Source organism: Oncorhynchus gorbuscha, linkage group LG18 (genome assembly GCF_021184085.1).
Source record: "Oncorhynchus gorbuscha isolate QuinsamMale2020 ecotype Even-year linkage group LG18, OgorEven_v1.0, whole genome shotgun sequence".
NCBI classification, from domain to species: domain Eukaryota; kingdom Metazoa; phylum Chordata; class Actinopteri; order Salmoniformes; family Salmonidae; genus Oncorhynchus; species Oncorhynchus gorbuscha.
The window spans coordinates 53,579,808-53,868,165 of record NC_060190.1 but is presented as its reverse complement, the minus strand read 5'-3'; the positions used below and the strand labels follow the sequence as shown (position 1 = coordinate 53,868,165).

At 43.0% G+C, this 288,358-nt stretch overlaps 4 protein-coding genes across 7 annotated transcripts; 2 read left to right on the top strand and 2 right to left on the bottom strand.

Annotated features, from left to right (window-relative positions):
* Positions 1-13,964: 13,964 nt before the first annotated feature.
* Positions 13,965-15,355, bottom strand: LOC124003898 (guanylin-like). Its single transcript, XM_046312541.1, has 3 exons — positions 15,186-15,355; positions 14,650-14,848; positions 13,965-14,415 (listed from the first exon to the last, which is right to left on the bottom strand). Exons 1-3 carry the CDS (start codon positions 15,261-15,263, stop codon positions 14,357-14,359), a joined length of 336 nt encoding a protein of 111 aa, XP_046168497.1. The 5' UTR covers positions 15,264-15,355; the 3' UTR covers positions 13,965-14,356.
* Positions 15,356-69,320: 53,965 nt separating this feature from the next.
* Positions 69,321-74,085, top strand: LOC124002507 (neuromedin-U receptor 2-like). Its single transcript, XM_046309954.1, has 3 exons — positions 69,321-69,470; positions 70,775-71,646; positions 72,955-74,085. Exons 2-3 carry the CDS (start codon positions 70,788-70,790, stop codon positions 73,344-73,346), a joined length of 1,251 nt encoding a protein of 416 aa, XP_046165910.1. The 5' UTR covers positions 69,321-69,470; positions 70,775-70,787; the 3' UTR covers positions 73,347-74,085.
* A 3,624-nt stretch (positions 74,086-77,709) lies between these two features.
* LOC124002547 (putative beta-lactamase-like 1) lies at positions 77,710-92,847 on the bottom strand. 3 transcript variants are annotated; one of them, XM_046310021.1, is made up of 8 exons: positions 92,704-92,847; positions 90,159-90,223; positions 87,965-88,115; positions 86,623-86,729; positions 85,595-85,752; positions 80,968-81,215; positions 80,133-80,238; positions 77,710-79,216 (listed from the first exon to the last, which is right to left on the bottom strand). In XM_046310021.1, exons 2-8 carry the CDS (start codon positions 90,219-90,221, stop codon positions 78,238-78,240), a joined length of 1,812 nt encoding a protein of 603 aa, XP_046165977.1. In that variant the 5' UTR covers positions 90,222-90,223; positions 92,704-92,847; the 3' UTR covers positions 77,710-78,237. The 3 variants fall into 3 exon arrangements, with proteins under 3 accessions (XP_046165977.1, XP_046165976.1, XP_046165978.1); XM_046310020.1 differs by having other exon boundaries at positions 90,159-90,257; positions 92,704-92,842; XM_046310022.1 differs by lacking the exons at positions 90,159-90,223; positions 92,704-92,847 and adding an exon at positions 88,289-88,550.
* A 38,188-nt stretch (positions 92,848-131,035) lies between these two features.
* LOC124003055 (ephrin type-B receptor 2-like) lies at positions 131,036-288,128 on the top strand. 2 transcript variants are annotated; one of them, XM_046311053.1, is made up of 16 exons: positions 131,036-131,196; positions 203,242-203,321; positions 214,465-215,149; positions 246,539-246,694; positions 248,684-249,019; positions 272,619-272,743; positions 273,759-273,921; positions 274,929-275,037; positions 275,313-275,377; positions 277,163-277,276; positions 277,435-277,682; positions 280,135-280,350; positions 280,660-280,809; positions 283,472-283,665; positions 284,709-284,864; positions 285,634-288,128. In XM_046311053.1, the coding sequence occupies exons 1-16, from the start codon at positions 131,145-131,147 to the stop codon at positions 285,740-285,742; spliced, it is 2,958 nt and encodes a 985-aa protein (XP_046167009.1). In that variant the 5' UTR covers positions 131,036-131,144; the 3' UTR covers positions 285,743-288,128. The 2 variants fall into 2 exon arrangements, with proteins under 2 accessions (XP_046167009.1, XP_046167008.1); XM_046311052.1 differs by having other exon boundaries at positions 277,154-277,276.
* Positions 288,129-288,358: the final 230 nt, after the last annotated feature.

The window sequence follows — 288,358 nt, the reverse complement described above, 5'->3', positions numbered from 1 at the left end:
AAAAGTTATCTGTAATCTGAATATTTTCCTTGGTGCCCCGACTTCCTAGTTAATTACAGTTACATGATTAATCAATTTGATCGCGTAATACTAATTACAGAGAATCTTTGATAACAAACTAAGTATTCAATTTAATGATAGTAAAGACACGACACAAGTCTAGGACAAAAAGGCTTCTCAACAGTTTTTACCCCCAAGCCATAAGACTCCTGAACAGGTAACCGACTATTTGCATTGTGTGCGTCCCCCAACCCCTCTTTTACGCTGCTGCTACTCTCTGTTTATCTTATATGCATAGTCATTTTAACTATACGTTCATGTACATACAGTGCGGAGAACAAGTATTTGATACTCTGCCAATTTTGCAGGTTTTCCTACTTACAAAGCATGTAGAGGTCTGTAATTTTTATCATAAGTACACTTCAACTGCGAGAGACGGAATCTAAAACAAACATCCAGAAAACATTGTATGATTTTTAAGTAAATAATTCGCATTTTATTGCAAGACATAAGTATTTGGTGACCTACCAACCAGACCTGTTCGTTTTTCTTTAAGAACCCCTCCTGTTCTCCACTCATTACCTGTACCTTGTTTGAACTCATTACCTGTATTTACATTATTTTACTAGGCAAGTCAGTTAAGAACAAATTCTTATTTTCAATGACAGCCTAAGAACAGTGGGTTAACTGCCTGTTCAGGGGCAGAACGACAGATTTGTACCTTGTCAGCTCAGGGATTCGAACTTGCAACCTTTCAGTTACCAGTTCAACGCTCTAACCACTAGGCTACCCTGCTGCCGTATAAAAGACACCTGTCCACACACTCAATCAAACAGACTCCAACCTCTCCACAATGGCCAAGACCAGAGAGCTGTGTAAGGACATCAGGGGTAAAATTGTAGACCTGCACAAGGCTGGGGTGGGCTACAGGACAATGAGCAAGCAGCTTGGTGAGAAGGCAACAACTGTTGGTGCAATTATTAGAAAATGGAAGAAGTTCAAGATGACGGTCAATCACCCTCAGTCTGGGGCTCCATGCAAGATTTTACCTCGTGGGGCATCAATGATCATGAGGAAGGTGAGGGGTCAGCCCAGAACTACACGGCAGGACCTGGTCAATGACCTGAAGAGAGCTGGGACCACAGTCTCAAAGAAAACCATTAGTAACACACTACGCCTTCATGGATTAAAATCCTGCAGCGCACGCAAGGTGCCACTGCTCAAGCCAGCGCATGTCCAGGCCCATCTGAAGTTTGCCAATGACCATCTGGATGATCCAGAGGAGGAATGGGAGAAGGTCATGTGGTCTGATGAGACAAAAATAGAGCTTTTTGGTCTAAACTCCACTCGCTGTGTTTGGAGGAAGAAGAATGATGAGTACAACCCCAAGAACACCATCCAAACCGTGAAGCATGGAGGTGGAAACATCATTCTTTGGGGATGCTTTTCTGCAAAGGGGACAGGACGACTGCACCGTATTGAGGGGAGGATGGATGGGACCATGTATCGCGAGATCTTGGCCAACAACCTCCTTCCCTCAGTAAGAGCGTTGAAGATGGGTCGTGGCTGGGTCTTCCTGTTATGCAGGTGAATGAGGACCCAAAAGCGACTTAGCGAAAACAGAGTCTTTATTCCAGTAACTGGCAAAAGTATACTCCTGGACAATATAAGAAGAAAACAAAACATGAAAAACTAAAATCCACTCGTAGTGACGAGGACAGACTGGAGACTCGACCATTGACTGCAGGTTGCCTCGGGAAGGCACCGACCGTAGCAGACTTAGACACCTGCTCACACGCAGCATCTGAAGGAGACAAGACACGACAGGGCGAGACAATGACACAGTACAGCGAACATCATATAAGGATCCGACAAGGACAGAAGCGGAAAACAAGGGGAGAAATAGGGACTCTAATCAGACGACAAAATAGGGGACAGGTGTGAAAAGACTAAATGAGTGAGTTAGGAGAATGAGGAACAGCTGGGAGCAGGAACGGAACGATAGAGAGAGGAGAGAGAGGGAGGGGGAGAGAGAGGGATAGAAAAAGGGAACGAACCTAATAAGACCAGCAGGGGGAAAACGAACAGAAGGGAAAGCATAATGACAAGACAATATAAGACAAAACATGACACTTCCAGCATGACAACGACCCGAAACACACAGCCAGGGCAACTAAGGAGTGGCTCCGTAAGAAGCATCTCAAGGTCCTGGAGTGGCCTAGCCAGTCTCCAGACCTGTACCCAATAGATAATCTTTGGAAGGAGCTGAAAGTCCGTATTGCCCAGAGACTGCCTCGAAAACTGAAGGATCTGGAGAAGGTCTGTTTGGAGGTATGTGCCAAAATCCCTGCTGCAGTTTGTGCAAACCTGGTCAAGAACTACAGGAAACATATGATCTCTGTAATAGCATGTAAAACCAAAAAGAACAACGTAATATTTAGATATTCACATGTCGGTGGGGTTAAATATGGAATCCCTGTTATTGGTTAAGTGCACAGCCAACACTTCCTGTCCTTTCAAAGTAGGAGTGCACCCTTCTAACTCCATTCTATGAATCTATTATTCTATTTATTAAACATTTTAATAGATAGCTGCCTATACCGTAGATAGCTGCCTATACCAAGATAAAGTAAGAATTCTCCATTTCTGCACAAGATTTAATGTTTATTGACGTTTTAATTAACTGCTGTTACTGCACTTCTCTGATTCAGAGGTGTTGGGTTAAATGCGGAAAACACATTTCAGTTGAAGGCATTCAGTTGTACAACAGACTATTTCCCGTTCCCTTAAAAGATTAGCTGACTGACATACTGTTTATCCTAGCTACCTAGCTAACCATTGGTAATCTTATTCAATAATGCCATACAGCAAAAACAACAGTATTTACTGCTAGACCAGAGATAGGTGTTGTCAGTCTGGCACTGTCTAAAAATGTTAAAGGAGCAGGGCAGTTAAAAACTAGATTTTTACGTTTTCTTATGATATTTCCACACACACAGAAAGCAGAAAGGGCCACGACAATATCAGTACCACAAAAAGGAAAACACAAAGCAGACCGAACACTTTGGTCCTTTAATAAAAACCTGCTACATGTAAAATATTGTGTTCTATAGCTTGGAAAATAAATGAATGTGACTCTGGATGGAAACATAATGAATTACAAACCAGTTCAGGTGGGATGAAACATTTGGCTCATGTCATGATGTCACAATGTAATCTGATTATAATAGACCAATGACTGTTCATCTGGATAAGGGGGTGGGCTCTAGACCATCCTATCAGCCAATTCAAATCAAATCGAATCAAATCAAATTTTATTTGTCACATACACATGGTTAGCAGATGTTAATGCGAGTGTAGCGAAATGCTTGTGCTTCTAGTTCCGATAATGCAGTAATAACCAACAAGTAATCTAACTAACAATTCCAAAACTACTGTCTTATACACACAAGTGTAGGGGGATAAAGAATATGTACATAAAGATATATGAATGAGTGATGGTACAAAGCGGCATAGGCAAGATACAGTAGATGGTATCGAGGACAGTATATACATATGAGATGAGTTTGTAAACAAAGTGGCTAGTGATACATGTATTACATAAAGATTCAGTAGATGATATAGAGTACAGTATATACGTATACATATGAGATAAATCATGTAGGGTATGTAAACATTATATTAGGTAGCATTGTTTAAAGTGGCTAGTGATATATTTTACATAATTTCCCATCAATTCCCATTATTAAAGTGGCTGGAGTTGAGTCAGTGTGTTGGCAGCAGCCACTCAATATTAGTGGTGGCTGTTTAACAGTCTGATGGCCTTGAGATAAAAGCTGTTTTTCAGTCTCTCGGTCCCAGCTTTGATGCACCTGTACTGACCTCGCCTTCTGGATGATAGCGGGGTGAACAGGCAGTGGCTCGGGTGGTTGTTGTCCTTGATGATCTTTATGGCCTTCCTGTGACATCGGGTGGTGTAGGTGTCCTGGAGGGCAGGTAGTTTGCCCACGGTGATGCGTTGTGCAGACCTCACTACCCTCTGGAGAGCCTTACGGTTGTGGGCGGAGCAGTTGCCGTACCAGGCGGTGATACAGCCCGCCAGGATGCTCTCGATTGTGCATCTGTAGAAGTTTGTGAGTGCTTTTGGTGACAAGCCAAATTTCTTCAGCCTCCTGAGGTTGAAGAGGCGCTGCTGCGCCTTCTTCACGATGCTGTCTGTGTGGGTGGACCAATTCAGTTTGTCTGTGATGTGTATGCCGAGGAACTTAAAACTTACTACCCTCTCCACTACTGTTCCATCGATGTGGATAGGGGGGTGTTCCCTCTGCTGTTTCCTGAAGTCCACAATCATCTCCTTAGTTTTGTTGACGTTGAGTGTGAGGTTATTTTCCTGACACCACACTCCGAGGGCCCTCACCTCCTCCCTGTAGGCCAATTAAGGCTGTCTATACAAATATCTTCAAAATATTTTCCTAACACCCACACGATCAGACTGAGCATTTCAAGGGCCAAAGGAGGCTCAGAGAAATAAACAATCAAATATATTTGAGTTATTTTCATTAAATAAACACACACTGTGATTTATTAGACATACAGTAAAATTACAATGACTGGATGGGGGTTTTAATATCTGTCAAATACTCGCTTCCTCTGTCCTTGGGAGAATCTCAAATGCATTTCATTGATTTGTTGCAATTTCTCTCCTCACCTCCTTCTCAAAACCCATTGGATGTGAAGGTCATAGGGGTTTCAGACACACACAATGCTTGAAAGGTTTACTGATTATGATTTCATTATTTGTTGTTATTATCAATGATTTTGTTAAAAGAACACATTGTATTATAACATCTGCTTCCAACTCACACACATAAATCCTCTGAACACAGCTCACACACCTAGATTTCCTGAATGCAGCTCACTCTCCAGATCACCTGTATGTCATTATCACACACTAGTTCAGTTCTTTGCACCCCATCACTGTGAGGTATTGTTTGTTTTGTGACACACATTTTCAGAGCACTGGTTTTCCCATGATTTACTCCTCCCATGTTTGACAGCTTTTGCCTTCCTCACTAATGACAACTTTTGCCTGCCTCACTAATGACAACTTTTGCCTGCCTCACTAATGACAACTTTTGCCTGCCTCACTAATGACAACTTTTGCCTGCCTCACTAATGACAGCTTTTGCCTTCCTCACTAATGACAACTTTTGCCTGCCTCACTAATGACAACTTTTGCCTGCCTCACTAATGACAACTTTTGCCTGCCTCACTAATGACAACTTTTGCCTGCCTCACTAATGACAACTTTTGCCTGCCTCACTAATGACAACTTTTGCCTGTCTGTACTTCATCCCATTTGGACCCCTGCACCTTTTCTTTTAACCTTTATTTAGCTAGGCAAGTCAGTTAAGAACAACTTTTTATTCACAATACAACTTAGGAACAGTGGGTTAACTGCCTCATTCAAGGGCAGAATGACAGATTTTTACCTAGTCAACTCAGGGATTCAATCTTGCAACATTTTGGTTGTTAGTCCAACCACTAGGCTACCTGCCACCCCAATAATAAACACCTGCTGCGCCCTGCACTTGAAACCAGCTCTCTGTCTCCCCTAGTGTTCATTACAATTATATCAACTATTAATCATATAGAAATGCTGTTTATTTTTTTCATTCTTCAGGAATGTTTAACATACATGATGGAGGAGTTGACTTAAGGACAAAAGCCCTGGCAACTAGGCATGACAAAGAAACATGGTGTCCATGTAGATGTAGATGTTTTGTTGTTACTAGGTGGAGCTAGGTTCCCATTGTAGCTACCTAGGCGTGCATTCCTATAACTACACATGTGAAGCTGCAAGAAAATCATGTTTAAATATATGTCAAACCATTTTGAAATTTTGACCCTGATGTCACACATTGGCCCCTTTATTTATAGAAAGACCTATTCCCACTATGTACATAGCATAGGAAACAATGTAAATTATTTCCTTATGAATTAATTTGGCCTACATGGCTGCTGTGTTTCCCTCTGTACTCATTGTGTTATACTGTGTGTAACTGATAAACCTCTTGATTTTCATGAGATCCATGCCAAGAAGTATAGGCCATGACTTTTAACAGATTAAAGGCTTGTAAAATAGTGGTACAGTCTATGGCCATTTAGTAGGATGGCTGCCATGGCCCCTTGGGCCAAATCTGTGGTGGCTCCATATCTAAATATTTTTAGGCGTGTTTATCTAAAAAAAGCCATCAGAACAGTAACATTGTATTACAGACAGTGGCCATTTTGTAAGATGTCTGCCACAGCCCCTAGGGGCCAAATCTGTGGTGTCTTCATACCTAAATAATTCCAGGCTACATAGATCTTCCTTGTGTCAAATTTGGTGTGTTTGTCTCGAAAAAGTCCTTCTTAACTGTGAAATAGTACTAATGTCTATGACCATTTTGTAAGATGGCCACCATGGCCCCAAGTGCTACATCTGTGGTGGCTCCATATATTAAACCTTTTCAGGGTCCATAAATCTAGCTCTGTGACAAATGTAGGGCCTTCACCTCAAAGCAGTCCTTCTGAATTGTAAAATAGTTTTACAGTCGGGGACAATTTTGAAATCTGGGGTGGCTCCATATCTAAATCCTTTTAGGGTACATAAATTTACATCCAAATTTGGTGCTTATATAAAAAAGTGAATGATTAATCAGCTTAACCGCCCTACTATATGGCTGGGAACGGAAAGCATCTACCTGTGATAAGTCTACCTGATAGTAATAGAGGTAGCAATATGTTTTTAGAGTGTCTAAAACATTCTGTGATTGTATTTGATCATGGAAAAACAACTAACTGCAATATAGGTTCGACTGAATTGAGACCTCAGTTCATAGGCTACGTATGAATTACTTTTGACCCCTCAGAGAAACAAGGGATATAAATTTGTTTTCTAACATTTGTCTCTATACTTGTCAGTGAACATTACAAAGAGACTGTGGCAGAATACATACTTTCAATTTTCTGTTACTTTCACGCTCGCTTAGAAAATTGAAATGGTAGAATGGCCTAAACACTGAAGTTTGCTGGGGATTGTTTCTTTGAGCCTGTAAACCATATCAATGTTTTTCTTTAATGCCAATAGTATAACTGAGCTACACACAATCAGCATTGCCATGCACTGGGAGCACCAGCAAGAGCAGATGTTGACACTGGGCAGCTCAGGTCTTAAAATGTATTTGGGATCGGTGTCCCATCCACAGGACAGTTGAGCTAACGTAGTGTCATGTTTGTCATTTATTGTCATGTCTTGTCCCTGTGCTCCCCATGCTATTCGTTTCCCTCTGCTGGTCTTGTTTGGTTCTTTCCCTCCTTCTATCCCTCTCTCTCCCCCTCCCTCTCTCACTCTCTCGCTCTCTCTTCTCTCTGTCGTTCCGTTCCTGCTCCCAGCTGTTCCTATTCCCCTAATCATCATTTAGTCTTCCCACACCTGTTCCCGATCCTTTCCCCTGATTAGAGTCCCTATTTATTCCTTTGTGATCCGTTCCTGTCCCGTCGGTTCCTTGTATTGTATTCACCATGCTGTGATTGCGTTTCGCCCTGTCCTGTCGTGTTTTTGCCGTGATTGTGTATCACCCTGTCCTGTCGTGTTTTGTGCCTTCATCAGATGCTGCGTGTGAGCAGGTGTCTCAGTCGACTACGGCCTGCGCCTACCCGAAGCGACCTGCAGTCTGTGGCCGCTTCTCCTGTTGTTTCCCCTCTACAAGTCTAGAGGATTTCTGTTATTCCGTTTTGGACTTTAATAAACTCTGTTTCTGTTAAGTCGCTTTTGGGTCCTCTTTCACCTGCATGACAGAAGGAACCGACCAAGGAATGGACCCAGCGACTTCAGACGCTCGTTACACTGCCGTCGAGATCCAAGGAGCCATGCTCGGCAGACACGAGCAGGAATTGTCTGCTGCTCGCCATGCCGTGGAAAACCTGGCTGCTCAGGTTTCCGACCTCTCTGGACAGTTCCAGAGTCTACGTCTCGTGCCACCTGTTACTTCCTGGCCTGCCGAGCCTCCAGAACCTAGGGTTAATAACCCACCTTGCTACTCCGGGCAGCCCACTGAGTGCCGCTTCTTTCTCACGCAGTGTGAGATTGTGTTCTCTCTCCAACCCAACACATACTCTAGAGAGAGAGCTCGGGTTGCTTACGTCATTTCACTCCTTACTGGCCGGGCTCGAGAATGGGGCACAGCTATCTGGGAGGCAAGGGCTGATTGCTCTAACGAATTCCAGAACTTTAAAGAGGAGATGATTCAGGTTTTTGACCGTTCAGTTTTTGGTGGGGAGGCTTCTAGGGCCCTGGCTTCCTTATGCCAAGGTGAACGGTCCATAACGGATTATTCCATTGAGTTTCGCACTCTTGCTGCCTCTAGTGAGTGGAACGAGCCGGCGCTGCTCGCTCGTTTTCTGGAGGGACTCCACGCAGTGGTTAAGGATGAGATTCTCTCCCGGGAGGTTCCTTCAGATGTGGACTCTTTGATTGCTCTCGCCATCCGCATAGAACGACGGGTAGATCTTCGTCACCGGGCTCGTGGAGGAGAGCTCGCATCAACGGTGTTTCCTGCTCCGCATCGCAACCATCTCCCTCCTCTGGCTTTGAGACTGAGCCCATGCAGCTGGGAGGGATTCGCATCTCGAATAAGGAGAGGGAACGGAGGATCACCAACCGCCTGTGCCTCTATTGCGGAGTTGCTGGACATTTTGTTAATTCATGTCCAGTAAGAGGCCAGAGCCCATCAGTAAGCGGAGGGCTACTGGTGAGCGCTACTACTCAGGTCCCTTCATCTAGATCTTGTACTACTATGTCGGTCCATCTACGCTGGACCGGTTCGGGTGCTACATGCAGTGCTTTGATTGACTCTGGGGCTGAGGGTTGTTTCATGGACGAAGCATGGGCTCGGAAACATAACATTCCTTTCAGACCGTTAGACAGGCCTACGCCCATGTTTGCCTTAGATGGTAGTCATCTTCCCAGTATCAAATTTGAGACACTACCTTTAACTCTCACAGTATCTGGTAACCACAGTGAGACTATTTCTTTTTTGATTTTCCGTTCACCGTTTACACCTGTTGTTTTGGGTCATCCCTGGCTTGTATGTCATAATCCTTCTATTAATTGGTCTAGTAATTCTATCCTATCCTGGAACGTTTCTTGTCATGTGAAGTGTTTAATGTCTGCCATCCCTCCCATTTCTTCTGTCCCTACTTCTCAGGAGGAACCTGGCGATTTGACAGGAGTGCCGGAGGAATATCATGATCTGCGCACGGTCTTCAGTCGGTCCCGAGCCAACTCCCTTCCTCCTCACCGGTCGTATGATTGTAGTATTGATCTCCTTCCGGGGACCACTCCTCCTCGAGGTAGACTATACTCTCTGTCGGCTCCCGAACGTAAGGCTCTCGAGGATTATTTGTCTGTGTCTCTTGACGCCGGTACCATAGTGCCTTCTTCTTCTCCGGCCGGGGCGGGGTTCTTTTTGTTAAAAAGAAGGACGGTACTCTGCGCCCTGCGTGGATTATCGAGGGCTGAATGACATAACGGTTAAGAATCGTTATCCGCTTCCCCTTATGTCATCAGCCTTCGAGATTCTGCAGGGAGCCAGGTGCTTTACTAAGTTGGACCTTCGTAACGCTTACCATCTCGTGCGCATCAGAGAGGGGGACGAGTGGAAAACGGCGTTTAACACTCCGTTAGGGCATTTTGAGTACCGGGTTCTGCCGTTCGGTCTCGCCAATGCGCCAGCTGTTTTTCAGGCATTAGTTAATGATGTTCTGAGAGACATGCTGAACATTTTTGTTTTTGTCTATCTTGACGATATCCTGATTTTTTCTCCGTCACTCGAGATTCATGTTCAGCACGTTCGACGTGTTCTACAGCGCCTTTTAGAGAATTGTCTCTACGTAAAGGCTGAGAAGTGCTCTTTTCATGTCTCCTCCGTTACTTTTCTCGGTTCCGTTATTTCCGCTGAAGGCATTCAGATGGATTCCGCTAAGGTCCAAGCTGTCAGTGATTGGCCCGTTCCAAGGTCACGTGTCGAGTTGCAGCGCTTTTAGGTTTCGCTAATTTCTATCGGCGTTTCATTCGTAATTTCGGTCAAGTTGCTGCCCCTCTCACAGCTCTTACTTCTGTCAAGACGTGTTTTAAGTGGTCCGGTTCCGCCCAGGGAGCTTTTGATCTTCTAAAAGAACGTTTTACGTCCGCTCCTATCCTCGTTACTCCTGACGTCACTAGACAATTCATTGTCGAGGTTGACGCCTTCAGAGGTAGGCGTGGGAGCCATCCTATCCCAGCGCTTCCAGTCTGACGATAAGGTTCATCCTTGCGCTTATTTTTCTCATCGCCTGTCGCCATCTGAGCGCAACTATGATGTGGGTAACCGTGAACTGCTCGCCATCCGCTTAGCCCTAGGCGAATGGCGACAGTGGTTGGAGGGGGCGACCGTTCCTTTTGTCGTTTGGACAGACCATAAGAACCTTGAGTACATCCGTTCTGCCAAACGACTTAATGCCCGTCAAGCTCGTTGGGCGTTGTTTTTCGCTCGTTTCGAGTTTGTGATTTCTTACCGTCCGGGTAGCAAGAACACCAAGCCTGATGCCTTATCCCGTCTGTTTAGTTCTTCTGTGGCTTCTACTGATCCCGAGGGGATTCTTCCTTATGGGCGTGTTGTCGGGTTAACAGTCTGGGGAATTGAAAGACAGGTTAAGCAAGCACTCACGCACACTGCGTCGCCGCGCGCTTGTCCTAGTAACCTCCTTTTCGTTCCTGTTTCCACTCGTCTGGCTGTTCTTCAGTGGGCTCACTCTGCCAAGTTAGCTGGTCATCCCGGTGTTCGAGGCACTCTTGCGTCTATTCGCCAGCGCTTTTGGTGGCCGACTCAGGAGCGAGACACGCGCCGTTTTGTGGCTGCTTGTTCGGACTGCGCGCAGACTAAGTCGGGTAACTCTCCTCCTGCCGGTCGTCTCAGACCGCTCCCCATTCCTTCTCGACCATGGTCTCACATTGCCTTAGACTTCATTACCGGTCTGCCTTTGTCTGCGGGGAGGACTGTGATTCTGACGGTTGTCGATAGGTTCTCTAAGGCGGCACATTTCATTCCCCTCGCTAAACTTCCTTCCGCTAAGGAGACGGCACAAATCATTATTGAGAATGTATTCAGAATTCATGGCCTCCCGTTAGACGCCGTTTCAGACAGAGGCCCGCAATTCACGTCACAGTTTTGGAGGGAGTTCTGTCGTTTGATTGGTGCGTCCGTCAGTCTCTCTTCCGGGTTTCATCCCCAGTCTAACGGTCAAGCAGAGAGGGCCAATCAGACGATTGGTCGCATACTACGCAGCCTTTCTTTCAGAAACCCTGCGTCTTGGGCAGAACAGCTCCCTGGGCAGAATACGCTCACAATCGCTTCCTTCGTCTGCTACCGGGTTATCTCCGTTTCAGAGTAGTCTGGGTTACCAGCCTCCTCTGTTCTCATCCCAGCTTGCCGAGTCCAGCGTTCCCTCCGCTCAAGCGTTTGTCCAACGTTGTGAGCGCACCTGGAGGAGGGTGAGGTCTGCACTTTGCCGTTACAGGGCACAGACGGTGAGAGCCGCCAATAAACGCAGGATTAAGAGTCCAAGGTATTGTTGCGGCCAGAGAGTGTGGCTTTCCACTCGCAACCTTCCTCTTACGACAGCTTCTCGTAAGTTGACTCCGCGGTTCATTGGTCCGTTCCGTGTCTCCCAGGTCGTCAATCCTGTCGCTGTACGACTGCTTCTTCCGCGACATCTTCGTCGCGTCCATCCTGTCTTCCATGTCTCCTGTGTTAAGCCCTTTCTTCGCACCCCCGTTCGTCTTCCCTCCCCCTCCCGTCCTTGTCGAGAGCGCACCTATTTACAAGGTACATAAGATTATGGACATGCGTTCTCGGGGACGGGGTCACCAATACCTAGTGGATTGGGAGGGTTACGGTCCTGAGGAGAGGAGTTGGGTTCCGTCTCGGGACGTGCTGGACCGTTCGCTCATCGATGATTTCCTCCGTTGCCGCCAGGATTCCTCCTCGAGTGCGCCAGGAGGCGCTCGGTGAGTGGGGGGTACTGTCATGTTTGTCATTTATTGTCATGTCTTGTCCCTGTGCTCCCCATGCTATTCGTTTCCCTCTGCTGGTCTTGTTTGGTTCTTTCCCTCCTTCTATCCCTCTCTCTCCCCCTCCCTCTCTCACTCTCTCGCTCTCTCTTCTCTCTGTCGTTCCGTTCCTGCTCCCAGCTGTTCCTATTCCCCTAATCATCATTTAGTCTTCCCACACCTGTTCCCGATCCTTTCCCCTGATTAGAGTCCCTATTTATTCCTTTGTGATCCGTTCCTGTCCCGTCGGTTCCTTGTATTGTATTCACCATGCTGTGATTGCGTTTCGCCCTGTCCTGTCGTGTTTTTGCCGTGATTGTGTATCACCCTGTCCTGTCGTGTTTTGTGCCTTCATCAGATGCTGCGTGTGAGCAGGTGTCTCAGTCGACTACGGCCTGCGCCTACCCGAAAAGCGACCTGCAGTCTGTGGCCGCTTCTCCTGTTGTTTCCCCTCTACAAGTCTAGAGGATTTCTGTTATTCCGTTTTGGACTTTAATAAACTCTGTTTCTGTTAAGTCGCTTTTGGGTCCTCTTTCACCTGCATGACACGTAGGCTAATGCGATTAGCATGAGGTTGTAAGTAACAAGAACATTTCCCAGGATATAGACATATCTGATATTGGCAGAAAGCTTAAATTCTTGTTAATTTAACTGCATTGTCCAATTTAAAGTAGCTATTACAGTGAAATAATACCATGCTATTGTTTGAGGAGAGTGCAACAGTTTTGAACATGAAAAGTTAGTAATAAACAAATTAGGCACATTTGGGCAGTCTTGATACACAATTTTGATCAGAAATGCAATGGTTCATTGGATCAGTCCACAACTTTGCACATACACTGTGGCCATCTATTGGCCAAAATCTAAATTGCACATGGGCTGGAATAATACACTATGGCATTTTGCATTTCAAAGATGATGGTACATAAAAAAATACAAAATAACAGTTTTTTTTTTCTTTGAATGATCTTTTACCAGATCTATTGTTTTATATTCTCCAACATTCCTTTCACATTTCCCCAAACTTCAAAGTGTTTCCTTTCAAATGGTATCAATAATATGCATATTCTTGCTTCAGGGCCTGAGTTACAGGCAGTTGGATTTGGGTATGTCATTTTTGGCTAAATTTAAACAAAGGGGTGCATCCTTAAGAGGATTTAAAGGGATGCATAGCTGACACACCTGATTAAACTAATGGGATTCTAAATTGAAGATTGCGATTAGTGGATTTTTTGAGTCAGGTGTGCTAGCTTGGGATGGGACAAGAAGACCATCCCAACCCTGTCCTACAGGTTAGATATAAGGAGCAGAATCCTGAGGGGTGCTGATTAAAATCCCAGCACTGGCAACAGTGTGAGATGTACTAGCAACCAAAGGGTTGCTGGCTTCTATTGCTGTTGTGAAATCTACTACTGTCTACGAAGCTATGCACCAATAATTAATAATTTTTAGGTAGTGAAGCAAAAGTACAGTGACAATAGACTGTCGGATGTAAGTTGTGCACTGGGGACAGGCGTTAGCCCTTGGGGTGTACTATCGTCCTCTCAATGGAAGTGTTGGGGAAAAGACACAAATGCCAAGTTTCAACCAAAAGTGGATGAAGTATTATTCCATGTGTTGTGCCAATGTCCGCTAGTTTATCAAATATATGCTCTATTCAAGGTTCACTCTCAATAAATATTTGGGGAAAGACACACATTTCAGGTTTCATCCAAATTGTGGGTGAAGTATTGTTCTCAGTGTTGTTCCAATTTCAGTCAGTTTGTCAAATGTTCTATTCAAGATTTGCCAGCCAGTTACAGTTGGTAGACCACTCACTCAAACAACAATATGTGTTTTTCAATGCTTTTTTATTAAACATGAGGCATTCATAAACATACAAAAGAATACAAAACTCCAAAGACTTGTGTCAATGAAAACAAAAAGAACATTAAATAAGTACAAAGCCTTGTAAGATAGAACTGTAACAAACCCCAAACCCCCAAAATAAAAGTCAATTGATACAAAGAAAAACAGTCAAATAAGTGCTAAATATGCTCCAAAGTAACAGTTTCTAGAAAATGAGCCTCCATCAATTAATCAGTTTAGAATTTTTGAGCCAATTATGTTTTTGGCCATCTGAAGATGGCAATTTTAAACACGAGATCAAAATTGTTGTCACGATATGCAGAATGAGAAATGTGAGGGGCTTGTCTTCTGATGGCTGTCAGGTTGATATTTTGACTAACAGCCTGTGCAGGCAGCAAAGGCACAGATCTCACAGATGTCCATAGGCACAGCAGCTGGAAGAAAGAAGAGAAAGGTACAGTGTTAAAACATGTTCCATAATCACTCAATCAATCAAACTACAACTGCATATTGTAGAGACCAACTAGATGTACATAAGAGAGACATGTTCTATATACAATTCCAATCAATGACTCCATCAGCAAATGATTACGGTCTTATCACAATCTGGTCCGATCCACCAAGTTGGACTGTAGTGGATATTATGCTATAGAGTGGTCTTTTCTTACCTAGTCTTGAGAGGGACATACTTGCCCCTCTCTTCATGCAAAGGGGCATGAACTCCTGTGGCAGGGAAGGGTTAGCACAGACAGAAGCAAAGCTGCTGCTGGCGAGAAGAGGATTCTGCATCCTGTTTACATTGCTGCCCTCTGCTGTCAGTTCTTGGAGCTTCTTCACTGATTCCAGTGAGAAATAAAAGTCTCCCTCCTACAGAGAAGAGATGAGAGGACATAGACAAAGTTTAGACAAAGCACCATATCTATGGGTCATATTGGGGTCTCAGCCAATCATTGCAATGCTTTACACATTCTGAATGTGAGGAGGATGCCCATAGACTTGTAATGCTGGCTTGCACCAAGTATATGCCTTGTTGCTAAAAAGAAAATGCTACACAGAATTTTGTCTGTTACAGCTACATACCGAGGGTTAACAAAACATTATTTCATTAGATTACCATTGACCATTTTGACATATCTGCAGTCAATAGTCATCATATTATAGTACATTATAGTAAGGTAAACCTTGCTTTAAGAGGAGCCCTTACCTGTACTTTGACAGCTTGGGCTTCAGACACCAGACAGAGAGCCAGGACCATGAGAGCAATGGAGAGAATGGTCTTCATCTTGTCTTTTGAGAGGTTTGCTTTGAGCCTTTAGTCTTGCTGTTGTTGGTGTGTTTGGAAGATTGCTCACCTCAGTTTCTGCTCTCCGTTCATCTCCCTCCTTCCTTTTAAAGGGTTGACTCTCAACTCAGTTCAGACATGCAGGCCTAGGATTGGCCGATCTGCAAACGGAAGAAACGTATTTCTCACGGGTTAATGAGTGGTGATGGTGGATTTTACAATGTCATAAAGGTGGATTCATAAATCCTCTCTGACCTCATCCCAAGTCTGATGTTTTTATGGACACACTTGATGGTATGTCTTCTACAGTCGGTCACACACCTCCACTTACCACGTTGGTTAACAAGGAATCCCTGTTTACTGTCACACAAACTATCTTTATGTAAACTATCCACAGTCCAGGGTTTTTATTTACTGTTGCTATTTCCTACATTGTAGAATAATAGTGAAGACATCAAAACTATGAAATAACACACATTAAATCATAGTTACAAAAAAAGTGTGAAACAAATATATTTGAGATTCTTCAAAGTAGCCACCATTTGCCTTGATGACAACTTTCCATACGCTTGGCATTCTCTCAACCAGCTTCATAAGGTAGTCACCTGGAATGCATTTCAATTAACAGGTGTGCCTTGTTAACAGTTCATTTGTGCAATTTCTCTGCTTCTTAATGCGTTTGCGCCAATCAGTTATGTTGTGACAATGTGGGTGGTATACAGAAGACAGCCCTATTTGGTAAAATACCAAGCATATTATGGTAAGAACAGCTCAAATAAGCAAAGAGAAATGAAAGTCCATCATTACTTTAAGACATGGTCAGTCAATCTGGGAAATTTCAAGAACTTTGAAAGCGCTATGATGAAACTGGCTCTCATGAGGACCGCCACAGGAAATGAAGACACAGAGTTACCTCTGCTGCAGAGGATAAGTTCATTAGAGTTACCAGCCTCAGAAATGAAAAACCCCAAAAATGCTTCACAGAGTTCAAGTAACAAGACACATTTCAACATCAGCTGTTCAAAGGAGACTGTGTGAATCAGGCCGTCGTGGTCAAAATACTGCAATGCTTTTTGTGGAGGTCTACAATTTTTTTCCTGAGGTCTTGGCTAATTTCTTTTGATTTTCCCATGATGCCAAGCAATGAGGCACTGAGTTTGAAGGTAGGCCTTGAAATACATCCACAGGTACACCTACAATTGACTGAAATGATGTCAGTTAGCCTATCAGAAGCTTCTAAAGCCATGACATCATTTTCTGGAATTTTCCAAGCTGTTTAAAGGCACAGTCAACTTAGTGTATTTAAACTTCTGACCCACTGAAATTGTGATACAGTGAATTACAAGTGAAGTAATCTTTCTGCAAACAATTGTTGGAAAAATGACTTGTGTCATGTATAAAGTAGATGTCCTAACTGACTTGCCCAAACTATAGTTTGTTAAACAAGAAGTTTGTGGAGTGTTTGAAAACTAGTTTTAATAATTCCAACCTAAGTGTCTGTAAACTTCTGACTTCAACTGTATATATCTTTATGCTGAAGCTAGACAAACTTTGCATAGTTTGCACAAAATAACACTATTACACAGACTTTTATGCTAATTAGACATATTTGTTGAGGTCTGTACAGGATTTATTTGAATTCATCTGGATGGTATAATGATTGCCCTTTGGGCTCTAAGAAAGTTATTATAGCAAACTAAAACTAAAATGTATCATGAAAAAACTATTTTTTATTAACTGAAATAAAATAATTAACAAACCCATTTGAAAGGCTAAAACTATATGTAAACTATTATCTTTAACTCCAAAACGAACTAAAATAAAATAAGAGAAAAATAAAATGTATTCTAAACTTATAGAATGTGGCTTTCAAGCTTTTTGGCGGTTTACTTAATCTGGTGGGTAAATGGGATGTAACTGTTTCAAATAAGCCTACCTTGTGCATCACTATCACTAGCTAACAGAGAAAAACTTGGCTAGGTAGCTAACTTGATTCTTCTTACATTTCAAATCAAATCAAATTGTATTTGTCACATGCGCCGAATACAACAGGTGTAGACAGTGAAATGCTTGCTTACAAGCCCTTAACCAACAATGCAGTTTTAAGAAAAATACCTAAAAAAAGAAACAAAGGAACAAATAATTAAAGAGCAGCAGTAAAATAATAATAGCGAGGCTATAGCGGTACAGAGTCAATGTGCGGGGGCACCAATTAGTCGAGGTAATTGAGGTAATATGTACATGTAGGTAGAGTTATTAAAGTGACTATGCATAGATAATAAACCGAGAGTAGCAGCAGCGTACAAGGGGGGGGGGGGGTGCAGATAGACTGGGTTGCCATTTGATTAGATGTTCAGGAGGCTTATGGCGTGGGGGTAGAAGCTGTTTAGAAGCCTCTTGGACCTAGACTTGGCGCTCCGGTAATACTTGCTGTGCGGTAGCAGAGAGAACAGTCTATGACTAAGGTGTCTGGAGTCTTTGAAAATTTGTAGGGCCTTCCTCTGACACCGCCTGGTATAAAGATCCTGGATGGCAGAAAGCTTGGCCCCAGTGATATAATGGGTCGTATTGTAGTGCCTTGCGGTCGGAGGCCGAGCAGTTGTTATACCAGACAGTGATGCAACCCGTCAGGATGCTCTCGATGGTGCAGCTGTAGAACCTTTTAAAGATCTGAGGACCCATGACAAATCTTTTCAGTCTCCTGAGAGGGAATAGGTTTTGTCGTGCCCTCTTCACAACTGTCTTGGTGTGCTTGGAATATGTTAGTTTGTTGGTGATGTGGACACCAAGGAACTTGAAGCTCGCAACCTACTCCCCTGCAGCCCTGTTGATGTGAATGGGGGCGTGCTCAGTCCTCAATCATCTCCTTTGTCTTGATCACATTGAGTGAGAGGTTGTTGTCCTGGCACCACACGGTCAGGTCTCTGACCTCCTCCCTATAGGCTGTCTCATCGTTGTCGGTGATCAGGCTGTTGTGTCGTCAGCAAGCTTAATGATGGTGTTGGAGTCGTGCCTGGCCGTGCAGTGATTAGTGAACAGGGAGTACAGGAGGGGGCTGAGCACACACCCCTGAGGGCCCCCTGTGTTGAGGATCAGCGTGGCGGATGTGTTGTTACCTACCCTTACCACCTGGGGGCGGCCCATCAGGAGGTCCAGGATCCAGTTGCAGAGGGAGGTGTTTAGTCCCAGGGTCCTTAGCTTAGTGATGAGCTTTGAGGGCACTATGGTGTTAAACGCTGAACTGTAGTCAATGAATAGCATTCTCACATAGGTGTTCCTTTTGTCCAGGTGTGAAAGGGCACTGTGGAGTGCAAGGAGACTGCATCATCTGTGGATCTGTTGGGGCGCTATGCAAATTGGAATGTGTCTAGGGTTTCTGGGATAATGTTGTTGGTCTACATTTAAGCAAAGTTTAAAGCATTGGATTGGTGGTAACATGGGCGAAAGAGAGAGTTTCATTATTGTAATGGTCGTTGTATGAAGGAGCGGAGGACCAATGCGCAGTGTGGTAAGTGTTCATATCTTTTATTTTTCAATTTAAAGTTTTATTAAGTTTTCTTGTTTTTCAATCAACCAACAAAACACATTCACAGATGTGACAGGTAAAACAATTTTTTAATTTTAAATATGTAATAAAAATTATAATAATAATAATAATGATAAAAATAATAACAAATAATGTTTTTTTTGGTGTATATATACATACACATATATATCTTTATATACACACACATACACATATACATACGTACACATATACATACATACATACATACATACATACATACATACATACATACATACATACATACATACATACATACATACATACATACATACATACATACATACATACATACATACATACATACATACATACATACATACATACATACATACATACATACATACATACATACATTCACACATATCCTACATATACATACACGTACTCACAAAGAACAATGAAAATAAATATATTAAAAAACATATGTAAAACTTCCAGCAGCACTATCAAGGTTCTTATTAGCTATTTCTAGCCTTCGCTGAGACGACGAGCCAATAATTAGTTTTTAGATTTTACAGCACCTTACACAACATGTAAGGTCCTCTACAAGTCCATGCTAGGTAAAGCTCTGCCATATCTCAGTTCACTGGTCACGATGGCAACACCCACCCGTAACACGCGCTCCAGCAGGTGTATCTCACTGATCATCCCTAAAGCCAACACCTCATTTGGCCGCCTTTCGTTCCAGTTCTCTGCTGCCTGTGACTGGAACGAATTGCAAAAATCGCTGAAGTTGGAGACTTTTATCTCCCTCACCAACTTCAAACATCTGCTATCTGAGCAGCTAACCGATCGCTGCAGCTGTACATAGTCTATCGGTAAATAGCCCACCCATTTTTACCTACCTCATCCCCATACTGTTTTTATTTATTTACTTTTCTGCTCTTTTGCACACCAATATCTCTACCTGTACATGACCATCTGATCATTTATCACTCCAGTGTTAATCTGCTAAATTGCAATTATTCGCCTACCTCATGCCTTTTGCACACAATGTATATAGACTCCCTTTTTTTCTACTGTGTTATTGACTTGTTAATAGTTTACTCCATGTGTAACTCTGTGTTGTCTGTTCACACTGCTATGCTTTATCTTGGCCAGGTCGCAGTTGCAAATGAGAACTTGTTCTCAACTAGCCTACCTGGTTAAATAAAGGTGAAATAAATAACTTTTTTTTTTAAACGTATCTGCTCATTTCCCTAATCACCCCGTTCACTCTGTCCAGTTTGAAATATAGTTGAATGGTGGAGACCAGAGTCTGTCAAACTTGGTCTGTCTCTTGTGGAGGTCATAAGTGAGATTTTCAAGAGGGAGAAAGTCAACAATCTGATCAATCCACATTTTAAATGTAGGAGGGGTATTAGAGGCCCACAATAGAAGAATACATTTCTTAGCAAAGTATGTAATAGTCATAAGCAAATTTTCTCCATCAGGATCAAGAACAAAGTTCTGCTGGGCATTAAGAAGATAGATACACGGGGTCATATCAAACTGTACATCTAGTATTTTCTGTGCAGCAGTATGTATAGAATCTGAATCTGGCAGCATCTGGCAATCTCTCTACAGCTCCAAAATACATGCATATAGGTTCCACTTTCAGAGGTACATCTTTTACAGTTAGGAGACATATCTATTTTCATTCTATGGAGTCTCAAAGGAGTGTAATAAAATTTGTACAAAAATGTTTAATTAGATTCTTTCAGTTTTACATTAGTAGAGGTGCAGTATACCCTGTTGCAAACCTCCTCCCATAGCTTATCACTGATAGTCAGACCAAGGTCCTTTTCCCAGAATATTTTCAAAGGAGTAAAGGAGGAGCCTCCTTTCTCAGAAAGGAGTCTACAGATATAACATATGTTGCCTTTAAAGGATTGTGCTGTGACAAGAAGGGTTTCAACTTCATTCAACTGAGTTCTAAACCTCCTCTTGGAAGTAAATGAGGAAATTACATGTCTAATTTGAAGATATATATATTTTTAAATGGGATCTTGGCACATTGAATTCACTGCAGAGCTCTTGTGTTATGCAGGTGAATGAGGACCCAAAAGCGACTTAACAGAAACAGAGTTTATTCCAGTCTTTAACAAAAACGATAATCCTGGATATTATCACTGGTAAAGTCCAAACAGGAAAACTGAAACCCTCTAGTCAGTAGAGGGGAACAACAGGAGATGCGACCACAGACTGCAGGTCGCTTCAGGAAGGCGCAGGCCGTAGCTGATATAGACACCTGCTCACACGCAGCATCTGAAGAAGGCAAAAACACGACGGAACAAGAACACAGCACAGCAAACATCAAACAAGGATCCGACAAGGACGCAGAAACAGAGGGAGAAATAGGGACTCTAATCAGAGGGCAAAATAGGGGACAGGTGTGAAAGAGTAAACGAGGTAGTTAGGACGAATGAGGAACAGCTGGGAGCAGGAACGGAACGATAGAGAGAGAGAGGGATAGAGAGAGAGAGGGATAGAGAGAGAGGGAAAGAAACCTAATAAGACCAGCAGGGGGAAACGAATAGAAGAGAAAGCACAGGGACAAGACATGACAATATATGACAAAACATGACAGTACCCCCCCCCACTCACCGAGCGCCTCCTGGCGCACTCGAGGAGGAACCCTGGCGGCAACGGAGGAAATCATTGATCAACGAACGGTCCAGCATGTCCCGAGAAAGAACCCAACTCCTCTCCTCAGGACCGTAACGGGAGACGATGAAGAGGAATCTAGGGCAATAACTCTAATAAAAATGAGACACGGGTAGAGAACTCTAAGCGTTAGAGCAATCAGGACCAAACAGGCCAGGAGAGTAACAACTAGGGACAGACTGAGACACAGCAAGGCTAAGACCAGGAACAGGAGAGAGGCGGTGGCTGTGGACAGACTGAGACACAGCAAGTGCAGGAGCAGGACCAGGAGAGATGCGGTGGCTGGGGACAGACTGAGACCCAGCAAGGCCAGGAGCAGAAACAGGAAGACAGTTACCGGACTTAGTCTGCGCGCAGTCCGAACAAGCAGCCACGAAACGGCGCGTGTCACGCTCCTGAGTAGGCCACCAAAAACGCTGGCGAATAGAAGCAAGCGTACCCCGAACGCCGGGGTGGCCAGCTAACTGGGCAGAGTGAGCCCACTGAAGAACGGCCAGACGAGTAGAAACGGGAACGAAAAGAAGGTTACTAGGACAAGCGCGCGGCGACGGAGTGTGAGTGAGTGCTTGCTTAACCTGTCTCTCAATTCCCCAGACATTCAACCTGACAACACGCCCCTCAGGGAGAATCCCCTCGGGGTCGGTAGACGCTACAGAAGAACTGAAGAGACGGGATAAAGCATCAGGCTTGGTGTTCTTAGTACCCGGGCGATAAGAAATCGCGAACTCGAAACGAGCGAAACACAACGCCCAACGAGCTTGACGCGCATTGAGTCGTTTGGCAGAACGGATGTACTCAAGGTTCTTTTGGTCAGTCCAAACGACAAAAGGAACGGTCGCCCTCTCCAACCACTGTCGCCATTCGCCTAGGGCTAAACGGATGGCGAGCAGTTCGCGGTTAGCCACATCATAGTTACGTTCCGACGGCGACAGGTGATGAGAAAAATACGCGCAAGGGTGGACCCCATCGTCAGTATGGGAGCGCTGGGACAGAATGGCTCCCACGCCCACCCCCCGACGCGTCTACCTCGACAATGAACTGTTTAGTGACGTCAGGTGCAACAAGGATAGGAGCGGATGCAAAACGCTTCTTGAGGAGATCAGTACAACAATCATACGACCGGTGAGGAGGAAGGGAGGTGGCTCTAGACCGACTGAAGACCGTGCGCAGATCATGATATTCCTCCGGCCCTCCTGTCAAATCACCAGGTTCCTCCTGTGAAGAGGGAGCAGAAGAAACAGGAGGAATAGCAGACATTAAACATTTCACATGACAAGAAACGTTCCAGGAAAGGATAGAATTACTAGACCAATCAAAAGAAGGATTATGACACTCTAGCCAGGGATGACCCAAAACAACAGGTGTAAAAGGTGAACAAAAAATCAAAAAGGAAATGGTCTCACTATGGTTACCAGATACTGTGAGGGTTAAAGGTAGTATTTCACATAATATACTGGGGAGAGGACTACCATCCAAGGCGAACATGACAGTGGGCTCCCCTAACTGTCTGAGAGGAATGTCATGTTCCCGAGCCCAGGCTTCGTCCATAAAACAGCCCTCCGCCCCAGAGTCTATTAATGCACTGCAGGAAGCTGCCGATCCGGTCCAGCGTAGATGGACCGGCAAGGTAGTACAGGTACTTGACGGAGAGGACAGAGTAGTAGCGCTTATCAGTCGCCCTCCGCTTACTGATGAGCTCTGGCCCTTAACTGGACATGAAATTACAAAATGACCAGCGGAACCGCAATAGAGACAGAGGCGGTTGGTGATTCTCCGTTCCCTCTCCTTAGTCGAGATGCGAATACCCCCCAGCTGCATGGGCTCAACACCTGAGTCAGTGGGGAAAGATGGTAGTGTCGGGGAGAGGGGGGACACAGTTAACGCGAGCTCTCTTCCATGAGCTCGGTGACGAAGATCTACCCGTCGTTCAATGCGAATAGCGAGTTCAATCAAAGAATCCACGCTGGATGGAACCTCCCGGGAGAGAATCTCATCCTTAACCTTAGCGTGGAGTCCCTCCAGAAAACGAGCGAGCAACGCCTGCTCGTTCCAGTTACTGGAGGCAGCAAGAGTGCGAAACTCTATAGAGTAATCCGTTATGGATCGAATACCTTGACATAGGGAAGACAGGGACCAGGAAGCTTCTTTCCCAAAAACAGAACGATCAAAAACCCGTATCATCTCCTCCTTAAAGTTCTGATACTGGTTAGTACACTCAGCCCTTGCCTCCCAGATAGCCGTGCCCCACTCCCGAGCCTGTCCAGTAAGGAGAGATATGACGTAGGCGATACGAGCAATACCCCTGGAGTACGTGTGAGGCTGGAGAGAGAACACTATATCACACTGGGTAAGGAACGAGCGACATTCAGTGGGCTCCCCAGAGTAGCACGGTGGGTTATTAATTCTGGGCTCCGGAGACCCGGAAGCCCAGGAGGTAACCGGTGGATCGAGGCGGTTACAACAGGAGATGCGACCATAGACTGCAGGTCGCTTCAGGAAGGTGCAGGCCGTAGCTGATATAGACACCTGCTCACACGCAGCATCTGAAGAAGGCAAAAACACGACGGAACAAGAACACAGCACAGCAAACATCAAACAAGGATCCGACAAGGACGCAGAAACAGAGGGAGAAATAGGGACTCTAATCAGAGATCAAAATAGGGGACAGGTGTGAAAGAGTAAACGAGGTAGTTAGGACGAATGAGGAACAGCTGGGAGCAGGAACGGAACGATAGAGAGAGAGAGGGATAGAGAGAGAGAGGGATAGAGAGAGAGGGAAAGAAACCTAATAAGACCAGCAGGGGGAAACGAATAGAAGAGAAAGCACAGGGACAAGACATGACAATATATGACAAAACATGACATATTGAAAGGATTTCAGTGTAGTGGTTTTCTGATGAAAAAGGTCTGAAAAGGTCCTGATTCCTAGAGTATGCCAAAGATTAACGTTGGCATCCCTCAGGGCTTTTGGCAAGTCTGGGTTGCCTACTATAGGCGAGTGAGAACATATTTGGGAGGAAATGCCCAGGTTTTTCTTACAGTCCCTCCACGCTAGTAGGGTGCTGTAAATCAAAGGTTTTGGCTATGTTGCCCACTTCACTAAAGTTATTAATGAATATAATTGAACTTAAGGGCGTTCATATCTTTTAATAAAGTAATTGAACACTGAACAAAACAATAAATGACAAACGAAACAGTCCCGTGTGGCACAAACACTGACACAGAAAATAATCACCCACAACTCAAAAGTGAAACCAGGCTACCTATGTATGGTTCTCAATCAGGGACAATGAATGACAGCTGCCTCTGATTGAGAACCATACCAGGCCAAACGCAGAAATCCCAAATCATAGAAAAAGGAACATAGACAACCCATCCAACTTGCGCCCTGACCATACTAAAACAAAGACATAACAAAAGAACTAAGGTCAGAACGTGACAATTATACCATATTTTTTCACACCATTCTTGGTGCCTTTTAATTCCAAGTCACATTGTTATTGACTTTATCATTTTAACCTAACCTACGACCTGAACCATCACCTTTTGTATTACTGCCCCCCCCAGTTGCAAAGAGTGACATCTGAAAAAACACCCCAAAATCTATATAACACAAATGGATCCAAGCCTCACATACATTCTTTCTGTCCCTGACACTTTAACTAAAACTGAAACAAAATAACATAACATAAAATCGAAATATAAATATTTTATAAAACTAAATAAAAACTAGCAAATTATGTTTGAAAACTAAATGAAACTAAACTGAATTTCACATAAAAAAGGAAAAACGAATAGAAATAAACACAAAACTATAATAACCTTGTGTAACCGATTTGAAATGGCTAGCTAGTTAGTGGGGTGCCTGCTAATAGCGTTTCAATTGGTGATGTCACTTGCTCTGAGACTTTGAAGTAGAGGCCATTTAGTTTGACCCGAAACCATTGTCACTGAGTTCTATATTAAAATTATTTATCAAAAATAACATTCTATAACTAATCTTTTTGTTGTTGTTTAAATATAGATTGATTATAGTAATATGGAATAGCCAATCAGTAATGGTATCAATTGTCAGTGGCATGTCATCAGGTCACTGCATTGATTCCTTACATGTTTTTGTCACTCAGGCCTTTGCCTCTAGTACAAAGAGCGGGGTGACATTCCCTGACTAATGCTACGTCATATACTGTAAATACCATATGGGTGTGAAAAACGTGTAACTCAGTTATTGAACTGTGATCAGAGACACCCTTAGTAGGAGAATGCGTGTTGCTTTACACACACACAGATGTTTTGAGATAAGGCCATTAGTCAGTTTCCTCTCCCTAAAGTCTACACTCAGTATGGACCAACAGTAGGAGAGTATGCAGGGCATGCTTCATCACTGGAATACCAACATTACCAGCTGTATTGTATGCATTATTTATATATTCCCTGAAGCTTAAATGTACATCTAATAACTGACCATCATATTGCCACTTTCCATACATGCTCCAAGTAAAATAAGTGTTGATGCTGGCCATAAAAAACTCCACACTGTTTGTCTCCGGACACTGTTGATAACTCTGCATCATAGTGGGACAGTTAGGAGTGGCTCCCTTGCTTTAAATCACTCTTCTTTTTACAGCTCTCAAAGTGTGCCATAAATTGTGCCCTTTGCATCAGAAGGAGTGGGCCTTGTCTGATAGCTTTGGAAGGAGGCCAACAGGTTAGTTTCAATGCAGGTGAAGCGGATGTGAGTGGATGACAATATCAATGTTGCTATTCACCTCACATTCTGTATAACATTGATATTATAGATTGAATCATGACATAGACTGAAACTAAATATTACCAGCTGGCAAGGCATTGGAGGCTGTCAGAATGACATTTTATGAATTGATCTATGAATCTGAGTGAATGTGTGTTCAGAATACCTTTCAAAAGTAATTTTTTCTCTAAATGTGCACTTACCTTTTTGTCGCCACAGGATGGTAAATATTAAAACAAGTCCCGATTGCATGTTATTTTTGACGGTCTAAACAAATAATACCTGCTTTCAGACACGCAATTCAATCATTCAGGAAACTTTGCATGTTCTGATTACTGTGCATAACAGAAATGCAAGGGAAAATTTCTAATGGCTGGTAAATCAGGACCAAGGCTAGTGTTATTAAATGTATGAGAGAATATGTAGGGAAGGAATGAAATCTTAACAGTTTCTCTGTGGCTGTGGAGGCAGAGGGTAGTCTGGAAATTTAATTAAAAACAGTCTATAAACAAAATGCACAGAACTAAATCTAGTTTCAATGATTCATTTCAAACAGTTTTGCCCACTGGGATAATAGTGGACAGGTGTGGACGCTTTCTGGGGCAGATTGTGATATATCGTCTTCGGAGGACCTTTGGGTACATTGGGTCATGCTGAATGTTTGCTAGAAGCCAATCCACATTGTCACATAATATTTGAATTTGACATATTGGCCATGTAATAATTTGCAAGAGGCCCCACAGAATTCTATCATATTATAATATTATTGGATACAATTAGGTGCAGCAGTGGAGGCTCCTCAGAGGAAGAAGGGGAGGACCATCCTCCTCAGCGAATTTCAGAAAAACAAAATAGTGCAACATTAAAAAAGTTATTATTTTTAGATATTCACTGTAACTATACTAAATATATTAATGTGACCAAATAATTGATTAGAACACACTGTTTTGCAATGAAGGTCTACAGTTGCCTCAGCAGCACTCTGTAGGGTTGCACCATTGTGTATTTGGAGGACAGCTAGCTTCTGTCCTCCTCTGGGTACATTGACTTCAATACAAAACCTAGAAGGCTCATGGTTCTCACCCCCTTCCATAGACTTACACAGTAATTATGACAACTTCCGAAGGACAATCCTCCAACCTATCAGAGCTCTTGCAGCGTGAAATGACATGTTGTCCACCCAATCAAAGGATCAGAGAATGACTCTAGTACTGAAAGCTAAATCTAGCAAGCACTGCAGTGCATTACATATGGTGAGTAGTTGACTCAGAGAGAAAGACAATAGTTGAACAGTTTTGAACAAGAGAGCAAAAGCGTGAGGGAGAGAGAACTTACTTAGCTAGTGTGAAATGCAGCGAGAAATATGTGAGTTAATGTAGAGGCTAACGATTGGGCATATTCTTTTGTCATTAAGTTCATTTACAAAAATCGCTATTTAGCAAGTTTTTTTACAGCCATATCCAATACCAGGTGTATCAAACTCATTCCTTATACACTTCAACAGTGTTTACCACTCCTGCTCCTGGCTATTTGCTCTGAGACCGGCATAATATTGTAATGAAACAAGCAGGTTTCGAACCCCCAGCACGCTATCGACTGTGCCCAAATGTATTACATTTACATTTACATTTAAGTCATTTAGCAAGTCATTTAGCAGACGCTCTTATCCAGAGCGACGTATTAATTGGGGTTGGGGCTGATTGTGGCTAAAAACACTTTATCAATTGGAATCTTTAACGTGGAAAGGGGAAAAAGTATTATTATTAGTTTTTCACAAGCATAGCAGGATGGGCTATTAGCTGAACAATAGACTATTCAACCTTTACTAAAGAATTGTCGTATAGCCAAGCTGTAGATAGATGAGAGAAATAATGATGTCTGATATGAAAGTGAATTGTGTTTGTGTGTGATCAGGGATGTGTTCTTTGCGCCGATTCTGTTGAAAAACGTTTCTTAAACGGAAGCAAATGGAACGAACAAGGAAAAACATACCTGAATTTGTCCAATAGAAACTCTTTTTTGCAACTGCACTAATGATTACACCCTAGATCAGCTAGATGCAGGCAAGAGTGTGCAAGACGGTATTGGATGTGTCACTGTCTGTCACCTTTATTACTCAAAATTCTCTCGACCTGTGCGCCTACGTTGTAAACTTTAATTCATAGGCTAGGTTGTAGCAACCTCATGATGGGTACAGGGAAATTTGAGTATCATGTAAATCCTAAACCTATCGTTATTACATTGAGCTGGGTGAATGGAATATGAATGACAGTCATCCAATATGCTATAATAGTAATAAGGCCATGATCATAAAAAAATCATCCTTCCTCATTTTAATGGCACTAGCCACCACTGAGGTACAGCAAAGATGCCCATGCATAGTAGCTTGGTAAATAATTCACCCCCCTTGGCATTTTTCCTATTTTGTTGCCTTGCGACCTGGAATCAAAATGGATTTTTGGGGGGTTCGTACCATTTGATTTACACAACATGCCTACCACTTTGAAGATGCAACATATTTTTGGGGGGTGAAACAAACAAGAAATTAGACAAAAAAAACTGAAACTAACTAACAGAAATGAACCAAAATAACTACTCACCCCCAACCCCCCCAAAGTCAATACTTTGTAGAGCCAAGAGCCACCTTTTACAGCAGTTACAGCTGCAAGTCTCTTGGGGTATGTCTCTATAAGCTTGGCACATCTAGCCACTGGGATTTTTCACCATTCTTCAAGGCAAACTGCTCCATCTCCTTCAAGTTGGATGAGTTCTGCTGGTGTACAGCAATCTTTAAGTCATACCACAGATTCTCAATTGAATTGAGACCTGGGCTTTGACTAGGCCATTACAAGACATTTAAATGTTTCCCCTTAAACCACTCAAGTGTTGCTTTAGCAGTATGCTTAGGGTCATTGTCCTGCTGGAAGGTGAACCTCAATCAAAGTCTCAAATCGCTGGAAGACTGAAACAGGTTTACCTCAAGAACGTCCCTGTATTTAGAGCCATCCATCATTCATTCAATTCTGACCAGTTTTCCAGTCCCTGTCGATGAAAAACATCCCCACGACATGATGCTGCCACCACCATGCTTCACTGTGATGAGAGGTGTTGGGTTTGCACCAAACATAGCATTTTCTTTGATGGCCCAAAAGTTCAGTTTTAGTCTTATCTGACCAGAGTACCGTCTTCCGTATGTTTGAGGAGTCTTCCACATGCCTTTTGGAAACAGAAGACGTGTTTGCTTATTTTTTTCTTTAAGCAATGGCTTTTTCTGGCCACTCTTCCGTAAAGCCCAGCTCTGTGGGATGTACGGTTTAGTGGTCCTTTGGACAGATACTCCAATCTCTGCTGTGGGGCATTGCAGCTCCTTCAGTGTTATCTTTGGTCTCGTTGTTGCCTCTGATTAATGCCCTCCTTGCCTGGTCCATGAGTTTTGGTGGGGGTCCCTCTCTTGGCAGGTTTGTTGTGGTGCCATATTTTTTGCATTTTTTAATAATGGATTTAATGGTGCTCCGTGGAATGTTCAAAGTTTCTGATATTTTTTTATAAACCAACCCTGATCTGTACTTCTCCACAACTCTGTCCCTGACCTGTTCGGAGAGCTCTTTGGTCTTCATGGTGCTGCATGCTTGGTGGTATCCCTTGTTTAGTGGTGTTGCAGACTCTGGGGCATTTCAGAACAGGTGCATATATACTGAGATCATGTGACAGATCATGTGACACTTGGATTGGCACACAGGTGGACTTTATTTAACTAATTATGTGACTTCTGAAGGTAATTGGTTGCACCAGATCTTACTTACGGGCTTCATAGCAAAGGGGATGAATAAATACGCACGCACCACTTTTCTATTTTTTAAATTTCACTTCAATAATTTGGACCATTTTGTGTGTGTCCATTACATGAAATCCAAATAAAATGTCATTTAAATTGTAGGTTGTAATGCAACGAAATAGGAAAAACGCCAAAGGGGATAAATACTTTTGCAAGGTACTATATCTGATGAACGTTCTGTCAAAATCTGATCAAGATCTCTATTAGCTGTGAACACGTGAGACTGCACTAGGTGTCATATGAGGCATGCCACCTACTGCAGCTTTCATCTCAGCCAAGCACTAAAACATTAGCACAGTGGTATTCAAACTTTTTCAGCGGGAACCCCATTTTTCACACCAAATCTAATGATTCTCCAAAACATTTCTATATTGTCCCATATAATAATCCGTTCTCTTCTATTTTTTTCATAATTCTTTTTGTATCTTTTTTTGGGCGACAACACTGCAGTTGATCCCGACTTTGACTACCACTGTCTCAGCAAATCCCTTTGGTGCTCAGGGTTCCAAGAGGTTTCCTACACAGGCCTGTCTTTATCACAATGATGTTAACCAAGTGATGTTGAGGATGATAAGTGCAATCACATAACTTAATCAAGATATTTATTTCCCCATGTTCATTGTTCATAACAATGTGCTTGGGTAATGGATATGATTGGACTGGTGGTCTATCAGCTAAAGTCTGGGAAAGGCAATGGCTGAAACAAGCAAGACTAATAACACTCATTTAGCCTTGAGTAAAGTAAATCATCAGCTTTCAAAAGAGCTACAAAATTGGCACTTACTTCACTGGAATACCACAAGTGAAATTCTTACATCCTAAGAATATAAGAAATGGTACAAATTATAATTAAATTGCAAGCAAACTGAGATTGCCGGCTCCATTTGGGATTCCTGACTCCAATTTCTAGTGATGAAGTTGTTGCACATGAAGTTTAATAATGGCCCTACAGTATGACTAATCAAACCACTAGAGAATTTCCAACCACAGAGTACATTTACATTACATTTAAGTCATTTAGCAGACGCTCTTATCCAGAGCGACTTACAAATTGGTGCATTCACCTTATGACATCCAGTGGGACAGTCACTTAACAATAGTGCATCTAAAACTTAGGGGGGGTGGGGTGAGAGGGATTACTTAACCTATCCTAGGTATTCCTTAAAGAGGTGGGGTTTCAGGTGTCTCCGGAAGGTGGTGATTGACTCCGCTGTCCTGGCGTCGTGAGGGAGTTTGTTCCACCATTGGGGGGCCAGGGCAGCGAACAGTTTTGACTGGGCTGAGCGGGAGCTGTACTTCCTCAGTGGTAGGGAGGCGAGCAGGCCAGAGGTGGATGAACGCAGTGCCCTTGTTTGGGTGTAGGGCCTGATCAGAGCCTGGAGGTACTGAGGTGCCGTTCCCCTCACAGCTCCGTAGGCAAGCACCATGGTCTTGTAGCGGATGCGAGCTTCAACTGGAAGCCAGTGGAGAGAACGGAGGAGCGGGGTGACGTGAGAGAACTTGGGAAGGTTGAACACCAGACGGGCTGCGGCGTTCTGGATGAGTTGAAGGGGTTTAATGGCACAGGCAGGGAGCCCAGCCAACAGCGAGTTGCAGTAATCCAGACGGGAGATGACAAGTGCCTGGATTAGGACCTGCACCGCTTCCTGTGTGAGGCAGGGTCGTACTCTGCGGATGTTGTAGAGCATGAACCTACAGGAACGGGCCACCGCCTTGATGTTAGTTGAGAACGACAAGTGAGTGGAGTAGATAGGCTACACAGCTACCAGACAGTTCTAATTCTAGAGAATCTGAGAGGAGGGAGTGATAAAGGGGACTATTGATGTGTTGTTATGAATAAATGAACATGTGTGTTCAGTGGTATTCTATTAGCTGTTTATTAATCACTACACTATTCCTGTAAATCCCTGTTGTTTTGAGCTATATTTAGCAGCACTGCTATACTAAGGTGACTGCACGTATCCTAACAAACAGGCCACTTCTGGCCAAATCCTCGTAAAGGCTAGATAGCGATCACTTTAAAAAAATTCTAAAGCCTGTATGTGCCTTAACAACAACTTTGGCAAAGTTGCAAATCTTCAGAACAAATATCGTGTCAGTCTGTCAAAAAAGTGATCCCACAAATCAGGAAAGGAAATCTTTACTAATTTATATAAAATAATGCCACATTTATATTTTCACAATCATCAAATAAGTGCCCACAGGGCACAGACGTCAATTCAACGTCTATTTCACGTTGGTTCAATGTAATTCCATTGAAATTATGTGGAAACAATGTTGATTCAACCATTGTGTGCCTAGTGGGTATCAAATCCAGCATCCATACAGTGGGGCAAAAAAGTATTTAGTCAGCCACCAATTGTGCAAGTTCTCCCACTTAAAAAGATTAGAGAGGCCTGTTATTTTCATCATAGGTACACTTCAACTATGACGGACAAAATGAGAAAAAAATCCAGAAAATCACATTGTAGGATTTTTAATTAATTTATTTGCAAATTATGGTGGAAAATAAGTATTTGGTCAATAACAAAAGTTTATCTCAATACTTTGTTATATACCCTTTGTTGGCAATGACAGAGGTCAAACGTTTTCTGTAAGTCTTCACAAGGTTTTCACACACTGTTGCTGGTATTTTGACCCATTCCTCCATGCAGATCTCCTCTAGAGCAGTGATGTTTTGGGGCAGTTGCTGGGCAACACGGACTTTCAACTCCCTCCAAAGATTTTCTATGGGGTTGAGATCTGGAGACTGGCTAGGCCACTCCATGACCTTGAAATGCTTCTTACGAAGCCACTCCTACATTGCCCGGGCGGTGTGTTTGGGATCATTGTCATGCTGAAAGATCCAGCCACGTTTCATCTTCAATGCCCTTGCTGATGGAAGGAGGTTTTCACTCAAAATCTCACGATACATGGCCCCATTCATTCTTTCCTTTACACAGATCAGTCGTCCTGGTCCATTTGCAGAAAAACAGCCCCAAAGCATGATGTTTCCACCCCCATGCTTCACAGTAGGTATGATGTTCTTTGGATGCAACTCAGCATTCTTTGTCCTCCAAACACGACGAGTTGAGTTTTTACCAAAAAGTTATATTTCGGTGTCATCTGACCATATGACATTCTCCCGATCTTCTTCTTGATAATCCAAATGCTCTCTAGCAAACTTCAGACGGGCCTGGACATGTACTGGCTTAAGCAGGGGGACACGTCTGGCACTGCAGGATTTGAGTCCCTGGCGGCGTAGTGTGTTACTGATTGTAGGCTTGGTTACTTTGGTCCAAACTCTCTGCAGATCATTCACTAGGTCCCCCCGTGTGGTTCTGGGATTTTTGCTCACCGTTCTTGTGATCATTTTGACCCCACGGGGTGAGATCTTACGTGGAGCCCCAGATCGAGGGAGATTATCAGTGGTCTTGTATGTCTTCCATTTCCTAATAATTGCTCCCACAGTTGATTTCTTCAAACCAAGCTGCTTACCTATTGCAGATTCAGTCTTCCCAGCCATGTGCAGGTCTACAATTTTGTTTCTGGTGTCCTTTGACAGCTCTTTGGTCTTGGCCATAGTGGAGTTTGGAGTGTGACTGTTTGAGGTTGTGGACAGGTATCTTTTATACTGATAACAAGTTCAAATAGGTGCCATTCATACAGGTAACAAGTGGAGGACAGAGGAGCCTCTTAGAGGTCTGTGAGAGCCAGAAATCTTGCTTGTTTGTAGGTGACCAAATATTTATTTTCCACCATCATTTGCAAATAAATTCATTAAAAATCCTACAATGTGCTAATCTGGATTTTTTTTCTAATTTTGTCTGTCATAGTGGAAGTGTACCTATGATGAAAATTACAGGCCTCTCTCATCTTTTTAAGTGGGAGAACATGCACAATTGGTGGCTGACTAAATACTTTTTTCCCCCACTGTACATGATGTACAGCCAGTTTTCCTGGTGTCAGACTTCTTGCGTATGCAACCTTATCTCTTATAGCAGCCGATGGTCAGATGAGCAGACTATATATCGTCATGCCTGGGCTGTAAACTGAACAAATTATCTCTATCTAACAGCCTTATGTAATAGGCTAGCCAATAAAGGGAAGTTGGTGGTTATCATCGTCAGCTCCCTATAACACCTCTGATATTGTTCTGTCAATACTTACTATGTTTACCACCAGTTATCACCTGATTTTCCACATAGAAATATATTCACAAATATTTCACACAATTACGTATTATGTAACGTTACTGAGCAAGCTCCTTTACAGTGAAAGAATAAGTATGTTTGCATCTGTAAGGTCTGATAGGGCACAATATAATGGGATGTCTGTTCACTCATTGCCTTGCAAAACTGACCATCCTAACAATCCTCGACTTCAGCGATGTCATTTACAAAATAGCCTCCAATACCCTACTCAACAAATTGGATGCAGTCTATCACAGTGCAATCCGTTTCGTCACCAAAGCCCCATATACTACCCACCATTGTGACCTGTACGCTCTCGTTGGCTGGCCCTCGCTTCATACTCGTTGCCAAACCCACTGGCTCCATGTCATCTACAAGACACTGCTAGGGAAAGTCCCCCTTATCTCAGCTCGCTGGTCACCATAGCATCTCCCACCTGTAGCACACGCTCCAGCAGGTATATCTCTCTATTCACCCCCAAATCCAATTCTTTCTTTGGCCACCTCTCCTTCCAGTTCTCTGCTGCCAATGACTGGAACGAACTACAAAAATCTCTGAAACTGGAAACACTTATCTCCCTCACTAGCTTTATCAGAGCAGCTCACAGATTACTGCACCTGTACATAGCCCACCTATAATTTAGCCCAAACAACTACCTCTTTCCCTACTGTATCTATTTTATTTATTTATTTATTTTGCTCCTTTGCACCCCATTATTTTTATTTCTACTTTGCACATTCTTCCACTGCAAATCTACCATTCCAGTGTTTTACTTGCTATATTGTATTTACTTTGCCACCATGGCCTTTTTTTGACTTTACCTCCCTTATCTCACCTCATTTGCTCACATCGTATATAGACTTGTTTATACTGTATTATTGACTGTATGTTTGTTTTACTCCATGTGTAACTCTGTGTCGTTGTATGTGTCGAACTGCTTTGCTTTATCTTGGCCAGATCGCAATTGTAAATGAGAACTTGTTCTCAACTTGCCTACCTGGTTAAATAAAGGTGAAATAAAAAAATAAAAATAAAAATAGGCTTAAAGGTAATTCAGCCCATGGAAGGTAGACAGACTCTTTATACTGTAGGTGTGGAGGAGGAGGAGCTAGTGGGTCATTACACAGCATCCACCTGGAAGTTTCTTTATTACAACTCTTATGGCCCTGCATGACCTGAGGACCAATTTTAGAGTAGATCATCTTTCAGAGAGTGATTTTATCTTTAAAAGAGAAGAACAATTAAGCAATAATGCCCTTAAAACTGTCCTGGCACTGGTTGGTGACAGCCAGTGCTAGCCTCTTCTTTGGCGGAGAATTGGACATCCCACTCACATCATTGCCAGCTAAAATGTCATCCCAGCGCTTTCTGTTCTCCATGTTAGGGGCTGCCAATATCTCTATAGTGAGCTCTCACACCGGTGGCCACTCACAGCCATTATTTCTCGTGCCTAAGCCGCTGGCCATTAGTTATTCACAGGTCATAGAGGCAGACAGGTACAGTGTCTTTGGAAAGTATTCACACCTCTTTATTTTTTGTCAACCTCTTTGTTATGGCAAGCCTAAATAAGTTCAGGAGTTAAACGTTGCTTAACAAGTCACATAATAAGTTGCATGGACTCATTCTGTGTGGAACAATAGTGTTTAACATGATTTAACATGATTTTTGAATGACTACCTCATCAATGTACCCCACACATACAATTATCTGTAAGGTCCCTAAGTCTAGCAGTGAATTTCAAACACAGATTCAGCCACATAGACCAAGGAGGTTGTCTAATGCCTTGCAAAGAAGGAACTTATTGGTAGATTGTCACGTGGGCATAAATGATTCAGGAGACAGGCGCAGGAATTCGTAATGTATATATTTTTTAATTACACCCAAATTATGGCGTGCCGTGTAAAGGCAAGAGGACGTAGACCAAACAAACACTATACAAAACACAGGGTAGAAACCCAAAACAAAAGAGTGAGGAGTACCTCGAATAAATAACACAAGCGCACAATGATTAACACATGGGACGAGACCCGTAATCATCTGCGCAATCCACAATGGCACAAAAGCTAAAACACACATCATAGGTACTCACACGCACCAACGGACAATGTAACAATAATTGACCGGACAATGGGAAACCAAGGACACACTTATACAATTACTAATCGCTGGAAGGCCAGGTGTGCATAATGAAAGTTCCAGAGGGATCCGTGACATAGATGGGTAATAAAAAAGCAGACATTGAATATCCCTCGTAGTATGGAGAAGTTACTTATTATACTTTGGATTTTGTCACACCCTGATTTTGTTTCACCTGTCTTGTGCTTGTCTCCACCCCCCACCAGGTGTCTCCCATTTCCCCCTTTTATCCCCTGTGTACTTACCTATGTTTTCTGTTGGTCTGTTGCCAGTTCGTCTTATCTCGTCAAGTCTTACCAGCGTGTTCTCCCATTTTCCAGTATCTCTAGTTTCTGTTTTCTAGACGTCCCGGTTCTAACCATTCTAAATGCCCTGAGCCTGCCTGCCATTCTGTCCCTGTTTAAAGCTGTCTTGGATTACCGACCTGTGTCTGCCTTGGCCATGCCGTTTGCCTGCCCTCTGTTTTGTAATAAACATCTATGATTCGAACTGTCTGCCTCCTGTGTCTGCATCTGGGTCTTATCCTGAGTCATGTTAGTGTGGACTGGCCATGACTGACCCAGGAGACAAGGAAATTGTTAGATATTACTTGTTAGATATTACTGCACTGTTGGAGCTAGAAACACAGGCATTTTGCTACACCCTAAATCTGCTAAACATGTGTACGTGACCAATAAAAGTTGATTTGGTTTGAAACTACTAACACACAGCTCGAACACCTGTGCTTACCCCACAAGACATGTCACCAAAGGTCTCTTCACAATCCCCATGTCAAGAACAGACTGTGGGAGGCGCACAGTATTTCATAAAGCCATGACTACATGGAACTCTATTCCACATCAGGTAACCGATGCAAGCAGTAGAATCAGATGTAAAACACAGATAAAAATACACCTTATGGAACAGAGGAGACTGTGAAGAGACACACACAGGCACAGACACTCATACACATGATAAGACACACTCTACACACTCATACACATAGATGTTGTATTATAGATATGTGATAGTGGAGTAGTGGCCTGAGGTAACACACAAAATGTATTGGGTAAAGTGTTAAGAAATGTCATGTAATCTTTTAAATTGTATATATAATTGCCTTAATGTTTCTGAACCCCAGGAAGAGTATCTGCTGCCTTAGCAGCAGCTAATGGGTATCCTTAATAAGTATAAGTACAAAATCCTAGAGGAAAACCTGGTACAGTTTGCTTATCACCAGGCACTGGGAAATGAATTCACCTTTCAGCAGGACAATAACCTAAAAAGGCTAAATCTACACTTGAGTTGCTTACCAAGAAGACAATACATGTTAGTTTTGACTTGGCAAGACTTGAAAATGGTTGTCTAGCAATGATTAACAACCAATTTGTAGGAGCTTGAAGAATTTTGTAAAGAATAATGGGCAAATGTTGGACATTCCAGGTGTAAGTTAGAGACTAACCCAGAAAGACTCACAGCTGTAATCACTGCCAAAGGTGCTCCTACAAAGTATAGACTCAGGTGTGTGAATACTTAAGCAAATTAGATATGTATGTGTTTAATTTTCAGTACATTTGCAAACATTTCTAAAAACATATTTTCGCTTTGTCATTATGGGCATTGTGTGTAGATGGTTGGAATTTATATATATTTTTTTATACATTTTGAATTCAGTCTGTAACACAACAAAATGTGGAACAAGTCAAGGGGTATGAATACTTTCTGAAGGCACTGTAGGTTTATACAACCCCCAACTGTTTCAAAACAAATAGAAGCACAGGAAAATAATGTGAAGATAAATTTATGAATGTAAATTTATGAATTTCCTGCATGCGTTACGGGACAGCGGAATTATGACATTAACACATCATCGTATTTCATATCAACCAATCAGTAGCCCAGATCTAAACAACCCATTTTGTAACTCTCATTATTCCACTGCCAGCTCTGTACTTATTTTTTTGTAATATTTGTTAAAAATTGTTTAAAATGTTTTTTTTAAATTGAATATCCGAAACATACAATATACTTGCAGTGAAGCCGCTCAACAACGACATCATACCAGTCATCCAACAGACTCCCATTCAGAGTGACACACAGAAGCATCCAGGGTCAATGCCCTGATCAAGTGTACGTTAACAAGACAAAAAACGTGAGCCCGAACCCTCCAAGATTCCCTCCCACAGTTCCCCAATAGCTGTCCCTCAACCATTCGAGACCACTTCCACAGTCCCCCCTCCAAGAGGAAAAAAAATATAATAATAATAATAATAATAATAATAATGAATTCCATTCCCCACCCCCAAGAATCCCCCAATGCACCAACAACCAAGAGAATGAACTAAAGAGAAAAGATAAACAAATAAAACAGCAAACAACCATGCTATTTCTAATATTTGTGATTTCCTTAAGGGCACGGTGGTGATAGTTTGTAGAGTGATTACCTTTACGGTCCACTAAGGTACTTAACACTGTGTTGTAGTCTCCTTCCATAATGATTTGATCATTTGTTGCCTGTAAGTTCAATAAATTGATATTTGGACCATATAGATTAATGAGCCAAATCTTTTTTTGATCCACTTTCATATTCATAAAGATCCACCTTCCTTGCGAGTCATTCCTGACTATTTTCACATTCAGATTGACATTCTTTTACATTAATATCATCACACCTTTTGAGTTCCTTTGTCCATGACAGAAAATTATTTCACCACCCCATTCCTTTATCCACGCAACTTCATCTAAGGATATAGAGTGAGTTTTCTGTAAACAGTATATGTTATATTCCTTAACTTTTAGCTTTTAACTTTTAACCTTATCCCAACAAACAGTAAATGATGCAGAGTTTTCCATGAAGACACTTCCACTGACCACTACATCCTAGTGACAGTGCAGTTGCATATGATATGGGTCTCATATGAACAAGCATTCTTTTGGAAAACAGTCATAAATGGGATACCTAGTCAGTTGTACAACTGAATGACTTCAACTGAATCAGAGAGATGCGGGGGGCTGCCTTAATCAACATCCATAGCACCCGGGGAACAGTGGGTTAACTGCGTTGCTCAGGGGGAGGACGACAGATTTTTACCTTGTCAGCTCAGGGATTCGAGTCAGCAACCTTTTGGGGACTGGCCTACCACTCTAACCACTAGGCTACCTAATTATATCATGCTTATGTGTTATTTTGTTGTCAGCAAACTCTATGGTTTAAAAATTGTGACTCATTTCAGGAAACTGGGCATATGTCGCGCATTACTACCTTACAGGAGAGGCATTTGAACATAAAAACACACAGAAGAATGCTGTTGTATAAAATACCTGTTTCAGGATTACATCTTCAAACTAAGGGCAACCATGACATCCATGACAGAGAGAGAGAACCGTTCATCCATGTAAGAGAGTCTAGCTAGCTACATTTTCAGATATTATGATATCAAATTTTGTCAGCAAGCTAACATTAGCTGGCTGGCTGGCTCGCTAGCTAACGTTACATGTAGATCTGTGTAGTAATATTATTAATATCTCAGAGCCATTTGCATTTCTAGTTATAGCCTAATGTTAGCTACATTTATCCTAGCTAGCTAGTTGGTTAGTTTAAGCTACCAGCAGATTCATGTAGGGTAGCAATGTTATCAGCTGGGATTATGGTTAATTGTTTAGCTAGCTACAGTGGTTCCTCCTTTAAAAGTTGTGTCATACTGCGGCACACCATTCTGTGGCACCTCATTTAATTCTCAGACATTTTTTCTGTTACTGTAAGTTATTGCTAGTTTGACCACCAGAGGGCGTCTTTGAGAAGCATTTGATAGTCTTCCATATTGCAGACACGCGGGAGACCGGGGTTCAATCCCCCAACAGGGAGGAATGAGTAGGCTGTCCTTGTAAATAAGAATTCATTTTTAACTGATTACATATGTGTTATTTCATAGGTGTGATGTTTTCACTATTATTCTACAATGTATAAAAAATAAAAAATATAGAAACATCCTGGAATGAGTAGGTGTGTCCAAACTTTTGACTGGTACTTGCTTAATTAATTAGATTAATATTATGACAATTCTATTCCACGAAAAGTTAAAAACCCTCTGAGTTTCTGTTAGGATGGAACGGAAAATATGGCGCTGTACAATGTGACGGTCTGTACAAAATTAGCTATTTGGCTAATTAATCCCTGTGTCGTGTGGAAGGGAGACTGCGGTGCAATCCCCCGACATGGAGGAAGGAGTAGGCCGTCCTTGTAAATAAGAATGAGTTCTTAACTGATTCCATATGTGTTATTTCATAGTTGTAATATCTTCACTATTGTTCTACAATGTAGAAAATAGTAAAAATATAGAATAATTATGGAATGAGTGGGTGTGTCCAAACTTTTGACTGGTAGTTGCTTAATTAATTTGATTTCTCTCTCGGAGTGCACACTGGACGTTCAGGCCGAGGCAGTCAAGCACCCAAGCTAACGTTGGCTAGCTTGCTAGCTACTTCAAGACAAAAATGAGACCAGTCTGACCATTTTTACCGTTGGTGACTGTAACTGTGCTGCTGGAAACAATTTAATTACGCTTTTTTGCCAACGTTTACTGACACCGGCCATATTTAACGGGTGTTGAGCGCTAGTAAATGCATTCTGAGCTCGAATTTACGAAGCACCCGAATGTCCATTGAGAACGCACTCTGACTGTACCATTTAGCTAAGCTAAGAATGATGGGAATAATCAAGTCAATAAACGTTGGGTAGTTAGATAGCCTATCGTTAATATACTGTCAAATTTGATGTATAACTACTAACGCTAGGTAGATGGCTAACATACCGATACATACTGCTGTAATTATATGCTATGTGCTTTGTAAGGACAGTGTAGCTAAGAAATAGTCAGCCAACATAACGTGTAAGGTATCTTATTTTAAAAGTCATTACTTTAATACATTGAGTAGCAAGCTACCGTGAGGACGCGCTCTATCGACTCTGCGGCATGAGCATGCCTTTGGTGCGCTGGACGTCGGCCAAGAAGGTTGAGGGTTTGAAACCTGCACCCTGCTTGCTTCATTTGAAGTCGTGCACAATTATCTGTTTATTATTTGCTTTATATTGCCCATTCATTGTAAATTAGAGACAGTAGTGCATTGAGACACAAAAGCATAATCTGTGCTCTAACTCCCCCTTGGTCGCTAAGGCAAATCTGGTCCTTGATAGGATGTTTTATTTTCACACCTAGCTCAGCTATTAGACTATTATTTAGTAAAGGTTGAATTATTGTTAATATTTATAATTAATATGAATAATTAATATTGTTCAGCTATTAGCCCCACTCCCCAACTTGCAACAAATGAATGTATTTTCGTCGAGAGCAGAAGTATTTTATTTTAAAATTCCAAAGTAATTTAAAGAAAAAACGAGGCTATAAAAGTTTTTTTGTTTTTTTTGCAAACAAATATTTTGTAACAGAGTGCAAAACTTTATGCATTTTATTCCCCCCAAATATTTTGAGAACAAAAAATGTATTTGGAAACAAAACTTTCACTATCAACCACCCTCCATTTTGGCCCTTTTTTGATTGTCAGTTTGGCTACAATCAATACTGTTCAGCCTTTCTTTCTGACACAAAGGAAGTCATAGCGGACACCTAAGAAGGACTGTGTGATGATGGCATCTCAGGTAAGCAGCACTGGGCATTTTCCGTCCAACTTTTACATTGCTAGTAGTTAACACCTACGATTCAGTGTCGGTTCATAACATTGTACAATATTACATAGATACAGTACCTACATACTTAGAATGATCATGCAATTATTATTCTCAAGCTAACCAAAAGCATTTAGCTATGAACGCCTGTTCTTGCCATTTTCAGTTGAATTAATTTAACTTTATTTCATGGCAACTCATAAGCAGGCCATGTCCTATTTGTTTCATAGTTGATATATAATCACATTTCATTACAGTGTAACGGTCAGCTTTGTTTACAGAAGGAGGAAAGAACACAATAAGGCAAGGATGCCCCATGCGGGCTTTAGAATGGTCAAAGGAAGTCTCAGAGCAATGGGCCATCGTGTACAATGGCGAAGAGTCATTGCAGCGTGTAGATGGTGCAGGTACTATCTTACCAGAATGGTCCAGCTTCGTTGCATTGCTCGGCAAAAATACCGTTCCTGCACACCTGTCTCTCATCCACATTGATACAAATAATAAATTGATAAGGTAATAAGATGTATAATGTCTCTATCAAATCTAAGTTATTTTAACTTTTTTATTCTTACTTATTCCTATACAAATTTTCAATGATGTATGAAATTGGAGTTGTCTTCATCAACTGGTAATACATAAATAATGAAGCAGGTTAATTTAATAGAGTAAACATTTCACTTTTAATTCTAGCGCTTTTTTTTCAAGATACAAAAGGTAAGTACAGTTGAAGTGGGAAGTTTACACACACCTTAGAAAAATACATTTAAACTCTGTTTTTCACAATTCCTGACATTTAATCCTATTAAAAATTGTCTTAGGTCCATTAGGATCACCACTTTATTTAAGAATGTGAAATGTTAGAATACACAGTGAATACAGTGTATACAGTGATACAGTGAATTATAAGTGAAATAATCTGTTTGTAAACATTTGTTGCAAAAATTACTTTATTTCAGATTTTATTTATTTCATCACATTTACGGTGGGTCAGAAGTTTACATACACTCAACTAATATTTGGTAGCATTGCCTTGAAATTGTTTAACTTGGGTCAAACATTTCAGGAAGCCTTCCACAAGCTTCCCACAATAAATTGGGTGAATTTTGTCCCATTCCTCCTGACAGAGCTGGTGTAACTGAGTCAGGTTTCTAGGCCTCCTTGCTCACACTCGTTTTTTTCAGTTCTAACCACACATTTTCTATAGGACTGGGGTCAGGGCTTTGTGATGGCCACTCCAATACCTTGACTTTGTTGTCCTTAAGCCATTTTGCCACAACTTTGGAAGTATGCTTGGGATCATTGTTCATTCGCAGGACCCATTTGTGACCAAGCTTTAACTTCCTAACTGATGTCTTGAGATGTTGCTTCAATATATCTACATCATTTTCATTCCTCATGATTCCATCTATTTTGTGAAGTGCACCAGTCCCTCCTGCAGAAAAGCACCAAACAACATGATGCTGCCACCCCTGTGCTTCACGGTTGGGATAGTGATATTTGGCTTACAAGCCTTTTTACTCCAAACATAGTGATGGTCATTATGGCCAAACAGTTCTATTTTTGTTTCATCAGACCAGAGGACATTTCTCCAAAAAGTACAATCTTGGTCCCCATGTGCACTTGCAAACCATAATCTGGCTATTTAATGGCGGTTTTGGAGCAGTGGTTTCTTCCTCGCTGAGCGGCCTTTCAAGTTATGTCGATGTAGGACTCGATTTACTGTGGATATAGATACTTTTGTACCTGTTTCCTCCAGCATATTCACAAGGTCCTTTGCTGTTGTTCTGGGATTGATTTGCACTTTTGCACCAAAGTACTTTAATCTTTAAGAGACAGAATGAGTCTCCTTCCTGAGCGATATGATGGCTGCGATGTCCCATGGTGTTTATACTTGCGTACTATTGTTTGTACAGATGAACGTGGTACCTTCAGGCGTTTGGAAATTGCTCACAAGGATGAACCAGAGTTCTTGGCTGATTTATTTTGATTTCCCCATGATGTCAAGCAAAGAGGCACTGAGTTTGAAGGTAGGCCTTGAAATACATCCACAGGTACACCTCCAATTGACTCAAATTATGTCAATTAGTTCTAAAAGTCATGACGTCATTTTCTGGAATTTTCCAAGATGTTTAAAGGCACAGTCAACTTAGTTTATGTAAACTTCTGACCCACTGGAATTGTGATACAGTGAATGATAAGTGAAATCTGTCTGTAAACAATTGTTGGAAAAATGACTTGTGTCCTGCACAACGTAGATGTCTTATCCGACTTGCCAAAACTATAGTTTGTTAACAAGACATTTGTGGAGTGGTTGAAAAACGAGTTTTAATGACTCCAACCTAAGTGTATGCACACTTCCAACTTCAACTGTATATTATTTTGTATACATGTTGCATTTTTCCCATCACCTAATGAACAACCACAATACCAGTCTGGTGTTAAGCTTTCTGTCCTCAGGAGATTGGGGATAGAAACAAGGGTCTGGGGGATGAGGAACATGAAGCATAAACATGCCTAGCATAGCCTTATGAAGTACACATTTGACAGCTGCACAGGAGGCACAAATGCAAATCAGCAGAACAAGCACAGAGGCCAATAATGGAACTAAGATGGAAAACATCTCAAATGTCATAGTTTATCTTTCAACCACCCAAAAGGGAACCAGGAGTCATGTTCTGTAGGGGTGTAGGTGTTAGCCAACTGAGTCAAATCCGTGAGAATCTCTGCCATATTATCAGAGGAGTCAGTGAGAAGCATAACACATTCAATGGGGGAAATATAATTTAGGGCCCTGCAATATCCCCCCTCCTTAGCTAGGATGTAGTCTAATGCCAGGCTATACCTGGCTGTAACATCTTTAAGATTCTGAACATCAGTAGAAAGAAGGGCAAAACCAGCAATAGTCAAATTCATATGGGCCTGCATGGAGTAGGCGCTGGAAATGTTCCCTGGTTTCAGGGGGGTACCCTTACCAATGTTGTATTGCATGCATGTAGTACGTTTATACACCTGTGTTTTGCACATTACAATCAGATTTGGACAAAACCAGGTGTCAGATATTATTCTTACCACCCCCCCCTTGGCACCTGGCCCACACAGAGGAGACGGGAGGCAGAGGCAAAATTGGTTTGCCAGAGGGTGATTGCCTCCACAGGCCATCAGGACCTCTATAGCAGCCACTAGACTCTCACAAAGGGTGATTAAGTGCATCCTCAGCCTGGTGTTGGTCAGATCAGTGATTTCAAACGTACACGGGGGGGCAAGCAGAAGAGCATGAGTATGGCAGCGGGAAGCAGCATTCTTAGCAGCAGCATCAGCAGCTGCATTACCTAAACTAACGCTGTCAGTGTTGCCTGTGTGGGCACGGACCCTAAGAATAGCCAACTTGGCAGGAAGCAGCATAGCTTCAAGCAGGGCTTCTATCTGTAATCGGTGTTTAATAGGGGTACCAGAAGCGTTAACAAAGTCCCTACCTTTCCAAACCCCTATCCAAAACAGGCAAATGCCAATGGCGTATGCAGAGTCAAAATACATGTTAATCTTCAAAATCACTTCCTAATTTACATGCTTCAGTAAGTGCTAGAAGCTCAACTTGTTGTGCTGAGCAATGTTCAGGCAAGGGCTGTTCAATCAACAATGACCTATCCAGTGAGACTATACCAAATCCTGCATGTTTCCTACCAGTCTCCCTATCAATAAAGGCAGAGCTGTCAAGAAAGAGAGTAACGTCAGGGAGCTCAAGAGGTTCATAGAATCATAAAACACGGGACAAGATGTTAAAAGTGGTCCATTGTGCCAATAGATGGAATGCACTCACATGAGATTTGCCATGATGTTGACAGAGTGGCATGGAAGGTTAATTTCTTAGACTCGGTTAAGATGTCAATTTTGGGACACATCCTCAGTAGTGTTCCTTCGAATCAGTGGGTGTTTCGGCCTTCAATCACTAAACACCCTCATCAAAGGTGGCCAGCTAAAGGGTGATCAAGCCTTAGCTTGTGTCCCATGCCCAATTAAGATGTCCCACGGGACTATGCAAGGCAGGGGCGTCCTCTTCCATGAGCCAGGCCTACAGCTGACCGCATAACTCATATGCCATCCTCAAGTTGGAGGGATCTGAATTGGGTTCTCAGGTGGGGGTGGGGGGTCATGAAGTTATAGCCCAGCAAGGGTCCTTCCGTTTGATCCAGATCTACTGGCTGCCTCTTTCAGCTGCTTGAGAAACTGCTCTGACGTTCTGCCGCAGAGCCTGTCCATGGATTCCAAGTTCTTTCAGCAACCTGATGGTGGAAGAAGCCACGGATCCTCTGCATCCCACTTCAACTGGCCAGACTTTTGCATTCCAGCCACGCTGAGTTGCGTCTGCTGCCAACTCTGTGTAACAGAGTTTCTTACGCTCGTAGGCCTCTTTAACAGAGTTTTCCCACGGGACTGTGAGCTCTATGATGTACACAGCCTTTCGTGAAGGGGACTAGAGTACCATGTCTGGCCTAAGGTTTGTAGAGGCAATCTCAGGTGGAAAAATGAGTTGCTGGCCCATATCGACAAGCATCTTCCAGTGCCGGGCCATGGCTAGGTGACCAGTTTCTGTCTTAGCAGGAGGATGCTTGGGCCTTTTCTGTCCCTCCCGGATGAATGTTGTTGTTTTGACAGGATTGCTTGTTTTTGGAGGTAATGAATTTGTTGCACTCCTCTTGGTCTCAAGTGCTGCAGCCAGGCTCTTGAGGACCTGATTGTGCCTCCAGGTGTAGCGGCCTTGTGAGAGGCTGGTCTTGCAACCTGTCATTATATGCCTGAGAGTCACTGGAGCTGGGCAGAGGGGGCAGGTCGAGTCCTCGCCATACCATTGATGTAGGTTTTTTGGTGATGGAAGCACATCATAAACAGCTCTTATGATGAAGTTGATGTTGCTTGCCTCCATTTGCCAAAGTTCACTCCAGTTGATCTTTCTCCTCTCCAGGCCTTCCCACTGCATCCATTGCCCTTGTTTAGCAGGAGAGACAGCCTTTGCACTTCTTGCAGCCTCCTCCTGTCTGCGCTCCTCCTCGACCACCAGCTTCCTGCGTTCAGATGTTGTTGCCTTATGGAACGGAACATTGGTTTGCTTGCTGCCAGGCCAAAGCCTCCTCTTCCATGCTGGATATTCCCCACAATGTCTTGGTGTCTCAGGGCTGATGTTGCTTGCTGCACAGCCTTGGATGATTTCAATTTCCGTCCAGTTTGGGGAGGTGCAGCCTTGCTAATGGTCTGGTCTTTGGAGTCCTTCAATGTCATCTGAAGTCTTACTTTAGAGTACTTGACTCCTCCGTTAGACTTGTAAGAGGTAGTTCATAGAGGCCGATGTTACTCAGGCATTGTGGGATACGCAGCCATTTATTCACTTATGAGGTAATGGTTCGCTCCATCTTCTCCACTGTTGTTATTGGGACCTCATAGACGGTGAGTGGCCACATTACGATGTCCTGCCTTACTTGCTGCACTTGATCTTTATCTCTGAGGCTTTTGTTGTACCATCTACTCAGGCTCTTGACGGGTTGCTCAGACACCGTTGGTATCGGGTCATTTCCAATGCAGAACCTCACATCTTTAAGCTGTCCCTTGACAATGGAGATGCTTCAAGATTTGTTTGGCTTGATTTTCATCCTGGCCCACTTGATGTTATCCTGCAGTTTTGCAAGTAGCTGCCTGGTGCATGCTGCAGTGGTGGTCAGTGTAGTCGTGTCATCCATGTATGCTCGGATAGGTGGGAGACGGAGCCCTTCCTTAGTTCTCTCACCGCCGACCACTCATCTCGATGCCCTGATGATGACTTCCATGGCCATAGTGAAGGCCAGAGGTGAAATTGAACAGTCTGCCATTATTCCGACTTCTAAGCGCAGTCATGTTGTTGTGAAGTCAGGTGTTGTGAAACACAATTGCAGGTCTTGGACATAGGTCTTTACCAGTGTAGTGATGGGTTCTGGTGCATGGAAAATGTTGAAGGATTCCCAGAGGAGTTCATGGGGAACTGAGCCAAAGGCATTGGCCCGGTCGAGGAAGATGACATAGAGGTCTCTCTTGTCCTTCTTAGCTGTTTGGATCTGGTGCCAAATCATACTAGTATGTTCCAGGCAACCAGAGAAACCAGGAATGCCTGCTTTCTGTACAGATGTATCAATGTACTTGTTCCTTTCCAGATAAGTGGACAGCCTCTGTACTATTATACTGAAAAAGATCTTCGCTTCGACGTTGAGAAGGGAGATTGGTCGGAATTGACTGATGTATGTCGCATCCTTCTCTTTCGGGATTAGCACACCACCAGCCCTTCGCTATACCTTTGGTATTATTTCCTTTTGCCACACTATCCTCATGAGCCTCCAAAGAAAGCGTAGAACATCCAGGGCTTCTTGTAGAGCTTGTATGGTACTCCATTAGGCCCAGGAGCCGAGGCCGCTCTTGCTCTTCCTCTTCTCCATTTTGGAGGGTCAGTGTCCAGATTGAATTCTGGTGGTTGAATAGGTGGGATGTCATGTGGGATGATTATCTGCTCCTGCCTTTTCATGTCCTGGTGGACCTTTTCCAGATGTTCTTCCAGTTCTGGCTTTGGAGCTTTTAGGATTCCACATTTTTCCTTTGCGAAGAGGTCTGACAAACTTAAAAGTTTTTTATAGAACCGTGTTCTTGAGTGTTCCTTCTTCCTACGAAGTTTCCTTAAGTTTTCCGCTCTTCGCAAGGTTGCCAGCCGACATTTAATTTCTGCTTGGAGTAGCATGAGAACTTCTCTCTCTGCATCAGAGGCCTTCTTCCACTGCTTTCTCAGCTGCCTTCTCTCTCTGACAAGTATCTCGAGCTCCTGCTGCCTCCTAGATCTGGCTGGCGCGGGTGGTGTCTTGCCACTTCTCCTTTCGTTTACTCAAAAGCGCTCTTCTCCGTAGTGGTAGATAATGTCTCCCATCCTTTCAAGCTTTTTCTCTGCTGTTCCTACCTGTTTTTCCAATATTTTTGTCAGGTCGTTGTTGATTGTTTCCCACTCTCTCTTTTCAACAGCTTTGGGCCACTTCACACTCGGTCTGTGCCCTTTGATATTTTCCTCTTTTCGAGGTCTCTGTGGTTGGGTGAGTTCATCCCCCGGCATTTCTGTGCTTGTGTTATCCTCCTCTGTTACAGGGGTGCTGATGCACTGCGAACTTTGTTTGCATCCCGTCGCTGTTCTTCATTCGACTGATTTGACTGGCTGCTTCGTAAGAAGTACTGGTCTATGCGAGGTCCCTGTCTCTGCTCTCCGAAGCATCTTTTCCTCCCTTGATGGATCCTTAACCCCCTTGCCATCATAAAGGTCAGATCGGGCCTTTGAATTGCGTTGGACTTGGTCAGGAAAATGTCTCTACCCAGTAGGCTAATGGGAGTGGCAGGAGAGTTCAGAAAAGGAGCCTTAATAGTATTACCTTCCCCCAGGTCAATTGTTGTATCTTCAGTCCAGTACAGCTTTTGAGATATCCCAGCAACTCCCATCGTCCTCCCTGACTTAGATGTAAGTCCCAGGCCGAGGTGTTGGCCTGTAGATCCAATGCAGGAGGTGTGAGCTCCAGTGTCTATTAAAAATGGTACCTCTTGATCGTTGACCTTCAGAGTAATGATTGCTTCTTTGGTACCACCCAGAAATATGTACTGTTGACACTGGAGAAGGGGGTCAGGGCATCCCTATTGTTGATTATTCTGCAGTGGGAACCATGCCTGGTTTGTCACAGGAGGCTGTTGGGGCCATGTTATGCAGGTGAATGAGGACCCAAAAGCGACTTTACAGAAACAGAGTTTATTCCAAGTCAAAACAGGAATACTGAAACCCTCTAGACAGTAGAGGGGAACAACTGAAGATGCGACCACAGACTGCAGGTCGCTTCGGGAAGGCGCAGGCCGTAGCTGATCTAGACACCTGCTCACACGCAGCATCTGAAGAAGGCAAAAAACATGACAGGACGGAACGAGGACAAGAACAGCGAACATCAAACAAGGATCCGACAAGGACAGAAGCGGAAAACAGAGGGAGAAATAGGGACTCTAATCAGAGGGCAAAATAGGGGACAGGTGTGAAAGAGTAAATGAGGTAGTTAGGAGAATGAGGAACAGCTGGGAGCAGGAACGGAACGATAGAGAGAGAGAGCGAGAGAGCGAGAGAGGGAGGGGGAGAGAGAGGGATAGAAAGAGGGAAAGAACCTAATAAGACCAGCAGAGGGAAACAAATAGAAGGGGAAGCACAGGGACAAGACATGATAATCAATGACAAAACATGACAGGCCATCCATATTGTCGACCATTCATTGGTTGAGTCTGAGAAAAAATAGGTTGAGGCTGTCCTGGAAAGGCCGATTTCCCGCCTCGTCCTCCTTGGACGTTCCCTCTGCCAGCGTTCCCTCGCCATTGATCTCTTCCCCTCTGCTGCCAAGGTTGCTGCTGTGGTTGTTGTGTTTCTCATATGACCTGCCACACTGAAGTACCAGCACACCAGAGGTTGTCTTAGTGTGGGTAGGTATGGTTATGGGTTCCCATATGGTTGAGGACGGAACTGAGCAGGTGATTGGGGAAACTGTGGAGTAGGTGGTGGAGGAGGCTGCTGCTGCAGAGCAGCTGGGGTTACAGCCACCATTAGATTGCTGGTCTTCCCTTTGTCCAGCTGGGCCTGCTAGGCCTTCTTGAGCTGTGTGTCAATTCCAGTCTTTTTCTTCAGTATTCATATTTTTTCAGGCTCTGGAGTGGTGTCTAATGTGGTCCTCTTTAGTAGGGCCTTCAAATCTGTCCCATCCCACAACATTCATCAGTTTATCAAGACCCAGTCAGGCAGATTCCTGCAGAGTCTATCATAGAACAGGTTCTTGGGTAGTATAAGTGGAATTAAACCACTCGGTGGTTTCCTCTTGCCATTCTGTCTTCATTTTATCCACCCAGTCGAGGATATCATCATCTTCAGTGAAAATAAATTCACCCAGCCTAGCAATGTCTCTGGTGGTGGTTCTCTCTGCACTTTATTTTCTTGAGCTGCCATGAGGTCCTTTGCCATGGTAACTCTAGGGTAGAGAGGTGCTGATTGTGTCTTGGTATCATTCCATATTTCTCCAAGTTATTGATACATTCTTCCCGGTGGTGGGGTAGAGTTTTCGCTTGGAGCTACTAGTTAGTTTGGGAGTAGTGGATACATTCCTTTATTAAACCTATCTCCGCAGTAGGGAGGGGGGTGGTGGAGCATATGGTGGAGCGTTGCATTCTAGAGGAAACTCCTCTGTTTTGACAGAGGCAGGGTCTATAATCTTTGTCAATTCCTTTTTCAAACAGGTAGCTTTCTGTTGATGTCATGTTTTGTCATATATTGTCTTGTCATTATGCTTTCCCTTCTGTTCGTTTCCCCCTGCTGGTCTTATTAGGTTCGTTCCCTTTTTCTATCCCTCTCTCTCCCCCTCCCTCTCTCCTCTCTCTATCGTTCCGTTCCTGCTCCCAGCTGTTCCTCATTCTCCTAACTCACTCATTTAGTCTTTTTACACCTGTTCCCTATTTTGTCTTCTGATTAGAGTCCCTATTTCTCCCCTTGTTTTCCACTTCTGTCCTTGTCGGATCCTTGTATTATGTTCGCCGTGCTGTGTCTTTGTCTCGCCCTGTCGTGTCTTGTTTCCCTCAGATGCTGCGTGTGAGCAGGTGTCTGAGTCTGCTACGGTCGGTGCCTTCCCGAGGCAACCTACAGTTAATGGTCGAGTCTCCAGTCTGTCCTCGTCACTACGAGTGGAATTAAGTTTTTTATGTTTTGTTTTCTGCTCTGATTGTCCAGGAGTATTGCCTATTTCCTTTACTGGAATAAAGACTCTGTTTTCGCCACGTCGCTTTTGGGTCCTCATTCACCTGCATAACAGTTGAGTCCAGAATAGGTTACCCTCAGTTTTTAACATCGACAAAGCAGTCATAGAAAACAAGGGGGACTTTTTACAATGTCCTGCACATGTTGATATTTGATTTTATTAAATGACCTGTCCGTAGGCTATCTATATTCAGTAGCGTCTTTCATCCAATCATGCCTTTTCATGAAAACCCAGGTTTGTCACGCCCTGGCCATAGAGAGGCTTTTTATTCTCTATTTTGGTTAGGCCAGGGTGTGACTAGGGTGGGCGTTTTATGTTCTTTTTTCTATATTTTTGTATTTCTTTGTTTTTGGCCGGGTATGGTTCTCAATCAGGGACAGCTGTCTGTCGTTGTCTCTGATTGAGAACCATACTTAGGTAGCTCTTGCCCACATGGGTTTTGTGGGTAGTTGTTTTCTGTTTTGTGTTTCTGCACCTGACAGGACTGTTTCGTTTTCGTTCATTCTCTTTGTTATTTTGTTTTGTGTTCAGTTTAAATAAAAATAACATGAACACTTACCACACTGCACTTTGGTCCACATCTTCTTCATACGACAACCGCTACAAGGTTGTCCTTTTCCATAGTGGGGTTTTTCCCAATTAATAACTGTAGAGGGGTGGTGGTTTTTATTGCTACCGGCCACTCGGACAACTCTGAGCTCCCGTCTGCCATATCTCAAAAACGTTATTATTATTATTATTATAATTGTTTTTAAACTAATTAGGTTCTACGTGTAATGTGAATACAGATAAATGAATGCAAAATAACCCTATATGTGTATAGTCTATCCCTTAACTCGCATATGTTTATTTAAAGCAGGGTGATAAGTAAATTATAACTGAATACCATGTAATGTGTGGATGGTGTATAATAATCGTTCTCTATGGAACAACCACAAAATAGTAAAGGGTTCAAGATGATTTATAACTGGTATAAACTTTGGTGTAATCTCCACAACAATCCTGGTATCTCCATGATAATCTTCTCCTTCCAATGGAGAAACAATTACTTCAAAACTATTTATTTTTAAAATGGGTCAGTAACACATAATATAATAATAATAATATATGCCATTTAGCAGACGCTTATATCCAAAGCGACTTACAGTCATGTGTGCATACATTCTACGTATGGATGATCCCGGGGATCGAACGCACTACCCTGGCGTTACAAGCGCCATGCTCTACCAACTGAGCTACAGAAGGACCACACATGGGCAGGTGTATTCCATAATACAGCAATGGTGTGTGCTTTAAAGTTTATACCCCCACGGGAAACTCTTCGAGCATCTGATCCGAATGTCCACTCAGTTAATTCAAATACACAAGCATTATATTGTTTATAATAACTAACTCCTGATTTAAAGTCCCTCCATCCAGTCACACCACACAGAAGACATGATACATAGAACAATTACAAACTACATAGAACAATTACAGAATACCTTAACAGAAACATTTTCAAACCCTTTATCACAACAATCGGCATTTATACTTGGAATTTCACCCTGAGCCTATCACCAAGTTTCACAATAATCATAACAATTGGCATTTATACCTGGAATTTCGCAAAAAAACTATCAGCAAGTCTCACAATAATAAACATTTAACCCAGGAATGTACAACCTATTTCCACCTAGCTGATCTGTGCTTCCTCCCAAGGGTTGTGTAACAATAATTTCACACTTTCCATTATTCCACTATTACTAAGAAATTTACTGTAAGTTCATAAATATAAATGTAACAGCGAGGCACCACTTACTTGCCAGAATGACTCATTATCCACAATGTGCTATAGCAAATGACATACTTTAGATATACAGTGGGGCAAAAAAGTATTTAGTCAGCCACCAATTATACAAGTTCTCCCACTTAAAAAGATGAGAGAGGCATGTAATTTTCATCATAGGTACACTTCAACTATGACAGACAAAATTAGAAAACAAAATCCAGAAAATTACATTGTAGGATTTTTAATGAATTTATTTGCAAATTATGGTGGAAAATAAGTATTTGGTCAATAACAAAAGTTTATCTCAATTCTTTGTTATATACCCTTTGTTGGCAATGACAGAGGTCAAACGTTTTCTGTAAGTCTTCACAAGGTTTTCACACACTGTTGCTGGTATTTTGGCCCATTCCTCCACGCAGATCTCCTCTAGAGCAGTGATGTTTTGGGGCTGTTGCTGGGCAACACGGACTTTCAACTCCCTCCAAAGATTTTCTATGGGGTTGAGATCTGGAGACTGGCTAGGCCACTCCAGGACCTTGAAATGATTCTGACGAAGCCACTCCTTCGTTGCCCGGGCGGTGTGTTTGGGATTATTGTCATGCTGAAAGACCCAGCCACGTTTCATCTTCAATGCCCTTGCTGATGGTAGGCTTTGTTACTTTGGTCCCAGCTTTCTGCAGGTCATTCACTAGATCCCCCCCCATGTGGATCTGGGATTTTTGCTCACCATTCTTGTGATCATTTTGACCCCACGGGGTGAGATCTTGCGTGGAGCCCCAGATCGAGGGAGATTATCAGTGGTCTTGTATGTCTTCCATTTCCTAATAATTGCTCCCACAGTTGATTTCTTCAAACCAAGCTGCTTACCTATTGAATATTCATTCTTCCCAGCCTGGTGCAGGTCTACAATTTTGTTTCTGGTGTCCTTTGACAGCTCTTTGGTCTTGGCCATAGTGGAGGTTGGAGTGCGACTTTTTGAGGTTGTGGACAGGTGTCTTTTATACTGATAACAAGTTCAAACAGGTGCCATTAATACAGGTAATGAGAGGATGACATAGGAGCCTCTTAAAGAAGAAGTTTACAGGTCTGTGAGAGCCAGAAATCTTGCTTGTTTGTAGGTGACCAAATACTTATTTTCCACCATCATTTGCAAATAAATTCATTAAAAATCCTACAATGTGATTTTCTGGATTTTTTCTCATTATGTCTGTCATAGTTGAAGTGTACCTATGATGACAATTACAGGCCTCTCTCATCTTTTTAAGTGGGAGAATTTTCACAATTGGTGGCTTACTAAATACTTTTTTGCCCCACTGTAACAGATGTCTGCTTACCTTATAATTTTGTAGCGCTTGCACGTGGATCAATGGTCAGTCCAGCGAAGTGGTCACCCACTCCTGGCAAGCTCGCTAAAATGTTGGTCAATTTCTCCAACAAATTATCAGGTCTATATAATTATCAAACATACATTACTAATGGAAAGGAAACACAGTCTCTTTGTTTAAGTAAATGTAAAATGTAAGTATTAAAATACTTCTTTAGTAATACAATTGTAAGCAGAATTTGGTACAGAGTACAGTATAGCAGAATATGATAGTTCTCCCCGAGTTCTGCAAAATGTCTAAGACATCCTGTAACTCATATAACCTCTCCCAGTCTTCCTTGCGTGAGTTTCCCTGGCAACAACATTTTAATAAATCTAACCTCCCCCTGACAGCAGGAACCATCTTATCAGCAAGTAAAAACTCAGAAGTGGGTTTGACCAAAACTTGACCTTTCATCACAGGCTCATAACAAGGTGAATGAGTGTAAGCATCTTCTGACAGGTGGCTGATTTCATCAGGTCTGTGACAGCCTTGTGTTCTCAGAAAACCAGATAACCACGGCGGGATCCAGACAGGAGGAGTCTGAACGTAGACAGACGCCTTCTGATAGTGTCTGAAGATCACAACACTCAAAAACAGGTTTTAACACACACACACACACACACACACACACACACACACACACACACACACACACACACACACACACACACACACACACACACACACACACACACACACACACACACACACACACACACACACACACACAGAGTAACATAATGTATTAACCCTTTAAAAGTATAAGGCCTTGGTTTAACCCTATTCACTTCCCAAGGACATCCAAACACAATTGATTCTCCTGGCAGAGTTGATTAAGCGGTCTGTAATGTCCGGTTGTAAAGATAACAGGATTTGTCCCCAAAGGCCTGTAAAGAAGCCATTGTCTGATATCTACAGAGCTTGTTGTTTATTCACAACATTATTACAGTCACACTGGATGAAGCTGACACCAGTGAATACAGAGATGATGAGAAAGTTTAGTTTTAGTTTAGAGTTTATTAATCACATGCACAGGGTCACGTATGTAATTGCAGGGTACAGTGAAATTCTGGGGTAAAATATCTATCCGGGGAGCAGTGGGGAGGGGGGATCCGGAGGGCAGGAGGGAGACAGGAGGAGCAGTTAGCTGACTAATGGTGACTATTCTGCAGCCTGATAGTCTGGGGATAGAAGCTCTTTGCCAGTCTGTCAGTTTTTGACATGATGCTCCTGTACTGCCCGCATCGGTGTGATGGAAGCATGGGAGAACAGGCTGTGGTTCGGGTGGCAGAGGTATCTCATGACCTTCTTGGCCTTCCTGCGATACCTAGAGTTGTAGGTGTCCCGGAGGGCAGTCAGTGTGCACCCAATGGTGCGTTCGGCTGAGCGTACCATCCACTGCAGGGCCTTGCGGTCAGCGGTCGTGGAGTTGCATTCAGCGGCGGTGGAGGCTATGATACAGCCCGACAGTATGCTCTCAATGGTGCTCCTGTAGAACACTGTGAGGGCCCTCGGGTAAAGGTGTATGACTCAACATGAGGTACTGCTGCCAGAACTCAAATCTGTGCCAGCTACTCAATTACATTTTGGGCTTGGGTTGACGGCTATGACATACCATTCATCCCACTGGGCACAGATGTCATTTCAAAGTCCAATTTTTATTTACATTTGGTTGAGTTGTCACCTAACATGAATTCAAATCAAATCAAATCAAATTTTATTTGTCACATACACATGGTTAGCAGATGTTAATGCGAGTGTAGCGAAATGCTTGAAATCAATAAAAAATGTCACCATGTCATTTGATTTACTTGAAATTTGTGTGAAAGAAATATGAAATTCCCTTACGTTTGTTGAAATGGCGTGGAAAAAGCATTGATTCAACCAGTTTTTCCCCAGTGGGATGTTACGTGGGTCACGAAACTACTGCTGCCAAAATATTTCAGATCATATTGATTCACCTGACACATAGTTACAGCTGTACCTCACGTGCAGTGGTTCTCAAACCTTTTATAGTCCCATACCCCTTCAAACTTTCAACCTCTACCTACGTAGCACCAGGGTCAGCACACTCTCAAATGTTGTTTTTTTTTGCCATCATTGTAAGCCTTCCACACACAGATACATTTATTAAACATAAGAATGAGTGTGAGTTTTTGTCACAACCCAGCTCGTGGGAAGTGACAAAGAGCTCTTATAGGACCAGGGCACAAAATAATAATACAATAATAATCAATAATTTAACCATCTTACATATAAATCCTTATTTGTTCATCAAAAAATGTGAATAACTCACCACAGGTTAATGAGAAGGGTGCTTGAAAGGATGCACATGATTGAGTGTAATCTGGCCCAGGAGTGTGAAGGTGAACGGAAAGGCTCTGGACTATACTCGGCTTTGTCTCAGGATGGTAAGTTGGTGGTTGAAGGTATCCCTCTAGTGGTGTGGGGGCTGTGCTTTGTCAAAGTGGGTGGGGTTATATCCTTCCTGTTTGGCCCTGTATCATCGGATGGGGCCACCAGGTCTCCTGACCCTACTGTCTCAGCCTCCAGTATTTATGCTGCAGTAGTTTGTGTCGGGGGCTAGGGTCAGTTTGTTATATCTGGAGTATTTCTCCTGTCTTATCCGGTGTCCTGTGTGAATTTCTCTAATTCTCTCTTTCTTTCTCTCTCTCTCTCGGAGGACCTGAGCCCTAGGACCATCTGGCATGATGACTCCTTGCTGTCCCCAGTCCACCTGGCCGTGCTGCTGCTCCAGTTTCAACTGTTCTGCCTGTGATTATTATTATTTGACCATGCTGGTCATTTATGAACATTTGAACATCTTGGCCATGTTCTGTTATAATCTCCACCCGGCACAGCCAGAAGAGGACTGGCCACCCCTCATAGCCTGGTTCCTCTCTAGGTTTCTTCCTAGGTTTTGGCCTTTCTAGGGAGTTTTTCCTTGCCACCGTGCAACTACACCTGCATTTCTTGCTGTTTGGAGTTTTAGGCTGGGTTTCTGTACAGCACTTTGAGATATGAGCTGATGTACGAAGGGCTATATAAATACATTTGATTTGATTTGGATTTGATCATACTTAAATAATTTTCCACACACAGTCTGTGCCTGTATTTCGTTTTTCATGCTAGTGAGGGTTGAGAATCCACTCTCACATACGGTAGGTATGTGGTTACAAAGAGCATCAGGGTCTTAACAGCGCGATTTGCCAAGGCAGGATACTCTGAACGCAGCCCAATCCAGAAATCTGGCAGTGGCTTCTGATTAAATTTTCACAGAACCACTTGTTGCAATTTCGATGAAGCTCTCTTGTTCAGATATCTGTAAGTGGACTGGAGGCAGGGCATGAAAGGGATAACAAATCCAGTTGTTTGTGTCATCCATTTCAGGAAAGTACCTGCGTAATTGGGCACTTAACTCCCTCAGGTGCTTCACTATATCACATTCAACATTGTCCGTATGTCATGTTTTGTCTTATATTGTCTTGTCATTTTGCTTTTCCTTCTGTTCGTTTTCCCCTGCTGGTCTTTTAGGTTCGTTCCTTTTTCTCTCTCCCTCTCTCTCTCTCTTCCCTCTATCGTTCCGTTCCTGCTCCCAGCTGTTCCTATTCCCCTAATCAATCATTTAGTCTTCCCACACCTGTTCCCTATCTTTTCCCCTGATTAGAGTCCCTATTTCTCCCCTTGTTTTCCGTTCCTGTCCTGTCGGATCCTTGTATATTGTTCACCGTGCTGTGTCTTTGTATCGCCCTGTCGTGTCGTGTTTCCCTCAGATGCTGCGTGGTGAGCAGGTGTCTGAGTCTGCTACGGTCAAGTGCCTTCCCGAGGCAACCTGCAGTTTATGATCGAGTCTCCAGTCTGTTCTCGTCATTACGAGTGGAATTGTTCTTTATGCTTTATTTACCGCTCTGATTTGTCTAGGAGTATTGAATATTTACTTTACTGGATTAAAGACTCTGTTTTCGCCAAGTCGCTTTTGGGTCCTCATTCACCTGCATAACACCGTAAGCTTGAGTTCCTTTGCACACATAAAATCATACAATGATGGAAAGACCTGTGTGTTGTCCTTTTTAATGCAGACAGAGAAGAGCTCCAACTGCTTAATCATATCCGCAATTTTGTCCCGCACATTGAATATAGTTGCGGAGAGTCCCTGTAATCCTAGATTCAGATCAATCAGGCAAGAAAAACCATCACCCAGATAGGCCAGTCGTGTGCGAAACTCATCATCATGCAAGTGGTCAGTGAAAATTATGTCAGTAAATGCGAGTGTAGCGAAATGCTTGAAATCAATAAAAAATGTCACCATGTCATTTGATTTACTTGAAATTTGTGTGAAAGAAATATGAAATTCCCTTACGTTTGTTGAAATGGCGTGGAAAAAGCATTGATTCAACCAGTTTTTCCCCAGTGGGATGTTACGTGGGTCACGAAACTACTGCTGCCAAAATATTTCAGATCATATTGATTCACCTGACACATAGTTACAGCTGTACCTCACGTGCAGTGGTTCTCAAACCTTTTATAGTCCCATACCCCTTCAAACTTTCAACCTCTACCTACGTAGCACCAGGGTCAGCACACTCTCAAATGTTTTTTTTTTTGCCATCATTGTAAGCCTTCCACACACAGATACATTTATTAAACATAAGAATGAGTGTGAGTTTTTGTCACAACCCAGCTCGTGGGAAGTGACAAAGAGCTCTTATAGGACCAGGGCACAAAATAATAATACAATAATAATCAATAATTTAACCATCTTACATATAAATCCTTATTTGTTCATCAAAAAATGTGAATAACTCACCACAGGTTAATGAGAAGGGTGCTTGAAAGGATGCACATGATTGAGTGTAATCTGGCCCAGGAGTGTGAAGGTGAACGGAAAGGCTCTGGACTATACTCGGCTTTGTCTCAGGATGGTAAGTTGGTGGTTGAAGGTATCCCTCTAGTGGTGTGGGGGCTGTGCTTTGTCAAAGTGGGTGGGGTTATATCCTTCCTGTTTGGCCCTGTATCATCGGATGGGGCCACCAGGTCTCCTGACCCCTACTGTCTCAGCCTCCAGTATTTATGCTGCAGTAGTTTGTGTCGGGGGGCTAGGGTCAGTTTGTTATATCTGGAGTATTTCTCCTGTCTTATCCGGTGTCCTGTGTGAATTTCTCTAATTCTCTCTTTCTTTCTCTCTCTCTCTCGGAGGACCTGAGCCCTAGGACCATCTGGCATGATGACTCCTTGCTGTCCCCAGTCCACCTGGCCGTGCTGCTGCTCCAGTTTCAACTGTTCTGCCTGTGATTATTATTATTTGACCATGCTGGTCATTTATGAACATTTGAACATCTTGGCCATGTTCTGTTATAATCTCCACCCGGCACAGCCAGAAGAGGACTGGCCACCCCTCATAGCCTGGTTCCTCTCTAGGTTTCTTCCTAGGTTTTGGCCTTTCTAGGGAGTTTTTCCTTGCCACCGTGCAACTACACCTGCATTTCTTGCTGTTTGGAGTTTTAGGCTGGGTTTCTGTACAGCACTTTGAGATATGAGCTGATGTACGAAGGGCTATATAAATACATTTGATTTGATTTGGATTTGATCATACTTAAATAATTTTCCACACACAGTCTGTGCCTGTATTTCGTTTTTCATGCTAGTGAGGTTGAGAATCCACTCTCACATACGGTAGGTATGTGGTTACAAAGAGCATCAGGGTCTTAACAGCGCGATTTGCCAAGGCAGGATACTCTGAACGCAGCCCAATCCAGAAATCTGGCAGTGGCTTCTGATTAAATTTTCACAGAACCACTTGTTGCAATTTCGATGAAGCTCTCTTGTTCAGATATCTGTAAGTGGACTGGAGGCAGGGCATGAAAGGGATAACAAATCCAGTTGTTTGTGTCATCCATTTCAGGAAAGTACCTGCGTAATTGGGCACTTAACTCCCTCAGGTGCTTCACTATATCACATTCAACATTGTCCGTATGTCATGTTTTGTCTTATATTGTCTTGTCATTTTGCTTTTCCTTCTGTTCGTTTTCCCCCTGCTGGTCTTTTTAGGTTCGTTCCCCTTTTTCTCTCTCCCTCTCTCTCTCTCTTCCCTCTATCGTTCCGTTCCTGCTCCCAGCTGTTCCTATTCCCCTAATCAATCATTTAGTCTTCCCACACCTGTTCCCTATCTTTTCCCCTGATTAGAGTCCCTATTTCTCCCCTTGTTTTCCGTTCCTGTCCTGTCGGATCCTTGTATATTGTTCACCGTGCTGTGTCTTTGTATCGCCCTGTCGTGTCGTGTTTCCCTCAGATGCTGCGTGGTGAGCAGGTGTCTGAGTCTGCTACGGTCAAGTGCCTTCCCGAGGCAACCTGCAGTTTATGATCGAGTCTCCAGTCTGTTCTCGTCATTACGAGTGGAATTGTTCTTTATGCTTTATTTACCGCTCTGATTTGTCTAGGAGTATTGAATATTTACTTTACTGGATTAAAGACTCTGTTTTCGCCAAGTCGCTTTTGGGTCCTCATTCACCTGCATAACACCGTAAGCTTGAGTTCCTTTGCACACATAAAATCATACAATGATGGAAAGACCTGTGTGTTGTCCTTTTTAATGCAGACAGAGAAGAGCTCCAACTGCTTAATCATATCCGCAATTTTGTCCCGCACATTGAATATAGTTGCGGAGAGTCCCTGTAATCCTAGATTCAGATCAATCAGGCAAGAAAAACCATCACCCAGATAGGCCAGTCGTGTGCGAAACTCATCATCATGCAAGTGGTCAGTGAAAATTATGTCAGTAAAGAAAACTTTAAGTTCGTTTCTCAATTTTAAAAAAAATGTCAATACTTTGCCCCTTGATAACCAGCGCACTTCTGTATTTTGTAAAAGCGTTACATGGTCGCTGCCCATATCATTGCATAGTGCAGAAAATACATGAGAGTTCAGGGGCCTTGCTTTAACAAAGTTAACCATTTTCACTGTTGTGTCCAAAACGTCTTTCAAGCTGTCAGGCATTCCCTTGGCAGCAAGAGCCTCTTGGTGGATGCTGAAGTGTTCCCAAGTTGCGTTGGGATATTTGTATTTGACATTGTGTTGTTATTCCGTGGAACACTAGATGGTTGAATTTTAGCTTTTGGCAGTGAAAAGAGGCTACTTGTCACGGTTTTCATATGGTGAAGGAGAGTTGGACCAAACTGCAGCGTGTATATTGTGATCCATGTTTAATAAAACAAACGTAACACGAATCAATACAAAAACTCAACAAAACAATAAACGTAATGAAAACCGAAACAGCCTAAACTGGTGCAAACTAATACAGAATAAGGACGTCAAGACACTAAGGACAATCACCCATAATACAACCAAAGAATATGGCTGCCTAAATATGGTTCCCAATCAGAGACAACGATAAGCACCTGCCTCTGATTGAGAACCACTCCAGACAGCCATAGACTTTGCTAGATAACCCAACTAGCTACAATCCCAAATACATACACACCAAAACCCCAAGACAAAACACACCACAATACAAAAACTCCATGCCACACCCTGGCCTGACCCAATACATGAAGAAAAACACAAACTACTTAGACCAGGGCGTGACAGAACCCCTCCCCCCTAAGGTGCGGACTCCCGAACGCACCTCAAAACAATAGGGAGGGTCCGGGTGGGCGTCTGTCCATGGTGGCGGCTCCGGTGCGGGACGTGGAACCCACTCAGTCAATGTCTTAGTCCCCTCTCCTCGCGTCCCTGGATAGACCACCCTCGCCGCCGACCATGGCCTAGTAGTCCTCACCCAGAACCCCACTGGACTGAGGAGCAGATCGGGACTGAAGGACAGCTCGGGACTGAAGGACAGCTCGGGACTGAGGGGAAGCTCGGGACTGAGGGGAAGCTCAGGAGTGAGAGAAAGCTCGGGAGTGAGAGAAAGCTCGGGAGTGAGAGAAAGCTCGGGAGTGAGAGAAAGCTCGGGAGTGAGAGAAAGCTCGGGAGTGAGAGAAAGCTCGGGAGTGAGAGAAAGCTCGGGAGTGAGAGAAAGCTCAGGCAGGTTGATGGATCTACCAGATCCTGGCTGGCTGGTGGTTCCGGCAGATCCTGGCTGACTGGCGGATCCTGGCTAACTAGCGGATCCGGCAGATCCTGGCTGACTGGCGGATCCTGGCTGACTGGCGGATCTGGCAGATCCTGGCCGACTGGCGGATCCTGGCCGACTGGCGGATCCTGGCCGACTGGCGGATCCTGGCCGACTGGCGGATCCTGGCGGATCCTAGCTGACTGGCGGATCCTGGCTGACTGGCGGATCCTGGCTGACTGGCGGATCCTGGCCTCCTGGCCGACTGGCGGATCCTGGCCGACTGGCACTTCTGGCGGATCCTGGCCGACTGGCACTTCTGGCTGACTGGCACTTCTGGCGGATCCTGGCAGACTGGTGGATCCTGGCTGACTGGTGGATCTAACTGATACTGACAGACTGGTGATGCTGGGCAGACTGGCAGCGGTGGGCAGACTGGCGGCGCTGGGCAGACTGGCGGCGCTGGGCAGACTGGCGGCGCTGGCGGCGCTGGGCAGACTGGCGGCGCTGGGCAGATTGGCGGCGCTGGTGGCGCTGAACAGGCGGGAGACTCCGGCAGCGCAGGAGAGGAGGAAGGCTCTGGCTGCGCTGAACAGGCGGGATGCTCCGGCAGCGCTGTAGAGGAGAAAAGCTCTGGCTGCGCTAAACAGGCGGGAGACTCCAGCAGCGCAGGAAAGGAGAAAAACGCTGGCTGCGCTGAACAGGCGAGGCGCACTGAAGGCCTGGTGCGTGGTGCTGGAACTGGTGGTACTGGATCGAGGACACGCACAGGAAGCCTGGTGCGGGGAGCTGCTACCGGAGGGCTGGTGTGTGGAGGTGGCACAGGATGGGCTAGACCGTGAAGCGTACTGGAGATCTTGAGAGCAGTGTTGGAACAGGACGTGCAAGGCTAGGGATGGGCACAGGAGGCCTGGTGCGTGAGGCTGGCACCACACCAGGGTTGAGGTATGGAGCGCTAACTCAGGTGCGATCAAATCCCCAGCACGTTCCGTCGGGCGAATTCCAGGAAAAAGCACCAATACAGCAACTCCCTCATTTCTGCAAGGCTAGGGATGGGCACAGGAGGCCTCCTGGCACCAACTTCACCAGCCCGACTTCCCCGCTAACTTGCGATCAAATCCCCAACACGTTCCGTCGGGCGACTCCTTCAGCAGTCCCTCATTTTCTCTCTCAATTTCCCCATTAACTCCTTCACAGTCTCCGTTTCGCTCTCCAACACCGGCTCTGGTCTCCTCCTTGGCTCCTCACGATAAACAGGGAGGTTGGCTCAGGTCTGACTCCTGACTCTGCCACACTCTCCCTAGGCCCCCAAGAAATGTTTGGGGCTGATTCTCAGGCTTCCATCCACTACGCCGTGCTGCCTCCTCATATCTGCGCCCCTCAGCTTTCGCGCCTCCAGTTCTTCCTTGGGGCGGCGATATTCTCAGGCTGAGCCCAGGGTCCTTTACCTTCCAGTTCTTCCTCCCATGTCCATTTCTCCAGGTGGTGCAGCCTCTCCCACTGCAGCTGCTGCTGCTGCTCCTGCTGCTGCCTCTCCTGTGGCTCCTGCCTGTTAACACGCTGCTTGGTCCGTTGGTGGTGGGTGATTCTGTCACGGTTTTCATATGGTGAAGGAGAGTCGGACCAAACTGCAACGTGTATATTGTGATCCATGTTTAATAAAACAAACGTAACACGAATCAATACAAAAACTCAACAAAACAATAAACGTAATGAAAACCGAACCAACCTAAACTGGTGCAAACTAACACAGAATAAGGACATCAAGACACTAAGGACAATCACCCACAATACAACCAAAGAATATGGCTGCCTAAATATGGTTCCCAATCAGAGACAAAGATAAGCACCTGCCTCTGATTGAGAACCACTCCAGACAGCCATAGACTTTGCTAGATAACCCCACTAGCTACAATCCCAAATACATACACACCAAAACCCCAAGACAAAACACACCACAATACAAAAACTCCATGCCACACCCTGGCCTGACCCAATACATGAAGAAAAACACAAACTACTTAGACCAGGGCGTGACACTACTCAGGCGAGGAAAAAAACTCACCCAAATGTATAGCCCCGTTGGAAAATATAAATGGACTGTTTGAAAATGTGAAAATTTATTTTTTTAAATGTTTTTATAAATACTTTTATGTGAATCACATTTTTATTTGGCGTACCCCCCCAACGGCAGTGATCGTACCTGTTTGGGAATACCTGCTCTATTCAACTTCATTCTAATGGCTCCCTGTTTAAACATATGTAGGGCTACTGGTGTCAAAAAAGTTAACACTTAATAACCTTTTACTGGAGTGAGCTAAATCACTATCACACAGAGAGATTCTTGGTGGTCTTAAACAAATCTACTTTGAAACAAAAATATAGACCTCACACACATGGTTACGGTGGAGCTGCTGTACCAGGGCTCCCGAGGGGTGCAGTGGTCTAAGGCACTCCTTCTCATTGCTAGAGGTGTCAGTTTGGACAGTGTAGGCCATCCTTGTAAATAAGAATTTGTTCTTAACTGACTTGCCTAGTTAAATAAAGGTTCAAATAAATATGGGCTAAAAGAAGACACCTGTACCATGTCTGATATAATTTTGACTTAGCATCCCAATATTACACTTTGTATACATCGCAGAAGACTAAAATATAACACAACTGGTTGACAAAGAAACACCAGATTCTGGTGATTAAATGTTTTTAAAAAATCTGTATTATTATGAAATGATTCAAAATATTAATAACATTCAATAAGGTCAAAGAGAGCACTTTCGGTTATTGACTGCAGGAAAAGGCCACAACACTCAAGTGCACCTTACAAACAATACCTGTCAAAAGTTTGGATACACCGATTAATTCAAGGGTTTATCTTTATTTTTAAGACATCAAAACTATAACGAAACACATATGGAATCAGGTAGTAACAAAAAAAGTGTTAAACAAATCAAAATATATTTTATATTTGAGAATCTACAAAGTAGCCACCCTTTGCCTCGATGACAGCTATGCACACCCTTGTCATTGTCTCAACTGGAATGCATTTCAATTAACAGGTGTGTCTTGTTGAAAGGTCCTTTGTGGAATTTTTTCCTTCTTAATTAAGTGTTTGAGCCAATCAGTTGCATTCTGACAAGGTAGAGGTGGTATACAGAAAATAGCCCTATTTGCTGAAAGACCAAATCCACATTATGGCAAGAACAGCTCAAATAAGGAAAGAGAAATGGCAGTCCATCATCACTTTAAGACATGAAGGTCAGTCAATACGGAATTTCAAGAACTTTGAACGTTTCTTCAAGTGCAGTCGCAAAAACCATCAAGCATTATGATGAAACTGGCTCTCATGAGGACCTCCACAGGAAAGTAAGAACCAGAGTTACCTCTGCTGCACAGGAGAAGTTCATTAGAGTTACCAGCCTCAGAAATGGTAGCCTAAATAAATACTTCACAGAGTAAAAAAAAAATCCCAACATCAACTGTTCAGAGAAGACTGCGTGAATCAGGCCTTCATGGTCAAATTGCTGTGAAGAAACCATTACTAAAGGACACCAATAAGAAGAAGAGACTTGATTGGGCCAAGAAACACGAGCAATGGACATTGGACTGGTGAAAATATGTCATTTGGTCTGATGAGTATTACAGACTCGGTCAGGTAGAGGTTGAAAATGTCAGTGAAGACACTTGCCAGTTGGTCCGTGCATGCTTTGAGTACACGTACTGGTAATCTGTCTGGCTCTGTGGCTTTGTGAATGTTGACCTGTCTGGAACATCTGGTGCTCTCATGCATGCTTTGGTGTTGCTTGCCTTGAAGAGAGCATAAAAGGCATTTAGCTCGTCTGGTAGGCTCGCGTCACTGGGCAGCTCACGGCTGGTTTTCCCTTTGTAGTCTGTAATAGCTTTCAAGCCCTGTCACATCCGGCGAGTGTTAGAACCGGTGTAGTAGGATTCAATCTTAATCCTGCATTGATGCTTTGCCTGTTTCACACTACGCCCTCAGGCGAACTGTCATTTCTTACAAGCGTCTGGATTAGTGTCCCGCTCCTTGAAAGTGGCAGCTCTAACCTTTAGCTCGATGCGGATGTTGCCTGTAAGCCATGGCTTCTGGTTGAGGTATGTATGTGCGGTCACTGTGGGGTCGTCGATGCATTTATTGATGAAACCGATGACTGACGTGGTATACTCCTCAATGCCATTGGATGATTCCCAGAACATATTCCAGTCTGTGCTAGCAGAACAGTCCTGTAGTTTAGCATCCGCATCATCTGACCATTTCCATATTGAGCAAGTCACTGGTACTTCCATATACCTACTTTCAGGAGGATATAATTATGGTCAGATTTGCCAAATGGAGGGCGAGGGGAGAGCTTTCTATTCATCTTTGTGTGTGTAGTAAAGGTGGTCTAGTTTTTTTCCCCCCTGGTTGCACATGTGACATGCAGGTAAAAATTATGTAAAACCGATTTAAGTTAGCATATATTAAAGTCCCCAGCCACTAGGAGCACCACTTCTGGATGGGCATTTTCTTGTTTGCTTATGGCCTTATACAGATCATTGAGTGTCGTCTTAGTGCCAGCATCAGTTTGTGGAGATAGATATATGGCTATGAATAATATAGATGCAAACTATCTTGGTAGATAGTGTGGTCTGCAGCTTACCATAAGTTGCTTTACCTAAGGCGAGCAATACCTCAAGACTTCTTTAATATTAGACTTTGCACACCAGCTGTTATTGACAATTAGCCCCTCGTCTTACCAGACATAGCTTCTCTGTCCTGCCGATGCATGGAAGATCCCACCAGCTCTATATTATCCGTGTTGTCGTTCAGCCACGACTGTGTAAAACATTACATATTACAGTTTTTAATGTCCCGTTGGTAGGATTGTCTTGATCGTAGATCATCCATTTTGTTATCCAATGATTGCATGTTGGCTAATAGAATGGATGGTAGTGGAGAAAATATCTTTGTCCAGTTCGAGGTGAGTAATCGCTGTTCTGATGTCCAGAAGTTATGGTCATAAGAGATGGTAGCAGCAACATCATGCACAAAATAAGTTACAAAATAAGTTTAAAAACTATGTGAAAAGACAAACAAAATAGCACAGTTGGTTAGGAGCCAGTAAAACAGCAGATATTCCCTCTGGCACCATTATTTTGAACCAGCATAACTACCACAGCATTCTGCAGTGATACGCCATCCCATCTGGTTTGCACTTAGTGGGACTATCATTTGTTTTTCAACAGGACAATGACCCAACACACTTCCAGGCTGTGTAAGGGCTATTTGAAAAACAAAGCCTTTTGGGTTCCTTGTAGAACTATTTTCACAGAGGATTCTACATGGAACCAAAAATAGTTCTTCCTGGAACCAAAAAGGGTTCTCTCATAGAGACCCTTTTCATCTAAGAGTGTACAGTCTTTTTTGCTAATCTTTATCAAGGGTGCCAAAAATCTGGGTCATGACTGTATATGCAGATACTACATGCAGTGTACATTGTGGCTTTGTACACCCCAAAAACTCTCCCCATAGAGATCCAGACAGCATGATTGTGGCTGATTTTAGCTAGCTAGCTAGCTAGCCACCGGAGGACAACGACACAACGAGATGCAACAATAAAAAAAGATATACGTCAATGGCATTTGGCTTCTGATGTGATGTGATTGGTCCGAATCCAAATCCAAACTGGCTTCCCTTAACACCTTTTTTTGGTGCGCCAGGGCCATTCACAGCTGAGCTCACTCAGTTTAGCTCAAGGCTGATTGGCTATTATTTTATGTATTTTTTTTATCAAGGGAGGCCAAATGCTCACTGGCTTCACTTACATTCAATACTACGGGTGGCAACAATGTCACACTCTTTTTGACAAGACAGCATCAGATAGATACGCTACATATACTGAGACAGAGGGTTGCTGTTTTATTTTCTCAGATGCTTTCTCCGGTGAGATACATTCAGCTTCTTGTGAATTGAAGGAAATCTATGAAACACAGAGAGATTAAAGATATTTTTATTTTCTATGTTTTGTATTTTTCTTCTTGGTCAATGTTTTGGGGGGCCTGGCTTCCATTTGTATCCATCCACTGGTGCGAATGTTGTTAGCAGGCGTCATTAGCATATTCATAAATTACAATGTTTTCAATTGACCTGCCCGGTAGTAGGCACATAAAATGGTTCCATAAGGAAATGAATAAACCCACTCTCTAGAGCATGCGCTACGTGCGTCAGCCCTCTGCTTCAGGTACCTAAGGAGCAGTTTTCACAGGCGCAGTTTCTTGCAGCGAATAACTCCTCTCATCTCCTTTCCCCACCTTCTGCTATTCTTTAAAAGCATGTCCAGACTTTTTGAAGAAGGAGCACATTTTCTTTTGTCCTTCGACGTGTTCAAATGATGAGCAAGCGCAATCTCAGGCAGCTGTGAACAGGAATTGAAGGTGTGTTCAAATTCTACTGAGCTACACAAATGTCTCAAATGACATTATACAATGGTAGTCTAAAACAAAGTTGGTTGCTTTTGCTGAGCATATAATTAAGAAGCGTTAATTCTAACTAAGTGCAAGAAGTAAGCGATAAAGGATACATTGAGTTCTTCTGCCACATGTATATATTTGTATGTCCACGTGCTTTAGTTCTGAACATTTAAATTTCATGAAATTGACTGAATGTTGTTTTATCCCATGTGTTGCTTTTATGCTCAGTTCAGATTTTCTGTCAGTTTGGAGTTGAAGTTTAATTTCTTGAACAGGCAGGCAGCCTATGTGGGGTACAGTATGTTGGGTTTGGATGTATTCTTTATGAATTGATTTGATGCACTTAAATCAGGATCCTGCTGCTAATTGCAGTCTGTAAAATAGCCTGAACTGTTGTTTAGGAGAGTGCTGGGTAGCAGTCATATGAAAATGCCTTTCCAGTTTTATGCACAGTCTGTTCAGTTTCATCAGTGTGCATAGACAATCTTTGGTGCCAGTAGCATAATTAACATATTGGAACACAGGTAAGCTCCAAAGCTCATTTTCACACCCTCTAGCTCTGTATCCCTGCCTTCTGCTCGTATAGAGTAAGATGAGACACCCACTGCAGAGAAACTAACAGGCCAAATGAAATATTCATGTCTCAGCTCTGAAACGGATGAAGTGATAGAGACATCTATTACTATAGCAACAAGCACATAATTTTGCCAAGCATTTAGAATGTGTTTATCACACAGTGCTAAGTGCTGCTGAAGACTTGGTTATTGCAGGAATCATTTTTTATTTCAATTTAGCTAACCTCATTCAAATAATTGTCTTTGCACAGAACAGATGACTGAAAAATGGGAATCATAATATGTGGTAAATAATTGCACAAACATGTGGCTACACAGGATTTACTACAGTATCCATGATATACACATTGGTGAAACTACCACCATACTATCACTGTAAGAGGCAAAGTGTGCATTTGTGCTGTACTGTAAAGTCATAATTCCCAGTTACAACTAGTGGAATCTGATCAGCCCTTTAGTCAAGACTTAATCGTGCAAAACATATATCTCTTGTGAGACTTTACTGAGCTGTGTCAGTCACCATATGAGAGCTTTTACATCATCTTATGTAGAATCAGGATGCTGTAATATAAAATTGTGTTGTTGCTGTGGTACTCTTTAGGTGTTGTATTTCTCTCTGTATGGAATTTCTCTCAGAGCAATGATGTGCAGACATCTCCAGTGATCCTGTTCCTCTCTACTCCCACTTACAAGCCCCTACTGTGAAATGGAGAAGTACTGCCTGGACTCTCTTTCTAACATCTCAGAACAGCACGGCATGTTCTGTAACATCACATTGCTAAACGTCACAGGAAATGACTCTGGGACCAAATCTATCGAGGACCTCCTACTGGAATTTCTAGGGCCGAAACGCTCTCCCGTGTTCCTCCCTATCACCCTGGTTTACCTGCTCATCTTCTTTGTTGGTGTGTCTGGCAACCTTCTCACATGTGCAGTGATATCCAAACAAAAGAAGATGCGTACCACCACCAACCTGTTCCTGTTCAGCCTGGCTGTGTCGGACCTCTTGGTGCTCCTCTTTGGGATGCCCCTGGAGATCTACGACATGTGGCAGAACTACCCCTTCCCTTTCGGTGAGGGAGTCTGCTACTTCAAGATCTTCCTCCTTGAGACCGTCTGCTTCGCTTCCATCCTAAATGTGACAGTGCTGAGTGCGGAGAGGTACATCGCCGTGGTCCATCCATTAAAAATACGCTATGTCTCCACCAAAAAGCATGCCAAGCATGTCATCAGTGCCATATGGGTGGTGTCCCTGGTCTGTGCCATCCCCAACACCTCCCTGCATGGCATCTACTACTTGAATCTCCCGGAGAAGGTGGCAGAGTCAGCCATATGCAGTTTGATAGGGGCCCCGTGGATCTATAACCTGGTGATCCTGATCACCACTGCGTGCTTCTACATTGTGCCCATGTCGGTGATGAGCGGTCTGTACCTGGTGATGGGCATCCAGCTGGGCAGGGAGCGACACCTTTCCCACGGAACGATGAGGAAGAACTGTAGCACCAACACCAACTGGAGAATCCACGTAGAGCGAGGGCATAGGAGACAAGCCACCAAGATGCTTGGTAAGTTCTGCATTCCATGCCCATTTCCATTGTCACAGTCACAAGCCTGTCTTCCATGGTCAACACAATTTTGACATTTAAACTGTTTTCTGGTAGTAATATCCATAAAGGTTTTGAATGATAAATTCATCCCTTGTACATTTTATATTATGCAGTCTGTGTTAGAGATAATAATATTGTAATTTAGAAAATTCTCTCATGTTGATAATAAAGAGCATCTGATAGGTTCTAATACCAGTCATTATGTTCCTACATTTTCCAGGGCGATGTACAGATAACTACCAAAATAATGGAAACACTTGAGTAAATGAGGTATACAAAGAATATATACAAAGTATATTGAAAGCAGTTGCTTCCACACGTGCGGGTCCTGAGTTAATTAAGCAATTAACATCCCATCATGCTTAGGGTCAAGTATAAATATGCTGGGCAGGTCATTATGTTAGCCATCATTTTGGATACCATGACTGTGCCCCCATAGGATGACAATGACTCCATCCACATGGCACAAGTGGTCACTGAATGATTTGATGAGTATGACAACGATGTTGGCCGTGGCCATATCAGTCACCAAATTTTACACCAATTAAACATTTATGGAAGAGTCTAGATTGGAACCTGAGACAGCATTTTCCACGTCCAACAACAAAACAGCAAATTATGGAATTTCTTGTTGAAGAATGGTGTCGCATCCCTCCAATAGAGTTCCCAACACACAATTAAGACATGTTGGTGTTTATTTTATTTTGGCAGTTACCTGTATATCTTGGCAGTGTTTGTTTATTTGAGACTAGGCCAGATTATCTAATCTGCGACAATGCAATGGCATGGTCGAAAAACTAAACTTTCTGAAAGCCCATGGCATGATTCTTTGTACCCATTTGACACTTCTTACACAGGGCATTGCTATTTTGGGAAGTGTCTCTGCACTGAATGTTGATCTCTTAGCTATGGAGGAGCTTTGTTTTGAGTAGCAGTGTTCATCCAATACTTTAATTTCCTCTCCAGTAGTTATCTAAAGATAATTTATTTATATTCCTTGGAGAATTGAGGAGGCACTACTTTCAGGAAAATTGGCTGTCAAGAGGCCCTTAGCCCTTAACTCCCTCTACACGATCTCATGGTGAAATGCTGAATGTGGGCCTGTTTCTGTCAGTAGTTATATGAGTAGAATGTCTCAGTTTCATGAGGACCAGGTCTTGCAGGGAACATGATACCCTGTTGTTCCCCTCCTTCCTCCCTCTCTCTGCATCACTTAATTCATCCTCCTTCTTGGTCTCCCTCTCCTCGTCGCTGTCTGTTATGTAGCTGTGGTCGTGCTGGTGTTTTCCATCTGCTGGGCGCCTTTCCATATCGACCGGCTCTTGTGGAGCTGCATCATCCAGTGGTCTGTCTGGACAGACCTCAACCAAACTGTGTACCAGTGTGTGCACCTCCTTTCCGGCATCCTCTTCTACTTCAGCTCTGCAGTCAACCCTGTTATCTACAACATGCTCTCCACACGCTTTCGGGAATGCTTCTGGGATCTTATCTGCACACATACGAAAGACACCGCCTCTAGAAAAGACTGCCCACCCTTCGCCAAAATCCTGCTGGTTCCCTCTGGCCCAGTTCCTAAATCCCAGGCCAGTCCCAGGGACCAGAACTCCCTCATCTCCAATTGGGACTGGGAGCACAGAGATCACAACACTGACATGTGAACATTCCTGTGTGGTCGACTCTGACTTCACTGCTACTGCTTTTTAATCATATTTAATATTTAATGTGGTAGTAGATATGATGCCCTCTGTCAGGCTGTGGATTTGACTAATGAGCAGATGATGCATTGTGCACAGCTGGATGATCATTATTTCATGAGGTGATCTGTGGACTCAATTGTGATCTGTTATTAAAGCAACATAAATCCTCATAGCTGACAGATGTATCCGAAAACAACTGATTTAGGGGTATGTAAATGAGAGACTTGGTTGCACTTGATAATTCACTCCAGTGATTGATTATCCCATATGATTGGTCTCCTCATATTGATCTGTGTGATATATGGACTATGTGAACTGCAGTTACAGTATTTATCATCCTTGTGTTTCATAATCACCTATTTCAACCCGTAATTTATTGAGTGTATGTCAAAACTTCCCCATTTCTCCTTGTCAAAGACATTGAATGTACGTATGTAGCACTGCTGTCCTTTGACCTAGACATTTTATGTAAATATACTGTAAATCAATTCATAATTATTGCCTTTCTGTGAAAACAGCAAAACATGAATGAATTGCTTGATGAGTATTTCATGAATTGTTTACAATGTCTGCAACAGAATGTGTATTACATTGAGAATGTATCATCAAATTTCAAATCAAATTTATTTATATAGCCCTTCGTACATCAGCTGATATCTCAAAGTGCTGTACAGAAACCCAGCCTAAAACCCCAAACAGCAAGCAATGCAGGTGTAGAAGCACGGTGGCTAGGAAAAACTCCCTAGAAAGGCCAAAACCTAGGAAGAAACCTAGAGAGGAACCAGGCTATGTGGGGTGGCCAGTCCTCTTCTGGCTGTGCCGGGTGGAGATTATAACAGAACATGGCCAAGATGTTCAAATGTTCATAAATTACCAGCATGGTCGAATAATAACAAGGCAGAACAGTTGAAACTGGAGCAGCAGCACAGTCAGGTGGACCGGGGACAGCAAGGAGTCATCATGTCAGGTAGTCCTGGGGCATGGTCCTAGGGCTCAGGTCCTCCGAGAGAGAGAAAGAAAGAGAAAATTAGAGAGAGCATATGTGGGGTATCGTATGAGTCACTTGGAGACCCTAACAACAACAACAGCAACAACAACGGTAGTCTGTTCGACCATCAATGTGTAAGTGGCAGTAGTATAATGGGAACCATGATGAGGCTTCTACAAAAGTTGATCCTGATTTCACAGCAAGTTGTTCCTGATTTCCCTGCTGCCCCACATCTGGGCAAAGACTGTGTTCTTGTAGAGTGTCAATAATGCAGAGAATCCATCATAAGAGACAATTACAGAACATAGAACATTTGATTAAAGATTTCTACCTGGAACCAAAAAGGGCTGTGCTAAAACGGGCTGTGCTATGGGGACAGCCGCAGAACCCTTTTGTAACCCTTTCTATCTAAGAGTATAGGAACCAACTCTTATTCCAAATGCAATCCTTGCCACCACACTGCACCTGAGGCCTGGAGAATTACCTTTAATTTTCTTGTTGGGTTTCAATTTCAATAGTGTTTGGCTAGACCCATTAGAAAATGATCTGTTTTCCCTCCTACGTAGTATTACATTAGAAAATCTAGCTGCCAAACCAGAGGGCCACATTAGGTTATTCATTAGGAGTCAGTTTATGAGCTACTGCTATTTGTCATGAATCTATTCATATGGAGGATTTTAAATCCTCCATATGAGTCAGAATTGGGATGATGAAGTACACAGTCATTCCTGGAACTATACCACTATATCCCAAAGCCCCCTTTTAAGCCCATACTTTTTGGTCTATTCTCACATACAGTATACTCTACAGTATGGCTACAGACACTGTAAAAGGTATCTATGCCAAAACCCAACATGATCTCTATTTAAAAATCTGAGTTTATTTTTGTTTGGTATGAACACATTTTATGGATTTTTCGTAGGTCAAAAATGATCAGGATATAATTTGATAACAAACTAAAATAAATGCATATTTTGCTGCAGTAGAAACGTGAATTTGACATCTTTGAGATTCATAGGGCAAAAAAACATGAACATCCACATGCAAATGACAGTGTTACAATTGAAGTGTGTTGATTGATGCCAGCATACCATATTTACATTATGTTGTTTTGTTACAAATGCAATGTTAGGATAGGACAAGCTGACAAATATAAGAGTACAGTATCAATGAGCATAGTACAGGAAAGACAGGAAATACTGTGCCACAATACAGTGAAGGGCGGCAGGGTAGCCTAGTGGTTAGAGTGTCCGACTAGTAACCGAAATGTTGCAAGATCGAATCCCTCAGCTGACAAGGTAAAATCTGTCGTTCTGCCCCTGAATAAGGCAGGTTACCCACTGTTCCTAGGCTGTCCTTGAAAATAAGAAATTGTTATTTAACTGACTTGCCTAGTTAAATAAAGGTAAAAAGAAAACTGTAAAAGGTGTACAGATGTAGGATCTTAATTTGGCCACTCTTTTGTTGATAAGAAACTTATGTATTCCAGGTTTAAAAAGCAGAAGTTTGTAACTTACACTTTAAAATGTCAGACTTGATTTTCCCTAATGAAAAATGTATCAACCTCTCTCCAAAAAATCCCTGAATTATAATCCACATAATTACATTAAAATATTTTCCTGCTGTAGCAAACTGGCTCAAATTAAAATACTACATCTGTACAGTATGATGCACTATACAGTACTAGTCAAAAGTTTGGACAACCTACTCACTCAAGGATTTTTCTTTATTTTTTTACTATTCGCTACATTGTAGAATAATAGTGAAGACATTAAAGCTATGAAATAACACAATATGGAATCATGAAGTAAGCAAAAAAGTGTTAAACAAATTTGAATTTGAGATTATATATATAAATTTGAGATTATATATATATTTGAGAAGCCACCCTTCGCCTTGATGACATCTTTGCACACTCTTGACATTGGAATGCATTTGAATTAACAGGTGTGCCTTTTTAAAAGATAATTTGTGGAATTTCTTTCATTCTTAATGCGTTTGAGCCAATCAGTTGTGTTGTGACAAAGTAGGGTTGGTGTACGGAAGAAAAAGACCAAGTCCATATTATGGTAAGAACAGCTCAAATAAGCAAAGAGAAATGACAGTCCATCCTTACTTTAAAACATGAAGGTCAGTCAATGCGGAAAATGTCAAGAACTGAAAGTTTCTTCAAATGCAGTCGCAAAAATCATCAAGCGCTATGCTGAAACTCACTCTCATGGGGACTTCCACAGGAAAGGAAGACCCAGAGTTACCTCTGTGGCAGAGGATAAGTTCATTAGAGTTACCAGAATCAGAAATCGGCAATTAACTGCACCTCAGATTGCAGCCCAAATAAATGGTTCACAGAGTTAAAGTAACAGACACATCTCAACATCAACTGTTCAGCGGAGACTGCGTAAATCTGGCCTTCATGGTCGAATTGCTGCAAAGACAACACTACTAAAGGACACCAATAAGAAGAAGTGACTTGCTTTGGCCAAGAAACATGAGCAATGGACATTAGACCGGTAGAAATCTGTCCTTTGGTCTGATGAGTCAAAATTAGAGATGTTTTGTTCCAACCGCCGTGTCTTCGTGAGACAGGTGAACGGATGAACGGATTATCTCTGCATGTGTGGTTCCCACCCTGAAGCATGAAGGAGGAGGTGTGATGCTGTGGGGCATTCTGCAGCGATACATCATCCCATCTGCTTTGCACTTAATGGGACTATTTGTTTTTCAACAGGACAATGACCCAAAACACACCTCCAGGCTGTGTAAGGGCTATTTGATCAAGAATGAGAGTTATGAGTGCTGCATCAGATGACCTGGCCTCCACAATCACCCAACCTCAACCTAATTGATATGGTTTGGGATGAATTGGACTGTAGAGTAAAGGAAAAGCAGCCAGCAAGTGTTCAGCATATGTGGGAACTCCATCAAGACTGTTTGGAAAGCATTCCAGGTGACTATCTCATGAAGCTGGTTGAGAGAATGCCAAGAGTGTGCAAAGCTGTCATCAAGGCAAAAGGTGGCTACTTTGAAGAATCTAAAATCTAAAATATATTTTTATTTGTTTAACACTGTTTTGGTTACTACATGATTCCATATGTGTTATATCATAGTTTTGATGTTTTCACTATTATTCTACAATGTAGAAAATGGTAAAAATAAAGAAAAACCCTTGAGTACGTGTCTCCAAACTTTTGACTGGTACTGTATAACTTTGAGGAAGGCCCTTTCCTGTTTCCGCATGCCAATGCCACCATGCACAAAGCAAGGTCCGTACAGAAATGGTTTTTCGAGATCGGTGTGGAAGAACTTGACTGGCCTACACAAAGCCCTGACCTCAACCCTATCGAACGCCTTTGGGATGAATTGGAATGCCCAATGCGAGCCAGGCCTAATTGCCAAACATCAGTGCTCAACCTCACTAATGCTCTTGTGGCATGTCCCTGCAGCAATGTTCCAACATCTACTGGGAAAGCCTTCTCAGGCGAGTGGAGGCTGTTATAGTAGCAAATAGGGGACCAACTCCATGTTATAGCCCATGATTTTGGAATGAGATGTTCGACAAGCAGGTGTCCACATACCTTTGGTCATGTAGTGTATGTTTAAGGTCAGGTTATCAACTGTATAGAAAGGATGAATATTTGCAATGCCATTATTTGACACAGAAATAAAAAACGTTGACGTCAATGGGTAAAAAAAAGACAAATCTGTCTGTGTGCCTTCTTTTGCAATTCATCCTGATACAGTCTACTCACTGTCTGACAGCAATGTTTTCTTTAATTTCAGAGTATCCCTATTAAATATAGGCTACAGACCCAAAAAGGACCTTCATTCAGCATGTACATGTGCCTTTCCGTTCTATGAGTTCAGTTAGTTTGAGAAAGTCGGCCTACGGGCTATCCGGATCACATTGTATGTATTCAGTCCTGGTGCATCGAAGCCAGGGGACAGACCACGCTTGTCAAACACATAAAAGTTAAAGAGCTGCCCGTCTTGGGCCTCAAGGGAGACTGAAGCAGTGCTGACCCGCAAAACACAGGGGTACTCCTTCTCAAACACCACCCTGAACACCCTGTCTACCAGGTAGTTCAGCTTGATTGTCCGATATCTCTCTGGGATCAGGTCCTCAATCTGGGGACCAAACTGCTGCATGATCAGAACACCGTCTGCCCCAGCTTTGATCTCATAGAAGGTGATGTTTCCATAAGTGAAGAAGCCTATGTAAGGGTCTGGAATAGGGGGAGGGATGAGGATCTTTTTGGCCTCCCGGAACACCCTCTCCATGGCGGGTATGATGTAACTGTAAGCCTTGGCCACCACCTCCTGGTTCTGAGGTCTGGTGCCAGCCATCAGCACCACCAGGCCCAGCTTGAGCCTGGGCACCAGTGAGAAGGTGGCTGAGTAGCCATCCAGGTCTCCGTCTTTACGCAGCACCTCGTAGCCCAGCTGCTCATTCACCTCCCAAGGCGTCCCGGTGCGGTTGGCAAAGTAGTCCTTATCACAGCGGTACAGCGGGGTCAGCATGATCTTCAGGGTGTCGGGCTCCAGGAGCTTGCGGTGGTAGGCCCCCAGCAGCATCATGGCCAGCTTGGCAAGGTCAGCGGCAGTGGAGAACATCTGGCCTGAGGGGCGGTACCAGCCCAGGTCATACAGAGGGGCTGGCTGGCCACTGGAGTAGACGCCCACAGCCATCTGGCTTTGGATCCCTGGGGTGTAGTCAAAGCCTGTGTCCTCCATCCCCAGCCGGTCCAGGATGTTATCATTGATCCAGCGCTGGTAGTCCAGGCCCACCACCTTCTCAGCCATGACGTGGGCCAGTAAAGAAAAGGCTAGGTTACTGTAGTGGCATCTGCAAAACACAGAGCAGCAGAGTGGGAAGTCACTGTGTTGCTGCATTGACTGAAGGGTCAATGCAGCCCACAGGGATGACGTAATTAAACACCTGAGCCATCTATTTATATCCAAATGAGTGAAGCAAATTGAAGTTGAATGCGGAAGATTACATACACTTAGGTCGGAGTCATTAAAACTAGTTTTTCAACCACTCCACAAATTTCTTGTTAACAAACTATAGTTTGTTAATAGATGGCATCATGAGGAAAGGAAATTATGTGGATATATTGAAGCAACATCTCAAGACATCAGTCAGGAAGTTAAAGCTTGGTCGCAAATGGGTCTTCCAAATGGACAATGACCCCAAGCATACTTCCAAAGTTGTGGCAAAATGGCTTAAGTACAACAAAGTCAAGGTCCTATAATCCTATAGAAAATGTGTGGTTAGAACTGAAAAAGCATGTGCAAGGAAGGAGGCCTACAAACCTGACTCAGTTACACCAGCTCTGTCAGGAGGAATGGGCCAAAATTCACCCAACTTATTGTGGGAAGCTTTTGGAAGGCTACCCAAAACCTTTGACCCAAGTTAAACAATTTAAAGGCAATGCTACCAAATACTAATTGAGTTTATGTAAACTTCTGACCCACTGAAAATGTGATGAAATAAATAAAAGCTGAAATAAATCATTCTCTTTACTATTATTCTGACATTTCACATTCTGACACGTAATTTTTACTAGGATTTAATGTACGGATTTGTGAAAAACTGAGTTTAAATATTTTGCCAAGGTGTATGTAAACTTCCGACTCCAACCGTAGGTTCCATTATATTACAAAAGGCAAATATTGAGTGAGTTTTAAATGGCACAAGGCCACACACAACATTTGAATGATTATAATGCTGGGAATGATGGGGATGACTAAGGCCTTACTTGGTGCCAGGGTCTGCAACAAGGACATCATCTTGCAGCAGATTCACTGCAGCCTGTGTTTTCCCCTTCCACAGCAGGTTAGTGGCTCTTAGTCTTCTGGGTAGACCTGCAGTTGACAAAACACAACATCTTTAGTGTTTATGTCTAAAGAAAAGAAAATGCATTTAGCTACTATGATAAATGAAGCTCAAGCCAATTGCAATTCATTTGAACCGAAACAGGGTCCTCAAATGTTATTCTAACATGTCATCTGTTTGGACTGTCTCTGATCAATTAATTAAATGTACAGCTCAGAATTCCGTGTCAATGTCTGGTCTAAAACATTGAACACTCTCCTCTATGAATTATTGAGTTTGACTATCATGCCTCAATGATCAAAGTGTGAACCTCATATTGACATAATCAAATCAAACCTGTTTGAAAGCAAGGTTATTGTATTATTTTTTTCAATTCAGTGTTGCCCATCAATGAGTGTGACTCATTGTCCCTTAGCCCTTCGCATGATCTATTTGTGATGATAAGCAGATGCAGTGATAATCTAAACCGTTTCTGGTACATCAGACGTGTTTGCCACCTCAGAAGGCAATTCAGCAACCTGCTTAGAGGTGACTGACCAGAGTTTGCGGTGTGCTGGCATTTGAATTTAATCAATAAATAGGATCATGAACATCACATTAAAATGTATATTTTGATAATAATAGAATGATACTGTACAACATTGTGGCTGAGTACATTAGGCACATAACTTGTTCCACCTGATAGTATTTTAACAGGTCAGCATGACATGAGTTCCAATCCCAGGTGGGAGGGGCGGAGTATGAGGTTTGTATCTTACCTGAGAGCTGGCTGGCCATCCTGCGCAGAGTGACAGAGGAGGAGCGGATCTGAACCTCTCCACTATCCAGGAAGATCAGGCCGTCTGTCACGTACTTGAGCTCAGAGTCCCGTGACTTGCCCAAAGGGTTTTTAATGGTGAAGTTATCCACATATTTCTCCAGAGGGTCATCCAGAGAGGTTATCTTCCCATCGTCCCACAGCCTGTATAGCATCAGCGTTGGGAAGATCTTGGAAAGGCTGGCAATCCTGTAGGGCATCAAACAGGAATTGACTACTACTGTATCATCCTGATTCTGCCCAAAACTTCTTTTAAAATTATTTCAACAAACAGTAAGACAAGCACACACAAATGAATAGAGTACTTTTCTTCCTTTCAGAGGATGAGCTTACCCTAACATCCTTTCATTTTCACATGCACTCTCCAAACCTTTCTACACTCAGACTTTTGACCTCACAAAGTTTTCTCTGCCTCATAGCCCAGACATTTATGTCTCACACTCCAGACATTAAGGGGTTTGGAGTTTGAAATTACAACATCATGTTACATATCTATTTAAGGCCTGTGCTGACAACACTCAAGACAGATGAAAACATAATGACTGAATAGCCCATACATAGTTAAAGCCATAGGTCAGTATTCAATCAAAGGCGCATTGCTGGCAATAGCACTGCACTCGACTTTTACAAGTAATTTACGCTTAAACCGATATACACACAGTTTACTGTGAATATGATCTCCACAAACATCAGTAAATTGCCTATGAATTGAAGATTGTGCAATGGTCTTGTCAACAACACTTTTCAGATTGAATCCCTGTGGCACATTTTCAAGCTAATTTCAGGCTCAAACTCATTGCTGAAATGGCAACATACCACAAATCAGAAAAATTACAGCAGTGTTCACAAAATACTTCAAGTCCACTATAAGTGTTGCCAGAGTGCATTGTTTTGAGAGCGGAGGAGAAAAGAGGATGGGTATCTTTATTCTGTCTTTCCCTACTGTATTCATCAATTGTGTGTGAGTACAATAGCTTTGGTCCAGTTTTTCGCAAGTACTCTTAAAATGTTACTAGTGGGTGTACTAAATGATCCTCTAATTACATGTTGCTTTTGTTTACATTGTGAATATAGTCAATGTAGCTAGCTAGAGTTTCTGCTAGCTAGTAGCTTCTTGACTTCATAAATCTTAGTAAAATAGCCACTGGTGTCTAGTGGAGGCCACATGCAACCAAAATCTATTTTATTTCTCTATATTTCAATTCACAAGATAGAATGAATGTACTCCTCAGCCATAAAAAATATAACCTCTGCTATACTTGTGCTTTAACGCTGCCTTTGGACGTGACGCAACGAGAGCGCAACATACGCAGTATACAGTAACAGCTTTCAATGATCTCAAATGTATGGCTGATGTGTGAGGGCAACGCAGGATGCCCGATGGCTGTAATGTAGCAGGGCCGTAAGTGGGGCTTTCACTCTAATTAGTATTCCATAGAAACACCTCCAACCCTCCATAGATTTAAAGATAGTGTATACCCCCTAAATCACAGGAGTCCATCAGGAAGCAGACTTCTCAGAGCCAGTGGCAGGTTGTCACAATCCCATATTCCCAGTGAATAGTAATTGTATAAGTGTGTCCTTGGTTTACCATTGTCCTGACGATTATTGTTACAATGTCCATTGGTGCGTGTGAGTACCTGTGCTGTTTGTTTTGGCTTTCGTGACATTGTGTATTGCGCAGATGATTATGGGTTTCGTCCCGTGTGTTAATCATTGTGCACTTGTGTAATTTATTCGAGGTACTCCTCGCTCTTTTGTTTGGGTTTCAACCCTGTGTTCTGTATAGTGTTTGTTCAGTCTTCGTCCCCGTGCCTTTACACTGGGACGAATTCAAAGGCAATTTACTTATGTTTGTAATTTGGGGTATAATAATAAAACTATTACGCATTCCTGCGCCTGCATCCTGACCCTTCATACCAACGTGACACAGGTCATTATTATCCTCTGTGTTATGTTAGGTAGGTAACTCTCAATCCACAATATAGAAGGGGTTGTAAAGCCATAACATACCTTTTTCCATTATCGATAATGTCAAAAGCTGCACTGAAGTCTAACAAAGCAGCTCCTACAGTCTTTTTATTATCAATTTCTCTCAGCCAATCATCAGTCATTTGTGCAAGTGCCATGCAGGTTAAATGCCCTTCCCTGAAAGTCTGTTAATTTATTTACTGTAAAATAGCATTGTATCTGGTCAAACACATTTTTTTCCCAAATGTTTACTAAGGGTTGGTAACAGGTTGATTGGTCGGATATTTGAGCCAGTAGGGGTGCTTTACTATTCATGGGTATCAGAATGACTTTTGCTTCCTCAAGGCCTGAGGACACACACTTTTTTGTAAGCTTAGATTGAAGAGATGGCAAATAGGAGTGGCAATATTATCCGCTATCATTCTCAGTGACTCTATCATGATGCTCTGCCCCCTCATGATACAGTCATGATCAAAATTATTGGCAGCCTTGAGCCTAATATTAGCAAAAAAGACTATAAATTAAGTAATATAATACTGTTAAATAAAATATGTATATAAATGGGGAAATTATGTTATTTTATACAAATACAATTGCTCAGAGAACTAGTTTTTCTCAAAAAGATAGGGGTCAACATTATTGGTACCCCTGTTTTCAAAACTCCAGCACCCTTCCCTTGTGAAAGAAAAGCTTTTTTAAAAATACCCATTAAAATAACATAAAATTGATCAGAAATACAGTGTAGACGTTGATGATGTTGTAAATGACTATTGTAGCTGAAAACGGCAGATTATTTATGGAATATCGACATAGGTGTACAGAGACCCATTATCAGCAACCATCACTCCTGTGTTCCAATGGCACATTGTGTTAGCTAATCCAAGTTGATCATTTTAAAAGGCTAATTGATCATTAGAAAACCCTTTTGCAATTATGTTAGAACAGCTGAAAATGGTTGTTCTGATTAAGAAGCAATAAAACATGCCTTCTTTAGACTAGTTGAGTATCTGGAGCATCAGCATTTGTGGGTTCAATTAAAGGCTCAAAATGGCCAGAAACAAAGAACTGTCTTCTGAAACTCGTAAGTCTATTCTTGTTATGAGAAATGAAGGTAATCCATGCGAGAAATTGCCAAGAAACTGAAGATCTCATACAACGCTGTGTACTATTCCCTTCACAGAACAGCACAAACTGTCTCTAACCAGAATAGAAAGAGGAGTGGGAGGCCTCGGTGCACAACTGAGCAAGAGGACAGTATATTAGAGAGTCTAGTTTGAGAAACAGATGCCTTACAAATCCTCAACTGGCAGCTTCATTAAATAGTATCCACAAAACCCCAGTCTCAAGGTCAACAGTGAAGATGCAACTCCGGGATGCTGGCCTTCTAGGCAGAGTTCCTCTGTCAAGTGTCTGTGTTCTTTCGCCCATCTTAAATTTTTCTTTTTATTGGCCTTTCTGAGATATGGCTTTTTCTTTGCAATTCTGCCTAGAAGGCCAGCATCCCGGAGTCGCCTCTTCACTGTTGACGTTGAGACTGGTGTTTTGTGGATACTATTTAATGAAGCTGCTAGTTGAGGACTTGTGAGGCGTCTTTCTCAAACTAGACACTCAAATGTACTTGTCCTCTTGCTCAGTTGTAAAACTTGGCAGCAAGGCAATACCCCCAAGCACACATCAAATTCCACAAAGAAATGTTTACATTTTGCAATGGCCACAGATGAAGGATATCAAAGATTTTCAAAGTTTCTGTATGGAGGAATGGTCTAAAATCCCTTCCAATGTGTTCTCCAGTCTCATAAAACATTTGAGAAAAAGGCCCAGTGGCGTTATTCTCAAAAAGAAGTGGATTTCTAAGTGACCCCAAACTTTTGAACGGTATTGTATGAGTGTAACCAGGGTGAGATATTGTACCTATACTTTGATACATAGCAATGTTATTTTCACTCTTCCTCTCAATGTTACTTCCCCTGAATGTCACTTCCCCTCGGATTGTACGTGTTTCAGCAATAAATGCTATGACAGTATCTCTATCGGCAAGAGAATAGAATGATTGGCGCAGTTACATAAAAATCCCTGCACAAGCCTGTACAATACCAAACAAAAGACTGAAAAGACTGCATAATTTATCTACCACATATGGTTAGAGTTAGCAAAATACACATAACTGGAAGTTGAGCATCAGGGAATGCAGACTTCTGTTGGTCAGTAATGACAGCTGTACTCTGAAGCGAGAATACCCACAGCTACAGGACCCATGGTGCTAAAATACTCCATAGTGGTGTAGTGGCTAACTGTATCAGAGGCTAATTGACATGTTACATTTATGCCTTTTTTAAGAGCAGTAAGGCAGCTTCGACTGATAGGAAATTCACCTGCTCTGAGCACGTACTGTAGTACGTCATACATATGGACAACAGAACTACACGCATGTCCCTGAATCGAGAAATGCATAAGAAAGGGCTAAGGGTGCTTATCATCAACACCACAAGCTTCAACTTTGTAGGAGTCCTAAACATGTGATGATTTGAGTCATAAACAGACCTGGCTTTGTCATCCCCTTTAGGGCCCAAAAAAGCCCTGAGATCTATGCTGCTCGCCTGTATATGGTGTACTCATTGGGAGGAGCTGAGAGTGGGTCACTTCTGTTCCTCTTGCCAAAGTTACCAGTCCACAGAACGGTGTTGTTGAAAATCACAATGGCCGACAAAGAGGGAAGACTAGTAGGATTGATGATTTGGCGCAGCAGTGTGTCCACCTGAGTGAGAACATATCAGTATTTACTGTATATCGAATAATATTCATAGTTCTACAGTAGTTTCAGTAAACAAGAAGTTCAAAAGTTAAAAGTTGGGTATGAAAGATTTGAAGGCACTCTGTGGACAAAAATACTGCCTATTGATTTGTTGTGATGGAAGTGATTTCAATGTCAAGGTTTGGCAGATGCTGAAATACTCTGTTTTTACATTGTCAATCTTCTGTTCTGTATAAAATATATAAGAAGTTCTAATGTGTTTTTATCATTCTGAGGACATTGTTAATGTCCAATGGAAATGTAATCTCATCCATAACAGACTGCTGCTGTACAGCAGACTGCTGTACAGATTCTCAATTTGAGCCAGTTTGCTACAGCAGGAGAACAATCCTGCAGCAACAGGAAATGTGAATTATTATGTGGATTATAATTAGTGGACATTTTTGTAGGGATTGAAGATTTTTTTTTAAAGCAAAAATCAGGTCTGAAATTTCTAAATGGTAATGAAAACACTTTTTAAACATCAAATACACTACAAGTTTAAAATGTCCTGCATTGCAGTAAAGTTCTCCTGCAACTGGGTGATCAAATTAAGATCCTACATCTGTATGGAGATGTGCTGGGACCGATAGGACTGTTGTCAAATGCCCTTCACCGTCTGAATAATATCAATTCAGGAACTGGTCACGCCCACATCTGTTGCCAGAGGCTTCATGCAAAAGGACACTTTCTTTATCAATTATATTTTTCTGCATGTTAATACAGCCCCTCATGTCTAGGCAACTGTCAAGCATCACTAACACATGTTCTCTGTTCTTAGTTGGACATGAGCATAATGTGGATAGTCTGTGAATGACCCAAGGGAGCTCTTACCTTTTCCAGTGCCTCTTTCAGAGTAGGGATAGGGTGCTCAAGGGGGAGAGGCTCAGGGAAGCGTGGGCACATCCGTTCTGATTTGGCATTGCCTCCCATGCTCTCATCTGGCAGAGAGACAGAAGAAGGGGAAATTAAGTGCCTGAAGGTGATTCATTCTGAACACACTATGAATTTTGAATGAGCAGTTAAAGGAGACTTATTTAACTAACTACACAGGATTTGATCTAGTCTTTATAGTTCATAGAATTACTATAGTAAACAGGCCCCTAGGCCTAGAGTATGTTCTGATCCAGTACCAGATCATACAGGCATGGTGTGCTACTGAAATAATACATGTGTAAGAAGCAGCCCTTCAGTTAAAGACTGCAACTAAAGCCTAGGAGTAAAAATGTGACCGCTACATTTGAACCATTGATTACATTTTATATGTCCCCATAATATTACTTTCTCAAATGGTTGCAACAGAAACGTTTAGCAAAGAAGAAATAAAGGAGAAAGTACAGATGTGGCATCTTAATGGGACCCCTATTGTTACAGGAGGAAAATGCAGTACAGTAGCATCTCTGACTGATCACACCTTCAGCACTCCAGTAGGTTGGTTCCCTGTGAGCACAGTCTGTCTTTAACATTCTAATCTATTCACCACCCACAGAAAACAGCTAATTGGATTTCAGATCACACCTCAGACACTGGACACAGACGTTAGTTCAATGTCTAGTTTTGATTTACATTTGGTCGAGTTGTCAACTATTGTGAATTCAATGTTAAATCAGCAAAACATGTCACCATGTCATTGAATTTAGGTTAAAAGTTCGGTGAAAAAAAATACAAAATGCCCTCACAATGATGACTTTTTCAAATATAATGAGTTTTTCACGTTGATTCAACGTCATCACATTGGTTTTTGGGGTTGAAATGACGTGGAAACAAAGTTGATTCAATCAGTTTTTGCCTAGTGGTTAGCCTCATATGGGTCTCAGGCAAATAAATCCATTCTGAAGCTAGAACTGCCATGTGTGTTGGAACCTTTTTCCCTGAAATCATGGACTTCCTCCTTGATTTCTACAGGTTCTTTGTGTGCAAAATCCCCTATTGTATGAGTCAACGTTAATGCAGGGGAAGCAGGAGCTACTGGTATAATTATACACTCTGATTAATCTTAACCCATTTACCTCAGATACAATATAACAAAGCCACAAGAGATTGACAGGCTGGAGTGTTTAGAGTGAATCAACGCTGTTCACTGTATAATATGTTGAATCGCTTCATGTCCTGCCATTGTTTTTACTTTGGTTCTATGTTTTCTTGAACAAGGTTGAATGCAGGGAGTGAGCCTTACTTGGCAGTAACTTTGGGATCTGGTACTGCCAGAGGAAGCATCCTGTCATGACCAGAGAGAGCAACAGGAAGAACACCATGCCCAGCTGAGTCCACTTCACCTTCATCTTCTTGGTCTTGTTGAGCCCCTCTATAGCAGCAGCCGGGGAAGGCTAAAACACACACACACACGCGCACACGGTTAGGGATGGGCCTTTAGAATGCTAAGAGATGCTGAGAAACGAAGGGTTTGATAATATGGCAAATGTACTTTCATAACATTAGTGAGCTAACTTGCTGATCTACATACACAATTTAGATAGCAATCACAACCAAGACTACTTACCACTTGATGCTTTAAAAGGCAGGCAAAATATAATAACACTATCTTTCTCTCACTGAATCAGCATCTGAACAGCATCGTGGAGAGACAACTCACAAATTCCAATAGTGGTTGATGTTCTTCCCTGAAGGTTTTACTGTACATGGGTATGGCACAGACATGGCTTCCCATTCCTATATCTCCTCACTGACCGTTCCATAATCCTGGCCATCGGCACTCCTCTGACAATAAAATTTCCTCTCCGACAACCACGGGCCTCTGACATCATAATCCACAGATTTACTCCACTAAAGCCCATCTCAGCGGGAGGAGAAATCTTAATCTCTAATCCCCCACAAATCAGTTCACTTCAGTCCCGTTTGCACCACTTTGGGACCTACCAAGTCCCTTCTGAAAAACATGGTGTCTACTCAACCCGTACAGGAGGAGGGCATGTTGGCCTTATGAGGCACCTTTAGCTGAAAGTTGAGAGAAAGTTGAGAGAAAGTTCCTTGAGTTGACAAGGAAAATCACATGGGCACACAAAGTTAGAGCGCTCCAGTGGACTAATATGTTAACAGAGGACACTGACTGAGACAGTCTAGGAAGGAATACAATTCTCTCACTATTTCCCATAGCTAACAGTCACGCAACACAGACTGTAAACATGGGCTGCATCCTATAAAGTACAACTTTGCATAGAATGTGTGTTCCAATGGCCATGATTCATTAATTGATTTCTTCATGTGGCTCAGGTCTAAGATCATGAGCCTGCTGGGGTGAGACGGGGGAGAATTAATGGAGTTTGTGTTTGCATTAGACTTAGCTCAATAATCAATAAAATAATGCATGTGCTTGTAATCAATTAGGAATTTATGTTTACCTGGTTGTATCTATATAAATGTATTTGTATTTGTTTAACCTTTCCTTTAATGTTTAAATGGATTGGATGTTTTAGTTAAATATATAATTGTTTTGATCTGATTTGATCAAACAGGGAATGAGCTTTCCTAAGAGAGTAAGCAGAAATCAAAGATTTCAAGCACTTCTCAAGGTTTAGAAAAAGGTAGAACTTATATAATACCCGATATCAAAAACGTGTCTTCCTCAGCGATTACCATCTCTTTCGTAGAGGGGACTTAAGTTTCATCACATTTGAAGTGAATCATTCTGTATTTCTACATTCAGCTAGATTATGCCTGTTTTATTAGCTGTGGAAGGCTGTGAACTATTGGAGGCCCAGTAATGTATTCTGATATACATAGGACTAATGCTACAGAGAGAAAGAACATGTTAAAGTAAGCTGGAGTTGATCCTGGTTGCATAACCAGCTGATGGCTGTGGAACAAGCAGCTGTCCCATTTGGACAGAGTTGTGGTGAGTAAGCGGCGCAGAATCATATAAGCTCCAGCGCATACACACACATGACCTGCAGTCTCCCATTAAGGAAGTCAAATCAAATTGTATTTGTCACGTGCTTCGTAAACAACAGTGAGACATACAGGTCCCTTTCCAACAATGCACAGTTAAAGATAAAGATGTTTAAAAAAAATAATAATAATAATACAGAGAATAATGAAAAACAATAATGAGTAAAAATAACATGTCTATATACAGGGAGTACCAGTGCCAAGTCGATGTATGAGGCAATTGCGGTAGCTATGTACATATACTGTAGGTAGAGGTTAAGTGACTAGGCAACAGAATATATAAAAGACAGTAGCAGTAGAGTACAGTATGTGGTGAGTGTGAAAATATGTGTGCACGTGTGTGTGGCATCAGTATGCATGTGTGTATGTGTTGTGTGTGTGTGGGCGTATGTAGTATGTGTGTTGTGGTGTGGTGTCAGTGTAAGTATGTGTGAGTGTGTGTAATGTTGTGTATAAGCCGTTACCTGCTGAGGCTGAACTCCATCCATAGACATCTCTCTCAGGACTTTACTGCCTGTCTTCCCCATTACTCATGTGCAAGAAACATGAAAGGATGTCAGGATCTTTTATGAAGGAGAGATATCAAGTAAAGACATCACTATATCACTTGTATGATGGATGCACAGTACATTAACGTAGGTGTATGGCAAGACATTTAGAGGATCATTTTTTATAAATCATTCAAGACATCCAATAAAAAAACAATGGAAAACAGAGCAGATTAAATATGCAAAAAATAGATAAACACATAGAAGAATATAGTAAGGCAGGCCTTATCAAAGTGAACATTGAAAGGGAATGGGGGATAACTACTCAGTTGTACATCTGAATGCATTCAACCCAACCCCTCTGAAGACATCTCATCTAGACATCCTTTTTTTCCCTGAAAGTGTGAAGAGTGCATATGTGCAGTCTGCCATGAGAATATTATAATTATACTGTAGCTGACAAAGTCACTCCAGACATTGCTCCAAGCTGTCAAGCTTACAGAAAGAACTGAACTTATGTCTCGGCATAGAACAGCTCCCAGGTGCTAACATACTGTTGATAAACACCCCTGTTGTTAATGATGCAGGTTTCTTGATGGCGTCATAGGCCAGTCCTTCTTTCATTAATTTCCTCTTTTGGCCTTGGATTGTCTTCTTAATGAAGCCATTGAAAACATTTATCTGAGGTAAAACTGGTTAATTACATGTTTGAGTGTTTGCACTAGTGTTTGCACCAGATTGCACTATTATTTTCAAGCAAATATTTTTAGGTGGAACTCGGGGCTCACAAACCCAAGGCGTATAATTCACAAATAAAGGGCTTTTGGTACATCTTGTGCTTGTCAATAAAACACACCTACCGCACTGAACAGTTGAAACTTTTTTCATACTGACTTGTCTCCAACTCAGCATGAAATCCTGTTGATGGCCGATACTGGTTTCACTACTTACACTGTCCAGGCATTGCTTGAAATGTATTCCTCTCCAGGGCCTTTTAGTCTGTATTTTTAAGGTGTTCAATAAGTTATCTAAAAGATGTTCTACTTGAGCCTCTCAGCTCATATCCAAAGGAATCGTTTAGTCTTGGTGAGCCCCTCTATAACAATTTAGTTATGCATAATGTTTACGCAATTTCCGTGCGAGCAGGATCGGCAGCAGCCAAGTTACAGTATATGATGTCTTAATGATGTAACATTGACAGCATAATGGGTTCAACAAGGTGGACAAATGTTCAGATTTAAAAGTAACACTTCAGATACTGTTGTTTGTTTAACTGACGTGATTCACAGATCATGCTTTGCATTCCAATTGAATGTGAAGTGAGTAGAGCTCTGCTCACTGAGAGGCTTAGGTCTATTCCTACAAGGAAATATGATGAACAGGACATGTGTACACAATCTCACATAATCGTGTTCATGCTGTTGAGAAGAATAGCCCATTAAGGAGCACATGCAAAAGCCATGTGATGGGATGTTTACAAAGGAATGCTAAGCACTTTCTTTCTAGCTGCAAAGTGTTTTGATAGAGGTCCATGCCATTAGACATTGTTAATAAAGTAATGTAGCCACTATTAGATTAATTCTATGAAACTATGAATTCATGCTTTAGTGATGTCTTATTAACCGTCAATAACTGAGTCGCTGACAAGGCATGCTTCTGTAAGTTTACTGATTTGTGATGGCATAAGTAGGTTCTATAGTGTGTTCTACTTTCTAGAAACTTGTTTTTATTTTTTTATTGTATAAATATTAATCAACTCACATAGTTTCAATCTTCGTTTAGTTGGATTTACATCTTCTCCTGGCAAAATGCCTTTGACAATCCATAATAAATGCCTTGAAATGTTCACTCCTCATTTAGCAAACATGAGTACACCAGTATGCTAAATGTACAATGTTTTATTCAGACTGGCTATCTGATTAACTTTCATTTGCATTTTAATCTAAATCTATTCATGTCTGTGTGCACTTTCACATTATCCAACCTAAATGTTCAAGAGAGTATACTGATTATCAAAACGTATAGCAAAAATATGAATAATAACCACATGATCCTTTGAATTATAAGAGCATTGGCTAAATTACTCAAATGAAAATGTAAATAAACCTCAAACTGCTGCACTGACTGAAATGTTCCCTGTATAGTGTACATTTCTTTAAACACAGAAGACAGTGTTTTTGTTATTTTAGATAAAAACATATTTTCAAAGTCTACATCATGCACTGTTTATAATCATGTACACGTGTATCAAACATAATATGATATGCATTGAATAAATATCCATCTACTACATCCAATAAATTAACACAATTTATATAAAAAATATAATATATTTTTCTAGATTATGAAATATAACCATACAGACCTTTTTTCAGGACAAACATTACGGCAACAAACCTTTGTTGTTGTAAGACAGTATTTTTCTTGTCTTACAACAAGAAAAATAAATATGACTATTAAATAACTATTAAATAAATAACTATTCATGTCCATAAAACCCATCAATTCTGCATGAGCTTACCACAAATCTGGATTCCGGGTAGGTCTTTACCCTCTTTTAGCAGAACAGAAATGTACAGTATTCCTGTGCAGTTGCTCTGTGTGTGTTTGGAAGATCACTGCAGCAGCCTGACAGGTGTTGATATCATGGCCATGGCTAAATCCTGCTTGTATCAAACTCAGGAACCAGGATCTTGGATTAACTGCCGCAGCCATCAGTGACATCTGCCAGGCTGGGAAAATGGGTGCCCCTGCAGTAGGATAATGTGTGGTAGAGTTAGTGTGTGAGTGATTGTGTGCTGTATGTGTTGTGGGTTTCTTGGTGTGTTGGTATGTGTCTGTCTGTGTCAATAAGAAAATATGTTTCTAAGTGTGAGTTTTGCAATGGATTAAAAGTCCACCCAATAAAGGGCCACTCTGGGCAACTAAAAGAGATGGATATGATGTTACAGTACCTGGAGAGTTCATGCCAGTCATTAGGGAAGATTGTACGGTCATTGAATCCAGTGAGTTACAGGTGTTACTGTGTCACTGTAATGTAATCTGTTGATAGGAAAAAAAGGATATGATAATTTCCCCCATTGATTAGACCTGTAAATTAAGCAAGACTGAATATGTAAAAAGCAGTATACTCCTTGACTCAAATGTATATGGACTGGATTAGTGTTATTCACAACAAACAAGCACACAGTAGCTACTCCTGCCATTCAGAAACTAGAACAGACCGATTATGTTTCTTTTTTGGTTATATGCAAGGTCTGACTTGTTTATCCCTGTTGCTATGATTTTCAGTTGGATAAGAACAATAGAGGCATCTGTTTGCAGGTCAGATGCATGTTAATCAGTGGTGATGATGTCAGATAACAGACAACACACCAGAACAAACATGGAACTGCATGTTCTGAAATCAGAAACTCTTCCCATGACAACCTCTGACTAACAGTTCCTGTGATAACGTTGCTTCTAGAGGCAGTTTGGAACTCAGTAGTGAGCTTTGCAACTGAGGACAGACGATGTTTATGAGCTACACGCTTCAGCAATCAGCGGTCCCGTTCTGTGAGCTTGTGTGGCCTACCACCTGATGGCTGAGCCATTGTTGCTCCTAGGCAGAAATTTAACGAACTGTCTTGTTAGAAAGGTGGCATCCTATGACGGTGCCATGTTAAATAGCTGACTCCACTAATTTGAAGGGGTGTCCACATCATTTTGTATTTATAGTGTATATTGCATTAGAGTTATAATGCAAGGGTTAAGACCAATGCCTTTAATATATTCATTAATCATTTGTAACCAAGTTCATACAAATTAAGTAGCACAGTACACTCTTAGAAAAAAAGAGTTCCAAAAGGCTTCTGCGGCTGTCCCCCATAGGAGAACCCTTTTTAGTGGCAGGTAGAACTATTTTGGGTTCCATGTAGAACCCTTTGTTTTCTAAGAGTGTAGTGAAACCGTGTATTTCTATGTGAGTTACATCGAAAGGCAGTCAATCAAAGCTGCGCTCATAATGAATTGTGCTTTTCCCTCACAAATTATATTTCAAAGCGTAAGAGATCAGTAAAATGACTAATCTCATAATGACATCATTGCAAACAATTTTCTCTGGGTTAGTAAATCCACTGTTTCAGGATTAACTAGACATTGCACATTGGCAGCATCAACTGATTACAGTGCACATACAGTATGTGACTACCTTGATAATACTGAAAAATTATTCAATGATATTTGAGAATGATGATAATCATTTCACCAGCAGCAGGAACATTACTGAGTATACATAGAGTAATTTGATGCCAAACGATAAACATATGTCTAGAGACCATAAAGCAGCTGCCACTGCAACCTCTTTGTTGTGGCTTTCGATTGCAACAAGTCTGAAGACTCGACTAGTTTTTTTGTGAACAGTTCTTGCCAAGGTACAGGTAACTGCCAAAATAAAGGAAACACCAACATAAAGTGTCTTAAAGACATGCTCTGTAACTTTGGTGACAAGTAAATATTTTTTAAACCTACTGCTTGGACTGGATGTGTCAATGTGTAGTTCATACATGTCTAATCTATGAGCAGAATGACTGTTTAACCTCAATCAGCCAAGAAATCCCTAGTTTGAAAGCGATTGTTTTCTGGAAACTGTGCGGCGCCATTTTCCCAAAATTTCCCCTCACTTGGGCCTACAATTCTTCCACGAGAAATTCCATAATTTTGTGTTTTTAATTGTGGTTGAAAATGCTGTCAATTGGGTTGAAATTTTCAATTGGGTTGAAATCTGGAGATGGCCATCCCAGTGGGAAAAAAACTGTTTGAATTAAAGTTGTTTCCACTTTATTTTGACAAAAAAATGTTGATTTGATGTTGAATCAATGTGGAAAACTGATTGGATTTGAAAAAAGTAATTAACGTTAGGGAATTTCATCACACTTTTTTACCTAAATCCAATGACATGGTGACATTTTGAACTGACATCTGTGCCCAGTGGGATGCATATTGTTTAGATTGTTTTCATGCTCATCAAGCATTCAGTGACCACTCGTACCCTGTGTATGTATGGGAGCATTGTCATCCTATGGGGGCATAGCCATGGTAGGCAAATCGGCCTGCCCAGCATTTTTATAGATGCATGATGGGATGTTAATTGTTTAATTAACTCAGGAACCAAACCTGTGTCCAAGCATACAATATACTTTGTATACCTCATTTACTGAAGTGTTTCCATTATTTTGGCAGTAACCTGTAGGTGGGGTTAGTTACCAGGGTGAGTAGTTCAATATGGTGTGTAGCCTAGTGGTTAGCGTGTTGGGCCAGTAATTGAAAGGTTGATAGATCAAATCCCTGAACTGACAAAGTAAAAATCTGTTGTTCTCAAACTGAGCAAGGCAGTAACTTTGGTGTTATTGCCTTGTTCAGGCTGCCCTGTTCCTAGGCTGTCATTGTAAGTAAGAACTTTTTCTTAGCTGACTTGCCTAGTTAAACAAAGGTAACATTTCTATGTGCAAAAGCCACACCCACATTTATTTTGATTGCAAAACACTGGACTCTGTATTTCACAAACGGTGGAAAAATCCTTCACTTGCCAGCACCCTAAATCTTGCAGTTCGTTTATAAAATTAAGTTGGCAATCTCAAGGTGTAGGCCTACCACCATCCAATTTCCAATTGAAAAGGGAATAGATTGCTTGGAACATATTTTCCTGGAAATGTGTTGCAGAGGGCCTCCTCACAGCCTATGCCCAGTTTTCTGTTGGGACATGAATCACTTCGGTCATGCTACTCTTGGGTGCAATGTCGATTTTTTAAAACCAAATATTTGGATGTTATTCAAGGAAATATCGTCTAGAGCCATATTGTATGAATAAATGTCAAAGAGATGGTCTTATATAGCCTCGCGTGTCAGTTTTCACTGCTGGCTTATCAAACTAGACATGATTGGGTCACTGAAGGGTATTGAAAATTAATGCAAAAGGAGATGCGATTAAATTGGGATATACTGCCACCAAATGGATGAAAAATTATAGCCTACTGCAGCAAGACAGTTGAGCAAGGATCATATTTTTATGTAATTCGACTTCAAATTATGCAATAAGTGATCCAGGCAACAAGAAATTCAAATGAAACAGTTTGTATATCACTGGAGCTGAATGAAGGAAAATTCCCGGACAATGTTTTATCTGAGATCTGTAACTCCCAATATAGAGCACAATCTATATGACATACCGTAAGATCCACAGACAATTCAAATGGTGTATCTTTATTTACCTGGTCTCTTTGTGAAAACCATAACGTGTCTCATAGGCACGTTGCAGCAGGAGGCAAAGTTCAAGGTACAAAATAACTGGTGGTACAAAAATAATTGGGCCCATTGCCCCATATGGAGGATAGGCGACGAACGACATTCTTACAGCGAACTCGACTTTTGGCAGACTTGTCCATCTTGTTCCCGGACTACAAAATTCAAAGTGCAGTCAACAACATAATTTTCCTGTGTGTTATATATATTTCCACACTATGAGGTTGGACTAATACTGTGAAATTATGACAATGCACTTTTAGTGTAAGAGCTGTTTGAAAAGGATACCTGAAATTTCAGCTTGTTTGGCTGGGTGGGGTTTTTGGACCAGATACATGTTTTTCTCTCCTTTTAAGTTAGTAGTCGAATAACAAAGAGAGTTTGCCCTCCTCCCTGCCAATAACAGTTCATTTTCAGTTTACAAATCCCTTCAATTAGGCTCCTCCAATTAGGTCCCTTTCTCAGACCAAGGTTCACATTAAAAAGGACTTGGCCTATGCAGGCATTCCTGAGGATATAACTCACTTGACATAAGGTGGGGTCTACCAGGCTCTAACCAGACTCCCCACAAGCATCATGGCTGCCTCTCTCCTGCATGAAGTGAACACATGTAATACACCCTCTAAACTTAAGATGTTATCATTTCATCAGAGATCATATATAATAATTCTGATTGTTTCACATTGTGACAGATCATCAGTCTATGAGTTCTATGGGCTTGGAGAGGCACTTCTCACTATCTTACTTATTGGTTCTCTCTTTCCCTCTGCCTGACTATCTGTTAATGGCTGTCACTCTCCTGCCATAATCATGATGATAGCACCAAACAAAGTCTTGACACATGGGACAAACCTTCATGACCCATAATCACTGTGATGAAGTTAAGGAAATCTAAGCTGAAAGCACTCACATTTGCGGGCAATGTTAGCCAGGGGTGGTGTGCAGGCAGTTGCAGGAATCTTATTTACAGTTATTTGTTCTACTAAAAAATGAGTATGTCCTCTTTTTTCTCTTCTTGACTGGTGACACGTCCATTGCTAACTTGCTGACCCTACGATGAAGACTAAGACAGTGATTGTGCAAGTAACTTTGTAGCTAGCAAGTATTCCTGACTTTAAAACATTCACTATCAGTTTTCACAGAATTACCCAGCATTAGCTAGCTAGATAAAACATAACACAGCTAAAAAGGACTGAACTGTAAATGTAAAACTAACTAGCTACTAGCCAGAAGAAAGCTTATAGTTATTCAGGTTCATTCTAACATATCAAAGTTTATTCACATTCATACACTTTTTACTTTAGCTGACTTTGTTGTTGCCAACAACAACTACTTTACCTGTTGAGACAAGTAATGATGGTGCTGCACAGTGCCTTTTCTCTCTCACACGCACTGCCACAATGATATTAACAACTGAGAGGGAGAACATATCAGTCAGGTAAGGGGGAGAGTCAAAATATAAGTCTTGCAGAATTACACTACCGTTCAAAAGTTTGAGATCACTTTGACATGTCCTTGTTTTTTGAAGAAAATCACATCTTTTGTCCACTAAAATAACATAACATTGATCAGAAATACAGTGTAGATATTGTTAATGTTGTAATTGACTATAGTAGCTGGAAACGGCAGATTTTGTTATGGAATATCTACAGAGGTGTACAGAGGCCACTCGGGAACATTCACTGTGTTCTTGAATAAGCAACTCCGGTGTAGATTTGGCCTTGTGTTTTTGTGTATTGTCCTGTTGAAAGGTGAATTAATCAGACTGAACCAGGTTTTCCTCTAGGATTTTGCCTGTGCTTAGCTCCATTCTGTTGATTTTTTTTTAAATTAAAAACTCCCCAGTCCTTAACAATTATAAGCATACCCAAAACATGATGCAGCCACCACTATGCTTGACTATATGAAGAGTTGTGCACAGTAAAGTGATGTTTTGGATTTGCCCCAAACATAACACTTTGTATTCAGGACAAAAAGTTAATTGCCTTGACTTTTTATTTTTTGATTACTTTAATGCCTTGTTGCAACAGTATACATTATTTGGAATATTTTTAATTCTGCAGAGTCTTTCTTCTTTACACTCTGTCAAATAAGTTAGTATTGTGGAGTAACTGCAATGTTGTTGATCAATCCTTAGTTTTCTCCTATCACAGCCATTATACTCTGTAATTGTTTTAAAGTCACCATTTGCCTCATGGTGAAATCCCTGAGTGGTTTCCCTCCTCCCAGGCAAACTAAGTTAGGAAGGACTCCTGTATCTTTGTAATGACTGGGTGTATTGATACACCACCCAAAGTGTAAATAATAACTTCACCATACTCAAAGGGATATTCAATGTCTGCTTTATTTTTATTGTTTTTTTACCCATCTACAAATAGGTGCCCTTCTTTGCAAGGCATTGGAAAACCTCCCTGTTCTTTGTGGTTGAATCTGTATTTGAAATTCACTGCTCAACTGAGGGACTTTACAGATAATTGTATGTGTGTGAACTGAACACTACAATATAAAGTAAACAAAAATAACAACCGAAACAGTTCAGTCTGGTAACGAATACAAAGACAGAAAACAACTACCCACAACCCATAGTGGGAAAACAGGCCGCTGCCTCTGATTGGGAACCATACCAGGCCAAAACCAGAAATACAAAACATAGAACAAACACATAGAATGCCCACCCCAACTCACGCCCTGACCAAACTAAAACAGAGACATAACAAAGGAACTAAGGTCAGGACGTGACAGTGTGCTAAACACTATTATTGCACACAGAATCCATGCAATTTATTATGCGACTTGTTAAGCACATTTTTACTCCTGAAATTATTTAGGTTTGCCATAAAACAGCGATTGAATGTTTACTGACTGAAGACATTCCAGCTCTTCAATTACTTTTAAACATTTTAGAAAAGCATAATTCCACTTTTACATTATCGGGTATTGTATGTAGACCAATGATAAAACATCTCAATTTAATACATTTTAAATTCAGGCTGTAACAAAATAAAATGTGGAAAAGTCAAGGGGTGTGAATACTTTCTGAAGGCACTGTATGTGTTCCTTATTTTTCTGTGCTTGAGGTGACAACCCTACTTGTGATATTGCACCCTCAATATTTATACAGTATATTATTATAGAGTAAGTTACAGAAGCATGTTTGTAAATGCATATCTTCCATGATATGGCTAAAGTATAATAGAAAGAACCAGAGCTTTCAATTTAGATGGCTCTGGATAGACAGTCATGTCTGCATTCACTTGTTGAGAGCTTGTCTATAATTCAGCTATGTCAATGGAGCCACGTTGGTGGCCACTAGGTGGCCGTCATGCTCCTCGCGAACAAGCTATGCTCCATGACTTCTGGACTAAATGTTTTTTATTTTTTATTAATAACTAGGCAAGTCAGTTAAGAACAAATTCTTATTTACAATGACGGCCTAACCCGGGCCAAACCCTAACCCGAACGATGCTGTGCACCACCCTATGGAACTCCCAATCACGGCTGGTTGTGATACAGCCTGGAATCCAACCAGGGTCTGTAGTGACACCTCTAGCACTGAGATACAGTCACTTAGACCACTGCGCTACTTGGGAGCATCTCAATCACTATGTCTAGGTCCCAATAATCTCTCCTTTCTTCCTAAAGAAAGAGCACTTGTTCACTTCTCCCCCAAAATATAAAAGCATTGGATTGGTGTAGGCAGGGGCTAGAGGGAGCTTTCATAAACCAGTCATTTCAATCATTTCAAATCAATGAAGGAAAGTCAAAAGGTACACACAATGGGAGAAAGGAGAATATTGGGATACAACATATATGGTTCACCTTCTGACATGCAAGCAGTAAGTGGAGTCTTAAATACACATATTCTTCTCTTCGTCCTTGTGTACAACCGGTAGTGAAGTTAAGCTCCAATACTATAAATCCATGAGCAGAATGATGCCTGAGCTTCACATCAATATCTGGACATCGGAATAGAATGTAGGCAAGCTCAAACCTCACGAAATGAACCCTGTGTCGAACCCTGTGTAGTCTCTGTGCCAGTCAAGAAAAATGCATGGCCTGCCCCTGTGTTGAAAGGAGGGCCGAAGTTGAACAAAAACAGAGCTGGTACTTTGTGTTTGCCCCTCGGCCGTCTTCCAATTGTTTAATTTGACATTTGCTTGCAAGGTCTTCACAGTAGTGCCAACCGTTGCCACCCACATAAACCCCATAGGATTTTCCATCCCAGATAGAAAATGTGCAATCAAGACAGATGCTCCGGGGAAGTCAGGATGTAGTATCTCATTTTGCAAAGATCCACAAAGGGCAACATACCCTTGTGCTGCCAATATCTTAACAAGCCAGGATTATTAGAGAGGGGAGCTACAAATTAACTGGGGCCAGAACCCTCACATGGTACATATACAGTAGTACTGCGATAATTCAAAGGATATGCATGTCATTCCAGGAAATGGCATGCACGAGGAAGGACACGAGGAACGTTCCTTTTAATGAATAACATTTGTGTGACCTCACAATTCATGCAGGACATTTTATAAGCAAATGTATAGCCCTCAAGTCCTACGCTTTTCAGTTTGAATGTCCCACAATATATTGATGATACAATTTTCCTATGAACATTTCACACACATAATCTAGTACATTAATCTAAGCTGTTTTAATATCAGTTGGTACTGAGCACATACAAATGATTCTCTAATGAGGCTTTTTGAGGCTCAGTCAGTCCAGTGACGATCAACTGTACTAAATGATGGAACATTCTGCTCTGGCGTTATCACCCATGTCAGCCCCCTCCTTCCTCCCCCATCGCTAACATGTTGTTTTGCATGCCAGATTGTTGCCTGCTGTGTCTGTGTGGCCACAGTTAATGAAACAGCACAAAAAGTCTATGGAGTAAACAGACAGGGGATATTTTTGTTCTCCTATGAGGCCCGTTGTTCATTTCCTATGCCTCCTTTTCATTTGTTTCGCCTGACCTCTGACCTATTACCACCCCAGAGTATAGAGAGGGGCATCTGGACACAGCTTCCTCTGTAGGAGCTGATATTACATTGTGGTCGATGTAGGTAATCTACGGCCTGTCAACCTCTCCCACAAAGCACAGTGTATTGAGTGTGTACGTGTGCCCCAGTCCACCGTCCTTATTGTGGGGTCGACGTGCTATTTGTGGGACATGCAAAAAAAAGGAAATTCCATCTGTTGCCAGTTCTCCTATATGCTTTGGACACTGTGTTAATAACCCTCCAGGCAAGATTCAATGCCATACAACTCTCCTTCAGTGGCCTCCAATTGCTTTTAAATACAAGTAAAACTAAATGCATGCTCTTCAAACGATTGCTGCCTGCACCTGCCCGCCTGTCCAACATCACTACTCTGGACGGCTCTGACTTAGAATGCGTGGACAACTACAAACCTAGGTGTCTGGTTAGACTGTAAACTCTCCTTCCAGACTCACATCAAACATCTCCAATCCAAAGTTAAATCTAGAATTGGCTTCCTATTTCACAACAAAGCATCCTTCACTCATGCTGCCAAACATACCCTTGTAAAACTGACCATCCTACCAATCCTCGACTTCGGCGATGCCATTTACAAAAAAGCCTCCAATACCCTACTCAAAACATTGGATGCAGTGCCATCCGTTTTTTCACCAAAGCCCCATATACTACCCACCATTGTGACCTGTACGCTCTCGTTGGCTGGCCCTCGCTTCATACTCGTCGCCAAACCCACTGGCTCCATGTCATCTACAAGACCCTGCTAGGTAAAGTCCCCGTTTATCTCATCGCGCTGGTCACCATGGCATCACCCACCTGTAGCACACGCTCCAGCAGGTATATCTCTCTGGTCACCCCCAAAACAAATTCTTTCTTTGGCCGCCTCTCCTTCCAGTTCTCTGCTGCCAATGACTGGAACGAACTACAAAAATCTCTGAAACTGGAAACACTTATCTCCCTCACTAGCTTTAAGCACCAGCTGTCAGAGCAGCTCACAGATTACTGCACCTGTACATAGCCCATCTATAATTTAGCCCAAACAACTACCTCTTTCCCTACTGTATTTATTTTATTTTATTTATTTATTTTGCTCCTTTGCACCCCATTATTTTTATTTCTGCTTTGCACATTCTTCCACTGCAAATCTACCATTCCAGTGTTTTACTTTCTATATTGTATTTACTTTGCCACCATGGCCTTTTTTGCCTTTACCTCCCTTATCTCACCTCATTTGCTCACATCGTATATAGACTTGTTTATACTGTATTATTGACTGTATGTTTGTTTTACTCCATGTGTAACTCTGTGTTGTTGTATGTGTCGAACTGCTTTGCTTTATCTTGGCCAGGTCGCAATTGTAAATGAGAACTTGTTCTTAACTTGCCTACCTGGTCAAATAAAGGTGAAATAAAAATAAATAAATAAATAAATACTTACATTTACATTTACATTTAAGTCATTTAGCAGACGCTCTTATCCAGAGCGACTTACAAATTCAAGCTTGTTTGCCCACCTATCTGTTTAATACTTCAGGTTTCCAAATCATATTCTGTTTTTGACATGCATACAATTCATGGTTCTTTGCCATGGCACTCTTGCTTGTAGATTAAGTCAATAACACAAAAGAAGAATGGATTTGTTTTTACACACAGGATCTTTTGTCGTTACCATATTACTTTGTTTGAGGCTGGATATATGAATATACTCACAAGTTAAAGATCATCAAAAATATCAGTATCAATAGTGGCAAATGATTTAGCTATGTACTGTAATTAAGGAAAGCAACGGTGGCCTAAACCAGATGCTATTCTACTCGATAGTAGAATACAATAACATAATATTTGAAGGAAAAGTTCCATAAAAAAATCTATAAACAATAAGTTAGACATAATCTTTTGCCTGTTAAGTATATATATTGTTATTAAAAGCAGCTTGTGGAAAAAGTGTTGTATTATGTTGTAGTTTAGCTAGTGAGATTGGCAATACCCATAAGGGAGAGTTAAAACAAGGTTTTTATGTTTTTCAATATTATGATGATAAATCACAATATGAAACTCCAATAACTATTCAACACATGTTTCCTCTATTGGTCTCAGTCTATTGTTAATTACACTCTTTATAACTGTTGTTGGCTCATTGATTGTGCCTACTGACTGGGCCAGTTGTCTGACTCACCTAACAGTTTGGGACTCCAGAGGAGAGGGCCTGTGTGTTGCTAGGACTGCCTCTCTGACACAGATTTAAGAGGCAGCAGTGGGATGCCTCCGGGGGATGGGAAGATTGGTGCGCTCTGCTCTGCCCTGACTAATATCTGCCAGTTCAGAGGGCCAACTCTCCCTGACCTCTGTCTCACACCCCTGATCCAGTCTGGCTTATGGCCAGCATCAGAGCCAGGGAGGCACAAACACCCCACCACCCTACAAAGATAGATACACCCCATAGCAGCATACCAGCTTTCACACCAGGACTGATCATTACCACTCTGGTTAGAGCAGATTAAAGACACTTTTAGACTTCCCCTTTTCCTACACACAAAAAGAAAAGCAACTAAATGCAGGTGTAAAGTTAATCCTAAAATAGTCCCACTATCTGAGAAAACAGAGTCCATTTTGGGTGGAAAATCTGCAAAACAGAATTATAAAAGATTACTATTGACACTGTTAAAAGGCTGTTTTCAAGGCTCAGTGTTCAAATTAAGTAAAATAGAGTATTTCCTTTCTCCTATTTGTCTTCATGTAAATGTACCCAAGCCTTTAAGCTAACAAAGTATATTTATCTCTTGTGGGCACGTCAATGAAAAATAATTTATTGGAATATTTAAATGGGTCATTGAAAAGCTGGCTTTTCCCAAATATGGGGATTTGCTATTATGCTGTGTCTCAAGCTTCTCTCCAGAGGCCTAACTAGTGATGAAAAAAACTATTAACCAAAATGAATATGTTATTCAATATGAACTCATTTTAATCCAATTCCATGAAGAAGCTTTTTTAAAAGAAGCTTAATATGGACAATAGATCATTCCAATTATGAGCACAAGAGGACAATGTACATGCACTTCTCTTTTTTCTCTCTTTTTATAATTTCCCCCAATATTACATAAAACAGTTTTTACAACAATCTACTGTATCTTTGGCACTATTAAACGTATTAATTTTTTAACATATTTTTTTACATCCTGGCATTTAATCTTGCTTTTGTCTTGTTTTTTGCATCCTGTTCTACTAACTACTATGTTTACATCACCAAACCAGGTACTGCCATTTCCCGAAAACGCTGGATCATTACATCATTCAGCGAGCCATCAAGATGGCATCCAGCTATTAACAATCTTTTAGTTCATGCATCTCAGTTCTTAAGAGGTCTTCTATAGGAAAATGAATATCATCAGAAAATATCCATAGAATAGGCGCCAGGTCCTGTGAATGCTCTCACACTTTCTCTTCTCACCTCCGTCATTCTCAATAATGCTCTCCTGCCTCCACAAACACGTGTCACATCGTCTGTGACTCTTCCCACCATATTCAGTCATCAAGGCCCCTGATGGCACTGGAGATGACAGCCATCGATTTTACTGTCAGCAGCTTCACTGCATCGTCCTGTTGAGAAAGAAAGACATCATTCCCAGAGAGTCACTGGTTCAGTGGTGGTCTATGGGGGAAAAGGAAAACTAACCCAGGGAAATGTTTGCTGTAGCTGGGTAACCTAGGTCTTGTTCCATGAAAGTGATCCACATAATAGAATAGAAATTCACTTTCACATCATAACTTCCGTGTGGATTTTGTCACGTTTGCAATTTGCATATACAGTAGCTAAGATAACTGGTAACCACCAAGGGACAAATTAATATGTTTGACATACATTCAGGGAGACAGTTATAAGCTCACAAAATTCACTCATTTGTACATTTGGTCTAATATGCTTGTACGTAAATACACTAAAAGTAACTCCAAAATGGAAATCACCCAGAAATTCAGCCTACAGTAATCAATCAGTCAATCAAATGTATGTATAAAGCCCTTCTTACATCAGCTGATGTCACAAAGAGCTGTAAAGAAACCCAGCCTAAAACCCCAAAATGCAAGCAATGCAGGTGTAGAAGCACGGTGGCTAGGAAAAACTCCCTAGAAAGGGCGGAACCTAGGAAGAAACCTAGATAGGAACCAGGCTGTGAGGAGTGGCCAGTCCTCTTCTGGCTGTGCCGGGTGGAGATTATAACAGAACATGGCCAAGATGTTCAAATGTTCATAGATGACCAGCAGGGTCAAATAATAATAATCACAGTGGTTGTAGAGGGTGCAACAGGTCAGCACCACATTTTTCATAGAGGCTCACCCCTACTACCCTAATCTAAATGTTATACCCTTTTGTTGCAGTGTCATATATTGTTATATGCAGTTGAATTCTCACTCGACTTGCTAGTTCCCAAACAGTGCTATCTCTCACAGGGTGTGAGGTTGCCCTGGTGTGGCGTCCCAGGGGCTTGCTAAAACATTCAGGAGCTGGTGTGTACGAGCTGTAACAGATGCTGCTCTAGGTCTGAGAACCCTCGACTCTAATCAGCGTAGTCGGACTCTCCTCAACCTCAGACTTTTCAATGCCCCATTAGTCACAGGAACAATGAGCACAGTTTGTGAAGAGCCACTCTCTCAGAAGTAATTCATTCATTGCCTTGGCATTACCCAGAAAATGTAGTCAACATGCAAATATGTGCAGTAATCATATTTATGATAGGAGGCCGTCTGTTCTTTTACAAAATAGTGTCAGTTCCAGATGCGTAGGTATCAAAATGAGAATACTAAAAGAGATGGAGACCCAAAAACTGTCAAAAAGGAGGAATAAATCCAAAACTGAGGTTTAAATAAAAAAAATTAAAAAAATGTTTTATTTGGGCACTATGATGTCCAAATAAACCATCTTTCATTTTGCAATTAAGTCTCAGTTTTGGATTTATTCCTCTTTTCTGACAGTGTTTGGGTCTCCATCTCTTTTACTGATCATAGTTGAAATAATGTATGTTTTGTACATTACTGTACATCCTAATGATATGAACGTTTTGATCAGTCTAGTTTCAGTATATTGGTTAATTATCTTAAAAACACTTTCTGCTATTATACATTTATAATATGGTACATTAGTAATGTATCCAGGTAGCTAACACTGTGATACAGTAGTCATCTCATCATTCACATGCCCCCATATAAAGTGTTCCTCTGATACAGGTGGTACAGTAGTTGCGTGCATGGGCCCTCAGCCTCCAATGCCGACACACTGTTTCAGTTCAGAGCACATCAGGGATGGCCAGATTGAGCGTGACCCTTGAACCAGCGAAGTGGAGGGGGGCGATCCGGGTGGAGGGTGTACTGTGCCCCCAGCAGGGCCGGAGTGTTGTACTAACCGTCCCCTCCGCCCCCTCGCCTGCCTCCCAGATCACTGTCTGTTTCCGGGCCAGTTTCCTGAGTGGGCTGCGCTCATGTTCCAGATATTAAATTACTCATGAAATATTTGCTTGGCCTCCAGGCTCTGCTGCAGCCTGCTCAAAGACTCCACTTAGCCCCTGCAATGTCTCAGATAGCAGGCTTGTGTCACCCCTCCACGCAAGGTCAATTTTTCCAATTTAGAGCCTAGGCATTACAGGACGATTCGGCTTGCATTTGCGTCAAAGTCACGCTCTTGCCACCTTTTCCTCCATCCATGGGCGGATTGGCTGTCTGGCAATTCTGACGAATGCCAGAAGGACTGGACCATATTTTATTAGGACAGGCTGGTCATATATATATATATATATATATATATATATATATATATATATTTTTATATTTTTTAGTATACAGTGCATTCGGAAAGTATTCAGACCCATTCACTTTTTCCACATTTTGTTACGTTACAGCCTTATTCTAAAATTGATTAAATATATTTTTATCCTCATCAGTCTACACACAATACCCCATAATTGTGTGGAGTGGCTGTAGCTCAGTTGGTAGAGCATGGCGCGTGTAACGCCATGCTACCCTACCAGGGTACCCTACCCACTACCCTGTAACGCCAGGGTAGTGGGTTAGATCCCCGGGACCACCCATACGTAGAATGTATGCACACATGACTGTAAGTCGCTTTGGATAAAAGTGTCTGCTAAATGGCATATATATAATTGCAAAGTGTTTTAGAAATGTTTGAAAATGTATTAAAAAATAGAAATCTCTAGTGGCACAGCTACCCATTGCCAAGCTGATCTGACCCATTGTGATCCTCACAGGACAGTCATGACACAACATAGCCTAACAAGTCATTAAATTGGCTTCTATAACACATAGATAAGGCATTAGCCATCTAGACATTTATACAGTGCTTTTAACTAAACACAAGTCATCATGTACTACAATAAAGGTCAATTCGGGGACTGTCTGTGTATTTTAATTTCTTTGTCAATATTTATTCACTTCAGCCCAGCGAGTGAGTTTATGAGCTGTAGTAACAAGTGACTCTGGTGTCTGATTACATCACAGAGTGGAAGATAGCCTTGTGGTTAGAGAGTTGGACTAGTAACCGAAAGGTTGCAAGATCAAATGTAAAAATCTGTAAAAGTTTTTACTGCACTGAAGGCTGAACAGTCCTGCTTATTTAAACTGCTGTTGGGCCCATCACTTCTTGGCTGAAATATATACATACGCATTTGACACTGTCAAACGAAGCAAAATAAAAAAATGTATTTAACTTAATTTAACTAGGCAAGTCAGTTAAGAAAAACTTCTTATTTACAATGATGGCCTACAACACTGGAAATGGGTCCTCATCCACATAAACTAATCCACATAAACTTTGACAAACAGAAGGTTGTATATTGAATTCAATAAAAGAAAACAGAGAGAGAGGGAGAGAGACTGCCAGTTCCTAAATATAACGACCGCAATATAAGTAAATTGACTTTCATAAGGTATTTATGAGCCATTGGTCATTTTCTAGACATTAATAAATGACAATTTGCTCGAGATGTGGGCTGAAATGCTTGGGCTTAATTTTCGTCCCAGTCCGCTCTTGCCTCAAACTCAGTCTTACCTCTTTTCCTCAACACCCTTGTGCAGATACTGTTTCCTAAAACAAGTGTTTGGAGAACACTTTCTGTCCCTCCAAAAAATGTGTCCCTCCAAAAAATGTATCCCTCATGCTGGGTGCACTTGCATGTACCAGAAAGTTCTGTCATGTTCACTGAAACTCAAGACACAGTGGCCCACAGTTCAGAGAGGCACAATATAATGAGAACTAGGGTTGCAAAGGGAGGGTATATTACTGGAAACTTTGAAGTTTACCAGTGAACTACCAGAATTTTGGTATCTTTCAAGGATTTTATGTAATCTATCACAAGACATCTAGATTCCAAGATGGCGCAGCAGTAAGTATTTGTTTTTGTCGCATGTACATTTTTAGTCTTTTTCACTTTTATTGTATATATTTCATTATATTTCAATCTCTTATTTCCATTTTCGAATTAAATATATCTTCCTGCAACCCGCCTCACCCAATGTGGTATGGATCTGCTATTTTTTGCCACTGCTAGCGGTCTTTAACTTTAACCAGCCACTTTAGCACGGATAGTCCGGATAATACCTGCCAGTCTGCACAGCTCGATATCAGCCCTGAGCATATCGGACTGCTTTTTTCCCCACTACAACACCGGATTCTTGCCGCAAGCTCTGGGCCATTACACCGGATCTTCACAGCTAGCTAGCTAGCTGCTACCGAATGGCTATTGTGGCTAACGCCCTTGTCCAGAAGCATGCACCAGTTAGCCTCAAGCTAGCCTCGAGCTAGGCCCATCTCCCTGCTAGCAAACGAAGTACACCAACTACAACTCTCTTGCTAATTGGCCTGAACCCTTTGTCGACACAGAGCCCTGCCGATCCATCACAACTGGGCTGCTGATCTGCTGACGTAATTCGGCCGATGTGCTCTCAACCGGCCTCTACGTCGTGGATGTGGTGAAAATCCATCTGCTAGCCCCGGCCCTCTAGCTTCCTGAACGTTGTGTCTCCCACTCGCCTAGCGTAGTAATCGACTACCGAATGGCTCCCTGTTTCATCTGTTGCTGCTTGGTGGACCCTATGATCACTCGGCTAGTGATCAGTGATGGACAACATTTGCCGATACACTGGTCTCAACAGAAGACCTACAAGTTATCATGTACAACACTGTGTACAGACCTTACGTAATTTCCAGTAACAACTTGTAGACTTGTTTACGTGCTGCTGTGCGGTTCGTTGCTAACCTTACTTTGCTACCTGCCAACTTTACGGTTTTATTTTTTAATTACCATTTATATTTTTAGTTTTTCCCTCACATAGAGGAGAACAATCGCCTAATGGCAGCCCAGCTTCAGACGCAATCGTTAGACAAGGGTAGTTTAAGTGTAGGAAAGGATAAAACAGCGACTGTGCCACCAGTAAGTAAACATACCAGTATAAATCCCCTCGCACAGTCCCCGCAGACGGACAACTTTCTCATAGCTTCTAGAAGGAAATGCTGTCAGAGGCCGAGCCTTCTGGCTAGCTTAAGGACTACCAACGTTAAGGCTAATCTGAAGATGGTGCTGGCTAAAGCTAAAACTGGCGAGTGTAGAGAGTATAGGGATATTGTTATCCACGTCGGCACCAACGATGTTAGGATGAAACAGGCAGAGGTCACCAAGCGAAACATAGCTTCAGCATGTAAATCAGCTAGAAAGATGTCGGCATCAAGTAATTGTCTCTGGCCCCCTCCCAGCTAGGGGGAGTGATGAGCTCTATAGCAGAGTCTCACAACTCAATCGCTGGTTGAAAACTGTTTTCTGCCCCTCCCAAAAGATTGAATTTGTAGATCATTGGTACTCTTTCTGGGACTCACCCACAAACAGGACCAAGCCTGGCCTGTTGAGAAGTGACTGACTCCATCCTAGCTGGAGGGGTGCTCTCATCTTATCTGCGAACATAGACAGGGCTCTAACTCCCCTAGCTCCACAATGAGATAGGGTGCAGGCCAGGCAGCAGGCTGTTAGCCAGCCTGCCAGCTTAGTGGAGTCTGCCACTAGCACAGTAAGTGTAGTCAGCTCATCTATCCCCATTGAGACTGTGTCTGTGCCTCGACCTAGGTTGGGAAAAACTAAACATGGCGATGTTTGCCTTAGCAGTCTCATTGGAATAAAGACCTCCTCCATTCCTGCCATCATTGAAAGAGATTGTTATACCTCACATCTCAAAATAGGGCTACTTAATGGTAGATCCCTCACTTCCAAAGCAGTTATAGTCAATTAACTAATCACTGATCATAATCTTGATGTGATTGGCTTGACTGAAACATGGCTTAAGCCTGATGAATTTACTGTGTTAAATCACCTCCTGGTTACACTCGTGACCATATCCCCCGCGCATCCCGCAAAGGCGGAGGTGTTGCTAACATTTACGATAGCAAATTTTAATTTACCAAAAAAACTAAACATTTTTGTCTTTTGAGCTTCTAGTCATGTAATCTATGCAGCCTACTCAAACACTTTTCATAACTACTGTTTTCAGGCCTCCTGGGCCGAATACAGCGTTCATCACTGAGTTTCCTGAATTTATATCGGACCGTGTAGTCATGGCAGAAAATAGTCTAATTTTTGGTGACTTTAATATTCACATGGAAAAGTCCATAGACCCACTCCAAATGGCAGTGGGTTTTGTCCAACATGTCTCCAGACCTACTCACTGCCACAGTCATACTCAGGACCTACTTTTGTCCCGTGGAATAAATGTTGTGAATCTTAATGTTTTTCCTCATAATCCTAGACTATCGGACCACCATTTTATTACATTTGCAATCGCAACAAATAATCTGCTCAGACCCCAACCAAGGATCATCAAAAGTCGGGCTATAAATTCTCGGACAACCCAAAGATTCCTAGATGCCCTTCCAGACTCCCTCCGCCTAACCAAGGACGTCAGAGTACCAAAATCAGTTAACCACCTAACTGAGGAACTCAATTTAACCTTGCGCAATACCCTAGATTCAGTCGCACCCTTGAAACTAGCTCCCTGGTATACAGAAAATACCCGAGCTCTGAAACAAGCTTCCAGAAAATTGGAACGGAAATGGCGCTACACCAAACTGGAAGTCTTCCGACTAGCTTGGAAAGACAGTACCGTGCAGTATCAAAGAGCCCTCACTGGTGCTCGATCATCCTATTTTTCCAACTTAATTAAGAAAAATAAGAACAGTCCAAAGTTTATTTTTGATACTGTTGCAAAGCTAACTAAAAAGCAGCATTCCCCAAGAGAGGATGGCTTTCACTTCAGCAGTGATAAATTCATGAACTTCTTTGAGGATAAGATCACGCAGTTGTATATTTGTTGCAGTTGTAAACTGGCCTACCTGGTTAAATAAAGGTGAACTAAAAATGTAATTAAAATCTAGTGGTCCTTTTGGGTACTTCAGATTTTTACAGGTGTCTGTAATTATCTCTGGCCCAGACATGATAAAATATTTTTTGTAGTAGAACGACAAAGCTGTAAAATATTATCTTAAATATAAACCAATCAAATCAAATCAAATTGTATTTGTCACATACACATGGTTAGCAGATGTTAATGCGAGTGTAGCGAAATGCTTGTGCTTCTTGTTCCGATAATGCAGTAATAACCAACAAGTAATCTAACTAACAATTCCAAAACTACTGTCTTATACACAGTGTAAGGGGATAAAGAATATGTACATAAGGATATATGAATGAGTGATGGTACAGAGCAGCATAGGCAAGATACAGTAGATGGTATCGAGTACAGTATATACATATGAGATGTGTATGTAAACAAAGTGGCATAGTTAAAGTGGCTAGTGATACATGTATTACATAAGGATGCAGTCGATGATATAGAGTACACTATATACGTATGCATATGAGATTAATAATGTAGGGTAAGCAACATTATATAAGGTAGCATTGTTTAAAGTGGCTAGTGATATATTTACATAATTTCCCATCAATTCCCATTATTAAAGTGGCTGGAGTTGAGTCAGTGTCAGTGTGTTGGCAGCAGCCACTCAATGTTAGTGGTGGCTGTTTAACAGTCTGATGGCATTGAGATAGAAGCTGTTTTTCAGTCTCTCGGTCCCAGCTTTGATGCACCTTTGATGCACCAGGCAGTGGCTCGGGTGGTTGATGTCCTAGATGATCTTTATGGCCTTCCTGTAACATTGGGTGGTGTAGGTGTCCTGGAGGGCAGGTAGTTTGCCCCCGGTGATGCGTTGTGCAGACCTCACTACCCTCTGGAGAGCCTTACGGTTGAGGGTGGAGCAGTTGCCGTACCATTTTCCTGACACCACACCAACTTAGTGAATTCTTCATTTATTTTACCTTTATTTAACTAGGCAAGTCAGTTAAGAACAAATTCTTATTTTCAATGATGGCCTAGGAACAGTGGGTTAACTGCCTTGTTCAGGGGCAGAATGACAGATTTTTACCTTGACAGCTCAGGGATTTCATCTATTAAATTTCCGTTTACTAGTCCTAGCTCTAACCACTAGGCTACCTGCCGCTCCGAATTGTCCACGTAATAATAAGGAATTCCCCTTGACAACAAATTGTGGAAAACAAAAATCCCATTGACCCCCATTGAAAAAGAGCCAACTTTGTTGTCGATTTTTGGTTACACAGAAACAACCAAACATACTCTAAATGTGTTGTTGACTGTATATGTAACCAGTCAAAAATATCGACCTACTGTTTGCAAAGTTCCCACAAATGGCTGTAGAGCCCTGTGGCTTCATGCTATTCAGTATTGGGAGAGTGGTTAATGTGTAGGCTACACATAGCTAACGTTATGTGTGTGGACAACATTTCATCACAGGTAAGATATTTAACCTGTTTAGTATAGTCCGTTTCTAACTCCACTCATTAATTGTAGCTTTATGGTCCATGTGTTTGTGTTATTGGGCTTGGCTAGCTTAATGTTCCGGTTGGTAGCTATCACTCAGTCGCGTGGCTGCTAAGCACTGTCATGAAATTGGGCGTGAGGGAAGTCCTACAACAATATTAGGTTTTTCTAAGTAGTGAGCACGCTCAGGAGCAGGCATTGTTGAAAATGAATCTTTAGACATGTACTTCTCTTAAATGTTGTTTTGTAATTGATTAAAACAAGAAAATGGTGTTAGAAAAATGTCAAGTTTTTGCTGTGCCAATCGGGTAACCTAGGTGACGACACATTGTTTTCCCCACAGACCCGCAGGGCCGCAATGTTCTATCTAATATCAACTGGGACTATACAATTGCAGTTTAATATGAGGGTTTCAGCATGAAATATCCTTTATATATATTTTTTACACTTTTATTTATTTGACTATGTCAGTATGTATTTGTTGTCGATGTGTTGGCGTCAAACTGGTGGCAGTTGTCAATAGTTGGAAGAGTTTCAAAGTTAATTGAAAATAATGCCATTGTTGATTTGATGTTTTTTAGTTATTATTTAAGCTATGTTATTTTGAACCATATAGTCTATGTACTATAAACTCATGGACAATATGGACACAGATATAAAAAAAATAATGCTATATAAGAATACATTCTTTGAAAGTTATTCAAGTATAAATTACCAAAGTTACAATAGATTGTCATAGATTTTCTGTTAATTACCAAAATGACTGAAGATTCTGATAACTTTGGTAAATTAACTTTAGCTTCACAACCCTAGTGAGAACACATTTAGGTTGTGCTTAATTTCATTAGTGCTCTTTAACCCTGCTTTGGCCCTGTGTGTAATCTTGGGCCTGCCCCTGAAAAAGAGCAAATGTGAAAATGTGCAAACAGGTCAAACTTTCCAGGACAACAACAACTAATTACACTGAAAACTTTCTGAAGATACGCTTAAAAAAAGCAACTATATATATATATATATATATATATGTATACCATATTGGAAAAACTATGCATGAATCAAATATAATATTTGAAAAGGTAATTAATTTGTAATAATTTAAATCAAATTACTTTAACATAAAGAATACTGTGTATGATAAAGCTTTTAGGTTCCAAAAGCAGTGGTCACCTCTATTTTAGTAAAATGTAATAACCTTTTAAATGTCTAAACTAGATTAGTCTGACAACTCTATGACCTTCACTTTCCTACAAAATATAACCTAATTATTTAGTGTCGGCAGTAAAATGTCTTATTCAAAGTACTCTCCCCATCTAACTACACTAATGCATCATAAGATTCATTGAAACTCCTGTCTTCCTTCTCTCTCACTTTCGCTTCCTATAGAGAAATATAGCAATTCCACCAGCAATTCCACCAGAGTAGTGCCAGGAGACATTCACATCTGGTTATTAAAAGCCTCTCTACTGTATCCGCCACTCACTATGTTTTATTTCAGTTTGGCACTAATTCTTTGCAAGTTCTCAGGAAAAGGTGAGAATCCAGCCACCCGTGATTATTACCCGCTCACTCATGAAATCTCCGACCACGGGGCAGAGAGGGAATGAGGAGAGAGAGAAAATGGGATATTTTTTCATTTGATCAAGCTGCCTTAGAGTGCCACTTTCTTTAGACTGAACATGACAGACAAATATTAGGGAAATATATGTAGTATTACATTGCTTGGAAATGGGAAAAAGTGCCTTTTGCATCAAAGCATTAGTTGCTGAACATTGTTTACCCTCCAGAAGTAATACCCTATGTCGCTTTAATTTGTATGAAATATTTCTCTTCCCCTGAGCTTCCTGTGCTTTCACTGAGATATCAATTTCCTGCTGTTTTTGTGTTTCTGATTTCATCCGGATTAGATTAGTTGTTTTCATCTCTGCTACTTTCTAAACATGCAGCTGAATGGGACGTTTGTGTGTTGCGTGCTTGTAACCAACCATCTGTTTACCTCTGCGGACCTGACCCCGTGGCTGATACAAATTAATGTGCTTTCTACATAGAAATCACAGTTTTATTCATGCATAGCTGAGAATTCAGACCTTACGTGATATAGACCATGAAGCTGACTGACTTAAAAGTGAGATTTAACAACTATGTGAACCTCTGAGAAAAGGAGCCTGTATTTGGAACCTCTTTGTAGACTTCACATAAAACCATGGTCTCTCAGAGGTTGGATTCCGTTCCAGAAACATGACACTGTTAGGCTATCTTAGTCTCTAACTCTGATGTTTCTGGACACCAATGCTACAAAATATAGTGTTGAAATAAATTCAATTTGGCATGCCAAAAATCTACTAATTGCGTTTGTACAGTTTACATACACTTAGGTTGGAGTCATCAAAATTCGTTTTTCAACCACTCCACATATATCTTGTGAACAAACTATAGTTTAGGACATCTACTTTGTGCATGACACAAGTAATTTTTTCAACAATTGTTTACAGACAGATTATTTAACTTATAATTCACTGTATCACAATTCCAGTGGGTCAGAAGTTTACATACACTAAATTGACTGTACCTTTAAACAATTTGGAAAATTCCAGAAAATGATGGCATGGCTTTAGAAGCGTCTGATAGGCTAATTGACATAATTTGAGTCAATTGGAGGTTTACCTGTGGATGTATTTCAAGGCCGACCTTCAAATTCAGTGTCTCTTTGCTTGACATCATGGGAAAATCTAAAGAAATCAGCCAAGACCTCAGAAAACGAATTGTAGACCTCCAAAAGTCTGGTTCATCCTTGGGAGCAATTTCCAAACGCCTGAAGGTACCACGTTCATCTGTACAAACAATAGTACTCAAGTATAAACACCATACCCTCAGGAAGGAGACGCATTCTGTCTCCTAGAGATGAACGTACTTTGGTACAAAAGTGCAAATCAATCCCAGAACAACACCAAAGGACCGTGTGAAGATGCTGGAGGAAACAGGTAAAAAAGTATCTATATTTACAGTAAAACAAGTCCTATATCTACATAACCTGAAAGGCCGCTCAGCAAGGAAGAAACCACTGCTCCAAAACCGCCATAATGACCATCGTTATGTTTGGAGGAAAAAGGGGGAGGCTTGCAAGCCGAAGGACACCATCCCAACCGTGAAGCATGGGGGTGGCAGCAACATATTGTGGGGGTGCTTTGCTGCAGGAGGGACTGGTGCACTTCACAAACTAGATGGCATCATGAGGAAGGGGAAATTATGTGGCTATATTGAAGCAATATCTCAAGACATCAGTCAGGAAGTTAAAGGTTGGTCGCAAATGGGTCTTCCAAATGGACAGTGACCCCTACTTCCAAAGTTGTGGCAAAATGGCTCAAGGACAACAAAGAAGGTATTGGAGTGGCCATCACAAAGCCCTGACCTCAATCCTACAGAAAGTTTGTGGGCAAGGAGGCCTACAAACCTGACTCAGTTAAACCAGCTCATTTACACCAGGAATGGGCCAAAATTCACCCAACTTATGGTGGGAAGCTTGTAGAAGGCTACACGAAACGTTTGACCCAAGTTAAACAATTTAAAGGCAATGCTACCAAATACTAATTGAGTGTATGTAATCTTCTGACCCACTGGGAATGTGATGAAAGAAATAAACGCTGAAATAAATCATTCTCTCTACTACTATTCTGACAGTCCACATTCTTAAAATAAAGTGGTGATCCTAACTGACCTAAGACGGGGAATTTTTTATTAGGATTAAATGTCAGGAATTGTGAAAAACTGAGTTTAAATGTATTTGTCTAAGATTTATGTAAACTTCCGACTTCAACTGTAACTTTATATATTGTTTGGATTGTATTGTAGTATTATAGTGTCTTTGTACATGTACAGTATATTCTGATAGTAACTTTTTATTTGAGGAAATAAGGACAAATACGGCCATCACTACAGTTCTTTACCTTCAACCAGAATTTTAGCAGAATGAGTCATTAATCAACTCAACATGCAGATAGATTGTACGCCATGTAGGAATTTACACATAAACCAAATGCATATTTTGTACCATCTCCGTTCTGATATTTTGTTTGATCAAATGTCTGCTAAATGTTACACAGCAGAGTATTATGCCATATCTGTCATCATTCTTCCTTTTGTAATTGTTTCTCTGCATTCTACTATTGCTTAGAGATGGTTATACACAACCTTAGCATACCTAATAATATGACAGTAAATGTATTATCATTCTTAAAAACACTCTATTTAACCAATTCACTAAAGTGCACCACTAAAGGAGCGCTGTAGTGTAGACAGAGAGGGAACTGAGTTAGTCTGAATACCTGCTAGGGCCAGGGCCATCCTGTTTATTTCCAACATGTCTCTAGGACCATGGGACAAGAATGGTATTTTATGTATCTTCTGTCATTTTGTCCTGTTTTTCAGTGATGTACATAAATTCAGCACTTCAGAAATCACCAATATTGTGTAATTCCAGTTGCTTTCAGCTGTAGTTTGTTTCTTAATTTCTATGTTATAGGACATGTACAGTGGGCAGACTGGGATTTTCTTCCCTTGAGGCTCCCACGCTGGCCCATTTTTTCCCCTTGAGGCACCCACGCTGGCCCATTTTTTTCCTCGAGGCCCCAACACCAGCCCATTTATTTCCTTGAGAACCCCAAGTTCAATAGGCCCACTGGGCTAGAAATGGACCAGCCCATCTGGCATTTTCATGAAATGCCAGATGGTCAGTCCGTCCCTGGGGAAATCCATTATTCATAACACCCCATAGTCATATTCTTAAAGTCACAGACATATTTTGGATGACAGATGTACTTTATACAAGCTATACCAATATCTAAGGTCTCTATTGATTAGTAAAATGTACAGAAATGTGGAGGTATTTAACAGATATAAAATATGTAAGAACATATAAGTTATAGTATACTTTTCATGTCAAATTTCATATTTTGAATAAAAAGATTCACTATGAATTAACCCTTCATTAATTAATCATTGACATTGGAGTCATGTAATTACCCAGTTGACAATTGATGTTACTTAGGATATTCCTTGTGGGAAATGTATACATTTGTTGACATGGATATTTAATGTATGGCTCCTCCTTGTAATCATCAACATTATCATAGACTTGGGCCTGGTGAGATAAGCCAGAGTGGAAACCAGTTTTATAGTTTAATTTATGACCCTTGAGTCAAGCCAGATTAGGCCTGATTGGATTGCTAGTGCCATATGTGACCTACAATCTGTGCTCCATTTGTATTGGCAGGCAGGAGGGTCAGCGAACTCCCTGGGCAAAGGTTTCCATGGGAACGACCTCTGCTCCTCCAGTCTGCTGTTTTGCAACCCTCACTCATCTTGAGGCAGAATTATCCTGGATTCCTTTATTTCAGTCCCATATTCTTCTGCTCTATTTCCTCACTCTTCTCTACAGTTTCAGCTCCCTCTGCTTTACCACAAACACATTCATACACACAAGCACATGCACATGCACTAACGCGCACACACATAAACACACTACTCATTCCATCGGTTTTATTATACCTCAGTTCTCCTGTAGAGCTTATTTTTCCTTCCTCACTATGCGGCCACTGTCTGCCGTGCTAATGCAATTAATCGTTCTACTTTTCCCACCGAATCTCCCTTGTCACGCTTTGGACTATTCAGAAACAGCATGCACAGTCAAATAAATGGCTGCTGTCTTGTTTGGTCAATATGTCTTTATTGAGCAGACTAGGTCTCTTCGTTCCACTATTAGGGAAGATATAAAAATGATTGTATGCTGTGATGGTTATCTCCATCCACTGCAAATAATGATTTGTGTGCATACTTTAAGTGGTGCTTTTACTGAATGAACATCCATATACTCTTCAGTACTTGTTGTAATTGGTCATCTTATTATTCTGTTTTAAAACAATCAAACCAGAGCATTCCCCTTTTGCTTGTTAACATAAATATATATGAATTAACACTTTTGATTAATGTCAATTTGGAAATTCATATCCAGAATGTAAGTGATGAGCAATGAGAGACCAAAGCCCTTAAAAAGCCCTTGATTGGTGAAATAATCTGATGTCAATCATTGATATTGGGCATTGATAAATGCCAGTAAACCAATGAGACACTTGCTATCCACACAAGTTTCTCATTGGTTTATTGCCATTTATCAATTATCAATATTATGTATAGGGCTATGCCCTCCTCACATGATATTTTCTCTGCACGCAAGCAGTCTACCTGTAATAGGATTCCTGGAATTTACCCTGGGCTGTGATACATTTCTCTTTATGGCAAACTGGCTCGACAAATCACCTCAGACATCTAGGACAGATCCACAGTTAGCATGTTACAAGGTATCTAATATTTTCTTTTAATTGGGGAAATGAATCATTTTTATGATTATAACACTGCCATGCCTGCCCATGCAATGGAAGCCTCATAAGATGGTGGATTGTAATGTGCTCACTGTCACCTTCAATGAATTAACTTTGGAGCTGGGTCAGAGGTTAGAGGTCAGGCGTGAGGCACCACCAGGATCAGGATGCTTAGCATAACTGTACTACACACTGTTAAGTAATGAGGGATTTTCCCTGGCCTGGCCTCACAGCCAACTAGACTGGTGGCTGGACCTGGTGGTGGGGGAAGGACTGGCCCACTACTGTATAGCACACCCAGTTAGCCAGCACTTGGGGGACACCAAAAAATCAACATGCAGGGAATCCTGTTAGCTTTAAGGTCCTGTTTTACACACCTCTGTCTGTTGCACCAGGGGACTACAAACAAGAAAGAGAGAGACACAGAGAAAGAGACACAGACAGAGAGCAAGCTACAGTGAGCACAGAGAGACGCTTTGTGAGAGTGAAAGAGCTGTCCTAAGCTGTGGTCCATCAATGACCAAATGTTCAGCTTCTATTTCTGATCAACTGTGTGGCCTTATTACCTTTTGACCTCCTTTGTTTTACATAACTCATACAGTGGGGGAATCCTTGCCTGCTGCTCTATGTATAGGGCTACGTCAGAGCGATATAATCAATAAATCAATGATTTATGTGGGTGTAGCTGTATCAATTAGGATTAATCTTATTGCGAATGTTAAAACCCTGCAGCCCATGATTGATAGCAGCCATGTTAGGTATTGTCTGTGAATGTCATTTGAATATTTTTTTACAGGTAGCTATTATTTTTTTTCAATGGCGTTTACATTTGCATGGCCTTCAGAAAATATTCACACCCCTTGACTTTTTCCACAATTTGTTGTGTTACAGTCCAAATTTGTGTCTGGCCTACACATAATACACCATAATGTCAAAGTAGATTTATGTTTGTAAAAAGTTTGACAAATTCATTTAAAAAAAATATAAACTGAAATGTCATGTTATGGCAAGCCAATAATAGTGTTAAATAGTATGCAATAATAGTTTTTAACATGATTTTTGAATGATTTATCTCATCGCTGTACCCCACACATAGGATTATCTGTACGGTCCCTCAGTCGAGCAGTGAATTTCAAACATAGATTCAACCACAAAGACCAGGGAGGTTTTTCAATGCCTCACAAAGAAGGGCACCTATTGGTAGACGTTGTAAAAAAGCTGACATATCCCTTTGAGCATGGTGAAGTTATTAATTACACCTTTAAAAAAAAAAATCAATACACCCAGTCACTACAAATATACAGGCATCGTTCTTAACTCAGTTGCCAGAGAAAAAGGAAACCGCTCAAGGATTTCACCATGAGGCCAATGGTGACTTTAAAATGGTTACCAAGTACCCACTGGAGGCCTGGTGCGTGGTGCTGGAACTGGTGATAGAAGAAAACTGAGGATGGATCAACAATTTTGTAGTTACTCCACAATACTAACCTAATTGACAGAGTGAAAAGAAGGAAGCCTGTACAGAATCAAAAGTATTCCAAAACATGCATCCTGTTTGAGATAAGCCACTAAAGTAAAATTGCAAAAGATGTGGCTTAAGAAATTAACTTTATGTCCTGAAAACAAAACATTATGTTTGGGGCAAATCCAACACAACACAACACATTACTGAGTATTACTCTTTATATTTTCAAGCATGGTGGTGGATGCATTATGTTATGGGTATGTGTAATGATATTCGTCTGCTGTTTGAAGTGAGTCAGACCGAAATTCAGCGTGTAGGTTACTCATGACTTTTAATGAAGAAAATGCTGTACATGAAATAACTGAGAATACAAAACAACAAACGAGTGAAACTACTTACAGCCTATCTGGTGACTAACACAAAGACAGGTACAATCACCCACGAAATACAACGTGCACTCAGGCTACCTAAATACGGTTCCCAATCCGAGACAACTAGAATCAGCTGACTCCAATTAGGAATCGCCTCAGGCAGCCAAGCCTAACTAGACACACGCCTAATAATACACACTCCCAATTAATACAAACCCTAATACGAAATACAACATATAAACCCATGTCACACCCTGGCCTACCCAAACATATAACAAAAACACAAGATACAATGACCAAGGCGTGACAGAACCCCCCCCCCCTAAGGTGCGGACTCCGGGACGCACCTCAAGGGCATAGGGAGGGTCCGGGTGGGCGTCTGTCCATGGTGGCGGTTCTGGCTCGTGACGTGGACCCCACTCCATAAATGTCCTAGTTCCTCCCCTTCGCGTCCTAGGATAATCCACCTTCTCCGCTGACCATGGCCTAATAGTCCTCACCCTGATCCCCACATAACTGAGGGGCAGCTCGGGACCGAGGGGCAGCTCGGGACCGAGGGGCAGCTCGGGACAGAGGGGCAGCTCGGGACAGAGGGGCAGCTCGGGACAGAGGGGCAGCTCGGGACAGAGGGGCAACTCGGGATAGAGGGGCAGCTCGGGACAGAGGGGCAGCCCGGGACAGAGGGGCAGCCCGGGAAAGAGGGGCAGCCCGGGACCGAAGCAGCCCAGTACTGAGGGGAAGCCCGGTACTGAGAGGGAGCCCAGTACAGAGAGGAAGCTCAGTACTGAGAGGAAGCTCAGTACTGAGAGGAAACTCAGTACTGAGAGGAAGCTCAGTACTGAGAGGAAGCTCAGTACTGAGAGGAAGCTCAGTACTGAGAGGAAGCTCAGTACTGAGAGGAAGCTCAGTACTGAGAGGAAGCTCAGTACTGAGAGGAAGCTCAGGCAGGTAGTAGGCTCCGGTAAATCCTGGCTAGCTGGTGGACCTGGATGATTCAGGTTGTCTGGCCGATCTAGAAGATCTTGGCAGACTGGCACTTCTGGCGGATCCTGGCAGACTGGCACTTCTGGCGGATCCTGGCAGACAGGTGACGCTGGGCCGACTGTCGGCGCTGGGCAGACAGGAGACTCCGGCAGCGCAGGAGAGGAGAAAGGCTCTGGCTGAGCTGAACAGGCGGAAGACTCCAACAGCGCAGGAGAGGAGAAAAGCTCTGGCTGCGCTAAACAGGCGAGGCGCACTGGACGCGCTGGGCCGACTGGAAGCACTGGTGGCGCTGGACAGACAGGAGACTCCGGCAGCGCAGGAGAGGAGAAAGGCTCTGGCTGCGCTGAACAGGCTGGAGACTCCGATAGCACAGCAGAAGAGAACAGCTCTGGTTGTGCTAAACAAGCGGGAGACTCCGGCAGCGCAGGAGGGGAGAAAAGCACTGGCTGCGCTGAACAGGCGAGGCGCACTGGAGGCCTGGTGCGTGGTGCTGGAACTGGTGGTACTGGCGCGAGGACACGCACAGGAAGCCTGGTGCAGGGAGCTGCTACCGGAGGACTGGTGTGTAGAGGTGGCTCTGGATAGACCGGACCGTGCAGGCGCACTGGAGCTCTTGAGCACCGAGCCTGCCCAAGCTTACCTGGCTCGATGCCCACTCTAGCCCGGCCAATAGGAAGAGCTGGTATGTGCCTCACCGGGCTATGCTCCTGCACTGAAAACACTGTGCGCTCCATAGCATAACACGGTGCCTGCCCGGTCTCTCTAGCCCAACGGTGAGCACAGGGAGTATGCGCAGGTCTCCTACCTGGCATAACTATTCTCCCTTCTAGCTCCCCCCCAATAATTTTTTTGGGCTGTTTTTCCGGTTTCCTTGCCAACCGTGTTCCCTTGTATCCTCGGCTCCTATCTCCCGCTGCCTCTGCTCTCCTTAGTGCCTCCACCTGTTCCCATGGGAGGCGATCTCTTCCGGCCAATATCTCCTCCCAAGTGTAACAACCTTTACCATCCAACACGTCTTCCCATGTCCATTCTCCAAATAATTCATCCTCCCTTTGCTGCTCCAGCTGTCGCTGCCTGTTTAAACCAGCGCCTCTCCGTTTTTCCGGCGTGTCTTTTTCGTTGATTCAATTCGCCTGTAGCCCTCCTCGCATTGCTGTAGGGAATCCCAGGCGGGCTCCTGCACTCGCACTGGGTCGGCCGCCCACCTGTCGATTTCTTCCCACGTCGTATAATCCTTGCTTCTGTTGTCCATAACGTCCACCTTCAGATCCTGCCAGTTCACACGCTGCTCGGTCTGTGAATCGTGGTGGGTGATTCTGTAATGATATTCGTCTGCTGTTTGAAGTGAGTCAGACCGAAATGCAGCGTGTAGGTTACTCATGACTTTTAATGAAGAAAATGCTGTACATGAAATAACTGAGAATACAAAACAACAAACGAGTGAAACTACTTACAGCCTATCTGGTGACTAACACAAAGACAGGTACAATCACCCACGAAATACAACGCGCACTCAGGCTACCTAAATACGGTTCCCAATCCGAGACAACTAGAATCAGCTGACTCCAATTAGGAATCGCCTCAGGCAGCCAAGCCTAACTAGACACACCCCTAATAATACACACTCCCAATTAATACAAACCCTAATACGAAATACAACATATAAACCCATGTCACACCCTGGCCTACCCAAACATATAACAAAAACACAAGATACAATGACCAAGGCGTGACAGTATGCTTGTGATTGGCAAGGACTGGGGAGTTGTTTAGGATAAAAACTAACAGAAGAGATCCTAGAGGTGAACCTGGTTCAGTCTGCGTTCCAACAGACACTGGGAGACAAATGACCTTTCCAGCAGGACCATACCCTAAAAACACAAGGTCAAATATACACTAAAGTTGCTTACCAAGACGACATTGAATGTTCCTGAGTGACCTAGTTACAGTTTTGACTTAAATCAGATCGAACATCTATGGAAAGACATGAAAATGGTTTTATAGCAATGATCAACAACCAACTTGACAGAGCTCGAATAATTTTTCATGAATAATGTGAAAATATTGTACAATTTAGGGGTTTGTACTTACCCAGAAAGACTCACAGCTGTATTCGCTGCCAAGGGAGCTTCTACAAAGTATCGACTCAGGTGTGTGAATACTTATGTAGATTAGATATGTCTGTATTTAATTATCAATACATTTGCCAAAATGTCAAAAAACATGTTTTCACTTTGTCATTGTAGGGTTTTGTGTGATGAAAAATTGTGAATACTTTTTAAATTTAGGCTGTGAGAGAACAAAATGTGGAATAAGTCAAGGGGTATGAATACCTTCTGAAGGCACTGTATTATTGTGATCAAATTTGCTTTCTGGCTCCTAAAGTGCCTACACTATTTGGGCCTGTCCCCTTTCATAAACCAATAAAAATGCCGGCTATGTAGACTCTGCTAGGTAAGTTCCCTGAGAACATCCAGGGTGTATCAACTCAGCACACATCAATAATGATATTAAGATTAACAACTCTTTTCACCACTGCTATTATACTTTCATACCTCTAAGGATCTTTTCACCACTGCTATTATACTTTCATACCTCTAAGGATCTTTTCACCACTGCTATTATACTTTCATACCTCTAAGGATCTTTTCACCTCATTCATGTAGTCGTCCTCAGTTGATTAGGCCAAATAATCCAATTAAACAACGCCAAGACTTTTGGCCCATGTGATTAAACCTGGACCAATTGACTTGGGTTCAATTCAGTTTTTGGCAATGGGTAAAGGAACACACTGGGCAGATAATTGTGGAGGATAAGCACTAACTATCTCCTTCACTTAGTGTGGTAGAATCAACACTCCCTACATAATGTACCAACTAGGCGTTTAGTAATCAATATTAAACACTACAGTTTGATAAATACTGTTTGGTATATGTCTGATTGGACTGCATGTTAGACATCAATCTTTGACTTTCACTAACACCAACACTGACTAGGTATGGATCTCCATGCATTTTTGTTGTATCCAGTACTAGGCCAAGTCCTAGTTAGCCTGCTAAATGTGGTATTGGGGAGGGAGGTTAATCCACAGGCACATGGTATCGCCAGATTAGAGGGCCCTGTAGATTTTCTCACTCAGAGGTCAGAGGTCAAGCACAAACTTGACAGAGAGCAGGATAGTTCTCGCCCTCTCTCCATACCCTGCTGCTAATATTAGCTATGAGCTATACCTCATCTTAAGCTCTTTCAGGCTGAAAGTGAAATCAACTCCATTTAAGAGAGAGCATTCTGAATGGTAAAGTCAAAGCAGAGTACTTTTAAGGATACTTCTGATCTGCATGAACTCCTTTCATCCCCACACCTTCATCTTTCTCTCATATCCAACTTTCTCCGAGATAATTGACTGTTCAAGTTTAACCCTATGAGGTAGGAGTTTGAAGAGAAATAGTACAATCTACAGTCATACTAGGGAAATCTCACCTTAATCATATGTTTTCCTTACATTGAAATAGTATTGTTTGTGGTCCATGGTAACAAGAACATTTTTTATTCCACTACTTAAATGTACATTCTGAATGTTTCCTTGTTGCAAGCACACAAAGCATGATTATGTTCACAATTCTACTGTATATACTGCAGAAATGTTATTTTAAGTACTTACCCTAATGTAAAGATGTAGCAATGCAGCACTTGTAAATGAAATATGCACACAACCTGTCAGCATCTACTGCTTAACTTGTTTGTCATAATGCTAACCCTGATTTACTGTACCATTCAATAGCCCTAAGTGCAAAAATGTTCTCTTTTTAAACTCTAGATGGCACTATTGATGTAATCAGACTGATGCCGTGTCGAGCAACACAGCTGAGGAGACATGGTCTATGATCTTTAGGTCAAGTCATATTTTACAGGCAGCAAGAGAAAGCCTTCTATTGAGTCCTTCCAAATGATTACTTTGAAGCCACAACAATGAAACCACAACTCTTGCCTAAATTAAATCCATATTCACTCAGTGATAATAGTATATCTAGATTAGTTGGACTGAGACACTGTAAATATGCTGTCGCTATGCTACATCATTATCCAATCTCCAGTGATTTACAAAGGCCTCTAGTCCAGTCAGTCTCTGCATCTGAGATTAATTGAGTTTAATACAGCCAGTTCAATAATATAATCATGTGTTTCACCACTTGGAAATCGTTTAAAAAATGATTGGTTTTATACCTCTACTTTGATTGTTACATGTGGTTTGTATATATATATATATATATATATATATATATATATATGAATATATGAATATATGAATGACATTTAACATACATTTTTGTTTCAATTTGTATCTATTTTCATGGACCTTAATTATCATATTTACAACATACTGTACACAACCAAGGAACATGGAAACAAAATGCACGTCTGAGATAAAAAGATTGCAATATCTGTCTTAAAGCCCAAACATGCTTATTTGTAGTTATTATCAAATGAAAGTCAAAAAAAGACAAAGAAAATGCATGGGTGTATGTTGTGAAATAACCTTTTTATCATTGAACTTTGTTTCGACCCTTTGAAAGGTTAATGTTTTCAGGATGTGTAAATGTGTACTGAAATAAAAAAGCACAAGATCATTATTCAGCCTTCATAAAAAATAAAGCTAAGGTACAATAGAAATCCACAAACCAATCAATAAAATAATGCAATGGTAGGAATTGTATTAATATACACTTTTGGATATAATTCACAATTGAATGAATGTGGAACATTTCTACATGTATCAAGTCCAGAGTGTAAATGTACATGTTAGTAATATAGTTATATAAAACACAAAGTACCATATTATCTCAATTATATTAATCTGTGCCTCATATATTTTCACTCAGAGACTTAGTAACTGCTCTCACTGTTTAATGGAGCTAGCTAAATGGTTCTAGGCCTACTGTTAGCTAGGACACATCTACTGTTAGCTAGGACATATCTACTGTTTGCTAGGACATATCTACTGTTAGCTAGGACATATCTACTGTTAGCTAGGACATATCTACTGTTAGGTAGGACATATCTACTGTAAGGGTAGGACATCTCTACTGTTAGCTAGGACATATCTACTGTTAGCTAGGACAGCTATTTAAGAGCGTTCCTCCTCAAATTCTACTATTACAAAGAGAGGTTAGATATGTCATAAATATTTATGCAATACATCATTACTATAGCAATCTTCGTCTCAACTCAGGTGGTCTGTCTGTGAGTATATTTGCATATTTTGTTACATATATACAATGCCTCGGTTTGGGTTTATCTTTTCCAAAATATATACATTTTAAAACATACAAAAATGTATCCCTGTATTCTGATGGGTGAGAGGAAATACCCTTGTATGGATCAGTGTGGGGCAAAGTCTTGTCTGTAAGAAGATGAAAGTGACTTTCATTGCCTTGTCAATGTTTTGAGCTAAATACATTATAGGTTGCTATTGCTCGCATCATGAAAATTATGGGTAACACTTAACATTAAGATGCTCTTGTTGTAACACTGTAATTAAACAAAAAATATATATCTTTCTATTTTTGATTGATTAGTATCTTACACTGCTAAGTATGCAAGATAATATTGTGATCGGCCAAGGGTTTTTCTGAGTTATTCACCACGGAGAGCTAAACCTGCAATTCCACGCTTTGTATTTGCCAATGCACTCTAATACTACCGAAGATGTGAAATGGAACTCAATTCACAATGTTATGCTCACAGGGACTGTATATACAGTATGACCAATATATCATAAAAGACAATAGGCCTGTGTATTGTTTATGGCTGCTTAAAAGAGGCCTGAGCCCCATTTTAACACAGCCTCTCTCCCAGTGTCCATCATCTCCTCAAATAAAACTTATTTGTGTATTCTTTACCCATCATGCCCCAGCTTCTGTACAGTCATTTGAATTTCACTACCAGCTGCTGAAACAGGAAATCTGTATTATACTGCTTTAAGGAAATTACAAAATGATGTTTGTAGCTTGGCACACATAAATTCAGGTGTCATTGTAGGTTGGTTGACAAATTACATCTTAAAATTGCTTAGGCAACAGTATTTTGATGGAGAAAAATACAGCGTGGAATTTATATATTTAATTTATTCATATTTCTCCCCCCCCCAAAAATTGTGTAATTTTATACTAGACATACAGAATTGGGAAAAAAATTATGACAGTGTTGCCATTGATGGCAGTGCTCATCTTTGATGTGCCAACCTGATGTGCCAACTTCAGGGCTTAGTTTGATTTTAACAGCATGGGGTGATCAATTATGACGTGTTTTCAAGCTACATTTATACTTTGAGCCAAATACTGTACCCACATGAGCCAGAAAAATGCTGTGATATTTGTAGATTATTTACTAAATTCTGTCACTGACAGTCGTTAGGTTTCATGAAAATATATTGATTTGAGTAACTTTCATCAGTATACTGTATTGCTCATAGTGTAATAGACAGATGTTGGAATAAAAATACTATCTACTTCAACAAATTCGGTGAAAATCAAAGGATTAATCCAAAAAGGAATAGTTTATGTTTACAACAACCTACTGTGGCATGTTATCATACATAATTTTGCATGATTCAAATGGGACAATAACATAATAATTTTCAAAGACAACGTTGATGCAGTGGTGCAAATGTATATGGATTGTACAGCTCATATAGCTTGCAGTGTAATACAACTCCTGCAATCATTGTGATACAATGCATTAATAACATGTACAGGAAGCATACAGCATGCATGTTTTCATTCTGAAAATGGAAAACAAAATGGCCACTATTACTCATATGAGATGCTGGAAATTGATCAAAAAAACATATACCGGTAGTTCCTTTAATCTTCATTACAGATTCTGAGAGTAAAGTACAATACCATCGATCATATTCATATGTCATTATCACAATCAATTGTTTATATATTGTTTTCGGAAGGTTCGGTACACAGCAGCTTCTAGAGAGGATGTGCAGTCTTTTCCCCAAACCCCACCACCAGATAATGGTATGAACTATTAAACAAAAGAGCTGACCGATTGAATGTACAGTGCACAAAGGCAGGACCTGTCACTCTCTGAGGACCTGATATCCATACCTGACTGCTTTCAGGGGATTCCAGTATGTCTCTAAAAAGCAGAGAGGAAGAAATAGGCCACACTGAACACTAACTTATCCATCAGTTTGCAATCATCATACTTGTGAGGATGTTTAGATGATAACAAACTGATGTACAAAAACACATTTTTATTGATCTCTTCTTCAATAAAAAATATTCAGTTATTGTGCTCAAATGAATTACAGTAACAATTTAGAACACAACTGATTTTTATGATACAAGATTCCAGATTATTTTGTGTTATAAAACATGAATATTGATAAAACATTATTTTCATTTATTGAATATGATACATACTTTATATTAACCATAACATATCATTGAGAGATTGTGGAGGATTAGCATTAGTTGATTCGATCCATTCCTTGACAATAATGGCTCATGAAAAACAGCAGCATCCCATAATAGACACAGCAAAAGCCTGTGCCCGGTTGGTTACAGTTCATTTTAAAAGCACATTTCCATCTAGTAATTTGAATGGAACACCTATTACCGCTATTAATGAAACAGTAGTGGAATATCTAAAGCAGAGGATTTGAGCAAAACATTTGGATTTTCAGGATATCAACTAGTGAAAGATGGGATTAATGAAAAAGGTATTTCTTTATCACTGATACTATTGCTATGTTTTGGCAATGTTTTCTTGCATTGGTCCAAATGGCTCACACGCATGTACAGCAGATGGCTCATGTATTGAAAACGCATCCTATATCAACATTACTTTGAAAGATTTCACTTCTACCCCTTATCTTAATTGCACTCAAGATATCATGATTTTGCAAAGGATACTACTACACAAACTAGCAGACATACACTTTCACAGTGGGTTTTCCTTTCTAGAAGAGACCCTTCTAGGCTACTGGACCATTTAAAATAACTTACTCTTTATTGAATTATATAATCCATGCTCCTTGTCAAGTGTCAAGCTTGTAGTATAAAATACATTACTGACAACAAAATACACATAAAAGTCGTAGGCAGAAAACTTTTTGCTTGACTATTTGCATAAGAATCAAACATCATTGGTCATCCTTCCACGTGATTCTAAAATCCTTTATTATCAGACAGATGAGGCAGTTAGCGATTGTATCGTCATGATTGACAGTAGGGATATAGTGGAACTTCTTTTGACAGGTGGAGAGCATGCCATGTACCACAACTACAAGCATAACCAGAAGGCTTAGCTCATGTATGTTATATTTTAGGGTTGGATCATAGATATATCTAATATACACATCTCATACATTTGAAATCTGGAGCAGTTTCCGATGCATGGAAAATGTTATGTTTTACACGGCACCCCTCTGTTTTGGTTTCGTCCAAACTTGGTTAAGATTTGAGTTATTTTCTATGGCATCTGGTTCACTCTGTTGAAGGTGAATGTTCTCTCGTGTCAGTCAGCATTTGCTGTCAATGGCTTTCATGATTTATTTTATTTGAATGTCTGGGCTTTTTACACTTTCGTCCAAAGAAACCAATAATGGATATTCTATGGATTTTATGGATAATACCCACTGTAATAGCTGTAGAAGGTAAGATCATGTTTAAAGCTCTTTGAATAAGGTATTGCCGACGGGGCGAAAGAGTTGCTGATCACATCACGCTGAGTGGTTGAATTGATTTGAACGAGAACGTTCCGGGGGCGACTGTACATTGTGGCAAAGGCGCTTCTTTGAAATTTGTACGGAAATAATGTACAATAGCTATATGAGGGTTGCACGGATCATGCCCGCATCCTCTCAGGTGTGGAAATGTCCAAACGTATTGCTTGTCATGAAGGACATACCGTATGCTTTTTACTGTGCCATTTTATACATGTCAAGTCAAAACACCGCTATACTTTTATATTATTTCAAACAGTTCAACCGTGAACAAGAAAGTACACGGGTTACTTTATGATGCAGCATTGTGTTTTCTGCTTGTCTGCAATTTGTAAAAGAGCAGCGTGAACAGTCAGTAGGCTATACATTTTCTGAAGATGATTGGGTGCAGTAGGGACAGTTATGTATTTGATTAATGACGTCTCTGTTGTATAGTTTAGTCATTTTGTTGGCATATTCTAATTGTGCTGTGCACTGGCCGGAGCACACAGGCTTCGCTCGCGAATGATGATGAGCAGCGTGTTCAGTGGCACAATAGAACAGGTACTTGAGAGCATAGCGCTAGCCTACCAATATTTAACCACCACCAAATACAACGTAAGAAAAAGCCTCGGTAGGTTGTTGATAATGTGCCTTCAGCTAATGCGATTTGTCACAGAACATGCGTCTTGTTATTTATTTTAAAGATATGCACGGCCTCTGAAGGACTCGTGCATCTCTTTAAAAATATATATTTTTTTATTTTACCGGGCAAGACAGTTAAGAACAAATTCGTATTTACACTGACTGCCTACATCGGCCAATCCCGGACGAGGCTGGGCCAATTGTGCGCCGCCCAATGGGATTCCTAATCACAGCTGGTTGTAACACAGCCTGGAATCGAACCAGGGTTTCTCAAGCACTGAGATGCTGTGCCTTAGACCGCTGCGCCAATCGGGAGCCCAATCGGGAGCCCCACATCCCCGTTGGATTCCAACCAGGATGTATTAAATACATTCCCAGTAGGCATAAACATGCACATGCAACAACATGTACTGTTTACCAATCCTATTGTACTTAGCGTTAGCGTCATATTCACATGGTAGGCATTTTCATGTTCATGTAGTCTATTGTATAGATAGTAGGCCCAACCTTTGGAGAGAAACAATGTGTTGTGCTCCTCATACCTTGATAGGCCTTTTGAATTGACAATTAAAACGTAAGAAATGTTCAAACTGGACACACACTTTTCACGCCACTTCAATATAAAGTGATTGTCATAGCCGGTTAGGAGAGAATGTTTGCTAACCCTAACTCTTTAACTAACCTTAACCCCAGTCTCCTAACCTGCTACATTAATTCTACTAACCTGCTGTGTAAGTTCTCCTAACCTGATACGAAAAAGTCACTTCGGTATTGAAGTGTCTTGAAAATAATGTTTCCCAATTTCAAGCAGCATATCATTTAACTGGGATATTGGAAAGTTATGTTTCCTGAATTGTTACATAGGCAGGCCTAAATATGCCTGGAATTTGTATTTTCCAGTTGACATTATACTTGTACAGTAGGCAGGCCTACACACATCCAATGTCATGTGTTCCTCTGGCACAAAATAAAATATATGGTAGTGTTTAGGCCTTTGTGTCTGAGCTTACGGCTTTTGATATTGAACGTCTATACATAATAATTTTGTAATGCTTTGATTGTTAATTTCATTCTTTCAATTCCAATAGTAGGTGCTTTTTCTTGTGTCCTAAAATACCAATCTATATGTATATGTTTGAACGTTTACTGTCATTTGTAGTCGACCCTGCTGTGCATTTTATTTTTTTTAATGTATTTCCTTATTAGTTCAAAATAACAATTTCACCTATTAGAGAAAAACTGTTTGCAAGACCCAAGTTCAAGGAACCACACTTATATGCCAATATACAAATATTTGAATTTTTTATAAACAATGGCTTTGTGTCCTAGCAAATAAATAATATATATATATATTTTTTAACCTGGCTTGATCTGCTATATTTACTATATTGTTACCATGAATTATTCTTATTATTCAAATTACTGGAGTGAAATTATTGTTATTTTGTTTACTAAATAAGCTAATCTTAATACAGTGAGGATTGTTTTCAACATTCTACTTGAGGTAAATCAGGCCAGACTTTTCGAATAGCCACGTCTTCCGGTTCGCGTTAACTCATTAAAGTTGTTCATTTACATTTTCACTTTAAATGAAGAATAAAGCTTGAATGGGAAAAGCTTATGGCTGTTCACCTTTAGAAGGTTAGTGATAGAATGAAGTTGTTCTCTCTTAGCGCAGCAGTGTTCGGCCCTAAGGTCATGAGTGAGATGGAACCCCAGACAGTAGGGTAGAAGCTGCTTTAACATTGCTGAATGAATCAAGTTTGTATTTTTTTGCATTAAAAAAAAGGATGACAAATAATAACAGACCAATGTTTTTCTACCAATTGCGTTGAATAGAGTGGCATGCTATTTTCTCTTTCTGGAATGCAAACGTGGCTAGATGACGTATGAGACTGGAAAATATATGAAGAGACACTGACAGCCATGAAAAACAGGCATTTATTTTACTTTTAGTCAGTGGGAAGCTATCAATGGAAATGTTTTGTTTTGTGCAATATGGCTATGTCTGGCAGGCTAATACACATAATATGCTGTCATTTAATAGGCCTATTCTATCAAGAGTTTTATTTTCTATTTGTGTCACAAACAATATATGTTCTTGATGAAGCCATTTATTTGACTATTCTCTTTCAGAAGAAATGTATTACTTGGTCATTTTCAATGTAAAACAAATAATATATTTACCCTTTCAGACAATAATGGCTGCATGGAAGAAAAGGCTGTTTTGTTTCTGGAGAGGCAATTAAGCTAATAGTGTTACCCTTTTCATGTTTTTGTTTACGTAATTGAGAAGTAATTACTTACTATTGAACTTGACTGACGATAAAAGTATTGATTTCCGAACCCATTTTTTTCTCAAGCAACATTAGCCAGCAACACTATTATTATATTTATTGTATTTCAGTAACATGACTGGTTGGTCTCTTCCCCAACCCGTCACAGCCCCCCATCTTACCCTTCGTATCACCCTAGCCGATCATCCAATGAAGTCGCAGGAGTAGGCTATGTATGAATTTTTTGTTGTTGAAAAAGAGGTCACTGTAGCCTTAATCCAAAAAACAACACACCACAGCGAGGAACATCAAAGTAAATCGTATTGACGGCTCTGATGTCATGGCATCAGAACATGGTTGCTTTGGCAAAGGTTCTTCTTTCGGGTTTTATATAGAAACACGTCATAATATTCCCATAGTCCTTCTGGCACATATGTTAGATCAAGGCTAATGTTGGTAATTGCATCGTGATATAATTTTTGTTGTTGTTGTGTGTTTTGATGTATAATTTTGAAAGCTAACTTATAATTATGTATGTAACTGTATAGCTTAGCAATTAAAGAGAATACAAATAGCAATACTTTCATATTTATCTTAGGGTAATTATTTAGCCCTACATATGTTTTAATGTACTTGGACAACATACATTGTTTCATATTGTATCTTTTTGAATGTGTTTTGGACATAGCAGGTGAACTTTGTCTTAATGACAGATGCTATTCTTTCAGCTACAGCTCTAACATCCATAGCTCTGTATATGGATTTCAGAGTGATCACATTTTGAGAGTGATGTAGCTAGTTATCTTTCAAACCAAGGCAGGGATGTTGTTGGGCTAAAACACTGTGGATTGTATGCAAGCCCCGGTTGATATGAAATCTTCTTGGTAGACCTATGGTCAATTTTAGCAGGTGAGCTTTGATGAATGGAATCGAGGTGCTCAGTAAGACAATTCCTGTTGTTCCATCTGAGCCAGGCATGCCTGTCTATATATCCTCTCATTTTGTTTACCTACCTCATGCCAGGTGTATCTATGGAGAGCATCATCATCATCCGCAGCAACAAATCTTACCAGAGCTGCCAAAAAGTATTACCATGGAAGTAGTTGCAAGCCCATTCACTCTTAACGCCATTTAAGGGAGAGTATTATGAAATTAAGTCAATCATTGATTTAATTAGTAAACGCAACGCTTATGGCGGTACTAGACCTTTGGTTCTCCATATCTGATTCTGTATCTTATTACCCTTCTCCTATCTCTGGACTGGGCAAATACTGGGTAAGTAATGGACTGTAAAATAAGGTAGCCAAAGTTTGAACACGGTTTATTGACTAGCTTGTTTGTGGATTTATGATAAATGTAACAGACATTTAACAGGAAAAACGCCTTGCTTTTGAATACCCTTAGGAGTAACCTAAGGCAGCTACTGTACCGATAACAAAATCATTAACCTTCAGTGGGATTAGCACACAGAACATAATTTACTAGGTATTCTTGGAAATACAGCCAGAGTACACATGCTAACAACAACTATCGTTTACTACAAATTTCACCTCTGCAGTCAGTAGTACAAGACCCCAACTACCTTCTGAAACACATCCCGTTACTGTATTATGCTACATTCAGTGAGATAGCATGTTTCTGGCTATATGTATATGTGCAAAAGCCACATTGTGATCTGGTCATGACCATCACCAGAGGTAGACAAACTAGGACACATAGCATCCACGTTGAGGCAGGGTGAAGCCATTTAAGGCAATGTGAAATCATGATTTTTATCGAAATTTAAAAATCACACAAAATGTAAACAGTATGCAGTATAACTCGTGCCTCAATAATTTGCATATTTAGATAACTCACATTAGTAGAGATGACTCCATGGATGAGATGCTGTAAAATAACATGGGATCCAGATGAAATATTTAAGGAAGGGAGTGGCTTTTTATTAGCATCAAGTGAAGAGCGATATCTTAGAGTGTACAGGTAAGAAAACCAGTGGCGGAGGTTTGTTGGCCATAATGCAGTTGCCTCCTCCTATAGGCTACAGCGGAAAACTGAGAGAAAACAAAGTGCTTTCAGTATTTAATACTATCGTGTTCTGTTATATCTTAATATTTCTTATTGTGTTGTGTGTCGTTTGAAAAGCGTTATGAAAATGTGTATTTTGAGTTTGCCAAATATGTGTAAACTTTCTTTCAAATGTAAATTCAATTGGCCCATTTCAACTGCACTTGTGTGGGTACTAGAAGTGTTCGCCTAACATGGAAGCATTATCGTTTTTGGAATAGTAACAAAAGGCAGTGACAGGGGGCTCTGAAACGGGATTAAATCAAGGTAAAATGAGTGACCATACACAATCCTGTGTTTTCTCAGTCTACCCAATGAGCAGATGCAGAGAGCTTGTATGCACGCCAACCACCACAGTAGGCTTTCACAAAGAATCCGCCTCTATTCAAGACCTAATCCATGCTGCCCATGGCCCAGCCATTGTCACTTTGCATGCAGAATTTAAATTAGTGCTGGTACCAGTTGTTTCATTTGAGAGTGGGTGTCACATTTCGGGGACATCCATGGGCTACCTTGAGGATTAGTTTAATGCAAGGGTATCCGAGGGCTCAGAGATTTTGGCTGATGGCAAGAGGGGATGCTAGTTTTACAAAAATGTGTTCTCTCTGCATGGCATGACATCATTGTGGCTGCATTTTGAGCTGCCATCTTTTGTTACGGGCTTGTATCAGTGCCTCAATCTCCAACCATGTTCACAACAACATTTGTTCATTAAGAGCCAGTCGGTAAGAGTCTGCCCCCTTTGGTAACAAAACCACTTTCAATTACACTAGTTATTCATTTCAGTCTAGTAATAATTTGATATTCCTTAAATTAACACAAACCATGTTTAGATGGACAAATTTACTTTGAAAAGGCACCCAGTCTATTCTCAATATACTTTTTTTAATAGCTGGCCTCGGGACGGTCAACTGTGTATAAAATAAGCTCTGTTCGGAAAATACTATACGTTTCTCAATGGAATAGTTCTAAATGTAGACTCAAATTTCAGAACCAAAAAGATTTGTTAACACTACAACTACTGTGGAATGGGGACAATTGAAAACCTGTGTGTTACATAAAAAATGTGTTCTTCACTCAGGATCACTTATGTTATGGGTCTTGGGTTTTGTTTTTCTAGCAGTCGTTAAAGTATAGGTGTGTTGTTCAACCACATTGTTTTAGCCTGTTTGGTCTGAAAGTGAGCGAAACTAGCTACTATGACTAATGCACCTGTTAGAGTTTTTTCAACCAAACATTAATGACACTGTTAGGGCTTGTATTGCACATGAGTCAGATTGATTGCATAATTTCTGAGATAATATCATTATATTCCACATGGTAATGTGAAATCATCCAAGCCTCATACTGCTCAACATTAATTAGTTTATCTAATGAAGTTACACAGGGGTGAGTAGTTTATTCTATGAGAGTAACTGTATAATTTCATTAGCACAGTTTCTGGCCATTACGTCATACCTGTGGGTTATATCTTGTTATTTTTTGCTGATCGGAAAAAACATCAACATTTTGAACTGTCTGTAAAGAGTTCTAGATTCAATTTAAACTGCAAAAGCAACCTAATATGTACGTTTACAGGTAGAACCTTGTTATACCAATTGCTCATTAACCTAGATTCAGGATAGTGTAATACATAGCTTAAATATCTCAATCCCAAATCTTGATTGACAAATTGCAAACCTTCAGCATGTCACATGCTAGATTAATAACTCAAGCTGATGAGCACCCTCATTGTTGCCTGCATATTTTAGAATATTTGAAAGCATAAGTCTTCTAGAACTTGAATTGAGCTCAGAGGGTAAATGCAGCCAGCATCAAGCCAGGATACCCTGAGAGAGGTCAGACCTGGTCTCACAGCCTCCCTCCATACAACCCCAGGTACTGTGCCACTGCCTCTCTGAACAGGCCCACAGAACACAAACCCAGCGGATTAGTGTCTGGCTCTCAATGTCCCCGGGAGCAGAGCCCATCGGCGGAGACAAAGAGGGGCTGATTGCGTTGTCATCTGCATCACAAAGGGAAGCCTTTTCCACCTGAACGGTTGCCTCTGCTGAGCTCCACATCCCATCTATCAGCTCCTCTGGACCCAGGTTACATCTGCCTTTAGTTTCTCTATATCTCTGCTTTTCTCTCTCCCTCCCTCTCTTTCTCGGTCCCCTCTTTCTCTCCAGTGGTTGTGATATCAGCAGCTTGACGGCTCACTCCTTAGTGGGGACTGGGCTCCCCAGCCTTCATGTAAGCTGCAGCAGATCTGACCGATTTCAGCCTCCGTCGGTAGTAATGGGCCCAGCATGGTTCATCGTTTTTCTCCCCCTGCCCTTGCTCTCGCTGGCTGGCTAGCCACGGTGGGCTGCTCTGTTCTGCTTTGCTCCGTGACAATATGCAGACGCACAGACTTTTATTTTTACAATTTTAAAATGTAACCTTTATTTAACTAGTCAAGTCAGTTAAGAACAAATACTTATTTACAATGAGGCCTACCAAAAGGCAAAATGCCTCCTGTGGGGTTGGGAGCTGGGATTAAAAATATAAATACATAAAATAAAAATATAGCACAAAACACACATCAGGACAAGAGAGACAACACAACACTACATAAAGAGAGACCGAAGACAACAACATAGCATGGCAGTAACACATGACAACACAGCATGGTAGCAATACAACATAACACCACATGGCAGCAACACAACATGGTAGTAGCACAAAACAGACAACGGACCTTCTCTGCTCCTGCCCAGCCGGACCTATCGGTCTCACTCTCTGATATAGACAGAGCCCCCTGACGTGATTCCCAGCGAGCAGACATGTTTTATCTGATTAGTGTGAGCTGGGGAGGACCTGGTGTCCTCTAACAGATTATGCTTGTCTTTAGTTATTGGACAGGGCGGTTGAGCACCAACGTGACATGGTACAGTAGAACAGAGGTACTGTGGGTCTTTGCCTTCTCGTGTGATCAGTACTCTAGTCTATAGGTCTATTGTGACGACTCAACGACTCTACCTTTTGCACAATATTTACATATGAGCCACACATAATAACTACCCCATATGATGCATGCAATAATTGTAGATTTTTATGAATCAAATGCCTGTGTTACAATTATACATTCAGATGGCTAATCTGAGGACATGACATTTAAATGTCATAAAAGAGAGAACGTTGTTAAAAAACCTGTATGAAGAGTGATACGGGAGGTATTTGTTGGCATCTTATTGCATTAGCCTAGTGCTGAGGGAATTAACAGAGATAATGAACTGATTTGGCCCATGGCTGTGACTTGACTGCATTCAGAGAGCAGGAGCTAATCTTTTGTTGTTCCCAGATTAATTCAGATACAGTGTAAATCAATTGTATAACCTCAGACCCTCAAAGGGCTCTACAGTTCAGACAGTCAGATTGGTGAAATGTACTGTAACAACAAGGGTATAAACCTAGCTCTGGGCTGAAATTACACGGTGTTAGATGTGGCCACAGAGGCGTGTTGTGCTGGAAACGGTTAAAGAAGTAGGGGCCATTTGATCACCTGGAATGCTAATACAAATAAAGTGCTAAAATGGAGGGTTAATAGATAACAAATCTCAAAGGCAGGGGTCATGTCACGCCCTGACCTGAGATATCTCTGTTTTCTTTATATTTTGGTTAGGTCAGGGTGTGATTAGGGTGGATACGCTAGTTTTTGTATTGTCTATGTTTTTTTTATGTCTAGGGTTTTAATGGGTCTAGGCATTTGTATGTTTATGGTGGCCTGATATGGTTCCCAATCAGAAGCAGCTGTTTATCGTTGTCTCTGATTGGGGATCATATTTAGGTAGCCATTTCCCTTTGGTGTTTGTGGGTTCTTGTTCTATGTTTAGTTGCCTGCCTGCACTATTCATATTAGCGGCACGGTTCGGTTTGTTATTTTGTTGAGTGTTTGTTCTTATAATAATAAAGAATGTACGCATACCACGCTGCACCTTGGTCCGAATCATACGGCGAACGTGACAGGTCATCACAACAGAAGGGTAACGGCACTTCTTCTTTGCAGTTAATCGGCTGTAGTCCAATTACTCAGGACTGCCTGGGCCAGAGGGGGTACTTTTCTGCACAGACTTGGCCCTGGTAAGCACACATGGATTTTCAGATTATGTAGGGGTGGCAGGTGATAGACTTTATGGCAGTTTTGCTTTTTAAGTATTTAAGGCTTGGGAGAGGTTTCCAGGTTTGAGTTTTTTTTCCATGTAGGAAAACTGTCATTATCAGAAATGGAGTCATTGTTGTGAGTTGAGGCCGAGGTAATCATCTCCTTTAGAATTCTCAGACTTCTCCAGACAACCCCATATGGAGCTCCCTCATCAATCTGCGTAGAACCCTAATCAATAGCACAAGATTAGCAAAGATTTAACCCCCTAGCAACATTATATGGAGGAACATTAATGAGGGCTTATTACAATTTTTCTTTTAATAACTCGTATGATAAACATTCTATTCAACAGAGTAAGCACATTCATTTGCATAATCATCTCTCAGTAAGCAGATTCAGCATGGGGCCGATAGACAACGGGATCTGTCAGATGTGCAGTTGTAATAACTCCCACTCAGGCATTAAATTCATGTCTTGCACTTGTTCCAACCCTCCATTCATTGCTATTTTACCCTAATTCCTACCCTGTAAAGAATTTTCAGCAGGAAACACTACCCCTAAAACTCACGCCCACGTTTTGAGAGAAGCCAAAAACGGAGCAATATGTGTCCACTGGGCTCGATGAAACCATGTCTGCGATCGTTGTTGCCATGAGGTAACACAGCTCACCGAAACAGGAGCACAATATAGGGATTTGAGGCGCGATGACCATTTTCCATACCTTCCTCCGGCTCTACGTTCCAGATAGTAATCACAGTGGACCATTTGCGAGGGCAGCTGGAAAATCCATAGAGAATCTCAGGAGACCTGCTGTGGCTGTGAAATCAATGCAGAGATTCAACGGAGAACGTTAAATGAAATGAAAAAGTCATATGATATGGTTAAATGTGTAGAATGTTATTATTCATGTGGACCTAATAACTTTTTCATCTGCAGATAAGCGAGCTGACGTGGAAGTAGTGAGTTATCTTTGTGGTTGGTACCCGGTTACACTCACAATCCATCATTCCTTTTGGAGATACAGTAAGAATAGCCTTACGTGTTGAGTTATTGGTCCAATGACAAGAAAGAGACAAAGTAAAGGATATCATACAAACAGGAAACAACTGGTTTTAGTGTTGTATAAATACGGCATAACTCTGGGACCTAGAGACACATCATTGTACTATTTACAGAGCACTCGCATTGGCTAGGTCTGACACGGAACCCAAACCGGCTGTGCTCGTGCGCCAACGTGCGCTATCGTGCATACATTTATTTTGCCCTCCCCTCACCAAACGCGAGCATGACACGCAGGTTAAAATCAAAACAAAAAAATCAAAACAAACTCTGAACCAATGACATTAATTTGGGGACAGGTCGAAAATCATTAAACATGTATGGCAATTTAGCTAGTTAGCTTGCACATGCTAGCGAACGTAAATTTGTCCTATTTAGCTTTAAACATTTGCTTTTTTACATGGCACATATTGCACTTTTACTTTCTTCTCCAACACTGTGTTTTAGCATTATTTAAACCAAATTGAGCATGCTTCATTATTTATTTGAGACTAAATAGATATTATTTATGTATTAAGTTAAATTAAGTGTTCATTCTTCATTCAGTATTGTTGTAATTGTCATTATTTCAAATATATATATATATATATATATGTGTGTGTGTGTGTGTGTGTGTGTGTGTGTGTGTGTGTGTGTGTGTGTGTGTGTGTGTATAAATCGGCCGATCAATCGTTATCGTCTTTTTTTGGTCCTCCAATAATCGGTATCAGCATTGAAAAATCATCATTGGTCGACCTCTGGTGTGTTGGGTCATTGTCCTGTTGAAAATGTCCCACTAAGTGCAAACCAGATGAGATGGTGTATTGCTGCAGAATGCCGTGGTAGCCATGTGTGTGCCTTGAATTTTAAATAAATCAGACAGTGTGATTATCCTCTGCAGCAGAGGTAACTCTGGGTCTTCCTTTCCTGAGGCGGTCCTCATGAGAGACAGTTTCATCATAGCGCCTGATGGTTTTTGAGACTGCACATGAAGAAACTTTCAAAATTCTTGACATTTTCCTCATTGACTGACATTCATCTTTTAAAGTAATGATGGACTGTCATTTCTCTTTGCTTATTTTTGCTTTTCTTGCCATAATATGGACTTGGTATGTTGCCAAATAGGGCTATCTTTTGTATACCATCCCTACATTGTCACAACACAACTGATTGGCTCAAACTCATTCAGAAGGAAAGAAATTCCACAAAATAACCTTTCAAGGCACACCTGTGATTGAAATGCATTCCAGGTGACTACCTCATGAAGCTGGTCATAAGTAAAGCGTACTTTAAATTGTTTTACCTTGCGTCTACCCAAACAGTATGGTTTCACAATTCAAGACACTTTTTTCACAAGCCATTGGTGTTGTGTGGCATGCAGTGCATGCATGTGTAGTGACTTTATGAGTGCTTTGATGGACTTGCTGTCAAAAGCCTGCCTCTTGGAGTGATTGAAAAAATATGCATGGGTGAATATTATCATGTGATGTTGTAAACCAACAAACCAGTTGATTATGCAACTTATTTTTCTTTTGATCTTGGCATTTATGGTAGGATGTCCTACTTTTTAGAAATAGACATTCTAAATCTTATGTTGGTTTTCCTGCCGACAGACAAGCTTCTGGCATGGGCATAATCTCACACACCTATATTCATGCACACATGCATATGCTCACAAACTCACACATTCTTCCTTTTACTAACTCAACACCTGCATACTGTGTCTACAAGGCTTTTTGGGCATTATGGCATTAGCATGAAAATCCAAAGACCAGAGACCTGGAGTAGGATTAGACGAGGAGGTGTGAACACAAGGCCGGGGCAAAGCTACACTTTTAGCCCTGTTGGTTAGTCACCACACTCTCCACGCACTGAATAGTGACTAAAAATATTTTTCACTAAATATCTATACCATCTACATCATTTATGCTTGATTGTATGATGCTTTGCTTTTATCAGATCCACAAATGATTTCTGCCTCAGCCTACCCAAACAGACTGTTGTGTAGTCTGATGGATACACTACCTGTCAAAAGTTTTAGAACACCTACTCATTCAAAGGTTTTTCTTTATTTGTACTATATTCTACATTGTAGTGAAGACATCAAAACTATGAAATTACACATATGGAATCATGTAGTAATCAAAAAAGTGTTAAACAAAATATATTTTAGAGTTATTTTTGAGATTCTTCAAAGTAGACACCCTTTGCCTTTATGACAGCTTTCCACACTCTTGGCATTCTCTCAACCAGCTTCATCTGGAATGCTTTTCCGGGCTTGAAAGAGTTCCCACATATGCTGAGCAATTGTTAGCTGCTTTTCCTTCCCTCTGCATTCGATCTCATCCCAAACCATCTCATTTGGGTGAGGTCGGGTGATTGGAGGCCAGGTCATCTGATGCAGCACTCGATCAGTCTCCTTCTTAGTAAAATAGCCCTTACACAGCCTGGAGGTGTGTTGGGTCATTTTCCTGTTGAAAAACAAATGATAGTCCCACTAAGCCCAAACCAGATGGGAAGGCGTATCGCTGCAGTAGCTATGCTGGTTAAGTGTGCCTTGAGTAAATCACAGACAGTGACACCAGCAAAGCACCCCACACCATAACATCTCCTCCATGCTTTGCAATGGGAAATATACATGCAGAGATCACCCACACCACGTCTCACAAAGACACGGCGGTTGGAACCAAAAATGTAATATTTGGACTCCAGACCAAAGGACAGATTTCCACCGGTCTAATGTCCATTGCTCGTGTTTCTTGACCTACGCAAGTCTCTTCTTATTGGTGTCCTTTAGTAGTGGTTTCTTTGCAGGAATTTGACCATGAAGGCTTGATTCACACAGTCTCCTCTGAACAGTTGAGGTTGAGATGTGTCTGTTACTTGAACTCTGTGACTCATTTATTTGGGCTGCAATTTCTGAGGGTGTTAACTCTAATAAACTTATCCTCTGCAGCAGAGGTAACTCTGGGTCTTCCTTTCCTGTGGTGGTCCTCATGAGAGCCAGTTTCATCATAGCCATTGTTGATTTTGAACTCAGAGTCCTTAAGGTGCCTTTTGGCAAACTCAAAGCACTCTGTCATGCCATTTACTGAAGAGTGGCTTCTGTCATTCCACTCTACCATAAAAACTTTATTGGTGGAGTGCTGCAGAGATGGTTGTCCTTCTGGAAGGTTCTACCATCTCCACAGAGGAACTCTGGAGCTCTGTCAGAGTGACCATTGGGTTCTTAGTCACCTCCATGACCAAGGCCCTTCTCCTCTGATTGCTCAGTTTGGCTGGTTGGTAAGCTCTAAGAAGATTCTTGTTGAATCCAAACTTCCTCCATTTAAGAATGATGGAGGCAACTGTGTTTTTGGGGACCTTCAATGCTGCAGAGATTTTTTGGTACCCTTCCCCAGATCTGTGCCTCGAAACAATCCTGTCTCGGAGCTCTACAAACAATTCCTTTGACCTCATGGCTTGGTGTTTGCTCTGGCATGCACTGTCAACTGTGGGACCTTATATAGACAGGTGTGTGCCTTTCCAAATCATGTCCAATTAATATAATTTAGCACAGGTGGGGTCCAATCAAGTTGTAGAAACATCTCAAGGATGATCATTGGAAACAGGATGCACCTGAGCTCTATTTCGATTCTCATAGCAAAGGGTATGAATACTTATGTAAATAAGGTCGTTCTGTTTTGTATTTTTAATACATTTGCAAACTTTTCTAAAAACCTGTTTTCACATTGTCATTATGGGGTATTGTGTGTAGATTTATTTGAAAAAAATATTTATTTAATCAATTTTAGAATACGGCTATAACATAACAAAATGTGGAAAAGTGAAGGTCTGAATACTTTCCAGATGCACTGTATTAGAGGTTGAGCGATTATGATTTTTCAACACTGATACCGATTATTGGAGGACCAAAAAAAGCCAATACCGATTAATCGGCCGATTTATATATACATATATTATATATATATATATTTGTAATAATGACAATTAAAACAATACTGAAAGAACACTTTTATTTTAACTTAACATAATACCTAAATAACATCTATTTAATCTAAAATAAATAATGAAACATGCTCAATTTGGTTGAAATAATACAAAAACACAGTGTTGGAGAAGAAAGTAAAGGTGCAATATGTGCCATGTAAAAAAGCTAACGTTGAAGTTCCTTGCTCAGAACATATGAAAGCTGGTGGTTGAAAATTCCCAGTCACAAAGTTTTTGGTTGTAGTTATACTAGGAATTATTTTTAACTGAATATGCATGTTTAAAAAAATATACTTCTGTGTATTGATTTTAAGAAAGGCATTGATGTTTATGGTTAGGTACATTTTTTGCAACTAGTGTGCTTTTGTTAAATCATCACCCATTTGGCGAAGTAGGCTGTGATTCAATGATACATTAACAGGCACTTAATTGATTATATGCAATGGAGGACAAGCTAGTTAACCTAGTAATATCATCAACCATGTGTAGTTAACTAGTGATTTTGTGAAGATTGATATTTTTGTATAAGATAAGTTCAACCTCTTGAAACTAGTAATCCCTGATCCGGGATCGTAATCATAGCCTCAAACGAATTAGCATAACGCAGCGGACATAAATACCCCGCGAAACTTTTCCTATTCATGAAAATCGCAACTGAAATGAAATAAATATATTCAAACACAAGCTTAGCCTTTTGTTAACAACACTGTCATCTAAGATTTTCAAAATATGCGTTACAGCCAACGCAGCCAACGCTAGACAAGTATTTGTGTAAGTTTATCATGGCATAATGCTATGCTGGCAGCAGGCAACATTTTCACGAAAATAAGAAAAGCAACCAAATTAAATCATTTACCTTTGAAGAACTTTGGATGCTTTCACTCAGGAGACTCCCAGTTAGATAGCAAATGTTCCTTTTTTCTAAAAATATGATTTTTGTAGGCGAAATAGCTCCCGTTTCTTCATCATGCTTGGCTGGGAAATCCACCGGAAAATGACAGAAACACGGCAAACGTTGTTTAGGATCCATCCTTAATGTGTTTTTAACATATATATTCGATAATATATCCGTCGAGGCAATTGGTTTCTCATAAGAAGCGTTTGGAAAAATGGCTACCTCAGTATTTTACGCAAGATTTTCTGCGGGAGACACCATGTGACCACTTGCTATATATGGTCCCTTACGGCTATTCTTCAATGGAAATGCGTAAAAGACGTCACAATGCTGTAGACACCTTGGGGAATACGTGGAAAACGTAAGCTCATTCGTAGCTCATTCACAGCCATATAAGGAATCATTGGCATGAGGCGTTTTCAAAAAATGCGGCACTTCCTGGTTGGATTTTCATCTGGGTTTTGCCTGTAACATCAGTTCTGTGGCACTCACAGACAATATCTTTGCAGTTTTGGAAACGTCAGAGTGTTTTCTATCCAAAGCTGTCAATTATATGCATAGTCGAGCATCTTTTCGTGACAAAATATCTTGTTTAAAACGGGAACGTTTTTCATCCCAAAATTTGAATAGCACCCCCTTATGCTTAACTGGTTTTAATGCTAGCTAGCAACTTACCTTTAAGTTACCTTAGCTTAACTTACCTTAGCTCCTTGCTGCACTCGTGTAACAGGTGGTCAGCCTGCCACGCCGTTTCCTCATGGAATGCAATGTAATCGGCCATAATAGGCGTCCAAAAATGCAGATTACCGATTGTTATGAAAACTTGAAATCGGCCCTAGTTAATCAGCCATGCTGATTAATCGGTCGACCTCTACACTCTATTGCCTATTTAATAAAACAGCCTCGTATGGCTTAAATTAGATTTGTCAGTTATGTGAAGTGTCTTTTGTGTGTGTGTGTGTCTGTACAGTACTGTAGTAACTTGCTACATACAGTATGGACACAACAGTGTCAAGGTAGAAACGTGCCTGGTATGAAGTAGTCTAATGGTTTCTGTTATTCAGCTACAGCTATGACTACAGCTTTCACAATACAAGGTATATATTTCTACGTTCAACGTAGTTAATCAATCATGTTTGATGCCAAAGCAATTTGGCTGAAAACTCTTCGGATTTTATTGAAGTGATGTGTATGTTGTTCATGCATGCATTAGGTTGCTGTACAACCTAGAATCTTCATCAGCATCCATAGTTCAATGAGACTAGGCCTGATTTATTAAGCAACATGTGACACTTTAAGACATGAGATCATTATGAGGTTTGTAAGACCAGTCATGATTACAAGACTGTCAAAAAGTCTAGTCTTGCAAGTTTAAAATAGTCAGTAACCCAGTTTTAAAAAATTCCTGAACATAAGGATGCTTTTGATCAGGTTGTCTTTTGGCTGTATGATAACATTCACGCCCTGGCCATAGAGAGGCTTTTATTCTCTATTTTGGTGACTAGGGTGGGCATTCTAGTTTCTTTATTTCTATGTTTTCTGTTTCTATGTTTTGGTATGGTATGGTTCTCAATCAGGGACAGCTGTCTATCGTTGTCTCTGATTGGGAATCATACTTAGGCAGCCTGTTTTTCCACCTTAGTTGTGGGTAGTTGTCTGTGTTAGTGGCCTGTATAGCCCTAGTAAGCTTCACGGTTGTTGTTTTGTTGGCAACATTTATAATAAAGAGAAATGTACGCTCACCACGTTGCACCCTGGTCCAGTCATTTCCGTGACAACGGAAGGAAGCCAAGGATGTTCTGACAATGACAAAGGAATGCATTGTGTTAATTTCTTACCATTAATTCAATTTTCATGGAACGTCCCACTGGAAATCTTGGAATGTTTTCACAAGGAATGTTCTCAGAAAATGGGATAAATCTAGGTTGGAACTTAGTTGGAATAATGTTTAGTTGGGAAAGTACTACGTTAGTCTGGCTAACACCTAACTTGAATTCCTCCTGACTTCAGGGTCTGGAAAGGCTGTTTTGATGTTGTCGGCCCGATGCGTTGATAATGAAGGGGGCTGTGCTTTAACTGGTTGGTTCTCTTCTGTGTCTTTCTCACTCAAACACCCAGACGCACAGTCAATGTTATAGAGAACCAGTCAATGCCTAAATATCTGAGTGAATACTGCATTTACAATGGCATCTTCTCCAGACCAGTGTGTTACAGCTCTCCTTGCATTGTGAGTCACGGGAGTCGCGTCAGCCAGGCTAGTACGACATACCCTCTAACCGGCACTCATTGTAATCTCATCTGCTCATCTTCAGAAAGTGAATGACACTCAAGGTAAATGGAAAAAAGGAAGATAGGGGTTTGGAAGTCTTCAGTGCCCAATTGTGGTTAGTTCTAGAGAATCACAACATCTAATCCTTCAACCGACAAAGGAAGTGTATACAACTCTTCTGGTGTCCCACTCATGTTGTCTTGCTGGAGGGCACTTCTCAATGGCCCACTCTCAGAACAGAAGGATCTGCACTTTAAAACAGCATGTTGGCTGCCATCTTTCTCTGCTTCTGTCCCAAGTCTGTTCAGTGAAAACAGCAGTTCCACTCTCCTTCAAACAGCCCTTTCTTCCTCCACCTGTCTTTCTCATGTAAAAGTGAAATATTCTCAACTTAAAAAGTGGGGTGGAAATCTCACCTCTGAGAAAGGCATTACCTGTCACTCTGTTTTGTATTAGGATTTCATCAGTGCCAAACGGTTAAGAGCTTTTGCTCGGTTGTCAGGCAGACATGATTGTCTGGCCTGTGGCCTGTGGCCATAAGGAAACATATGTGTTCATTTTAAGGGCGGGGGCATGCAAGGTCAGATGTGTGTGGTGAGTGGTATGCTTTTCTCACCCTTGAACGTGTGTCAAAGCCAGTGTACAGCTGGCTGAAGACTGAAGAGTAAGTCAGGCTATCTCATAGAGTGAGGAGGAAGGAGGGTAGAAACAGCAGGTCTAATTGAACAGGTTAATGTGCTGTCAGCAAGCATTCCTACCAGTGAGGCACTGATGTGACATTTTTTGGCCGATACGATATCCAATATTTTTCTTGACAAAAAAAACCGATACCGATAACCGATTATTAAAAGTTTTAGCGGCCTTTTAAGCCTTCTAGTACAGTTAAATAGTTAACACACACATATGGGCACAGCGGTCTTAGGCACTGCATCTCAGTGCAAGAGGCGTCACTACAGTGCCTGGTTGGAATGCAGGCTGTATCACATCTGGCCGTGATTGGGATTCCCATCGGCGCACAATTGGCCCAGCGTCGTCCAGGTTTTGCCGGGCTAGGCCGCCATTGTAAATAAGAATTTGTTCTTAACTGACTTGCCTAGTTAAATAAAGGTTACACACACACACACACACACACACACACACACACACACACACACACACACACACACACACACACACACACACACACACACACACACACACACACACACACACACACACACACACACACACACACACACACACACACACACACGGACACACGGACACACACACACGGATTTTGTTGCCATTTACGTATGTCCCCATTACCAGTAAAACATAATCAAAACCTATTTCTTTCACTTGCTGTGCTGTTTCGTTGTTCATTTGTTCAGTCGTTTCATTCTCAACCAGGATTTCATCATACATGTCAAGCAGTGAAGTTTCATGGGAGAAGATCCTGGACGGTAAAGGACCCTGGAGGCAGGCTGGAGATTACTGTCATGCCCTGGCCATAGAGAGGCTTTTATTCTCTATTTTGGTTAGGCCAGGATGTGACTCGGGTGGGCATTCTAGTTTCTTTATTTCTATGTTTTCTACACGGACATGTCAAGCAGTGAAGTTTCACGGGAGGAGATCCTGGACGGTAAAGGACCCACAGCTCTCCGTGGCCTCTCTTCCTTGGTGCACACTGTCACTGTGTCCGTTTCCATCTTGTCCAGCTGTGTATGTAACATTTCTTGTCTGCATCAAAGTAACGGTCCTTGTATCAAATCAAATATATTTATAAAGCCCTTCTTACATCAGCTCATATCTCAAAATGCTGTACAGAAACCCAGTCTAAAACCCCAAACAGCAAGCAATCCAGGTGGAGATGCACGTGGCTATGAAAAACTCCCTAGAAAGGCCAGAACCTAGGAAGAAACCTAGAGTGGAACCAGGCTATGAGGGGTGGCCAGTCCTCTTCTGACTGTGCCGGGTGGAGGTCATAACAGAACATGGCCAAGATGTTCAAACGTTCATAGATGACTAGCAGGGTCAAATAATAATAATAATCACAGTGGTTGTCGAGGGTGCAACAGGTCAGCAGCTCAGGAGTAAATGTCAGTTGGCTTTTCAAATCCGATCAAACTTCAGAGTGTTTTCTATCCAATAGTAATAATAATATGCATATATTATCTCTACCGCTCTCACTGTCTCTAGAGAGTTGAAAATAGCAGGTCTGGGACAGGTAGCACGTCCGGTGAACAGGTCAGGGTTCCATAGCCGCAGGCAAAACATTTGAAACTGGAGCAGCAGCACGGCCAGGTGATCTGGGGACAGACAGCAAGGAGTCATCAGGCCAGGTAGTCCCGAGGCATGGTCCTACGGCTCAGGTCCTACAAGAGAGAGAAAGAGAGAGAGAAAGAAAGATAGAATTAGGAAGAGCATAATTAAATTCACACAAGACACCGGATAAGACAGGAGAAATACTCCAGATATAACAGACTGACCCTAGCCCCCTGACACATAAACTACTGCAGCATAAATACTGGAGGCTGAGACAGGAGGGGTTGGGAGACACCGTTGTCCCATCCGATGATACACCCGGACAGGGCCAAACAGGCAGGATATAACCCCACCCACTTTGCCTAAGCACAGCCCCCACACCACTAGAGGGATATCTTAAACCACCAACTTACCATCCTGAGACAAGTCTGAGTTTAGCCCACAAAGATCTCCGCCATGGCACAACCCAAGGCGGGGTGCCAACCCATAGCACATAGCATTGAGAATGGTGGCGACACAGTAAAGAGAGAATGCCACCGAATCGCTTGTTCACAGCCTGTGTGGGCAGTTTTGTTGCCGGGAGAAACTGTTGTCAAGGGCAACTGTTTCATTCCCCTATGTGGGCCAGTAAGAACATCCACCTCGTCGGGAAAAGGGGCCAGCTTCACTCCATAGAAACTAGTCAGCACTTTTGTCGCACACTAGCTGCTAGCTAACTGGTTAGCATAGCATTGGTGAAGTCAGAATGGGCATGATCACTCCACTGTTATGTGACAGAATCGGTGGCCTTAGAATTAGGAATTAGAATATGCATACTACACTGAACAAATATCAAGTTTCATGAACTGGGAAAAAAAACGATCCCAGAAATGTTCCATACGCACATAAAGCTTATCTCAAATTTTGTGCACATTTGTTTACATCCCTGTCAGTTTTGTTGAGCAGGCGTTTCAATGTCATAACAGAGGATAGCACGTCTGCTGCAGGTGCAGTTGATGAGATTATTTCTCGAGTCAGTTGGAGCTAGCTATAGTGTTCAAGTTTCAAACATGTTCTCAAATGTCATTGAAATGGCAGCAGCAGTATGACAACCAGCATATTCAAGAGCATGCAATGCGACTTTCCTCAGCACAAAATCCTCGCCATCCCACTGTCCTGTCAGACTAAGCATGCTCATGGGGCTGAAATCGCTGGTCCAAATGTCAGTCGTGACGCTAATAGCAGTGTATTACTGTGTAACTCCGGTAGGGCAACATCTGAAAAATAGTACCAAAAATGTTTAAAGTGTACCGGTGCTCGACCAGTCGGCGAAAGCCAACATCACCCATGACAGAGAAAGGTTGATTGTCAAAGGCAATGAATTCCATTATCTTGGCGTCAATGTATTTCGCGTTTGAGTTGTCTCGTTGAAAATACCTTACTCTTTCAAATGACTGCTCACAGCAGACATTGGAGGGCTAGGTTAGGAATGCTGTGTCGCACGTGTTGTGCAAAATTTTACGTAGCCTCATTATGTCATGTACCTTTGTTATATGCAAAGATGTTCTCATCTATCTGTGTTATATAGTTATGCATGTCAGCTTTGACATCGGTTTTGCACATCGGCGTTAAACTAGACATTGGGCCGATTCCAATATGTTCACTGATATATTGTGCATCCCTAATCCCTAACCGTGATAAAGAAAAGCTCTTATGTATCCTATAAGTGTTAGGTTAGTAGTGAGAGCAGTCCAAAACTAGAGAAAATATGGAGGTTCTGTAAAGGAAATCATTGCTTATTAGTGAATTCAGCTACTATTGTGCATTGGCTGTAATTTAGTACAGGAAGCTATGCATGCAGTGGGGCTTCCAGGAGAAGGATGACAGTCCGCCTCTGTTTCCCCAGCTATAGCCCAAGCTCTAGCTCCAACCCCAGATCCAACTCCATCTCTAACCTCAGTCCCTCCTCTGTGTGTGTGATGGAGGGACGCAGAGGAGGGAGGGTGGTGAAAGGGCGGAGCATCCGACCTCCCTGCCAGAGAGTTTAAGACCAGAACGGGGAAGCTTTCCTCTGGGTTTTATTCTGAGAGGGTGGTTGCAATGTTCATTCAAAAGCACGCTGTGATTTGATTATCTCAGCATGTATTATTCAACATACTATGTTATAATAGTTTTTCTTGGCTCCTCCAGGGTAACAAAGAATGTATCATACTGCTGGAGAATACAGAGGCAGTGTAAATCCTTATTGAGGAATCTGTATTTTCAGATTGCCTGTTGCATTACAGTGATCAGGTTGTGTTAATGAATGGTTTTAATCCTTTGGCATTGATCTGTCGACATGTATTTTGTTTTCAGACAATGTGCACTGTAGGTAGAGAAATCAAACCAAAAAGAACATGTGATTTAATATTAATAATACATTGCAGAATATAATCACTGAGCTATATTTGAACCCTTAGGGCTGTAGACATTAACCTCACCGCCCCTTTTCAGAGCCAGAACTAGAATGACGTGTCGTTTTATTTTAAGGCTACATGTTACGGAGCTGGTTGGTGCAGAGTTGATTGTCTCTCTTAGTGATAGTTCTTTAATGATAGTGTTGTCTGGGAGCTCTACCAGATATAAACTACTGCTCGTGCCCAGTTAAAACCTGATTCAACAGGTTCTTCCTCTTCTTCTTTTAGTGCTCTGTAATCAGTTTTAAACAAGATCCAGGCCTTTCTCTGATGGCACCAGGTTTGATTTGCCAAGAAGCCACTTGTAGAGTGGATGAATAGTGCATGAGTGTTCCCAGCTCATTCATAGAATTTCAAGAGAAAGGACTATATTAGGGAATCTCTATTTAGTTTTTTTGCATTCATTTGGGTGTTGTTGATTTTTGCATATTCCAATTAGCCCAGAGTGTGAAGGATATAAACTCAGCAAAAAAAGAAACGTCCTCTCACTGTCAACTGCGTTTATTTTCAGCAAACTTAACATGTGTAAATATTTGTATGAACATAACAAGATTCAACAACTGAGACATAAACTGAACAAGTTCCACAGACATGTGACTAACAGCAATGGAATAATGTGTCCCTGAACAAAGGGCGGGAACAAAATCAAAATTAACAGTCAGTATCTGGTGTGGCCACCAGCTGCATTAAGTACTGCAGTGCATCTCCTCCTCATGGACTGCACCAGATGTGCCAGTTCTTGCTGTGAGATGTTGCCCCACTCTTCAACCAAGGCACTTGCACGTTCTAGGACATTTCTGGGGGGAATGGCCCTAGCCCTCACTCTCCGATCCAACACATCCCAGACGTGCTCAATGGGATTGAGATCCGGGCTCTTCGCTGGCCATGGCAGAACACTGACATTCCTGTCTCGCAAGAAATCACACACAGAACGAACAGTATGGCTGGTGGCATTGTCATGCTGGAGGGTCATGTCAGGATGAGCCTGCAGTAAGGGTACCACATGAGGGAGGAGGATGTCTTCCCTGTAACGCACAGCATTGAGATTGCCTGTAATGACAACAAGCTCAGTCCGATGACGCTGTGACACACCGCCCCAGACCATGACGGACCCTCCACCTCCAAATCGATCCCGCTCCAGAGTACAGGCCTTGGTGTAACGCTTATTCCTTTAACGATAAACACAAATCCGACCATCACCCCTGGTGAGACAAAACCTGACTTGTCAGTGAAGAGCACTTTTTTGCCAATCCTGTCTGGTTCAGCGATGGTGGGTTTGTGCCCGTAGACGACATTGTTGCCGGTGATGTCTGGTGAGGACCTGCCTTACAACAGGCCTACAAGCCCTCAGTCCAGCCTCTCTCAGCCTATTGCGGACAGTCTGAGCACTGATGGTGGGATTGTGCGTTCCTGGGCAGTTGTTGTTGCCATCCTGTACCTGTCCCGCAGGTGTGATGTTCGGGTGTTCCGAACCTGTGCAGGTGTTGTTACACGTGCTAGGATGATCAGCTGTCTGTCCTGTCTCCTTGTAGCGCTGTCTTAGGCATCTCATACAACAGACATTACAATATATTGCCCTGGCCACATCTGCAGTTCCCATGTCTCCTTGCAGCATGCCTAAGGCACGTTCACTCAGATGAGCAGGGACCCTGTGCATTTTTTTGTTGTTGTTGGTGTTTTTCAGAGTCAGTAGAAAGGCCACTTTAGTGTCCTAAGTTTTCATAACTGCGACCTTAATTGCCTACCGTCTGTAAGCTGTTAGTGTCTTAATGACCGTTCCACAGGTGCAAGTTCATAAATTGTTCATGGTTCATTGAACAAGCATGGGAAACATTGTTTAAACCCTTTACAGTGAAGATCTGTGAAGTTACTTGGATTTTTGTGAATTGTCTTTGAAAGACAGGGTCCTGAAAAAGGGACATTTATTTTTTTGCTGCGTTTATTACGTGCAATTAAAATCATTGTGGGCATTATTTTACAATGCGCAATATCTTGTTTTTACATTTCAGAAGCCTGTAAGTCGCTCTGGATAAGAGCGTCTGCTAAATGACTTAAATGTAAATGTAAATGTTAGTTTTGAGCATTCGTGTGTTGGAATGAGATTTTTCATTTTTTAACCATCAATCTTGGTGACAATCAGGGGGAGAAGTAGTAGAAAGAGAGCAGGCCTGCTTTATGATGCAGAGTGTAAAGTAGTGGGCCCTCCTGTCGTGATGCTCAGACAGGTACCTCCTCCTCCCTCTCCTCCCCGTCCTCCAACTCTTCCTCCCTTTCCCCCTCTTCCTCCACATCCTTATCCCCTAACCACACCAACCCTTTTTTAGAACTCTAATCCAATCAAAGTTGATAAGAGAGATGCCAAGGCTCATTTATGTCTGTGAAAGTGGGTGGCTTGGCGGCCTTGCAGCCACTGCCAACAGCAGTTTACACGGTTGAGGAGGAGTCTTAACGTGATTTCCATGGAAGGCCATCTGTACAGGGAGGCTCTCTGCTCATGTCAGCACATAGACTTTTGTGTGGGTGACAGAGCTGATGAACGTATTGGTTCCCTGAGTGTATTAACCCACCTTGACACGCTTCCTAGTGTCCTCCATGTTGGTGGAGGGGTTATATCTCTTTGTCAGTCAGGGGTTAAATCTCTTTACTCGTCCCCTGCCTCTCGCTTTCCCTTCTCCTCCCCTTCTTTCTCTCCATCTCTCTCTATCTGTCTTCCCCTCTCACCTCCTCTCCACCAGGACCATTAGCGTCAGCCCCAGCCAGTCAACTCAAGGCAGATTGTTTTTACAAGACTCAGGTCTGGGGACTGCGGGACTCTCTGCAAACAATAATCAAATGTTTTTGTTGGAAAGCACAATCCTGTTTTGGATGTAACAAATGGCCTTTCCCTGTCAGCAGTGCTCATTATTCATGTGTTTCTTGGCAGGCTGCAGTCCAACAATGCATTACACAGGCCCAGGATGTTTGGTACCAGTGCTGTGTGCAGGAAAATCACGTGTAATCCTCTCATTAAGAGCAGAGAATTCAGCGTCTGATACACTCATACGGTTCCCTCTTGTGTCTAATGATGGTCCACTAACACATCAGGAGATGCAAGCTGGGCTGGCCAGACGTCGTGTTAGGTCATAGTTGGTCACTGGGAGCACAAGTGAGTGTCTTTTAACAGAGGATTTGAAATGCATCACCATTTGTGATCGTCAACTTTACAGCCAGAAGGGTTGGGCGTTATCCAGATTTTCATACCGACATTCCGTTTCCGTACCATACCGGGGGTATACGTTATTAACGGAAGTGCAAACAAGGGGAGCTATTTAAAAAAACTTGTTGTTTTACTGACACACAAAACAATTTAAGCAACAGGTATCTATGATCCAGAAGGGGATTGAATTTCTCTGCTGTAACCAAGTAGCTTGATCTTGACATCTAGCCACTTAGCTAGCATGTTAGCAAACCAAATGCATTGCTGGAGCCCTGAGCTGGAAATAATGTATTTGATACATCTTTGATTTCTACTTAAGTGATAGCATGCACCCCCGCAGCCCCCGCAGTGCGGATAGACAGTATTTACAGTGGGGAGAACAAGTATTTCATACACTGATGATTTTGCAGGCTTTCCTACTAACAAAGCATGTAGAGGTCTTCCAGCATGACAACGACCCGAAACACGCAGCCAGGGCAACTAAGGAGTGGCTCCGTAAGAAGCATCTCAAGGTTCTGGAGTGGCCTAGCCAGTCTCCAGACCTGAACCCAATAGAAAATCTTTGTAGGGGCTGAAAGTCCATATTGCCCAGCGACAGCCCCGAAACCTGAAGGATCTGGAGAAGGTCTGTATGGAGGAGTGGGCCAAAATCCCTACTGCAGTGTGTGCAAACCTGGTCAAGAACTACAGGAAATGTATGATCTCTGTAATTGCAAACAAAAGTTTCTGTACCACACATTAAGTTCTGCTTTTCTGATGTATCAAATACTTATGTCATGCAATAAAATGCAAATTAATTACTTAAAAATCATACAATGTGATTTTCTGGATTTTTGTTTTAGATGCATTCCGTCTATCACAGTTGAAGTGTACCTATGATAAAAAATACAGACCTCTACATGCTTTGTAAGTAGGGAAAACCTGCAAAATCGGCAGTGTATCAAATACCTGTTCTCCCCACTGTATATATTTGTATATATTTGTTTTAACCGGTAATGAAAATCAATATCGCCCAAGCCTAACAGGGTGAGGACAGAATGGAGGGTTCACTTTACACTTAACCTTTCAACTTAAACATGATGTGCCTGCCTGTTCAGTTCATGTCATGGACATTCAGCTTCCTTGCTCTTATCTGAAAAATGCATGTGCCCTTGTGTGTGGTTGTGTTGTGTGCTAGCACAACAGACCAGGGGGAATTCAGTAACATTGCTACTCAGCGTAATTCTGGCATAGGTAATATGCCAGAGACTGGAGTAGTGATATTGAATCCATGTAGGGCTGGAATGGATACAAGTGGGACTTAGAGTTTAGTCCACTCGACTGTGTGTCCTGGAGGACAGTCTATGTTTCCACTGGAGGTAATCCAGCACAAGCACTGTATGGTCTACTGGCCTACAAGGATTATATGATGCATTTGTTGTTTCACTGCTCTACTTTCCCCCTTTGATACTGTATATAGGATTGTATAAGAGAAGGTGCATGTGAGAGAAAGAGGTTGGATGTTGTGAATATGACAAGGACTGGAAAATCTTAAGGCATAATACTGAACCCACATGGAAGATACCACTGAAATGTCTTCTCAGTATGTTCTAGATGTTTCTTTTCCTCTAGCTTTTTAAGTGACATGTCGGGTTAATGTAAGGAATGCTGGCCTTGTTTTTCATGAGCTGCTTTCATGTCAACGACTCCCAGATTGGCTGAGGATTTGTTATACTGTGCATAATTGAAGCTTCACATTACCTACATCTCGAAAAACAAACACGCACACAAACATGGACACACAAAAACAGACACGCAAAAACGGTAGAGGAAAGAAAGACTTGTGTTCTGTGGGGCTGGATCTTACAACCAGCACATCTATTATACCACACTATCATGTGAATCTACATTGCCTTGTATGGCATGACTCTAGGGAGAAACACCTAATTCAATTGGATTGCTGTGTTCAAAGGTGGAAATTGAAGCCACATGTCTTCACATAAAATAATCAGGTAATCAGCCTTGCTTTGGAAAGAGAAGCACAGTGCCCACCACACACTCAGTCGGACTCAATGGCAGTCAGATGAGGTCTCTGATGGGTTGCAGGTAGCCTAGCGGTTAAGAGCGTTGGGCCAGTGACTGAAAGGTCGCTGATTCGAATCCCGAGCTGATTAGGTGAAAAATGTGTCCTTGAGCAAGGCACTTACCCTTAATTGCTCCTCTAAGTCACTTTAGATAAGAGTGTGTGATGGCAGTGAACACATTGAGATAAACACACACATGAGATATTGTGGATAGTGGTATTCTGACCCCAATTTAGTGATCATTGCAGTTAAATTATTTTGTTTGGTATTCGGGGGAAAAAAATAAAAAATGGCTGTCTTAAAGGCAGAGGGCCTGGTTTGATTACAAACACTGCCCACTATTTTACAGTGTCATTTGCAAATACATTGCACATTTTTCCAGGGCAGTCTTCTCACCTTGATATCCGAAGGCTCAGCAATGCATACTATGTCATGGGTGACTTGAATGACATCCATGTACGTTAGTGATCCTCTGGATGATGGGACAGCCAGAGCTGGTACATAGGAGATGGGAGCGTAGCCATTGAGAATTATGTGATCTCTAGCATACTGTTGTTAGCTGGTCTTGTGACACACCAACTGCCATCTGACCTTAATGGGTCACAATCAACATCTTGTTTATGGGAACAGGTACAGTGATAGATTAGATTAGTGATAGAGTGGGTACAGTGATAGATACAGTGATACAGTACAGTGACAGTGATAGATAGATTAGATAGATTAAGTGATAGATAGATTAGATAGATTTTATTAACGGGTGGCATCCCTAAGTCTAAATATTGCTGTTACATTGTACAACTTTCAATGTTATATCATAATTATGTACAATTCTGGCAAATTAATTATGGTCTTTGTTAGGAATAAATGGACTTCACACAGTTCGCAACGAGCCAGGGAGCCCAAACTGCTGCATATACCCTGACTGCTTGCACGGAACACAAGAGAAGTGACACAATTTCCCTAGTTATAAGAAATTCATGTTAGCATATATAATATTAACTAAATATGCAGGTTTAAAAATATATACTTGTGTATTGATTTTAAAGAAAGGCATTGATATTTATGGTTAGGTTTGGTGCAACGACAGTGCTAGGCTGTGATTCGATGAGAAGTAGGCTGTGATTCGATGAGAAATGAACAGGCACCGCATCGACTATCATTTTACATTACATTTAAGTCATTTAGCAGACGCTCTTATCCAGATTATATGCAACGCAGGACACGCTAGATAAACTACTAATATCATCAACCATGTGTAGTCAACTAGTGATTATGTCAAGATTGATTGTTTTTTATAAGCTTAATGCTAGCTAGCAACTTACCTTGGTGTCACGCCTTGGTCATTGTATTTTGTGTTTTTGTTATATGTTTGGGTAGGCCAGGGTGTGACATGGGTTTTTATGTTGTGTTTCGTATTGGGGTTTGTATTATTTGGGATCGCGGCTGATTAGGGGTGTGGTATAGGCTTGGCTGCCTGACGCGATTCTCAATTAGAGTCAGGTGCTTATCGTTGTCTCTGATTGGGAACCGTATTTAGGTAGCCTGAGTTCGCTTTGTATTTTGTGGGTGTTTGTTCCTGTCTTTGTGTAGTATTCACCAGATAGGCTGTAATTAGTTTCACGTTTCGTTTGTTGTTTTCGTATTTCAGTTATTTCATGTACCGTCATATCTTTCATTAAAGTCATGAGTAACCTACACGCTGCGCTTCGGTCCGACTCTCTTCATTCAACAGACGAACGCCGTTACAGAAACACCCAACAAAAACGGACCGAGCAGCGTGTAAACTGGCTATGACAGCGACAGTTTCAGGAGAGAAAGGAGGACGTTATGGACAGCAGAGGCATGGAGTATACGACGTGGGATGAAATCGACAGGTGGGCGGCAGACCCAGAGAGAGTGCAGGCGCCCGCCTGGGATTCGCTTCAGCAGTGCGAAGAGGGCTATAGACGAATGGAGTCTAAAAGGAAAACACGGCGACGCAGAGCGCAAAACGAAAGTAACCACCAAATATTTATTGGGGGAGAGCGCAGAGAGAGTGTGGCTGAGTCAGGAGTCAGACCTGAGCCTACTCTCCCTGTTAATTGTGAGGAGCAGCAATATAAGGACTTCTGGTCTTGGGAATAGATGCGGATAAAGCGGAGAGGCACTGGTATGAGGAGGCAGCACGGCGACGCGGTTGGAAGCCGGAAAAGCAGCCCCAAAAAATTATTGGGGGGGGGCTAGAAGGGAGAATAGTTATGCCAGGTAGGAGACCTGCGCAAACTCCCTGTGCTCACCGTTGGGCTAGAGAGACCGGGCAGGCACCGTGTTATGCTATGGAGCGCACAGTGTTTCCAGTGCGGGTGTAGAGCCAGGTGCGACACATACCAGCCTTTCATATTGGCCGGGCTAGAGTGGGCATCGAGCCAGGTAAGCTTGGGCAGGCTCGGTGCTCAAGAGCTCCAGTGCGCCTGCACGGTCCGGTCTATCCAGAGCCACCTCTACACACCAGTCCTCCGGTAGCAGCTCCCCGCACCAGGCTTCCTGTGCGTGTCCTCGATCCAGTACCAACAGTTCCAGCACCACGCACCAGGCCTCCAGTGCGCCTCGCCTGTTCAGCGCAGCCAGCGCTTTTCTCCTCTCCTGCGCTGTCGGAGTCTCCCGCCTGTTTAGCGCAGCCAGAGCCTTTCTCCTCTCCTGCGCTGTCGGAGTCTCCCGCCTGTTTAGCGCAGCCAGAGCCTTTCTCCTCTCCTGCGCTGCCGGAGTCTCCAGTCTGCCCAGCGCCGCCAGTGCTCCCAGTCTGCCCAGCGCCGCCAGTGCTCCCAGTCTGCCCAGCGCCGCCATTGCTCCCAGTCTGCCCAGCGCCGCCAGTGCTCCCAGTCTGCCCAGCGCCGCCAGTCTGCCCAGCGCCGCCAGTGCCGCCAGTCAGCCCAGCGCCGCCAGACAACCAGTCTCTTCCAGATCTGCCAGACAACCAGTCTCATCCAGATCTGCCCGACAACCAGTCTCTTCCAGATCTGCCTGACAACCAGTCTCTTCCAGATCTGCCAGCCAGCCAGGATTTACCGGAGCCTACTACCTGCCTGAGCTTCATCTCAGTACTGGGCTTCATCTCAGTACTGGGCTTCCTCTTAGTACTGGGCTTCCTCTCAGTACAGGGCTTCCTCTCAGTACTGGGCTTCCCCTCAGTACCGGGCTTCCCCTCAGTCCCGGGCTGCTTCGGTCCCGAGCTGCCCCTCTGTCCCGAGCTGCCCCTCTATCCTGAGCTGCCCCTCTGTCCCGGGCTGCCCCTCTGTCCCGGGCTGCCCCTCTGTCCCGGGTTGCCCCTCTGTCCCGGTCTGCCCCTCTGTCCCAAGCTGCCCCTCTGTCCCGAGCTGCCCCTCTGTCCCGAGCTGCCCCTCTGTCCTGAGATGCCCCTCTGTCCTGAGATGCCCCTCTGTCCTGAGATGCCCCTCTGTCCTGAGATGCCCCTCTGTCCAGAGATGCCCCTCTGTCCCGAGCTGCCCCTCTGTCCCGAGCTGCCCCTCTGTCATGAGCTGCTCCTCTGTCACGAGCTGCTCCTCAGTTATGTGGGGATCTGGGTGAGGACTATTAGGCCATGGTCGGCGGAGAAGGTGGAATTTCCCAGGACGCGAAGGGGAGGAAATAGGACATTTATGGAGTGGGGTCCACGTCCCAAGCCAGAACCGCCACCATGGACAGACGCCCACCCAGACCCTCCCTATGCTCTTGAGGTGCGTCCGGGAGTCCGCACCTTAGGGGGGGGGGGTTCTGTCACGCCTTGGTCATTGTATTTTGTGTTTTTGTTATATGTTTGGGTAGGCCAGGGTGTGACATGGGTTTTTATGTTGTGTTTCGTATTGGGGTTTGTATTATTTGGGATCGCGGCTGATTAGGGGTGTGGTATTGGCTTGGCTGCCTGAGGCGATTCTCAATTAGAGTCAGGTGCTTATCGTTGTCTCTGATTGGGAACCGTATTTAGGTAGCCTGAGTTCGCTTTGTATTTTGTGGGTGTTTGTTCCTGTCTTTGTGTAGTATTCACCAGATAGGCTGTAATTAGTTTCACGTTTCGTTTGTTGTTTTCGTATTTCAGTTATTTCATGTACCGTCATATCTTTCATTAAAGTCATGAGTAACCTACACGCTGCGCTTCGGTCCGACTCTCTTCATTCAACAGACGAACGCTGTTACACTTGGCTTCTTGCTGCCCTCGCGTAACTGGTAGTCATCATGCCACGCAGGCTCCTCATGGAGTGCAATGTAAGGCAGGTGGTTAGAGCGTTGGACAAGTAACCAGAAGGTTGCAAAAAAGAATCCCCGAGCTGACAAGGTAAAAATCTGTCATTCTGCCCATGAACAAGGCAGTTACCCCACCATTCCTAGGCCGTCATTGAAAATTAGAATGTGTTCTTAACGGACTTGCCTAGTTAAATAAAGGTGTAAAAAATGTTTTTTTAAATGTCCAAAAATACAGATTTCCGATTGTTATGAAAACTTGAAATCGGCCCTAATTAATTGGCCATTCCAATTAATCGGTCAACTTCTAGTTTGAAGTGAGGCACATCCGAGACTAATCCATTGTTGGTTGTTAAATGGTAAATGGATTACCTGAAAGTAAGTATTTTAAGGTGACTCAATATGGACACATATTGTACTTGTGCACTTCAGTCTCATAACTTAATTCACTGTAAGTCAAGAATTTGGCATTTGCATACACCCAGTTTGATGTTTTCTTTGCTTTAGTTCATTCAGTTAGAAGCAGTTTAGTACCACTAGTAGCTGCTCATAATACTGTAATGACCCTGGGTTTATAAATGCTGAAATCGACTCTGCCGCACGAGCATGCTTTTGCGGCACAGTCGATAGAGCGCCGGATCTCGGGCTAGAAGGTCGAGGGTTCCCTGCTGTTTCATTACAATACTATGTTATAATAGTTTGTATGAAGAAAATCGCCAGAGCTATAGGGGTATTGGTGAGGCAGAGCCCTCTGGTGCAGCAGGGTCCTTCACACTGTTGAAGCTGTGGCAGGAGCACTGTACAATAACCAGATGCTAAAAATAGCCTGGATGGCCCAGCCAAGAAATGCTGCTTGCCTCACTCCAGTAGAACGGTGTTGTATGCAGACAGATTATTGAAAGTATATTTGGTAGAAATACTATGTTTATTTTTTTGCAGTGGAGGGAATGATTTTGCGATGGCGCAGCACCATAGCTAAATAAACGCAGCTTAAACACTGTTGTAGCTGAACTACTTTCGAGCTATCCCATTACCTTTTGCGAGCTATGGGAATTCCTATAATTCATTATTGGAATTGGGCGATGGGTGCTTGTGTGTACCAGTCACGTGCTACGGTCTCCTTGGTGATTAAGAGAGGAATCGTTTGTCTGGTGGTAATGCCAGAGCTATAGGGGTATTGGTGAGGCAGAGCCCTCTGGTGCAGCAGGGTCTTTCACACTGTTGAAGCTGTGGCAGGAGCGCTGTACAATAACTAGATGCTAAAAATAGCCTGGATGGCCCAGCCAAGAAATGCTGCTTGCCTCACTCCAGTGAAAGGGCTTTGTTTGCGACATGCTCTCCCTCTTTGTTCTTCCCCTCTTTGAAAAAGGGAGGGTGGTGGGTGGTTGGTCTTTAGGAGAATGCTGATGTCTCTGCTAGTCTGGCTTGCCTGACTGTAAATACATTTTAAAGCGACAATGAGCGTGTACACTGAATGGGTAAATGTCTCTCCATGAAATAGGGAGAATAACGATCTAAAGTGTTACAAATGTTGTGAAAATGATTTAATTGTTTACACTTGTAAAAAAAATACAAACAAAGCTTTCTTCTGCAAAAATTCTGTGCAAGGACGTCGGTCGCCACTGCCAGTGCAGTGACTGGATCAGCTGCTTAGCTTTCTGTTGTAGCTATCTTACTGACATAGCTAACATTAGTTAATTAGATAGCTCTACCTTTTCTGATATAAAATGTCTGCTGTTTAGCCTGTTAAATTACCCTGAAGTTGTAGACATGCAGCCCCAGAATTAAGAGTGATTGTTATCAGTAATCAGTCTGTTGATCAGCATGTTACTCCAAGATCGCTAACATTACGTTGTAGCCTATTGTTGGGTGAGCTTAGCACGACAGCTGCCTCGGGAGGCTACTGCAATGACTCATGGCAGAACAGCTGCTTCATGAAAACTCATTTTTACATTTCTTTTAATTTCACCTTTATTTAACCAGGTAGGCTTGTTTAGAACAAGTTCTCATTTACAACTGCGACCTGGCCAAGATAAAGCATAGCAGTGTGAACAGACAACAACACAGAGTTACACATGGAGTAAACAATAAACAAGTCAATAACACAGTAGAAAAATAAGAGTCTATATACATTGTGTGCAAAAGGCATGAGGAGGTAGGCGAATAATTACAATTTAGCAGATTAACACTGGAGTGATAAATGATCAGATGTTCATGTGCAGGTAAAGATACTGGTGTGCAAAAGAGCAGAAAAGTAAATGAATAAAAACAGTATGGGGATGAGGTAGGTAAATTGGGTGGGCTATTTACCGATGGACTATGTACAGCTGTGGCGATCAGTTAGCTGCTCAGATAGCAGATGTTTAAAGTTGGTGAGGGGGATAAAAGTCTCCAACTTCAACGATTTTTGCAATTCGTTCCAGTCACAGGCAGCAGAGAACTGGAAGGAAAGGCGGCCAAATGAGGTGTTGGCTTTAGAGATGATCAGTGAGATACACCTGCTGGAGAGCGTGCTACGGGTGGGTGTTGCCATCGTGACCAGTGAACTGAGATAATCATGTTAGCAACACTACGACAGTAGCTTTCTAGCTAGCTTTTTGTGTGTGCATCACTAAGTAGCTGGCTGGTTGGTTAGCAGCGTTATTTCAGTGACTGGATCAGTAGCAAGCTAATGTTGGACAAATTTATGCTGGCTTTCGAGCCCATTGGCAAATGTTTTAAATCTGCTCATTGAAGCACACAACTCCTTAGCTAGATGTGAAATCATGTGACTAACACTTGCTGACCAGACCGGACACGTCGCGTGCGCGAGCGTCACAAATTAAATTTAGAAATCCATGTTATTCAATTATTGCACCCACACTGCTTGCACGCTCCAACGAGTGTCTGCGACACCAAGGGCTAAAATAGAACTCATTCCTATTTCTGACGCAGATCGCGCTGAAAGTCCTGCCTCACCCATCTCCTCATTGGTTTATTGAAGCAGGTACCCACGTGCCATCTCCTCATTGGTGCCATCTCCTCATTGGTTATACCCACGGGGGTGACTGAAAGACTAACTGTTTTGCCGGTAGTTGTGGTAATACAATGAAAGTTTAGATGTGATCACCATATAAGTTAAAGATGAAAAAGCCTGGAAGGAGGAGAGATGACTAGAAACAATTTGGTTGGCCGTTTTATGTGTGGATTAATTGTCGGAGTAGAGGTCCTTGTGCATTTCAGGTGAAATAACAACTCAATGTTTATATCCCAGGACAAATTAGCTAGCAACAGCAAGCTAGCTAAATAGGACAAATTAACATTAGCTAGCAAGTGCAAGCTAACCATCTAAATTGCCATGCATGTTTAATAATTTTCGACCTGTCCCCAAATTAATGCAATTGGTTCAGAGTTTGTTTTGATATTTTAACCTGCGTGTTGTGATTGCGTTTGGTGTGGGTGGGCAAAATAAATGTATGCACGATGGCGCACGTGCGCAGCCTGTTTGGGTTCCGTGTAACATGCTGACCAGACCGGACACGTCGCAACATAAATTCAGAAATCCATGTATTCAATTATTGCACCCACATGCCAAGGGCTAAAATAGAACTCCTTTCTATTTCTGACGTAGATCGCACTGAAAGTCCTGCCTCTCCCATCTCCTCATTGGTTTATAGAAGCAGGTACCCACGTGCAATCTCGTCATTGTTTATACCCACATGGGTGATTGAAAGACGAAATTTTTGCCGGTTGTCGTGGTAAAAGTGTAGATGCCAATCACCATATAAATTCAAAGATTAAAAAACCTGGAAGGAGGAGAGATGACTCAAAACAATTCGGTTGGCTGTTTTATGTGTGGATTAATTGTCGGAGAAGAAGATCTTTTTCATTTCAGGTAAAATAACAACTCAATGTTTATATCCCAGGACAAATTAGCTAGCAACAGCGAGCTAGCTAGCTAAATTGCCATACATGTTTAATGCTTTTCGACCTGTCCCTAAATTAATGTCATTGATTCTGTTATGCGGGTGAATGAGGACCCAAAAGCGACTTGGCGAAAACAGAGTCTTTAATCCAGTAAGATACTTAACAAAACAAAAGGCATAATACTACTCGTAAAGACGAGAACAGACTGGAGATGATCAAGAACTGCAGGTTGCCTCGGGAAGGCACTTGAACCTAGCAGACTCAGACACCTGCTCACCACGCAGCATCTGAGGGAAACACGACACGACAGGGCAAAACATAGACACAGCACGGTGAATATAGACAAGGATCCGACAGGGCAGGTACGGAAAACAAGGAGAGAAATAGGGACTCTAATCAGGGAAAAGGATCGGGAACAGGTGTGGGAAGACTAAATGATTGATTAGGGGAATAGGAACAGCTGGGAGCAGGAACGGAACGATAGAGAGAAGAGAGAGCGAGAGAGTGAGAGAGGGAGGGGGAGAGAGGGGATAGAAAGAGGGAAAGAACCTAATAAGACCAGCAGAGGGAAACGAATAGAAGGGGAAGCACAGGGACAAGACATGATAATTAATGACAAAACATGACAGTACCCCCCACTCACCGAGCGCCTCCTGGCGCACTCGAGGAGGAACCCTGGCGGCAACGGAGGAAATCATCAATAAGCGAACGGTCCAGCACGTCCCGAGACGGAACCCAACTCCTCTCCTCAGGACCGTAACCCTCCCAATCCACTAAGTATTGGTGACCCCGTCCCCGAGAACGCATGTCCATGATCTTACGTACCTTGTAAATAGGTGCGCTCTCGACAAGGACGGGAGGGGGGAGGGAAGACGAACGGGGGTGCGAAGAAAGGGCTTGACACAGGAGACATGGAAGACAGGATGGACGCGACGAAGATGTCGCGGAAGAAGCAGTCGCACAGCGACAGGATTGACGACCTGGGAGACACGGAACGGACCAATGAACCGCGGAGTCAACTTACGAGAAGCTGTCGTAAGAGGAAGGTTGCGAGTGGAAAGCCACACTCTCTGGCCGCAACAATACCTTGGACTCTTAATCCTGCGTTTATTGGCGGCTCTCACAGTCTGTGCCCTGTAGCGGCAAAGTGCAGACCTCACCCTCCTCCAGGTGCGCTCACAACGTTGGACAAACGCTTGAGCGGAGGGAACGCTGGACTCGGCAAGCTGGGATGAGAACAGAGGAGGCTGGTAACCCAGACTACTCTGAAACGGAGATAACCCGGTAGCAGACGAAGGAAGCGAGTTGTGAGCGTATTCTGCCCAGGGGAGCTGTTCTGCCCAAGACGCAGGGTTTCTGAAAGAAAGGCTGCGTAGTATGCGACCAATCGTCTGATTGGCCCTCTCTGCTTGACCGTTAGACTGGGGATGAAACCCGGAAGAGAGACTGACGGACGCACCAATCAAACGACAGAACTCCCTCCAAAACTGTGACGTGAATTGCGGGCCTCTGTCTGAAACGGCGTCTAACGGGAGGCCATGAATTCTGAACACATTCTCGATGATGATTTGTGCCGTCTCCTTAGCGGAAGGAAGTTTAGCGAGGGGAATGAAATGTGCCGCCTTAGAGAACCTATCGACAACCGTAAGAATCACAGTCTTCCCCGCAGACAAAGGCAGACCGGTAATGAAGTCTAGGGCGATGTGAGACCATGGTCGAGAAGGAATGGGGAGCGGTCTGAGACGACCGGCAGGAGGAGAGTTACCCGACTTAGTCTGCGCGCAGTCCGAACAAGCAGCCACGAAACGGCGCGTGTCACGCTCCTGAGTCGGCCACCAAAAGCGCTGGCGAATAGACGCAAGAGTGCCTCGAACACCGGGATGACCAGCTAACTTGGCAGAGTGAGCCCACTGAAGAACAGCCAGACGAGTGGAAACAGGAACGAAAAGGAGGTTACTAGGACAAGCGCGCGGCGACGCAGTGTGCGTGAGTGCTTGCTTAACCTGTCTTTCAATTCCCCAGACTGTTAACCCGACAACACGCCCATAAGGAAGAATCCCCTCGGGATCAGTAGAAGCCACAGAAGAACTAAACAGACGGGATAAGGCATCAGGCTTGGTGTTTTTGCTACCCGGACGGTAAGAAATCACAAACTCGAAACGAGCGAAAAACAACGCCCAACGAGCTTGACGGGCATTAAGTCGTTTGGCAGAACGGATGTACTCAAGGTTCTTATGGTCTGTCCAAACGACAAAAGGAACGGTCGCCCCCTCCAACCACTGTCGCCATTCGCCTAGGGCTAAGCGGATGGCGAGCAGTTCACGGTTACCCACATCATAGTTGCGCTCAGATGGCGACAGGCGATGAGAAAAATAAGCGCAAGGATGAACCTTATCGTCAGACTGGAAGCGCTGGGAAAGAATGGCTCCCACGCCTACCTCTGAAGCGTCAACCTCGACAATGAATTGTCTAGTGACGTCAGGAGTAACGAGGATAGGAGCGGACGTAAAACATTCTTTTAGAAGATCAAAAGCTCCCTGGGCGTAACCGGACCACTTAAAACACGTCTTGACAGAAGTAAGAGCTGTGAGAGGGGCAGCAACTTGACCGAAATTACGAATGAAACGCCGATAGAAATTAGCGAAACCTAAAAAGCGCTGCAACTCGACACGTGACCTTGGAACGGGCCAATCACTGACAGCTTGGACCTTAGCGGAATCCATCTGAATGCCTTCAGCGGAAATAACGGAACCGAGAAAAGTAACGGAGGAGACATGAAAAGAGCACTTCTCAGCCTTTACGTAGAGACAATTCTCTAAAAGGCGCTGTAGAACACGTCGAACGTGCTGAACATGAATCTCGAGTGACGGTGAAAAAATCAGGATATCGTCAAGATAGACAAAAACAAAGATGTTCAGCATGTCTCTCAGAACATCATTAACTAATGCCTGAAAAACAGCTGGCGCATTGGCGAGACCAAACGGCAGAACCCGGTACTCAAAATGCCCTAACGGAGTGTTAAACGCCGTTTTCCACTCGTCCCCCTCTCTGATGCGCACGAGATGGTAAGCGTTACGAAGGTCCAACTTAGTAAAGCACCTGGCTCCCTGCAGAATCTCGAAGGCTGATGACATAAGGGGAAGCGGATAACGATTCTTAACCGTTATGTCATTCAGCCCTCGATAATCACGCAGGGGCGCAGAGTACCGTCCTTCTTCTTAACAAAAAGAACCCCACCCCGGCCGGAGAGGAAGAAGGCACTATGGTACCGGCGTCAAGAGACACAGATAAATAATCCTCGAGAGCCTTACGTTCGGGAGCCGACAGAGAGTATAGTCTACCCCGAGGAGGAGTGGTCCCCGGAAGGAGATCAATACTACAATCATACGACCGGTGAGGAGGAAGGGAGTTGGCTCGGGACCGACTGAAGACCGTGCGCAGATCATGATATTCCTCCGGCACTCCTGTCAAATCGCCAGGTTCCTCCTGAGAAGTGGGGACAGAAGAAATGGGAGGGATGGCAGACATTAAACACTTCACATGACAAGATACGTTCCAGGATAGGATAGAATTACAAGACCAATTAATAGAAGGATTATGACATACTAGCCAGGGATGACCCAAAACAACAGGTGTAAAAGGTGAACGAAAATCAAAAAAGAAATAGTCTCACTGTGGTTACCAGATACTGTGAGAGTTAAAGGTAGTGTCTCAAATCTGATACTGGGAAGATGACTACCATCTAAGGCAAACATGGGCGTAGGCTTGTCTAACTGTCTGAAAGGAATGTTATGTTTCCGAACCCATGCTTCGTCCATGAAACAACCCTCAGCCCCAGAGTCAATCAAGGCACTGCATGTAGCACCCGAACCGGTCCAGCGTAGATGGACCGACATAGTAGTACAGGATCTAGATGAAGAGACCTGAGTAGTAGCGCTCACCAGTAGCCCTCCGCTTACTGATGAGCTCTGGCCTTTTACTGGACATGAATTGACAAAATGTCCATCAAATCCGCAATAGAGGCACAGGCGGTTGGTGATCCTCCGTTCCCTCTCCTTGGTCGAGATGCGAATACCTCCCAGCTGCATGGGCTCAGTCTCTGAGCCAGAGGAGGGAGATGGTTGCGATGCGGAGCAGGGAAACACCGTTGACGCGAGCTCTCTTCCACGAGCTTGGTGACGAAGATCTACCCGTCGTTCTATGCGGATGGCGAGAGCAATCAAAGAGTCCACACTGGAAGGAACCTCCCGAGAGAGAATCTCATCTTTGACCACTGTGTGGAGTCCCTCCAGAAAACGAGCCAGCGCCGGCTCGTTCCAGTCACTAGAGGCAGCAAGAGTACGAAACTCTATAGAGTAATCCGTTATGGATCGATCACCTTGGCATAGGGAAGCCAGGACCCTAGAAGCCTCCCACCAAAAACTGAACGGTCAAAAACCCGAATCATCTCCTCTTTAAAGTTCTGGTAATTGTTAGAACAATCAGCCCTTGCCTCCCAGATAGCTGTGCCCCACTCTCGGGCCCGGCCAGTAAGGAGTGAAATGACGTAAGCAACCCGAGCTCTCTCGCTAGAGTATGTGTTGGGTTGGAGAGAGAACACAATATCACACTGGGTGAGAAAGGAGCGGCACTCCGTGGGCTGCCCGGAGTAGCAAGGTGGGTTATTAACCCTAGGTTCCGGAGGCTCGGCAGGCCAGGAAGTAACAGGTGGCACGAGACGAAGACTCTGGAACTGTCCAGAGAGGTCGGAAACCTGAGCGGCCAGGTTCTCCACGGCATGGCGAGCAACAGACAATTCCTGCTCGTGTCTGCCGAGCATGGCTCCTTGGATCTTGACGGCAGTGTTACGAGCCTCTGTAGTCGCTGGGTCCATTCCTTGGTCGGATCCTTCTGTTATGCGGGTGAATGAGGACCCAAAAGCGACTTGGCGAAAACAGAGTCTTTAATCCAGTAAGATACTTAACAAAACAAAAGGCATAATACTACTCGTAAAGACGAGAACAGACTGGAGATGATCAAGAACTGCAGGTTGCCTCGGGAAGGCACTTGAACCTAGCAGACTCAGACACCTGCTCACCACGCAGCATCTGAGGGAAACACGACACGACAGGGCAAAACATAGACACAGCACGGTGAATATAGACAAGGATCCGACAGGGCAGGTACGGAAAACAAGGAGAGAAATAGGGACTCTAATCAGGGAAAAGGATCGGGAACAGGTGTGGGAAGACTAAATGATTGATTAGGGGAATAGGAACAGCTGGGAGCAGGAACGGAACGATAGAGAGAAGAGAGAGCGAGAGAGTGAGAGAGGGAGGGGGAGAGAGAGGGATAGAAAGAGGGAAAGAACCTAATAAGACCAGCAGAGGGAAACGAATAGAAGGGGAAGCACAGGGACAAGACATGATAATTAATGACAAAACATGACAGATTCAGAGTTTGTTTTGATATTTTATCCTGTCGTGATCACGTTTGATGTAAGGGGACAAAATAAATGTATGCACGACAGTGCACGATGGCGCACGCGCACAGACGGTTTGGGTTCCGTGTAAGACTTCCCTAACCAAACACGGTTTTGGTTGTGTTCCCCTATTCAGATGTAGCATGCGTCTATCAATGGTTTATTAAAGCTCGACTTTACTAGCTAGGTGAGTGGTAAAGTCTGAGGAGGTATGACAAAGGCCATAATATGTATTCCGTACCAGTGACTGGCATGCTGTTTCGAGGACGGTGCACTGTCTTGCGACAAAAGTGTTGTATCCAAACAGAGTTAAATAACCTTTACAACGGCGCTGTATGCAGACAGATTATTGAAAGTATGTTTGGTAGAAATACTATGATGTTTATTTTTTGCAGTGGAGGGAATGATTTTGCGATGGCGCAGCACCATAGCTAAATAAACACAGCTTAAACACTGTTGTAGCTGAACTACTTTCGAGCTATGCGAGATACAAGACAGATCAGTGCAGGCGGAATCGACACGCTGTCTGGCGTAAGACAATGGGTAAGAGATCGAATGGCCATTTGCATGTATTCTATTTGAAAACATATGTAGACCAAAATAAATGCAAAATAAATCAACTGCAACACTTATTACTGCAGTGTAATGTTCACTGGTTGTTTATGTGTGGTGGTGGTGGACAATGGTGTGGTCTTTCTACAGAGTAGTTATGCCCATGACACATGGTACGGTACCACACATATCATCCTACTGTATATTGACTTCTTAAAGTTTGGACATCAGAGTGCAACTTCAGAGTGCTATTTCACAATACTATTTCCCCCCATTTTACACATCATGTGGCATAATAGTCTGTATCCACAGAATGAAAGCATTTAAGTACTATCAACTAGATTTATGCCTGCTTGAAAAGGCAAAGGTGTCTTTACTTTTCTGAAAGTGCAGTCCTGGCTGTCTTCCTGCTCAGATTTTGACCAATAACCACACATGATTAATAGTTATTGCCCGGCCTGTTTAGCATTCATTGCTCACAAGACTGAAAGCTCCTCTCCCATCCTTGGACTAGATTGAACTTTTTCTAAGCCAGTCCAGCTTCATGTTTTAGTATTCCAGGATCAAATCTGACAAACATAAACTCCCTAAATGCAAAGGGGGAATTAAGGATTTATTTGACAGCTTCCATATGCACATCCATCACTCCCCCTCTCTCAGTCCGCCCTCCCTTTCCTCACTCACATCTCCTCCCCGGCGCTAGAAAGCAATGACGTTCCCAAAGCCATTAGCTACACTTGTGAGACCAAGTGAGATGTGTTTTTTTTCCAGATTATCCTACGCAAGCAGAATAAATTGAGAGCAAGTGTCAAGGAGTGACACTTAATCGGGCGAACAACAATTTTCACTCCCCTCACAGGTCCTTCTCACATGTGGGCAATGGAGGAAAGTAGTCCAAGGAGAATGCCTGGAGAGAGGAGAGACTGTTAAAAGGGTGTTTCCCCAAATAACGCTAGAAAGGGTGTCTCACTGTAGTTTTTGTCCCCTCTCAAACACGGCAGTCCATTTTTAACGCATCTTTAATGTATCATTAATAGAATTGAAGCTGGAGATGAGAAGCAGGTACGGGGAGTTGAACATTTAATGCTGAACAAGACAGGAACAGCGTCAGCACAAGGGTAGCAACGACATACGAACATTAATGCAGCTTGCGGGGAACAGAGCTGGGGAAATGACAAATATAGGGGAGGTCATAAACAGGTGATTGAGTCCAGGTGAGTCCAATAATCGCTGATGCGCGTGACAGGGGGAGGCAGGTGTGTGTACTGATGGTGGCAGGAGTGCGTAATGCTGGGGAGCCTGGCGCCTTTCTAGCGCCAGGCAGGGGGAACGGGAGCAGGCTTAACATGCATTATATTTCTCATGTTGTACATAAATGTTCAAACCAACATGAATATTCCAATCACTGTAACACAATTCTACTAATATGATGGTCATTATCGATGAATCACCAAACAACTAATAACAATTTTATCACTGATGTTGATGATCTAGAGAGCACAGATCTATTGCCCATGGGAGTTGAGAGAGCAGAGAGGGACAAAGCCTGGGGATCTTTGAGGAATTCAAATGATTACTACATGCATTACTACACAGTCCAGGACACAGATGTAGCTATTCTCTGTAGCTATGTATCCCATGTTCACTGTGCTCCTCATGCCTGCAGCTCTTCCTCTCCTTGGGTTCTCTCTCAGCCATGTTGCCTGCAGCCAAGCGAAGTGTCACACACAGAGTTGCTCCTGGACCTCTGACCCATCCCCTCAGCTGATGTGAGGGTGGCCAGCTGTGTGGTCTCACCATGGCCAGAGGAAGGGTGGAGAGGGAGGAAGTGGCTTGCTGGTTTGACGCCCTGGACAGCCAGGAGATTTCACACCATGCCTTTTACTGTGACTGAGCAGGATTGGACTTGGATATGGCCAACCACTGGATTTCATTTTCCTCTCCGACCAGATTGTACTTTCAGTCAATGCATTGGTTGCGCTCCTCTGTATCATAGGTATGGAAACAGATGGAATGAGAGGATTATGTCAGTATGTCACACATGAAATCATCCCAAGTAGCACGTCACATTCTGAGAACCATATGTCCTAATGGTCATATTTAAAGTCATGTTCTCAGAACATTCAGAGAATGTTAAGAAACAACTATATTCTTTGGGAATTTCAGTACTTCATCTTGCCTACAGGTTTCCTCATGGTTGAATCTCACTGGAATCTTGGCACAAAAAGAATGTGTTTGTATGATTAATTCCTATGCAAATTAATTTCCATGTGTCCTATCTGTGCCTGAAGTTCAAAACAGTGAACCTAAGTTAGGAGTGTTATTAAAAGTCTTATTGAAACATGTTCTCAGGGGTCTTCTGAGTGGCGCAGCGATCTAAGGCACTGCATCGAGGTGCTAGAGGTGTCACTGCAGACCCGGGTTCAATTCCAAGCTGGATTACAACCGGCCGTGATTGGGAGTTCCAAAATTGGATCAGTGTCGTCCGGGTTATGGGAAGGTTTGGCCGGGAGGCTTTACTTGCCTCATCACGCTCTTATGGTAGTCCAGGTGCCTGCAGGCTGACTTCAGTTGAATGGTGTTTCCTCCAACACACTGGTGCTGCTGGCTTCCGGGTTAAGAGGGCGAGAGTTATTCACTTACCTTTGATGATCTTCATCAGAATGCACTCCCCGGAATCCCAGTTCGACAATAAATGAGAATTCCAGAGAATTCCATTGTCTGTAGAAAAGCACTGGAACGAGAGCTAACTGTCGGGACCGTGCGTCACGAGCCTGAGACACTCTGCCAGACCACTGACTCAGTCAGCTCCCATTCCTCCCTCCTTTATAGCAAAAGCCTGAAACAAGTTTCTAAAGACGGTTGACATCTAGTAGAAGCCTTAGGAAGTGCAACTTGACCCCATAGACACTGTATTTGGTAGGCCAAGCTTTGAAAAACTACAAACCTCAGATTTCCCACTTCCTGGTGGATTTTTCTCAGGTTTTCACCTGCCATATGAGTTCTGTTATACTCACAGACATCATTCAAACAGTTTTGGAAACGTCAGAGTGTTGTCTATCCAATACTACTAATAATATGCATATATTAGCATCTGGGACTGAGTAGGAGGCAGTTTACTCTGGGCACATATTTCATCCAAAAGTGAAAATGCTGCCCCATATCCCAAACAGGTTTTAATTACCGTTCTCAGAATGTTAATAAAACCTCCCAGGAAAACTTTCAGAGAACCATAGTAAAACTTTCTGAGAACCTCCTTGCAAGTCCGGGTGCCTGCAGGCTGATCTCAGTTGTCAGTTGAATGGTGTTTCCTCCGACACACTGGTGCTGCTGGCTTCCGGGTTAAGATGGGTGGTTTGGCGGGTCATGTTTCGGAGGACTTGACCTTCACTGCCTGAGCCTGTTGGGGAGTTGAGACAAAATCGAAATTGGGGAGAAAAATAATGTTATTTAATTACCGTTCTCAGGATGTCAATAAAACCTCCCAGGAAATTTTTCAGAGAAACATAGTAAAACTTTCTGAGAACCTCCTTGCAACCTAAAAATGTACCTTCCCCAAAAATATTGTATTTTCAGAACGTTTAAAAAAACTTTCAGTTTTACCGGTCAAGAAACATATGGCTTCGTACCCAGAAATAATGGGAAAACAAAAACTTTGATTCCCTCAACTTCTAAGGAAGTAAATGTGATGGTTAGGATTAGAGTTGCAAAGGTTCAGAAACGTTCCTGTAAATTTCTAGAATTTTTCCGGAACTTTTCCTTGGGAAGTTAAGCCCTGGAATTTGGGGAATTTTGCTTAAATTGTGGGATACACATAAGGCAATTCTAGGTCTTCTGGCATATTTTGATTAAACTATCCCCAATTCAATGGAATTTCCTCTCATGCACAGTACATTTTCCATCACATGTACACATGTATGATTCGCAAGATCTTGCACACTAATGAGATGCTATTGAGTCCACACTCAAGTTTACAATACTGGGTGGGGTGAATATATTTTATATGACATACATTATTTTTTTGTTAACTAGTAAATAGTAGCCTACAGCAATGTGTGTTTAAATAATTTCTAACTTGTTGACAATTTCTGCTAGTTAGTTTTTTCTACCATGTGGGTTATAGCTTGCTTGAGCCTGCTAACTGAGGAGTGTTAATTCACCTGTCTCCATACATGTTTAATTTTTTAAAAGTATTTTACTAAGGAGTTGTTTAATCTAACTTCTTAACTATTTATCTGTACATTGAATTGTATTTGGTGTTCTTTTCGCCACCTTGGCAGTCTGGCGAAGTACACTTCCAAGCAAGGGCTTTGGGATGGAGATGCAATATGGCAGTCGTGCCAACATATCTCATCAGCCACCTGTTGGAAGGGACTTTGTTGATCTGAGGCTCTTTCCCCTGTTGCCTCCATCATCCTCCAAATCCCACCAACATCAGCTGCCTCAGATCGTAACTGGTGCTGGTTTGAGAACACACACACCAAAGCACAGGCTGACCAATACAAGGGTTGAAAAATTGGTGACCATCCAGGCTAATTTGAGGCTTTTTGAGCCTGACAACGACCCATCCTCAACAAGGTTGGAAAGTGACAGTGAAGATGAGGCCTCAGAGTCTGTTGTTCAAGAGGTGGACATTGAGGAGGTCTAGGGAGAAAACAGCCTGAGAGGAAGACAACCAAAGCCTTAGTTTCTAGACTATCATTTATATTATATTAATCACGCTTAATATTAATTTCCATATATTTCCATTAATTCTCATATATTCCCGTTAATTCCAATATATTCCCGTTAATTCCCACGGAAAGTTTCCACCTCTGATTATTCCCTAAAATGTGCAACATTAGCTAGGATAACCTCTTTGAAACTTCTCCGCCTTCAAATTATATTTTGTTGTTTTGAGAAGAGGTTGAAATCAACCACTGCTGGAGCCTGTTGGAGAGAATACTATTCTTTTTGCACTGACTCTTAGCAACTTTTTCACTATCTGCAGGAAGTTGTGTTGCATGTTATTTGCTGTTATCCTATTATTATTCACAGGCAGGATTATAAATAGTTTGTGTGTGTGTGCGTGTCAGCATTTCAATGGGCACCTGGTGTCTATATTCTGATAGATATAGAGCTTTACTTGCATTTCAAACAAATGTTGAAGTTATGTAAGAAAATCAACTGGCTATTATTCAGACCTTCCCCATTTCAGTTTTAGTCAAGCTGGAGATTGAAAAGGTTGCGGGGTCTGGGCTGGGGCGCAGTCTATATAGACTGTGCTTAGGAGCTCATTTGCCTAATCTTGGGAACTAGAGTGGAAGCTTGGTGTATAATGAGGGGTAAGGCTTGTCTGGGAGGGGGTGGAGGGGGGTGAGGGACTCTGAAAGACTTGAAGGTATTAATCGGACAAAAGGGGCAACCGAAAGTTTGAACAGAGGGAGAACGCCTGTGGAATGGGCAAGCATTTTGCATTTTGATGGCTTTTGTGCGACTCAAAAGACGGGGAGAGAAACAAAAATGCAAAGGAGTGTTGGCGTTTCCCTAAGGCTCGTCTTACAAACATTTGTCCACTTGGGAATGACAGGAACTGCGGTGACGTTGCTAGAATGTGCGCCATGTGCCATTTTTCATCAGAAGTGAATACCCCAGAGCGTAGTTCCGCATCACTGAGCATTAAAGGGCAAACAATTCAACCTTTGATAATGGAGCAACGACCCCGAGTTTGGTTACTACCAGCACTCTTTATCGCAGCCTCTACCTCATGGAAAATCAGCCTGCTAAAGTCTAATACTGCCATAGAGCATTGATTATCTCCTCTATCATGTTACACACTGCAATATGTTCATATACATGTAACCTGATAGGTTAGCTTAGATAAGGATTAGTCCTTCTTACCTAGGTTTACATGTAGCCAAACCTATAGAAACATGACATTTTACCCAGCATTTGCCATATGTCTGCAACATATTGTTCTTACAAATGGCCCTTAGCTTTTCTTAATTTGTTTCCATGATTCATGCAATAGTCCACTTGTTTGTGTGCACATCTGTTAGTGTGTAATTTACCATCATTTCCCATTTAGACAAGTCCCCAGGTTCGCAACACTCATTGTGTGTGCACAACATCCCTCTCACAAGCACACAGGTACTCGGATATTCGCACACAGACACTCCAAATAGCATCCGCACCAAGGACCTCTGTCAATTTCATGTTGTAATGATATGGGTATTATCCAGTGCAATCTAGCAGTAAATTAATTACAAACCACAGTCCTCCTCTCCCCTTCTCTGCATCATTTTAAATTGAAGGGTTCTTGCTGCTTCTATTTAGAATGCGAGATCCATACTTTCAAACTACTCTGATAAATGTACAGTGTAAATGTTTGTAATTGTACATTTTAAACACAATAAAACCACTTCGGGAACACTTTTCAAAGAGACACTTTAAAATCTTTGTATGAGCATTCCTACTACCTTACACCTTCTCTCTTTCTATGTGGACGGATGACATCATGCCTGTTGGATTTTGAGCAATATGACAGCCTTTCCAAAAAAGTCTTGAGTTGCCAAGAGTTGCTGAGGTAATAGTTTCCTCCCAGAGAATCCTTTCACCTTGACTGTGACAAACCATATTAAGCATACAGTTGCACCTGCAATGTGTTGGCATAAAATCTGAATATGCTAACTCTGGAAATGTATTAGTCTCCTCTATAAACAAGGTCACTTGTCATGTTTTTCTTTCAGCAGTAAATCCGCCCTGAAAATGTAGTTGGCCTCATACTGTAATTTATTTTATTTTAGTGTAACTACACCTGGTCCAGTAAGTAGTCCCTAGAAATGTTAGAGCTGGATGTTTTTAACAACATGGAAGTAGTGTAAGGCTGAAGTAGGTTTATAATGGATGCAATTGTAATTATTGATTAGTTATTGAGGGCAGTCAATCTCTCTCTCTCTCCCTCTCTCTCTTTTTCTCTCCGTCTCTCTCTATCTTTCTTTCTCTGGTGCTGCTCCGTGTGGGTAGGTAGAAAAGCAAAATTAGGTCAAAATAAAAGGGAGAAAGGGTATGGTGTTTTTATTTATTTTCCCCCCTGTTTCAGTCATTTGGCACACACCACCTGCATGTAGCAGCCAGAGACCAGCTGACATAGAAACCTCCTAGGAGTCAGACCAGTGCAATTCAATATTACACACATTATCAAAAAAATGGAAAAAAGCCTGGCGACCTGAGTGGTGAGCACACACGCAGAGTAACACACATACGCACACAAGGTCACAGAGATGGGCTGGTAAAATGTGTGCATCGTATGCAGGCACACACCCCGGCAGGGAGACTACACAGGGAAATGAATGCACCAACACTCTCCCAGATATAAGTTGTGGAAGCATGTCTTCAGGGGAATATGGCCAGCAATATCATCAAGGGAGGCCCACAAAATGTAGTCTGTCTACAAATGAGGATTCTCCTTAGTGCCACTCCAAAACACATGCTTCATATTTACAATGTCCAGGAAATAATGTTTTCCAACGCTGTCACTTCTTGATAATCGTTGTGCAAATACTAACGGCAATACCAAAGAGTAAAGTCAAGTAATTCTTTGAAAACAACACTATGATTTTCACTCTTGTCAGAACACCTTTTCTTTCAATGGGAATTCCTTGCTTAAAGGCGGACTCAGCGATATGACGGAGATGCAGAAAGTAAACATTATAGTGGTTCAATTTCCACAACAACTAAGAGCGTTGAAGCACGAGGCTCAACTTCTCCGCTGTTTTGGTCCCGTGGCTACCACACTGTAACATCGCAAAGCGTACCCGTGCACATGCGCAGATACTGTGTGTGACTGTGTGAGAGTGAAGTCTTGCATCTCGCTCATCTCTCAATATCTGCGATGCTGCTCATGGCAACATCATTTCGCTGAGTCTACCTTTAAATAAAAGTTTAATAAATGAATCAAATAAATAATCCTTTGGCTCTGTTCTGTAAGGTGCATTGAATATGAGAACTGTCTGGCAGCCTGGCAAGAGCTTCCCAGGAAATAATTGACAGAGAGAACACGCTTGAAACGGTTACTCTGAATATCACATTGTTACTCAGGAACATATTTGGATTGAGCACACTGTGATCTCTGAGCTTTGAAATTTTCTCTTGGACTGAAGTTTTTCTCATCAGGAAAGTTTCAAGCGAGGAGCAGTTCACAGGGGTGGTAAGGTTCTGAGTTGTAGTTTGAATTCTCCCAGATCCATTCTGTCTAATGAACAACCTTTGGCATACTTGCTCTTAGCTGTGGCCCGAGGCAAGCCTTTTCTCCCTGCTTCAGCAGCTCCATTTCTTAGAGAAAAGCAGAGGCAATGTGTAACTAAATAGAAGGTTCAACGCCAGATTCATACGGACTGCAGCTCCAAAAGAGATATGGAATACTCAATCTACTGTATCTGCCCTGGCTGACACCATGAGATATCAGAGGTCCTTTCGTGTTTCACATCAACATGTTGACTAAATGGGTCATGATGGTTGGACACTGCTCCCATTCTCTGAGCATGGTACAGTGAGAGACATACACATTTGTGCAGATGTGGTTAATCATGGGGTGCTTTGGACAATTAGTAAATGTGTCTGACAGTAACCTCCATGCATTAATCACAGTAAATTACACAAAAGAAGGCGCAGCACAGAGACTCAATTAACCTTTTAGCCTTCATCTCAATGTTGCGGATGGTGCTGGTATTCAGCAGAGAGCCCGACACCCTCTCAGGTCACAGGGGAGAGTGTGGCACCCGGTGGAAAGGCAGACGTGTTAGAGCGAAGTGTTCCCCACTTTTTATCTTACAAGGCCTACTCTGACCCTTAAAGAATTGTATCCTTTGTGTTTGCCCTTTTTCTCACAGATTTTTCAGAAACCCCCAGCTGTTGTAAGATTTTTCCTTAATCAGTTTAAGGTTGTAGCTGACCCTGTCACCTACCCACCAACACAGCCTCTCCCAGGAGAAATCAGGAAGCAGTGCTGGGTATCATAGCCAAGGACTCCTCTGTATGTGGATCAGTACCAAACAGGGCTGTGTGGGTATGTGATGAGCAGTATCAATGCTAGGATTTGATGCATCAGTTCTCTGCTATTGAGCTCACTGCCTCACAATACGAGGCATCCTGGATATTAGTCTATGAGTTTGACAAGGCCCTCTCATCTCTCCACACCCTTTCTCATCACTTGTCACAACATACAATTGATCTTTTATGGATCATGCACATAGCCGCGGGAAGTAGTTTGGGGGGTGTTGTAACATTTCTTTTCAATGGGGGAGGGTTTAAGGACAGATGTTATTGCTGGCGCTACAGACGGATTCTTCAGCTAATACAGGACTATTAAAGGCCCAGTGCACTACTTTTGTGAGAACACATTTCATTTTTTATGAATTTCTAATTCTGATTTGTTCTACTTCCTGCGGCTATGATCATGCATGGACACACACTGATACATTTACATATCATTTTAGTCATTTAGCAGACGCTCTTATCCAGAGAGACTTACACTGTCTGGCCTTGATTTGTTGTTGTCTTTAGATTTGTATGGCCTTGATTGTTGGTGTGAAAGGAGTTTATAAGCAGGTTATAATGTAAAGTTCTACCAGAAGAACGTTCTATTAGTACTGCTCTGAATTATAACCCGGTGGTTTTAAAACATATGTGACCCTACTTAGTAGCCTACACCTCTCAGAGGTTTCTTCATCTCTGGCTTGGCATATGAGATCCCATCTAGTATTGGGTCCATGTGCGTGCGCTCTGTCACGGAAGGAATGCAGCAGCCTGGGCGACAGACCAAAGATGCTTGTAACAGAGGATATCAAATTAGTGCTTTGTAGTTCTACACTCACGTTTCACATTTTACATGTAGTGCTTTTATTCCGTGTTGGATTTACAGCTTCCTCCACACACTAACACTGATTCAGAAACAAATTGCGAGCTGTTTTCTGGTAGGCATATTTTGAGAGAACAGCGGGATAAATGAACTATATAGATGTAGTATTATTTCACCTTTATTTAACCAGGTAGGCTAGTTGAGAACAAGTTCTCATTTGCAACTGCGACCTGGCCAAGATAAAGCAAAGCAGTGTGACACAGACAACAACACAGAGTTACACATGGAGTAAACAATAAACAAGCCAATAACACAAACAAGTCAATGACACAGTAGAAAAAAGTATATATACAGTGTGTGCAAAAGGCATGAGGAGGTAGGCAATAAATAGACCATAGGAGCGAATAATTACAATTTAGTAGATTAACACTGGAGTGATAAATAGACCCATAGTGGTTGAGTCATTCAGTTGTTGCCAGTGACAAGCCGACACAATAGTCCCTCTGTCCCATCTAGGACAGACTGTTCTTATCGGTTGATGCTGATGTTTCAGGATTGATTTGCCTGTGTTCAGCAGAGAGGCACCTGGCACACAAACAATGACATAGGCATGCAGCCTTAATACGTGCCCTCCAGTTTCTGACGACCCAGTGACCCTGTGAGAACCGCTGGTCACATGACCAGGCTAGTCACGGAACGTGAGGGGCACAAGGGGGAACTCCCCCATCCTGATCCTTTCCATTCTTAGACACGCTCAGCCACTCACAGGACAAACTGTACACAACACCCCCCCCACACACACACACACACACTCTTGCACATACACACTACCACGCATGCATGCATGCACACTGCCTCAGACACACTTTCACACAATCTGCACAAACACATTTGCCACATGTCCTCACAACCACAAACACTTATTAGAATATGAGCCTTTGTCATCTTTAGAGAGAACCTCTTCCGGGAGGACACTCTCTCTGGTCCAAACATGAGTTGATCCCTTAAGCCTGTGTCTCAAACATTCAAGGCTTTATGCATCCAGCCCTCCCTACGCTGTGTTCCAGCAGCCCCCTCCGACCCCCCTGGCCTGCTTGCCGCTCTGCTGGAATTCCTCGCGGATCACTGCCTGCGCCCTCTTTATTCCCATTCTGTAGCTGCTCCGACACCTGGCCACTGCCCTCCCCCTCTCCCCCCTCTCCCCCTAGCTCCTCATTAATCGGCCCTGATATTGATGGGAGGTGAATACCAGCAAATCACTGCCTCTGAAGCCCAGATAGCCCCTCCCCCCTTCATCCAGATACAGGCCTGATTTGCATGCCAATTGATACGTTTTTCTCTCAGTCTTTTCACAGGGCATTGCCCAGTAAGCCTGTGAATCGGCTCCTCTGTAAGTCCCGCTCGCCTTCTTCTTTTCTTTCCCATCTTTCCCATCTCATCTCTCCTTTTCTTCCAGTCCCCACTCCCTCCCCTTTCTCTCTGTCTCTCTCTGTCACTTTCTCTCACCAGCTGATGGACAAAGTACCTGCACATGATTCATGAGATGTATTCTATCAAAGAAGCAGATTGTTGTTTTATCACACTAATTCTAATAATATGACCAGCTTCTGTCTAATATGTTATAGGACATTAGCTTTCTTTGTAATTTTGTGTGTGTGTTTGTGGTTTAGTTTGTACACAGTGAACAAAAACATGTCCTGTGCCTTCATTTGGCACCTGTTGATGTCCCTCTATCAGAATTCTGTGGGCCCTTTGTAAGAAAGGTTGTCAGAGTGAAATGACAGAACACCCGATAGAGCAGCAATTAATAGACACACACACACAGCTCCCTCTCTATCTCTCTCATTGAACGTTGGCATTGATGGCTTTTAAGAAACTCTTCACCTTTGAAATGGCTGTGGAAGAAGGCTTCTGCGTGCCTTACAAACATAACAATGTTTTACTTGTGCAGTATTGTCAGCTTTTGTTAAGGCCTTTTGTCAAGGCCTTCCCTTCATAGGAACAATGACTAAAGATGTGCTTTGCAGAAATCTTCTCTCTGAAAGGCCCACTATGTGCTTCCATTCTAAGACAGAGCATATACCTATTCCTCTCGTTGTTGTGGATAGCCTTTTTTAAAAGACAAAATAAGTCTTTGTGGGAGGGGTTTTATAGAGGGTGAGTACCAGAGAAACATCCTGTTCAGACGAGGGTCAATCAATTGCCTTTGCTTGAGGGTTAGAATTAAGACTGAAAGGGGATTGCTTGTTTACATCTCTAAAATGAGATATGATTTTAGAGTTCTCATCTGTGCCAAAGCTAAACCAGGTGGAACAACCATGGATTACATTGTTGCCATTGACTACAATGTTTTCCAGATGGTGAAGTTTGGATAGCAATTCAGTCTCTCTGCCAGCATTACAGTGATTTGAATACCTTGAAGCCGAGACATATAAACCAATGAAAATGTGGCTCAGCAGGTTTTTCCCTTTCGTGAGATCATCTTCTGTAAATCCCCACACAACAAAGAAAGTTATTACAACAGTGAGAATGAACAATCCTTTTCTGTTGATGTCAACTTTGGCGCCTTTCGTGCCAGTAACCATAGAAACTAAAGATTGACTGGTTCTGGGACTTTGACAGGTCTTCTGTGGCCTCATGTATGATGACTTACAAAACCGTCCTCCATCCAGAGGCCTGGACAGATTGAACAAACAGATGAACTCTGTCTACCGGCCAATACTTCCTGATGTCATTGCGTTCAGACAGCAGTCTGGAAGAGCAGACGTCTCTTTTGAAATCACCTATCAGAGTCAGGTTTTTGTGTGAAATACATCCCTGCCTTTACCCTCCATAGTAAAACCTCTACGGCGTGAGAGGGTCTATGAACACTGGCCTGTGCTCTGTTCTGCTTACACAGTCTAAACACCTCAAACTCAACTCTGGACCGCAAAGCCAGTTCCACAGCATTTTTTCATTGTTCCTCTCTAATCAGGGACTGATTTTAGACATGGGACACCAGGTGGGTGCAATTAATTATCATGTAGAACAGAAAACTAGCAGGCTCTGGGCCTCGTAGGGTAAGAGTTAAAAACCCCTGGTCTAAACCAATCAGTCTTTGAGCTTTTGAGTCAGGTGGGAAACACAACTAAAAACACTTATGTGTTTTAGCTGTTTGGGAGATAAGTAAAGCAAACTGCTCTGTCATCTTAAGTGACTGTAATGACTGAAAGCAAATAGACGACAGGGCTCTGCACATCTCACAATCAGCATGTCACATTCCAAACAGAAACAACACAAAAACCCACAGAGCTACTCTGGACCTTGGACGAGCCAGGCTCTGTTTGTTTACCTCACAGGTTTTACAATAACCCTTTATCTACATTGTAAGGCCAACAGCGGTGTCTGGCCTCCACCGCCGTGTTCCAAGGCAGATTTTAGGTGACAGAAGTGTTGTTCAACAGGCCAACAGCAGGCCATGCCTGTTTTTCTACAGGAACCTCACTCTACGTTTGGTCTGGTCCGCCCTCAGAGTAAACCCTGAGTCTTCGTCTGGTTTGTGGGGGTTGAATGCTCTCCTCTGATTGTTACAATGGACAAGGACATACAGGCATTATACCTCTTATTTCCCAGAGCCACAGCTTTGCCTTCCCCAATTTGAAGAGCTTTATAGACAAACACATAGAGTCACAGACAAAAAACATGCATGCAACCAAATACTACAACCACATCCTGCCTAAATGACTACCGCCCCGTAGCACTCACAACTGTAGCCATGAAATGCTTTGCAAGGCTAGTCATGGCTCACATCAACACCATCATCTCAGAAACCCTGGACCCACTCCAATTTGCATGACACCCCAACAGATCCACAGATGACGCAATCTCTATTGCACTCGACACTGCCCTTTCCCACCTGGACAAAAGGAACACCTACGTGAGAATGCTATTCATTGACTACAGTTTAGTGTTCAACACCATAGTGCCCTCCAAGCTCATCACTAAGCTAAGGACCCTGGGTCTGAACACCTCCCTCTGCAACTGGATCCTGGACTTCCTGGCGGGTCGCCCCAGGTGGTGAGGGTAGGCCACAACACATCCGCCACGCTGACCTTCATTCGCGCAAAACTGAAAGCGCGAACCACTGCTTTTAATCAGGGCAAGGCAACCGGAAACATGACCGAATACAAACAGTGTAGCTATTCCCTCCGCAAGGCAATCAAACAAGCTAAGCGTCAGTATAGAGACAAAGTAGAGTCACAACTCAACGGCTCAGACACGAGAGGTTTGTGGCAGGGTCTACAGTCAATCACGGACTTCAAAAAGAAAACCAGCCTTGTCGCAGACCCCAATGTCTTGCTCCCAGACAAACTAAACAACTTCTTTGCTCGCTTTGATGACAATACAGTGCCACCGACACGGCCCGCTACCAAAACCTGCGGACTCTCCTTCATCGCAGCCAACGTGAGAAAAACATTTAAATGTGTTAACCCTTGCAAGGCTGCCGGCCCAGACGGCATTCCTAGCCGCATCCTCAGAGCATGTGCAGACCAGCTGGCTGGTGTATTTACGGACATATTCAATCAATCCCTATCCCAGTCTGCTGTTCCCACATGCTTCAAGAGGGCTACCATTGTTCCTGTTCCCAAGAAAGTTAAGGTAACTGAACTAAACGACTATTGCCCCGTAGCACTCACTTCCGTCATCATGAAGTGCTTTGAGAGACGAGTCAAGGATCATATCACCTCCACCCTACCTGACATTCTAGACCCACTCCAATTTGCTTACCGCCGCAATAGGTCCACAGACGACGCAATCACAATCACACTGCACGCTGCCCTAACCCATCTGGACAAGAGGAATACCTATGTAAGAATGCTGTTCATCGACTACAGCTCAGCATTGAACACAATAGTACCCTCCAAAACCGTCATTAAGATCGAGACCCTGGGTCTCGACCCCGCCCTGTGCAACTGGGTCCTGGACTTTCTGAAGGGCCGCCCCCAGGTGGTGAGGGTAGGAAACAACATCTCCATCCTGCCGATCCTCAACACTGGGGCCCCACAAGGGTGCATTCTCAGCCCTCTCTTGTACTCCTTGTTCCCATCTCAATCATCAAGTTTGCAGACGACACGACAGTGGAAGGCTTGATTACCAACAACGACGAGACGGCCTACAGGGAGGAGGTGAGGGCCCTTGGAGTCTGGTGTCAGGAAAATAATTACACACTCAACGTCAACAAAACAAAGGAGATGATCGTGGACTTCAGGAAACAGCAGAGGGAACACCCCCCTATCCACATCGACGGGACAGTACTGGAGAAGGTGGAAAGTTTGACCTTCAACACGGGGGCCCTTCAAGTGTGCGTGCTTAAGTTTGCAGACACAATGGTGGTAGGCCTGATCACTGATGAGACAGCCTATAGGGAGGAGGTCAGAGATCTGACAGTGTGGTGCCAGCACAATAACCTCTCCCTCAACGTGAGCAAGACAAAGGAGCTGATCGTGGACTACAGGAAAAGGGGGCCGAGCACGCCTCCATTCACATCAACGGAGCTGTAGTGGAGTGTGTCGGGAGCTTCAAGTTCCTTGGTGTCCACATCACGAAGAACCTATCATGGTCCAAACACAAGACAGGTGTTGTCGTGCCCTTTTCACGACTATTCCCTCTGAGGAGTCTGAAAAGATTTGGCATCCTGACTGCTTGCAACACGGATTGGTCTGGAGCTACTTGGCATCCTGACTGCTTGCAACACGGATTGGTCTGGAGCTACTTGGCATCCTGACTGCTTGCAACACGGATTGGTCTGGAGCTACTTGGCATCCTGACTGCTTGCAACACGGATTGGTCTGGAGCTACTTGGCATCCGACTTCATATTTATTTTTTTGCACTGACTCTTACACTCTCTTGCACTCTCTTTTTATTGAACCTTTATTTATCTAGGCAAGTCAGTTAAGAACAATATCTTATTTTACAATGACGGACTACCCCAGCTAAACCCTCCTCTATTAATGCGGACGACACTGGGCCATTTGTGCGTTGTCCTACGGGACTCCCAATCACAGCCAGTTGTGATAGTACTGAGATGCAGTGCCTTAGACCGCTGCGCCACTCGGGAGCCTACTCTCACTGATACTTCAATGACACTCCAACACACACACACACACACACACACACACACACACACACACACACACACACACACACACACACACACACACACACACACACACACACACACACACACACACACACACACACACAATCTTGTACAGCTAACCTTGTGGTGACACACAATTCGGTCCCGTTCAAAATCCTATTTTCCCTAACACCTAACCCATACTCTTACCCTAACCCCAACCTCCTAACCCTAACACTAATTCTAACCTTAATTCTAAACCCCATAGAAATAGCATTTGAGCTTGTGGGCACTAACAAAATGTCCCCAGGTGGGCAAATGTTTGTTTGCTTACTATTGTTGGGGGGAATTTTGGTCCCCACAAGAATAGTTAAACACGTCCGCACACACACACACACACACACACACACACACACACACACACACACACACACACACACACACACACACACACACACACACACACACACACACACACACACACACACACACACACACACACACACACACACACACACACACACACACACACACACACACACATCTATGCATAGTCACTTTACCCCTACCTACAGTACATATTACCTCAATTACCTTGACTAACCCTTGTTATAGTTATTGTTTTACTATTTTTCCTTTTGTTTATTTAGCACATTTTTCTTACTTACTTTTTTACCAAATTAAGGGCCCATAAGTTAGCATTTCACCGTAAGGAATAGCTGTTGTATTCTGCGCATGTGAAAAATACAATTTGATATGACACTGGGGTTTTCAAAGAAAATGGTTGTGTGGAGGAGCTAGAGTGTAGAATTATTGAGAAATTGTGTTTTTTCTGGTCTGGGATTACTCTATTTTTTTGCTGTGGTACAGCACCGGCCCAGTTGGTGTGTAGGTGTATTGGAGTTCTCAGCACTCAGTAATGTGAGAGAGTACAGACACTTTAAGTGGAAAAATGTGTCTGGTGAGTATTGTGTCTTGTAAACATAGCCGGGTCCAGCTGAAGGGAGTGCTGCTGTGCTGTCCCAGGCAGCTCAACTTAACCCTGTTTATAACCATTCAGAGCTGGCCACCATGAACCCATTAGCTCTCCATCTCTGGCCCACAGGTGTCCAATGTCTCGGATAGCTGTAGTTAATGTTAGTTTAGTGTTAGGAGGGCCTTAAAAGTCTTTAATGGTACACACTTTCCATTGTGCTATGCATTCAGTGATGGAGAGGATGTTGATGGCAGGGATTTGGGGTGCCATATTTGGGTTAGTGTAGAGGCATGTCCTGGCTGTGTCTCTTTACGCTAGGCTCCTCAGACAGGAGTAATGGTCCCAGCAGTGCAGGACTAGACCCACTGTGGAGCCTGTCTCAGAGCCTGAGCTTTATAGAAAGAACCCTGGGAGGCGTGACCGGTCATAACTCTTCCACAGACAAGTGGACGAGTAGCTCATAGGCCAGGAATCTGAAGCAGGTCTGCCATTCCTCTGTTCCCTGATACGTGTGGTCCCCAGGTCCAGGGGGTCCTGGTAAAACGGTCATGACCATGAGGAGGTACACTCATCTCCTACTCGGTTCAGGGAACTTAAGGGAGGTGGGCTGGATATGGAGCGTCTCAGAGAGCCGTAACAAGCCTGAGTGTTAGGAGGCATGCAGGGAGGGAGGGTGGAGGGAAGGGCTATCCACCTGGAGCTTCTGGAGTCTGTCTGCTGCTAAGCATGGCCTCATCATTCAGTCACTACACCAGCCATGCAAAGGCGTGCACTCAAACACACACAGGCACACAATCAATTATGCACACACACACACACACACACACACACACACACACACACACACACACACACACACACACACACACACACACACACACACACACACACACACACACACACACACACACACACACACACACACACACACACACACACACACACACACACACACACACACACAGGAATCCATTAGACACACCCCACAGACACACTGTAATCCCCCTCTCTTTATAGGAGGATCTATGGTCATTATCCGTCTCTAGCCATTTGTCTGTCAGGTGATTCATACAGGCCTCCCCACATCTTTACTATTTCATATCAGTCTTGTCCCCTTTTCATGTTTGATTAAAGTCTCCATTAACATTCCTCTATTGAAGATTACGCCACACTGGGGTGAGTAAATATATAGGCTAGCTAGACCATGCTATTGATTATGCAGCAGGGAAGGTGGGGATGGAGATATCATGCAGACAGAGATCTAGCTGATGGCTTTCCTGGCAGACAGACTGCATTGACTGGCAATGGATCAACTCCCCTAGTTTGACCCTGTGATGCTCACACATCAAATGTCACTGCTCAAATTCCTCAGCACTGAAACTACACAGAAAGGGCTGAAGGTTTAACATGGCAATCTAGGGCATATGCAATTCTTGTGATTCATATTACTGAGATGAGATTTAAGGACAGAGTGGTGAGATATTCTTGTATCCTTTATCTTGTAATAGTTGTGCTACCAGATTATATTAGTTATACTTGGTGGGATGGTAATGGAAATGAATTGAGGTTATTTGAGTCCCCAGATCTTGGTAATCATCCCCTGTGATATTTAGCTTTTACATTTTCCTGGAGGCTCCTTGCCATACAACAGACAAGGGCAGCTGTTGCCAATCCCTAACACAGGCAGGCACAAACACGCCTAGGGGTTTCAAACAGCAGGATGCAAAGTTTCTTATTAATCTCTGTTCCCTGATATGTGTTCTTTTTATGGATCCGGATACCAATGTTTTGGTTTGTTGCCAATGTCTCAAACAGTGAGAGTAAACAGTATGTGAACTCAATATGCTGGCCATGATAATCTCCCACTCTTGTGTCAAGTCTTTTGTTCTTTTGAAGCCTCTTAGTAGGATACGGGGCCAATGCCTGTATTCCCGCCCCACCCTTTCATAAATCTTTTAAACACACGTTACGGTAGGGAAGCTACACATTACAGTGTTGGGGAAGCTACTCTGAAAGTATAGTTTACCAAGCTACCAATTACTTCACACTGGAAGAAGTTAAGCTACACTTAAGGCTACCATTAAGAAAAACATACTTTAAATTCATTCGAAAAATAAGTTCACTACATTCAAATGACTTTGTGATAGTCTAAATGATCTGAATCTGAAATGTCATGGACTACAAATTGCAAGACAGGTCACTCTGGGGTCAGATGTTAATAGGAAGAACAGATCACTCTGGGGTCAGATGTTAATAGCAAGAACAGATCACTCTGGGGTCAGATGTTAACAGAATGTGTCATTTACCCTATTGAACACAAAAAATGGTTTCAAGTGAGAATTGGCAGGTTTGATGTCAAAAAAATAACAGACATTCACCCATATTTTATTTCCGTAAAAGAAGTGGTGTGCTGTTCCGCTGCATAGCAAAAAGGTATTTAACTACTGGAAAAACTATCAAGATTTTAATTTAGTTGAACTACCACCAAGATACTGCAAAATGTAGTTACATTACTAGTTGAATAACATGTTGTTCACTACTCCCCAACACTGGTTATGGTATTTGTTGTAGATACAAGCTACACATAATGATGTGTTTTTATTTCCCCTGTGCCCATTTAAAGCACATGCCAGGTAAGGCACAGGAAATTGGAGAAAGTAGAAAAGAAAGTATTGACTTTGGAGGCAAGGCTTAATAATGTGTCACATTCTGACCTTAATTCCTTTGTGATGTCTTTGTTTTAGTATGGTCAGGGCGTGAGTTGGGTGGGCAGTCTGTTCTTTTTTCTATGATTTGGTATTTCTGTGTTTGGCCTGGTATGGTTCTCAATCAGAGGCAGCTGTCAATCGTTGTCCCTGATTGAGAACCATACTTAGGTAGCCTGTTTTCACCCTTGAGTGGTGGGTGATTATTTTCTGTTTCGTATCTGTACCAGACAGAACTGTTTCGGTTTCATTTCGTTCTCTTGTAGGATTTGTATTTTAGTGTTCTGAGTTCTATTAAAGAATATGAACACTTACCACGCTGCGCATTGGTCCTCACCTTCTTCAACCACAGACAACCGTTACAGAATCACCCACCACCAAAGGACCAAGCAGCGTGGTAAGGAGCAGCGCTATCTGGAGGAGATGACAACATGGGACGAGGTAGAAAGGTGGTCGGTCGACCCAGGGAGAGTGCCGGAGCCCGCCTGGGATTCTCTGTAACAGTGCGAGGAGGGATACCGGCGAATGGAGTTGGCACGGCGATAAAGGAAGCCCGAGAGGCAGCCCCAAAAATGTATTGGGGGGGGAGGGACACGGGGAGTGTGGCTAAGTCAGGTAGGAGACCTGCGCCAACTCCCCGTGCTTACCGTGGAGAGAGGTGGACGGTGTATGCATAGCCCGGTGCGTTACATCGCAGCGCCTCATATCTGCCGGGCTAGAGTGGGCATCGAGCCAGGTGCCATGAAGCCGGCTCAGCGCATCTGGTCTCCAGTGTGTCTCCTCAGGCCGGGGTAATACGGCACCAGCCCTACGCATGGTGTCCCCGGTTCGCCAGTGCGGTCTATTCCACCTCACCACACTGGCCTGGCTACAGGGAGTATCCAGCCAGGTAGGGTTGTGCAGGCTCGGTGCTCGAGACCTCCAGTGCGCCTCCACGGTCCGGTCTATCCGGTGCCTCTTCCATGCACCAGCTTTCCGGTGGCAGCCCCCCGCACCAGGCTGTCTCTCCGTCTCCTCCCTACAGGTGCTCCTGCCTGTCCAGCGCTGCCAGAGTCTCCCTTCTGTCCAGCGCTGCCGGAGTCTCCCTTCTGTCCTGAACTGTCGGAGTCTCCCTTCTGTCCAGCGCTGCCGGAGTCTCCCTTCTGTCCTGAGCTGCCGGAGTCTCCTTCCTGTCCTGAGCTGCCGGAGTCACCCGTCTGTCCTGAGCTGCCGGAGTCGCCCGCCTGTCCTGAGCTGCCGGAGCCGCCCGTCTATCCTGAGCTGCCGGAGTCGCCCGTCTGTCCTGAGCTGCCGGAGTTGCCCGTTACTCCGGTGCTGCCAGAGCCGTCCATTACTCTGGTGCTGCCGGAATCGCCCTTCACTCCGGAGCTGCCGGAATCGCCTTTCACTCCTGAGCTGCGGGAGTCTCCCCACTATCCGGTGCTGCCGGAATCTCCCGTCCATTCAGGACCCGCAGCAAGAGTCCCCAGTCCAAGGTCGGCGACGAGAACCATACTTAGGCAGCCTGTTTTCACCCTTGAGTGGTGGGTGATTATTTTCTGTTTCGTATCTGTACCAGACAGAACTGTTTCGGTTTCATTTCGTTCTCTTGTAGGATTTGTATTTTAGTGTTCTGAGTTCTATTAAAGAATATGAACACTTACCACGTTGCGCATTGGTCCTCACCTTCTTCCACCACAGACAACCGTTACATAATGGTGTGTAAAATCACTGTAATTTTAATTTCAATGTTATTTTCACGTGTCCTTATTTCCCACGTAATTTTTCCCCAAGTCGATTGATAAACGGCCACAATGAAGCAAGCCCGTCTCTGCGTGAGAGGCAATGACTTATTTTACATACCATGAATAATTCACATGTCCGGGTGAGTCACATATATCATTAAACAACATGAAATCAGAAGCCCCATTTACAGTTCATGTAGCACTTAACCTAGAAATGATACACCATTTTGTATATCAATGTTGAATCTAGGAAACTACTGTAGGTGTCAAGCATTCACAGCATGCTGTATACATTTGTTTTTAAGATTACCTGCTTCAATCGCTTTAACCAATCAATAAATAAGGGACTTGTGCCTAGAGACAAACATCAGAGTATCATAAATTAATCACATTTAACCCTTAATGTCCAGGACAGTGACTCACATCCTGCATGGCCCAGATTTAAATACATATTCAACCTGATATGAGGAGAGTTGAAGCTCAGAAGCTTAGTCTCACACATTTCCATCTCATGCATATTTCAGGTCAGGCAGAGAGCTGTGGGACATAGTAGGGTGTTGTAGTACAACGGTTACTCTCTGACAGCCAGAGAAATGGTTCATCTGGACTTCCTTCTCTCTATCCACCAGGCTATAAAGCCACAGCCCCCAGCTCCATCCCCAACTCTAGCCCCAGCTCCAACTCCAGCCCCAGCTCTAGCCCCAGCCCCAACTCCAGCCCCAGCTCCAGCCCCAACTCTAGCCCCAGACCCAACTCCAGCCCCAGCTCCATCCCCAACTCTAGCCCCATCTCTAGTTCCAGCCCTAGCCCCAGCCCTTCCCCAGCTCCAGCCCTTTCCCCAGCCCTTCCCCAGCCCCAGCTTCAGCCCCAGCTCTATCCCCAGCTCCAGCCCTAGCTCCAGCACTAGCCCCAGCCCCAGCCCCAACTCTAGCCCCAGCCCTAGCTCCAGCCCCAGCCCCAGGTCCATCCTAGCCCTAGCACCATCCCCAGCTCTAACTCCAGCCCCAGCTCCAGCCCCTCCAGCTCCAGCCCTATCCCCAGCTCCAGCCCTATCCCCAACCCCAGCCCAACCCCAGCCCTAGCCCCAGCTCCAGAACTATCCCCAGCCCTATCCCCAGCCCTAGCTCCATCCCTAGCCCCAGCTCCAGCCCAATCCCCAGCCCTACCCCAGCCCTAGCCCCAGCCCTAGCCCCAGCCCTATCTCCAGCCCTAGCCCCAGCTCCAGCCCAATCCCCAGCCCTAGCCCCAGCTCCAGCCCAATCCCCAGCCCTAGCCCCAGCCCCAGCTCCAGCCCAGTGACATGGAAGACAGGACCAGGTCACCAGGTCTCCACTCCTTAACTGATAAGGATCAGGAGTAAACCTGGTGCTCAGAATGATAATTTTTGACTACTTTAAAAGCTCTTAAAGGATGTGGAGTAGGCAGTAAACTCAATTGTTTGTCAGTCTAATGGCTCGGAGTGACATTGACTGGTTAATGTGAAGGCATTTTAAAGGGGTCAGGAATCAACCAGAGTCAATCTGGAGTACTTTACCCATCTCTCTGTCACCTACACAGACAGTGTCAGAGCCATTTCACTGATGTAATGCATCTCAGGCCTGCACATACATAGCTGACTTTCTGGCAGGGCTTTGAATCTGAAATGTTGAAACAGAGATGGGTTTTCTTTAGTCTCTGAGGTGTGCTCATAAGCACAGACTTGGAGTGGAAGGGGAGACAGCCCTGGTTCACTTGATTGATCAGGTGGTCACAGACTTGGAGTGGAAGGGGAGACAGCCCTGGTTCACTTGACTGATCAGGTGGTGACCATTCTTCCTCCCCATTTACTGTTGAGGTTGATGGTTCTCAATTCACAGTGTAGCACTCAAATCATTGTGAAATATAGTGTCTTTCAGAACTAACTACATTGTAATGTGCAGTGAAACTGTGTGCTAATGATGTGCCTACAGTTACTGCTAATAGCAATAGCACACTCTCTGGATGCATTGAAAGAATACTAAATGTTGAAAAGATTGGCAAGCTAGCGCACAGGGGTGTTGTAATCCACGATGATGTAAGACAGGTTTTGGAAAATGATTTAGTATATTATTTTGGAATAGTTGGAAAAATCACTGATGGTGTGTTGACAAACTTTGTTTACAAGTTTGTTTACAAAGTTTGCAGCCATTTTTATCTCAATATTAAATCATTTCTGGATAATAATTAAGTATCTTTCTGTGACTGTTTTCAATTAAAGTGGTCAAAAAGAAACAAAAATAGCTTCTTAGCAAAGAGCAATTACTAGGACTGTCTGGGAGTGGGGAGGGGTAAAACTGAAAACTAGCTGTTATTGGCAGAGATGTTTAACTCTCTTTCTCATTGATCTAGCAACTAATTTACCACCTGGTGTTGTCATTATCATCATTTTCACAATTTCACAGTATTATTCCAGCCTCATAGTGTGGAAATATATATAAAACACAGGAAATCACGTTTTTGTCCGTGACTGACCTATAAAGTGACGTGGTATAATGGACACACTGAAAAAGGGTCAGGAGTATCTACTATTTTTGTCATGCGGTAGTTTGACACATTTACTTACGGAAACAATCAAGTATTTTTGATTAGATAATCTTGTGATTTAAATTGGCTTTTTTAGAAAAGGGTTACGACTGGAGAGTGTTTGGATGAGTGATTCAAAGGAGTGCATAGAGGACTTGACCTAGAATACAGTTTCTGCTTGATTATCTTTTTCGTTTTTGGTCATTGCTCCTTTTCCAGGCTGACAGGTTATTATATTGAATGATAACACAGTGAGCTCTGTAAGGATTACTGTAGAACATCCTGCCTGAAGCCCAGGGGAATGCTATGCTGTATCATTCTGTCAGCAGTCAGAGTGCTCCACGTACTGTGTGTGGTAGCATATTTCACAGGGCACCGTCTGCTGCCAAAATCAACTGCCCAACTTCCTCTCTCTCCCTCAGAGCAGGCCCGAGATCCCCAGCCTCAGCCGTGTCCCACTCAGTCCCACCTCATCACTCCTCGAGCCCCTACATCATCATCAGAACCCCAGAACCGGGCATTGCAAGACCCAACAATAACCTCCAGTTACCCATAAATCTCCCTGATAGAGTGATGTCTCTCCAAAGACACATGTTAAAGTGCACCGGATACTCAGGGCGGCATGCCAAGCCCAGTTTGACTCTTTGAAAAAAGTTGGGGTTTGGGCTGATGCCACCTCATCCACAAAGCCTGTTTCATTGTAAATGCAGGATTACTGATTCATTTACCGCACAAGGACATGTTGTAATGTGGTGGTGGAAGCCCCACCTAATGGACCCTCCTTGTGTTGAAAGATTTCTGAGATGGCTCGGGCTCAAATGAAACCGAGCACTCTACTTGTTATTCTGTCCAAAATGCCATACAGTAGCAGTCTGCGTCCATCATTATGGGCATCAGTCTTACCTCAGCACGGGCAGTTTTTCCAATGCCAGTGCCCATGAATGTAGGCACATTTCTTAGCTCTGTCCACAAGAAGACTGCCCTCTGTGGTCTATGGTATTAGCTTATAGACATATTGTTCATGTTAAGATATAGCTGTACCGCCATCTATAATCCACATTTACCATTAAATATAGCCTATGATTCCAGGTGTTTAATGACATAGAAGTTCATTGAGTTTTACACACCACAGATTTGGTGAGAAAAGCACTGTGGTGCTGTAACCTGCTATTTCTACCGTGGTGGGAAAGAAAGTATAAGTGGCGGCTTTGATGTAGAAGTCAATGTTGAATGATTTGCTCCATAGAGGCTAGGCTATAGTACAGTGCTCCTGGTGAGGAGGATAAAAGAACATCACCCCTGCAAGCCACTACATGCTGTGTTTTGGAGGTCAATCGCTTCTTCATAAATACCCTCAGTAAACTATAGTCATAGTTTTGATACAAGCCGGGTTTTGCCCATATTGAAGCTGGCTAGAACTATAACAGTATTCTACATGGCTGCTCTGCGCTGTTGTTCTGCACAATTTTGACAACATTTGCTGAATATTCATACTTTATGACATGAAAGTACAGGAATAGATTCTTTTTTTAAACTTTTTTTTTTACAGTATAGTCAGTGAATTTGTGACAGTGAGTAGTGTGTGTGTGTGTGTGTGTGTGTGTACCCCTATGTGTTTGTGTATAAGTGTTGTAGAGACAGGGATCTGCATCTGTTTGGAAGTCTGCACTTGTTGCCTGTTTCCTGCCTGGTGGAGGGCAGTGGGAGCTGGGAGATGAGATGGTCAACCCTGGAGGAGGGCAGTGGGAACTGGGAGATGAGATGGTCAACCCTGGAGGAGGGCAGTGGGAACTGGGAGATGAGATGGTCAACCCTGGAGGAGGGCAGTGGGAGCTGGGAGATGAGATGGTCAACCCTGGAGGAGGGCAGTGGGAGCTGGGAGATGAGATGGTCAACCCTGGAGGAACTGGGAGATGAGATGGTCCACCCTGGAGGAGGCACGTGGGAACTGGGAGATGAGATGCTCCACCCTGGAAGAGGCACGTGGGAACTGGGAGATGAGATGCTCCACCCTGGATGAGGGCAGTGGGAACTGGGGGATGAGATGGTCAACCCTGGAAGAGGGCAGTGGGAACTGGGAGATGAGATGCTCCACCCTGGAAGAGGGCAGTGGGAACTGGGGGATGAGATGGTCAACCCTGGAGAAGGGAAGTGGGAACTAGGAGATGAGATGGTCCACCTTGGAAGAGGGCAGTAGGAACTGGGAGATGAGATGGTCCACCCTGGAGGAGGGAAGTGGGAACTAGGAGATGAGATGGTCCACCTTGGAAGAGGGCAGTAGGAACTGGGAGATGAGATGGTCCACCCTGGAGGTGGGAAGTGGGAACTGGGAGATGATGAGATGGTCCACCCTGGAGAAGGGTAGTGGGAGATGAGATGGTCCACCCTGGAGGGGGGCAGTGGGAACTGGGAGATTAGATGGTCCACCTTGGAGGAGGGCAGTGGGAACTGGGAGATGAGATGGTCCACCCTGGAGAAGGGCAGTGGGAGATGAGATGGTCCACCCTGGAGGGGGGCATTGGGAACTGGGAGTTGAGATGGTCCACCCTGGTGGAGGGCAGTGGGAACTGGGAGTTGAGATGGTCCACCCTGGAGGGGGGCAGTGGGAACTGGGAGTTGAGATGGTCAACCCTGGAGGGGGGCATTGGGAACTGGGAGTTGAGATGGTCCACCCTGGAGGGGGGCAGTGTGAATTGGGAGATGAGATGGTCCACCCTAGAGGAGGACATTGTGAATTGGGAGTTGAGATGGTCCACCCTGGAGGAGGGCAGTGGGAGCTGTAAGATGAGATGGTCCACCCTGGAGGGGGGCAGTGGGAGCTGGGAGATGAGATGGTCCACCCTGGAGGGGGGCAGTGGGAGCTGGGAGTTGAGATGGTCCACCCTGGAGGAGGGCAGTGTGAATTGGGAGATGAGATGGTCCACCCTAGAGGAGGACAGTGTGAATTGGGAGTTGAGATGGTCCACCCTGGAGGAGGGCAGTGGGAGCTGTAAGATGAGATGGTCCACCCTGGAGGGGGGCAGTGGGAGCTGGGAGATGAGATGGTCCACCCTGGAGGGGGGCAGTGGGAGCTGGGAGATGAGATGGTCCACCCTGGAGGAGGGCAGTGGGAACTGGATGATGAGATGGTCAACTCTGGAGGAGGGCAGTGGGAGCTGGAAGATGAGATGGTCCACCCTGGAGGGGGGCAGTGGGAGCTGGTAGATGAGATGGTCCACCCTGGAGGAGGGCAGTGGGAGCTGGGAGATGAGATGGTCCACCCTGGAGGGGGGCAGTGGGAGCTGGTAGATGAGATGGTCCACCCTGGAGGAGGGCAGTGGGAGCTGGGAGATGAGATGGTCCACCCTGGAGGAGGGCAGTGGGAGAGGAGATGGTACACCCTGGAGGAGGGCAGTGGGAGCTGGGAGATGAAATGGTACACCTTGAAGGAGGGCAGTGGGAGCTGGGAGATGAGATGGTCCACCCTGGAGGAGGGCAGTGGGAGATGAGATGGTACACCCTGGAGGAGGGCAGTGGGAGATGAGATGGTCCACCCTGGAGGAAGGCAGTGGGAGCTGGGAGATGAGATGGTCCACCCTGGAGGAGGGCAGTGGGAGATGAGATGGTCCATCCTGGAGGAGGGCAGTGGGAGATGAGATGGTCCACCCTGGAGGAGGGCAGTGGGAGCTGGGAGATGAGATGGTCCACCTTGAAGGAGGGCAGTCAGAGCTGGGAGATGAGATGGTCCACCTTGAAGGAGGGCAGCGGGAGCTGGGAGTTGAGATGGTACACCCTGGAGCTGATAAGGAGAGCTCCCTCCCTGGCATCCATCAGTCAGACTGCCATGCTCAACCCTACACACTAATTGGCCATCCATCTCTCAAAGCCTGACCACCTTGCCTCAAGTTAAAGCATACTCACTGTACCCACCCAAATCAAGCACATGTGTGGTCAAACACACACATATAACTCTATGGCGGGTCACCTGTCCTGTCCTGTTCTTTCCTGTCCTCTGTTGCATCCCCTGTTCTGTAGACCTGGAGGGGAATCACTGTGCCTGGATTAAAAGGGTTGGCAATGTACCAAATTCACATACCTTGAAAACCTACTCTATGAATTAAAATTAATTGTATTTTCACTTGGTCTCAAAGCACTTTACTGTGTGTGCAGGAAGCTTTCTCATCCACCACCATTGTGTATTGACCATCTGCTAACGAGGCGTGTAATACATTTGGAACACACTGCTCTGCAAATAACCTTCTCCTACACTTCTTAGAAATTGAAGTTATACCAGGTACTCCTCCTTTTTTTGTAATTAGAATATGGCTACCGACCAACCAATTAACATTGCAATAATCCCAGGCCTAAAAGCGTCTTGATCCATGTCAATTAATGTGCGTATGTGTTCTGGGGCTCATTTTGTTAATGGGCTTGTGAACAGCTGCTCTTTCTAATCTTAATGTAAAATGTGATGGCATTCTGTGGAAAGCTGAGAGGCTGCGGCTGCATCGACTCCTAGCTCTGAGAAAACTGAGTGTTGTTGAAGCACCGCTGGCCCCTCCCATTTGGCCCCTCTGTAACTTCAAACAGCTCTCTCAGGGAGGATTCAGATCAAGACAAAACCCTCCTTGCTTACTCTCAGGAAGTGTTCTAGGAAGCGCTCTTAGGTCTGTAAGCATTTCTAAAACTCCCAGGTCTCATTGCATATTCATGCACCTTCCGTGTTGAGGCCGATTCTGTCTAGTAAAAATAGACAGCCATATTGAAAAGTTGAAGGTCTCACATCCTCCATGTGCTCATATAACTCTGAAATATAGCTAGTTACCTTTGACCCCCCAGCTGAGCCAGAGGCCCAGGCTGGAATGTGTAGTCACCTCCAGACCTCAGTATAAACAGTCAGTCCTGGTCTGCTGGCTTCTCCAGGCTCCATTGCTGTCACACCATTCCCTGTTCTGGCCCAGAGGCCTCTCTCCACTCTGACTGGCCACTCTCACCTCATCTCCCTGATTAATGGACAGTGTGTCTGGCTGAGTGGCCATGCCCTTCCACTGTGCTGCCTGTTGGGAGCTTGAGGACGGATGATGGGGTTGAACAGTGCTGGTGGTGATTCAGTGAGGTACGCTCAGTACTGCAGCAGGTAATGAATTGGTGTGGCTGCCTGCTATGAAGTCTAGTCAGCAGGAGGGAGAAAGGTGATCAGTCTTTCTGGGTAAGGTCCTACTTGTCCAGCGTGTGGGTCTCTGATGGAAGGAAGCAGGTGTGTGTGAGCCTGACTGAGGGGAATCCACTCCTTCCCTCCCTGTTCTCTAAACCACCACACTCCCTAAACCACCACCAAGGGGTTCATCATTCTCACTTTACTCCCCAGCTAATTATCATTATCATTACGGGGGATAATTACCATTTCACTGCCTAACACCCATGTAGACTGCGGAGTCGCGCAAGGTTATCAATGGCAGCACAAACGCAGCCTCCTCTGCCTAATTATACGATTTGGGCTTTGTGATAACTGAATTGGATGTGAAATGTGCTATTATGCTTTGTGTATATTGGTGAGGCTCTGAGATTCTGCAAGTTCCTAAAAATACATTTGCGGCATGTGGAGCCTGTTAATTAAAAGCTTTGGTTTCCTCTGGAATATAAAGAGGAAATCCACGTGTTATGAAATGCGGGAACATTCTAAATTATATCGGGTGCTTTTCTCTTTCTTGTGTGAGTTTAGCCATACTGCACTGTGGAATCAGACCACCCGGATCATTAGTCCGATAGTTCTTTTATCCAATTTCCGAAAGGGAACTCTGACATCATCCAGAATGCATTTTTAAAATACTTATAGTTTTTACTGAATATCAAATACATCTTTGAAAAATAGCTTTAGACTACCAATCACCAACAGTAACTTATGGTTAGTAGCTAGCTTATCGAGAGGAGTTACATACATCTTTCTTTGCCCTTTTGGAGTCGGAGTTGATGCCTAACACCTGATGAATGTTGTCTCCATCTGCTCCAGCTCAACACTGGTGCTGCGGGGCTAATAAGCAGGGGAAATTCATTAGGCCTGCAGCACCCTCCTTCTTCCCCCCTCCCTCTCCCCTCTGTGTCCCTCAGAGAGAAGGCTCTGAAGGACAGCCTGCCTGGCTTGCCTCTGAAATTTCATTGGCTGGCCACAGAGGACCTCATGACAAACAGGAGACATATCTCTTTGACCCTAATTACCAGAGGTGTTTTTTCCCCACCAGCTAATCCAGCTCGTTTAGTGCGCTTGCCCCTCAAAGCCAGGGGGTAGAACTGAAGAAGCATGTGCCTGTTGAGTGGAAGTTGACCTATCATGTAGTAGCTTGGTGGCTGTGGTAGAGTTGACCAGGTTCCAGTGAACCCAGTGATCTGTTCTTTTCCATGTGGATGGTCACACTATGCCCCTCTGTTTACTACTACTGCATGTAGCCAAATATGCCCGGGTCTCAAACAAAAGCATTGCCATCTTTGACAGAGGGGATAATGGAGGTACAGTATCTGGAAATATACCATCTACAATAGGAGTATTTTTGAGACTGAAAAATGAAGTATATTTTCATTGCAATGAATCGAAATAATATCTAATCAGGGTTTGAATGGATGGACTCATTAATGGGCTCCCATCTTCGCCTATGCTCAGCTGCTGTAAATCTGCACTGCTGCGACTGTATACTGTTTGTTTGAAGGTAGTTGTCTGACTGCCCTCTCTCTCTCCTCCACAGAAACACTAATGGACTCTACCACAGCGACAGCTGAGCTGGGCTGGACAGTCTATCCCGTGTCAGGTTCCAGTGACAACAGCGTGAGTGTTACCTCATCATCTACTTAATGTCATTGAATTTTCATTTGAGTTACTTAATTAACTCGATTGCTGATTTATTAATTTGCAAGCAGATGCAGCAATACTACAGTACACTACATGTTCAGTTAATTTAAGATCCTTACAGATGGACTTTGGTTTTAAAGGTCCACTGCAGTCAAAAATGTGATTTTCTTGTGTTTTACATATAGTTCCACACTGAGGTTGGAATAATACTGTGAAATTGTACAAATAATTATGATAATACCCTTTTAGTGTAAGAACTGTTTGGAACCACCACCTGAAATTTCAATCTGTTTTGGTGGGATGGAGTTTTGATGGGATGAAGTTTTGATGGGATGGAGTTTTGATGGGATGGAGTGACATCACTAGGTGTTAAATTAGTTAATAGACCAATAGGAAATAGTTCGAAACCTCTGCCAATAACAGCTAGTTTTCAGGTTTCTGCTCCAAACTCAAACCACTCTTAGACAATCTTAGCAAAGTTCTTGCTTGAGAAATTGCTCTTTTTTAAGAAGTTATTTTTGTTTCCTTTTGACCACTTTAATTGAAAACAATCATAGTAAATTACTTAATTGTTACTCAGAAAGATTTGATATTAAGACAAAAACAACTGCATTGGACTTTTAACACCCAAAAGAAAGGATTATTTCTCCCTACTGTTGGGTGTCAAACTCAAGTTTATCAGTAAATCTGCCCTGACTGCTGTGACAGATGTGGTACTGGTAGTATTTTCATTTCTCACGTCAAGGTCAAAGGCCAGTAATATCTCAGAAAGCTCTCTTCACAGTGAGCCAAGTCTTTGTAAGAAAGAACACATCGTAAAGCTGTGCAGAAATCACGAGAGAAACTATAATCCAAATTTAACAGTGGGCTTTTGGGCTCTTTCAGAAAACATCTTCAAGCTTTTTGAAAAATGATCTCCCTCCCTCTCTTTGCAGGGGAGAGGTTTTGAGTTGGTGTTAAACTTTGCCTACTGGTGCTTTAAAAAGAAAGAAGTTCTGTAGAGGTCAATTGAGACCCATAGTATTGCGGTGGTCTTTAATATTAACTGGCTACATGCTTGGTTAGGTTTACCTTGAGTTAATGGTCTCCACTTTCTCCACTTTGACCTGAACTGCCCCCACTGCACCACACAATCTAGCCTTATGAATGTCATATTGTACAATCATAAATGCATTGCTAATTACTTCTGTTCATATGCAAGGCATGAAGCTGTGTGTTATATGGACTCTAGCAGCGTTTGATGCACACTATTTCCACACGGTGTGCCAAGGCATTGGTTTCATCTAGCCACACACAAGCCGAGCCCTCTCCGGGCCAGCCGAAACCAGAACCTCAGCCTCCTACACTTCTTCCCTCACCACATGATCCAGTCTCCTCAGACTGGGTCCAAAACACAGAGAAATATGTTGTAGACTTATTTGCTGGTGCATTTCAGAAAACCACTCCCTATTTTATTCAATTATTTATGCTTCTGTGGTTGGTATCCAGGCTGGGTTGAATTATACTGTATCATGCCGTGTGTCTTTAAGCACGAAAAAAGTAGGAGGAAGAAGAAAAAAGGGCTTCAACAGTCAACTGGTGCAACTTCAAAGATCTTCTGCAATAATTGAGCTCAACATCTCCCTCAACCTGAGGGCATGCTGTTTCTTCCCTGCTCGTTCTTACAATTAATATGAGAGAACAAAGAGGACTGGTGTATTCTTCTACCAGCTCTGGATTCAATCTAAACAGAACCAGCACTGCCATTTCCCCCTTAACGAGGCTGGGAATCTTACAGGTAGTTTGCGTCACGTCTCCCTTTCATCTTTACAAAATGTAAGGTTTAGCAAAACAATCAGAAAAGTATATTTAATTATCTATATGAATAAGTCAGAACTTCAGACTTGAAAATCAAACATTTGAAAAGGCCAGTGATTTAAATATCTGCCCTGATTAGATTTATTAATCAGTATCAATGCTTTAGGGCCTCAATTCTCACATCAAAGACAAGCCCCAGTCAGCTTTTAGTGTCCTGTATCCCTTTATGCTAGACACAAAGTCTAGAATTGTCTACTCTTGCAGCTTCAGACGAGTTTATAAGGGGCACGCTTCTACAGGTAGATTATGAAAAGCTTTTTTTTTTTAACCTCAGATGATACATTATGCGATGTCCGTGTTGAGGATTCTCTTATTTATTTCCCTGTGATTGGAGAGCCAAAGTACCTCTCAGGCCCTGATTGGTCAGGTACAAACGAGACCTATCAGATTCAGACGTTGGGGTTTTATGGGGAAATTATGGAACTGGGTGAGGACGCAATCCATTGTGAAGTCTCATGTGGCTATCGCTTTCCCAAGTGGACCAGCACAAAAGGAACAGGTGTGATTACTGGACTTGCTCAATATGCAAGTCATAGATGCTTTACAGTAGCTATTGTCTTACACATGCATGGCTTTACGGGCTTAACTGACGGATCAGTAACATTCAGCACTGCACCACACCAGCACTTGGCCTTTCACTACTCTGTAGAGCTTCATGAAATATATCATAAGGTGTTACATAGTCAACTGTACAATAGGGATACAAAATCGCTGGTACCATTTCACTTAGATGGTTTACATTTTTCTCCCAAGATTGAATTAATGGACATTGAATGAAATACATTTAAAAAAAAAATCAAATACATAGTTCTTCACTTTCCAGGTGTTGGTAGCATTACATAACCTAACATTCCAGTGAAACATGAACAAACCAACTTTTATGTGTGCTCACCAGGTGTGTTCCCATCTGTTGCACAGTCAGTTTACCCCTTATTATAGTGGCGGCTGCAGCCCTGTATTACCTAGAATAACAGTTCAACTAAAGCAGCAGCTGAAACTGCATCCAAGACCTGAAATATGTTATGATTAAGATTCCATGTAATATTTAGTCAACTATAACACATGACTTGCCTCAGGCAGAATAGGGAAGGTCTGTTGTGCACAGGGCAGGGCAGTGGGAGGAGAGGCTGTTTTGATACAAAGCAGAGTAGCGGAGAGTTTAAGTGGTCAGTGTTTCCCCTAAGTGGGAGTTGAGAGAACTGTGAACACCAGGCCTTCTGACCTTCACAGAGCTGCTGTGGAATATCACCTCTAGCCTCTAGCCCAGGGGTGTCAAACATACAGCACCAGCCCGCGAGGGGGTCCAATCCGGCCTGCTGGCAGTTTGAGTAGATATTTAAAAAAAAAAGTGAACTTTAAAAGGACTAAAACCAAATTGATACTGTGTAGAAATGATAATGGACCTATATTCATACAGTTTCATGATTGTCCAGCTCGCTAATAATCACTAGACAGTCAGGGTGCATCAAAAATTCAAAAAACGATAGAAATTTTGATGGCAAAGAAATATAACCAATTTTCAGTGCGGCCCTCCGGACTTTGCAGACAGTTACAAATTAATCTAGACATTGCACTAAAAACACCCATTATGTGGAGAGGATGTTGAGGTCTTTATATATTAAGGTCTAATGATGTGGCCTGTGGGCTCAGTAAAGAAATATTCTGTCTGACTCCATAACACAGAACTGGATTGTGGTTGTAAAGGTATGTTGGCCACAGCGCATTCTAGTCCTAGGTGCAATACTTTGATTTAATATTCTGCTTTAGTAATGATAAACATTTATTTTATGTCAACTTGTGAGTGGATTCAGAATCAGAGTAATACGTCATTAATACAGTGCCTTCTGAAAGTATTCAGACCCCTTCACTTTTTCCACATTTTTTTACGTGACAATCTTATTCTAAAATCGATTGAATAAATGTTTTCCCTCATCAATCTACACACAATACCCCATAATGACAAAGTTAAATGTTTTTTTTGTTTTTTGCAAATTTATTCAAAATAAAAACAGCTTTGATATGAGACTTGAAATTGAGCTCAGGTGCATCGTGTTTCCTTTGAGCATCCTTGAGATGTTTCTACAACTTGATTGGACTCCACCTGCGGTAAATTCAATTGATTGGGCATGATTTGGAAAGGCACACACCTGTCTATATAAAGTCCAACAGTTGTCAGAGCGAAAACCAAGTCACGAGGTCGAAAGGAATTGTCCGTAGAGCTCCGAGACAAGATTGTGTCGAGGCACAGATCTTAGTCAGGGAGGTGACCAAGAACCCAAATGGTCATTCTGACAGAGCTTCAGAGTTCCTCTGTGGAGATAGGAGAACCTTACAGAAGGATAAACATCTCTGTAGCACTCCACCAATCAGGCCTTTAAGGCACATGACAGTTTGTTAAAAGGTACCTAAAGACTCTCAGACCATGAGAAACACGATTCTCTAGTCTGATGAAACCAAAATTGTCACGTCTGGAGAAAACCTGGCACCATCCCTACGGTGAAGCATGATGGTGGCAGCATCATGCTGTGGGGATGTTTTTCAGTGGCAGGGACTAGGAGACTAGTTAGGATCGAGGGAAAGATGAATGGAGCAACGTACAGAGATCATTGATGAAAACCTGCTCCATAGCACTCAGGACCTCAGACTGGGGCGAAGGTTCATTTTCCAACAGGACAATGACCCTAAACACACAGCCAAAACAACGCAGAATTGGTTTCGGGAACAAGTCTCTGCATGTGCTTGTGGCCCAGCCAAAGCCCGGACTTGAACCCAATCGAACATCTCTTGAGAGACCTGAAAATAGCTGTGCAGCGATGCTCCCCATCCAACCTGACAGAGCTTGAGAGGGTCTACAGAGAAGAATGGGAGAAACTCCCCAAATACAGGTGTGCTAAGCTTGTAGCGTCATACCCAATAAGACTCGAGGCTGTAATTGCTGCCAAAGGTGCTTCAGCAAAAGTACTGAGTAAAGGGTCTGAAAACGTATGTAGACGGAATATGTCTGATTTTTCTTTGTCATTATGGGATATTGTGTGTAGATTGATGATGAAAAAAAAATCTATTTCATCCATTTTAGAATAAGGCTGTAATGTAACAAAATGTGTAAAAAGTCAATGGGTCTGAATACTTTGCGAATGCACTGAGTGGTGGATTTGGCACTAGACTAGTTAAAATCTTCTACTTCTTAGAGACGTTTGAGGGATCTATAGATCTGTACATTCTCTATAGCCAGGCTATAATGAACTCAGTGACTGCAATATGAAATATGGAAGTCTTTTATAAGATCCTATATTCCATGCATGTCAATTCACAACAAGTTTCCTTAAATGTCAGGTTTTGTCATTTAAAGAGTTTACTCAGCATAAAACAAGCCTGGTTATGACATATCCTGGTTATGACTTTGCATATAGCCATTTCCTTACCTAAATGGTAATGTTAAAGCATATTTAAGTATATGTAACTCATTAGAATAGAGTAACCCCTAATTTAGTATGATTGTCGATTAAAGTTGGTCTGTAAAACTATATCCTGCCTTTTTAAGACCTCTTCATCATGGGGGAAAACATCTTTGTGTGGTTATAACTTTATATGAGCACTGAAATGTCAATCCCGGGTTGGCAACTTGGCATGCATTATATTGTCATGTCTTTAATTTACTCCAAAGTAAAAATGTAAATACGATCCTTATGTAGATTGAAGGGGATTAAAGCAGCAATAAGAAGCTTGTTTGTCTAACTTTACATGTTGTACATAACAAGTGGACAATGGTAATTGAAGTTGACTGCAGCAGACCGTTCCACTCATGTCTCCCTGTGTGTCTCTCTCTGTGTGTCTCTCTCTCTGTGCCCTCCATTTGGCTGGGACTCCTGCAGTACTTGGCTCGTTTTGTTCCCCTCTTTGTAACTCAATGCAGGGACTGGGTGTCATTTGTCCTGCCCTGTCCCCTTAGGGCACAGCACTCTTACTCTAACAGATTTCCCACAACTGCAAATTGGACAACTTGGCCCCAGGAGATTTCCATTGGATTCTTTCTCCTTCATGTGAATTATTTATTTACTTGTTGTCAGTGACAGAGTGCTGGAATGTTTTGTGTGTGTGTAGCTGTTCTCTGATGCTTCAGCCATCCTGGGTCGATCCTCATACCTCAGACGTGAGAAATGAAGTTCACATTTCATGTTGTGTCATGCATGCCACTGTGGCCTTTGAATGATGTAAATGGCTCAGGAGACCGCTCACCCTGCCAGCCCACTCCACCCCAGGAAGGAGGTTCAGTTAGACACAAAATTCCATCCTAGAGATCATAAAGACTTTATTTTGGATCATTTAATGTAGCAAAAAGCTTCCTTTTGGGAATAGTTTGTGCTTTGGAGATAGTCTACTCTATAACTCATCTCTGACAGTGTGTTCTGCTTGGCTTTACAGCAGAGACACATTGTCAGGGAGACTGAAGGTCAGCTGAATTTTAACCCCATCCTGGAGTGGCTGGCAGCACTGGGAGGTAACAATCCAGAACCTCATTCTCTGAGTCCAGCATGTTCTATAATTGCATACAGCTACAGGAAGTGGCTGGCAGTTCACACATTGTGTACTTTTCCAAACTGCATACTAAGGAGAACTGCATAGCTATACAGAGCACATTCATCAGATTTCATTCTAAGGTCATTTATCATTCATATGAATCATAAGGATAAGTGGCATTTAAACTCATTATTTAGCTGAAATGAAAAGATGGCCAACAATTCCCTAACCCATTGTACATCCCGTTCACACTCAGTAGAGAAGTGCAGCAGTTTGGGTGCCAACCTCTGAGCACTAAGGGCCAAAGACACCCCATTAGAAGGAGCTCCTTTATGTGAGCCTGTGACCCCAGAACACAGGACCTTGAAGAGAGCAGCTCCTCTGGCGTGTTGTTGATTGCAAGTTCTCACTTGTTCAGTCTGTGAGCTCTTTATGTCCATAAATTAATGTTGTGTTTCAGCAGATGGAAGCTCATGCAGTGCTATGAAAGAATACCTTGATTCTGTGTGTTTCACCTTGACATATACAGGTAACTGCCAAAATAATGGAAACACTTGAGTAAATGAGGGATACAAAGTATATTGAAAGCAGGTGAGTCCACATAGGTGTGGTTCCTGAGTTAATTAAGCAATGAACATCCCATCATGTTTAGGGTTATTTATAAAAATGCCAAATTGCCTATTATTTTGGCTACCATGACTAGAAGAAGAGATCTCAGTGACTTTAAGAGGGGTCACAAAGGAGCATAGGGGGTTTAAAGTGTTTGTGTGTGTTTGTGTGTGCGTGTCTCAGTCACCAGATCTCAACCTAATTGAACACTTATGGGAGATTCTGAAGTGGCGCCTGAGACGGCGTTTTCCACCACCATCACCAAAACACCAAATTATGGAATTTCTTGTGGAAGAATGGTGTCACATCCCTCCAATAGAGTTCCAGACACTTGTCAAATATATGCCAAGGCACATTGAATCTGTTCTGGCTGCTCGTGGCGTTAACCACTTGTTCCTACCTGGCACGCAGGCGTCCCATCTAGAGCTCTGGAAATGCAAATGCGCTACGCTAAATGCTAATAGTATTAGTTAAAACTCAAACGTTCATTAAAATACACATGCAGGGTATTGAATTAAAGCTACACTCGTTGTGAATCCAGGCAACAAGTCAGATTTTTAAAATGCTTTTCGGCGAAAGCATGAGAAGCTATTATCTGATAGCATGTAACACCACAAAAGACCCGCAGGGGACGTAAACAAAATAATTAGCATATTCGGCGCTACACAAACCGCACAATAAAATATAAAACATTCATTACCTTTGACCATCTTCTTTGTTGGCACTCCTAGATGTCCGATAATCACTATTGGGTCTTTTTTTCGATTAAATCGGTCCATATATAGCCTAGATATCGTTCTATGTAGACTGTATGATAAACGAAAAAAAGAGCGTTTCATAACGTAACGTCGTTTTTTAAAATTCAAAAAGTCGACGATAAACTTTCACAAAACACTTCGAAATACTTTTGTAATGCAACTTTAGGTATTAGTACACGTTAATAAGCGATAAAATTCATCAGGAGGCGATGTAACTTCTATAGGTGTCGTCTGGAAAAAAACATGGCCGAGAGAGCTCGACCAAAACATCCGGTCGGAGAACGAAGGGAAGGAGTTCCCTTGAACCGGTTAGACCAAGAATCAATTGCGAATCAAATGACAAGACTCTAGACAACGTGTGGTAGCTGTAGGCGCTGAAACCTCGGTCTCATGTAATTCGGTTCACTTTGAACAATTCCTGGAAGTAAGTGCAAGGATATTTATTTCCATTTTCAGTGATCAGGTTTTCCTGCGCTATTCGATGAAACTCACGCTCTGTTAAAGTCACAGCCGTGATTTAACCAGTTTTAGAAACGTCAGAGTGTTTGCTATCCACACATATGAATCATATGCATATACTATATTCCTGGCATGAGTAGCAGGGCGCTGAAATGTTGCGCGATTTTTAACAGAATGTTCGAAAAAGTAGAGGGTCGACTTAAGAGGTTAAGACACTTTTTGTTGGTGTTTCCTTTGTTTTGACAGTGTGTTCACGTAGGACAGATGTTGTAACTGTGAATTCAATTATTATTTGAATGATGCCTTTGACAGTTATCAAGCAAACAGGAAAAACGAATAATTTTTTTGATTTTTAAATTGTCTCCTGCTTTATAGCATACATCCAGCTACGTAGCCAACAGTACATCCAGTCAAGATGCTCTACATGGTGGTCGTGATGGTCCCCCTCTCAATAGACCTGGACTCAGATAAACAAGTCTGTGTGTGGTAAAAAAAACAATCTCAAAGGAGAGAGAGTTAGTGTTACAATTCCCAGCCTCCTCAAAGAGCCCTTCATCCTTCTTAACCAACCCCACCATGAACCCCTCCACCCCCCCCACCACAATCAACTCCACCACCTTACCCAACACATGACCGCCCTGCAGCCTCACCCCCACTATAGTACCGGGAGGAAAAGCTGTGAAAATGAAGACGTTTCTTCTTATTTCACACTCGGCGCTTGATCGCTGGCCTCTTATTATGTCCCATTTGCTTCCCTCCACTGGCTCTGATGAAAGCAGGGCAGCAAAGCCGTGACAGGACTAAAAGGGGCCCTCCATCAAAACACATTTGTTTGGGGTCTTTTTAGCCTGGCCCTATTCCCCCTTCCCGTAGACACTATCTCTCATTAGTGGCTACTGCCCCACCCCCAACCCCAGTTCACATTGTTTAAGTTTGATGGAGCGATGCTTGGGGCTCAGAACAAGAGAACGTCACACTCTGTCCTTTCCTGTTTAATCGGTCCACGACCTCTGTCTGAAAAGAGTGTCACTCTGTGAATGGAGGTGGAAAGGTCAATGGCTGCCCATGACCCTGGATGGCTCTGTCCATTTGGATGGGGAATAGATGGGACGACCAACATATTGCCCCTCCCAGAATGTCTCTTAACTGTAAATCAAGGCCCCCATTTTGGTCAACACTTACAGTATTAATGAGTATCTTTTATTGCATATTAATGGACCATATCTGATACATTCTCAGAATCATAAAAGATTTGTAGATGTGTGTCATCAAAATGAAGACATATAGCTACCATCTGGTTGAATCACATCCAAGGTCTCTTTAATCATTGTCTACAAACACAATCTTAATAGTTTTGAGTTAGCGCCAGTATTACAATAATACATGTTCTTCATACCTTTCTCCTTCAAATCCCTCCAGTTACTAAATGTTTTACATCTATCAGCTGCTATTAATGAACTGTACATATTTGGTATGATGTCTGTCTGGAGAGAATAATATGGAAATGGGAATAAAGCAGAAAAGCTCTAATTAGTCTGTGAGTGTTTGATAGAATGTGGGTCTTAAACATGAGGGCTGACTCGCTCCTCCTTACCCGTCAACCCTCTGTCAGAATCCTTGTTAAGTGGGTACTCATTTAGGAAATGATGTCAGCTGTGAAGTGAAGAGTGAAGAGGGATAAGAGGGGTTTGGGGTAAAGGCAGCACGGGGTGCAGCTGACTAGTGTGAAGAGGCGTTGGTGTTAAGAAAAGCTTCCTCCTCAGATGAACTTGTCAGGTCAAGGTCACAGTGGTTGGAGTCCTTTGCAGTAACAGCAGAGGTTGCATATGAACGCTTTACTATATCGTGTGTGTGTGTGTGTGTGTGTGTGTGTGTGTGTGTGTGTGTGTGTGTGTGTGTGTGTGTGTGTGTGTGTGTGTGTGTGTGTGTGTGTGTGTGTGTGTGTGTGTGTGTGTGTGTGTGTGTGTGTGTGTGTGTGTTGAAATGAAAAGTATCCCTAGCACACAAAGTGAAATCTGCTAATTACCTGTGTAATGTGATTAGCCCAGTTCTATGTTTTATTGGAGTGTGACTCAGATTAGGGTTAAATTCATGTCATGCATGTGTTTCGGTACAATGACTGATCTGTTTCATTTACAATAACTGATGTGTTGGTGCTGGACTAATTTGGAGATTTGCTTATTGTAGTATTCAATAACACATTGTATTTCAAAAACAGGAAAATTGGGTGCATCACCCATGCATTGGAGAGGAGGATTTTTTTCTCAGTATTTAGACCGGGGGATTGTTTTTCCTGTATTTGTTACCCTTGAAGAGCTTCTTCCGACAGTGACTTTATGCAAGTAGTTTCCTTTTTTGTATTTGGCCAGAGGACATAGAGGAGCCAGAGAGGAGGCGGCACTATAATGCCTTGCTGGCTGTGTAATGAGCAATGAGTTTAACACCTGCTCTCTACTGCCTAAATAATGCATGGTCCTGTCCTAGAGTAGAGTATAGAGAAACAAACAGGCCAGGTTCATACAGGGAGCCAAGTGGGATCTCCATCAGGCACTGACAGATGACATCCCTCACTGCCAACAACCCTCTGTGCCAGCAGAAACAATGTTAGGGAGCAGATTACACCCTGACCATAATGTACACTCCCCATCTCCTGCACAGTAATCTCAGCTCTGACTGGGACCGCTGCTGCTCAGGATGGCCCTGTCTTTATCTATGGTTAGGTTGTCGTGTAGCCATGATGCTGGGCACACTTGCCATTGGGTGTGAGGTAGAGGTAAAGAATTGGAGGTATTGATGTGTTACTAAACCTACCATTCAAAATATACGGTCAGCATGTGGTCAACACACGGACATATTATCAAAGTGTATGTTATGTCTACATTTGAGTAACACTTTACCTCTGTGTCCTTCTTCCACAGTGGGAGGAGGTGAGTGGATACGACGAGAACATGAACACCATCCGCACCTACCAGGTGTGCAACGTGTTCGACAACAACCAGAACAACTGGGTCCGCACCAAGTACATCCGGCGCCGGGGTGCACAGCGGATCCACGTGGAGATGAAGTTCTCCGTGCGAGACTGCAGCTCCATTCCCAACGTGCCCGGCTCCTGTAAAGAGACTTTTAACCTGTACTACTATGAGTCAGACTCGGACACGGCCAACAAGGTGTCCCCGGCCTGGATGGAGAACCCCTGGATCAAGGTGGACACCATCGCAGCCGACGAGAGCTTCTCCCAGGTGGACCTGGGTGGCCGGGTGATGAAGATCAACACAGAGGTGCGGAGCTTTGGCCCCGTGTCCAAACACGGATTCTACCTGGCCTTTCAGGACTACGGCGGCTGCATGTCACTCATCGCCGTGCGAGTCTTCTACCGGAAGTGTGCCCGCGTCATCCAGAACGGGGCCGTGTTCCAGGAAACCCTGTCGGGGGCGGAGAGCACCTCTCTAGTGGCATCGCGTGGCGTGTGTATCCCCAACGGGGAGGAGGTGGACGTGCCCATCAAGCTCTACTGCAACGGGGATGGCGAGTGGATGGTGCCTATTGGGCGCTGCATGTGCAAGGCTGGCCACGAGGCTGTGGAGAACGGGACTGTGTGTAGAGGTAAGGGCCACCCTCATCCCTCTCTCTTTAACACTGTTAGCCAGACTAGATGGACATTCTACCCTTACAAACCTAGTCAGCTGTAGATTCATAACAGAGTCATCCAAACAGCAGAGAATACATGCTGTACTTAATACCGTACCTGTCTGCATACTGCACTTCATGCTGCTCTAGGGATCAGGTTATTCCCTATGGCCATGTATATTGAATAAGTAAACAGGAGGATGGGATGATCACACATCACAGTGGATAGTACATGTTGGCTTTACGGTCTCATTTTCATTTGAATGATCACTCCACAGTTTTTCCAATAACAAACGAGTGAATATTACTTCACATATGTAACAGATGTGCTTCAGGTTATGGCTTATATACTGTTTGACATAATATGGCTTTTCTTTTGAAGTGGGCAGATATAGAACATGTCTTGTTCATTTCTAAAGCACTCTAAAGGAGAGGACTGTCAGATCACAGGTGTTTGGACTCCAATCACATAGGTCTGTCATAGCTGGGAGAGACTTTTCCTTCAGAATATGTATTACTTTCAACACTACACCAGGGATCATCATCTAGCTTCCGCCCCGGGCCAATTTATTCTTGAGCGGATGTCAGGGGGCCAGAACATGATTACAAATCATTTATAGACTGCAGATTGACCGCAAGAATCCCAAACAGATATAATACTTCACTAAAACTTAATAATTTCAAACCATGCTTACACAATCACATACTGCATATCTCTCTATTATCCAGGGGATTTTCAAAATTAAAATAATTTGCAGCTGATTTACTGGTGTTTTTACAGTCTTATATGTCCAACAATAAAAGCATTTTAAAAAATCATATTATTATTTTGCTCAGAAAACTTGGGGGCCTAATGAAGTCCTCCAGTTGGGGAACCCTGCTCTACACAGTGCAGTAGATGTCATTTTACATGTCCATTCAAATCTACACCGAATGGAAACCATTTCCCTGACTGGGAGAATTCTATTAAATGCATGACTTTACCTCATGGGAAGCTGTAATGCTAATGCATGTAGAATGTGTGAATATATTACATTGAATCATTGTGTCACAGGTCTTCTCATTCCGTATTCCAGCTCTGATGGAAAAGGCTCTAAAGAGGTTCATATTTCATTTTCTCACAGTGGAGGCTGAAGTTGATTTGAGTTTATAAGCATAGTGGTACTGTTTCTAAAGAATACACAAACAGCCAAAATAAGATCAAAGCTGAATAGTAGCATCTATCGCTTTAGGTGCAATGCAGTGTTGAGTCAGTAAGCTACCACACACACACCCACTGGGTATACCAAAAATGTATGTCTTTCATATACAAGGACAAGAGAAGATTTGTTCCAAACGCCTACCTCCTACCTTTCTTCTCTTCGACTGGAATCACTCGAGGTCCAGATCGATTTACCATTTCACAACATCACTGTGCTCAACCTCACCTGTGCTGCTACGCCCGTCTGCTCCGCGGCAGGTGGTATTGGCTGGACGTGCTCAGAGAGCCTGATGACTAACAGCAGAACGGGGCAGTATCAGCCTGCAGCTTGCAGACAGGGCCCACGCTGACACAGCAATGCAGCCAGCCGGCAGGCACACTAAAACACCCACCTGTGTTCTAGCCGCCGGTGTACTGCTGCCTCTGTAATTAGCCCACAGCCCCCAGCAGCTCTGGCTCTGTAGAGAGGGAAGGTGATGGGCGATAGCCTGTCTTCCTCCTCACAAACAGTACCTCTGATCAATGACTGCTAATGAGGACATGCACAGGCCCTCCTTAAGGAATACGCACCAATAAAAGGCACACGGAGGATAGCTGCTCTAATTTGAAACACCTGCATAATTACACAAATCTGGTTGTTTTTTGACCTACATGTAAGTCACTGCGTTGGCGGATTGGAATGTCTCCGGGGCATTCTCAATCACTGTGCTTTTGTGTGAAACTGGATTATGCAATTAAATTGATGGCCATTCAATGGAAATGCACATTTTTCAATCACTCACTACTAGAATGCTGGGCGGTGGAAGTGTTTCAGCTTCCAGTTCCTTATCATTCTCCTATTTCTCCAACAGGGGAAGAATCCGAGTTAATCACAGAGGCTAGCCATCCAAGGTGCTTTGCTTTGAAGAAAAGCTTAATTCATTGCAGTCTTTCATCTTCATCATCCCCTTTGCTGTACTGAGAGAGTGTGTGTGAGGTCAAAGCTCACACAAACACATCACTTCCCAGTGTTCACAAGCAGACGTTTTTCTCTGTGTCACTAGGTCTTCACCGATCACATAGCCACACTCAGCGAACTATTAAAGCTTTATGAGCAGGAGCCGTGGCAGGCAGCAAAACGTTGGCAGAGCCAATACAATAGTCATGAGACTCAGTGCATACAAGGAGAAATGTATGTGCTGCAAAAGAAGAAAATCAAATCATTAAAGATTAAATTATGACTTGCGGTGTGCCCATTGTATGGTAATCCTTTCAGATTTTTGACCAAGCCCTGCAATCAATCGACGTGTGTAATCTTTCTTCACGTTGAAAGTTGATATTGTAGTGTGAGACTGTGGCCAGTGATGACTTCATTCATGAAAGATGCACTTTTGTCTGCTCATGTTTAGATAATGAGTTGATTTGTGAAAGATGCCCTCTCAGGGAGTCTTCACTATCCTCTTTCAGAGGGGATTATGGAACTGCAGACAGAAAATAATAGAACAGCCGAGATGAAAGAGCTGTCCTGCTCATTTATTAATAATGTGACCCTTTGTTCCAATACCTCAGCAACAAAACCTGGAATTACACATGTATCAATTAAATCCTTGGCAGGGCCCTCCACAAATAATCACACTTTGACATGAAATCGGTCAAAATATTGACAATAGACAGTGCTATTGCTTAAATTGCAGGGCATTTTTTCCGTGATCGTCTTACTAACCAGATTAAGTTACTTCTCATAGAAGTGCCGGGAGTAAATGAACCTGAACCGCACCAGGGTCTTTGAACAGAATGGGCCCTGAAATGAGAGATCTGATTTCCCTCAGAGCTCCAGGAGATGGTGTACCACAGAGACACACATGGGGTTCTGTTCGTCCTTGCCTTTCAGTTGAAATACTCCATCTCTCTCTAGAAGGATACAATAAGAGCCATGTTCAAGGGTGGACAACTTCCTAACAATGCCCATGTGTGTTTTTTATTGTAATCTGATCATCTAACCCATGCCATTGTGGCTTTAATGGTCTTGACTGTGGGAGTGTGTCTCATATTATTGAGTTATGCAGGTTCAGTTAGAGACGCAAAAGTCACATTTACAGTAACATAATTTCTAACAGCACTAAATAACCCAGTAGTTATTTAACTAGTGCTGTTTGAGGAAGGGGAATGCTGTAAAGTCACCAGCGTAGTGTACACAGGCATGTCCCGCTGTACAGATATAAAAGGAAGCATTCAACACACCACAACAAATACCTCTGCTTGACATCTATGACAGTTGAGGGTGTAGAATGTGAGGAACAGGAGACTACATGGTCTCTCTCCCAATGACATGCAGAGAAAAAGCCCAGTGTGAAACATAAGACAGCAGGTCAGCTCACAGACTGTCACAGACTGAGGCCATGATGAAACGGGATGGACATGCTAAGTTCAGCACAGCTCACGGACTGTCACAGACTGAGGCCATGATGAAACGGGATGGACATGCTACGTTCAGCACAGCTCACGGACTGTCACAGACTGAGGCCATGATGAAACGGGATGGACATGCTAAGTTCAGCACAGCTCACGGACTGTCACAGACTGAGGCCATGACGAAACGGGATGGACATGCTACGTTCAGCACAGCTCACGGACTGTCACAGACTGAGGCCATGACGAAACGGGATGGACATGCTACGTTCAGCACAGCTCACGGACTGTCACAGACTGAGGCCATGACGAAACGGGATGGACATGCTACGTTCAGCACAGCTCACGGACTGTCACAGACTGAGGCCATGACGAAACGGGATGGACATGCTACGTTCAGCACAGCTCACGGACTGTCACAGACTGAGGCCATGACGAAACGGGATGGACATGCTACGTTCAGCACAGCTCACGGACTGTCACAGACTGAGGCCATGACGAAGACGGGATGGACATGCTACGTTCAGCACAGCTCACGGACTGTCACAGACTGAGGCCATGGCGAAACGGGATGGACATGCTACGTTCAGCACAGCTCACGGACTGTCACAGACTGAGGCCATGACGAAACGGGATGGACATGCTACGTTCAGCACAGCTCACAGACTGTCACAGACTGAGGCCATGACGAAACGGGATGGACAAGCTACGTTCAGCACAGCTCACAGACTGTCACAGACTGAGGCCATGACGAAACGGGATGGACATGCTACGTTCAGCACAGCTCACGGACTGTCACAGACTGAGGCCGTGACGAAACGGGATGGACATGCTACGTTCAGCACAGCTCACGGACTGTCACAGACTGAGGCCGTGACGAAACGGGATGGACATGCTACGTTCAGCACAGCTCACGGACTGTCACAGACTGAGGCCATGGCGAAACGGGATGGACATGCTACGTTCAGCACAGCTCACGGACTGTCACAGACTGAGGCCATGACGAAACGGGATGGACATGCTACGTTCAGCACAGCTCACGGACTGTCACAGACTGAGGCCATGACGAAACGGGATGGACAAGCTACGTTCAGCACAGCTCACGGACTGTCACAGACTGAGGCCATGACGAAACGGGATGGACATGCTACGTTCAGCACAGCTCACGGACTGTCACAGACTGAGGCCATGACGAAACGGGATGGACATGCTACGTTCAGCACAGCTCACGGACTGTCACAGACTGAGGCCATGACGAAACGGGATGGACATGCTACGTTCAGCACAGCTCACGGACTGTCACAGACTGAGGCCATGGCGAAACGGGATGGACATGCTACGTTCAGCACAGCTCACGGACTGTCACAGACTGAGGCCATGGCGAAACGGGATGGACATGCTACGTTCAGCACAGCTCACGGACTGTCACAGACTGAGGCCATGACGAAACGGGATGGACATGCTACGTTCAGCACAGCTCACAGACTGTCACAGACTGAGGCCATGACGAAACGGGATGGACAAGCTACGTTCAGCACAGCTCACAGACTGTCACAGACTGAGGCCATGACAAAACGGGATGGACATGCTACGTTCAGCACAGCTCACAGACTGTCACAGACTGAGGCCATGACGAAACGGGATGGACATGCTACGTTCAGCACAGCTCACAGATTCAAAACATTCAATAATGCACCATCAGAAAGAGTCGGTATCAAGAATTAGTTTTAAAATGTACCATTTCTCCTCATAGTAATGGTGAGCTTGGTTGCTGATTGTGGAGGAACAGGAAGGTGTTTTTCTCCTCTTGGATGTGGTGAGGTCTCCTCTGTACTGTCAGTAGTGTGGGCTGAGCTGCCTGATGCTAGCTCTGCTGTTCCACATCCAAGGCAAGAAGATTGACGAGGAGAGCTTTAGTAATCCTTCAGTCAAATATAATGGTAGATAAAGGGAGTTAGAGGGGATTGAGTGGGATGTTGGGCCCTGGGATGGCATAGCATGATTGCATGGACAAAGAAAAGGAGAGTAGGGGGGAAGCTTCAAGCCAGGAAATGACTCCCTAACCCACTGACAGAGTTCCAGGCTCTGCATCCAGAGAGGGTTTAATGGTGGAAATCAGCACAGACGCACCTCTGCTGCATCTACTTTTCCCAGGATGCCCTTGCCTGTAATAATAGCTCTAATTGACTAACAGCACATGTGGGGAATACACAGCCATGTGTACGCGTAGACACCTCTCCCCTGCGCTCTAGATCCAGGCAAATGCAAAACAAACACACCCCCTCAAGGCGTTTACTGCACTGTGTGCAAACAAAGGCACAGGATTCTGAGAGACGGGAAAATCTTTCAAATCGTTTCCTTTACATATAAAGTGATTATACTGTCGCAGATTAAATCATTTTAGTATGTTCGTAAGGAATCCACATTTACATCCACTCAGTATGTACTGTAATTCATCACAGTATTTGACTGACATAGAAAATACTGGTTTATTTTTTTCAAATGGATGCTTCAATTGAAGGTCTGTCTCATGATTTGAGGGGCTGTTATACTGTAGGTCGATGGTGTGGTCTGTGAACATGAGGTAGATAGTGTAGCAGAAGAATGGGAACATTGGAGCTGTGGGACATGTCTTAGACTACCACAGAGACTCTGTGGAGCAGTCACACTCCTTTATTCCTTGTTCTCAACTGTGATGGGATTTCAGCCTGACCAGGTGTTTTCTCTGTCTTTTTCTTTGTCTCTTTGAGCGCAGCACACATCTAAACAGCAGACTACACAGGGCAGTAACCATTTACCCCCCCACACACACACACACACACACACACACACACACACACACACACACACACACACACACACACACACACACACACACACACACACACACACACACACACACACACACACACACACACACACACACACACACACACACACACACACACACACACACACAAACACAGAGGGTATCACCCCTTTTCTCCAAATACATCCATCACATAGGAATGTGATAACTCCAGGTGAGATGTCTGCGAATCGCCTCCAGCTCAGAGATCACGGCCTATTCGCCATGTAAACCTGTTCCATATGGCCGTGCACGTGTTGGGTCCTACCCGATATGGCTTCTCATGCGGTGGTTCCAATCCCTCGTCTGTCCTTGTTATCCCACACCATCTCTGGAATGCAATGTGTCCAGACCATTTTCTGCACAGCGCTCCTTTTATCTTGACCCTGCAGTAGGGTTACCCAGTGCCTGGCTCTGCTTCTGAACACCTCGACACTGTGACCCCTCCTGGCCCTGGGTCCCCCATGCTTCAGACAGTGGTCTGATGTGAGAGAGGTATAGGAGAATGACCCCTACAACCCCTGATTCAGATAGCCTTCCTACTGGACAAGCCATTTTGCTACTGAGACAGGACGGCGCCTTCTCCATACAGCCCCCATGTGCTCCTTCAGATGTCTTCATTCATGTCCTGTTAGAGGCTTCACTGATTTCCATCAGCAAACAACTAGGAAGTGGGATGGATTGTGTGTCTGACTGACAAAATCTACAGTTAAAGCAACCTTGTTTGTCAGTTAGGTATAAGTACACGGGTCAACATTTTAACAGACTTTACTGTAGACATACAGTATACAGTAACTCAAGCAGAATACTTTGTATACAGTTGGTCTGTTCTAACAAGTGCACAGAGAGCTGCTCTCCATTCCAGACATAGATCTGCTCTCCATTCCTGACATAGAGCTGCTCTCCATTCCTGACATAGAGCTGCTCTCCATTCCTGACATAGAGCTGCTCTCTATTCCTGACATAGAGCTGCTCTCCATTCCTGACATAGAGCTGCTCTCTATTCCTGACATAGACCTGCTCTCCATTCCTGACATAGAGCTGCTCTCTATTCCTGACATAGAGCTGCTCTCTATTCCTGACATAGACCTGCTCTCCATTCCTGACATAGGGCTAATGAATGTACCAGGTGTGTTATGTGGCCATAGTGTCGCAGAGATTAACCCAGTTGTTCTCACACAATTGACCCCCAGTCGCTTACTGAAGGGTAAACCCCAGATTGTGTTTCACCCCGTGCTGTCATCCAATCTCATGGAACATCTTTCATGGCATGATGTTACACTAAACATAAAGGCGTTCAATGTAGAGGACCGAGTTTTGAAAACTCTGCTATAGAATACAGTATTGTAGAGCAGAGAATTGTAATATCTTCCTTGGTCGTTGAGACAGTTTTCAAACTATAATGGATTTTAAAATTAGAATGTCAGCCCTCCAACAAAGATCTCCCCTCTTTTAAAGTTCAATAGGTGTTTAAAGATTAAACACAGGAGTGAGTGAGGGGAGAGACGGGAAACATGAAAAGCTATGGATGGTTCAAACCTCCTGGCTGGGTTATCAGTGCTGGACACCTCACTGCTCTGTGACATCACTAATAACCAGAGCATGTGTGCACTTTCTTCTTGAAGAGCAGGATAAAATGAAGACATCTTACAGAGCAAACGCTACTCCTCTCCACTATAGAGTTAAGTGCTCTACTGACATTTTTAGGTAGAGATGTGTATTCTGTTTGATGTATACAGCCAAACAATGCTGAACCTATATTTGGTAATGGTGCCGGCTGAGAACAGGGTTGAGAACAGCGATGGGACGTAGAGTAAGAGGAGCCATACCCAAAGGAAGACCAAAATAAAATGTACCATTAATATTTAATTTCACTGCTACAGCCCAGCAGGAAAACAACAACAGATGGAGAGTAGTATCCTTGGTTTCAAGGGCATCATCTCTCCATAACCCCACTGAATCTCTCCGGGGTGATTATGGCCTCCACCTCTTTTATCTAAAGACAGATTTGGCTTATCCCAGTGTTTGAGGAACCCTCCGAAAAATCAAGCCGTTTATATAGGGCTTTATTATTCTTGGGAATTAGATTCCAAGATGTTTAGAATTTCATCTGCTAGTGTAAACTCAAAAGTTGGACTGACATAACAAAGTTTCTGTCATCACTCCCATGAGACTTTCCGGCAGTGTTTGAGTTTGAAATTGAATACACTCATCTAAAAGTTCTCTCCAATCTCCCAGAAACACACCTCAGGAGGATTACTCTCTATTTGCTTTGTCAGATTACTCTCTGATCAACAGGCTGTATTAAAGTCTCTCTCAGACTCAGCTTACTCCACTTGGCCATGGCAGGTAGCGATGTCTTCAATTTGACGCTCTCGAGCACATAGGCCTGCTGTATTGTCCCAGCAGAGTTAGCTTGTGCCTTCTGCATGACACAGAGTCTAGAGTTTACTCTATCTTTGTGCAAAGAGCAATGGGTGTTCGTCTGAACTTTGGTAGTCTACATGTTGCTGGGCTCCGGGTTGGGAAAGTAGCCTGGTTAAGCGCTCAGCCTCCCGCTGAGGGGAGTCCTACTGCATTAGCTCTGGGGGACAACCCAGCTGTGTAAATGCTTTAGTTACAGAATATTCAACATGTACAACTTTTTTTAGTTGCCCTCGGGCATCGACTAAGCAAATAAATTACCCAATGTAATGAGCTGTTCCACTCCCCTGTGCAAACCCGTAGCTGCTGGCTGGAAGCTATAACGCTAATACACATTTTTTGTCTTACGACTCTGGTGAAGAAATGGGTTCATCTAAAGGATACAGGAATGTTTTCATCCCTTCTTTGAAGGATGAAAGGAATTGCACAATTCAGTAATCCTTATCTAGTCAGTTAGGATGTTTTAGCCAGCACATTGAGCGCCCTAGTTTATACGAACGGGAATTCTCTCTCACCAGATTTCTTTGTTCAACTTTTCTTCTCTTTTCAGTCTGTGCACCATAATTACCTTCTGGGATTCTCTGTTTATACAACCTACATTGCAGGAGGTATGATAGAAATAGTCGGATGACATGAATAGTGTGATATTTTTCATTCTGTGAGTTTTCCAGCATGAGTTACATGCAAAATTACACACAATGCTAGGAGACTGTGCTTGTTTTAATGCCCATAAAATGATTTGCTAAAAATGTGCCTTTATTTGTTACACAAATGTTTTGTCTCACATTACATTTACATTTACATTTAAGTCATTTAGCAGACGCTCTTATCCAGAGCGACTTAGCCTACAGCAGCTTTAATTAAAGCTGCAATATGTAACTTTTTGGGCATCCTGACCAAATTCACATAGAAATGTGAGTTATAGATACACCACTCTCTTTGAACGGAATTCTAAGAAGCCGTATTTGTTCTATGTGTGCTATTTCTATGCTTTCCGTTCGTAAGTTTTGTTTTTGCTTCTTTTTCGACCAGTTTTGCACGCCAGCTTCAAACATCTGAAAATACATTATTTTTGGTTATGGAAAATATATTTCACTGCGGTTTAGATGGTGCAATGATTCTCTACACGATAGTTGCTTGTTTTGTCACAAACTAATACAATTTTGGCAATAAGGAAGGACATGGCAGAGCGATTTCTGCGTAGTGCATCTTTAATTTAAGAGAGGGGAAATCCTTCATAGTGAATTACAGTATGTGTGTCAATACTGTAAATATTGGGTGTCCATTTGACTGTAGGACAATGTAGGACAAAAATAGGACAATGCATCTTTGTGGTAGTTTACCTCTTTGTAGCATACCAGTCAATACCCCATACCAATCAGTACTTATCTCATATGAAATGAAGTATTCCAAACACCAACACAGCTCGGAATAAAGCTGCCCAGCCAGACCAGCCATTGTGTGTGCTGCGAGTTAATGTGTATGGTGTAACACCGTGGCGTGTAAAGTGTGAAGGCCACAGGGCGTTGGCTTCAGGCTGAGGAGAGACAGAGGTTCAGAGGTGAGCCAGAGTGGCTGCTGGGTAAACACTGTATCACACACTGCTCTGCTCTCACCACGCTCCCATGCTGTCACGACATTTGGACATGAACCACCAACCAACTGTTTACCATCAAGCCTGGATTGGCAAGTTACTGTATCGGTGCCTGGGAGGCTGCTATACTTGCAGAGTTTTTTGGGCTGCGTGCATGGGGGAGGGTCTTTGCCTGTTAACTGGCAATTAGGGGGGTTGTTTTGTTTCCTCCTGGTGCCAGCAGACACTGTGTGGCACCGTCTCGACGCACCACGACTGCCCTGCTTCTTGTCAGTGCATGGGCATCCTTTCTTCGTGAAATAACCCTGCTTACAACAGCTAGCGTCTGGAAAATATTAGTCCTGGTTATTAATGAGGTTGTTTTGATTCTCTTCTTCCCCTCTACTTTTCTGAGCCAAGTATGAAAAGGACTGTGATGCTAAGGCGTTTGGTGAAACCAACAGGCTAGGCTCAGCTTCGCTTAGTCAACTCTGAGGAGGAGTCTGTAGAGGATGTGCCCATGATAAATGTATCTTTAAACCACACTTGGCAGTGGACTGGATTCCTCTCTTCTTACAGTGAGCTATGATCCAGTTTAAGTTTGTTAAGTATCCCACAGTTTAAGGTTATCACCAGTATGATAACGACACAGAGTAGGATATGCTCAGTTGATAATCAAGGGTGTTGTATTATCCTATAAATCAACTGGGGATAGGACTGATAATTCCTTAAACTGTTTTATCTACAGTATCATGGTGCCACATCATTATGTGTTCTCTTTGAATATAGTATATCTCTGCTATATCTCTGCATGTAGACACAGTGCAATAATGAAAAGTCAAGTGGATCAATCTCAACTTATTGGAAAACTTGACTCTGGGCTGTTATTGCGACAGTCCTACAGTCCTACACGCGATCTAGAACCTGAAACGGTTCATTTGCTGTCCCCATAGGAGAACCCTTTGAAGAACCCTTTTTTTATATTCCAGATAGAGCTCTTTTGGGTTCCATGTAAAACCCTTTCCACAGAGGGTTCTACATTGGAACCCTTTTTTCACAGTCACACACTCATGCATGTGTAACACACTGTAGGAAGTACACTACTTTAGAAATGCTACAGCAGGTACGATGTGGAAACAGTCTATTCATGTTTGAAAGGAGACCGGTATCTAAAGCAATGTCATCTAATAAGGCAAGGAAATAAACCATTCAACATCTACTAAATGAACAATACTGCAAGGACACAGTGATATACATTTGAAGTTCAAGTTTATCTTCTGTTGAAATCTGTTGAAATATTTTATGCTCAAAGATCATTGCACATCAACAGAGTATCATAACTGCAATGACCATTCATTCACAACAATACATTAATGTCAATACAGTAATCAAAAATATTACAAACTGGGTACCCAGTGAAAATGAAATATGAGTGCACGTAATTATCTCAGTTCAGTTCCTACCACGATGTATCAGTCAAATGTCCCTCAATAAAAATGAGACGACGATGATGATTGTTGAAGCTGTAGATGATGAGCCTCTGTAGATGGCGAAGTAGTTTGTACAAGATATCAGGTGACTCTGATGCCGTCCAATCAAAGGGGGGTACAAAAACCAGTCTGCACTGAACTCTTACTTTTAACAACAACATTTTACTAACTCTTCTGTTATAATATTTTTTTTACATGTAGCGGTCTCAAAATAATTTTACAGATTGTGTTTCAAAACCCACGTTCTTCTCCACTGCGACAAGGCAACTACAGCCGTCCGCCATTACTGTTCAATCACTCTCTTACAAAGAAATGCACATGTAGTGATAGCAAATGCTAAATGGTCCAAAATTGTCACTCTCAAAAGCATAAATGCTTTTGTCAATATCCTGACTGGTTTTAGGATCGTAAATATCATGTACACTTTAGTTATTCATCAAGACAGGCATAGAATTTAGCTAGCATAAGCTAACTCATCAGTATTCTCTTTTCATAAACATCAAATGAAAATGTGTCCCAATTCCCCTCTGGTTCAGATCACTCTGATTATCTTAGCGATCGATTCTTCTGTAGTAGTAAATATGTATTCCACAACATTGTTTCCAGTAAGTTATTTAAGTTAAAAACATTAAATATTTCTAGGGTTCTTCTAGGTTTCTTTCATGGGCGCTCTCCAGAGGCAAGAGGGAAAAGAGCGAGATCAGAGACATAGCGAAAGAGGTTCAGACTCTAGGAGTCACCAACAAACTCCCAACCCATAGTGTAAAGAAGTTAGGGACTGACTTGTTTTGTGAAAATGTTTGTGAATGTCTAAAATAGCATGGGTTACACATGCACGCACACACACACATGAATGCACGCTCACACACACACACACACACACACACACACACACACACACACACACACACACACACACACACACACACACACACACACACACACACACACACACACACACACACACACACACACACACACACACACACACACACACACACACACACACACACACACACACACACACACACCACACATTGTTTTCTTTTCAGTGCTAATGGAGAGCATTGATGAATGTGTTTGCTGAACTCAGTCAGGACTAGACACATTAACATTATTGACCAGCCACAGCTCTGATCACAGCACACAGCAAGGATAATCCGACTGGGAACCGAATGGCTGGACTCATACCTTTAGATTAGATGCTTCACACACTGCTAAGACAAGACAAAACTTTGAAAGGTTTTCTCACTCGCTCAATCTCCATACTAGAGCTTAAACATATCATTCATTTTGCTGAAATATAAATGCCCTAAATTCTATGAATAATTATGCGATCACAATGAATATCATGTGGTGTGTGTTGCCTCGGGCACTCATGTGACCTTGACACTGTATAAGTGTGACATTCTAAAATGCAGCAGGGAACATCTCACTCTCCGTGGAAAGAAGCTCTCACTTGAGAACACGTTTGGAAGTCATCTTCGTGTAAAATAAACGCCCTTGTGCGCAGGATTGGGATGATGTCACTTGCTCACCATACAGCCTGGCCGAAACCTCCTCGTGACCTTGTTACCAATATACCAATATTACCAATATGTCACCTATTGATTTGAGGACGCAGTGCGTCAATCAAACGTTGTTTACATAACAATCTATTTCACAATCAGTTTGCATAGGTTCAGACCAGGGGCCTTTGGGCCACCTCAGTTCCCTGACTTGGGGAGGAGGACAGAGACAGTGCAGTGTCCCTAATAGGGGCTCCCCCTTGGACTTCATTGATGGCTATGTTAGAGATTGTAGGAGCGGGGACAAGCTTCAACACAAATGTTTGTATGTCGTCCTGGGCACCTGAGATCTGTACAGACAATAAGAAGATGAGTGAAATATAAGAGCAATAGAGACCTACAAGCCCAGATGCTTCAGACAACTCAGCCATCTTTGCTCATCTGAAAAGCAGCTCCACTGTGAAATGACTGCTGGAAGCCTTCTGGGAAGCACTTGATTTGGCTGACAGTGAAGTGAAGAGAGTTTGGGCTTTTGCTCAGTAGTTGTGTGTGTGTGTGTGTGTGTGTGTGTGTGTGTGTGTGTGTGTGTGTGTGTGTGTGTGTGTGTGTGTGTGTGTGTGTGTGTGTGTGTGTGTGTGTGTGTGTGTGTGTGTGTGTGTGTGTGTGTGTGTGTGTGTGTGTGTGTGTGTGTGTGTGTGTGTGAGAGAGAGAGAGATGATGGATGAGCACTGGTTATTCTTACAGGCTGAAGAAATATGGATCTGTTGTATTTTCATCTCGTTCATGTATTTTATAATCTAACTAATATTTTTCTCATCTGAATCTTGAATTTTGACCTAATCCTGAAGTTACTGTATTTACTTTGTTAGTGTATCAACTAAAGACATTGAGGGGACAGAGATCTGTCTCTTGTTCTTTAAGTCCCCTATGAGCAAGTACACCCTTCTTCTCTATCCACACTCAGGGCTTTCATAGCCAGTCACAATCAGGTCTTTGTGGGCCCGGCTTGTCTGTCATCGCCCTGGTTCTGTTGATATAGTCCCCGTGCTGAGAACGTGGCCCTCTCATACACAGTCTAAGTGCTGGCTAATTGAGCTTGTCTGGGCAGAAACTGTAAGTGTGCTGATAAGCAGGTATTTGACCTCTCAGGAGGCCCCTAGTTCTTGCCTCTACAACCAGCTTCTTAATAGGGCCTTTCAGAGGAAAAACATTTAAATCCTGGAAGAGACCCAAAACTAATTTCCAAGTGTACTTCATATGTTATTACAGCTCAAAAGTAAGATTGGTCAGTGACATGCACTAACCTGACCACTGTCTACATGATCTCCTACCACAGAGATGAGGAGACAGCACTGGCATCCTCCGAAACCAGATCTAACTGTTCAGCTTCAATGCAAGGACAAATAGAGACAAACACATTCAAAATGTGTAACCAAATGTGACTTTTAAACTGTAATTTATTGTTAGCTACAACCTTTTAAATTGAATGTAGTATTTTTTAAACGGATTGTCTAAATGTAACTGTGCATTCTGCATAATTCAGTCTTGTCGACTACGAGAATTAATTAAATAAATCAAATCTAATGCAATAAACATTGTGTTGCCATTGCAACAGTATTCAGCCTTCCTCAATATTTACTTATATTCTCAAGCAACAAAATGACATTGAGTGCAGGGGGTTGGGGTATTACTTGGTTGCAGAACACTCAAATTCTTCCTGTGACACCAATTAGATGAGTTTTTCGGTATTAAAATTCCAACATGTTGATGAAAGCTTGCTGATGCAATCTATGGAGAGAGCCATGAAATTGTCTATAAACTGGTCTGAAAGAGGGATTTGCTTGTTTGTTTTTTTCATTCCTGCAGTATTTCCCTATCTGTGAAAGGCTGTGTGTGAGTGTGTGTGTGTGTGTGTGTGTGTGTGTGTGTGTGTGTGTGTGTGTGTGTGTGTGTGTGTGTGTGTGTGTGTGTGTGTGTGTGTGTGTGTGTGTGTGTGTGTGTGTGTGTGTGTGTGTGTGTGTGTGTGTGTGTGTGTGTGTGTGGTGGATGGATGCCCTTCACGTAATTGTCATACTGCCAGCCTCCCCGTGCCTGACCCCTCCCATCTTTTCTCACACTCCGGACAAGGATCTGTGTCTCTGAGCCCAATGCTCTCCCGACCCCCACCAGCCTCTCTTAGATTATCCCGCTGCCTCCAGGAACCCAAGACTAATCCACCAGTCTACTCGACACAAGCAGACAGGCCACCGCTGAGTTCAAAATCGCCCGGAGTTCTATTACTCCCCACTTTGGTTTAGTGACCTTTCACTGTCACAAAAACAGGATTTTTGAAGCAAACTTGTATTGATGTATGTGTGGGTGTGGGTGTGTGTGCGTGTGCTGTCTGAGTACATGACTTGTCGTCTGTGATCACCCAACTGCTGTTTTTTGGTGCAGAAAATGTACAATGCTCTTGTCTCTTCAGAAGGGACACATACTGTAGCTGATGTAAGTGTACCAGCATCACCAGTGCAGAGCAAAGATACAGTAGGCCAACCTCTGGGAAATGCACCTGTCTAAATCCACATTATATTTGTATTATAACCTTTTCATCACTTCAGTATTAATGTAAGAGCTGAGATTTGTATCAGCCTGTATGCATATGTCAGGTATGTGACAGTGGAATGCTCAGAGGAGTGCCAGGGGAAAGCTAGCTAACCCTAGAGCAGTGGAGGATATGGGTTCTGTACTGTGTGTGTGTGTGTGTGTGTGTGTGTGTGTGTGTGTGTGTGTGTGTGTGTGTGTGTGTGTGTGTGTGTGTGTGTGTGTGTGTGTGTGTGTGTGTGCGTGTGTGTGTGTGTGTGTGTGTGTGTGTGTGTGTGTGTGTGTGTGTGTGTGTGTGCGTGTGCGTGTGCGTGTGCGTGTGTGTGTGGGTTGGTGCGTGCGTGTGCGATGCATGTGTGCGTCAGGGGAGGTAATGTGTTTGTTTCGGTAATGAGCCATGTTCTGTTTTCCTTATGATGACAGACATCATCCTCCAACACCAGTCGCCATGGTGACACTGGGGGATAAGCAGCTGGGCAGGCATGGTTACTCCCAATTCTCCCTTCCCCCATCTCTGAGGCACCCAGGTGCAGGAGGAGGCCTCCCTGCCAGTCTGAAGCTCATTTCCACTCTGTGTATTCCCACCATACCCAATCTCTCTATTATGCAATATCTGATCATTAAACAGCAGGTCTACAGTGTCCTATAGCAGTGGGTGGTTATTTATTACACCCATCAATGCAGTAGGTCATCTCTAGATCCATAGCTACAATAAAATCCATCTAGCTTATTTACAGTGCTTTCAGGCAGCATTCATACCCCTTGATTATTCCACATTTTGTGTTACAGCCTGAATTAAAAATGGATCAAATGCATCTACACCCAATTCCCCATAATGACAAAGTGAAAACATGTTTTAGAAATGTTTGCAAATGTATTGAAAATTAAATACAGAAATATCTCATTTACATAAGTATTCACACCCCTGAGTCAATACTTTATAGATGCACATTTGGCAGTGATTACAGCTATGAGTGTCTAAGAGCTTTCCACACCTGGATTGTGCAACATTTGCCCATTTATTATTTTCTAAATTCTTCAAGCTCAACGATTTACAGGTCTTGTCATTAGTTTTTCAAGTAGATTTACAGTCCCAGTCAAAAGTTTGGACACCTACTCATTCCAGGGTTTTTCAAATTTTACTATTTATTATTTTTCTTTTTTTTACTATTTTCTACATTGCAGAATAGTGAAGACATCAAAACTATGAAATAACACAACTGAGTTAGGAAGGACGCCTGTATCTTTTTAGTGACTCGGTGTATTGATACACCATCCAAAGTGCAATTGATAACTTCACCATGATCCATATTTAATGCAAGGCATTGGAAAACCTCCCTGGTCTTTGTGGTTGAATCTGTGTTTGAAATCGCTGCTCAACTGAGGGACCTTGCAGATAATTGTATGTGTGGGGTACAGAGATAAGGTAGTCATTCAAAAAGCATGTTAAAACCTATTATCACACACAGAGTCCATCCAACTTATTACAGTACGTGACTTGTTAAGCAAATTTTTACCCCTGAATTTATTTAGTCTTCCCTTAACAAAGACATTTCCGCTTTTCATTTTTTCTTAATTTGTAATAATAAAAAATAAAAAACGTAATTCCATTGTGACATTATGGGATATCGTGTATAGACCAGTGAATTTAAAACATTTTTTAATCCATTTTAAATTCAGGCTGTAACCCAACAAAATGTGGAAAGAGTCCAGGGGTGTGAATACTTTCTGAAGGCATTTTATTAGGGGCTCTCCCAGCCTTGGGGAATGGTCCTCTGTATCATATCTCTGTTTCCCAGGTCAGTGATTACTGCACTGACCTCAAACCACTGATTGCATGCATTGTTGATGCTTGCTATGTTACGTAATGAGTTGGCTATGAGACGTATGGGTTGTTTTGTCTGTGGGAACAATTCCGACATGGACACCCCTTCTCCCATTCCATCTGGGTTTTATCCTCTCTGTGAAAATTAAGAGTGAAAATGTGTATATTTAATTTTGGAGTATATTTGCTCCAGTGTCATGGATGAGTGTCGTTGTTCCACTGTGCAGCCATTTTGGATCTGCCAAATAAAGAAGGAGGGGACAGGGAGGGAGAGACAGCAGCAGTGGTGGTGGCTCGGCTAGCCAGCATTACCATGACAACAGAGGCCATGCTCATCTCCCTCATGCCCAGTCTATGTTGGCCCCAACCTTCTGCAGTGCGAGCGGGGTACTTCATTTCACTGACCCCCTAGGTCTGGATTGAACAGGCTCCATTGATTAGGACAAATGGAGGGATGCCCGGCTGGCCCGGCCCCTTCTGTAACTGGGTTAAGGACATGGTCATGGAGGGTGGAAGACATTTAGAGCACCAAGATGAATAGCAGAGGCTTCCTTTGTTTTACATGAATTAATGACATATTTAAAGGCTAATTAGTTGATCCATTCATTCAGTGTAAATTTGCCAGGGCACCACCTCACTCTGGATCCATGTTTGGGCCATGTAATGTATTCCACCCATAAATAGGCGCCATTAAACCTTTCAACTGAATCACCTCTGAACAATCCTCAGCCATTGAGACAGATGCAGGTGTAGTGGCCTAGGGGAGCTAGCTGTTATTTAACAGTGTGTGTGTGCGCGTGTCTCCTGCTGCACTGTTTGTTTAAAGTCTCAGTGTGAGATGAGATACCAGGTGGAATCTTGTTTTGGTGGTTACCTCTTGTGTTGCATTTTTTTACACATATTTTCATGAATCACTGGATAATTTTAACACCCATTTGACAAATGAAAGTATCTAATAAAGTGCATATGGGACACATGATAGGGGACGTTTTGAGTTCTGCAGTGGTGGAATAGGGATCTTTTTTTTTTTTTTTAGCTCTGTGAGGCTTGGATCCTGTATTGACATTATGCATGCAATATCAAGTACAGGAGGGTTCATTCCTGAAAGTTGTTTGTCCATGACTGAGAACTGGATTCGCTCTCCAAAAGGCCAAGATGGTTCCTTGCCAACATAATACTTCAAAATGATATGTATAAACTGGACAGGTCTACCTGTATTTATTGAAGGTGGACAGGGAAGTACTATGCAGGAAGTACATCCTAGCATGATGACCACGACTTAAAATATCTATATTTTTTTATGGGACACACTTTGCATGCATGTTAGCGTGTGTGTGTGTGTGTGTGTGTGTGTGTGTGTGTGTGTGTGTGTGTGTGTGTGTGTGTGTGTGTGTGTGTGTGTGTGTGTGTGTGTGTGTGTGTGTGTGTGTGTGTGTGTGTGTGTGTGTGTGTGTGTAGGCTTGGTGCAGCTGTTGTTTTTTCTGTTGAAGATTGAATGGATAATAGAATTCAGACTCCCCATCGTCTCATTAAATCCTTGTGGTCAAAAGTTATATAATCTCTAATAAATACACTCTAGGGATAGGAGGTTTCACATATGAGACAGTTTATGGACATGCGACCCAGGGTCTTGCTCATGGCACTGCTTATCTTTTGTCCTTTGCCTGAGGTGTCTTTGTGTGCGTGTGTGTGTGTGTGTGTGAGCGCGAGCGCTTGTATGTGCGTGTGTTTTTGTCGAAGGGTTACACAGCGACAGTGACAGGATTCAACGCCAGCTGCTCCTTGAAATGTGGCCCCTCCTCCCTCCCACTCCCCTGTGTCGCCCCCTTGTCTCCAGTGACGGGCAACACAGTCCTTTTATGCCACCTGTCCATCATGCAGACCCCACCTTGGGGAGCCTCTGTCACTGAGGGCTGGGCTTGGCTGGTACTGCTCACTGGCTTTGTTTGGGTGGAGAGAGGGAGAGAGCGAGAGAAATATATAAAGAGAAGCCCCTCCTCCCCTCCTCCAAGCACACAGTACAGACAGCTTCTGTCAGCTATTTCCTGCATCTGCCTCTGGGCAACAAAAGATCCATCCCTGCATGCTTCTCACCTACCCGGGATACCCACATCCAGTTTGTTTTCTTAAGCGCTGGGTAGAGAAATACTGCCCAGTGATTTTGGTACGGATGATTTCAATTAACAAATCATTGACTAGAATTCAATGAATGTCGCCCAAGCTGCAATGTGTTGAAACGTTGAGATCTTTAGAGAGTCCCTTTGTAATTTAATCATAAAGTATAGTCGTATAATATATAATTTTTCTGCACCTCAGGAAATGCAGATGAGCTTTGTGATTTTCATAAATTTCATAAATTCACTGAAAATCCACAGTAACACACTGTTATGTTAACAGTATTCCACTTTTCATGTAGCCTACTTTTGGCCTGATAATAGCCTAACTGTCATCAAGCAGCATTAATGACTTAACGTGCAAATCCTGTTGCTGCAGGATTATTTTGCTGTGACAATATAGGTCATAGGTCAATTAAGATCCTACTTCTGTACACCCTAACACCCTGGAGGTCCTCCTCCTCTCCCAGCTCATCCTCTCCCACAACCTCCTCCTGTTCTAGACAGTGTGTCAGATCACAGATCGGGGCTCTGGATGCAGCATGCGGAACGGTGTGGTCCTTCATGGTAGGGGCTTATGTTGCCCAGGCAACAACCTGTCCTTGAGAAAAGGGCACATTTGGGAGTTTAGAGATCTGACACGCACAGTCAAAACTCATAAAGAGTGGAGACACGCCTCCCTAAAATAAACACATGTATCATCATAGCTGTGTGTGTGTGTGTGTGTGTGTGTGTGTGTGTGTGTGTGTGTGTGTGTGTGTGTGTGTGTGTGTGTGTGTGTGTGTGTGTGTGTGTGTGTGTGTGTGTGTGTGTGTGTGTGTGTGTGTGTGTGTGTGTGTGTGTGTGTGTGTGTGTGTGTGTGTGCGTGCATGCTCTGTCTGATTCCCCTTCCCCCCTATTTCAGATGCGACAATACATTTCATAAAGCAACAAGCATGATTTCATTATCCAAGACATTGATTAGTGTTCCAATCAATGATATGTACCGTACAGTGCCTTCAGAAAGTATTAATTCATACTATTCATAGTATTCAAAATATATATATATATTTTTCACCCATCTACACACAATACCCCATAATGACAAAGTTAAAAGTATTTGCAAATTTATTGAAAATGAAATACAGAAATATCTCATTTACACAAGTATTCACACACCTTTGTTATGGCACTGCAAATTGAGCTCAGGTGCATCCAATTTCCTTTGATCATCCTTGAGATGCCACTACAACTTGATTGTAGTCCACCAAAAGGCTAATTATTCTGCCTAGGAAACTAGGCGTATGTCGTAGGTCACTACTTCACACGAGAGCCATTTGAACGTAATCTTTTTATATTTATCAAAATGGCAGAAATGCCTTCTGTGAACTTTCATGTGCCTTAATAACAAACTTGTATGCCATCTGTAAATACGAATAAAATAGTTAAATTATGAGCCTAGTTTGTTTAGCCACATGTATGATCTTATTATTCGTATCTCAGAGTCATTTGCTTGGCTAGTTATATTCTAAAGTCAGCTAGTTAACATGGAACCTGGTTGTTTAGCTACCTGCAGATTCATGCAGGGTAGTAACGAGTATGGTTCATTGCTTACCTAGCTAGCTAGCTACATGTCTTAACAAAAGACTCCACTATGCAAGTAACCATTTCGGGTGCGTTCATACATTCAGTCTGGTCATCTACTCCGAGTTCAGAGCACTCTCTTATGATTGTTCAAAAGCAAAATAACTGATTGAATTTCAACAGCATTGAATATGGCCGGTGTCAGTAAACATAGGGGAAAAATCGTCATTGAATTGTTGCCAGTAGCACAGTTACAGTCACCAAAGCTCTGGATAACATAAAACAGCCTAACCAGCTCTGCTAGGGAGAGTAATTTTCAATGAGCTGTTCTCTCATTTGTGTCTGGATGTAGCTAGCAAGTTAGCCAGTTAGCTTGGGTGCTTGACTGCTGTTGTTTGTACAAAACACTCAGATCACCCCATAAATAGATGGGTCGGGATGAAGCATAAGAGGGTGTGAACGATGCTGAATGGGTGCGGACAAGGAAGAGCTCTCCAGTTGGTACCAAAACATTCAGGCCATTTTCTCAAAAGTGAGGTGTATAATAAACTATAAATTCCAAATGTTTTGTTCAGTTCATACAATACTATGTATTAGTGTCGTTAATGAAAAAAAAGTATCTTCCAAAACCTGTAGCTGTTGAAATAAAGACATGTAGCTCTCCTCTCTACACGACAAAGCAAACACGATGTTGACAACCATAATGTAAAGCTGGAGAAGTTAATGCATGAACCTATAATAATAGGTTTGCAATATTGGTGACCAATGCAAAATCAATCTGATGTAATGTTACTCCCCCATGAAGCCAGTAAAAAGAAATTGCAATAGTCAAGATCAATAAATGACTCTTAGTACAATATGATGTGCTAACATTCTTCAACAGTCATGAAAGGACTTTTAGAAAATCCATAAGAACAGCAGTTCAATTGTGCACATGTATCACCACTTCATCCATGCTTAATAACATCAACAATGGGTTATAGTTTTATAAGCTAGCTAGCTAGCATACACAGGGTACAGTGTTTCCTCCGACACACTGGTGCAGCTGGCTTCTGGGTTAAGTGGGTGTTGTTTCAAGAAGCAGTCCTGCTAGGCTGGGTTGTGTTTTGGAGGAGGCACGGCTCTCGACCTTCGCCTCTGCCGAGTCCGTACATGAGTTGCAGTGATGTTACAAGACTGTAACTACCAATTGGGGAGAAAAAGGCTAAATATTTTTTAACAAATTTCAGTCTGGGAGATATGTGCTTTATGTAACCCCTTCACAGTGTGAGCTGTTGTCGTACAAAGACAGTAGAGATGATGACTACAAACAGTAACTCCTGTTAGCACCTGTCAGAAAAGCCTTGTGTGGATAATGGCAGGAGCAGACTATTTTGTCCTCGTTACCACTGCGACATCAGTGAGTATAATGTTGTATAATGTTTGCTTTCACTTTAGTTGGGGAGTTATACCACCTACATTCCACTGGACGTATCATTGTGTAACTCAATGTGTCAAAAAGGGGTTTTGTATGTGTGACAATGGTCATCTCTACAGGCTATTCAGCGTATAAACTGTATTCATGTTCCTGTTCAGCTATATCTTGTGCTAATCATATTCAGAGATAAGGTTGGTTTTAGATATAGCTCCTGTGACTTCAGCCAGGAGATGTAGCCGCAGGCAGGTTGAGGTTGACAGGGCATCTTTAATGGAGAGTAATTCTCTCACAGGGGTCAGCCTGACTCTCCCTGGCCACACCCCAACCATCTGTAGCCCCATGTACTATGGAGGTCCACCGCCAACCTAATTGGCCCCTAGTACCGTCCAGAGACCAAATTGTCAAGTGATCTGCCTGCATGAAATGACCCTTCGCGATTTCTGTGTATCTGTCTGCTCAGATGCCTGTAATTTTACCATTCCCCATATCTGCTTCTTTTCTCAAAAAAATTAGAGAGAAAAAAAGATGCAGTGAAAATTCCAGACATTATTACCGTGCTGAATGTATGGCTCCAGAGATTCTCCCCTTTCATCTTTCTTTTTCATCTATAGACACATGGTAGTTATCAGACACTATGGAAATACTGCGGTTAAGATACTTTTCCCTTTGCTGATTTCACATTTTTGGGGTATTTTATGACCTGATGACTGTGCTGTGTTCCAACTCAAGGAACACTATGTTGTTTGAATTAGAAAGATAATGTTTGCCACATGTGAACGATACAGTATCGGGAGATGGTCCAAGTGCGTTCAGAGGTGTGTGTTGGTTTGTGTTTGCATTTTATGTCTGAAGGCGTCCGTGTGCTTCCTTCCGAAAAGGTTTGTAACAGTTTGTGCATATATTATGACTTTTTTGTTCGTTTTGGTCTATGGAAAGTTGTTTATTTGGCTGCTTGTGCACACAAACATTTTTCTGGAGGCAAGCCGAAGTCGGTAGACGAAGTGTATTCCCCATCGTCTGTGATTGGTCAACAGTAGGGATTCAACAATGAAGGGTTTGTTCAACGAGAGACAAATCGTTTTTACCATATAAAATACTGCACCAAACATCTTAGTTAGATGTGAAATTACACAACTAACGTCAAAATCAATGACATATTTCTTGAGCTATCTTAGATTAATTCGGACTATTTTGAGGAAGTGTATATTGGCTACAGCGTCTCAAAATGAACAAACAGTAGTATTGCTGCTTTTTTCTTGTTTTTCAAGCGAAGAATGCGAGCACAGTCAATCGGTATGCGAGCACAGTCAATCGGTATGCGAGCACAGTCAATCGGTATGCGAGCAAGCTAGGCGCCAGCATGCAGAAGGCTGAAGAAATGGACATAATGAATGGGGATGTTTGGCTTTACTGGTGTTATCAGGTTACAACACCTTTAATCCACCAACAGATGAATTTTTGTGAGCTTCTATGTTGGCCTGTCACATGTTCTTTTTGTCCTTGATTGCTTAACCATAACACAGTGATGCTGTAGGTATACACATGGAGGGAAACCTGGGTACATCTGAGCCTCGTACTTGGCACCTACTGTAGGAGACATATAGATAGGTGAAATTGACCTGTGGGCTGTGGACAGGGGTTGTTTATAAAGTTATACTGTGTGTGTGTGTGTGTGTGTGTGTGTGTGTGTGTGTGTGTGTGTGTGTGTGTGTGTGTGTGTGTGTGTGTGTGTGTGTGTGTGTGTGTGTGTGTGTGTGTGTGTGTGTGTGTGTGTGTGTGTGTGTGTGTGTGTGTGTGTGTGTGTGTGAGTGCGTGCGTGCGTGCGTGCGTGTGGACATGTGCTGTATGTCTAGTTTGTGTTGTAAAACTGGGCCCTCCCCTCTCCAGCTGTTGAGCCTGCCCACTGAGAGACCATTTCCCAGGTGTCTCACACATTTCTTACTAATCTCCTGCTCACATGGGCTCCACCGGAGCACCTAATCTGTCTCCATGGCGCCCGCTGGGTAGATTTGGGCTGGATGCTGTCTAAGGAGAGCTCACTGACAACTGTAGAGGGGACATGGCTTAGAGCAGGGACACTGACGAATAGTCACTTTCCGTGTTCCACATCCTTCTGCAGGCACACACACTCACACATTAATTCATAATGAAAACACAGACACCCAATAGGGCTATATACATGTGTAGTGTACACACACATTCATAGAATGTAAGATGACAGGAGCCCAGCCATCACTGGGCGTAGAGGGGAGGGCTGCTGTTCTGACCCCAGCCTCTGAATCACCTGATCAGTCCAGCCCTCTCCTCAGTAGTGAGAGTGGGCATCCGACTCATGCTGGAAGTGTTCCTGTCCTATCCAGGACGTGGAGAGAAGCTTCATTTACGTCCAGTAGATCATTGATGGTCAGCCTCACACCCTGCTCCCCAGTGCGAGCCACGGCAAGATTCAGGCACGCTAATTGCATCAGACAGGGAAAAATAGAGAGGGAAGTGAATATCTAAATTGTGCCCATGTGTGGGGTGAAGCGAATGCCATTTGTACTATTGCTTTCACACCGTCCTGATTGAATTAGCTGGCGAGGCCCGGGCCCTAATTGAATTCCAGGGCCCTGCGTCGCCGCTCAGCCAAAAAGATTGTGTTCCCTATGGGAAAGGTTACATCGAGGGGACAGACTGGCTGTTGTACTAAACACGTCCTACCTACGTTATGGATACTGTCCTTAGGCCCATCACAAGGTTAGCTTCTCCTCACATGTCACCACTACAGAGACTTTTGGCAAAGAGTAAATCATTCATATTTGCGTGCTGTCCCTATTATAGCTGGCTGTTTTTCCTAATCTAATTTGGATTTGATCTGCTCCATCGCGGGACCATAAGTATGGCACAAAACAGTCCTCTCTCTTTATGGTCTATCCTTATTAAGGGATAACATCTGATATCTAGTTCCCAGTAATTAATCCAAATTGTTTATACAGGAGACAGAGACAGTAGACAGAAAGCAGGAAAGCCGTGCATAAGCCCGTTTCTCCCTACAGTGGTCCTCTCAATGGCAATTGGAAATATCCTGTGACTGGCCATTTTCACTGCTTTCAGCACTTTTTTCTGCTGTGCTAACAAACCTTCACACCTCCAATTCTTTTTCTCTCCAACCTTTTCTCTTTCACACATCCCTGATTCACACACAGAAGCACACACACACATGTAATGAACACTCACACACGCATGTACGCACGTAGACACGCGCGAGCATTGGACACACACATACATACACACACACACCTTGCCCCTCTTTCTCTCCCTTGTCTCTTTTTAATGCTGCTTTCATTAAATGCAGCAGTTTTTGGGGCTGGTTGTGGAGCAGCTGAATAGGAGGAATGGGGAAACAGGAGAGGGGGTGGGGGGTGGTCACCGTCACTGCTGCAGTCCTCCGGCCTGCTGGACAAAGGACCTCTCTGTCGGGCGGGGTTGCTGGGGGATGGGAGACATGGTGGAGGGAGGTGTGGAACAGGTCATGGGTTTTTCTCAATAGACCTGCTCTGGTTGGATTAGTGGCTGTTTCAGCCAGATGATTCCCCGGCCATGGTGAAGCACTGCACAGCTCAGACGGCCATGATGGAAATAGAAAATGCCCAGCCTTTGTTCTGTTCCTCCTGGCTGTCTGGGCTCATAGTTCTGCTGCTGGGCTGCCTGCATGTATTTGTGTGCGTCTGTGCGTGTGTGCGTTTTTGTGTGTAAGCTAACTGAGCTGGAGAAGCCAGATGTACCAGCAGCTCAGAATGCTTCCAGTAGAGTGGCTGGCTTCATAATCAGCATTGTCACTGAAAACAATGGAGGCCCACCTCACACACAAATACAGACTAGGGTGGATACAGTGTCTTTTCCTTTCCTCTGACATCAATCTGCCTGACTGGCTAAAACTTACAGGAACCTTTTGAAACAACTAGCAAATTACCTGCTGTAAAACCTGACTGGCTCCCTGGCACGGAGGACTCACTTCTCACAATACATTTTTTTTTACAGTGGGCCTACAGTACTTCCAATTAAATTCTTTATGTCAGGATGTGTTATTAGAAGTCATAAACACAGACAGAATGGGTTGGCCTCTATCCAGTCACTGTGTTGCCTCTGCGCTGGAGAACAGCAGTCATTGAGATGTGACAGCCAAGCCTTTCCTTTTCTGACGTGTGCCTGGAACCACTTTGAGGTGATCTGGAGCCTTTGACATGGCTGCCACTAAATTAAATCCGAAGTGTTTATAAATTCCATTAGAATGTTTCTGTCTGCCTTTTCTTCTTGACTTAATGTGGTGTTTCATCACTTCTGTCAAAATCCATGGGTTCTAAGAGCTGAGAAAAAAAATGCTTATTTATCTAATGTTATTAATAGACATACAGTAGAGTTTGCGAAGCTGTCATCAAGGCAAAGGGTGGCTGCTTTGAACAATCTAAAATGTGAAATATATTTTGATTTCTTTAACACGTTTTTGGTTACTACAATATTCCATATGTGTTATTTCATAGTTTTGATGTCTTCAGTATTATTCTACAATGTAGAAAATAGTAAAACATTAAGTAAAAACCCCTGAATGAGTAGGTGTGTCCAAACGTTTGACTGGTACTGTATTTAAAAAGAATACAAGAGAGAAGGGAATATAAAACTCCAGCAATGAATATTTCCCTCATATTACTTCCCCCTTGCCAGAGGGATGTCTGAAGTTGGAAGCTACAACCAAAGAAGACTTTCGCCCTTACATGTCGACTGAGGGATTCGAAGGAGATTGTGATCAAACAGCTCAACAGTACCAATCTGAGCAAGGAGGGAATCAAAGTGCTGATCTGCTTTTTAATCAGAGCTCTGTACTCTTCCGCAGGCTACATCTGACACCAAGCAGCTCATCAGCCCTCCAACACAGCCTCTTGAAAGACTTGTGGAATTCCCCCACCCCCCCACCCACCCCAAAAAATAAAGGCCCTGGCGGCAGGGCCGGCTCCAGGCATAAGCAATCGCTTAGGGGGCCCCTGACCCAGAAAAAGGAACTCAGTCAGGTTCTCAACTGTTGAGTGTTAAAATAGTAGAATACTCAAGGTGTAAGTAAAAACTGTGTTTATGCATCAGCAGTTTTTCTTTTGTTTTCTCTTGTCACTGGCAGTCACTCAATAGCCATAACAATTGTTTGATTGGCAAGTTAGTCCAGGCAGTTATCTAAACATGGCCAAATACCGACCAGGAATGCAGGGCATGTGCCCAGGGGCCCTGACCTCCAAGGGGCCCCCATTGATTTTGTCAGTCACTCTCACTCAGATACTGTACCATAGTCATGGCAAATGTGTCAAATTGCAGGAAAACAGCTTTCATACTACAAAAATGTATCTTCATCCCATGGCAAAATGTGTAGAATTGCAGGGAATTACATTTTAAACAGCAAAACTGTCTTGCTGCCCGATGGCAAAATTAGTATAATTGCATGAAATTTGTTATAAAAATACTGAATGTTCTCTCCTCCCTATGGCTAGATGTATAGATGATTTATTTGTAAATATCTGCCCCATAGAAAATAAGGAGAATTACATGACATTTGTTATAGAATTGCACACAAATAAATCCTCCCATGGCAAAATGACCCGTCAAGTGCCACTAAAACATTTTGCCGGCTTGGTGAAAGGACCCCTACCACATCTTTCTTAGGGCCCCCAAAAGGCTAGAGTCGTCCCTGCCTGGCGGTGACAGGCTGAGCCCACATCTAAAACAGCCTGGTTTGTATGTCTGTCTGGCCATTCCTGGCCATATCTGGCTACCAAACAATAGAGCTCGTTTTTGACACTGTGCCCCCTTCCCAACTCTCTCTTCCATATAAAACATACTTGGCCTAAACTCCTTAACACACTCATTCATTCAATCCTAAGCACTGCCTACTGCCTTCTGTCTTTCTCTTATTCTCTCCTCTGCTCCACCCCTTCTCCTTTCCCTCTCACTGGCCCTTTCTGCTATTTCCTTTGGTATCGTGCTCCTCTGACCTCTTCACTGCCTTAGACTTCACTGTGTCCTTTAGTCCCAGTCCCAATCCACAGAGCTGGGGCCTCATTCTGTGACTCTGGTGACTGGCAGTGTGAATGTGCCGGCCTCATGTTTCACTCTGTACTGGGCCACTTTCCTTCATCAATCACGTGAGAAAAAAAACATGTCAAGACTAATATTTATTTAAGAGCTCGATCAGATTTTCTCAGTATTTATATCCAATACCGTTTCCTGCGGCTGACGTTTATGACTACGATCTCGTCCATGTCAAGAGCCTCTCGCTGAATATTTATTTTTGCTTTAGCTATCCACAAGATGCATCAGCTTCACGGAACATTGTCTTCTCTCTGTGTGTGTATGTGCGTGTGAGACAGTTTTTTGGGACAGGGTTACTAAAACGCAGAAATGCACTATTGTGTTTAGCAGTTTTGAAGGGAGGATGATGATTGAGATGTGTTCTACAGAGAGTTTGTGGGGAGTTGGGATTGGAAAAGAGCAGTAATCTTGCTCCAGCATGGTGCTCCAGCATGGTGCTCCAGCATGGTGTTCCAGCATGGTGTTCCAGCATGGTGCTCCAGCATGGTGTTCCAGCATGGTGTTCCAGCATGGTGCTCCAGCATGGTGTTCCAGCATGGTGCTCCAGCATGGTGCTCCAGCATGGTGTTCCAGCATGGTGCTCCAGCATGGTTTTCTAGCATGGTGCTCCAGCATGGTGTTCCAGCATGGTGTTCCAGCATGATGCTCCAGCATGGTGCTCCAGCATGGTGTTCCAGCATGGTTTTCCAGCATGGTGCTCCAGCATGGTGTTCCAGCATAGTGTTCCAGCATGGTGCTCCAGCATGGTGCTCCAGCATGGTGCTCCAGCATGGTGTTCCAGCATGGTGCTCCAGCATGGTGCCCCAGAATGGTGCTCCAGCATGGTGCTCCAGCATGGTGACTGGGAACTGGGATCTGTCTTCCTAGTATAAACAGTGGGATTGAATCCAGATTTATTCTGCCTTGTGATTTGACCTTCTCCCAATAAAGCACATATTTTAACCCAGCTGTAGTTGCCAGCTCAGACCAGAGATGGATAGGGATATGATTGTTTTATTTTGACTAGATATGGAACATAGTGAGAGTTTGTGAGATTATGGAAAGTAGTGTGAATTTGTGAGATGGGATATGATGCAGAGTATTCAACAGAATAAGGATCCCTCCAGATAGTTTTTTTGTTGTTGCTCTGTGGGTTCCTGACCGATTCCAATGTTGCATAATGTATTCAGTGGTGTAGATGTATTTTTGTAGGTGCCGGAGGGCAAAACAAAGAGTAAATGACGTTACAGTCAGTGTGTACTGACTGATGTAGTCTATTGAATAATATTGGGCTATTTTATTGCTCAAATGCATCCTCCAAATGCAAAATCTGCTTATGCCTAGAAATGTTCTTCTTTTTAATACCCTCAAACAACGAAATATGCCATCATCACTGCCAATCGTCAATGATAATTCTCCACGTTTTATGGGTGAAAGCTGCATCTGCATGCCAACCATTTGATCTCAGTTTCATGGGAATAGCCTATGCATCTATAGTAGATGTTCTTAAATTATGTTGCTATTGTTTTGTGAACACATTTTAGAAGATGCTGTTAACAAGCTATATACTACCATCACATTGATGCAGCTAAACTTCATTCAATGACAACAGAGATAGTTCTCTGGTAGCATTGGTATATGGACATTCAGAACACTGTGGAGGTCATTCATAAGTGTGGCACCTCCTGTGTGTCAATTTGTCATGTGTTGCTTTAGCTCGTTGCTTTAGCTCGTCCCCACACCACTCCATCTCATCCTCTTCCGGATGGAGAGAGAGAGGTGGGTGGTGATTATATCAAGCTGAACCAACCTCAGCTGGTTTGGCCCCAGTACAAAAACAGCTCTTGACATGGTGCTCGATCAGGTGCTGCTGTGCATTCTGGGAAGGTTTCCACAGTGCGTGTGCATTTGCGTGCATGGCAGGGCAGGTGGATCTGAGGTAAAGATAAAGATCATTCAGAAATAGTGAGTTTCACTGTTTTTTGAACGTGCACGAACACACACACAGTTTTGATGCAGTGGTGTGTGATCATCGTCATCCCTATCCATGGCTGTATATTCTCCTCCCACTCAGGACTTTAACAACTGCACTTAACAAGAAGTAGACTACTCCAGAAGATCTCAGGCAACTAGCGTGCTGTCAGCAAGCTGAATGATGAAAGAAAAACACAGTTGTCATCCCCACATACCTCCTTACATGAGATTCTTTTGCATTGTGGCGGCTGGATGGCATATCTCGTAAAGTGAGATGCAGACAAACAGGGATTAAAACCAACCAAACATGAAATGTGTAAATGGTCATATGTTCATATCTCATCTCTCTCTCTTGTTATTTTTCCAGCTTGTCCATCGGCCTTCTTCAAGCCTATACAGGGTGATGCATCCTGCATGCAGTGTCCAATCAACAGCCGTACCACCAACGAAGGAGCCACTAACTGTGTGTGCCGCAACGGTTACTATCGCACCGACTCAGATCCCATCCAGATGCCCTGCACAAGTACGTACTGTCAACTAAATGCACACACAGAAACACATACATGCACACGCACGCTCGCACACTCACACTCTTTTAATTACACACCCTGAGGAACTGACAGGAATCAGAAATCAAAGGATACCACAGCCTCTCTGAGCACAAACAGTCCGGTCAGAGAGGAGTCCCTCACATACACCCAGCACTGACATGCTCATAGAGCCCATGCCAACAGGTCTGGCCCAACACACAGGCCACCCTCCCCTCCTCACATCACAGAACCCTGCTGCCCCCAGCCAAAGCAGAGGTTACTGGGCCAGGCCGTGCAGCATTGTAGGGGAACAGACGGAGAGAATAGACTGGGCCAATATTCCTCTTGTCATGCCAATGAAGCCATTTGAATTGGAATTTGTGGTTGACGGAGGGTCTAAGAAAAGAGAAAGAAAGAGTGAGGGAAATACAGAAACAGAAACAGAGCATAAATACTGGAGGCTGAGAGGAGGGGTCAGGAGAGAGAGAGAGATATAACCCCACCCACTTTGAGAGAGGAACAGAGTCCCTCACATACACCCAGCACTGACATGAGAGCCCATGCCAACAGGTCTGGCCCAACACACAGAGAACCCTGCTGTCCCCAGCCAAAGCAGAGAGGGCCAGAGATTGTAGGGGAACAGACGGAGAGAATAGAGAATATTCCTCTTGTCATGCCAGAGAGAGAGAGAGGGTCTAAGAAAAGAGAGAAAGAGAGAAATACAGAAACAGAAACAGAGAGAGAGAGAGAGAGAGAGAGAGAGAGAGAGAGAGAGAGAGAGAGAGAGAGAGAGAGATGCAGTATATACAGTGTGCTAAGAAAAGAGTAAGGGGGAGAGATGAGAGACAGGGGGAAGAGAAGTAGTGAGCGAGAAGGAAGAGAAGAGAGACAGCTCCTTTCACCACCCTGGCAGTTAAAAAAAAAATCTTCCCTCCTCTGTGAAAGGGAGACGGAGCGAAAGATTTGAGCGCTTCCAACAAAGGAGATTTGCATAAGCCCGGCTCTGGGAGCAGAGCAGCTGAATGAGAAAGCAGCGTCACATTGCTGGTATTAAACACAGCGGGCCCGGGCTGATTAAAGAAGGGAAATGGGCCCATTCGAGTGGCCCGCGAGCTAACTGGGGCCATTAGCTGCCCATCCCAACCCTCCCCGGGAAGGAGATGATGTTTACGAGGCTGTTTCGCAGGATAGAGAGACACAGACAGACAGAGGGCCTCGATGGGCACTGCTCCAGGCCTGGAAGTCTCTTAATGGGAGCCAATTAAAAGGGCGGTTAAATAAGTGATCAATTCAGGTTTAGGAGTTTGTGGGCGGGGGGAATTTCCTTGTTTATCTCATTAGCCCTGGAGAGAGCATCCTCCCTAATTAGCTGCACATGCCCGTAAAAGATAAACAGTACTCATTGTGCATTTGTTTGGGCTCTCAGTCAAATGTGATGCCATGGGGAATGTTACTTTCAACCAGTGATGCCTCTATAAAAGGTGGCTGTGTTTGAGGAACAGTCACGTCTACTTGGTGCTCTGCTGTACATAACTAACGGATTGAAACAGACATGTGGCATAATGGACATCAAAAGTCACCTCATGTTGAAGATCAGTGTGTTTAAATGGGCATCCTATTAAATTGAGCATACCAGGCAAAGACCTCAAAGAGACTGTACTGTATTTGTAGGCGTGTGGGTTTTTGAGTAGAGTGGGTTTTTGAGTAGAGTGATACTGGCTCTGGTATTCTCACCCCCCAGAACTCCAAGGACACAGGAAACATAATTCCCCTACCAACATCTAAATTAAATGTCATGAAGTAGTGCTTTTGAACTGACTAGAGTAGATTGAGTCCATACCATTTCTCCACAATTTTTTTTGTCTTTCACCTCAAGTCTGTAGGCAAACCATAGTCTACATATGAGACTTCTGTCAATGCTTCTCACATTCCACACAGAAACCAACTAAGATGTTGACTGTATGTTGTCTGTGTTTCTCCAGCGGTGCCGTCTGCTCCTCAGAATGTTCTGTCCATCGTGAATGAGACGTCTCTGATGCTGGAGTGGCAGCATCCTAGGGAGTCAGGTGGTCGTGAAGACGTGGTCTTCAACATCATCTGTAAGAGCTGTGGAGGGGGCCGCGGAGGCTGCACGCGCTGTGGCGACAACGTCCAGTTTGTACCCCGCCAGCTGGGTCTGACTGAGCCCCGGGTCTACATCAGTGACCTGCTGGCCCACACACAGTACACCTTCGAGGTGCAGGCCGTCAACGGTGTCTCTGACCAGAGCCCCTACTCACCACAGTACTCCTCCGTCAACATCACAACCAACCAGGCTGGTGTGTAGACCCTTCCTTATGCTCTCTCTGTCTCTCTCTGTCTCTCTCTGTCTCTCTGTCTCTCTCTGTCTCTCTCTGTCTCTCTCTGTCTCTCTGTCTCTCTCTGTCTCTCTCTGTCTCTCAATTAAATGACATTCAAATGGCTTTATTGGCTGGGGAAACATATGTTTAAATTGCCAAAGCAAATGGAATAGACAATAAACAAAAGGGAAATAAACCATCAGTAAACATGTTCTCTCTTAGCTATGCACGTGCGCAGGCGAGCAGTAGTCGTGAGACTCCCCCGGGACTGCTGCGCGGAACAAATACTGTATCAGCCCATAGAGAGAAGCACGAGATTGAACTTCACATGGGATGGGCAGGTTTTGCCTGTTAGTTAACACTATCAACGTTTCCCTTTACTGTGGCAATTGTGATCAAATCAATGCAATATTAGCCACTTTCAATGCCACATATCGAAACAAAACAAACTATGCAAGATATTTTGTTGTAGGCAGAACGCATCAGAGTAGGATTCTATTGCATTGACACACACTACTCAACCGGTACTCTACACAGACAGGAGCGGCATCACCAATCAGAGCTGCAGTAGGCCTATATACAAATAGACCATGTGTCACGCCCTAACCTTAGAGATGCTTTTTATTCTTTCTTTTGGTTAAGTCAGGGTGTGACTAGGGTGGGTAGTCTAGTTTTTTCATTTCTATGTTGGCCTGTTATGGTTCCCAATCAGAGGCAGCTGTCTATCGTTGTCTCTGATTGGGGATCATATTTAGGCAGCCTTTTCCCACTGGGTTTTTGTGGGATCTTGTTTTTGTGTAGTGTCTGTGAGCACTCCATTACTTCACATTTAGTTTGTTTCTGTATTGTTTCGGTGAGTTTCAATAATGAAACATGTGGAACTCTACGCACGCTGTGCCTTGGTCTGTTGATTGTAACAACGATCGTGGCACCATGGCCATATGGATCTGTGCCATTTACTTGGAACTGGACTGTGTTTATAGCTGTGGTTTTGAGTAGATGCACTTGTTCTGAGATCAAAGCAAGAGCTGCATGTAGCCACGTGGGCACATTTTGTTCGTATCCTTTGCTAGTTATTGAGTTATTATCCCAGTTATAGATCATTTGTAGTCAACGATAGGGGAGTGAATGCTTCCTACAAGAGCATAAAACATGTACATTCCTAGACATCTTTGAAATCGAGTCAGGTAAAGACGTTTTTTTGATGTCTTAAAGGGGCAGTGTTGAATAAGAGAGACATGCTTGAATAGTAGCCAATAGGCAGAGGGCAGCATCAGTTGTCTGATTCACTGTAATAATGGTATGGGAATAATAATGCATGTTATTTTGTAAAGTGGTTTCTTGCATCAACCCCATTTCCAGTCACCTCCTTGTCTGAAGGAAAAGTGGATAAACAGGTTAATGTTCAGCCCTGCATGTTTTTTCTCATGGAATGTAGGCCTACATTTAACACCACATATTGGCTGCTACTGTAGGTTGAATGATGGAACAGATATGTCCATATTAAAATGTTATGAGATGCATTTTCTCCATTGTTGTTGATGGTAGGCCACTCTGGTAGGCCTACATTATGATCAAATAGCCACAGTAGCCTACTTGGCCACTGTTAAAACTGTAACTCAGAGCGGGTACAGCCTCAGTGATCACAGTAAACGCTTGCTGAAAGTTGCACAGATTTTCACAATGTTCAAGTTTGCGCTCAGCGGACCTGAAATTTTCTCAGTGCCGAGAACAATTTGAGGGAACATTGATTACAGTCACAAAAGTAAAGAAATATTATAGACATTTAAAATGTTATATTATTGGCTATGTACAATGTTGTAACAATGTACAAATAGTCGAAGTATGAAAGGGAAAATAAATAAACAGATAAATATTGGTGGTATTTGTAATGTTTCTGCTCCAGTGGTTGCCCTTTTCTCATGGCAATGGGCCACAAATCTTGCTGCTGTGAATGCACACTGCTGTATTTAACATAACAGATATGGGAGTTTTATCAATGTTTGATTTGTTTTCACATTCTTTGCGAGTCTGTGTGAGCTGTAGGAAATATGTGTCTCTAATGTGGTCATACGTTTGGCAGGAGGTTAGTAAGTGTAGCTCAGTTTCCACCTCAATTTGTGGGCAGTGGGCACATAGCCTGTCTTCTCTCTGTCTGTCTCTGTCTCTGTCTCTCTCTCTCTCTCTCACACACACACACACACACACACACACACACACACACACACACACACACACACACACACACACACACACACACACACACACACACACACACACACACACACACACACACACACACACACACACACACACACACACACACACACACACACACACACACACACACACACACACACACACACACACACACACACACACACACACACACACACACACACACACACACACACACACACAATGATGCAGTCTAACTTTTCTCTAGTGTGGAGTCAGTATGCAGATCTGTTCTAAATGGAAGTGAGAGGACTGTTGCTGATGTCTCAAGCAGGGTTTGATGGCCTGTTGGTCCTCAGAGTGTGAGCTCATCAGGGCTCTCAGACAGAGTAGCTGAGTGAGCACTACTTTCCCTCCCCTGACTGCTGCTCAGTGATTATAGTCGTAACATCTCAGGCCTTCACTTTATCCACCCACTCAGTTCTAATCTTACTTTGAAGCTTATAAAGTCTTTGGTAATATGCCTTGAATTCACTGTGATCCCCATTCCCTCTATGAGTTACATTATAACTGCACCCAAAACAGTAATGGGACAATTAGTAAGAGACCACTGTCTTTCCAGTGAATAATAACATTTAATCAAAAACAGGTCTGTGTGATTGGCCTACCTTTTTCATCTTTGGGATCTTGGAGAAACATGCTCCAATCACTGGCTGTCTCCTGTAACTATGGTAGCTGTGCATGTTTTCCACTGTGTGCTTTGTGGTTTCAGATGACTGCACCTCCATTATTTCATCCAAGCAGCAGCATTGATTTGCTCTTTAATTGTCTGTATGAGACGCATCATTTGGTGTGCCAGGCTGTGCACTGATGACTGGGGATACGAGCTACAGGCTTTATCTACGCTATGGCTTTGTGTCCTGTTGGCAATATGCGTAAGTGCCTGTCATCTCTCATCATCTGACTGGACTGAGGGGAGCCTTCTATGGCTGGACTCCCCAAAGCCCTATGTTACTGTGTATTATTAAAGTGGACATATTGGCTGTGTTCAACTATACAACTTCCTCCTCCTTTACCTCTTCCTTTAGTTCTTAAGCTGATGTGACTCCCTATGTTTCAAGCGAGGGAGTTGGCACAGCCAGAAGAGGACTGGCCACCCCTCATAGCCTGGTTCCTCTCTAGGTTTCTTCCTAGGTTTCGGCCTTTCTAGGGAGTTTTTCCTAGCCAACGTGCTTCAACACCTGCATTGCTTGCTGTTTGGGTTTTAGGTTGGGTTTCTATACAGCACTTTGAGATATCAGCTGACGTACGAAGGACTATATAAATACATTTGATTTGATTTGAGATGCAAGGAAGATCTAAGGTATTAAAGAGGCAGAAACAGTTATGCATTTTGCGGAATACAGTATATGTATTATTAATCAAATGGCCACCCGGACTATTTACACTGCTGCTACTCACTCTTTATTAATCTATGCATAGTCACTTCAGCCCTACCTACATGTACAAATTACGTCGACTGACCTATACCCCCTGTATATAGCCTCGTCATTGTTATTTTATTGTGATACTTTTTATTTGTATTTTTTTACATTAATTTGGTAAATATTTTCTTAACTCTTTCTTGAATTGCACTGTTGGTTAAGGGCTTGTAAGTAAGCATTTCATGGTAAGGTCTACTACACCTGAGCGTCTGCTAAATGACTTAAATGTAAATGTAAATGTTGTATTCGGCGCATGTGACAAATAAAGTTGAATCTGATTTCATTTGATATGTGCCTCTTACAGCACATTTTTTGACACATTTGAAAACAGTATACAATACTATGCCGCCTCCTTTAGAGTCAGTCAATTAATAATTATTGAAAGCATCTCTCAGATGAATTAATATAACTGGCTAATTTAATGTTTGTATTGAAAGAACCACCTCTTTTTGATAGTGTGATCGTGAGTGGTTGTTATGTGTGTTAATGAGGGACCTCAGAGTTCAGTAAAGCCTTTTAATGAGGTCCCTGCCTCAACTCTCCTTCACTGGGCCACATTAAGTCTGCCGCCCCTGCCCCAGCCTTCTCTACTACCCCTCCTGAACCCACCTTCCCCTGCCGTGGGGTCTTGGCGGAAATTGGGGGGCCCTGCGCCGTATCCACTGAAGTGGCCGTCACTTTGGATTACAGCGCCAGGGCTACCGTTAGAGAGAGTTGTGAAAGAGACTGAACTCTGGCTCAATCCCCCTCTTCCTGCCCTGTGACCAGCAGGGCTCTTGCCTGGGATAGAGAGGCAGAGTGCTGTGTGATTCCACAGTGGGCTGGGGTCAATGGGACCAGGGGCCTGTAATTGCATCTGGTTTGGGAGGCTTGGAGGTTACATAAACATCATGTCACCCCTAATTAACAGAGCTGCCGTCGTACCTCCCCCTTACGTTACGGAGAGAGAGAGAAAGTGTGTGTGTGTGTTTTTTTTTTAATCAGACACGTTTGGACCAAAAGCTGTACCAAGCATTTAGCTGCATCCGCAATAATATCTGCTAAACTGTGTATGCAACTAATAAACATTGATTTGATTTGATTTTCGGGGGGGCGGGTGTTCCTTGAAAGAAACAAATAAAAAAGTTTATTGGATGTGAGTGTTTTCCTCTCATGTGAATGGCTCCCGTCCTCAGCTGTTGGGACTTGTTGACGAGGGGAAAATTAACAAGGTGTGAGGAGACGAAGGTAAAAGTTGTCATTCACCACCCCCAATCAGCACATAACTACAGCTATAAACAATGATAAGAGAGAGAGAGAGAGACAGAGAGAGAGAGAGAGAGAGAGAGAGAGAGAGAGAGAGAGAGAGAGAGAGAGAGAGAGAGAGAGAGAGAGAGAGAGAGAGACATAAAGAAACAGAAGGGGGTAGGTAGAGTAAAGCAAGGGGGAGGGCGATAGAGGTCATTTGATGTGACCCTGAGGCAGCATGTCTGTGGCAGAGAAGGGGCGACAGAACAGACTGCGGAGTGTGTTTTGTGAGACACAAAGGTTTGATGATGACTTGACAAGCCCTCAGATGAGCAGTGATGCCTCAGCCTACCAACATACACAGAATACTTTCTGCAACCCTCTGGTAATACTATTAGATCTGGAATGTTAATACAGGAGTTGCTTGCCTCGGTTATATTGCTTTAGTGATTTATCTGCTGTGTGGCATGGGAGCAGCCTTAACAAGGACTTATTGAGCAAAAACACTATGTTTTATTGAGGCTGTCTCCTCTGGGGCTGGAATGACACCCCTGGGCTGTGGGAAAGCCCAGAAAACACCCACACACATGTATAGGGTGCAAACGGCTAAAGACAAAGCTAGCCTTTACCTTCCATTCATAATGATATATTTTTATTTATTTTTATTTCACCTTTATTTAACCAGGTAAGCTAGTTGAGAACAAATTCTAATTTAGTCTTGCGACCTGGCCAAGATAAAGCAAAGCAGTGCGACACAAACAACAACACAGAGTTACACATGGAATAAACAAGCGTACAGTCAACAACACAATAGAAAAAAAGAAAGTCTATATACATACCGTGTGTGCAAATGGAATGAGGAGGTAAGGCAATAAATAGGCCATGGTAGCAAAGTAACTACAATTTAGCAGATTCACACTGGAGTAATAGATGAGGAGATGTGCAAGTAGAGATACTGGTGTGCAAAAGAGCAGAAAAGTAAATAAAAACAATATGGGGATGAGGTAGGTAGATTGGGTGGGCTATTTACAGATGGGCTATGTACAGCTGCAGCAATCGGTGAGCTGCTCAGATAGCTGATGTTTAAAGTTAGTGAGGGAAATATAAGTCTCCAGCTTCAGCGATTTTTGCAATTCATTCCAGTCACTGGCAGCAGAGAACTGGAAGGAAAGGCGACCAAAGGGGGTTTTGGCTTTGGGTTGACCCGTGAGATATGCCTGCTGGAGCGCATGCAACGGGTGGGTGTTGTTATCGTGACCAGTGAGCTGAGATAAGGTGGAGCTTTACCTAGCATAGACTTATAGATGACCTAGAGCCAGTGGATCTGGCAACCAATATGTAGCGAGGGCCAGAGCATTCAGGTCGCAGTGGTGGGTGGTATAAGGTGATTTGTTAACTAAACGGATGGCACTGTGATCGACTGCATCCAGTTTGCTGAGCAGAGTATTGGAAGTTATTTTGTAGATGACATCGCTTAAGTCCAGGATCTGTAAGATAGTCTGTTTTACTAGGGTAAGTATGGAGGCGCGAGCGAAGGAGGCTTTGTTGCGAAATAGAAAGCCGATTCAAGATTTGATTTTGGATTGGAGATGTTAATATGAGTCTGGAAGGAGAGTTTACAGTCTAGCCAGACACCTATGTATTTATAGTTGTCCACATATTCTAGGTCAAAACCGTTCAGAGTAGTGATGCTAGTCGGGCGGGCGGGTGCGGGCACGAACGGTGGAAAGGCATGCATTTGGTTTTACAAGCGTTTTAAGAGCAGTTGGAGGCCACGGAAGGGGTGTTGTATGACATTGAAGCTCGTTTGGAGGTTTGTTAACACAGTGTCCAAAGAAGGGCCAGATGTATACAGAATGGTGTCATCTGCGTAGAGGTGGATCAGGGAATCACCCGCAGCAAGAGCGACATCGTTGAAATATACAGAAAAAAAGAGTCGGCCCGATAATTGAACCTTGTGGTACAAATGAAGGTTAATCATTCATCACACACACATACAGTACCCAATCTCTCTCTCACTCGCTGTCTCTCTCTTTCTGTTGGCCCACATCCATCATTTAGGGGATAAAATGGTTGCTAAAACCATACCATTCCCCTCTGATTGTTTAATCAGACCCATCCCCGACAGCTCACTGGCAGCATGTAATTTTGTCCTGAGCTCGAAAGGACAGAGTGACTGCTGGTCTAAGTTCACTTCACTACCCTGGTCCGACATATACACATGCACGTGCAGGCACAAACAATCACACACACTCTGAAGGGCTGTTTGATTGAACGACAAACACAGACAACAAGCCCAACACCAGAGCTGTCAATGAGTGACCGATATGAGAGGGATTACTGTTATCACTGTGTCAGTCATGTCTGACGGGAAAGTCTTTGACAATACTCAAAAAGATATGTTTGGGGTGACTCACACAAAAAGATATGTTTGGGGTGACTCACACAAAAAGATATGTTTGGGGTGACTCACACAAAAAGATATGTTTGGGGTGACTCACACAAAAAGATATGTTTGGGGTGACTCACACAAAAAGATATGTTTGGGGTGACTCACACAAAAAGATGATGAGCACATAGAATGTCGTGTCCCATTTTGTGTTGTCTTAACAGGCAGTGAATCACGTTTATTGTAGGTGCAGGGGTAGTCATATTTCAGCTCAATAGTGATTATCCTGGCTATCAGGAGTTACAGTGCGGTAGCAGCAACAATATTCACCCCTCCCTCAATCAAAACCATTAGCATTCTGCGTGGAACTGCCATGGAGCCCTGCAGTCGATGACGAAGACCTCCATATACCCATCTATGCTTCTGACTATGTTCTGTACAGTGTCTAGTTCTATTAAATTGTAGAGGACGTATTTGTTTAGGCGTTTCATTAGCCCAAGGCGAGCCAGGGAAGCTGCTGCTAATATGGGGAGGAAGGGGAGACGGAATTGGTTTCTTATCAAGTGAATAGCTCATTGTGGGACTGTAATCTGGTGCACCACTATCATACAACTGGGGAAGATGTACCACTTCATTATCCCCCAAATTGCCAGGCCGGACTGTAACCAGTCCTCTAGAGACGAACTGTAACCAGGCCACTAGCTTCCCTGGCTCGCCTTGGGCTAATGAAACGCCAAAACAGATACGTCCTCTACAATTTAATAGAACTAGACACTGTACAGAACATAGTCAGAAGCATAGATGGGTATATGGAGGTCTTCGTCATCGACTGCAGGGCTCCATGGAAGTTCCACGCAGAATGCACATTTTTTTGATTGAGGGAGGGGTGAATATTGTTGCTGCTACCGCACTTTAACTATTGATAACCTGGACCATTTCCCTGTTTGACCGCTCGGTTTTATGGGTATTTTGACACATCTACTGTGAGGATTTTATACACTTGATTCTTCGAAGGTCCATTCCTCGCCATTAATAATTTATGCTTGGCCTTTATATTCATGCCTTTTAAACACCAGCTTTGAATAAGGGGAGGGTGTTTTCCACTCCTCTGCTGTAGTGCTGCTGACGTGTCCAGCATAACGTACACTGGTTCGAGAGAGGCAGAGAGATACCTCCAGGCCAGCCAGTGTAGGATGCAGGACGTGTGACAGTGACAGAAGTTGCCAGGAAGGGCACATATGGAAGGTGCCAGTGTGGGTCAGGTGGCCAGACAGACAGGAGGCTTCTGTAGACACCTGGAGCACAGCCCAGCCTTGACAGAGTGGCACAGCTCTATACACCGGGGCTCCGGCCAGCACTGCAAGCACATACTATGGCTACTACTTGAGACCAACTAGTGGAAGGAGAGATAGCAGAGATTGTGTGATTGTGATTTGCATATGGTGTTAGGTATGCAGACTGCGGAGCTAGCTGACTGTAGGGTTAGATGACTTTAGATGAACTACCCATTCAATATGCATTTAATTACTTAATGCCCTTGCTAAAAGAATTAGAGCATAAACTGGCAGCTTAAAGCTTGATGAACTGAAAACTCGCTTGTGTAGCTTTACTGCGTTGGAAATACCAGGGTCATGTTGCAATGCTTTATACAAAGCTACATATTTTATTCAAACAAAATGAGAAATGTATGACTGTGTTTTGGCAAAACAAAAATAGAAAAGCAAAAGTCATATACTTCATACTGGGGTGACAGGTAGCCTAGTGGTTAGAGCATTGGGCCAGTAACCAAAAGGTTGCTAAATCAAATCCCAAATCCCCTGATCAAGGCAGTTAACCCACTGTTCCTAGACTGTCATTGTAAATAAGAATTTGTTCTTAAATGACTTGCCTAAATAAATAAATACTGGGGCCATTCTACTGGGTACGTGCAGTTGGTTTTATCATAGATCTAATTTTACCGAATATCTTAAGAAGAAAGAATTAAGAACTTGGCGATAGACATTGCATGAGGACAAAGTTGTGTAAGAAGATCAGGCCGTTTTGGGCCAGTGGACTTTAAAGGGTTGTTTAGTAAGACTGTGTGGCTGGAATTACTTGTTGTAGGCCACATTAGCTCTGATTGATGCTGAAATGCGCAAATAAATTGTGCTAATGCAGTCATTTATACACTGTTGTTATTGCCCCCAAAGCATAGGTAACGACCTTTTTAACATCTTTGTTAGGAATTTGCTCATATGACTGGTTAGAATAATTGACTCCAAAAGGGATCGTGCACAACGAGATTTTCTTTCTGATTTTCATGTTGAAGTGCTCAGATTTTTCACAGTTTAAAAATATATAAGTAATGTGTCTTGTGAGTGAAAGTGGGCATTTCTATTTATGAATGAAGACAACCACGGTGGGGTGTAAATTAAATGTCATGCCAATAGCAAATTATATATCTGTAATACAAATTATAGTGTTTGGGTAAATACCCCTCTGCAAGCAAGTGTATTGTGCTAAGGGATATGCTGCTAAATGATCAGGCTCATTCTGTTATTGCATGTATTTCTCCAGTTCAGTTTATGTTTTTCTGTTTGAGAAGAAAGTGGGAAACAGTAAGAAGGTGGTTGTATTACCTCTCCTTCCCTCCTCCATGCCTCTCTCCTCTCCACCTCTGGTCTCAGTCCTCTCCTGGTTGTTGAAATATCAGAGAGAAAGATGCTCTCAGAAATATTGATGTTTTACATTTCTGGCTGATATTTTTGGAATTGCTTTATTTTCTATTTCTGGAGCCATGTAATAAGAATGACTGCTTTTATGAGCCGGAGCAGACGAGGAATGAAGTGTCTTCTCAAAGCAAATGTACAACTGAGAGATGAGATGTGGGTATATAGTAAACACACTGACTCATACACACACACACATCCACATACACACACACACTTCACACAACGAGGGGCAGGTCTGTGTCAACTCAGACACACCACAGGCACACCACTTTAAAAGATGTTGACGTGCAATTATCTGTTATGTTTACAGAAGCGTGATAACTATAATGAAAAGTGTAGAAAATCCAATATTGACATAATGAATCACACTGCAACAAAACAAAGTCTCTGTTGTTTAATTTAAACTTAAATATTTTTCTCGGATTCTGAAGGACTAACACAATCTCAAACTCAATTTGTGCAAATATGTACAAAAAGTATTTCAGCAGATTTCGTGCGTTTTTATGTTTTCGTGGAGCTTAATTTGTGGGAAAAGACCATTTTATGAGCCGCTTCGTAGGAAAATGCACACATTTTTGTGCAACTTCATTCAGAGGAAAATACATTTTCTGGGGGGGAAAACTTCGGAACAATCTTTTGAAAGTTATTAGACCAATGCATGATGTTCAATGGTGTTCTACACTGCCTTTTTTTGTGTCACACATTTATTTATACATAAAAAATGAAAATAAAACAATATTGTTAATCAACCAGGTTGTCACCGAAATAATTACATAATAGTAGCCTTACGTAGTTTTTTTTAATGCCAACACTGTTTTTCTGTGCTTGTTGTCACTTAATACTTTGGAATATTGGTGCACTAATAGTCAGAATGGCCCTTTTTATGTGTAGGCAAAAGTAGATCTACACGATTTTTTTCATATGGCATTTCATATTTCGTGGAGCCTACATTTCACCATTTCTTTCATAATGTATTTAATATATGCCATTTAGCAGATGCTTTTATCCAAAGCGTCTGCTAAAAAAAGTATTTTATACAAGATTGTGTCAAATTTTAAGAATGTTGCCAGATTGGGGAAAAAAGACAGATTATAATTTTTGTGGTTATCACTGAAGGTATTTGATTGGGGAATTTTTATTTTGTGAAATTATAATACACTCCATAATACAGACACACACACACACACACAATCACTTACACACATATACACACACTCACTTTGATTGAACTCATGTTATAGCCAACTCTTGACTTTTGTATCAATTCTTTTTAATTCAATATTTTTTATCTAATTGTCATGTGTTCATTATCTTTAACTGGTTAAGTGTTTGTAGTTTGTATGTTTTAGTAATGATTAACATGGTAAAATAGTCATAAATCTCTGCTTGATTTAGCTTTTGATGTATTTGGTATTTTTATACATATTCCGTGTTTCCAATGAAAAAAGCAATAAATAATCAACACACTACTGTAAATAAATTGACACTACCTGCCATAAAACAGAAGTTGCTCTTCGTAAATAAATGGTGAGAAATACTCAGTCTGGAGCCATTCGGCTATGGGTTTCACAGCCCTATAATAATGATCCCTCATATTTGGATCACCTTAGAAAATAAAGGGTTTATTTACAACCTCTGGGGTATAACATGTTGGGCAAAGTGGTATAGGAGAGTCTGACGTAAAACCCTTAACTTGAGTTCAGTCTTCACAATTGAGAATCAAGAGGGGCCTAACTTCGTCCTTCATGACTGGGAAAGGGCTCGATTGTAGGCCGTAGAAAATCCTACATCAGTCAATCAGTCAAATTGAATTATAAAGCCCTTCTTACATCAGCTATTGGCACAAAGTGTTGTACAGAAACTCAGCCTAAAACCTCAGACAGCAAGCAATGCAGGTGTAGAAGCATGGTGGCTAGGAAAAACTCCATAGAAAGGCCAGAACCTAGGAAGAAACCTAGAGAGGAACCAGGCTCTGAGGGGTGGCCAGTCCTCTTCTGGCTGGGCCGGGTGGAGATTATAACAGAACATGGCCAAGATGTTCAAATGTTCATAGATGACCAGCAGGGTCAAATAATAATAATCACAGTGGTTGTTGAGGGTGCAACAGGTCAGCACCTCAGGAGTAGATGTCAGCCTGGACAGGAAGATCACGTCAGTGATTCAACCCACTCAAGTGACCACCCCTCCTAGGGACAGCATGGAAGTGGACCAGTAAGCCAGTGACTCAGCCCCCGTAATAGGGTTTGAGGCATAGAATCCCAGTGGAGAGAGGGGAACAGGCCAGGCAGAGACAGCAAGGGCGGTTCGTTGCTCCAGTGCCTTTCCGTTCACCTTCACATTCCTGGGTCAGACTACACTGAATCATAGGACCTACTGAAGACTTAAAGGTCGAGACCAAGTCTGCGTCTCTCACATGGATAGGGAGACTATTCCATAAAAATGTAGCTCTATAGGAGAATGCCCTGCCTCCAGCTGTTTGCTTAGAAATTCTAGAGTCAGTAAGGAGGCCTGAGTCTTGTGACTATAGCATAGGACCATAGGTATGTACGGCAGGACCAAATCTGAAAGATAAGTAGAAGCAAGCCCATGCAATGCTTTGTAGGTTAGCAGTAAAACCTTGAAATCAGCCCTAGCCTTAACAGGAAACCAGTGTAGAGAGGCAAGCACTGGAGTAATATGATCAAATGTGTTGGTTCTAGTCAAGATTCTAGCAACCGTGTTTAGCACTAACTGAAGTTTATTTAGTGCTTTATCCAGGTAGCCGGAAAGTCGAGTAGTCTAGTAGCAGTAGTCTAATCTAGAAGTGACAAAAGCATGGATACATTTTTCTGCATCAGTTTTAGACAGAAAGTTTCTGATTTTTGCAATGTTACGTAGATGGGAGAAAATCTGTCCTTGAAACAGTCTTGATATGTTCCTCAAAAAAGAGATCAGGGTCCAGAGTAACGCTGAGTTCCTTCAGTTTTTTTAGACAACTGTACAACCATCAAGATTAATTGGAGATTCAACAGAAGATCTCTTTGTTTCTTGGGACCTAGAACTAGCATCTCTGTTTTGTCTGAGTTTAAAAGTAGAACATTTGCCGCCATCCACTTCTTTATGTCTGAAACACAGGCTTCCAGGAAGGGCAATTTTGTCTCATCGAAATGTACAGCTGTGTGTCATCCGCATAGCAGTGAAAGTTAGCATTTATGTTTCCGAATGACATCACCAAGAGGTTAAATATATATTGAAAACAATAGTGGTCCTATCCTTGGCCGCTTTACTCTATAGCGCAAAACTCACTCTGAGAGCCCCCACCTATCCACTTACGCAATGTGATCTTTCACGCTAATTTTTCAAAATAAAAGCCTGAAACTATGACAAAAGACTGATGACACCGTAAGGAAGCCATAGAAAAGGAATCGGGTTGATATCCCTTTAAATGGAGGATAGGCATGCATAGGAACAGAGAGGTTTCAAAATAAGAGGCACTTCCTGATTAGATTTTCCTCAGATTTTCGCCTGCAATATCAGTTCTGTTATACTCACAGACAATATTTCTACAGTTTTGGAAACTTTAGAGTGTTTTCTATCCTAATATGACAATTATATGCATATTCTAGTTTCTGGGGCTGAGAAATGGACAGTTTCAAATAGATATGTTTTTTAGCCAAAAACGAAAATACTGCCCCCTACACGCAAAAGGTTAAAAGGTAATTTATCACCTTCACAAGAGCAGTCTCAGTACTATGATGGGGTCTAAAAAAATAATGAAGTGTTTCATATACATTGTTTGTCTTCAGGAAGGCAGGGAGTTGTTGCGCAACAGCTTTTTGTAAAAGTTTTGAGAGGAATGGGAGATTCGATATAGGCCGATAGTTTTTAAATATTTTCAGGGTTTGGCTTTTTTCAAGAGAGGCTTTATTACTGCAACTTTTAGTGAGTTTGGTACACATCTGGTGGATAGGGAGCCGCTTATTATGTTTAACATAGGAGGGCTAAGCACAGGAAGCAGGTCTTTCAGTAGTTTAGTTGGAATAGGGTCCAGTATGCAGCTTGAAGGTTTAGAGGCCATTACTATTTTCAACAGTGTGTCAAGAGAAATAGTATTAAAAAACTTGAGTGTCTCCCTTGATCCTAGGTCCTGGCAGTGTTGTGCAGACTCAGCACAACTGAGCTTTGGAGAAATACACAGATTTAAAGAGTCCGTAATTTACTTTCCTATGATCATGATCCTTTCGATCAAAGAAGTTCATGAATTTATGCTGAAGTGAAAACCATCCTCTCTTGGGGTTTACTGCTTGTTAGTTAGCTTTGCAACAGTATCAAACATTTTTTTTATTGTTCTTATTTTCCTCAATTAAGTTTGAAAAATAGGATGACAGAGCAGCAGTGTGGGATACTGCACGGTACTGTCTTACTAAGCTAGTCGGAATAATAATAATAATAATATATGCCATTTAGCAGACGCTTTTATCCAAAGCGACTTACAGTCATGTGTGCATACATTCTACGTATGGGTGGTCCCGGGAATCTAACCCACTACCCTGGCGTTACAAGCGCCATGCTCTACCAACTGAGCTACAGAAGGACCTCCAGTTTGTTTTAGCGCCATTTCCGTTCCAATTTTCTGGAAGCTTGCTTCAGGGCTTGGTTATTTTCTGTATACCAGGGAGCTAGTTTCTTATGACAAATATTTTTTGTTTTTAGGGGTGCGACTGCGTCTAGGGTATTACACAAGGTTAAATTGAGTTCCTTAGTTAGGTGGTTAACTGATTTTTGTAGGTAGGTGGAGGGAGTCTAGAAGGGCATCTTGGAATCTTTGTTGCCCGGGAATTTATAGCACGGCTTTTGATGATCCTTGGTTGCGGTCTGAGCAGATATTTTTTTGGTGATTACAAACAAATATGAATATTAAAGTCACCAAAAATGTGAATATTATCTGCCATGACAACAAGATCTGATAGGAATTCAGGGAACTCAGTGAGGAATGCTGTATACGGCCCAGGAGGCCTGTAAACAGTAGCTCTAAAAAGTGATTGAGTAGGCTGCATATATTTCATGACTAGAAGCTCAAAAGAGGAAAATGCAGTCTTTTTTTGTGTAAATTGAAATTTGCTATCGTAAATGTTAGCAACACCTCCACCTTTGCGGGATGCGCGGGGGATATGGTCACTAGTGTAACACAGTAAATTCATCAGGCTTAAGCCATGTTTCAGTCAGGCCAATCACATCAAGATTATGATCAGTGATTAGTTAATTGACTATAACTGCCTTGGAAGTGAGGGATCTAACATTAAGTAGCCCTATTTTGAGATGTGAGATATCACAATCTCTTTCAATAATGACAGGAATTGAGGAGGTCTTTACTCCAGTGAGATTGCTAAGGCGAATACCGAAATGTTTAGTTTTTCCCAACCTAGATCGAGGCACAGACACGGTCTCAATGGGGATCGCTGAGCTGACTACACTGACTGTGCTAATAGCAGACTCCACTAAGCTGGCAGGCTGGCTAACAGCCTTCTGCCTGGCCTGCACCCTATCTCACTGTGGAGCTAGGGGAGTTAGCACCCTGTCTATGTTCGTAGATACGATGAGAGCACCCCTCTAGCTAAGATGGAGTCCGACACTCCTCAGCAGGTCAGGCTTGGTCCATCTAATTAGATCAGAACATGATGGATCAAAAGTTATTCATATTACTGGTTTACATCCTAAAAAAGGATAGTTGTTTTTTGCTTGCATAACACACGTATAATTTGTCTACCCATGTGATGTGGATCATTGTCAGGTTATTTTATATTTAAGCTTCAGTAACAAAAGAACACAATGGTTGTAATAACACTTTAAACAGGTCGTATGTAAATGTGTAGAATGTGTTTGTGTTGGGTCCACACTGGTAAGTTAATTTATTTCAAATAGACAATCACAGAGGATTTTCTTCTGAATAACTGGTAAGGGCATAACACTTTCCATTCAGCTTCAGGCAACTTTGATGTAAGGCTTGATCACACCTGTAGTGACTACTTCTATCCGTCATGCCCATTGCTGCTTATCCATTGTTCACTAGATATACCCAACACAATGTGGAAAAACAGAATGCTTCCCACCACTAGATCACATAACTAGACGTGAGCTGGACGTGATCCCAACGCAGCCACCAATGTAGCGTAACAAAGTGAAAGCTGCAACAGGGACTTTAACCAGGGCTCATATGTGGCGAGGTGAGCTCTAACGGCCGTTGCCATGAAATCCTGGGCAGAGGCAGTTAGCCTACAATGCTGACATATGCCTTGTTACAATAGCCTAAGTACATAACATGATTGGCACGACCATAATAAATATAATGAAACGGCCTTGGAAGTGCCATAAGTGTAAGCCAACATAATTCAATATTTTCCATGAACCTGTTTAACTGCATTGTTATGGCTTAATTGATCACCAGGGGAATTTAAACCAAACTGTTTTTTTGTTGTTGCTGGTGTTCTGTTTACCCCAATTTTTTATTTATTAATTTCCCATCATGAAAATGTATCCCCGTTCCCCAATCAAATACCTTCATCGATACCACAAAAAAAATGACATTCAGTTTTTACTCCAATCTGGCAACCCTCATAAAATCTGACATAGCACCAGTATCCCGATGTATTAAGGGAAAACAAGCATAGAAAGAAGCATTGGCATTAATAATCCAATTTTTAAAACGTAAGGCTACTATTATATTATAAGTATTTTGATGACAACCTGGTTGATTAATAATATTGGATTTTTAACAAGGTTTTTTTTTTAAAGATGTGGGACACAAAAAAGGCAGTGTAGAACACCATTGCCCAAAATGCATTGCTCCAGTAACTTTCAAAAGATTGATCTGAAGTTTGCCCCACAAAAAATACCTTTTCCTATGAATGAAGTCGCACAAATGTGTGTATTTTCACACGAAATAAGCCACACAAAAACACATGAAATCTGCTGAAATATTTCTTGGTACATATTTGCTTGAATTCAGTGAGATTATGTTGGGAGGATTGCTTTCTTTGCCTCAACAATCTTAGTGTCCTTTCACAGGTTGTCTTCCCTTTCAATGCATCATGTGACATTGGTGAGGTCAAAAGCATGAATCTCTGAGTGACATGCACATGTCTCTCCCATGATTCTCTCCGAGTTTGTATATTTTAATTGAGTTCAGGAGCTTTTCAAGATGAGATCATCTTTTTTTTATCCTGACCATTGTGTCATATAGTAACTCCTTATCTGTTAATGCAGATAAGCAATGTATCAATGGGTATCAAAAGTTAATTTCTATGCAGTGTTACTACAACAGATGTTCTGTATCCAGTCTTCCAGTGTCCTGTATACAATAGACTTTCCAGGACAATAGTTTTGTATTATAACATCTATCTTCTCAAGCCCTTCTGAAGACACCTTTTAAGGTCAACAGTGGCTTATCCACTTGACAAAGAGATTCATAGAACTCATTCAAGGACAATCAAAGTAGTAAAGTAGTAATAAAACCCACATTTGCAGTCCTTCAGATTCAGTGATTCTTCCTCACTCCTCTATTTCCCTGGAAAACCTGCTTTAGAAGCCAGATGCAGAAAATCTAAATAAACTAATTGTGGCTAGCCTAGAGCCTGTGAGTCAGAGCACTGAGGCTTATCCCTGTAGCGTACTGCTAAAACAATTGTCCAGACTGAATGACCAATCGGGGCCAAGCCCAACAGTTTGCATCTGTATTATTACAAGTGACTGCAGAGAGTCCCCACCCTGCCCCTCACCACTGTTCCCTCACTTCTCTCATATCTCTGCTTTGGACCTCTTGGGCGAGCAGAACTACTTGCTTAGATTAGACCTAACCTCCCGTAAGGTTCTGCAAACGTTTTAAGCCCTTGGAGTGCCTATTTTAGAATTAGCTTATATTGTGTATACTAGTGCATTAAGTCCCCAATCTTTTCAAGAGCAGATGGTTTAAAGCTTGATGAACTGAAATCTTGCTTGTGTAGCTTTACTGCATTGGAAACTCTTTGGAGACGTAAAAACCCACAATCCATTGCAGATGGGGAAACAGGGCCGTCTGCCAGTGTGCTAAAAGTACATGCAAATACAGGCCTCTGCCTTTAAGAGCTCTCGATGTGCGGCTCGTAAACGGAGAGCATTCGGAGTGAGAGAGAGTGAAGGCAGCACCAACAGCCTGTTTAGAAGGCTGCCTGGCTGCATAGTGGAGGAGCAGCTGGCTGGGCCCATTGGGAGAGACGGTGCTGTGGGGGAAACAGATTTTTACTGTGAAAGGGGATGGGGATTTACGAGTGCTGACCTGTTCTCGCTTCCTTCCCCATCCTCCCCCAAATCATAGCTTTGCTCCCTGTACCAGAACCTCAAATCAGAGCCACATGGTCATAGAGCACGCTGCACATAGGCAAGTCAGATATTCAAAGAGAAGTCCTAAATCCAAGTCACTTTCACAGATTCAACAGCCAAGATGAATGGTTGACTCTTCTGTCTCTGCAATCATGTATTTTTCAGCAGACTTTGACATTTAATTTGGTTTTGGTTGTAATAGTGCAGGGTTTTAAAGATGGGAAGGGGAACAAAGGGAGAAAGGGGAAATCACTCGAGGTGGCATTGTCTCTCCCAACCACAAACCCCAAATTGTGATTACTATAATAACTTTGCCTCCCACCCCTCGGAGTATGGCTCTGTAATTGCTGTCTGCCTTTTTTTTTATGGTGGCTGGAACTCCAGCTGGCCCACGTGGTCCTGCGCCCAAACTCAGGCTCTGTCCAGGCATGGGGGCCCTCTCCCCACCTGCTTTCCTGCCTGCCAGTCATCAAAGGCCAGCCTGGTTTCAGTCCACCAGCTCGCTTAATGAAGATGCCATCATGCTCAGAAGGGTGCTCTGTGGAGAAGAGAATCAATAGGCTGAGCTGAAAGGAGACCAGCATTCTTAGGGGAAGACAAGGAGGGGAAAGAGAGGGAGGGAGGCCATGCCCACCAAACGAGTGTAGCAGAATAGAAGAGAACAGAACAATAGCAGCAGAGATATTTATTTACAGACTGGGTCGAGGATGTAAATGGGATAGATCAGGGGGCTCAGTAAATTGCTTCTCTGTGTTTGCAGGAGTATGCCCCATTAAATCGCCATGGATTGAAATCAGTGGAAATAACTCTTAAGCCCATCTTTGATTGATTATGGAAGTTACTAGGTGTTCAAACACAACAGTAAAATGACTATTGGGATTTTGCACAAAATAGAGCCTTTTATATTCAGCTGCTGGGCCCAAGCCAGAGCGTTATGCTAGAATAGAGAACAAAGCCCCAATGTCTTTTATCAGATCCAAGACCTTGTATTAATACTGAGACTGTAACTTAACTCTGTGACAACAACAGGAGTTCTTCACATTAAACAGCACTGACAAATACTATTTACAGTAATGCACTACTTAGGGTTTCTCTTCTGAACCGTCCACAACCCTCCCATCTAGAGAGAGCTCAGTAATGTATTGAGTTACTTTCCAAACATTTTTGGATGTTATTCAGAATTTCTGGGCCTGGATGACCTTAAGATAAAAGAATAGAAACGTTATCTGTTTCTGATGAGTTTGTTCATAGACTCACGCTCTCTCGGAACCCTCCTTTGTGCTGGATGATTGTTCCAATGTGTCGAGTACAAGCCTTGCCAGGAAAAAGTTAAACACCTAGGATTCTAGATAAATAGTCCTCGTCGCTGTAGCGTTGCAAGGAGCAATCGTTTGGAAAGCTGGAATGCTCCACCATGACTAGAATATTTTACTAGCAGTGATTATCACCCTGTCTCCTCGTGGCAGGGACTCTGCTGTTAGCCCTCTCTCTGCTGGAGTATCAAGTGGAAAATTATATAATTACTGCAGTACAGTCGACACGCTACACACATTTTTCCATAGCAGCAGTAACAGTAATGCTTCCATCTTCTTAGATCTCTGTTGTACTGTTTATTTTTTCCTCAATAGTTATTATTGGTGTGATACAGACATCGTGTTCTTCATGCTTCAGTCCGGAAGACGTCCCGTCTGTTAGAGTAAACCACAATGTTCTGCGTGGAAAGCTTTCATCTTGGCATGTGTACCATCCTCTGTACAATGAGACATGCACTGCCTTTGTCTGTATGCCCTGCCCGGGATTAGGTTACCAGAGATGGCTACACCTCTTGTTTAATGGAAATGCTATGCACAAAAAGCATGTGGCATGCAGTCCTGAATATATGTACATCCGTAACGGGATACTTGTGAGTTCCCCGTAGAGTGACTATTTGCCTCATTGTCACAGTAAACAAACTCAACGAACAGTGAGATTGAAGAGATGCCTGTGAGTAGTCTATTCTCCGGATTGGTTACTGTATACACTTCCTCTGTATACAGTACCTCTGTATACACTACCTCTGTGTCTCTGTGAAGGGGATCATGTACGGTGCATTCGGAAAGTATTCAGACCCCTTTACTTTATCCACATTTTGTTATGTAACATCCTTATTCTAATATTGATTAAATAGTCCCCCCTCCTCACTCTACACACAATACCCAATAATAACAAAGCAAAAACAGGTTTGTATACATTTTAGCAAATTTATAAAAAATGAAATAATGAAATATCACCTTTACATAAGTATTCAGACCCTTTATTCAGTACTGTGTTGAAGCAGCGATTACAGCCTCGATTCTTCTTGGGTTTGACGCTACAAGCCTGACACACCTGTATCTGGGGAGTTTCTCTCATTCTTCTTTGCAGATCCTCTCAGGTTGGAATGGGAGTGTCGTTGCGCAGCTATTTTCAGGTTTCTCCAGAGATGTTGGATCGGGTTCAAGTCCGAGTTCCGGCTGGGCCACTCAAGGACATTCAGGAACTTGTCCCGAAGCCACTCCTGCGTTGTCTTGGCTGTGTGCTTAGGGTCGTTGTCCTGTTGGAAGGTGAATCTTTGCACCAATCTGAGGTTCTGAGCACTCTGGTGCATGTTTTCATCAAGGATCTCTCTGTACTTTGCTCCGTTCATCTTTCCTTCGATCCTGACTAGTCTCCCAGTCCCTTCTGCTGAAAAACATTCCCACAGCATGATGCTGCCACCACCATGCTTCACTATAGGTATGGTGGAGGGTTTCCTCCAGACCTGAAGCTTGGCATTCAGGCCAAAGAGTTCAATCTTGGTTTCCTCAGACCAGAGAATTGTATTTCTCATGGTCTGAGAGTCCTTTACGTGCCTTTTGGCAAACTCCAAGTGGGCTTTCATGTGCCTTTTACTGAGGAGTGGCTTCAATCTGGCCGCTCTACCATAAAGGCCTTTTGGTGGCATGCTGCAAAGATGGATCTCCTTCTGGAAAGTTCTCCCATCTCCACAGAGGAACTCTGTTGCTCTGTCAGAGTGAACATCAGGTTTTTGGTCACCTCCCTGACCAAGGACCTTCTCCCTGCGATTGCTCAGATTGGCCGGGCAGACAGCTCTAGGAAGAGTCTTGGTGGTTCCAAACATCTTCCATTTAAGATTGATGAAGGGCACTGTGTTCTTGGGGACCTTCAAGGCTGCAGAAATTTTTTGGAACCCTTCCCCAGATCTGTGCCTTGACACAATCCTGTTTCGGAGCTCTATGGACAATTCCTTCGACCTTATGGTTTGGTTTTTGTTCTGACACACACTGTGGGACCTTATATAGACAGGGGTATGCCTTTCCAAATCATGTCCAATCAATTGAATTTACAGCAGGTGGAGTCTAATCAAGTTGTAGAAACATCTCAAGTATGCTCAATGGAAACAGATGCACCTGAACTCAATTTCGAGTCTCATAGCAAAGGGTCTGAATACTTATGTAAACGTGATATTTTTGTTCTTTATTTTTAATAAATGTGCTTTTGGGTTTTTGCTTTGTCATTATGGGGTATTTTGTGTAGATTGATGAGGAAAAACATTTCATTTAATCAATGTTAGAATAAGGCTGTAACGTAGCAAATTGTGGAATACTTTCCAAATGCACTTTATGTTCATGGCAGAATCACAGGCCATCTTAGTGCAAATGCTGCAGGAGATGAAACTACTGCCTATTCATTATCTGTAGACACATTTATTTTAAGGCCAACGGCATATGGGGACATAGGCTCCGGGACCTCCCTGTTTAGACAGTATCTCATGATTAGTGTCCTCGGATGGAGGCTTCTGTTGGGATCAGAGGGCATGTGAGGCAAGGCTGACTCACTGTTGAGAATGAATACGCCATAAAACCGCCTCTCCGTCATCATGTCTTAGAGCACACTGGTTTCTGGGACCTGCTTCGGGCTTTACTCTACAGTACTGAACATGTGTATTTGAATCCAAACCCCATCTGAAAGGCTCCTTTGTGGTGTGGTAGATAGCATCAGATATTACCAGAATGTTGTTACATGAACTACATAAAATGAACACTTAGATTTATATATGAGATATTAACCACACACACTCCCCCAGATTCATTGATAATGGTGGGAGGGGCCGAGGGAGCGCGGGTGGGAGGGGTTTCCAGTCAGTGGATTTTCCAAGGAGAGCGCGTGCCGGTGGAGCGCTTTATGGCTGGAACTCTGGGGAGCCACTGTGCTGCTGGCTGGGGGCTGTGTGTATTCAGCATGGGACCATGGGCCGAGGCTGGGGCCCGGGGGCCCATAAATCCTGCCCTCCAAGCCCCAGACAGCGCTTTTATCTCCTGCATTAGCTTCGCTGTGACCCACGGCACCATGCACTAATGTTAATGGATGTATGAGGGCGCGTGGAGAGCATGCCCCTCCCTGACCCTTTAGCCTTACTAAAAAGAAAGTTGCAAGTCTGGGCCTTTGGTTTTGTTAGACTAAAGGCAGCTTACAACCCTACCCACTCATCACTCATTTCTGGCTCAATGCCTTCTGAAAGGATCTGGCTTATTGCTACACTGTGATTACCACATGTAAATGCTATAATTCTCTATATCTGTCCACCATGACCATGACTCTTGTCCTTGCACTTTCAAACAATTTACTGATGTGTCTGAAGTTGTCATCCACCAAAAAATATCTGTAAACATAGACCTCAATTACAAAAATAGAAGGCTGGAAAAACGAAATGGCGATTGTGTATGGCATACTTGTGGTTCTGATGATTTTCTCTGGTTTTATGAGCCATACAAAATGGGCTTGCTCCACAATTTGTCCGGAGGAGGAGGATGCGGCCAGGGGAATGATTGCTAGTCAGACACAGACAGATAGGGTCCTCACACCCTGACAATGTGGGAAGCACAGATGAATCATGGAAATAATACAAAAGTCAGTGCTGGAAAGTCCCTTCAAGTGATGTATGTGGTTTAGTCAGAGGTGTGCCTTTTCTACATGCAGCCCAGGATGATAGAAACAAATATATCACCATCACTGTTACATAGCTCAGTGAAGTAGGCATCTGTTTGATATCTGTTTGATGAGATTTTATGATTCGGATGTATGATTGGGAACTAATCACAGTGACTGAATGTTGTGATTCTGAATTTGTATGTGTTATGCATTTTCCTTCTTTCTCTCTGTCTGTACATCTCTGTCTCTCTCTCTCTATCTATCTATCTCTCTATCGATCTCTCTATCGATCTATCTCTCTGCAGCTCCGTCGACGGTGTCCATCATGCACCAGGTCAGTCGTACCGTGGACAGCATCACTCTGTCCTGGTCTCAACCAGACCAGCCCAATGGAGTCATTCTGGACTATGAACTGCAGTACTACGAGAAGGTAGGTACCCACTGCACACTACCCATTAACAAACAGTCTGCTCTGTCTCACCTCCATACAAACAGACACACACGTAAAGACACCATTGAGTGTGTCAGGCTTTCTTTCATCTCAGCAGGGCTAAATAAGGTATGCAATGACTGTAAAATATATCTCCAATTTTCTAGCACATTGAAATGAAGAATGTTGGAGTCCAGAACCGCATGATCACGGTGGGAGTCAGGCATGCTGTAGCTTCTGAATCGAACATACAACTTCTGCTCAATCACTTTCAATTCTAATCACGGTCGGTCACTGGGAAAGGAAACTGCTCTCAGCCCTCCAGTCAGACCACTAGGGATTGATGGAGAGATATTTGCGGTTGAAACAATGCTGTGTTGACTGCCATAAAAAAACAGTATTCAACAGACAGACTCCTCAGAATCAGCATACTTTCTCAGAAGAAACACTCCCACACACAGATACGGGCAGAGAAGAGCACACACACACACAAGCTCACACAAAGTTCATTTAGCAGTTCTCTGTGACTGCGCGCCACTCTGCTCCACTTTTTAGTTTAATTCTATTCTCAGATGCTGCTGAGGAGAGCTGTCAAAACAATTGTCTCGGCCCCTGCCGCGGCTCAGATCTCGCAACTGTGCTCATGCTGCTGACTGATTGGTTGAAGGCTGCAGCCGGCACAGTTTTAGTCTCCTCTTCCAGACAGACCTGTCAGCTTTGTGGAGAGAGAGAAGCGGTGTGGCAATGAAAAGTTACACTAATCGTCCGAACTCACAACCCAAACAAACTAGCAGACCTGAAACTGCCATCCCTTCTGCCTATGGCTGTTGCGTTTACCTCTCTCTTCATTCTGCATGGTTAAATAGATACACCAGTGTTAGAAACATTTGAGTCTGTATCCTACTTTGCACATCAGCCTATTTTTATAAGGCACTAAGTTAATACATGTGTATGGTAATTGTTCTGTGGATGGCACTGATTTGTATTTCTCCCTCTTTCCTTAATACTCTCTTAGGACCAGACCGAGTACAACTCAACCATCATAAAGAGCCAGACCAACACAGTGGTCATCCGCGGTCTCAAATCAGGGGCAATCTATGTGTTCCTGGTTCGCGCCAGGACCGTGGCCGGATTTGGACGCTACAGTGGCAAGCTCTACTTCCAAACCATGACTGAAGGTGAGGGTACAGACAACATTCCCTCAGCTCAAATAGAGCATAGAGAGATGCAGAGTTATCACATCCCATGCATGGCCCGTCAACCTAACATGGACCATTACAACATGGACACAATGGCCCAACAGACACAAGGATGTGGATGGGGAAATGGTCTGAGATGCAAGACAAGACAAGACAACTCTCTAACAATGTGTACACCCATTGTTCTATTTATGTGGATTTAATTCATTTTCTTCTCAGCAGAGCTCATGAGTCGTGTGAAACTTATTTTTTTCCCAATGAATAAGATTATTAATGTTATGTATGAATGCAGATATTTTCTGTAGTATACTGTACTTTATTAGCGGTAGACTATCGTCAGTCACAGATCAGGTTAAAGTGTATTAATCTGTATAGAAGGACACTGCTGGGCAGACTAACTTCTACCCTGGCTCCGCTAATGCTGGCTCCTGGCTCCCCTGGCCTGGATAATGTCAGCGACCTGGGTGTTCTCTAAACATCTTATTACCTGCAGTGCCGATGGCCATCATTAGCCTGATCTCTGCTCTCCTCCACTGCAAGCAGCCAGCACACTGCCAAACAAAGGAAAACCCAGTATCGCAGTAGGCTGCATACAGTACAGTACCACCACCATGGGACACAACCCTCCCTATCCTCAGACCTCGGAAAGAGCAGTCAGGACCTGAGATGGTGTAGTGAGATTGTGTGCCCACTGCCATGCTGGATTCCCTGTGTTTGGCAGCACTCTTGAGGGAAGGGAGCTGGGTCTCTCCCAAAAATGATCTCTCAGTTCCAGATGAGCGGGCGACCATATTGCGGGTATCTGAATGTGCTCAGTGGGCTTTGGAGAGAGTTCTTGTGCTGCCAGCCAAGATGCCCATTGGTCTCTCCAACCGTCTGTCTGTCTGTCTGTCACCCACTGCTCTCTCCATATGCATTAGCTCAGATGCCTGGCCCATATGTTTCAGTGTGTGATGGTGTATTTGTGTGTGTTTGTCTAATCACAGAGGAGTACAACACCAGCATTCAGGAGAAGCTGCCTCTCATCATCGGCTCTGCAGCTGCAGGTCTGGTCTTCCTCATTGCAGTGGTTGTTATTGTCATCGTCTGCAACCGGTGAGTTATTCCTGCTCCAGTCCAGCCAACCAATGCTGCCTGCGACCCAACGCAGAAACTGTCAAACAAGCCAGATTAGACACATTCGCTTTAGTGGTTGTTTTCCACCCTACTTCGTTACTGTACTTTAATGGGTCCTGTGGCTTGTTAAGGTGGGGTTTATAGTTTATAGGCTGGTTGTGTTTAGTGGTCAGCTGTGGGGTGGGTAGGCCTGGTACATAGACCACACCCCCTCTCTGGGCCAGCGCTATAGCTCTTTGTCTTTCTCCCAGGAGGCGTGGCTTTGAGAGGGCAGACTCAGAGTACACAGACAAGCTGCAGCATTACACCAGCGGCCACAGTGAGTAACCCAGCCCTCACTCAAGAGTGTCTGTTTGCACCTCCCCCACCATACACACACTCTCACTCATGCTCACACACCCAAACGCACACACACCTGTCTCCATGGCTACCTGCTCACGCAGCAGCCTCCATGCCTAACGTTCAACCCTTTGCTGCCTCACACACCTGTCTCCATGGCTACCGGCTCATGCAGAAGCCTCCATGCCTAACGTTCAACCCTTTGCTGCCTCACACACCTGTCTCCATGGCTACCGGCTCATGCAGAAGCCTCCATGCCTAACATTCAACCCTCTGCTGCCTCACATACCTGTCTCCGTGGCTACCACCTGACACGCTAGTGTCCTTGGCTACCTCCCAACCTTGTGCTTCTTCTCACCTCTCCATTGGTAATCTTCTCTCTTGTTTTCCTCAACCGTCTTAATGCTAGGATTTACTCACAACATAACCTGTGTACAAGTGTGTGTTCCCTGTAGGGTCTCATTTCATAGTCAACTGATTCCATTGTTGTGGAAATAGCATTTAGCCTTCTTTTAGCTTGTTAAGTTCATTAACACGCTAATACCACACACACCATTTGCCATTTTTGAAAAATTCAAAGGAGATTGTGAAGGAATGTCCTTTATTAATCATTTTGTTTTCCATGTAAAGCACGTTGGCCCAGAGTTCCATGATATAGAACTAAATCTTCAAGATGTAGCCAGGCGTGGTGATTTAAACTAGTTTGGCTCTCCCTGGGAGCTTATGGCTTATCGTTTTCTCCTCCTTCACTCAGCTAAACAGAAATGCTCGGATATATTTCCTCTCTGAGCTTATTTCAGTTGTATTTATTTATATATTTTTCTGTTTAGCTCTTTCTCTAGTCAGGCTTATCAATGGAGACAGCTTTCCCATGTGTAATCAATAGTATCAGGTTGCAGTAAATGCTGTATTTACAGAACTCATTTTTGCCTGGGTGTAATTCAGTGAGGACTTTTGCCAGAGAGGCTGAGGGCATTTCACAGCTATTAATATCATTCCACTCCCCTGTGTGTGTTTTCATCCCAACACTGATGGTCACAGTTATACTGGCTGTCCTCCCCTATATCAGGTGGTCTCTGCCATGTTCTGGTGGGTGGTCTTTGGATTGCTCCATAGTTTGGGAAGAGATAGGAGGTTCTGACTGGGGATTCTTTTTTTTGCCTTAAAGGAGAATCTCCATCTGTTCCTTAACACTTTTTCAGTTCAGTCTGCTATGCAGGTTTCATGACTCTTCTATAAGCAGGTATCTCAGCTTCACTGACTGCCTGTGCATGAACACAATAACCATTAAAGAAGCCTCAGGCCAGATGTGGAAGTGAGAGTCAGAGTACTCCGATTTAAAACCTGGGACAGTTAAGTCCCCAAACACTTAAAGGCCACCTTAAGCCAATTTACCTGGCGTCAGAGCTTAAGAGAGACAATTTATTTCCTGGAGCAGAGAGTGATACTGATATAGTGTCTGGCTGTCTCTCCTGGGTGTTAATGGTCTGCTTTGACTCTGGAGCTGATACATACATTAACCTGCCTTATCACTGCTAAAGACTACCTAGAAATGCCATGTCATTGCACATTGATTATTACAGTCCTGAGGCCCCAAGCCAAACCTACCATTCCTCTACCTTGTACTAACACTAACCTTTCTGACTCATAGTAATACACTGCATTGTCTACTCAAACTCTGAATGTTAAAGGCAGACAGAGTTTGTTTGTGTGTGTGTCAGAACAAAAAATTACATCGGCCTCTTCTTTTTCCAAGTGACTCCAGGAATGAAGATATATATTGATCCGTTTACATATGAGGACCCCAACGAGGCGGTGAGGGAGTTTGCTAAGGAGATTGACACTTCCTGTGTGAAGATTGAGCAAGTCATTGGCGCAGGTAAAGAGAAAGGCCAGTCATTTTTTACAAAATAATGATTTTGAATGCTGCCTGTATTCCAATTAATCATATTTTGCCTCATCATTTTAATGTTTGTAACCTCTGTCAGACATCTCCTCTCATTAACTGTCTCTCTGCCTCTATGTTGTGTCTTGTAGGAGAGTTCGGAGAGGTATGCAGTGGGAACCTGAGGCTCCCAGGCAAGAGGGAGATGTTTGTGGCCATCAAGACGCTGAAGTCGGGCTACACAGAGAAGCAGAGGCGGGACTTCCTGTCTGAGGCGTCCATCATGGGTCAGTTTGACCACCCCAACGTGATCCACCTGGAGGGTGTGGTCACCAAGAGCGCCCCCGTCATGATCATCACTGAGTTCATGGAGAACGGATCACTGGACTCTTTCCTCAGAGTGAGTTACGCTGTGTTTGAATCTGAGTCAAATATTAACACTAATGGCTGTGCAGATAAACAGGTAGACACACAGGCACATACGCACACACACTCTGGGAAATGACTGCTAAATACACACACTAATGCCAACCCATCCAGGTTAAAGTGAATAACATGCAGAACATTAATCATATGAGTCTCCTCTTTACTTAGCATAGTGTCCACCACAAGTCCTTAGAGAGATCATTCTCTACCCAATCAGGCTGCGGTCTTAATGCTCCCTGAGGGTCTGTCTAGTCCAATTATTGATTTACACTCTGCTACAACTTGTGCTGCCTGTTATTCAGCATTTCCCCTTGATCTCCATGTTTGACTACAGTAAAAAGTACAGTACTGTAGCTCACTATAGGCACTAGTGAGGAAGAGAGTCCAGCAGTTCAGTTCAGTTAGTTATGCTCTCATTCTGTATTTATCATACTAACCCACATTCACTCCTTCTGTTTGAGTCACAGAGAAGGACAAGGACCTATGAACTTATAGTACCGTCTACATACATTCCAGATATCTAACCTCACCTCATCCTTTGGGAGGGTTTCGAATGATTAGCGCTGTAAGAAGAAAACATGCCATCTTTCAGAGAATGAAGTTGGCTTGTAGGTGAAAGGCCGCTGTCTGTTGTCAGCCAGTCCTGTGCCGTCTGTCTGTAGCATTTCAGCTGAACGGGAGCATGTGACTGTGTGTCCACAAGCTTTCATATCCTCTAATTGGACTCATTGTCAGTTTGAAGTGAGTGAGAAAAAAACTGAGTAGGAAAGAGCTAGGGATTAATGGAAATTGGACATGTCTGATCTTCACAAAAATAAAGGATTACCATTTTTCTTATTAGAGTTACTTCACTGTAAATCTATTGTGAGTGAATGATTAAATATGGAAAACAAATCAATTCAATAAGGGCCAAGGGTTTCATGTTTGATATGAATCACTATGTTTATGTTTGTAAATGTCTGATGTTTCTACTGTGTCTATATGGATAACACCTCCCTCCACCACCTCTGTCCTAGCCTAGTTGTCACTCCTCATCACATTGGGATTGTCTACCTCTACATAGATCATACTGAGTAAGGCTTTCACGACTCAGGGCAGAAAGCACACTGACAAGTGTCAGCTCTGAGCTATGGGAGGATATTATAAACCTGAGACGTAAACTCTTCTTTTAAAATCCTGCCTTTAAAAAGGGATCCAGCCAGCCGCCTGTCAGCAGACTGCTGCTCTGTCTACTGCTAGAGAAGCAAAACATTAACTTTATTAGCATTCTGCTTCATACCTCTGACACACTGTGTGCCAACTCACTCTTGAAGTTGATGGGTTGTGTGTGTATGTGTCTGTGTGTTTCTGTGTGTTAAGCATATTTGACAGCACATTGTATTCCAAGCAACAGTGTCACTGTGGCACCTCACTGTGACAGCTTTTGACAACATTGTCTGAACACGTCAGCGCTTTAGAACATGGCGCTCTGTGAAAGAGGGTGGAGCAGCAGAGGAGACCACCTTAGATGGGAGCTGCCAGCTGAAGGATCACCTGGTGCAGCCCCCTCTTCTATGAAGCATCTGCAAGGGAGAGAGGACTAGATCAATCACAGCTAATAGATGGATGGAGACAACAACGGGCAGAGGAAGTATCAAATGCTGGGGGGCCATATAACGATCAAAAAGAAAGCTTTCTTCAGAAAACAATTATCTCTACCATTATGACTAGAATTGGGATTGAGTCATAAATTGCATAGAGCATGTATTAGCCATAGATCTATATGATATAAATGATGCCTCTCTCTGTCTGCTAACCCGATCCAAATTACTTTGGTGGAAGAATCTTCCCAATTAAAGTATATGCAAACACAGTGCAGGGATGCAGGGATTACGAGGAGCTGTGTATTTATTAGGGAATTCAGCCTCATGAATAATGCATAAGACTTAATTGCTGTGGTGCATGAGGTGCATGAGGAGCTGATGGACGTGAGGAGAACTCCTTGCTCTGCTAATGAGCAACGAAGAGTTCAGAGGAGACTCAGAGACACAGGCATAGAGGATCTGGCTAACCATAAACTGGGAAGATCCCTAGAGGAATACACAGCTGGGCCTAGTCCGTCTGTGGTCCATCTGTGTCCCCACCCCATCCCTGTCAGTCTACGCTCATACTCTCTCATCTCTCGTCATGATCCTCCCGGATATTCCCTAGTTGATCTCTGGTCCTCGTGGTGGGTGGTGAGGGTGCAGGTGGAGGCACAGCTGCAGCCCAGATCCAGACACTCCACATGTATGGGGTAAAGCCTTGGCCAATCCAGGGAGAACAGCTGCAGCCTGCCAGACCGAGCCCAGCCCTGCCTAGTCTATGCCATATCTATTCAATCATATCCCACAGAGGGACGTCTCAGACCTGGGGATGTATCATATTGTGATCCTTTTGTTTTGCAGCAAAACGACGGTCAGTTCACAGTGATCCAGTTGGTGGGCATGCTGCGTGGCATCGCCTCTGGCATGAAGTACCTGGCCGACATGAACTACGTCCACCGCGACCTGGCCGCACGCAACATCCTGGTCAACAGCAACCTGGTCTGCAAGGTGTCCGACTTCGGCCTGTCCCGATTCCTGGAGGACGACACGTCAGATCCCACCTACACCAGCGCCCTGGTGAGTACCATGACGTCACCGCACACACTCACACATATACATACACACACACACACACACACACACCTCACACACCACATTACCCATCATAACAAAGGCCCCTCACCTGTCCCTCTCCTCCATTTTTACGTTATTCCATGTCACACACATCCACTCCCAGGAGTTTAGTTATATCCATCTCCCAGTTTGGATTACAGAGTATTGTTGCTGTGAATAATATCTCTCTGCAGAGCCAGGACACTGTGACGATCAGGTTTCCGTCTCACTTCCATCTATAAGGTTGTTCCCTCATTGTGTTGTGTTTCTCAGGGAGGGAAGATCCCTATCCGATGGACAGCCCCTGAAGCCATCCAGTACAGGAAGTTCACGTCCGCCAGTGATGTCTGGAGCTACGGCATCGTCATGTGGGAAGTCATGTCCTATGGAGAGAGACCTTACTGGGACATGACCAATCAAGACGTATGTATTTATAGACCTTTATATATCTGTATATCATTTGTCAAACAGAACCACTTTAAGCATGGCATCAAATGCTTACAAATCATTTCGAACGACGTCTGATTATTCCTGAATGTTATTCCTGAATCCATTTTGTCATGGTGGTTCTCTTCCCATGGCTACATAGCAGCTTTCGAACCCGGGTTTAATATGAAAGCCACCCAGTTACCACAGAGCGATAATAAGATGATTTGGAATGCTAGGCAACGCTCCGCAGACTATTCCTGCTCTTGACTTGACTGGAGCCTCTGTTTCCAGGCTCCCTCTGGGTGGTGGAGAAGAGAGCAAATTATGGGGAGAGAGATAATGAAAATAGTTTCAAATTGAAAGTGTGAACACTAATGCGCTAAGAGGGACTGAGGAGCTCGACGGTTATCTTATTATGGGCTCTAGATAGTGTTTCTACTCCATCTGGGTCTTGGTTGGGAGGGAGGCCTCTGAATGAGATTAATCTGGGCCTGAATGGAGATACATAATGGTGGTGATAATGAGCAGGGGATCGTGGGTCCTTGTCAGAACCCTCCTCTGGGCCAGTTGTTCCCCACTCCTCCCTGATCCCTCCCCCATTTTTTCACATTTACATTTGAGTCATTTAGCAGACATTCTTATCCAGAGCTACTTACACTCCCCCCACACCCTCTCCCACCACCAACAACACCACTGGCAACTCTGTCAGACTAGACCTTTTTGGTATAACAATGACCATAGAGTTGGCAAAACGTAGATATTTGAATAGCAGGAACATTACTGTACACAGTTTCTAAAGGCCAGACTGACTAAGATTAAATCACTGCTGGCACAATCTGCATGGATGTGGAGAGCCATTACTATTAGCCTGATACTTTACTGTGATGCTTAACTGGTACAGTAAGTATGCAGCCAAGCCAAAACCTTTAAAAAAATATTGTTTTTGTTAACTTCTTTGGGACTGGGGGGCAGTATTGAGTAGCTTGGATGAATAAGGTGCCCATATGCATATAGAATATGCATATCATTAGTAGATTTGGATAGAAAACACTCTGACGTTTCTAAAACTGTTTGAATGATGTCTGTGAATATAACAGAACTCATATGGCAGGCAAAAACCTAAGAAAAAATCCAACCAGGAAGTGGGAAATCTGAGGTGTGTAGTTTTTCAAGTCGTGTCTATGGCGTCATATTGCACTTCCTAAGGCTTCCACTGGATGTCAACAGTCGTTAGAACCTTGTTTCATGCTTCCACTGTGAAGGGGGAGATAATAAGAGCTGTTTGAGTGAGGTGTCTGGCAGAATGCCATTAGCTCAGTCATGCACGTGCTCGTGAGAGTTAACTGCATTCCTTTTCCTTTCTAAAGACAAAGGAATTGTTCGGTTGGAACATTATTGAAAATTGATGATAAAAACATCCTAAAGATTGATTCTATACATCGTTTGACATGTTTCTACAAACTGTAATGGAACTGTTGTCTGAACTAAGTGCCTGCGCCATGTGAATTTGGATTTGTGAACTAAACACGCAAACAGAGGTATTTGGACATAATTTATGGACTTTATCGAACAAAACAAACATTTATTGTGGAACTGGGATTCAGTGCATTGCGTGCATTCCGATGAAGATCATTAAGGTAAGTGAATATTTCTAACACTATTTCTGAGTTTTGTGACACCTCTCCTTCTTTGGAAAATGGCTGTATGTTTTTCTGTGACTTGGCGCTGACCAAACATAATCACAAAGTGTGCTTTTGCCGTAAAGTCTTTTTGAAATCTGACACAGCTGTTGCATTAAGGAGAAGTTTATCTATAATTCCATGCATAACACTTGTATCTTTTATCAATGTTTATAATGAGTATTTCTATAATTTGATGTGGCTCTCTGCACTTTCACCGGATGTTTGTTTAAGACAATGCATTTCTGAACATAACACACCAATTTCAAATGAGGTTTTTGGACATAAAGATTAACTTTATCGAACAAAACAGATATTTATTGTCTAACATGGAGTCCTGGGAGTGCCATCCGGTGAAGATCATCAAAGGTTAGTGATTCATTTTAACGCTATTTCTGAGTTTTGTGACACCTCTCCTTCTTTGGAAAATGGCTATATGTTTTTCTGTGACTTGGCGCTGACCTAACATAATCTCAAGGTGCGCTTTTCGCCGTAAAGCCTTTTTGAAATCAGATACTGTGGCTGGATTAACGAGAAATGTATCTTTAAAATGGTGTATAATACTTGTATGTTTGAGGAATTTTAATTATGAGATTTCTGTGGTTTTGAATTTGGCGCCCTGCAATTTCCCTGGCTGTTGTTGAGGTGGGATAGTGTCCCAGATATCCCAGAGAAGTATAATAATAATAATACTGCTTGCAGGATTATGTTTTGTGTGTGGGCATGTGTTTTTACTTGTGTAACGCTGCTATGGTTTTATCTTTCAGTGCATACTGTTTTTCAAGAACATAGTTCTCATTTGAAATCACTGAAATATTAATCAACATGTTAGCCAAATAGCACTCTGGTCATAGAAGAAGTAGTTTGTGAGAATTGTGAGAGGATGCTCTCCAATAGGATTTCTGTCTCTCTCCTCTCCCTTCTCCTCCTTTTAGAGCCTCATAGCAACCCTTAGAGATCTGTGTCTCCCCCTGCAGGTGATCAATGCCATCGAGCAGGACTACCGGCTGCCCCCCCCCATGGACTGCCCCTCGGCCCTGCACCAGCTCATGCTGGACTGCTGGCAGAAGGACCGTAACAACCGGCCCAAGTTCAGCCAAATTGTCAACAACCTGGACAAGATGATCCGCAACCCCAACAGTCTGAAGGCCATGACCCCTCTGTCATCAGGGTGAGTGGAACACTTAGCACGCTCTCCTTAGATCTCTGTCAGTTTATCTTTCTATTAGTCTTGTCTGTCTGTCTGTCTGTCTGTCTGTCTGTCTGTCTGTCTGTCTGTCTGTCTGTCTGTCTGTCTGTCTGTCTGTCTGTCTGTCTGTCTGTCTGTCTGTCTGTCTGTCTGTCTGTCTGTCTGTCTGTCTGTCTGTCTGTCTGTCTGTCTGTCTGTCTGTCTGTCTGTCTGTCTGTCTGTCTGTCTGTCTGTCTGTCTGTCTGTCTGTCTGTCTGTCTGTCTGTCTGTCTGTCTGTCTGTCTGTCTGTCTGTGTATTAGTGTGTTTGAGACGAGTGTCCCTCTGTCTCTCCTTGCCAGTCATCTCAATATTCAGGACTGTGTTCCAGTATTACTTTCCTATTTCCATAGATACTATATAATCCAAAATCATTTAATGCATCTGACCTCAAAGATGGGAAAACACTTTGACATTTCAAAGGACATGATTCCTTCAATGTTTTCAATTTTGGGTTACAGTTTTGATATTCATGGTACAATTTATTTCTACCGAACATTGTGTCTCCTGTTTCTTTTGGCGCCAAGTGGTTATGTAAATAAATCCCCTTTGGTTTGATAGATCAAGTAATTTCCATGAATGCTTTAAGCAAATCATGATTTGAAACAGTTACACAATTTTAAAATAAAACATTTCCAATCACATTTTCTCTGGGTGTCAGTTTCCTATGAATGTTAAAATATACTGAATTCCGTATATCCTACTCTATATTTACATTGTTGGTGGTGTGTGGAATAGAAACACTGTGTGGACACTGGCACTAATCCTGCCAGTATCCATCTGTTGTCCTCAATTAGAATTTTCTTCAAAATCGATTAGGAAAATGTCCACTGTTACTTTCTTTTGTCCTGAAGGCTAGGTTATTGACTAGTCTATTGTAGGCCCTCCACTATTGTGTACTGTACTGATTGCCATCATAGAAGTGACAGAGTACTGACACTGTCTCTAAAGCTGTGTTTGACTCTTTGTGTCTGTGTCCCCCTCCAGTGTCCATCTTCCTCTCCTGGACCGCAGTGTTCCAGACTTCTCCAGCTTCAGTACTGTGGACGAGTGGCTAGATGCCATCAAGATGGGCCAGTACAAAGACAACTTTGCCAATGCTGACTTCGCCAGCTTTGATGTGGTTTCCCAGATGACCATGGAGTAAGTGCTGACCCCAGACCTGTGTTTCTGATAAGGATGATAAGGATGAGGAGGAGGTGGGCTATTCCTTGACAGTATCATACCTTAAAGCCTGGATGACGGCCAGGCTCAGCCCCTGGCTCATCATAAATATGCCTCTCACTGTATGTCATTAGGAGATAATAACTGTGCAGCACAACTGCTCTGAGCTAGAACAGAGCGTAGAGACTCTGGCCATGTGGCTGCCAGGTTTCTTATACAACAGTTTAAAGAAAGAAAAGATATAGGAGAATTAACAGACATTGTGATGTTTAGGAATACATTCCTGCCTCAGTAGACTTAATAAAGACATCTATTAGCAGATAGACTCATTCAGATGTCTGTTTAGTAAGACACACATTATTCTGCTCATTATCTCTTGTCTCTATATCTCTGAATATCCTCCTAAGGTCACGTCGGATATCAGCACAATTCTGTTTGAAATTCTTTTCCAGCCACAACACTGGTTACAATACTTTCAAAAATAAGGCTCATCAGTCCATGGAGTTAGGAAGCAAAAAAAGACCATTGTCTCCTGAATGGAAGAAGTTGTTCAACAAACAGAGTAATTACTGTAAACAGTCATGCCTTGGACTGAATTAGGAATTTGTCAGACTGGGGCCCAGTATTTAGCCTTGATCTAACTTGTTGATTTTACATTGGCTTATGCCATGTGACTTGTGCAATAAAACCTGTTGTGTCGTCTGTGATGGCTTACTCCTGACTCCTGTGGTTGTGTCTCCTGCCACAGTGACATCCTGAGCGTGGGCGTGACGTTAGCAGGCCACCAGAAGAAGATCCTGAACAGTGTGCAGATGATGCGTGCCTCCATTAACCAGATCCAGTCTGTGGAAGTTTGACCATCCAGAATGGAGCAGAGGAGAGCAGATGAGAGGAGAGCAGATGAGAGGAGAGGAGAGCAGATGAGAGGAGAGCAGAGGAGAGGAGAGCAGAGGAGAGGAGAGCAGATGAGAGGAGAGCAGATGAGAGGAGAGGAGAGCAGATGAGAGGAGAGGAGAGCAGAGGAGAGGAGAGCAGAGGAGAGGAGAGGAGAGCAGAGGAGAGGAGAGCAGAGGAGAGGAGCAGAGAAGAGGGGATTGGGATGCAAGGCTCTGGGTTCATGGATGGAGTGGAGGTGTTTTTGCTTGACTGTGAAACATGTCTTCCTACAAACTACCGTCCTTCCACGGTCCCCTTTTTCAATCCCTCTCCTGTCCTCCTCTATCCCCTCATCCAAAGTCCCCATAACCTTTCAGGATCAGCTCTGAAGGTTTGTGGCCAGCGGGTCTACATGACCAGACATCAATCAATGTGGCCAACAAGGTTCCTTCTTGGAACCAGGATCATGAGAGGTTACTGACCAGCGACATATTTCTACTTCCATCTTCCACCTCGTTTTTTTTTTACGGTGAACCTTTTTCTTACATTTTTTGGTTTGTTTGATTTAAGAATTTTGTAAATAATTTTGTAAAGAAAAAAAAGTTGAGAAAACTCAAGGAGTCTATAAGTATAGATGTAAACTAGGTGAACTGACTAGAAAGACTACCCTTTAAAAGGGCAACAGACAAGAAGACAATGAAAAATGGGAGATTTCAAGACCATCACTTTCAAAAAGAAAATGAAATATTATATGTTTTTTTTTTAACTTCAGAAACAGGAAACAAACATAAATCTTTGCTGCCTCCCCAAAAGCAAACAGCAGAATAGACTGAGGAACTTTATCTACACTCCATGGTTGACTTGGACATCTTTTGGTAGAAACTACTACCATGAACAACCAACTTATAGCAACACTTAAAAAATTAAAACAAAATACCTTTTCTCATAACAAGTCATTTCATTTTTCTGTGTGAAAATGTTGAAGATTTTCTTTCACCATGCTTCCTCTCACCGTGGGAAAGTTTATATTTTTTTCAATGAAAACATCACAACCTGCCAAGTGGAACATCCTCCCTGTGTACCTCAGATGATGTCATGATCCTGTACATATCAGATGCACTTGACAATGGGACTGTGATGTCATCACTATGAGCCGGACATAGTTACTAAGACCTGGAAGTGATGGATTTAAATTGTTTCTTTGGGTGACTAGAGGGAGGTTTTTCTTTGTTATTATTCATTTCATTTTCATTTTTGCAAAATGTTAGTTGTGGATTTTGAAGAATCAGTGTAATAAACAGCAAACATACAGTACTTCCTCCATGGATGTATGGAAAAAAATGACATATTATGGGTGTTTTCCCTATAATGTTTACATAGGAGGGCACATATGTTTTGGTTGTCACATTATCTGCACTCTTGGAAAAACAGGTACTATCTAGAACTTAAAATGGTTCTTCAGTTGTCCCCATAGGAGAACCCTTTGAAGAACCCTTTTTGGTTCCATGTAAAAACCCTTTCCACAGAGGTTTCTACATGGAACCAAAAGAGGTCCACCTGGAACAAAAAGGCTTCTCCTATGGGGACAGCCGAAGGACCATTTTGGAACCCTTTTTTTCTAAGAGTGTAGAGTTTACCCCCGTGTTTTAAACTTCACTGTGTGTGTGCGTGCGTGCGTGCGTGCGTGCGTGCGTGCGTGCGTGCGTGCGTGCGTGCGTGCGTGGCTAAATGTGCTCTGTGTTACAAAGCAACAGCTCCCAAAGCTGAAGGGCTAGTGTTTGATAGCATGCTGAGTTAATGATTGATTTCACAGAGCTTTGATATGTTACACTTTACAGAACACTGTCCTGTAAGCGCTTGGATTTGATACACTTTACAAAATATAATGTGCTTACATTATATTTAGCTTTTTTTCCAGATTCTTTTTTTATTTAAAGTAACATTATATTGAAGTGTTAGGGTTTTAACACCACATATGGTTATCTCACATTGGTATGGTCACGGACAAATCTTTTCACGACTGGGCAGTAAGTAAAATTAGCATGGGATAGTGGATTATTTTACGCATATTATTATAATTATTGTACATCATGGATGATGGGGAGCACTTGTGACAGCTTTTCCAAGTAGTCTATTGGCAGGGTGTGTGAACACAGATCGTACGATACAATGGGCCTCCATGCCCTTGTGGAATTTTAGGAAATCATTGTTGGTGCACAAAAATTTCTGATAAGTGGAGTCCTTGAGACTTCTATTTTCATTTTATACATACATAATGCATTTACTGTATGGCTTATGTGAATAGCTGTCTGATGAATGGAAAGCTATCTATCATTATCAATGCCATTGAGGCCGATGTGTTGTTTGAGGGGTTAGGGAGCCTGGGGGGTGCTGTGTTAGTCAAACCCATGGATTCCTAGAGATGGTAGATCACACAGTTTACAAACTCAGGCAAATGAGATCAGTACTGCAGAGATGCTAATGGATAGATCCACTGAGACAGGCCCAGTACTCGATATAGACTGAGGAGCCAGACATGGATCTCTATCTGGAGCCAATTGCTCAGACATGTTCATTCCTAGTAGGGGTCCACAGCC

Excerpts from the sequence above, each read along its gene's own strand:
- LOC124003898 (XM_046312541.1), bottom strand. The coding sequence starts at position 15,263 with ATGAAGACCATTCTCTCCATTGCTCTCATGGTCCTGGCTCTCTGTCTG. Across the intron at positions 14,849-15,185 it reads CCCAAGCTGTCAAAGTACAG|GAGGGAGACTTTTATTTCTC; the intron begins GTAAGGGCTCCT and ends TCTTCTCTGTAG. Across the intron at positions 14,416-14,649 it reads TATGTCCCTCTCAAGACTAG|CTGCTGTGCCTATGGACATC; the intron begins GTAAGAAAAGAC and ends TCTTTCTTCCAG.
- LOC124002507 (XM_046309954.1), top strand. The coding sequence starts at position 70,788 with ATGGAGAAGTACTGCCTGGACTCTCTTTCTAACATCTCAGAACAGCAC. Across the intron at positions 71,647-72,954 it reads ACAAGCCACCAAGATGCTTG|CTGTGGTCGTGCTGGTGTTT; the intron begins GTAAGTTCTGCA and ends TCTGTTATGTAG.
- LOC124002547 (XM_046310021.1), bottom strand. The coding sequence starts at position 90,221 with ATGGGGAAGACAGGCAGTAAAGTCCTGAGAGAGATGTCTATGGATGGA. Across the intron at positions 81,216-85,594 it reads AATGAGTACACCATATACAG|GATTGCCAGCCTTTCCAAGA; the intron begins GCGAGCAGCATA and ends GATGCCCTACAG. Across the intron at positions 80,239-80,967 it reads GATGGCCAGCCAGCTCTCAG|GTCTACCCAGAAGACTAAGA; the intron begins GTAAGATACAAA and ends TGTCAACTGCAG.
- LOC124003055 (XM_046311052.1), top strand. The coding sequence starts at position 131,145 with ATGGATATTCTATGGATTTTATGGATAATACCCACTGTAATAGCTGTA. Across the intron at positions 203,322-214,464 it reads CAGGTTCCAGTGACAACAGC|TGGGAGGAGGTGAGTGGATA; the intron begins GTGAGTGTTACC and ends CTTCTTCCACAG. Across the intron at positions 273,922-274,928 it reads CTTCCAAACCATGACTGAAG|AGGAGTACAACACCAGCATT; the intron begins GTGAGGGTACAG and ends GTCTAATCACAG.